The 227,208-nt window shown below is 50.9% G+C and overlaps 2 protein-coding genes and 5 long non-coding RNA genes across 15 annotated transcripts; 3 read left to right on the forward strand and 4 right to left on the reverse strand.

Annotated features, from left to right (window-relative positions):
• Window positions 1-43,012: 43,012 nt before the first annotated feature.
• Window positions 43,013-49,080, reverse strand: ZFP36L1 (ZFP36 ring finger protein like 1). Its single transcript, XM_045451386.1, has 2 exons — window positions 48,236-49,080; window positions 43,013-45,827 (listed from the first exon to the last, which is right to left on the reverse strand). Exons 1-2 carry the CDS (start codon window positions 48,290-48,292, stop codon window positions 44,868-44,870), a joined length of 1,017 nt encoding a protein of 338 aa, XP_045307342.1. The 5' UTR covers window positions 48,293-49,080; the 3' UTR covers window positions 43,013-44,867.
• LOC123584041 lies at window positions 47,421-49,844 on the forward strand. Its single transcript, XR_006705131.1, has 2 exons — window positions 47,421-47,533; window positions 47,693-49,844. It is a non-coding gene; the product is annotated as an uncharacterized LOC123584041 (long non-coding RNA).
• Window positions 49,845-58,135: 8,291 nt separating this feature from the next.
• Window positions 58,136-64,664, reverse strand: LOC123584042. Its single transcript, XR_006705132.1, has 3 exons — window positions 63,954-64,664; window positions 62,954-63,175; window positions 58,136-62,039 (listed from the first exon to the last, which is right to left on the reverse strand). It is a non-coding gene; the product is annotated as an uncharacterized LOC123584042 (long non-coding RNA).
• Window positions 64,665-76,140: 11,476 nt separating this feature from the next.
• Window positions 76,141-77,626, forward strand: LOC123582311. The gene is made up of 3 exons (XR_006704308.1): window positions 76,141-76,286; window positions 77,168-77,353; window positions 77,472-77,626. It is a non-coding gene; the product is annotated as an uncharacterized LOC123582311 (long non-coding RNA).
• A 12,666-nt stretch (window positions 77,627-90,292) lies between these two features.
• Window positions 90,293-191,204, reverse strand: ACTN1 (actinin alpha 1). 5 transcript variants are annotated; one of them, XM_045451387.1, is made up of 22 exons: window positions 190,830-191,198; window positions 140,040-140,154; window positions 135,524-135,643; window positions 128,404-128,490; window positions 125,977-126,064; window positions 125,385-125,463; window positions 121,337-121,418; window positions 119,412-119,497; window positions 112,160-112,252; window positions 110,611-110,841; window positions 107,922-108,069; window positions 104,528-104,678; window positions 103,940-104,048; window positions 103,073-103,213; window positions 102,088-102,270; window positions 101,651-101,785; window positions 100,330-100,509; window positions 99,435-99,581; window positions 98,448-98,528; window positions 97,943-98,008; window positions 96,574-96,732; window positions 90,293-95,178 (listed from the first exon to the last, which is right to left on the reverse strand). In XM_045451387.1, exons 1-22 carry the CDS (start codon window positions 190,932-190,934, stop codon window positions 95,020-95,022), a joined length of 2,745 nt encoding a protein of 914 aa, XP_045307343.1. In that variant the 5' UTR covers window positions 190,935-191,198; the 3' UTR covers window positions 90,293-95,019. The 5 variants fall into 5 exon arrangements, with proteins under 5 accessions (XP_045307343.1, XP_045307345.1, XP_045307347.1 ...); XM_045451389.1 differs by lacking the exon at window positions 190,830-191,198 and adding an exon at window positions 158,550-158,609; XM_045451391.1 differs by lacking the exon at window positions 98,448-98,528 and having other exon boundaries at window positions 190,830-191,204.
• Window positions 190,059-198,439, forward strand: LOC123584044. Of its 5 annotated transcripts, none has more exons than XR_006705137.1 (4): window positions 190,059-190,384; window positions 194,784-194,843; window positions 195,422-195,582; window positions 197,404-198,439. It is a non-coding gene; the product is annotated as an uncharacterized LOC123584044 (long non-coding RNA). The 5 variants fall into 5 exon arrangements; XR_006705136.1 differs by lacking the exon at window positions 190,059-190,384 and adding an exon at window positions 191,577-191,689; XR_006705135.1 differs by lacking the exon at window positions 194,784-194,843 and having other exon boundaries at window positions 190,063-190,384.
• Window positions 198,440-210,010: 11,571 nt separating this feature from the next.
• Window positions 210,011-213,443, reverse strand: LOC123582313. Its single transcript, XR_006704309.1, has 2 exons — window positions 213,350-213,443; window positions 210,011-211,078 (listed from the first exon to the last, which is right to left on the reverse strand). It is a non-coding gene; the product is annotated as an uncharacterized LOC123582313 (long non-coding RNA).
• Window positions 213,444-227,208: the final 13,765 nt, after the last annotated feature.

Raw genomic sequence — 227,208 nt, forward strand, 5'->3', positions numbered from 1 at the left:
CTTTGAATCAAATCACTTTCCCTGAAGTTTGTGGGAACTCTTAGCTATTATTAAACTCTGACTTCCCAGTTGTAGATTTCCAACCTCTCTTTACTGTCTGCCCCCTACACACTCCCCAGGCATCGTCACATACCCCTCACAGGCCCTCCATGCCTCCATCCTGGCATCTCCCCAGCTTATCCTGGAGTCCCTGTGGGGCCCAGCCTGCCTTCAAAGGATAGCAAGAGTTGGATTTTCCAACCAGAAATGAGAAACCCAAGTCGCCTTCTTCTGTGAAGTCTTTCCAGATGGATCCCACTCGGGATCTACAGAATCTTGCTAATTTTACCAAATCAATTTGGATGTAACAAATTTCTGTACGTGAACCCTCTCTCACCACCCATTTCCATTATAAACTGGAAGATTGATTTGAAAGAAAATGAGCTCATTATCACAGCATGGTACACCTGGAACGAATAAAACACTGTATGTTAACTAACTGGAACTAAGATAAAAACTTAGGGGCGCCCGGGTGGCTCAGTCTGTTGGGCTTCTGACTCTTGATTTCGGCTCAGGTCTTGATCTCAGTTCTTGAGCCCCACAAGTTCTACGCTGACAGCTTGGAACCTGCTTGGGATTCTCTCTCTCTCTCTCTGCCTCTCCCCTGCTCACTCTTGCTCTCTCTCTCAAAATAAATAAATAAACTTAAAAAAAAAAAAAAAAAAACTTAGAAAAGCAAAACGAGAAGGCCTCCCAACATTCTGCTGGGGCAACTATAGGACCTTATCCCAGTGACCTGGAGGGTCCCAGAGGCGGAGAGCCAGCCCCAGCCTGGAAGTGAGGCCAACGTTCCTCTTCTCCTACTGTGCGGCTGGAGAGATTTTCTGAAGGGGCTGCTCACCGCTTTCAGCCCTTTGTAAGGCAACTTGCCTCTGGATGGTTAATGTATACATTCCCTTCTGATGTCCCCTGACGTCTCCAGCTCACATCAAATCACACGGTTTCCTAAATCCCGGTTTTCTCAAACTGAAACAAAGGGGAACTTCTGTTTTCCCTTCTTCTCTCCACCCCCCAACTCGGTTCCCACAGCTTCCTGGTAGGCCCCTCGCCCCATAACTGGCTGGGAATTCAGGCTCAGCCAACCGGAAACATTAGCATACCTAAAACCCACATTTACATTTTATTACTTTGTAGGAAGACGATTTACAATACAACCTACAATAAATTGGGGAAAAGAGAAATTGACACAAGTTCTCCTGGGCGGAGGGTGGGGGATATCTACCTATGTATTATTCCTAAGACTCTTTTTTTTTTTTTTTTTTTCTAAATTAGAAAGTAGTTAATGAAGTAAGCAGGCCTGTGGCATACCGGGTGTCTTATAGCCCCATGTTTCTGCCTCATTTACCCAATTCTTTTTTTTTTTTTTTTCTTTTTTAACCAGAGGAATTTTTCCCTAATGGGGAATCCCCTGATTTTGTATTCAAAGCTTTCCAAATGTGGTTCCTCCCCCTCTTTTTTGTCTCATGTATTTCTCCATCAAGCACAGTCAGGCTGAGTGAGTACACTTTGGGGTGCTGGAATGAACAGGTAGTAAAGGGTCAATCACCCCAGAGGACCAATTTTATGTATTGGAAACTCTACAGTAAGTTTACGTAAACGTGCTGGAATTGGGTTCATGGCTATCTGGTGTGTCCAATGACTGATGGTATGTGTCCCCCAAGTCTATTATGTGACAGCAGGGATCCCCAGGGCCCCTGAAAAACAAGGGCCACACAAGTCTTTGAGAAAACTCCCCTTAGTTGGTGCAGCTAACCCTCTCCTAGTCACTCAGCTCCCAGTTCTGCAAGGAACACAACCCAGGCTGACCCCCACCCCCACTGTCAGCTCCTCTCCCCTTGGCACCATCCACAGAAGCTGGGGGCACCCTGCGGACAGAACCCTGCTGCTCCAGATGGGAGGCTGGTCTGGGACCTGCTGTTGAAGACTCTCTGGAAGGCTGCACAGGGCAGGGGAGGTCAGCTTACCTGCAGCGGCCCCCGCAGAACAGCCCGGCAGAGGCCAGCCCTGCACTCCATCTGGACTCCAGCCCCTCACTTCGCCAGCGGTCACTCTGTCCTCGGGGTGCTATCCCTGCCCCTTGAGCACCCGTATTTCACTACCTGCCATCTTACAAAAATAAAAACGATCCCTTGGGACCAGGTCACTCTTCAGGTACCACCCTATTTGTCTTCTCCCTTTTACAAGTAAAAGTCCTCAAAATAATTACTGATTGTCATGGTCACTTCCTCCTCTCCTCCCCTTTTTTCTTGAACCCTTTACCATTGGGTTTTGCTCCCACCATTCTCCTCTTGCCATGGGATACAACGCTAACTACCAGTTACTTCTCAGTTCTCATCCACCCCACCTGTCAACAGCATTTGGCCAGGTGACTGCTCCCTCCTTCTAGAAATATTTCCTTCCATCTCCCTTGCCCCCCCCCCCCCCCCCCCCCCCCCCCGCCCCGCCTGCCTCTGATTCTACCTTCCTGACTACAGTTTTCGGTCCACTTGACCAAATCTTCCTTAACTCCAGGCTCCATCCTAAAGCTTCATTTTTCTGGGGCTGTGCTCACTCCCAGGGAGATACCCCCCCCCCCATCCGATCTCTGTTTTGAGAACCATCCATATGCTGATGAGTGTCCATCCTGGCTCTGACCTTTCCTAGCTGGGTGACCTCGGACAAGTCCTTTAACCTCTCTGTGCCTGAGGCTCTCCACCTGTAAAATGAGGACAATAACAGCACCCATTCACAGGGTTGTTATGAGGATTAAGTGAGTTAGTATTTGTAAAGCACTAAAACATGCCTGTTGGGTTTATGTAAATGCTCTTTCCACCCCTTTGGCCTGGCCAAACTCCACTCACCCTTTAGGTCTTAGTGGAACTGTTACTTCCAGATTTCTGTGCACCTTCTTCTTCTTGTTACCCTTATAAAAGTGTGATCCACGCGTTTCCGCTGTGACTGTTGACTTTAGCTATCTCACTGCTGCCCGGTTAGCCTCTGGAGAGCAAGGACAGTGCCTTCCTTCAGCAGTGCTTCAGCACCCAGAGTGATGGGGGGCGGCCGGGAGCTTCAGTGAAAGTCACTGGATGAATGAATGAATGAATGAATGAATGACAGAACACATGAATGGATGGGTTCTAAGTGGCCACTCTGGCCCCTTGGGGCTTAATAAAGGGGTGGGCCTGTCCTAAGAAAGGGGCTGCAGAAAGGTCTTGATCAGCACACAGTGAAAGACCAGGGCCTTAGAGAAGGCTGCAAACTCAGCTCACTGTGACTGCTATGGAGCCCTCTTGGTCCCTCTGTACCTGGCTCTTGTGCCCTGGATGACACAGCTTTATCTCACAGCAGTGGTTGGTGCTTCCGAACCACCTGACATTCGAGCTAACCTGACAGGTGTGGGAGCTAGGGGTTCTCTTTATACTTGGACCTAAAACTCAATAATGGGCTGACATTCCTGACAGGACTCACTCTGGCCAGCCTGACGCCATGGAAGTGGTGAGCGAAATGTGGTCAGGCGAACCTGCGGTTGAGTCCCGGATCTACCCCTGATCACCTACCTGTGTGACCCTGGGAGAAAATGCTTGGAACTCTGACTCTTCAATTACAAAATAACAACATTCCCAGTGCCATTGGGAAGGTAAAATGAGGCACTGTGCTTACTTAGCCCATTGTGGAAATGCACATTTTTACTTCCCTTCCTCTGGCATGGAATACAAGTTTTCCAAAGGTAATGAAAATTAAGCAGCTCTAGAAGCGATTACGAAAGCTAAGACGCTCTAGAGAGGAGGAAAGCTTCTGCTCCATGAATCACAGATATTGAACGTTCGGTAGAATGAAGACAAGCTTGATTCGACTCAATTCAACTCAACTCAAAGAAAACCTGCTTACAAGGCCCCTACTATGTGCATGGATAAATGCTACACCCTAAAGGGAAGGTAGCAAAATTTCAATTTCATACCTCTCTCTTTTTGTTCTTTTAGAACTTTGTGTATAAGGCAATGATTTCTTAAAGTCTTTAAAATCTTGCCCTGTCAATCGCTCGATTCAGATGGAACAAGCTTCTAATGAGGGGAGGAAATTAATATTGCTTGAGTTCCAACACTGTCAGGTGCCTTCACATGCTTTTTAGTGAAATCGCAGCCACCACCCTGTGATGTCGTTTTTCTGAACACATCACTGAAACGAAGCCCCATCTCAAGAATCCCAGCAGGCAGGGCCTCCGTGAAAGACTGGAAAATCCCAGAGCCTCAGAGCACACTTAATCTGCCATGACTTGGGGGTGGGAGAAAATACCAGAGGAGCCGATTCAGACCGATTCCTAAGCCCTAAACATATGGCACCATCTGCGGTGTGATTCAAGATAAAAACACTATGAACTGACAAAATGAAAAACTTGCATGTATTCAGATGTCAAAATCATTTCTTTCTAGATGTTTCCAAACACAATATTCTGGATAACTTTATAGGAGCTGCCTTTTTTTTTTTTTTTTTTTTTTTTTTTTTTTTTACCCCATTGCTTTGGGACCCCTGACTTACTGGCATCCTAATGAGGCACTTGGTCCGCCTATTGGGTTGGGCAACCGCCAGCGTCTGCTGTGTCCTCACAAGATCAGGGGTGAATGAGCTTAGGAAGGCCAGCCTTCCCTGCTGATAAGGAGTTGATTGACTCTAAGCGTTTCATAGGGGCACCCCCTTATAAGCACTATTTACAGAAGCAGAAAAACCAATGAGGCCCACGAGATAACGAGATAGAGAGATAACTAGAGAATCGTTTCAAGGTCAGTGGGTTTGTTGGATGTTCAAAGTCGCCTTCATTTCTTTTTTCCTCTCTCACATGAAAAGAGAGACATGAGTTTCTCTGTGGTTCCGTGCAATATCTAGGTTCAGGTAGAAATCCCTGGTCCCCCTTGAAGAAGCTACCAGTGCTCAGAGAGCCATGCATCCTGCTGCTTCTCTCCAATAGGCTTTGTGACCATGGTTTTGAGAACCTCTAGGAAGATATTGAAAGAACACAGTCTCAAAAAAATATGCAGCCTCAAAAAAAAAAAACAAAAAAACAAAAAACCAGCTTCGACATTGTAGAGAATGCATGGCCAAAAAAGCATACCATCCATTGTTGGCAAGGACGTGGGGACATACAAATTCTCATAAACTGTTGGAGAAAGTATAAGTTGATACAATCTTTTTTTTCTTTTTTGGAGAGCAATTTACAAAACCTATCGAAATGTTAAATGTGTAAATATCCCCTTCGACTCAGTTATTTCATGTCTAGAATTTTATCCTACAGAGATCCATTCACACAACTGCTCAAAGATATACGAGCAAAGACATTCACTGCAGTCATTTTTATCATGTTTTTTTAAAAACTGGAAATAAATGTCCATCAATGGAAGGAGTAGTTAAGTGACACATAGTATATCTGTTTTGTGGCAGACTATGCAGCAGTTTAAAAAAATAAGGTTAAGATCCATTGACATGAAATGACACGGAAAGAAGACCACAATCACTCATTAAGTTAGAAACACAAGTTTTCAAACAGTATGAGCCAAACTATCATTTTTTAAAAGTTTATTTATTGGGGGGGGGGGGTGCACAGAGAGAGAGAGAGAGAGAGAGAGAGACAGAGAATCCCAAGCAGGCTCCACACTGCCAGCTCAGAGCATGACACAAGGCTCGACGCAAGGCTCAAACTCATGAACTGCAAGATCATGATGCGAGCCCAAACCAAGAGTGGGACACTCAACCGACTAAGCCACCCAGGGGCCCCCAAATGATCATTTTTTTAAAAAAAGTATGCATATACATATTTGTATAAGCATAGGAAACACAAGAAGATATTAAGTCATGGGGGTAGGGGCCAAAGGGTGTCTCCAGATGATAGAAGGGGGTAGAATGATAGGGGAACGGGAAACTTTTATTTGTTGTTTTTCTATGTCAAATGCATAAATTTTGATATAAGGAACATATGTGACTTTCATAATAATGTTTTATTTATTTATTTATTTATTTAACAATGTACAGAGGCCTTTGACAATGGGCCTTTTGATGGTGTTTTATCAACAAACATATGCCATGATCAGAGTCAAGGCCACCTTACCTTCTTGAACGCTGTTTCTGAGCATGATTGAACCCGAAGCTTTCGGAGAGAGATTCATGTTCACCTGCTGCCAGGGAGAGAGGATGTTCACTGCCGTCTGCTTGGTGGGGACAGAAAGAGCTTTGCAGTTTACACAGTGCCTTCACTACCTTATCTCGCAACAGCCTGTGAGAGAGACAGGACAGGAATTTTTATTTCCATTTCTACAGGGGAGGCTTGGCGAGGTTAGTGAACCAGCCCCCGGTCACAGGATTGGAACGTCCAACAACTGGCCTGGGTTAGAAGCAAGCAATCGCCCGGACCTGTGGCAAGCCCAGGCCAGGGCTGGCTGTCTCCGGCCGGGGCTCAGGAAAAACAGCTCACATTGCCTCTAATTTTTCATTGTCAAGCCATCTGACACATTCCAGCAGTTAAATCTGACGTGTCAGGGATCCATTTGGGTTCTCCACCATCTGCTGTTCAGAAATGCTTTTCTATGGGCAGAATTGTGTGTCTCCTCAGCCCTAAATGCATATATCGAAGCCCGCCCCAGCCCCCCACCTCAGAATGTGACCGTATTTGGAGATAGGGTCTTTAAAAAGGTACTTAAGTGAAAATTAGGTCATTAGGGTAGGTTCTAATCCAATATGACTGGTGTCCTTATAAGAAGAGGGAATTTGAACACAAACAGGTACAGAAAGAAGGTAACGTGGAGACGCAGGGAGAAGACAGGCGTCTGTAATGCCCAGGAGAAAGGCCCAGAACGGATCCTTCGCTCACGGCCCTCAGAAGGAAGCAATCCTGTCGACCCTTGATCTCAGATTTCTAACCCCCAGAATTGAGACAATAAATTTCTATTGTTAAGCCACCTGGTCTGTGGTACTTTCCTATGGCAGTGCTAGCACACCGATGCATGCCTCTTTCAGAAAACAGCTGTTTTCCGGATCTCCAGCTCCCTGAGAGAGAACCTCACCATCCTGTACAAATCGTAATATCATCGAAAAACCTCTCAAGAGACCTGCATCAGAATGGTCCAGCTCTGCAAAATAATCAACTGTATCATCCCATGCTAAGAATTCTTTAGGTGGAAACTCTTTTTTTTTTTAAGTTTATGTATTTATTTTGAGAGAGAGAGAGAGAGAGAGAGCATGAGTGGGGGTGGGGGCAAAGAGAGGAGAGGAGAATCCTCTCTTTTGAGAGGAGAGAGAATCCCAAGCAGGGATGGTGGGGCTCGATCTCATGGACTGTGAGATCTTGACCTGAGCAAAATCAAGAGTCTGACCTTTAACTGACCAAGCCACCCAGGTGTCCCTAGGTGGACCCTCTTAACGATGACGGAGGGGGACAAACGTGTGCTGGATAACTCTAGAAGTTCATCAACTGCCTGTAGGTGAAGAGTGGTAGTAAGTGCTTTCAAGAAGGGTCTGGTCCCCTCGGAAGGTGAAGAACCCAGCATTGCTCTGAGTCAGGGTCCTTAGTCTGTTAACAGACAAAACGAAACCCCTCAGCATATGAATCTCCCCAAATGGGGAGCCCTTTAATTTGTTCCAAAAAAACCAGTGTTTCCATTTGAAAACTATGGGTCTAGGGGGTTTATGATGAAAATAATACTCGGCTTTAGAAATTTTAGAAAATATAAAAAATGAAAAAAGAAGAAAATCACCATAACCCTGCCACTCTGAGACCGCCTCTGTTTACATTTCTATACAGTTTTGCTTTGTTTTACATAGTTTTATTTCATAATTGGATGCAGAGTTCTATATGCAATCTTGCATACTTTTTTATTTTAAAGCATTCCTCCATGTTATTACAATCTGTCTATAAACATCATTTTAAAGGACTGCAAAATATCCCATTACGTTGATCGGCCTTCTCAGATGTGAACTGCAAAACATCTGCATTGGAATTATACAGGGCATGTTAAAAATGCAGATTTCTGGATCTTATCCCAGACGAATTAAATCCATCTCTGGGGGTGGAGGCTGGGAATCCTCATCCTAATTAGTTTCTCAAGCAATTCATAAAGCTACAAAAATTTGAAAACCAATGAATCCGTTGTAACCATAGTTTTATATCTCCTTACCCCAAATGCTGGACCTTTTGGTTGTTTGCAATTTTTCCTTTTATAAATAACAATATGAAGAACATCTCTGTGCATGAAGCATTTTGTAAATCTCATTGCATTGCCTTAGGATAGTTTCCCAGCGGTGATCTTATTTTGAAAGATGGGAACATTTTAAAGGTTCTCAATAGACACACGACACACCTGTACACGCATTTATCCACACAGTCTGCTCAGGTGTCAGGGAGAAATAGTTGCCATATTTTTGGTTTTTACTAACTTTTATTTTCCACCTTTTTCCCCAATAGTGTTCTATCTTTACTACAGAAAATATTGAGCTGGGTCACACCCAAGTAGGCAAAAACTGAGCACATGGTTAATAAAATGTCCTTTATCGATGCATACAAGACTCTGGCCTAACCCCACGGCAAACCAGGGCAACAGATATCCACGGGCACTCTGAGGATTCCAGACACTAACCAGAACTCAAAACAGACACCGCAGTGCCCCAATGCACCCGCGTCTCACATGCCACAAGAACAGCGCTCTCCTGGATTCAAGGTAATGACCAATACTGGAAGGAAAATGCACAGTGAGAGTGAGTATAGGTAGGGACCGGGTCACCCTCCCTGCTGAGGAGGAATCAGCACAGCAGCTGGCAAGGTTTAGGGATCCTGGTGAGGAAAATTGGCTCACAGGGCCATGGTGGGCTCAGAGTGAGGCAGCTTAAAAGCTGCCAAGGGGTCAGAAACAGCCACCCAATGGAATGTCAAAAGCATGGAAAACGTACTGTTTTTAGACTACGTGTTGAAATGGCTGGGGGGAGAGGAAATAATATAAAGATACGGGCAACCTAAAGCAGCCCCCTCTGCCACCGGATCAGGGCAAGGAGAACTCATGCATTTGTTTAACTAGACTTTATACAGCATTTGCCATGTGCTAGGTAGGCATTGGTCTAAAAGTTTTATGAATGCCAACTTATTCAATCCCCACAAGCAAGTCTTTAAATATCATCACCCGCATTCTACAGATGAGGAAACTGGGACACAGAGAGGTTAAGTAACTTGCCTAAAGTCACACAGCTAGTATGTAATGGAGCCAGTGTTTAATTCCAAGCAGCTGGTTCTCGAGTCCATGCTTTGGGCCACTACTCTACACTGCCTTGGAAGAAAGGACTAAGATGATGGGGAACCCAGCATACAGAAAGAAAGAACAGTGAACGGAGCCCAAACCACAGTCAACTAAGTGGCATTCAGAACACAGATGCTGTCTGCTGACCCTCACATGCCAGCACGTTCTAGAAAACTCGGGTTGGTCGTTACCAACGAGCCTATCACCAGTCTTCTCTTCCCCCACCAGCCCCACATCTTTGGTCACCCTGCCTGCTGACCTCGGACTGCGGTGCCCAGACTGGGGCGCCCTCTCCCTAGTACAAAACTTCTCCTCTTGGGGCCGCCTTTGCGTTTTATATGAAGGACTGCAAAATCCATCGTCAGAACCCCTCAGTCCTTGCCTCCAAGGCCTTCCACCACTGCAACTAATTACTTGTGCTGTAAACGCGCATGTGGAAACAATCCACAGGATTTCCCATCAAACCTGGCGGCTGGCAGCTCACAGGCCTGGGTAGAGCAAGCCTGCCTCCCCTTTTAAAAAAACACATTAAGTTAATAACAACACAGACCGCGTTTGACAGCCACATTTACTAGTTAATTCTCATTCGTTCCTTCTGGTAGGAAGGGGGGAGGACTTGCCCAATTTACAGCAGAACTGAAGCTCCAAACCCATTTCTCTTAAGGTGGCACCAAAAAGTTATTGGAAAGGTTAACTGAGAAGCTTTCTCCCCGTTCAGCCTTGCCCTCTGAACCAGTGGCTTTGTGTACCTTTACCTTAAGCTCCCCAGAGGCCGTGTTTGAGATGGAGAAGATCCTAGACTCTCCTCCTGCTCACTCCAGGTGGTGGCCAGCCCTGCCCCTTGATATGAGTGTAGGCTGTGGCTCACAACCACTCCTCCCATTCACCAGGCAGCACCATGCACTAGGTGATCTCATTTCCATCCTCACAAACACTCCTAAGGAGGCTTGGTCACGATCCCCGTCACAGCTGAGCCACCCTGGCTGAGAGGTCAAATGACATGCTCAAGGTCACCCGGCTCAGAAGCAGCAAGACCTATTGTCTACAGCCTCTCCCTTTGCCCGGGGATGATTGGTTAAGAAATTTGTTCCAGCTGATGTAATAAGCAGCTTCCGGGAGAACCGAAGTCCCCGCTCCTGGCCTTGAGCTCTGACCACAGAACCCTCCCTCTCTCCCCATACTTGCCTCCAAAGGCCTTTGGGTTCTGAGCATTTAAGTGATGAACTGTTTGCGGGCCCTGAAGGAAGGAAGGAGGATTACCCTGTGGGAACCTGCTCCTCCTCTACAACCTTTGTTCCCTTAATCCAAATAATATCCAGAGAATGCTGTTGCCTGGGCCAGAAACCCCCAGATGTCTACAACCACGTCTTTGGGTCTATACTGGACTTCTGCCCCAAGTTCATGGCACCGCGAGGTTAAGAAAGGGCAGCTGCCGGGGCGCCTGGGTGGCTCAGTTGGTTAAGCATCTGACTTCGGCTCAGGTCATGATCTCACGGTCCGTGAGTTCGAGCCCCACGTCAGGCTCTGTGCTGACAGCTCAGAGCCTGGAGCCTGTTTCAGATTCTGTCTCCCTCTCTCTCTGACCCTCCCCCATTCATGCTCTGTCTCTCTCTGTCTCAAAAATAAATAAACGTTAGAAAAAAAAAAGAAACAAAAAAAGAAAGGGCATCTGCCCACTCCTCTTGCCCTCAAGCTCTGACTTCTCTCCCTTCGGTAGCAGTTACTGAGCATTTTCAATGTGCCAAATGTTCCACTAGGACCACGGACATTCTAGATCATGTTTAGTTCTTGCAACAATCTGACAAGGCATGTATCATTGTAGGACTGACTGGTTTTATGGATGTGAAAACTGAGGCACAGAGCTTCTTTGCGTGACAAAGGTCACATGGCTGGCGTGTAGATCACAAGGATCTGCCTTCGGACTCTGGGTTTCAAGAAACTTGTCTCCGGATGATAGGCACCTTACACAAGCCCCCACCTCTTACCCTGTCATCACAGAGGGTGCTGACCTCTCAGGGCCAATGGTCCCACGGTCACATTTTTCAGCTGCTGACAGCCTGTGAGGCTGCTTATAGACATGTGTCATTTTCCAAAAAGACCCAGGGGCTCCTGTGCAGAAACCAACACCCTCACTCTCTCCTGGCTGCCAGGCAAGGGGAATCTGCTCACTCCAAGGGCTGAGAGCCCCAGGTTTCTGAGGTTATACTAAGAAAAAAAGGAAGTGCACTTGGCTTCCTGCTCAGTCTGAGCCTGGCTAACCGCGTCCCACCTGGGACCAGCATGGTGGCCAAGACCTAATGAGTAATCATACCATCGGGCTCTTCTTGAACCTCAAACCTCCATATTTTCCTCGGGCCTCATAAAGGACCACAACTCTCTGACAAATGGGACTTCCTGTATCCTCATGATACCCTCATGAGCCAGAGGGACAGGGGTGACCAAAGGGACCCTTCTTTTTAAAAGATGGAGACGCCGTGGGGCACCTGGGTGGCTCAGTTAAGCGTCCGACTTCGGCTCCGGTCATGATCTCGCGGTGTGTGAGTTCGAGCCCCTCGTCGGGCTCTGTGCTGACAGCTCAGAGCCTGGAGGCTGCTTCGGATTCTGTGTCTCGCTCTCTCTCTGCTCCTCCCCCACTTGTGCTCTGTCTCTGTCTACCAAAACTAAATAAATGTAAAAAAAAAAATTAAATAAAAAAGTGTTTAAAAAAGATGGAGACACCGAGTCACAGAGGGGAGACTGAGCTTGCCAGCAGTGAGCCGCAAGAACTGAAACTCAGGTCCCGTTATCTGTGAAGAGGCCACAGGCACAAGACCCCTCCACTCTGCACCCTGGTCCGAGAAAAACTGAATGAGTTGCTAGGTGTCTCAAGGCAGCTGGACTAGAGGTGTGGCTCCAGGGCACTTGTTTAAAGAAAGGCAGTGGCCCTAATGGGAAACAGCCTAGACGACAGTAGGAGCGAAGTGAACAGTTCGGCCATTATCTGCAAGCTGGCCTGCCTCCCCCCCCCCCCCCCCCCCCCCCCCCCCCCCCCCTTAACTGCCCTGCCCCGAGATAACAACAGTGGCCTCCTGTGGACTCCGCCTTTCCTCCCTGCTGGGATCCAAACACCAGATAGCAAAAATACTGTTTGCCTAGAGAGCTTAGTTTTAACCCCGTGCTAGCCTGGCGGTGCTGGCAAACTCCAGCTGGGGGATTTCTCTCCTCCTCGCCTGCCTCAGACAGAGCCGCTCAGCAGAGAGCTGGTTGCCAGACAGGCCTGTGAAACAGAGAGGCCTGTGTCACTGAGTGGAGGTCACGTAGCTGGCTCCAGCCTCCTTAGAGGATCTCCCTAGGTTGTACCTGGGCCTTAGGATCTCCCTTGAGATACCCCACAGGACAAGCAAGGCCTGAGGGGGTACCTGGGGATTTGGATTCCTTCCTCACGGCCCCAGCTCCTAACTCTGCTCTTCCAGGCCCTCTCCCCCCACTCCTTTCCCTCAGCTGGCCTCTAATGACGCCACTGCCCACCCACTTGGTCCCCTCATTTGGACACATTCAGGCAAGCCCTAGGCCCCCCTTTCCTACCAGGCTTTTAGGCCCACCGCGGGTAAATGGCTTCTGTAGAGAACACTGGAGCTATAAGGACCCTAAAAAGCCACCGTCAGCCTTTTCTATGTGAGGAAACTGTGACCAAGAGAGTCAAAGTGACAGGTCCAGGGCCATCTTTTGGTGATAACAGAGCCAGACTGTTTTCCAGAAGTTCAAGAAATGTGTGTTCCACCAACCTGCACACAGAAAATCAAATTAAAGTAATTGGGATGGCAGGTGGGGTGAATGGAGAACAAGGTTTATCCATTTACTGATGAGGAAACTGAGGCCCAGAGAGGAAAATGAGGCTTTCCGAGGCCCCACGTTCACACTGTTTGTTAGTGTCATCTCTTAGATACAGACTGAATGGATAAGAGGCCCCTAATCCTATTGGTGACAGCTGATGTCCAGACAGCACGATTTTGTAACCTCAATTAGAGTCACCTATTAACAAGCAGCTCCGAAAATCCTTCTGCCTGGCTGCCACAAATCCCTCCCGCTATGCGGTACCCTCTGTCCCCAGAGAGCTGCTCACGTGGGGACTCAGCTCCCAAGTCAGAAAGGAAGCTGACGTTTCTGAGAAGGAATAGGGGCCAGACAATGCTTTCATCTTTTAAAAACTTTAGTGAAGAAAGTTCTTTTTTTTTTTTAATTTTGTAATGTTTTTATTTATTTTTGAGAGAGAGAGAAAGAGTGTGAGCATAAGGGGGGAGGGGTGCAGAGAAAGAGGGAGACACAGAATCTGAAGCAGGCTTCAGGCTCTGAGCTGTCAGCAGGGCTCGAACTCATGAACTATTAGATCATGACCTGAGCCGAAGTCGGATGCTTAATTGAGCCACCCAGGCACCCCAAGAAAATTCTAAATTATTTAAATGGCCCAATCCCTAGTTGCCTGGAGAATTCTGCTCATCGTTCAGCTCTGGGTACCTTGGCACTAGAAAGCCTGCCTTTACATCCCAGCTCCGTAAATGTGTGAACCTGGTCAAGTTTCTTAGCCACTTTGAGCCTCCATTTTCTCATCTGTCAAATAGGAATATTACCCTCCTTCCTGCCTCTTTGAGAGATTGAAATTAGAAAATGGATGTAAAAGAATGCTGTGATTTATAAAAGGTTCTACAAACAACAACAAAAATTATTCATTATTAACATAATATTCTCCTGGAGTCTGAGGAAGGCCCTTTGTGGGGACGTGGAGGGGGATTTAGGCAACGCAGCCGGGTTGCTCCCAGCAGCCTGATTTCATGAGCCCCAAACCCCCAGTCATCGAAGCTTCTCTCGTTGTGTCTGGCTCAGTCCATCACCTCTTTCTGACCACCTTGATCCCTGTCTCACCAGCACATGCCACACTTCCCCTCCCCAACAACTGTCAGGCCACCCTGACTGCAGAGGACAGAGCCCCAAGGGCTCCCAAGGAGGAAACACTTTCCTGGAGGAAAGTTTCCTGGAGGAAACACTTTCCAAGGAGGAAAGCAAGTGTTTCCTCCTTGCTTTTTCCCTCTCCCAGGTCTCCTCCACTGGGCCAACTGGGGAAGCTGGGGTGGTCTGGCCCTTCCCTGCGCTGGTGTCAGAGAGAGAACTAGAAGGTGGCTGATGCCCTCTAGTTCTTTAAGAGCAGAGTTTCCAGACCTCTCAGGTAGGTTGGGGGCTTCCTGCGGGAAGGCTAGAGGCGTGCTTGAGCCAGCCTGGGGGCAACAATCCCTCGGTACCTCCCATTTTCTGAACCCTACGCTAAACCAGAGGGAGGGGCAGGAACTAACATTTACTAATTCTCTGTTATGTGCCAGGCACTTTGCCCATGGCAGCACTACTTCCTATACCCCACAGAGGGTGTTATTATCTCCGTTTAACAGATGAGGAGAAACAGGTTCCAAGATGCTATCCATCATCACACGAAGTGGAAGGGATGGAACGGAATATAAATCCAGGGTTCTCACATCTCGGCGTGGATATGGGGGTGGATTGCAGACACCACGGTCACTTCCTGAGTCTATATATAGCGGGTTTACTGGAGTGGATGAAAAGAAGGAAAGCATAAAGTTCTACGGACTTCTGGATTTTTGTATTATGATCTCACGATGGATACTGGAAGTAAATGTAAAAATAGTTGCTGTTAGCATAGATATCTTTAATTTTGTTGTGTTACCATCTCAGTAAAAAACCACAAAAAGATTCCCTCCTAACAATTTCCTGTTCCCAAAGTAAGCAGCCGATGCATATAAACAGTAGCAACTAATATTCATCGACCCCCTACTGTGCACAAAGCCTTATCCAGGAATCGCTCATCTAATCCGCCAACAGCCTATGCACAAGTACTCTTGTTACCTGTTTTACAGGTGAGGACACTGAGGTGTAAAAGCGATTTCCTCCAGGTCGCTGAGGTGGTCAGAAAATCTAAAACCCCTATGGTCTGATACCGGAGCCCGTACCCTGACCCATTAAACTTAACATTATCAGCTCTGAGACTTCTTGGACCGAGCAGGAAGCACGAGCCAATGAAGGTACCTAGTATGTGCTAGCACCAGAGAGTCAAGAAGCACTTAATAACCACTGAAGGGAAGGGAAAGAAGGAAGAGATGAATAAGGGGCAAATGGATGATTTTCTCGTGGGTCTTGGGGGTAACGCACACATGGAAGGGTTGAGTTGGCCATTAGCAACTGGATCCTTCTAACTGCTGCCCTGTGAGGGCAAGATGGGGAAGGTGGGTGGGTGCAGACAGCTCCAAGGGAATTGGGCCCTACCTACGTGAGCTGTTTCCACGATGTTGACCGCTCAGGACAACATCACCAGTCTGGTATCGTCTCAAACCACCCAGAGCTGGGCCGAGGGACCAGAAAGATACCTACCATAGATGAGGCAAAAGGCCGAGAGGAACACCCACAGGAGGCTGCCCCAAAACCACGGTCATTTGGGGAGCACTGATGCTGGAAGGCAACCGGCTAAGGCTGGAGAGGACTCTGCCCCGGGAGTTAGCATCTAAATGTATCTCAGAAATGACCGCGGTTCTCATTTCTCTGTAGAGGAAAGACTCTGGGAGTTTCTTTTCTTCCCTCCAGGTCCCCCTTCTTCCTTTTCTCTGCCCACCAAGACCCAGGCCTGACTACTCTGCAGCCCCATCTCTCGTTACTGCTTCCTTCCCCCTCTAGGCCTCAGGGAATACCACTACTTTCTTTTTCCCCTGAATCCCCTCCTCTCTTTCTCTTCCTCAATGTTTCCATCTGCAGTGGTAGTCCCTCTGCCCGGGATGCTCCTTCTCTAGACCTCCCTCAGTTGTCTAGACAAGCCTGCTCACCCTTCAGAAAGTCTCTCCCAACCCTCAGGAAGGTTAGGTGTTTGCTATGTGCTTCCATAGCACATCCTGCCTTGGCCCATGATTCATAGAATCACTTAACTGCTTTGAATCTCCATGAGGGCATGGACTGGGTCTACTTTATTCATTACTCTGTGCCTATTCCCCAGCACATAGCAACTGCTCTTCGATGGCTTTTAGTTCCATAATAGTACAGTTCAGACTCAATTTCTTTCAGGGAGGTTGAGGAATGCAGTGCAGAAAAAGCAAGGCAGGTAATTGGATTAGCTCAAGCACATTACTGTAAGGCTTGTTGGGGCTGGAGCTCATTTCCCAGGTCCCCAGAGACCCAGGAGGCCAGGTGAGATGTAGAGTCCCATGCCCACTGCTTTTTGGGTGAAAGGCCCCACTCCAAATGTAGAAAGCCTTGTACTTCAGCTGAAGCCAAGGTCTAGCTGGCTTCTTGCAGGAAGTCTGGACAGGCGGAGGGGGGGAGGACGGAGGAGTGGGGAGGGAGGTAAGGGGGAGATCTGTAAGCCATCCGTCCTTGGCCAGCTGAAAGCAAGTCTCGGGCCAGGAACCCCACACTGCCACCTACCCACATAGCTCCTTCACCCCACCCCCAGGGACCAGCAAGAACTCAAGCTTAGGTAAACAAGGCCACAGGAAAGCAAGCATCCTTATCTGTTATCAGTTTTCTTTCTCCAGCTCAGCCACTTGGCTGGAACAGCAGCCAGGAGGTGGGAGTTGGCCAGACTCCTCCCCTTCTCTTCCTTATCTTTTCTCCCTGGCTAGCTTCTCCTCCCCCAGGACTTGAGCTCCCTGGGGTCAGTGCTCCCACCAGCTGGAGAAGGGAGGCGGTCCTATCATAACAACCCAAGTCAAGGCCGAGTCTCTGATTGTCTGCACTGGGGAGGCTCCCTCCTCCCTCCTTCCTTCCCCCCAGGTCCCCTCAGGATGGGGTCACAGATGTGTTTATCTTGTTGGAGGAGACGGGAAGGGGTGGTGGGAAGCAGGCTGGAAGTTAGTTGAAGGATAGGATATGGAGGGCCCATGGTGCCCTGCCTTCGACACCTAGGACAAGAGGGTTGCATTTTGGTCCTCGTGATGTTCAAATAAAAATCCAGTTGGGACCAGATGGAGGAGAGATCATTAGATATAAGTTCTCTTTCTGCTCTAAAAGTCTGTGACAACCAGCTAGAAGCCTGCGGGGAAAGGTTGTTGGCTGGGGTGAGTCTGACTGTCTCCCCGTCTCGTCTTTGGACTTCTAATTACATAAGCCTGGTACTGACCCAGAAAGAAAGGGTGGCTGCTAATACTCTTTAGACTGTCACATTACACCAGAGGCATGCCAGCCTGAAAAAAATCTGTGAGTCTGAGGCATCAGGTTCCATGAAATGAAAATATCCGAGCCACATCTCTAAGAAAATAGATTTCTATACTCCTCAGACCAACTGAATGGTAAGGAGAGACGCAGGCCCCTCCTCCTCACCCAGCCACATGCCCTTCTTTCCCCCACTGGTAGCCAAGGGGTCCTTGGAGCAAGTCAAACAGGGAAACTGGACGCATGCCCCAAAAGCGAGACAGATGAGGATATGGTTGGAGTGGAGCACCTGGGATTTACAACAGCACAGTGAAAGCCAAAACCTGGCCAGATCAGGGTGTTTGGGGATGAACATGCTCCCTGGACAAAAATAACCAAAATCCTAAACACTCCAACCAGACATCAGGAGGTTTCAAAACTACAATATGGTGGCACGTCATTTTATGGAGATGAGAGTGATAAATCTACGACCCTAAAATAATCCTAAAAAAACCCCAAGGAAAGCAAGAGTTTGAGAAGCCAGCTTTGTGGCTGGATTAGGGGTAGGCAAACTACCACCCACCATCCAAGTCTGGTCCCCTGCCTGTCTTTGTAAATAAAGTTTTCTTGAAACACAGCCACACTCAATCATAGTCTATGGCTGCTTTGCTCCACAATAGACTCAAATAGTTGTGACAGAGACCACATGATATGGTCTGTAAAACCTAAAATATTTAATGTCTGCCCTTTACAGAAAAAGCTTGCTGACTCTGGGGCTAGAAACACAGCATCCCAAAGCAGAAGGTGAAGTCCCAGCTCATCTGGTTCCATCAGAGAGCCACAAGTTCTCTGAGTATGTCCATCTCCACACCCAAAGATATCAGAGCATGGGACACAGATCCTCCTTGGCTGAGGCAGGAAGGGTCATACTGCATCTCGAACCCATTTATAATTCATTCGGCAATAAAGATATGTTGAGGGACCTGTTCTTAGCCTTTGGGATATACCAGTGAATGAAATAGACTTGTGTCTCCCGGAGCCTCTACTCCTGCTTCTAGCTTATAACTCCATCCTAAGGCAATTGTCCACAACTGGATTCTGAGGTCTCTACGACTCACAAGAATTAGTGAGGTTGGACCCTAATATGGCCTGTAACAGAACTCTTTGGGCCTTTTTCTCGCGGTAAACTTGATTATTGGTCATTAGAGGACCATTATCCTTTGATCTCCCAGGGGAGTTTAGGCTTGGCCATATGACTTGCATCGGCCAATGAAATGTGAGCAGAAGTGACAGCTGTCACTTCCAGAAAGAAGTTTTAAGGATCTGTGAGTGATTCATCACATTAGTCTCTCTTCCCTCTGCTATGAAATGGTCAGAGTCCCAGATCAAAAAGTCCCAACGTCTGTCCATCAGCCCAGGAGTGAAAAACACTGAGCAGACCTACAGAAACACACCACAGACACGTGGTACAAATGAAAAATAACCTTTGTTATCGCAAGCCACCAAGATTTTGTGGTCATTACCACAGTATGACCGCGCAAACCCTGACTTCATTCTTGCACACTAGATGTGTCCCAGTAAAGTTGACTGCATGTTTTTCCTCTGGTTCTCCACTGACTCTCATTGGGGAAATGATCATCTGATTCCAGTGGATGACACTGAATGATGACATTACATTCTCTAGACTGCAGAGCCCTCCCCATAAGACTTTTCATTTTGCTTGATTGTTACACTAACAACATCCAATGCTGCTTTTTGTGACTTCTGGAGGACAATGTCTTGTGGATCTGGGTTGTACTGTGACAGTTTTTTTAGTAGGTGGGGCCATCTAACTCACAGGTTGTTTTTTTTTTTAATTTAATGTTTATTTATTTGAGAGAGAGAGATAGAGCATGCGTGGGGGAGGGGCAGAGAGAGAGGGAGACCTTACAGAATCTGAAGCAGGCTCCAGGCTCTGAGCTGTCAGCACAGAGCCCAAAGCAGGGTTCAAACTCGTGAACAGCTAGATCATGAAGAGCTGAAGTTGGCTGCTTAACCAACTGAGCCACCCGGGCGCCCCTAACTCACACTTTTGCGTCCTAGCCTGAAAATTCTAGGTGAGTCCACTGGACGTATAAAAAACACATTCATGTCCTGATCTGCCAGTCTTGTTAGTTCAGAATCATATACATCAGATTTGTTTGTGCCTCGGATCTACACACCTGTGCCCAGGCGACTTTCCTCTTCCACACCCTATACTCGAAAGTTCACAGTACTTCATGTTGGCCCCTTTGCCCCATTTCTGCATGAGAAGCAATTCTCCCCTGTGGCCAACCATTCTTGTTCTTTGAAACATGCTCCTGTTTTCTGGTCAGAAACATTTGTCTTCTGGGCTTCTGCATACCTTTCCTCTGACTCTGTCACTGCCCTGGCCAGCCCAGGAGAGGCTGCAGGTGCCGGTTGCAGTTCCTGAAGCCAGAACCCCCAAGTTGGAAAAATTAGTGTGCTTGGGGGCAGATATCAGAGTCTTTACCAAGGCCAGGATTGGGGCTGCCGCCTGTGCAGTTTGTCAGGAAGGAGCCTGAGACCTGAGTCGGTGTAGGAGACGGGTACTGACCTTTGGGGCTGGCAGACCCACAGAGCCCCTGGCAGAGCAAGGTGGAAAGCCATGGGTGTGCCTCGTAGGTAGGACAGATGAGGAAAGAAATAGATTATTGCGATGCCAGCAAAGTACCAGAAGATCTGGTCTCCTCCTAGCCCAGAGCTCCTCCCTCCCTTCAGGGAGACACGGAAAGAGGGGTTCCCCCCCCCTTCCTTGCCTTCCTGGGAACCCAGGTAAGCCAGGTGTGAGGGCAGACGTCTGGGAAGGACAGGGGGCAGGACCAAGGGAGAGGAGGCGGGGCTGCTCAGAAGAACACCCCTCCAGATCCTTGCTCCAAATCCCAGTACAGGTGCTCAGTCCCAGAAATAGGAAGGAGAAATGGGAAGGTCAGGGTTAAGGCCCTCCTGGAAATATATGGGGTTGAGGCAGCTGAAACTCCTCCATTCTCCCCCTGTTCCTGACTAATAGATGCGAAAGCCCTTTCTAAACTGTGAAACACCACAAAGTGTGAAGCCCTGCACGGCCATTATTTATTATTATTCTCTCTCCCTCGTACCCCAGGGGTCAGCCCACGTTCTGTCAGCCCCAGGGCTCAGCTTCTTCTTGAGGACACAGGGCCTGGCCATACTGCCAGGCTTGCAGGAAGCCCTGCATTCCGTGGCATTCTGAGTTCTTGTCTCCCTGTACCCTCCTGGCCTGGAGGTTCATCCTTTGGTTCTTCCCACCCACGTCCCCATCTCCTGAAGCCACATCTCATCCATGCTTCTCCCGTGCCCCGTCCCATCCAGCTGGAGGTCAGTGGAGGCCCACCAGGTCTGAACCCCACACAGACATAAAGAGAGGGGCCGTGTGAGGGATCCCAGGGATGGTTCTCAACAAAGCTCTGGAGTCAGTCAACTGTCTTCCTTGTCCCAGCGTCCCTTCTTTAGGCCCCAGCCCTTTCTCTCCAGGCTACTATCTTCTCTGGCTGTCCCCAGCACTGAGCCCCACTGCCCTCCCACACTGTAGAGCCCACTTTCCTCAGGCAGGACCCCAAACTCCAGCCCTTTATGGGATTCCTCAAAACCTGCCAGTCCTGGGGCACCTGGGTGGCTCAGTTGGTTAAACGTCCGACTTTGGCTCAGGTCATGATCTCATGAGGTTCATGAGTTCGAGCCCCAAGTCAGGTTTTGCTCTGATAGTTCAGAGCCTGAAGCCTGCTTCGGATTCTGTGTCTCTGTCTCTCTCTGCCCCTCCCCCACTCATGCTCTGTTTCTCTCTCTCTCTCTCTCTCTCCCTCCCTCAAAAATAAATAAACATTAAAACAAAACAAAAAATCACCTGCCAGTCCTGTGATCCATCCTCTCAAGCTCGGCTCCCCTGCTCGGGGCAGACACCTAACTACCACAGGGCCTCCGTAGATGCTTCATAAGTATCCAGCATCATGCTAAGTGATGCGTGGCTCCCAAATGAAATGCAATTCTCACCTTCAAGGGAGTTCGAGAAATGAGCACCTACCTGGAGAAAGAGAGTCATTCAAGGCCTTTGAGGCCACGAGTGGAGCCCTATGTTCTATTCGTGAAGGTCTGTGCAGTTCTATGGAGCTCAGACGTGGGGCCCAGTCCTTCATGGAAGGTGAATTTCATCTGGGCAGAGAGGACGGGTAGGCCTTGCTGCCCTAACACATTCCAGAGAGATGAAACTCTACTCTGTTTGGGAAAGACTTCCAGGGCTAAAGTTTTCACGGCAGCCCAACAACCAGATAGGGCTCTTTGGGCTCTACCAGATAGGGCTGCCTGCTGCCACCTAAGTTCCCTGCTCGGCTCCAGGAGATGGACAACAGCTGGTCACCAGCCTCAGGGCCATCACCCTTGGTGGACAAGAAGACAGGTGGTGGAGGAGCGTTGGCTGCTGAGCTGAGGAAACCAGCCCAGATGGGCCTTTCGGGAAAGGGCTGAGTGAATGGTCATCTGATATCTGCCTCTGGTTTCTGTGACTGACAGACAATTAACCACTGCACCAACAAGGGGGTGGGAGGTGTTTGGGGTTCTGCTGGAGACAAGAGAGTCCCAAGTGTTCTGGGTTAGTGAGGATGGTTAGGAATGAAAACATGGCGAAGTCATGGGAGGAGGTGGCCCCCACGGTCCCAGAACCATTGAGTTGAAGCTTCCAAACTGAGGAGGCTGCAAAATGAGTGTGGTTCTTTCGTGGCCGGCAGGCATGGGCCAACCCAGCGTGACTGATGGCCAGGCTGATTCAAGAGGGAGGGTGGCCCTGGGAGGCTGGTTGCTCCTCGCCCCAGGACCGGGCTTCCTGAGAGAAACACAGAAAGAGCCAAGCTCCTCGTCATGCAGAGACTTCACGCGACCGTCCCCTAAGCCATGACAATTCTGTAAAATGGGTCAGACATGTAACCCTCACTACAGACGTGTGCAAACCTCAGGAGGCCCGTGATTTCCCTAGAGTCACACAGCAAGAAGTGGCCCAGAAGCCCCCACGTGGATCTCCTCCTCCATCACTACCACACGACCTCCCCTAATCCACACAAGCTCTCCATGAGGACAGTCACTTTTATGATCTGCATTTCACACATGAGAACACTGAGGCTCAAAGAGGTCAAGGGCCTTCCCCAAGGTTATGCAAGGAGCAAGGGAGTAAGGTCAGGATTGAACTGGCTTTCCAACTTCAGAAGAGCCCACACTGGTAATCACCAGTCCTTGCTGCCTCCCTTCCCATCTCCCACCTAAGGAGCAGAGAAACAGCTTTATTTTTTCCAAAAAGAGGCCCCTTCTCTGAGGGTATTGTGATCTGTAATATGAAAATGCACTTGGGGGAAAACACACCCCTGTATGAGCCATTAAACAATGCTCCTGCAGACCCAGAGACAGGATAGCACCTCACCCTACATGATTGACATTCCATCTGCTCCTTCTACACCAACAGAAGATACCTTTTTAAATTTTTTTTTTAACATTTATTTATTTTTGAGACAGAGAGAGACAGAGCATGAACAGGGGAGGGGCAGAGAGAGAGGGAGGCACAGAATCTGAAACAGGCTCCAGGCTCTGAGCTGTCAGCACAGAGCCCGACGTGGGGCTCGAACTCACGGACCGTGAGATCATGACCTGAGCCGAAGTCGGACGCTTAACCGACGGAGCCACCCAGGCGCCCCACCTTTTTAATGTCATGTAGGCATGGAACATCGAGTGAGATATCACCACGCTGTCTTTTGTTTGTTTGTTTGTTTGTTTTTGAGAAAGAGAGAGAGAATGTGAGCAGGTGAGGGGCAGAGAAAGAGGGGGACAGAGGATCCGAAGCAGGCTCTGTGCTGACAGCAGCATGCCCGATGAAGTGGGGGCTCCAACTCACGAACTGCAAGATCATGACCTGAGCTGAAGTCGGACATTTAACCAACTGAGCCACCGAGGCACCCCACCATACTTTTATTGCTTACTATGGGTTAATTGATACTGGGTTGGGAGAAAAGTAGCCTCTTGGTAAAGCATTAGGACACACGTACCAAGAGGCTGTGTCCCCAAACACCAACACACTGTCACAACAGACAATGTGCTCTAAGAGAAACTCACTGCACACAAAGGGAAGGCAGGGGAGCTTCAGGAACATACTCAGACCTCCGAGAAAGCAAGGTGGCCACACCTCCTAGGGCCTTACAAGGGCCCAGCCTGGGGAATTTCTGGAGGGCCTCATTTTCTGATTTACCACCCCCACGCTACCTCTATACCCTTCCTGAAATTGTTTCTTCAACCCAGGAAGGCCCACCTGCCTCAACTGAGACCGAGTCGTACAAGAGGAAGCCAAAGAGGGTGAAATAGATCCGGGACAAAGGGCCGGCTCCTATCCAAATCCCCCCAGCTCCCATTTAAGAACTGGCTTTGTTTGAGGCACCCGGGGTGGTTCAGTTGGTCGAGCGTCTTGATTTCTTGATTTCAACTCAGGTCACGAGTTGTGGGATCACGGTTTGTGGGATCGAGCCCTGCATTGGGCTGTGTGCTGACTGTGCAGAGCCTGCTTGGGGTTCTTTCTCTCCCTCTCTCTCTCCGCCCCTCCCCTACTCATGCGTGCTCCCCCTCTCTCAAAATAAATAAATCAACATAAAAAATAAAAAAAAAAAAAGAACTGGCTTTGTTTCCTGAGTTTCTTCACTCCTCCTCCATGCACGTCCCCGGCACTCCTGGAGGATGTGAATGGAGACAGGCTACAAGTCAGGGTCCCAGGTTGGCTTCGAGCTCCTGTAGAGACAGGTCTTCAGCCCTGGGCCCAAGCAGCAGAGGCAGAGGGGGCACTGGGGGAAAAACTGCTGGGGCAGAAAAAAGCAAACTCTGGCCAGGCCCATCCTCTGTCCTCCACCTTGCTAAGACAAGACAGAGAAGAACTCAGACCTTCCCAGAAGCTCCTCTCCTGCAAGTCTGAACAAGAGGCTTTCCTGCTGCCCGTCCCTCTCCAGCGGTCAAGCGCCACATTTCTTGCTCTATGATTTCATGCACCTCAGTCTCTAAGGCTTCTATTGCTTGTACTGTCATGTCACTTCCTGTGCCTGTTAATGTTGTGTTTGAGAAGGAAGGGCTGGATTGTACTCAGAGCTACATCCCAGGCACATAACAAGTCTCAGTACTAACTCAGTACTTGTACAGGGCAAGTTAGGACCAGCCCCCTGTTCCCTGCTCTTTCCCTACGCCTCTACCATGGCACCACACCCACAGCGCCTTCTCTCTCGGTTTGTTTCTCTGCCTCTGCAGAGTCCCGGACTCTTGCCCACCCTTGCCCGGCACACACCTGCTATGAATATTCATTTGCTTAACATGTATTCCATTCCTTCCACCATTTATGTCTTACACGCTTTGAGCACAATTCTTTGATTTTTTTCAAAATGTTTATTTATTTATTTTTGAGAAAGAGAGAGAGCTCGAGCAGGAGGGGCAGAGAGACAGAGGGAGACAGAGAATCCGAAGTAGACTCTGAGCAAACTGTCAGCGCGGAGCTCCACGTGGGGCTCAAACCCATGAACCATGAGATCATGACCTGAGCTGCAGTCGCATGCATAACCGACTGAACCACCCACATTTCTTTGATTTTTAAACCACAACTCAGTAAGAGTCCAAAATTGGGTATTCTCCTATTTTACAGAGGGAAAAACTGAAGTTCAGAGAAGTTAACCGAGGACACCCAGCTGGTAAGAGGCAGAGGCAAAATCCGAACCCAGGCTTCTCTGGTACTCCAAGCCAAGCCCCTTCATTCAGTCCCACTGCCTCCTCAGTCTCAAGGCAATAACAGCCTTTTGTCATCAGACCCTTCCAGGCCTGTGGGCAACAGAGATACATCACCCCTGTGGGGAGCCTGTTTCTGCTGGCACCAAGGGAAGAGGTCTCAGGGAGCTCCAGCCTGGAGCTTTCCATCACCAGTGCTGGGAGCAGGGAAACGGGTGTTTTTCTTGCCTGCGGCCTGAAAGGCTGATTTCTACAATGTATCCGCCCTGGAGAATGACCGGAAGAAGTGGCATCCGGCTGGCTCAGGGAGGAGCTGACCTCTTCCCGCCCTACAGAGAAGGGATTTTCGCTCCAAACGGCAGCCACAGCTGCTCCTTGGTGCCCTCGGACAGGGAGTAGAGGGTCTGGGTGCAGGGTCTGGATTCTGCCCCTGCCTGTTCAGGGCCTGGCCAGCTTCGGGGCCCACCATCTGAAAAGTTGGAGGGACTTTATCCTTTCTGACACTTGACCTGGAAGGCTCTCAAGGAAAATGACACTGGGACCCAAGACATTTCCTAGACGGAGGGCTGTGGGAGCTGATCCATTAAACAGTAACTGAGCATCTCCTACGTAGGAGACCAAGATGGACCCCTGGCTTTGCCACATACTGGCTGTGTGACCTTGGGAAAGGTACTTCTTTGTGCTGAGGCTCTTTCCCCATCTGAAAGCGGGGGAAAAACAACCCTTATCTCAGTGAGTTGCTGGAACACCAGTAAGAAAATATAAGCAAGGGGCTTAGAACAATGCTTGGCACATAATGAGTGTTTTGCAAATGTTCAAAAGCTATGTGTTCAAAAGCATGTGACAGATACGGCAGACGCTGCCGCCAGGGTCAATTTGCTCATCTGTAAGTTGCTCCCAATTTGCAGATGAGAAACCTGACACGGAGCGCAGGAGTGAAGCCGGCACTTGAATCCGAGGGCCTGGTTCCAAGCATTTCCACTCTCCCAAGGGTTCCTCACTCTGTAGCTCTTCACAGAACAGTGAAGTCACACAGCTGCTAAGTGGCAGAGCCGGGACTCCCCTCTGCCCCACCCCCACCCCCACCCCCGACCCTGGGGAATCAGAACTGGGAAGTGATGAGTTGGGGGTATTTGTTACATTTGCTTCTGATAGAATTTATTTAATTATTTATGTGTGTCTAATTTACTAGTTAATAATGGCTGTGTTTAACGGCTGACTCACAAAATTCCTGGAAATTTAGCAATCAGCCCTCCTGAACCAATACTATACATGGCCAATTATGTCTCAGGGCTGTTGTAAAAGGAAAGGAGGTAATGTCAGTATCAACCATCAGCCTGCTGGAACCAGCTGTGGGATCTCGGGCAAGTTTCTTAACCATCGCATGCTTCAGATTTTCCCCATCTGTAAAATGCTGTTGTGAGAAAATGTATTTAAAGAATCAGCCAGGGGTGTGCCTGGGTGGCTCAGCTGGTTAAGCATCCGACTTCAGCTCAGGTCATGATCTCACGGTTTGTGGGTTTGAGCCCCGCGTCAGGCTCTGAGCTGACAGCTCGGAGCCTGGAGCCTGCTTTGGATTCTGTGTCTCCCTCTCTCTCTGCCCCCTCCTCCACTTGTACTCTCTCTCTCTCTCTCTCTCAAAAATAAATAAATGAACTTTAAAAAAAAAAAAAAAAAAGGGAATCAGCCAGGGCGGGACCAAGCAAGGAGACAGTCGTGCAAAATTCAATAAGGCACTCTCTCCGGGTCATGCTAGTGCGAGGCTGGCCCTGTATGCTTGCTTAACATTTATGTACTAGGTGCCTAGTCCCAGCCCCACGCCTGACACATAGTAGGTACTTTAGTAGGTACTTGCTGCTCTGTTGCCACTGCAAAAGCTTCAGAGTGGGTGTAACCTAACAGGCTGGACTAGAAAAGTTATCTAACAACACATGAGAAACACAAGAGCTCAGTACATTGTCCCGGAGCATATGGTAGATACCCAACAAGGCTTTCAGATAATGAGGGTTATATTTCAGCAAATAACCCCCACGGCCTGCCGAGGAGCCTGGGCTGTCACTAGGAGATCCAGGGCTATCTCTGGAAACAGTTGCTGCAAGCAAGAATGTCTTTGCATTAACTTGAAAGATAAAAACCACTAGTCTTCAAAGTCTATGTTCTCCCACATAGGTAGATATATATTGTAGTATTATCCTCCCCCAAAAACGTTTCCAGTAAAGTTGGCACCAGTAGAAGATGGGCCTGTGGACCTGTGGTTTCCCAAACTCTTTGACACCCCCTTGTATACCACCTACCCAAAGGTGGTGGTTCGGGGCAGGGAAGGTGCTGAGACACCGGCCAGACCCATCCCAGTGCGGGCTGGAGGCAGTGAGAAGAGAGCATTTGCTAAGCACGAGGGAAGGGGACCTGGGGTTTGCATTAGGGTCTCCAGAGAAACAGAATCAATAGGATACATGGAGATACATAGAAAGAGACTTATTATCAGGGATTGGCTCACAGGATTATGAAGGCTGAGAAGTCCTACCATCTGCCACCTACAAAGCATAAGGCCAGAAAAGCCAGTGCCATGGTTCTAGTCCAAATCCAAAGGCCTGAACCAGGGGAGCCGATGGGAGCCGATGGTGTGAGTCCCAGTCCTGGTCTGAGTCCAGAGGTCCCGAGACCGGGGAGGCCGAGGATATAAATCCCAGCTCTACTCTGAAGGCCTGAGAGCAGAAGCACTAATGTCCAAGGGCCGGAGAAGATGGATATTCCAACTCAGACAAAGAGCAAATTCTTCCCTCCGCCTTTTTGTTTTACTCAGGCCCTCTTCGCATACTATGATGTGCTGCTACCCTGGTGAGGGCACTCTTCTCTACCGGGTCTACCAGTTCAAATGCCGATCTCTTCTAGAAAACACCTTCAGACACACTCAGAGATCATGTTTTACCAGCTATCTGGGCATCTCTTAGCTCAGTCAAGTTCACATATAAAATTAACCATCACAGGGGTGGCACCATAAAAAAGGTGGCTGGAACATTCCTAAAGTGTATCACATTTTGAAGGAAGACCAGTATCAAATCTCTACACTAACTCATTTGTCTTCAATGCAAATTCTAGATTAATACTGAAGTATTGTGATACAAGCATTGGATTTGGAATTAAACGGCTCAATTCCCACTCCTTACTACCTCCATAAACTTGGGCAAACCACTTGATCTCTAGAGGCCTCAGTTTCTGTAAAAAGTCCCCGTTAAACAGGGACTGAGGTGAAGAAAAGAGGGAAGAGGGGCTCTTGAACGCAGAGAGTTTCTACACAAATGCTCACAAAGGCTATGGGTTGGTTGGCCATTGGAAGATCCCCAGCCAATGGCACCAAGAGCCAAGAAGAAGGTCCCTGTGGCTTCCGGAATGCACAGTGAGAACTGCAGGTGAGTGCCGCTCCCACAGATTCATCCTGACCCATGAATATTTGAACTGTGCATGCGCAGTTCACACCCAGCTGGTCTCAGGTGGAGATACTACAAGAACACTTTTGATTCCTGGGGTGGAAGGAGGGGTTCCACTCTAACCACTGCAGATTGATGTCTTAGTATCGAAGGTGTTCCTTCAGCAAACCCACATTGCCAGTGAACGGGGATGGGCCCGAGTCTCTCAGCCTTTCTTGACACAGAAGCCTAGCTCTCCAGGCTGGATTCTCCTCCCACCAAAGGTGAGTTGGCCTGGGGTGTCTCTCCTCCATGCCCACTCTGATTCTGTAGTCCCAGCCCTTGGGACAACACCTGAATTTGTTCTCTTCTGAGCCTGGGGGTGCTGAGGGAACACAGTGGGGGTTCTACACAGCAGCTCAGGTAACAAAAAGAGCAGGGGGGTGAAGGAGAAACGGCCAGGGACCTGTGGGAGGCACCTTAATGTGAGCTGTGGGATGGCAAGGAGGTGCGTAACCCAAATGGAGGTATGGCCCCAGGCAGCCCAGGAAACAGATTACTGCGAGGCTCCTGTCCTCCCCCACCCATGTCTTGACAAGAATTATCATTCCACTCAAGATAAACAGCAGGGCCATATTGTACACTGGATGCTCTTTGACTCGCCTTTTGTGAGTGCATTTCTTTTGCATTTTATGTAGGGAGGTGAATTTCTACCTCTTGGTGATCCTACCTACCTTTGAACTACCTGCCAAATTTCCCCAAGCTCAAAAGGAAACTTTCTTTAAGGGCTGATAAACCAAGAGAAGCAGTAATATCCTGTGTGATCCACTCACCTATGTTTTTTCTATAAAAGTATCTTCTATTAAGGAAAGGCATCTTTTATTAAGGTTTCTATTAAGCAAATTTTGCTTATTAGCTAAGCGAGTACAGGGCCTTAAAAAAGTAAACCACTAAGTACATATTCTTTACTCAACGTCACTGTTGGCAATGTGTCCCCAACCAACTCTGGATGCTCTTCAGAGAAAAATGAATGAATGTCATACTCGGTCCTTTTGCTCTGGAATCCACGGCTGTGCTTCACGTTATCCCCTCCAGCCACCTTTGCCTTTCCCCTGAGTCACAGACCTTCATGTCCGGTTCCAGGGCCCCAAACCAGAAGCACACAACATCCCTCTGTCTCCTATCTGCCCCTCTCCCTCAGAAGGCTATGCCTCAGTTTTTCAACTGGCTTCATAAAGGGGCAAACCTTCTATCTTCTGAAATTCTTAAAACACAAACAAACAAACAAACAAACAATAACAATAAAACCTAATAAACTCACACATGCTTTCAAATTCCCAATTTGAAGTTTCAATTCCCAGTGGGGCCACGTCAGGTAACACAGTGACATAGAATCAGTTTCTCTGGTCCATCCACCTCCTCCCTCCCTTCTTTATTCCTCCCTCTCCACCCTCATGATACAAGTTAGAGCTTCTTGGCCGCAAGCAACAGATATGTGATCTGGCTGACTGAAGCAAAATAGAAATTCACTGAAAGGGTAGTACATACCTCACATAATCTGTCTACATGTTGACTCTGTCTACAAGTTTGGGACTCTGCAGCCGGAGGAATTTCCTTAAAACACAGCCCAGGGCTTGCCTAGTTAGAACACCACCCGCCGGGGGTACTGGGCACGGTGGCTTGTGCCACTAGCATGCTATCCCTGGACGCTGCACCCAGCTCCTAGCCCCACAGCCACCACTGCCCCCAAACTCACACCACCTCCAGAGAGAGTTTACTGGTCTCCACTTCTTCGCATCATTAGCTCCTGTTCTGAGTACGAGGGCAGGCACGTCTGATTGCCAAAGCCTAGGTCATAGGTCCGTGCCCTGGCCTCAAAGGGAGGCCGGGAAAGGGAACACATGGCATTTTCATCATCTAAAGAGGCGGGCTCTCATGCCACCCATTAGGACTAGGAAGGCAGGAATCCCTAAACATGGGGAAAGGTTCAGGCACCAGCCGAAAGAAAAGCAACCATGGGTGACATTCTCCAAGCCACTCGGCTCTCTGCTGCTTCCCCCCCACCCAGATCCACTGCCCCGGTAATCAGTGGAGGAGAATATTATAGGACAGAGACGTTCCCACACTTGACCCAGACAGTCTCTGACTCCTACTATGTCTAAGAGTAGAACAAACACTGGTTTTGATTGTCCACCAGACCACAAGCTGCCTAAAGGCATGGAACATGTGATAGATCATTTGTAAAAATGGCTACAAACGTTCCTATCCTCTAGATGGGACTTCGCAGCTCCTCATCCGAGGAGCAGAGTCTTCTTCCCATCTCAGTGCATCCCTGTCCAACTGCCAATTGTAGCACCTGTATCTCCGCCTGGGGCCTGTCTCTGGCCATCAGAGCCACCCTGCCCATCCTCACAGCAGGGTAGAAGGGCCAAGTGGCTCTCAACCCATGACTGAGGGACTGCCGTATGCATACCCCAGCTTCTTGCCCCTTGGGTGTGCTTCCCTGAGACACGTGTCCTTTACGGTTCCTAGACCGTCCCGCAAGATCAAGGTCCAGCCGCCCCCAGTGATACTAACTGGAAAACAAACCCCTTTATTGGCTGCCTTCCTTTCTCTGACTCACTCCCCCGCTCTCCTACTGGGGCTTGCTGGGGTCACCTCTCAAATTAACCACTGCACTCAAATCCTTATCTTGGGGTTTACTTCAAGCAACTAAAGACCAGGGGGTACCGGGCTGGGGCTTCTACTCAAAACCACTGTTGCTGTCAGCATCTCACCTCTGTTTCCACTGCTTCCTCCACTCCAGTGAGGGAGCCACCTGCATAGACACTGCCCTCTAACCCACCCGCACTGCCTCTGTGCGCAAACACCCCAGGACAGCTTCTCATGGGGCTTCAGTGGCTTGAAGAACCATTTCCTCCACCATCTGGCTTTGTCCTTCACTCTGCCATCCACCAACTGTGTCACCTCATGGTCTGGAGGGTGAAGGTGGGTGGAGGAGGAAAGACTGAGAAAAGAGGAAGAGCCAGACTTGGAACAGAAAGGTGTGGAGTAGGCAGGGCTACCCTGCCTGTCTCTCTTACCGGGCCCAGATCTGGCAGAAGGCCCAACCTGAGCCCCTGGCAGGATGTGGTACTCAGAGGAACAAGTTCCCCAGACCCAGGGACACAGGAGCCATCTGCCCAGTGCATACATTCAAAGATATCTACTGAGAGCCTCTCAGCTGCCAAGACTGCTCTGGGTGCTGAGATACAGTGCATGCACGCACACATGCACACACACACACACATACACACACACACACACACAACATATATCTCTCACCCCAGGCCAGGGGTTTCTGTCTTAGAGCCTCACAGCACAGAGGAAGCAGAAGTAGGAATTGGTTCTGGGGTCAGGTAGACCTGTATCTAAATCCTGTCTCCAGCCTCAAGTAGCTGTGTGACCTTGGGCATGTTGGTTAACCTCTCTGTGTGTTTCCCCACTCCGAGATAGGGATAGTAGCAGTACTTATCTCGCAGGGTTGTTGGGAAGGTTAAGTGAGAGAACCCCAGGGGCGCCGGCTCAGTCGGTTAAGTGTCCGACTTCGGCTCAGGTCGTGTGATGCTTGCGTTCGGGCCCCACGGCGGGGTGTGGTTCAGGTCTTGCGCTGGGCTCTGTGCTGACAGCTCAGAGCCTGAGGCCTGCTGCGGATTCTGTGTCTCCCTCGCTCTTTGCCCCTCCCCCGCTCACACTCCGTGTCTCTCTCTCTCAAAAATAAATAAACATTAAAAAAAAATTCGTTGTTAAGTGAGGGAACCTCTGACACCTGTAAGCCCTTAATAAACCTCAGCTATTAGGATTCCCCTTAAGGCGGTACCTCTGTTGTATAATCCACCGTGTTGCCCACAAACTCCGCTGGCGTGGGGCCCGGCAGGAATGCATGTGAGTGTGGCTAGTGGGCTAAATTTCTTCAACATAACTGTCTTTTGTTTGCATTGTCTTCACTTCTCTGAAGAACTAGGCTTTTTCCTGTTGCCTTTTTTTTTTTTTCCCCAAACCCTTAGTGCACTTGGGCTTTTATTTTCATTACTCTTGATAGAGATAGGAGTACAGAGAAATACGTCTCTACCATTGGGGAAAAAGAAAAAAAAAAGGTGTAGGAGGGCCTGGGGACCTACAGGGAGTGGTGGGGACTGAGGCAGGCCAAAGAGCACAAGCCAGGTCTTAAAAGACACTCCTCAGATCCACATGACTGACACCTCGGTTGATGTCAAAGGGGAATGTGAGTCTTCTGTGGCCAGATACACCAATGGTTCAAGAGATGCCAGAAAACCAGATTACTATTTTCTAAATCTGCTGGTTTTTAAACGTTGGCTCAAAATATTTAGAAATATTGTGTAAGGCACAGTACATTTTAATGGGCCCAAGGGCTGGCTGATTCAAACGCATGGACAGTGACCTTGAGACCTCTCCATCCTTATCATCTCCAGGTCTCTGCGGTCTGAGCTCTTCGTGACGCAGGGGCACCACACGTCGCCGCTCCAGTGGATGCCATTCCCATTCAATTCCTTGAGACTGATGGCTTAGAGCTGTAGCGGGTCCGTCCCATACCCCCCAGAGCCGGCCAGTGTGCAACCACAAGCAAGCCTGTCTCCAGACAGACGCAGGCACTCTCCAGCCTCTCCCCCCTGTGACTTGTTGGCACTAAATGCACCACCCAATTTGCAGACTGTCACAAGCTGTACTAGCCCCTAATTATCTCAAGCTAGTCTTTTATTGTATGTGTATAGAATGCCATCAAAGTCCAAAATCCAATCTCATTAATGGATGGCTTCATTAATTTATGCCTGACCTCCTCAGCCAAAAAGCAAACTCTTTTATGAACAAGGATCACATTTTCCGTCTTTTTGAACCATATAGCACCTTTCATGTTGTACTAGTACCCAATACCTGTCTACATGTTGACGAATTCAGCACAGAGGGAATTCTGAATTTGTGGTGGATGCCTTTTGGGTTAACACATCAGGATACAGAAGAAATCTCTTCCAGGAACACAAAGAAAGAGGAGTATGTAGGGCCAGACCCAAATTTATCTAACAACAAAAAATTAGCCATCCCTATGCCCTGTGTGTGCATCAACACTTACCAGCAACCATAAATAGCTGCAGGGGCTAGTTTCATGTTGTCATTAAGAGTAGCTTGTTTTGGGGACACCTGGGGGGCTCAGTTGGTTAAGTGTCCGACTTCAGCTCAGGTCATGATCTCACAGTTCGGGAGTCCGAGCCCTGCGTCGGGCTCTGTGCTGACAGCTCAGAGACTGGAACCTGCTTCGGATTCTGTGTCTCCCTCTCTCTCTGCCCCTCCCCCACTTGTGCTCTGTCAAAAATAAATACACATTAAAAATTTAAAAAAGAGTAGCTGATTTTTTATTTTTTCTCACCAGTGAAACGGACTCACCCAAGCTTACTAGGCATCTCCTAGCCAGGAAGGAAGAATGTATAAACCTGTTTTTAAAGTATATTTTAAAGCAGAGAGATAATTAGGTATGTTGCAGCTGAGTGCACTGTTAGATGGCTAAAGTATGTCAGTAAAAAACAATCCTCAGTTGTTAATTTGTGTCTGAGTTGAACTATCTATATTTAACCTGGTGATTACTTAATTAAATCGTTTCCTTGGTGTTTACCTGCAGTTCTCGTAATTTGTTATGTGGAATAAAATAATCCATTTGCATTTGTATTTACTCTTCACTTCCCAAGGCTACTTAGTTGTGGGTTTTTTTCCTCTTTTAATAGCCCCAGAACCCCTAATAAAAGAGAGTTGAACAAACAGTTTGAGAACAGAGGAGTGAGTACAAAACACAGAGTACTTGAATCACAAGGTGGTCCAGCCGGAAAGAGCCTTGAGATAACCAAATCCAACCCTGTCCTCTTACAGATGAAGCAGCCAAGCCCCCAAAAAGGTTGGGTGACTCACCCACGGATACGGCCAGCAAGAGACACTCTGCCCACCTGACTCCCCAGGGCTCGCTCCGCTCTCTCCCTCAGTTCCTTCCAACGTCTGCAACCACTGAGGGGCCCAATCCCGTGGGACGAGGGGCTCGTAGGATCGGAAGCTATAAAGCCTATTCCAGTAGCAAAAATTTTATCTATTCGGGATGTGCCGGGTGTCTGCTGAGTGCCAGGAGATGGAACACTGGAGACAGAACAGTGAATAAGGGCCCAGGGGTCTGCTTTGTCACCTTGACCTTCAAGTTTGGCACGATGATGACTGAGAATAAATAAATAAATCAATAAATATGACGCTTTCAGAGAGTGAGCCGTACTAAAATAGTATACCAGGATCGTATGATAGCTTAAGGAGGAGGGGGCTGCTTTGGATAAGTATGTCATGCAATCACTCTGTAGTCTCCCTGATGGGGGTGAGGGGGTGGGGTAGGGCTGGAGAGCATTGTGGGGGCTGGAAGGGAGGTTGGTAAGCCCCCAGCTTTGGTTTGAATATCACCCATGACAGGAAATTCACTACCTCCAAAGGCCAACCCAGCTTGTTAAAAAGCTCTTTCCTGAACTCAGCTGAAATCTACCTCCCTGGGACTGCAAATTTCAATAACTCATTCTCCAAGTGTCACAGAAACCAGTCAGCTAGTGATGTTAAGCAGCATGTGCAAGTGCAAAGCACCATCCTAAAATAAGACAGTTGTTTGAATGTTTTGATGTTAAATGGTGTGTTTGGCAAGTACAACATACCAGGGAGGTGACTTACAGGGTCTCATTCAACCTCCAGTTCGTAAACGTGTTTCAAACCACCACTTCAAAGGAGGTTCAGACCGTCAACTTCTAGAGTCCCGTCCGTGTGAGTCACCTGACGTCATTAACAGGACACCTCAACACCCTACTGTCCAGAACTCTAGGTGGGGCTTTGGAGCATCGACACTGCTGGCTCCATCGCCCCAGCAGTTGTCATGGCAGAGGAAGTTTGGCCCCATGCATTTTGCTTTCTAAGAGATTCATGGAATCCTAGAACCAAGAACGCATCTGGTCCAACCCCCCTATAGCGCAGACGAGGAAATGAAAGGCTAGAAATTAGAAGTGGCCGCTCAGGTTCATCAACAAGCTATGGCAAGGGTGGGACTTGTCCTCTCCAGCCCCCAAACCAGGCTGGGCACAGCTGGGCAGCTGTACTCATAATATATAACTCCCGGGTTTACCTTCATCTTGTCATGAACTTGCAGTCCTCCAGTGATTTTTAATGTACGTCTAAGATGAGAAAGCCCAGCTCCCGAACCCCCTTTGCATGTAGACCTGCAGTCCAGAAACCCTCCGGAACATCCGACTCTGCACGGAAGGGGCCGGGCCCCCTCTCTGGCTTTGATGTGCTCTGTTTGCCTTGCAGGGTCATCCATTGTGCAGGAACACTCTGCTGTAGCTCCAAACCAAACCAGAAGCTGCAGGACGCAAGGAGAGAAGCAGAGGCAAGGACAACACAGAAACCAAAAATATTTTGGCTTTTACCTGAGTCCAAGAGTCTGACTGAACCCACCGCCTGGCTGCCCAGATTGCCTGAGGGCACTCGAGGCCGGGGGCAGTCAAAGTGTCAGCAACAGGGGAAGAAAGAGACCTGGGGAAACAGGCCTTTTTGAGCCAATCACTGAGCCCTGCCCACCCTCCCCCAGCTTGAGGCAATTGGGGGAGGATTCGAGTGGGGGCTGTGGCTGATCGGCAGTGCCTCCTTCCCCTGTCCTCACCGGGCACTGTCCTCATCGGGTACTGGTTGCAGCTTGAGAACCTATCATTTTTCTCCCCCTGACCCTGCACTCGCAGGAATAAGTGACTTTCTTGAGTGGAGGGGGAATGCTGGAATGCAGTCAGATAATTACAGGCAGCATCTCTCAGAAAAGGAAGCACCAGAAGAAGGAACAGCAACTCCAGCAACTGTTCAGGGCCTGCCAGAGAAGACCCCCAAGGTCCCAGGTTCCAGGTGGACAGGAAGGCTGGTTAGGGAGTAATCACCTTAGCCCTTAGGAGGCTCCTGAAGTTTCCGGGGTTGCTCCGTCACTCATCGGGCAGGACGACACTAAAATATTATTCTCTCCACCACTAGTCATGCGGCAGCACACCTGAGACAGGGACTTGGTTTTCAATGCAGCTGCTGCAACTGAGGGTGATCCCGGTGCACTCGCCACTACCATATTGTACCTCAGTTTCTCCATTTGTAAAAGAGGAAGAAAATCAGCCTACCCTCTGCTCACCACCCCGACCCCCTGCACTGTGGAGAGGGTAACCGGATGGGATGGCAACATCCCAAGGAAGGACAAGCTGAGGGGAGACATATTCTCCTCCATTCCTGTGGGTCCCCAGGGGAGAGTAAACCGCGGAACCCAAATCTGCTGGTGACCCCAGTGCATCTAACATCTGTCTCCCTCCCAGTTGGAGGGTGGGGCCTTGAGAGCTTGGGTGGTGGGGTCAGACGGACCAGGGTTACAGCTCAGTCATGTACAACTGTGTGATTGGGAATACTGACCTCTTCTGAGCCTGACTTTCCCCATCTGTAAAATGGGTCTAATAATAGTACTTAATCGTAAGTACTATCAAATGAGAACATGTGATGGAAGACTAAAACCAGCACCCGGAACACCTGGTAGATCTCCACAAACACTGAAGAGTGTCATTATTTTTATGATGCAAATTTTGAAGATTCGCCTACAACATACACACCACATGTGAATTCAAGGCAGGGAACCCGGAAGGTGGGCCACATCAACAAAGCGCTTCAAGTTATGACACTAAAACATCCCTGGGGAGGGGGCTCTGTCGCCCTGGAGTGCAGCAAGCTACTCCTAGGCTCTCAATACCACCTTTGTCCAGGGTCTTTCATTTCCAAAACTCCTTCCTCTCCGTCTCCTCTGATCCTCACCACAGCAGGGTATGTTTCCTGTACCCATGCTTAGAGGAGGAAAACAAGTCTCAGAGAGGTTAAGTGACTTGCCCAAGGCCAAACAGCTTGTAAGTGACGGAGCAGGGTTATAAATCCAGGCAGGCATGGCAGGGCTAGAGTGAGAGGGAGGGAAGTGAGATGGCAGGAGTGCCAAATTTAGGGAGGCACTCATTTGTACAACACTGAGAGGGAACATCTTCAATTCCGCCATTCTGTCTGAGCCCAACCAAGCCTCAGGCCCTTCCCAGAGCACTGAGGCTACGGCCTCCACATACTGCCCTTGTGGACCAGCCCTGCAAGAGCCTGTCCCCACAGCCTGGGGGTGGACAGACCCATCAGCTGAGCTGGGTGTCTCCCTCAGGATCCAAGAAGTTTCCCAAAGCCTTAATACCGGAACCGTGTCCCAAAAGAGTGGAATGGAACAGGGGTCAGAAGTGGTGCCGTGACGGCCACGTGAGGCTTCAATGCACCCTTGAGCCTGAGGGCGGGGGAAGACAGGCTGGGCCAGGCAGGCCCCTCAGAGGCCTCCCAGCCCCCATCAGCCTCAGGGGCAGATGGGCCTGGACAGGCAGGCCATGTGGAGGAATCCCAGGACGCTAATGCTGGCCTGCCCAGCCAAGCTCTCCTCTCTCCAGCCCCTCAGAGCTCAGAAAGGCTCTAACTTGGCCTCCCTCTACCTCACACAAAGTGTGGGAGGTACCAACTAGCCACAGGAGATTAATTTTGAATCTGCAGAGCGAGAAACTCTTTTCTAATGTGGAAGCTTCTATTTACTAATGAGATCTTTTGATTTACTAATTAGCTTGCTTGAGTCTGGATGGCTGTGCATTGAGTTTTTCTAAGGAAACAACACCTGTGCATTGAGGGGCATATAGGGTAGTGGGCAGCTGTGTAGGCTTGAAACCGACGTGCCGGAATTCAAATCCCACTTCACGTACACAAGTCCCCCAGCTGCTCTGAACCCATTCTCTCCTTCTATAAAAAGGGAACAGGAGCGGTACTGATGTCCTCAGGTCGTGGCTATTATCAAAACCAGCCACAAGGTGCTGAGTGCCTATACTGGGCCGGGTACTCGTTTCATTTCACTTTTTTCTTTTCTTTCTTTCTTTCTTTCTTTCTTTCTTTCTTTCTTTCTTCTTGATGAATTTCATTTTTCCCTTATATGTAGGAACACTTACAACAACGCGATAGGTGTTTGTATTTACATGTAACTTACATACAGTAAAGTACTTGCATCTTCCTCATGCAGCTCAATGAACTTTGGTGTGTATGTAGTCTATCTTCTAATGGGATCTCTATCATCGTAGATCGTTTCGCCTGCTTCTGAACTTCATATAAGTGGACTTACACACAATACACTCTTTTTGGCTGGCTTCTATCCCTTAGCTTTACGTTTCTGTAATTCATTCATGTTGTGTTCCCCAGCATTGGTTTTTTATACAGCTGTATAGTACTCCATTGTGTGCACTGCGGTTTATCCATCAGACCGAGGTGTCATTATCATCTTGTCGTCATCCCATCTCGCGAATGGGGAAACTGGGGCTCTAAGCTGTTCACTAAGTGTTCAGCCTGGGGTCACAAGGGTGAGGTTGACAGTGAGCAGGGATTTGAACCCAGCTGTGTCCAGCTCCAAATCCAGCCCCTCACCCTGGACAACAGAGGCTCCCATGCCCCTGGAGCACTGGGATGGGCAGAAATGAACTCTGTGCCATGTGGTCATGACCTCCTTCTCCCTGAGGCACAGTGGGGAGTCAGGAGGCAGCTGCCTGACTAGCCCCGGGAGGTGAGAAAATTGCCACAGGTTTGGCCACTGCCAATATTTATTTTCACTGTGTCCCAGGCTGACGGCGCAGGCACAGGTGTCACTCCCAGCTTTGTACCTTGAGACCTGGCCTTCGCCAACATGTTGAAATAACTGCAAACAGCCGAGACGTGGGGGAAGCATCCTCGTCCCTGAGCAGCAGCTGGCTCTCATGGGTAGGAGGAGGGAATCTGGCCTGGCTTGGGGACAGCACCTGCCCTGGCTCCTCAGAGATTAGTTCCCACAACAGTAGCTCAGATGTAACCCTCTGTGACTGAGGGTTCTGAGGCCGGGAGATCTTCTGCAATCCAAGCTTTGCCCACTAAGAGGTGGGTCACCGTGGGAACTCCTAGCGCTGGCCTGATCTCAAGAAAATGCCAAGGTTTTGCACTGCTCCCCAACTCTCTGGGTCCTTGCTTGCACCTAGCAGACCAGAAGCCGGTCAGAGAAGGGTCATCCGCAAGGCAGCAGGAGGAGGTGAGGAGCCTGGGTAGTCTCCTGGGCCCCCTCCCCCTCTGAACCCAGGCTCTGTTTCAGGCAGTCCAGCCAGACGTGATTAAATGGTTGGCTACGTGCAGGAGGGTAAGATCCCAGGGGAAGAAGGGCACAGGGCCAACACCCCAGGTGGCCCTGGGGCACCCTTTGCTCCGTCGATCATTAACAGAAGCCACCCCATGGCAGGCAGACAAGGGGAAAGTCCAAGGGGGAGGCCTACCCCCTCCTCCCAGGCACCGTCCTCCAAACATGCCAACCCAGGACCTCGTGGGACATGAGATCATGACACTGGAGGGGTGTGTGCAGAGTCATCTAATCCAACTGGCTGCTTCTTGTGTCCCTACAAAGTCTCCACAGGCCAAGGGAGATGGGAACTAACACCAGTCGATTTGCAGTTACTATGTGCCAGGGACTGTGCCAAATGTAGTCAGTATGCCAGCCTGCAACATGGTGGCAAAATGCAATGAGGGAGCTGGCCCGCCTGGGTTCAAATCTCAACACTTCTAGCTTTGTGACCAATCAGTGAACTTCTCTGCGCCCCAATTTCTCCATACATAAAATGAGGAGAGTATAGGAGTGCCTCCATGGGTCACATGAGCATGTAATGAGTTGACACACACGAAGTTCTCAGACTACCTGCCACTTGTGAAGAGCTGTCTTTGCTAACTGTTCACTGGATCCTCAGCCACCTCTTGAGATACAGATGAAAACCCCAAGGTTGAGTCATCTGCCCAAGGCACAGCTGGCACAAAGAGAGCTGGGATCTGAACCCGGGTCAAAGGGTTCCATCGTCCTCTCCCTCCATGCCATGGAAGCTTCCTCCTGCCATGACGCTGTCTGTTCCTTTGGTAACCAGTGTTTCATGATCCAATGGGCTATAAAACCTATCTCGTGTCTGCCTCCCCGTTCTCTCAAAGGCCCTCCTTTCACCAGAGTGTCAATGAGCTGCAGTAGGCCCCCAAACTTCCTCCTGAAAATGAAGCTTCCTGGCCCAGAGAGGTAAGTCCTTGCTCAGTGGCCAAAGTAACTCTTTTCTTTTTGCTGCTCCAAGGGAAGACCCGTAGCCAAGGGCCAGACCATGGGTTGCCAGACAAACAGCCATGGAGGCCCTGCCCTACCAGGGCAGACCTCATGCAGGCCCCCCAACCAGAGATGCCCCAAGGTCTGGGACCGGAGGTAGGGAAGCAGTCCTTGCATCTAAGGAACTTGCTGACAAAGGCAGACCTGACCTTCCCTGCTCCACTTCCCTCGGTGTAGGCCTTACCTCCAGCTCTCTCTGCTTGTCTCCCGTCTTCCCTGCTGCAGAGGAGCTTAGGGATGAAGGTCTCCTGCCAACTCTGGGCTCACACCTCCCTCATCTGCAGCTTAGAGCACAGGCGCATTGCTAAGGCCCCTCCATCTTCCAGGATTTGGGAATAAAAGGCCCAAGTTTCTGCTAGTTCTTTTCCCATATAGCTCTGGACGGATCTCCTCTATCTTGAAGACGTAGATGGCAGAAAATCCAACTTTGTGGTGATAACCATGCAGGGCCTGAGCGGCCAAAATTCCAGCCTGTGTTTCCCATGGAGACTCTTAGGTGGGGAAAAGGGTCAAGGCTTAGGTACAGAGAGTTTCCCAAGGCCATAGCGAGTATCTCCTTGCCTGTGGCACCCTCCACCCTCAGGCAACCCCCACCCTCAAAGGCATCCTGGAGTCTATGTTTCTAATTTTGGTATCACTCGAGTGATGGATTCCAACTGAAGAAATTCTGAGCAGACCGATGGGTATGCTTAGCCTCTGAGAACCCAGCCAGCGTCACCATGAGCCAGAGAATTAGATGTCTGCCATATGCTCACCTACGCCTGCAGGGAATGAGCTCAAGGTAAACAATTAAATGTCTTTTTGCCTTTAGTCAGCAAGGAAGATCACATGCCACCACCACCACCACCACGCGCGCGCACGCACACACACACACACACACCCTCGTTCCCTCTGCACGCACTGGCAGCCTGGGTTCACTCCAGTCCCAGGTAGGGCTGCTGTCCCCTCCCTCCACCAGCAGTCGCTGCCCTAGGAAAGGGCATCTGCCCCTCCCCCCCCCCCCCCCCCCCCCGCCCCCAGCAGGGAAGGAAGAGTTGACAGGGTGCATAAGGTAGGTCTTCCCAAGCCTCAAGGGCAGCCCAGCCAATGTCTGCTGCAGACGTAACTTTGGGAGAGATCAAGTGAAGGTAGAAATTCAGCTCACCCCCAAAACTTACTGAGTGCAAGGAACCAAAGGCAGCCTCAAATAGCAATATCCATCCCTGCCTCCTCGAAAAGAACGGCTCCCAAGAACCAAGGACCAGACTTAGGGTTTTCAGAAGGATCCAACCCCTCTGGCAAGCAAAATATCCCCTTCCAAGCGGTCATCTGGCCTTGGCTGCAGTGCTTCTAGCTAGGGGGACCTGACTCTTCCCAAGATGACAACCTACCTATCCTGCCTGGCATGTGTAACAAGACTTAAGGTGATGGGAATTCCTGATGACTTCCCATTAGGACTGGCCATTTTAATAGCCACTTCCCCCTAACAGCCCTCCAAATACAGAAGTGCAGGTCAGCTCGAAGGTGGATCCACCCCCCAACTCCAGTGCCCTTGTTTGGGCCCCTGACCATCTTAGATGCTCCTCTCCAAGCCTGCAATCCTTCATCATGCCCAACCCAGACAGGTGTTGAGAGGCTATAGAGTTTCAGGTCAATTTCATGTGGGAAAAATGAGCCTGCAAACAACTCCACAAAGAACTCACTCAAACCCAGACTTGGTTGGAGTACCATGTGCCAGGTTCCCCCTCCACCATTTTGGCACTCCAATCACCACCCAAAGGAATGAAGACCGTGAAGTGGAGAAGACCGTGCTTCAGCTTTTGCTGAAGGCCTCCGAAGCTGCACAGGTGCCCAAGGCTGGTCCCTGGTCAATAACCAACACGCTGGGAAGGTAATAGAGAAGTATGGGCTCCCTTTGCAATAAACTCCCATCCCATCCCCTCTAAGCTCAGAGACTTCCAGCATCAATGGAGGGAACTACAGCCATAGGTTTAGCTGTTATGGCTGAGAAAAAAGCAACAAGCACTCCTCCTCTTCCCCAGCACCTGTATCCTATACAAAGGACAAACCTATAGGCAAAGGAAAACCACAAGCCAAGTAAAACCAGCTTCACCATCCATGTTTCTTGAAAAAAACGGGGTTTATTGATTTTTAAACTGCAAATAGTCGTTACAAAAAGTTTTTTTTTCTTTTAAATAAATTCACACAAAGAAAGAGAAATAGAAAGCGACGGTAGTGACCAGCAAGAGGAATAATAATTACATTCATCTTAATGTGTGTGTGCCAGTTCTGTTTGCATTAACATTGGAAAACTCCAAACCTGGAATCCAGAACCTCAAATCTGCAATCGGAATGTCTTGAGATGGGCACGTGGAAGTCAAAGGGTTTCTTTTGTTTTTTTGTTTTTTCCCTTTTAGAAGCCATACATAAAAGTTGTTTTCCTTCTGTACTGTCACAGAACTTTTACATACATTCTCAGTCCTAGCTGAAAAGGCCTAAAGAAGAAGAAACTCAATTTGCAGTCCAACACAAAGGGGGGAAATTTCTAAAATAAATAATCCAACAGTTTTTTGCATTTTTTTAAATTAATTTTTCATTTTTTTAAAATAAAATAACCAAAAAAAGTGTAAAGTTACAAAAAATGTCGTTGAAGAATAATATATTAAAACTGTGGAAAAAAAAAAGGAAAAAGACACGTCACAAAATTTTAAGATTAATATGAAGATCATAATTTAACATAAAAGAATATATTCTATGGATTTGTCATCCCGATAAATATGAACAAAATTAACAAAAAAAAAGCATAGTTTTGGCAATAAATACGTTTTGATAAGTTAAATAAGCTTTTTTATATTGATGTGCAGTGACAAGCAAAATTTTTGCTCTCCAATTTCTGAAAGTTATATGAAGTTTAAAACCCAGGGAAAAAAGCATGGCGTGAGTGCTCTAAGGATAGACCTACGGTATTCTAGAGCAAAAACCATTGAAGCTACTTCTACAGGAAATCGTTTTAACACAGCTATTGTATGTGGAATGAATACCATTAACTGCTCACCCCTTACATGTTTTTTAGCTTTTCTCTCATTTTTTTGTTATTTTTTTTTTTAAAGATGTCACATATGAACTGGGGAACTTTAGCACCAAAATCAAGTCTCTCATAGTCCATCTAGCTTCCCCATCCTCCCCACTTAAAAAAGAAAAAAAAGAAAAAATTAAATCACAAAGTCCCACTTATGTCGCGATCTTCATCCACTTTTTGTCTTCCTTCCTGTAGACCTACGCGAACCCAGGCAAGATTAGTCAACAGAGGTTCAGGTCGGGAAGAAAAAGGTTTTGAATGTCAAGATAGGTTTCCCCAAAAACCCAAGTCTGGCAACAACTCTCCCAAGAGGGGTGTGGGGGGGTCATGGGGAGAGGGGAGGGGGGAGGGTGTGGGAGGCTGAAATAAGGGAAGGTGCAGTTGGGTCGCCAGCGGAGGGAGCTGCTGGTTCTGGGTCCCCTCCCCCTCCCCCATGGGCAGAGGCTCAGGGAGGCCCACGGGTGCCCTCTGGCGCTGAAGAGGTAATGTAGTCACAGTGACAAAGTTAGATTACAAGGCACTAAATTGCTTCTGTAAACTGTTACTGCTTTTTCTTTTGTGATTTGGCACTTAAGGCGTAAGCCGAGGGGAAAAAGGCATCTACTGACAAATATGGGACTTGTCTGTTATGCATGGTAAGTGGGCTATAAAATCGAGGAGAGGGGGTTTCAAGCCAGAGGAAGCTACTGACAAATTGACTTGTCCTTATGTTGGGGGGGGGGGGGGGTCAAGAGAGGGGAGAGGGAAGGGGCATTCCAAGGTTCTGGGGGAAAGGGGTTGAGCTTAACCTTGTTAATGTAGGGGTTGTCAGGAATCAGGGAGAGAGGGAGGGGAGGGTAAGGATGGGGGGTGGAGTAGGCAGGGGGTCCCTCCCTACCCGGGGTTTAGTCATCTGAGATGGAAAGTCTGCTGAAAATGGGCAGGCGTCTTGAGTTGTCCAAGGTGGGGGAATCTGAGCCACTGTGGCTGCTGCTGGAGCTGCTCAGATAGCCCTCCTGGTCCGAGAGAGAATCCTGAGGGCTGGGGGGAGAGTCAAACATGTGAGGGGACTCGGACATGGGCCGGAAGAGGAAGGTGGTCGGGGAGCCACCCCCGGGCAGCCCCATGCTAGGGGCAAAGAGGTTCGCCAGCTCCTGGCTGGAGAAGGCGAAGGGATTATTGGTGCCATCTGGCAGGGTGGGTGAGCCCAGGAGGTCATCGGCGCTCAGGATGGGGGGTGGGGTGATGGACGTGGGGCTGTCCAGCAGCCCTGTGGCAGCGGCGGTGGCAGCGGCACTGGGAAACCCAGCAAAGCTAAAGCTATGCTGGAGGCGGGGACGGTCAGCGGAGAGGTCCCGGGCCCCGGCCAGGGCGCGGCGCTCCTCAGCGTTGTGGATGAAGTGGCAGCGGGGCCCATACGGGCAAAAGCCGATGGTGTGGAAGGTGCGGCACAGCTCCGTCTTGTACTTGGGGTGACGGGTCAGGCTTCGGAGCTCGTGGATGCCATGCGCGAACTGGCACTTGTCCCCGTACTTACAGGCGCCGTTCTCCTCAAAGGGGCGGCACAGCTCCGTCTTGTAGCGGCTGGAGTTGACCTGGCCGCTCCCTGGCTGCTTCTGGGTGGGCAGCAGCCGCTCGCCCCCTTCTGAGAAAGAGCGGTCTCGGAAGCGGCTGTCCCGAGAGCTCAGAGCTGGGGCCGGCTCGCCCTTGAGGCTGCTGAGGAGCTGGTTCTGGTGGAATTTGGAGCTGGGCAGGGTGACCGAGTGCCTCCGGGGGAAGCCCCCACCGGCAGGGGTGCCCACCGCCTTCCTGTCCAGCAGGCAGCCCCCTGCACTGGGAGTACTGTAGTTGAGCATCTTGTTACCCTGGAGGGAAGAGAGGGAAGAGAGAGGATGGTTGGTGACAAAGGCCATGTACCAGGGCCAAGAAAAGTACCCCTAAGTGCAGCCCCCTCCACAATCGGAAATGCCCCTTGTGTCTCTAAGGAACTACCTCTAACTCAGCCCTGGCAAGCCCCCTCCCACAAACCAGCCACCTAGCTTTACTTTGGCCCCATGCATAAGAAACTACAAAGTCCTAACCTATAAAAAATTGTTATACATGCACCCTACTCCATGCAGACCCCTGGAATGCACCCCCATATCCTGTCTCCAAAGCTACCACTTTTATCCATAAAATCTAACTTTTTTACCTCCCCAGTAGATTCCTCAGCTAAAAAGATCTCCCGTAACTCCGACTTCTCTAGATTCCCTTTCCCCCAAACAAGAACAGGTAAACCTCAGGAGACTCTGAGTACCCTCCTTTTAATCAGTCCCTCCTTGATTGACACTCCACACAAACAAACGCCTGGCTTCCCAAGACTCAACTTCCTCCTTCAGAAAGGTTCCCTTCCTTTGGCAACAGGTTTCCAGACTGCCTTTGCTTTACTTGCTAAGAGGAGGGGAAGAGGAAGGGTCAGGAGAAATCCTCCATCTGGGGTGGGGGGTGGGGGGCAGGAGAAGGATGGGATTCTAAAATAAAGTTCATTGCCCCATGCCCTGGAAAGAGGTGCCTTCTACAATGATCTCCCCACCCCCTCCACTGGGAAGATGCCTTTGCAGTTAGTGTTCCGGCTGCAAGGGCAGGCTTGGATAAGAGCGCCAGTGTTTAATCTTTAACGCAAAGCTGCAGGTGGGAAGGAAAAGGAAAGCACCAAATCCCCCCACCCGCCTCCCAGTCAATAGTAGATTTGGGGGGAGGGAAGCAGAGCCACCACAGACAGGTTTCTGTTCCAATGGTATACCCTGGTCACCTGCCCAATCTGTACCCAAGATTCGGAAAGGGCACAAGCTGGGGACCAGGGAGTTGGCTCCCAGCCCATGTGGGTGTCATTGTGCAAATTCTAAAGTTGGTCCCTTAGGATCAGCTGCAGGGGCTCGGGAATCTGTAACAGCAATCACCCCACAGAGCGGATTACAGGAACCAAGTTGAGAGCCCGGTTCCCAACAATAAGGTTCATTTAAAAAGTCCGGGGGGGGGGGGCGGGGGTAGGGAGCGAGGGAAAGAGAAATAGATCAAAGAGTGAGAAAGCCGGGAAGAGAAGGAAGGAGTGCAACAGAGCTCAGGTTAGCTGCCAGGGCAACTGGAGTTTGGGAAAGCCCAGAGAGGGAAGGAAGCTGAAATTCAAACTTTTTTTGATGTTGTTCTTCAGCTCCTCGGAGTCCCTGCACCCCAACCCTGCAGCCCTGGGGCCCTGGCAGCTGGGCCGACTGGAGAAGCAAGCTGGGAAAAGAGAGCGACATGACCCAACGTGTTTAAAAGAAGGCAAAACACTTTAGCAATTAAAAGTAGCCTAGCAGCTCCCCGCTTTCAAAGTAGGGAGAGGGGACGAACATAATCTAACATCCAAAGGCTTTTGCTGTGTACACTTAAACCGCATTCATGGAAAATTGTGTTTAAAACCTGCTTTTTTTCACACCGGCTGGCAAGCTACGCCACTTAAGGAGGCCCCATTAAATCCTTCCTCGCAGAGCCCCTTGAGCTCAGGCCGGCATTTTGTTCTCCAGGCCCCCTCAACCCCCTCGGAAAACAGGTAAACGGGTCAAGCCTAGTACCATTATCACCCCAAAGTTTGCAGTACTGTAGGCGATCCCAGAAGGAAGCCTGGACGAGCTGGGGCGAACTGAAGTCCTACTGCAAACCCGTTCTGCAACATCCTTTTGAATCACAACTCTTGGCCTTTTTCTCGCAGGTTCCCAGCCCTTCCACATCAGACATCCCAGTAGAGATGTCGTCCGGAGACTCACTTCCCCAAGGGGAGCCCCTGCTGACCCCACTGGCTGGCGGTGTGGCTGGAGACTCGAACCCCTCCCGGCGACAGCGAGACCCAGAGCGCGCACAGGCAAACCGAGCAGACCAGCGAAACCGGGCTCAAGCAGCACATTACAGGCCACGGAATCACCAAAAAAAAAAAAAAAAAAAAAAAAAAAAAAAAAAAATGGTCCCAGCAAATGACCCGCATCCCTCCGGCGGCCTCGCCACGCAAACTTCGCCCCCCAAAACTCTGATCTCCAAATTCCCATGCAGTAGCCGCCAGGACCTGTTGAAACTCAAAGGGTGGGAAGGAGAGAGCCAAATTCCTTTAAACTGGGGGGAAAGTAAGGCGGAAAAAAGAACCATCTTGCCTCTCTTCCTCTCCTTCCTACTTTCCAAGACCTGAACTTTTGAGGGTTCTTTCTTTAGGCAAAAGAGGAAAAAGAAAACTTTGAAAAGCGAACCCTCCGCCCCACTCTACCTTGCATAAAACTTCACTCAAGTCGAAGATGGTGGCAGACACGAGGGTGGTGGTCATCCTGGGCGCTCGCACGGGGCAGGGACGAGGATCTGGTGTGCCGCGAAGGTCCCGGTGCGGGGAAGGCGCAGCCTCCGGCTCTCCGGTCTGGAGTCCCACACGCCTGCTCCCGGCGCCCCTCGCCTTTCTGACTCTCCCCGACTGCGGCGCGCGAAGCCCAATTTATAAAGTTCAGATTTGGTGGACCGGGGGAGGAGGAGCTTTAAACTTATTTAAATGAGGAAGAGGAGGAAAAAAAAGGTGATTGACACTGAAGTTGAATCAGCCATGCGGTCAAACTCGGGAAGAAAAAAAAAAAAAAAGAAACTTTCAAAAGGAAGAAGGGGGAGGGGAAACGAGGAAAGAAGGCTAAGAAAAAAAAAAACCAACTGCAAGCAGCGCACAACTTTTTTTTCTTAAAGAGGAAAAGTTTCGAGTCTCTCGCTTGGCTACCCGGCGCTTGGGGCGCCCCTCTGTGGGGCCGCGCGGCGCGAGGGGGAGGGGCGCCCCCCCCTTTGTCAGCCTGCGAGCGCGGCTCTGTGACATCATTCATTCCACCCTCTTCGGGGTTCTTGTTGTTGTGTTGTTGTTTTTTTGTCGGGCAGGAAGGCGGGCTCGACTTTCTCTTTTTGCAGGCGGGAGCAGAACCCGTCCTTAGCGCCCGGGCTGCGGTTTCCATCTTGAGCAGATCTCCCCTGAAACTTCTCCAAGTGCCCCCCACAACTTAACTCTTTTCCCGAGTTTTCTTCCGCACTCGGCTGCCTTCCGCAAACCAAGCAGGACCAGAACATCGGGAATTTGGGACGCAGAAAGCATTCGGGTCTAAGGTTTTTAGTTTAGTTTAGTTTAGTTTTTTTTTTTTTTTTTTTTTCAGCAGGTCGTGGGGGAGGTAGAGTGGTGGGGGAAACTAGGGAGAGTTTTTCCCTGGGGGGGGGGGGGGTACCGGGCCCGGCCGGGAGAGCGCAGCACGGTTTCGCGCGCCACACGCGTCTACACTCTCCTGTGCGTCGCAACCGAACGGCGGGAGGGGCAGTAGCGAAAAAGACCACCGCCCGGAAGGATTGCTTGCTTGTTTAACAGACTTGGGAGTGGGATTTATTTCACGCATTCAACCCTTAAACTTCTTCAAAAAGAAAACATGAATCCTCATGAATGTCCTTTCCAATCCGCCCTCCTCGCCCCCCCCCCCGAAACACCAATAACGCACAACTTTCCACGAGCGCTCTGAACTATGGGACACACGCACACACCCCTAGACGCTTGAACAATGAAAAAAGTTACTTTGGCAAGAATGAAGGTAAAGAAATGGAGGAGGCGACACTTTTAACTTCTTGTTGCTTCTCCCCCGCCCCCACGGGAACGGAACATATGGCTTGTCACGCTGCGCTGTTTGGGCGGGATGGGGGGAAGGGGGCAAGGGATCTTCCAACCCCCCCCCCCATAGATTATTACTCCTTTTAAGACTGTAATATATTTACTGTTAGCTTCAGAGGCCTCTCCTTCCACCCAAATTAAAAGTTGTTAACGTGTCGCCCACGGCCCCCGGGTGCTGGAGCGAAGACCCAGGCGGAAATCGCGGGGCTGTGTTTCTTTCCTATTTCCCCGCGTGCCCGGCCGCCTCCTCAGCCCTCGCACGTTTCTTCCCAGCACTCAAGGCGGCCGGGTCTGTTATGAAACCCCGTGCGCTGAGTGGCTAAGAGCGGGTTCCATTGCGATGTAATTAGGTCACCCCATTATGAGCACGTTTCTTTGGAAAGGACAGGGCGGGCGGAGCAGAGCGCTCGAGTCGCGCTCTCACCACCACCACCCACCCACACACACACACTCACGCATTTTTATTGCATTTCTGGTGTATTCGTCAACCTCCGAGCAGACCCAGGGAAACCTTCCAAATCACAACTGTTTTAGGAACCGGTTATTTTTCATCTTTGCGAAACACAGAACTTTTGCTGCAACCACCAACCTACGTGATCCCAGCCGGGTCTGCTTTTATTTGGCTCCTCTGACTTAAATTGATGGCCCCCATTTTTAACCCGGCTGCTGCCCCTTGCCTTTCCTTCTGCTGCTGTCCAGCCGCCTGTTGCTTCCCTCCCCCTGCTCCCATATTTCAGCTTTTCTTGAAATCTGGCAAGCGCCAGAAAGGGAAATAACTTCCATCCACCTTAATTTAAATCACTCAAGTGTAGGTTTCTTTCTTAAAGGGGTGTTTGCTCGCTCCTTTACCCAGCTCCAAGAAAGGGAGGGGGTCGTGCAGTTTCTTGGTGATGAGGTAATGAGTTCCAGATTTCAGGACAGAGCAGGCTGCGCGTTAAAACCACAAGGTTAGTCTGCGTCCTGATGTGAAGCTATTTCGTCCTTTTATCTGCTTCCCCCCACCCCAAAAGACCCATTGGTCTTTAATTCTGGAGGGTTCGCGAAGCTCTGCTGGGGGGATGGAGGAGGGGTGGAAAAGCGAGGGAGAAGGGGGACCCGGAGCGGGTGGGGCCGCCTGCCCGGCCCCAGGCCTGGCCCGCTGTCCCCCCCCCCCCCCCCCCCCGCCCCCGGCTGCAGGACTGGCTAGAAGCACCATCACGCGGCCCCGGAGCCGCAGGCTAGCTAAAAAGTCTTTTTTCCCAACCCCCCCCCCCCAAGAGAACTCCGATTCCTCGAATTTCCTCCGCTTTTCCAACTCCCGGCCGCCTCTCCCCTCCCCCGCTCCCGGGGCGCGGGCAACGCGGGGCGGCGGCCAGCCTGGCCCGCTCGCTCCGGAGTTGTTTACCGGCCCCGCCGACCCACCGAGTTTGTTCCAGCTCCCAGAGCCTGCCTCTATAATTAAACTCTTTTTTAATTGTTGGGTTGAAACGTCATTTCGGGGACTTTCCAAGGGTGAGGGAGCTGAGGGGAGGGAGCGAGCCTCCTTAACCCTTCGCTGACCCGGCGGGCCGCAGAGTGGCGTCCAGCAGGGCCGAGGAGGGCTGAGAGTCCAGGGGCCGGAGCCGGCCCGCCCCGACTAGACCGGCTCTGCAGGTGCCCGATGGCGGCGGTGAGCTCCGACCCGGACGGGAAGGCCGACGAAAGTCATCCGCCGAGCTCCCCGCCCCCTAAGCAATGCAGTCCGCGCTCCAGTTCCTTACCCGCGCGGGGCCGCGAGAGGCGGACAGTCCCTCCGCCTGCACTGCAGCTTCCGACCGGGAGGCGATCCGCCGGATCCTCCGTCCCAGGCCCGACTATCAGGGCCCTCCTGGCGCACTTGGAGCCGGTCCCCTCGCGAGGAGGGGCTGGGCAGGTATTTTTGGATTGGGGTGTTAGGTTTTGTTCAAGGAGGAAGGTGAAAGTCCCTCGAAATTAGGGAACCGCGACGGATGTATTCATGGGTCATTCTGGACCTTGGGCGCACCTCGCGGCAGGTGAGCGTGTGGGGTGCCAGGCCCCTAGCAGGCTTGGCCACGTCAACAGCGACCTCCAAGGCACCCCTCCCTAGGATCCCATCCTGGCCCGGTTGCAGCACGCGATCAGCCATCGCAGAGCCCTATGGCTTCAGGTCGTTTGCACAAACCTCCAAATTCTTCGGATTGGGCCCCGCCCGCCCAGGACCTCTGCCACCTGAGACCCTGGAACAGCTGTAAAGTCTCTGGATTAGAGAGAGGTGGAGGTATGGCCAAGTGCGGCCTGAGAGTTATGTGGTTTAGATTCACCTGTAGTGCTTGTGAAATGCAGATTCCTGAGCTTGGACCCAGGCCCAGTGAATCAGATGGTCTGGGTGGGGATTCAGATGCTCTGGGGTGGGGTCAGGAATCTGCATTTCTAGTAATTTCCTGCTAGTGACTCAGACATTGAGGTCTGAGAATCAGTGGTCCAAAACGTTGAAGTTGGGCCATTCTGGATCCAAATCTTGGCCCTGCCATTTTCTAGCTGTGTGACTTTTAAAAACAGTGACCAAAGCTTCTGTTTTCTCATCCCTAAAATATGGATGATAATACGGCCGCTAAAGTGCTTAGTTTCAACCCTAGCAGAACCCTTTTATATGCCTAGCCATTGTATGTAAACGAAACCATTCTTGAGGCCTTATTACACCACAAAACACATTTTGGGGAGTATTCACTTTGCAAAAGGATGCTTCAGTATGAACATCCGTGAAATGGTCAGCTAACAACTTTGACCCCTTCTGCGCCTTCTCCTTCCTTGCCTGGGCCTGCCTAGAGACACAGGATAGCCCAGGAGTTTTGAGCCACCTAGACTTTGAGGGGAAGCCCAACTCTGCCATCTGGTCACCAGTTGCACAACCTCAAGCAGGTCACTTACTCTCTGGGGTGGTCGGGAAGGTTAAACTCTTCCAGCCAGTGCTTAGCTCCAACAGCCACTTGCCCTCCAGTCACTCCAAACTCTAGCAGTTGCTGGAGGTTTGCTGCACAGCCCTCCCTGGGGCTTTGCTCAAGAGGTTCCTTCTGCTGGGGTTTCACGCAGCTCCCAGAGCAGGCAAAATACCTCTCTCGCAGCAGGCCCACTGCAGCCTGTGGCACTCCAGCATTCTACTCCATTTTATGGGAATTATCTGTTTATTCCCACTGGACCTGTCAACTCCTGGAGGGCAAGGGCAGCTCTATTACCTGGGTCTCAGGAGTAGGTCCTGAGTAGGTACGCAATTCATTTTTTTTTTCCCAGCTTTTACAGCACCTGCTGTTGTAACCATTAGGATACTTTGGTCACCCTAAACCCGGCTGTGGGAATAGAAGAAGGATGGATGAGGCTCCAGGAGTGACAGGAAGGGGGGAGGCCTTGGGCTCTGCCATCAGGGGAGATGGCACCCTTACCAGGTTCAGAAGGCCAGAGCTGGTAATTCAGGAAGGCTGGGCTTCCATGGCTTGCCAAGGGCAAGTTCTGTGCAGCTGTTAAGAGGTGACATAGTCTAATGGAATGAGCACTGGTCGAGGAGTCAGGAATCTTGGATTCTAGAGCTACTCTGCCGCTAGTTCAGTAGGTCATTCTTTACTCCGGGCTTCCATATTCTGCTCTGTAGATGGAGAGAATTAGACTAGGCAGGTGGTACTCGAATATCACGCTGAGCAGAATTACCTGGGGAGCTTTTAAAGCTATACAGATGCCCTGCGCCACCCCATCCCAGTCCAGCCTCCTCCAAAGATTCCACTTCAGTTGGTCTGGTGTGAGGCCCAGCATTTGTATCTTCTAAGCTGTCCAGATAATTCTATTGTGAATCTATTATGAACCCAGAAGCACTGGATTTGATTATGTTAGATCAGTGGTTCTCAACCAGGGATGATTTTGCCCCCCACCCCCACCCCATGAACATTTGGCAATGTCTAGATACATTTTGGGTTGTCACTATTGGGAGGTGGGGAGGTCAGTGCTACTGGCATCTAGAAGATAGAGGCCTGATATGCTGCTAAACATCCACACAATAGCCCCCACAACAAAATTTATCTGACCCAAAATGTCAATGGTACCCAAACTGAAAAACCCAGTTTTAGAGGTTCTTTCCAACTCCCAAGATCCCTGCATACTTAGTTAGGCTCTATCCCCACTCTCCCTGAAACCCTTCTTCTTAGGGCAGCCCAAGTGATCTTTTTCTTTTCTTTTCTTGTTTTTTTTTTTTTCACGTTTATTTATTTATTTTGAGAGACAGAGCTCTTCGCTGTCAATGCAGAGCCTGACGCAGGGCTCAATCCTCTGAACCATGAGATCACGACCTGAGCTGAAATCAAGAGTCAGACGCTTAACCTATTGAGCCACCCAGGTGCCCCTCCAAGTGATCTTTTCCAAAACCTAGATCTAGGGTGCCTGGCTGTCTTAGTGGAGCATACCGCTCTTGATCTCAGGGTTGTGAGTTCCAGCCCACATTGGGTGTAGAGATTACTTAAAAATAAAATCTTTAAACAACAACAACAACAACAACAAAACCCCCCAAACCTAGACCTGATCTTGTGTTACACTTGCCTAAAAACCTTGGCTACCCATCCTTCTTGGAATAAAAACCATACCCATAGTCCAGCACAGTCTGACTCTCTTACTGCTCCAGTCTGGACTTTCATACCCTTTCCCTCCCTCCCACCACTTCTCCCACCCCCCAGGGCACCCCCTTTGCTCTGGTCAGTTTCAGATGAAAATGAAGGATACTTCCTTCTGCCCTAGGGCCTTGACACTTGTTATTTCTCTGAAATAGAGTTCTGTCTGAACTGACCTTCCTTTGGCCCAAATAAATTCTAAATCATCCTTTAGAATCCAGCTCAAGCATCACTCCCTCCAAGACAAGGTATCTCTCTCCTCTCTGAAGTCCTCATGGAATGTTCATTTCGTTCAGAGTAGTTATTTCCGTTTATAATTATATGCTCATTCCTGTCACTTTTTTTTTCTTTTTAATTTCACATGCAGAAAAATTGACCTATCTTTGGTGTACAGATTTTTTTTTTTTTTAATTTTAGAGATGGAGAGGGACAGCACAGGAGCCAGGGAGAGGAGCAGAGGCAGTGAGAGTGAATCCTAAGTAAGCTCCCCGCTCAGCGCAGAGCCTGATGCAGGGCTCCACCCAGGACCCTGGGATCGTGATCTGAGCCGAAATCAAGAGTCAGAGCCACCCAGGCGCCCTTAGCATGCAGACTTTTAATGTGAATAGATTAATCACCACCATGACCAGGAAACAGAACAGCTCCATCACCCCCAAAAACTTCCCTCATGCTACCCCCTTGTAGTCATGTGCTTCCCCTCCCTTCACTCTGCAACCACCGATCTGGTCCCTATACTGTAATTTCATCTTTTCCAGAATGCCATATAAATAGAATCATATAGGATGTATGATTTCACACAATGTAAAACCTTTGAGATTTATCCATGTTGTTGCATGTATCGCTAGTTCATTCCTTTTTGTTGAAGAATACTGTTTCACTGTATGGGTGCACCATTGTTTATTCACCTGTTGAAAGACATTGGATTATTTCTAGTTGGGGGCCCTGATGAATAGAGCTGCAGTAGCATTTGTGTACGGATTTTTCTGTGAACACGGTGACTATTTCTCTAGGGTAAATAAGTAGGAGTGGGATTGCAGGGTCAAATGGTAAGTGTATGTGGAAGTTTATGTTAAAAACTGCCAAACTGGGGCGCCTGGGTGGCTCAGTCGTTGAGCTTCCGACACTTGATTGCCACTCAGGTCATGATCTCACAGTGAGTTCAGTCCTTGAGTCTGGCACTGCACTGACAGCATGGAGCCTGCTTGGGATTCCCTCTCTCTCTCTCTCTCTCTCTCTCTCTCTTTCTCTTTTTCTCTTGCTTGCATGCTCTCTCTCAAAATAAATAAATACCATTTATGGGGCGCCTGGGTGGCGCAGTCGGTTAAGCGTCCGACTTCAGCCAGGTCACGATCTCGCGGTCCGGGAGTTCGAGCCCCGCGTCGGGCTCTGGGCTGATGGCTCAGAGCCTGGAGCCTGTTTCCGATTCTGTGTCTCCCTCTCTCTCTGCCCCTCCCCCGTTCATGCTCTGTCTCTCTCTGTCCCAAAAATAAATAAACGTTGAAAAAAAAAAAAATTAAAAAAAAAATAAATAAATAAATAAATACCATTTAAAAAGAAACCTGCCAAACTGTTTCCCAGAGTGGATATACCATTATGCATCTCCAACAGCAATATGTAAGTTACATGTAAGCAACAGTTGTTCCACACCCCGACACCGAGCCTTACAATTGTCCGTATTTTTTATTTTAGTCATTCCAATAGTGTGTGGTAGTATCTCATTATGGTTTTAATTTGCATTTCATTCATGGCTAATGATGTTAAACATCTTTTCATGTACTTATTTGCTATATGTGTATGTCCTCTTTGGTGAAATATCTGTCCAGGTCTTGCCCATTTTTTAAACTGGGTTATTTGTTTTCCCACTCTTGAGTATTGAGAGTTCTTTTTTTTTTTTTTAATGTTTATTTATTTTTGAGAGAGAGTCAGAGCGCGAGCGGGGGAAGGGCACATAAAGAAGGAGACACAGAATCTGAAGCAAAATCTGCACAGAGCCCGATGCAGGGCTCCACCTCACAAACTGCCAGATCATGACCTGAGCCGAAGTCAGACTCTTCACCGACTGAGCCACCCAGGTGCCCCTCTTTTTTTTTTTTAAGCTATTTTATTTATTTATTTTTAAAATGTTTGTTTGTTTGTTCGTTCGTTTATTCGTTTATTGGGAGAGAGGGAGAGAGCAAGAATCCTAAGTAGGCTCCATGCTGTCATCACAGAGCAGGATGCCACCCAGGCACCCGGAGGGTTCTTTATATATTCGAGATACAGTTGCTTTGTTGGATATGTGATGTGCAAATATTTTCTTCAGTCTGCACCTTAGCTTTTCATTCTCTGAGCAAAATATTTTTCACAGAGGCAGAAGGTTTCAGTTTTGATGACTTTTTTTCAGTTTTTCTTTTGTAGATCATGCTTTTAATGTTGCATCTCACACTCTTTACCTGACCCTGCATTAAGATTTTTTCTTTTAAAATTTAATAGTTTTACGCTTTACGCTTAGATCTGTGATCCATCTTGAGTTAGTTTTTATATATGATGGGAAATTTAGGTTGAGGTTTGTTTTTTTGCCTTTGGGTGTTCAATCCTAACACTGTTGTTGGGTTTTTTTTTTTTAAGTTTATTTATTTTGAGAGAGAGAGAGAGGGGACAGAGAGAGAGAGAGAGAAAGAGAGAGGGAGAACGAGATGGGGAGGAGCAGAGAAAGGGAGAGAGACAGAATCCCAAGCAGGCTCTGCACTGTTAGCGCAGAGCCCCATGCAGGGCTGGAACCCACGAACTGTGAGATCATGACCTGAGCTGAGGTCAAGAGCCAGATGCTTACCAACTGAGCAACTCAGGCCACCACCCCCCCCCCCCAGCACTGTTTATTAAAGAGACTATCATTTGTCCATTGAATTGTTTGCGCCTATTCAAAAATCAGTTGGTCATAGTTGTATGGGTCTCTTTATTCTGTTCCACTGGTCTGTGTGTCCATTCTTTTGCCAGTGCTACACTTGTCTCGGTTATCGTGGCTTCATGGGAAGTCTTAAAATCAGGTGGTGTAATTCCTCCAACTTTATTCTTATTTTTCAAAATTATTCTCATTAGTGTGCCTTTTCATATGAATTTCAGAATCATCTTGTCTGTATCTTCCAAAAAAATTGTGCTGGGAATTTTATTAGAATTGCATTAAACCTATAGATCAATTCAAGAAGAAGTGACATCTTTACCATGTTGAGTCTTCTAATCCATGTACATGGTATGTCTATTTATGTAGGTTTTTGGTTTCTTGAATCAGTGTTTTATAGTTTTTATTTGTATGTATTTTTAAGTACTCTCCTTGCCCAGCGTGGAGCCCATGACCCCGAGATCTAGACCTGAGCTGAGAACAAAAGTTGGATGCTTAACCAACCAAGCCACCCAGACACCCCTTTGTAGTGTTTAGCCTATAGATCCTACACGTTTTGTTAGATTTATACCTAGTATTTCCCTCCTTTGGGGAACTATTATATTTTTTCTTAATTTCAGTTTCTAATTTTTCATGACTAGTGTATAGAAATACAGTTTTTTGTGCATTGGCCTTGTATCCTGTGATCTTAGAAAAGTCACCTTAGTTGTAAGAAGGTTTTTTTGGTAGATTCCTTAAGTTTTGTTTTGTGTGTATGTGTTTTTAACATAGACAATTGTCTGCAAATAGGAACAGCTTAATTTCTTCCTTTCCAATCTCATGCCTTACATTTCTTTTTCCTGCCTTATTGCCCTGTCTAGGACTTCCAGTATGATACTGAATAGGCATTCATGAGTGGACACCCTCACCTGATCCCAATCTTAGGGGAAAGCATTCAGTCTTTGGCTATTAAGTACAACATTGGTTTCAGGTTATTTTACAGTCGTTTAACTTTTTTGTTGTTGTTGTTTATTTATTTTTGACAGAGAGAGACAGGGCATGAGTGGGGGGGGGGGGTGGGCAGAGAGAGAGGGTGACACAGAATCCAAAGCAGGCTCCAAGCTCCAGGCTGTCAGCACAGAGCCCGACGCGGGGCTCAGACTCACAGACCGTGAGGTCATGACCTGAGCCAAAGTCAGACGCTCAACCGACTGAGCCACCCAGGTGCCCCTGGTCATTTAACTTTTTGACATCTCCCTTCCCACTAGGATGTATACTCCATGAGAGCAGTCTCTCTGCTCTCAACTCAACCTTCAGTGCCTGCAACGGTAGCTAACACACAGTTAACAATTCTCTACTTTAGTAACTTATCCAGCCATAACCACTGCCCTTATGACAGACAGCAGAGGGACTTGGCTGAACATTCAGACATTGTGAAGAATAACTGGACGATAAATACCCCAGTGGATCCAACCAGGCATTAGCCCCATGGAGTTGGCCACTTGAAACTGCAGCTTTCTAGCAAGCCATTCTGTGTCGAAGCATTGATCTATCAGGAAAAGATGACCGCAATAAAATAATTATTTCAGACTGAGAGCATTCTATTCCCAAAAGGGAATCTAAACAAAAAGCTCTTGGCTCTGAAAAACAGGGGCTTTCAGGGTAAAGAGTCACACTGCTCTGAAATCTTAGGCCCTCGGATGGGTGGGGTTGTTTCGCTAAATTTATTTCAGCCGCTTATAGAAACACAAGGGGGAAGAGGGGGGTGGCTGCTTGCACACCAGCCCTGGCTCTGGAGTATTAATATCTGCCGGGTCAGGCTTTCATTTGGGTTTTGTTTCACCTTTTGGGGGTGGGGAGGCAGGCAGGCAGCAGGAACATCTCACGGCTGCATGGCTTCTGAGCTGTGGTTTTCCACCTTTCTCCCTGTGCACTCCCAGCAGGCCCACCCAGCCCCCTCCCGCCTCACCTGAGGGTAGCTCTCTACCCACTGAATACCAAGCAGTCTCACCCACGTACCTTTCACATCTACTCTTCTCCCATTTCCAGAAGGGGTCCTAACATTCCAAGAGAGTGGGAGTGAGAGATGGAACCTGCTTGCTTGCTTTCTGGCACAAGTGTGGGGCCTTTGTCCCTGGCCCCATCAGAACCCCCTACCCAATCCCTTACCCCATCCTCTGTGGCTCTGCTATTTGCATTTGGGGTTGGGGGGGCGGTTCTTGTATACGAAATCCAGGTCTTTTGAATCCTGTCTTCCTTCTCAGCCTCCCCCCAAGCACTGAACACACATTTTTCTCGGTGCCTGATACCTGTCACACGCTTACACCCATACGGAGAAAAAGGGGTTACGTGAAACCATCATGTTGCTCTCTAAACACCTGTTCTCGTCTGAATTTGGAATGCTTTATGGAACACAGGTTAATCACCTCCCACGGATGTGGGAGAAACTGAGGCACAGGAAGCGAGGTGAGATGTGTATCTGCCGGCTGGCTCTCAGAGGTACTCACTGAACCGAAAGGCCCAGAGAAACACAGGGCCCCGTGTCTGGGAACTTGCTGTTGTGCGGCCCGCTGTCTAAGGGCAGGAAGAGGAGAGACACGTGCTGAACAAGCTGCTAGGCTTATGACTCAAATAATTACATGAGAATATGGGGAAGTACCTCACACAGTGCTCGGCCCATGGGAACCCAACAAATGCCAGCCTCGTTCTTTGGCAAACTCCTGCTTCCTGGCTCACCAGGGAAGATGGCAGACATATCCTCGTCCTCTCCGCTCCCCAGCCCCCAGTTCAAAAGACTGAACAGGCACTGATGGGAGGGGAAGGTGGCTGCTTCGGGGAGAATAAAGGTTACAGACACAAACTGTAAAGTGCTCACGAGGAAACTAAGTTTCTCTTTTGTCCCAGCACCAGCCAGTTGGCTTTGGAATTATCCCTCCAGCCCGGAGTGGGACCAACCCCGCCCTGGGGAGCTGTTCCTTTGAGAAGCAGGACTCACCTTCCCAGCCAGAACAGGGATCAGACAACTGTTGGAGGGTCGCCCATAGGCAGCGGGAGAGAGGATGGACCTTTGCCACAGCCCTGTGACTTTTCCCAAGATGAGTTTCTCCTGCCAAATGCACCCTCCACCCTGTGGGGACCACGGGCCCCCAAACCAGGGCCTGCCCTTGTCCGACCAAAGGCAACCAGATCTGTTGCAGCTGTTCAGTGAGAGAAAGAGCTCTCCCAGAGACCAGGGAAGTGGCTAGAGAAAGATTCCTGCCAGCCTGGGGGTGTAAATATTTATACAACGTGCTATGTGGGCAGAGGGAGGTGGCAGGAACGAGGCGGCCCCGAGACCGCAGAGTGTAGGAGCCTACTCTTTGCGCTCAGGTGGGAAGGGCAAGAGGCTGCGAGGATCCTAATCCCCCCCCCTCAACACCCCAAGCCCCTACATCAAAGAGGCTGGTCTTTGTCCCCAGCCCTCCTGCCAGAATTGAGAGGAGAACTTAAAAGAAAGTTCACCATCCTTCTCCTAAGTCCCCTAACCGTTCATTCCTCCTGGCTAGGATAGGCCTCTCTGCCAGGAAGGAGGCCCTGCCTTCAACCAGAGACAGAGCAGCTCCACAGGGCCCAGGCCTAAGGATTTGTGGGCCCCTGGGGCTCATGGTTCTAGAGTTTTTAAGGATGCTTGGCCCCAAGACTTGGACTCTAGGGCTGAAGGCTTAGAAATACAAGCAAAATATAAAATAGGCAAAGATTTCTCTCAAGCTTCTATATAATCAACAATACCTTTCCAAAGTAGCAGTAACATGGTACAGGGATGGTGATGAGGAACGGATGGGACCTGGCAAGAGAGCAAGGTGTGGAGAAGGTGGGGGAGCCCTTGATGGCACTTCCAGAACAGCACGTGGCCACCATCACACGGGGCCTAGGAAAAGACAGTGCAGCCCCACGGACGTCCACCTGGTGCTCCTGGGCCCCGGTACCCCAGGACGCAGCTCAGCCCCAGGTGTGCATTGACTTAGCTGCCCCTCATCTAGGCCGCTAAGGTCTCAGCCAGGACCCAATGGCATTGACGTCCCAGGGTGGGAGGCAAGCCTGGGTCGGGGGTGGGGGGTGAGGGGGACAGCCAGATGGACTCCAGTCGATCTGCCTCAGACAGCTGGGGAGCAGAGCCAGGATGCGCCTCTCCTCCCTCCCCCATCACTCCAGACAAGGAGGGGCGCGGCTGCAACTTCTTGGGTTTCTCTGCCACCGCGCCCGCGCCCATCGAGAAGCACCACCTGCTTCTATCAGTATGGGGCTGACCCTGAGGCCCCCCACAGGTGGGGTTTGTGTTGCTCCTCAGCAGCCAACAGCCTTTCAGACACCTGAAATGATCAGGCACCACTTGCATTCCCCGTGCCCCTTCAAAAACGCGCACTGGCAGGAGTGGGGGTGTCGGGAAGGAAAGGCCTTCTACTGGAAAACCGCCTCGGTCTTCCGCCAGAGAGCGAACGTCTAAAGACACCCGGCCTCCTCCAAGAGGCAGCCCCCTCTGCGGCAAGTCCCCCCCCCCCCACAGCACATCCCTTTGCGAGTAATATATTCCCAGTGCGCGCACCTCCCCTGAGCTCCGGCCTTTAGGGTGGAATCTGGTGAATGCCCCACCTGTCTGCTCAGAGAGGGACGGATTCCACTGCCTCCCTGAGCAGTGGGGCCCAGGCCCACACACACCGTGGAGGAAACACCATCTGCCCCAACCCTCAGCCCGGGGCCTGGCAGCCGATGTCAACCCTCACAGGGGGAGAGCAGCCCTGTCCCCAGCCCTCCCTCTCCAGAAGGGAGCTCCTCTTCCAGGGACACCAGGGCTGCGGTGAGAATCTTCAGATGCTCAGGTCCTCTTCTGCCGCCATGGCTCTGCCTGCCGGCTGTGGCCTCCTTCTTGCCAGCACTGCTTAAACAGATGAGCAAGAATAAAAGCCTGTGTGGCCCAAGGAAAGCTTTAGGGGAAAGAACTGACGCTGAAGGAAAAGGAGAGGAAGGACTCTTAAGAAACAGGAGAGGAGGGGAACTCAGGAAACAGACAAAATAAACGGTCCGAGAATCCAGATGTAAAACAAGGGAAGCCAAAAAAGAAAGAAAAATTATGCTAAGAAGGCAAAGTTGGGGTGGGGAAGGGAATTGAGAATGAAGAAGAAGGGGGGGGGGCGGTTATAAATATGCTGAAAAGAGAGAAGAATGGGAGAGCAAACAACACCAGAAAAAAATAAAAAATGAGAGAGACAGAGGCAGCAGTGAGTTTAAAACTGCTTTGACCCTCAACCAGCCACACTCCTAATGTTCTGAGTCTTGTTGATTTCAGAGCCTTCCAACAAGAGCAAAGGACAATCCTAGGAAAACAAGCTTTCCTCCCTTTGGTGTTTTTCCTACAATTCCCCCGGTGCACCTCCCCTGTTGCTCTTTTTCAGGGGTAGAGCTCATCTCCCTGGGGCAAGGCGGGAAAGCATTCCAGTCCGCCCCAGACTCTGGTGGCTTCCATCATGGTGCCCCCTGGAGGGCCCACTGGAGGATCTGAGCAGCAGGAGCCCTGTGGTGGGAGAAGCACTGGGTTGTGATGCAGCTTTTCGTCCTCCAGGGAGGGGCTCTTACCCCAGCCACCTCTCTGTGGACCAGGGCTAACCTGGAACAGAGGGGCTCCTGGAACAGCAGGGGCCTCCCCAACTCTATGCAAAACCAGAGGAGTCCCAGCAAATGCAACTTTTGGAAACAACTTAGATGATTTAGTTTCCAGGCATTCCCAAGGGGACCTAAAGATAGCTACAGTTTTCCCATTGCTGGGTTGGCAAACAGCTCCTTGAAGCTCACCTTTAATGCCTTGTATTCATAAACTCCATGAGCACCGGCAGAAGATTCTGGTTCCTCTCCCTTTGTTGGCTTGGCCTTTCAGCCTTGTGTTGCCTCTCTCTCTTCTGGAGTCAGCCAGTGTCTCTCGTCTGTGTCTGCTTAGGTCGTTCGTTTCCCTTAGGTTATCACTCCCCCTCTGCCCACTCTTCCATTTCTCTAGGGCAGCAGGAGTAGGGAGAAAGGCTAAAAACAAAACAAGGCAAAATCAAGCAGCAGAGGAAGTAAGTGAGTTTGGTTTAGCGGCCAGCGTTGGGGCTGTCTGCAGTGGGGGTGGCAGGCTCCTGATGGACGGGGGTCTGAGCCTCCCCAGGCCCCCTGAAACTGCTCCTCCAAAGTTCAGCCAAGGGGAAGCCACACAGGCTGAACTCTGACTGACAAGGACAAAGAAAACGGTTCTTGCACCAGCCCTTCTCCCCAAGAATTCTTAAGTGCTTGACCCTGGTTCTGTACGTTCCAAAAGTCGTATTTTTCTTCGCTCAAAAACTGAGGGATGTGACACAATGGACAGAAGGGATGTCTAGGTTGTAGCCTTAGATACTCAAGCCGGTTTCTTCTCATCCCTCCTAACCTTCAAACCTGCCACAGTCGTATAATCTGTGACTCAAACTATTATTTAACCATGAAAAAAGACAAACCAGGAAATTAGAGGCTGAATGACCTAAAATTTATTCCATTCAACTGAGCTAATCTCCTAATAAGGGTGTGTATAATAATAAGTCATGCTATATCTGTTCTGGAAGATGTGAACATTGCAGGGGAAAGCGCATGGTGATTGCAGATCCTAACTTGTTGAGATTTGTCCTCAAAAGGGTAAGTGCCTGGTCCTAGGCCAAGCTGCCTAGCAGTTTGCCAGATGAGTCTCAACATTTGGGAACCGATGTTGCAGCAAAGAGTGCCCAGTGTGCGGGCCGACCCCATTCAAACCCCTCACTGCCACTTCCTAGGCGAGCAAGGCACTTACCTGCCTCCTTTAGTCTCCTCCACTATGAAATGGCAATGACAGCAATCCTGATCTCCCGGGGCTGCTGCTGTGAGGACAGATGAGCGAGGCGCTTGGCACATGTGAGCAGCCCCCCTCCCTCCCATCAACCCCCCCCCCCCCCAGTCAACTGTTGCTGTATGTTAAGCAGCAAATTGGCAAGACTAAGGAGAGGGCTGGAGGCCCCACCAAGTGGGGTTCCACGGAGTCACTGGAACACAGTCAAGTATCCCAAGCAAGAGAGAGAAGAGGGTCCCAGAGGAAGCCCAGGCAGCTGGCGGGTGGAGCACTGCATGGAGAGCCAAGGACAGCCACTCAGAGCGTGGGGGCTGCACTCCAGTCCTGCTGCGTTAGCTCAACTCCTTGCATCTCCACCCTTGCATGGGTTCACCCTTACATGAAACCCAGCACTAGCTCCCACTAGGTGCACAGCACCGGCCAGGCCCAGGGCTGTAGGGGGAGCAAGGTTACTAAGGGATCACTGGCCTCCGAGACTTCATGACCAGGCATTTCTGCCCAAATTCAGAAATCTGCCCTTTCAGGAGCCAGACTGTGAGGATATGACCAAATGCTGAGACATTCTTATTTCAGGGCCAGTTTTCTTTCTTTAAGTGGAAAGGCAAAGAGTTCAGAAATGTGCTGGAAATGTGAACACGAAATGGAATCTTGTTAACATTTAAGGACTATTGCTAATTTCTAGGTGAGATAAAGACAATATGGCTAAGTTTAATGAGGCCCTTTTATTTAGAGATACATACTGAAATACTGGCAGGTAAAATGCTATGCTCTGATATATAGCATTTACTTCAATATTATATGGGAGGTGGAGAGGCGGACGGTGGTATAAATGGACAAGCTTGGCCAAGAGTTGGTGATGTTGGTGGTGAGTACATGGGGATTCATCACACTACTCTGTCTCTTCCTGTATATGTTTGAAATTTTCCATAATAAAAGGTCTTCAGTTCATAAAAGCTGAAAAAAACCTTAACTCGGGGATTCTTGTCTTATTGGGTCTTGTAACATGATATCTACTTCCTGAGGACATGTGCTCTTGGACATGAGATGAGCCTGTGGGAGACCTGCCAGGAGTGGGGAGGACTAGAGAACAGGCAGGGAGACCAGCATCCATGGGGCAGAAAAGCGCCCCAAACCCTTCACCCATCCCCCCCAACACACACACATGAGAATCAAGAGTGGTGTCCCGTCCCTCAGGGCCTCCCAGGCTGGGAAGAAACATTCGAAGAGGCTGGTGTTCATTTTGCACTGCTTTTAAACTCAGTGAAAATTATCTTTCAGTTGGTTTCAGTGTGTTTTAAAGCGCAATGATTTTTTTTTTTTTTTGGCCAGTAGAGAGCTATTATCGAAGAGTGGGCAACCTCTCCAACCTCGAATGGAAAATGGGGAGAGTCACGCATGCTCCGCTTGCTAGAGTGTGAGGCGAAATGAGATTCATGAGCGTGAAGTGCCTAAGTGATAAACGATGGGTCTGATTTGAGGGGTCTTCGACAAATGCCAGCCTCTAGCCTCTCACGACCACCTTAGGGGTTCTGTTGCAACTGCAGGGGCTTCACTTCAACATCTGAATTAAATAAAAGTCAAAGCATTCCTACTCTGAGCCCTCTTTGGGCCAAGAATCCTACTGGGTGTCACAGAAGCCCCTGCTGTCCTCTCCATCCCCCGAGGGGCCACCCCTGCTCTGGGAAGAACAGGCCACTTGGGATGGAGCCCTCACCGCTTTCTGGTTGAAGAATGAGTTGGAAAATGAGGAATAGGGCACTCCCCACTCCAGGCCGTGGCTTTGAATGGCAAAACGCATCCTAAGCAGGCAGGTATACAGCCGATCATCTCCTTCCCAATCGCAGAGGCAGGTAGCTCAGGGTACAGATGGACAGCAGATCCTGCGCTCACCAGCTCCCCGCTACAGGGAGCTTCTGGAACCTTCCCAGCTTGTTATAGGCAAGCAGCATGGAGGCCTCCAGACCCCAAAGGGCAGCAGAACACACCCTCCCAGGTCAGAGGGATGTGCCAAGTGGTTGGTCAAGGTGACTGGACCACCGACACCCTTCCAAGAATGAATCTAGGTAGCCATGGTGTCCAGAGGAAGGGATCCCAGGAGAGGCAGGTGGCCCACAGAGCCAATTCGAAAGTCTTTGCCACTTGTCCCCAGGCAACTGATAAGTGGCTTTCTAGAGACAGGTACCAGCCAGGAGTGGGTGTTTGTGACTTTAGGTGAGGGCTACAGGACTGGAAGGGACAGGGGACACAGCAGAAGGTAGTCCTGTCACTGAGAAAGCAGCCACCCCAAGCCTTGAGATTCTGGCTCTACAACCTCCTGCCAAGCGCTGAAAGTATTTGCCCCATCCCAACCTGCTCCGTGCCCTAGTCTCTCCTTGACACCACCGTCCACCCAACGCGGCTGCATGCTCTTTGCACCTTCTACCCTAGGAAGAAACAGAACGGAGGGAGGGAGGGTGCCCTACACAAAAGTTTAACACTCTCAAAAAGTCCTTGGGCTCTGGGAACTTTGAAATGCATCCATGGGGTTATTCTAAGCTCTCTGAAAGTCCCCTGGCTCCAGAGAAGAGAGCACTCTCTGTCATGAGACCTTGAGTGTAGAGGCCAAGAGCACAGCCTTTGGAGCCACAAGGCCTGAGCCTGAAGCCCAGCTCTGCTATTTCCCCCCCTGTACCAAAGCACAAGGTACTCAGCCCTCTGGGCCTCAGTCTTCTCTGTAAAATGAGGATAACAGATGGCTCTATAGGGCAGAGCTGGGGCTTACAGTGATGGCTGGACAGAAGAAGCCCTCAGTAAATATTAGCAAGGGTTCCTCCTCAGCCCAGTGGGACACACTACCAACAACCCCTCGTTTCCTGGAAGAAATACCTGTGCTACAAGGTGGGAAGGTAGTGGAAGGAGGCCTAAAATCTTCATAGAAAGTGGCTCAAGGACATGCACAGAGTACCCTTCTCCACGGAAATCAGAAACCCCAAAGAGCTGTGCTTTTTTCCATCAGAATGCAGCTCCCGGAGACCACCAGGCTATGCAGGCTGCATGGGGCAGAGGCCCTGAGTCTGGAGTAGAAATGTTACCTAGTGTTTCCCTGGATGGGTGGAGACGGAAAGGGATACTGACTAGGTGCAGCCCTCCTGTGGCCTCTTTGGTTTTTGTGTCGGACACACAGAAAACATCACTCAGTTGGAAAGCAGGGCGTATTAAACTCATCAGCCAGAGGCCTCGAGGCAGGCTGATTGCCCTGTGGGAGACAGGCCCACGGAGGGGGGTGGGGGACAGGCCCAGGGAGAGCCAGTCTGGCGGAGGCCAGACCTGCACCCAAGGGTTGGGCTTCTCTGGGATGGGAAGGAAAGAGTTAAACCGACGCTGGGCTTTGGGAGGGAGGCTTTGCAGCTATAAACAGTGAGCCAAGGGAGGGAGGGAGCTGACACAGGATGTGGCCAGGGCTCTAGCTGTCTGATTATTAACTTCACTTTTATTTGGAGGGGGATTCGATTCTCTGTTTTACTTCCCATCAAGGAAGTGAAAGCCCAGGTCTCGGAGGGGCCTGGTTTCAGATTGTTTTGTCACAGCTCATTCATTTTTCCCCTTAAATAAATAAACAAAACCACCTCTTTGTTTTCCCCTTAATGAGCGTTCAGCAAATCATCTGTGGGTGGGGCATGAAAGGGGTTTTCTGGAGTCCTTCATGAAGTAACTTAGGCTTATTCTTCTGGAAGGAAAAAGGAGTCTTCTTTTGGCTTCAGCTTCCTCTAAGACTTTCTTTTCTACCTCCTCTGGAGATCTCAGCCTGAAATCATGACCTCAAGTCCAGCGTAGACCTTTCTTGGCTGGCCCCTGGGGCCTGACCTGCAGCCTGGCAACCTTGTCCCAGGCTCCCACCCCAAGGCCACACAGAGGAAGCAACATCACAGGGCTCAGTAGTTAGTCTTCTTGATCAAGCTTAGACCCATGGTGTTTGTTCCTATGGCGCCCTGACATTTCCACTAAAAATAACTTAAAGCAATTAAAAACACAAAAGGATTTCATTACAGGGCTTAAGAAAACACCATTCCACTTCGCCCAAGGTTCAAAACTCTTGGCAACTTTGTTTCCAACATCAAAACCCATTCAATAATTTCAGGGATTCTCTTGCAACAACCCTTTCCTGTTGGTATGTGAGGTGCCACAGGGGACACAAAGACCACTACCAACTACCACATGGTCCCTCCTGTCCTGGTGCCCACAATTCAGTGGGGGAAGATGCAGGGGGGTGGGGGGGGAACAGGGGAGTCCTGGTGGCAAAGGCTAATGAATGGTACCATAGGTGGGCAGAGGAGGGAAGGGCCACATTCTGCTGGCAACAGAGGGAGGAAAACTGAGGAAGGCTTCTTGGTGGAGCTGATATTTAAGCTTGACCTTGCAGGGCTGACAATATTACAAGGAATATTCTAAATGCTGAGAAGTACCAAATGACAGACAATATCAACATGTGAACCAGGTCCGATATAAGACAACTGGAGTGGTGTGGCCTGTAGGGGCTGTGGCTCCTCAAGCGGCATTCAGAATGGCATTGAAAGTCCCCAGGGTGGAGAGGGACTGAAAGGAAACTGCCACTCAGATTCAGCCCCAGGCTGCCAGTCCTTGACCCTTGGCTTGGACACCCGTGTGATCTGGGAAGGAGTGGCACTTCATGCTGTGAGCAACAGGATACCACACTTGGATACACACTCCTCTCAGATCCTGACTCCGGGTTGCCAGACCAACACCTGCTGACCAGTAGGAGCCACTTTACTGCCTCTGACTTCATGCTCTTTCAACACGGGGCAAGAAGAAAGAGGGTGCCCTGCAAAGAATCCAATTCACTTACAAAAGCTCTGGCTTTTGGAATTGCTAGTGGGATGGGATTTCCAAACATCCCTGGGGAAGATGTCAGGGCATCAGGCTTTCCTGAAGTTCTTAGAATGTTCCTTCCCGCGGCGACCGGGGCTCCGGGGCCCTGAGTCCGCTGCCCCCCGGCCATGAGGGGGTTAAGCGGCCGCCAAGATGGCCGACTTGTTTTGCACTTCGGAGGGGTCACGCGGGAGGCTGCCCTTTGCCTTGGGGAGGCTGTCAAGGTCCCGCCGCCCTCTCTGGCGCTATGCCCCAGGCGGCCTGACGGTATCTCCTCCCCTGCGTGTCCTGCAGTCCCGCAGAACCTTCCAGGCCCAAGGCGAGCCAGACTCGCCTCCAGGCCGGCCTCGGACGGCGAGGCAGGGAGGTCCGTCGTCGGGGAGGCTAGGACCAGGGCTGTGCGTGGCTGTGCCCTTCGGCCCCTGGGAACGCGGGGGACCGGGAGCCTGGGGACGAAGGGCCGAGGCCGCTGCCTGGACCGGCTCTCCCAGCATTTCCTCGCCCCGGGCTGAAGCCACCCCAGCTGGTCTCCGGCCGGCCTCCGAGGGCTGCTCCCGCTCCCGCCGGCCGCCTTCGCAGGGGCGCCATGAACGTGGTCGCACTGCCCTCCAGTGGCCAGCCGGCCAAACAGCGCGCGAGGGCCGGCGTGGATCCCCTCTCCGGGCTTATCTCCTTAAAGAAGGGCTGCCCCTCTGCTACGTTTGAACACGTGGCCTTGCTCACCCGCGGTTCTCCTTACAGGCGGCCCAAGCTGCCCCTTGCCACAGTGCACACTGATGGAAAAGCAGGGGACTTGCTTGCTCCAGTGGTTCTCAAACTTAAGTATGCACCAGGAACCCCCCCCCCCCACCCCAGTTAGGTCAAACCCGTGTTGCTGGGTCCCACACCCAGGGTCAGAGAATTTGCATTTCTAACAAGTTCCCAGGGGTTGCTGCTGCCACTGGTCCTGGGACCACATTTACAGACCAACTAGCTCAGTTTGCCCATCCTTTCCTGGGGATTCTGGCATCACTCATTGAATATATAATGCACTTGCTGGGCACTGAGGACAAGAAGTGACCATGACCAAGTTCCCACCCTTGTGTGGCTTACTCTAACAAAGGAGATAGACTTTTTTAAACAAATAATTTCATAAACAGATACAAGATTCCATTTGAAAAAAGTTTTCAAATTCCCGTGAAGGAAGAAAATAAAGCATTCGAAGAACATATATACATGGGAAACTGGTTTCTTTTTTCTTTTTTCTTTTTTTTGGTCAGGGGGACTGGTTTCCATTTGGGATGGGCTATTGGAGAAGACCGCCCTGGGGAAACCCTTCAACTGAGGCCAGAAGGAGGAGGGGAGAGATCTGGGGAGGAACGGATGAGGGGTGTGGCTGCAGGCAGAGCGGGGAGAAGCTGTGGAGGGGCAGAGACTGGAGGGGCAGAGCTGGGGGGCAGGCAGAGGGTCACAGCAGCTCCCCCCCCCCGACACACACCAGATCAGCACAACTGGTCCCAGAGACCTGCCTCTTCAGAAGGGTCAACATTCAGAGAAGAGGAGGAGAACAGGTAGATACTGAGCTTGCACAGTCACTGCCCTCCCCCGTTTGCTCATCATTAGATGATCCCCCGGGTGTCTTGGTCAAAGCCCAGCCTGGCAGCACACTGTCAGAGGGATGGATGAATAGAAGCCCCTGCTCAGTGACCCTACAACTATGCGAAGGAAGGCCTTTGGGTTAATAGCCTCAAGGGGAGGGAGGAAAGAACACCTGAAAAAATACATGCAGCTTTAGAGTCAAACGAATTCAGTTCAAATACTCGCCCTGCTCCCAACTCACTGTGTGATCTCCAGCAAGTGGCCTAACCTCTCTGAGCCTCAGCTTCCTCATCTGAGAAATGAGGACAGGACAGTACCTACCGCATGGGGTCGTTCTGAAGATAGAGTACTAACTACCATTTGCCAAGTGCCTATTGCACGCAAAGTCCTGCGCTAAGGGCTTCTCATCCATTACACGAGGTACCGCAGGGAGTGAGGTTTGATCATGGGAGCCTTACTGTTACCATTTCACAGCGGCCCCCAGTGCTTTGTACAAGTGGGTACCTTCAGTAGAAGGAGCTTAGTGAGCCCTGGGAACCCGGTAAGCACTCAATAAATGGTGGCCTTCGTTTTTTAGCCAGAGAAAAGGGACCCTTGCGGAGAGGTGAGCGGCCGGACAAGACGGCACACCCACTTCTCCCCAGGAGGGCCAGCCCCGGGTCTAGTTAGCCAATGCCCGTGTTGGGACGTCACCTCTTACTCACTCTTCCCAGAGAGCAGCTAATTAGCCTCCCCACAGCCAGGAGCTCCCCAGATGAAAGGTGCTTAATACAAATGCAAGGCGTGACCCCCATATTTATAACCCAGGTTCCCTTGGGTGAGGTAGGCCCGGGGGTGGAGAGACAGGCCAGATCAGGGCCTCGCCTTCTTTATGACAGAGATTCTCAGGGAAGGTAGCTGGGCTGAGGTGGTTGTGAGCCTGAGAAAAAGGCTCCCGGCTGGTGGGTGTGGGGCCGCCCAGGTCCTGGGAGTGGGAGGTGCCAGTTGGCTGAGGGGGCAGAATGCTCCAGGTTCCAGGTTGCCTTCTAGACCAGGAGCTTAGAGGGCAGGAGGCGGACAGCCTAGGGTAGGGTGGGTCACAGCGGGGACTCGGATGCCAGGCTGCTGGGTGGAGATTCCACCTCCACAGTGGCTACATCGTGTCCCCGAGCCTCAGCTTCCTCCTCTGCGAAGTGGGCATAAGGATAGCCTGGACCTCACAGCTATTCACCGACAACACTTAGTACAGGCAGCACCTGGCACCCACTGTGTAAAGAATGAGGATTCGTGTATTTGTTCAATCAACAGACAGTTATCAAGCACTTACTAGGTGCCAGGCAATGGGCGCTGGAAATACAGTCGTGAGCCAAAGAGATCAAGGATCTCTTCCTGTGGAACTCACATTCTATATGGAAGACACACAAGAAACACAAGAACCAGGAGATTCCTGATACACTGCCCGGCAACGGTGTGCACTGTGAAGATGACGAGAGATGGGACACAGGGATGTGACGGGGGTGACATGCCGAACGCAGTGGTCACATACACTCTCCAAGGCGGGTAGAAGCAGGTATGAGCAGATTAAGAAACGCACCGAGGGGCGCCTGGGTGGCGCAGTCGGTTAACCGTCCGACTTCAGCCAGGTCACGATCTCGCGGTCCGGGAGTTCGAGCCCCGCGTCGGGCTCTGGGCTGATGGCTCAGAGCCTGGAGCCTGTTTCCGATTCTGTGTCTCCCTCTCTCTCTGCCCCTCCCCCGTTCATGCTCTGTCTCTCTCTGTCCCAAAAATAAATAAACGTTGAAAAAAACATTAAAAAAAAAAAAAAAAAAAAAAGAAACGCACCGGGGTTGATGGGTCAGCCCAAAGCTGTCCGGCAAATCGGAGGCCGGAGCCTGGCTCGGCAGCATGGGAACCGCGACCACAGCTGCTGAAGCGGCCACTGAAGTCCCCTCTTTCCCCTGGAAGAGGGGCTATGCCAGCCTCAGCCACCTGCCCTCATCTCCTCCAGCCAGCGCCTCACATACACCTTCTCTCTGGATCCTCCCAGCCACCTACTGGGGCAGTCGCAACCCCATCATTTTTGTTGAGGTGACACTTCCATGACAGAAAACGAACCTTTTTAAAGTGAACGATTCGGGGGCATTTAGCATGTGCGCGAAGCTGTGCGGCCCGGACCCCTATCTGGTTGTGAATCATCTTCACCCCAAAAGGAGACTCCTATCCATTAAGCAGCTGCTCCCCCTGCCCCCTACCCCCCAGCCCCTGGAAACTGCCAGTCTACTTTCTGTCTCTCTGGATTTGCCTCTTCTGATACTCCATATACCCAGACCTTTGGGGCCCGGCTTCTTTCATTTAGTGTGTTTTCAGGGTTCATCCACACTCAGGCACGGGCTGGGATTCCACTTCTTTTTATGGCTGAATAATGCTCCATTGTATGTAAGCACCTCCATTTTACAGATGAGGAAACAGACTCAGGGCAAATAATCAACACCCAAAGGTCACAGCCCATCTGTGGCCGACTGGGATTTGACAGCAGCCTGAGTTCCCGCTGTGGAAACATGCATTCGAGCAGGCCTGCTCCCCAGAGGGCTGGCACCCGGGCACTACTGTCCCAAGAGGAGGGCTGCTGCTGGCACATGCTGGCGCCCCCCGTTGTGACCTGGTCTCTTCTCAGTACAGGCTCACAGGCGTGGGCAAGGTGGCCTTCCAGTCACCCTGCTCCAGGCAAGGCCAGAGCATGGCTGAAGAGGCCACCTCCTCAGGGGAAATTCCAGCTCCTGGCCAACCACAGGCGAGGGCACTCATGGGGTTCAAGCCCTCCCTCTCAACTGGGTCATGAGGCTGGGTGGTGACTCAGCCCTGGGGCTAGCCTGGTGGGCAGGCCACGTCGTGAGCATTTTCCCCAGCCAGCTCCCCAGGCAGAGCTGCGGGTACCTCAATGCACGAGCGTGTGTTAAGCACTTTATCTATGCCAGGCCTTTAAAGCAGCCCCTTTCTGAAGAGGGTGCCAGCCCCCAAATCGAAAGCAGGTGCTAAGACCAAGGAACAGGGCCTAGGAAATCCCTGACCTCACTGAAGAAGGCTGCACACAGGCTGGGTCTGCCAGAGTCCCTCCCTTCAGCACAGAGGCACCAGGGCAGGCAGTGCACAGGAGTCTAGAACGCCCGCCTGGGATGCCCACCTTGGCTCACTCCACACCCAAGCGAGAAATGGTACTCACTCCCCCTTGACCCCGTTCTGACCCTGCCTAGTGGCCATTCATTCCATTCAGTCAGTGCCAGTCACACTGCTGGACAACGAGGATACAGAAGTTTAAAGAAAAAAATAGTCCCTGTTCTTTAGAAGCTTAAAAGTGAGTGAACTAATCCAACTAAGCAAACTAGGAATGACCCCATGGCCGGGGGCGAGGAGCCCAGAGGCCAGGCCCCAACCGCGTGGGCAGCTGCAGCTGAAATGTGGGTGCACGTGTGTTTGCGTGGATCCCGCAGCTGAGCCCATCTTTAGACTGGAATCGATCCCCCAAGGCAGGTCCATTCAGTAAATTAGCCTGAAAACACGGGCCTGTGGGCTGTGGGCTCCTTAACCCCCTACCCCCCACCGGCAACCCCATTCAGGATGCAGAAGGCTTTTCCCAGCAAGGAAAGCTCCCCTAAAGGTGCCAGTGAGGACGGGCTGAGCCCATGACAGGCTCCAGGAGGCAGTCGTAGGGGTGCTGGGCTGAGCCAAGTGGCCAGGGGACATCCAAGCTGCCACTGCCCCCTGTGGCATCCCCTGATGACAGAGCACCTCCCAGGTGCCAGGCTCATGCTCAGCACTTCACGCGCAGCGCATGTCTTAAACCCCTGAGATTTTTTTACCAGTGCTTTGCTCGATGTCAGAGGGCTGGCGGAGGATTTGCATTCTGGTCTGACCTACTCCAGAGTCCACACCCACAGTTCTACTCGCTTTCCCCAGCCAAGGCTAGCACAACACACGCAGCCTCCTGGCCAGGCTGCTGGAGGGTGGGGGTGGGGGAGGGGTGGGGGAGGGGAAGGAATCCCTCAGACAGAGGCCACTTCAACTCTGCTCCTGTCCCTCTCCCCTCTCCCGCCCCAGCTAACCCTTCCAGTTCAGCCAGTTTTTCTGCAGCCAGAAAGCACCTTCTGCCCCCAAGGAGCCCCCAGAGCAGCAGAAGGGAACAGTCCACACCAAGCCTGCGGAAGGGATTGGGGTTGGGGCTGAGTCCTGGCCAGGTATGGGCCTCAGACGGGAGTTGAAATGACCCCCTCAAGCGATCAGATGCTCTAGGTCCGTCCCCACCCCACAGCTGTCATGGCGAACTTGGCAGCAAAAAGGGAAGGAGGGAGCTAGATCTTCCAGGTGTCTTGGCTGACCTGATACAACCCCAGAGTGCCCCTCAGGCAAGAAGGCAGAGGGAAGGGGTGCGTGGGAAGGCAGTGATTATCGCCTTCCATGTCAAGGCTGGGCGTGGGGGCCACCTGCCCAAGGAGCATAGCCTGACTGAAAGGCAGGGATGAGATGGGGTAGCCGTGGGGAAATAGGCCAAGTACAGTCCCCAGAGCCAGACATGGCCACCGAGAGGCCCAGTAACCACAGCCCCATTTCCTGGCCTCTGGTTCAAGCACTTTAATTCATCCTGAAGCCAGTCTTTACATCCACTCTGGGGGGAGGAAGGTGCATGGGGTCTCTGTTTTCTATATGAGAAGACTGGCACTCAGAAATTTGAGAGTGTATGGGCACCTGGATGGCTCAGTCGGGTGAGCATCCGGCTCTCGATTTCAGCTCAAGTCATGATTCCAGGATCATGGGATCGAGCTCCACCTCCAGCTCTGTGCTGAGCATGGAGCCTACTTAAGATTCTCTTTCTCTGTCTTTCTCTCTCTCTCCTTTTGCCCCTCTCCTCCACTCATGCATGTGCTCTCTCTATATATAAATTTTTTAAAAAAGAAAAGTTTGAGAGTGTAAAAAAAAAAAAAAAAAAAATGTTGAGAATGTGCCCGTAGTCACGCCGTCTAGGAAAGAATACAATCAGGATTCACATCTGGTCCCTCTGGCCCCGAAGGCCTTGCCCTTGACCACTTAGCACTTCCTTGCTGGCTGTTCCCGGCACTGGCCTGGCACCTGAGGTGTTCATTCACCGGATGAGGGAGGGAGTGGATAAAGCAAGTGGACAGGCATGGGGATGAGTGAGTGGAGAAGTGGGTCCACTTGTCCCACAGCCCCCAGTGGGTGAGCAAGTGGGCAGGTGAATGAGTGGATGAGGGAGGGAGGGGACCAATGCATCAGAAGTGGAGAGTAAACTAGTAAACCAGCAGCTGGATGGTTAACGGCTCAGCCGGAGGGAAAAGCAGTTGCTGCTGTCACATGGCCAATGGGAGAGAGGAAGGAATGTGGCTTCTGAGAAACTGGGTGGCCCAGTGGCGGGCTGGCTCACCGTGAATACCCCCCAGGTCTCCCTCCCTAGACAGCAAGTCTCCAGAACAAGGGGCTCTGGAGGCCCCAGGGCCTCTGCCTGCCAGACACATGCACATTCGATGACCAAGTATCCGGCTGGCCTGGTCAATCATCAACGGGCCACTGAGAGCTCAATTGCTTAAGAGGACCCTGGGCCAGGTATTGACCTGCCCACCCCTTCGGGGAGGAAAAGAGGAGCAAGAGACCCATTGGCCCTGCCTGAGGTGTAGGTGGGGGTGGGTGGCCGAGAGGCCCTCACCGCTGCCCTGCACAGGCAGGTAGGCCTGGCCGGGATAGCCACCCTGTCCGCTGGGCCTGGGGTCAGTGCCCTGGCCTGTTTGCCTAAGGGGGTGGGTTCAAGCTGGCATGGAAGTGGCTCACTGCCATGGCCAAGGCGAGCCGAGGGCCCCTCCTTCTGGGGTAAGGCCCCACTTGGGCTCTGGACTGGGGGTGGGGGAGGCTAGATGGAGCCAGGAATAAAGATAATGTGTGAGAAAGGGGGCGAGGGTAAGGCTGTTGCTCTAATGAGAGGCTATGTATCTTAGAGCTGGAGGGAGGGGCCCCTAGGGGTCTATGAGCCTACCTCCCAACACCTTCCATGAAACCCAAAGGGAAAGTCAAGGACAATTCTGTGCATTGAGGGGCACACAGAGGGACTCCCCACCCCCACCCCCACCCCCAGTCAACTCTCTGGGGGAGACTGAAGTAAGCAAGAGGCAGGTGGGAGCCCAAGAATCTCTGGAGAACAAATGCCAGATACTCCTCAACCCAGAGTCATGCCTGGTCAGGCACAGCCCTGCCTAGCCATGAGTTGTATCCCTACCTCCAATGGGTGCATGTGGGGGTGTGGGACATGTGGTCCAGGGAGGTAACAGGGGGTGTGAAGGGTGGGGGTAGGGCACACAGAAAGCTGCTCAAACAGCCTGGCTCCCTCCCCTGTGCCCTCTGGCCTTGCATGAGCCCCCTGCCACAAGGAACCCTTTCAGGGGACAGAGACCAATACTGCCCTCCTTGGCCTTCCGGTGCAGGGCCCCTTGGGCTAGTTAGCCCCATATCCCCAAATAGGGACCTTCTGAAGACTACACTCCATCCCAGAAAATGCCACAGAGATCAGTCTGAACACAGAGCAGGGCGGCGGTGGGAAGCGGAGTTTGGGGCTGGGGACCTCCCATCCCTGTCTCAGCATGGGCCCAGAGTGGGGACGCGAGCGCCCTCTGGTGCCTTCCTGTGGCACAGGCGCATAGAGCTATACGCCCCAGACGGGACTCAAGCGAGCACAGCTTCAAGGCAGCCTCCCACAGGCTCCAGGAGCATCTTCGGAGCAACCAGCAACCGCCTAAAACCAAAGATTAAGGTGATACAACCTACATCAAAGAGTCATTGTGAGGACTGCACGACATCCACAGCCCTCTTCACACCACGTTCTGCAAATAATAATAACACCAAGAGGAAAAAGCTGTTTGAATCCTCACAACGACCGGGCTGAGGTAGGTGTTATTTCCAGTTTCCTGATGACATGAGGGCTTGCACAAGAGCACACAGATAGTATCTGGCAGAACGTGGATTTGAGCCTAGATGTGACACCAAACTTGTACTGTGTTCTAGGCACTCCACTATAACCACTCGGATCTTAACAAGAGAGGCCATTTCCAGCCAAAGGGTGGCTTTTTCTCTCCTGTCTCCTGCTCCCAAGAGAGACTGCGCTGCTGGGGAAAAGACAGCAAAACGGTCCCTCCTTCTGTTGTGGTTGTAAAGTGTCAGTGATAAGCCCTTGCTTATCTCGTTATACTTTACAAAGGACTTTTACCTGTGCTGTTGTCTCATTATCTCTTCACACTTGCCCTGTGAGGGAGGGGCCTGTAGCCCCATACAACATGCACCCCCAAAGTCAGCGGTCCACTCAAGTTCCAGCCCCATACCCACACAACCCCCACCTGGGGCCAAAGCCAGTACCTGGGATTCCTGTAAAAATCTACTCACAGAAAATATTTGCAAAACACATCTGACAAGGGACTAGTATCCAGGATATAGAAATAATAACTCAGTAATGAAAAGACAAATAACCCCATTTTCAAATAGGTAAAAGATTTAGACAAAAGATTTCAAAAGAAGATATGTGAATGGCCAATAAGCATATAAAAGGAGATAGTCAACACCATTAGTCATTATTAGTCATCACTATTAGTCATCATTAGGAAGTGCAAAATAAAACCACAGTGAGATACCTTTCTACGCTCACCACAATGGTGAAAATCAAAAAGCCTGACAGAGCCAAATGCTGACGAGAATGTTCACTGGAACATTCATACATTGTTGGTAAAGGTATAAAGTGGTACAACCACTCTGGAAAAGGTCTAGTGGTTTCTTTGAAAACAAAACATATACCTCGTCTATAACCTAGCAATTCCACTTCCTAGGTATGTAACCAAGAGAAATGAAGCCATATGTTCGCAAAAAGACTTGCACAGGAACGTTCCTAGCAACCGTACTCATAATAACCCCAAAACAGACTGTGGCACCCCTACCGAACAGAATATGATTTCACAATGAAAAGGGACGTATTGGGGCGCCTGGGTGGTGCAGTCGGTTAAGCGTCCGACTTCAGCCAGGTCACGATCTCGCGGTCCGGGAGTTCGAGCCCCGCGTCAGGCTCTGGGCTGATGGCTCAGAGCCTGGAGCCTGTTTCCGATTCTGTGTCTCCTTCTCTCTCTGCCCCTTCCCCGTTCATGCTCTGTCTCTCTCTGTCCCAAAAATAAATAAACGTTGAAAAAAAAATTTTTTTTTAAAAAAAGAAAAGGGACGTATCACAGACACACATGGCATCATGAATGTATCAACAACATTATGCTGATGAAAGAAAGGGCTGCCAAGGAGACCTATCGTGTGATTCTATTTATATGTGGTTCTAAAGCCGGCGAAACAGGGGCGCCTGGGTGGCTCATTCCATTAAGCGTGCGATTCTTGATCTGGGCTCAGATCATGATCTCACGATTTGTGAGATCGAGCCCAGCATGGGGCTCCATGCCAACAGTGTGAAGCCTGCTTGGGATTCTCTCTCTCCCTTTCTCTCTGCCCCTCCCCTCTTCTCTCTCTCTCAAAGAAATAAACTTAAAAAAATATTTTAAAGCTGGCAAAATAATCGGTGGTGCGAAAGAAATCAGAAGGGCAGTTGCCTCTTGGGGGCCGGGGCTGGGATTGATTGGGAAGAGGCATGGGGGAACTCACTGGTTGCTGGTAATGTTTTATGTCTTGATCGGAGTCTGGTTTCATCAGTAGATGCATTTGTCAAAACTCAAAGGGACAGTTAATGTGTACATTTCGTGGTATATAAGTTTTACCTCAAAGGGGGGAAAAAAAACCACTACAGATATTGAATCCTAATTAACAAGTTGCATGTGGGGGTACTCAGGGGGAAGTGTACTGATTGGTCCCAACCTGTCTCTCCAGAGTCTTGCCCCACCAAACGGGTTCCGCCCATGAGTGGTGGCTGAGAGGGTGCCTCGCAGATGCCAACATGCAAACAAATCATCTGCATGGCTTGCTAAGCAGAACATTCGGAATCAGAAGGCCTGGGCTGGGGCCCAAGAGTGTGCATGGCTAACAAGCTCCAGGTGTCGCTGCTGGTCCTCGGGCTCCACTTTGAGTAGCGAGGACTTAGAATATTACCTTCTGATAAAGGTAATTCATATATCGGGACCCACAAAATAGAGGCCACCCCAGTGGCCTGGCCCACATCATAGATCTAAACCCAAGTCAGGCTGCAATTAACAGGAAATGTGTCACTATCAGGAAACCGGATATACACCAATCACAGTCCAACTCTGCACTTGCTCGCTCGGTGGCTCGTTTACCTGACCCTAGGGAAATACGGCCTGCTAGCCTTTAAGGGAATCCCTGGCCTTGGAGCCAATCATGCTCTGTTTCCGCATAAAACCCTTGCCCCAAATCCCTCAGGAAGACTGCTCCACGATTGTACGGCACTATTCTCAGTGCCCCCCCACCCACAGAAAGACACCGAACTCATCACTAAATTGTTTATGTTGGTCACTTGACATTTCCACCTCTTGGCCTTTGCTCCCACTGTTTCCTCACTCTCCAGCTTGCTCTGCCCTCCCCACGCCATGACTTGTCCTCTCCATGCCCATCCATGTCCTACCTTTTCCCATCCATCCTTCCTCTCCCAGCAGATGACAACTGATAATGATGATGATGATAAATGATAGCGACAACAACATTTTGAGACCTTATTAGGTGCCAGGGACTGTGCTCTGTGCTTTACGAGCATTATTTTAGGTTTAACCCTTTTAGTAGCCCTATGGGGTTGGTACGAATATTGTTCCCATTTTATGGATGAGGAAACTGAAGTATAGAGAGGCTAAGTATTCGCCCAAGGTCACACAATCTTGGCCATGTGGATGCTTCCTTTGGTTCTAATTATGGAACAGCCTTGTGGTAACAAGCACCCACCCCCCACCACCAGCTCCAAGCTCCCCACTCGCCCCCACTGATCCCTTGTAGCTAGCTCTCTGCCTGCTATGTGGGTCTTTCTAGGCCATCCCCTCCAGTTCAGATCACTCCTGCAATCTTCTCTCCAAACTCAGGGTGTCCAGAGTCTAAAGTAGCTGACCTGGGGTCCGCTGACCTGGAGGAGACCCCACGAAAGACTGCTCTGCTCCCACCCCAAACTATAGGCTCTGTGAAGGCAGGCCCAGACCCGCCTTGTGTAGTTGCATCCCCAGGGACATTTGCTCACTGTAGATAGATGGGGGGTGGAGGTGGCGTGGGGGGTGGCATAATGAGGTCTCCTGCGCTGGCCTGGTCCCCATAGATCTGCACCTGACTCAGATGAGAGGCACCTTCTTCACCTACCCCCAAGTAATCCTGCCACTCCTCAGTGTCTCCGTCACCCTCTAACCTAAACCCAGAGACTGACAGGTTGGGGACTGATGTCCTCAGACCCGAGGCACTACCCACCCTGAGCCCTCACGCCAGTCCTGCAGTTCCCAGCCCTCGCCGGCACACCCTCCATCCCAAAGGCCTTTGGCGGTTTCTCTCCACGCCCCCCCAAGACCGCTTAGGGAGGATATTTTACTTTCCCAGTCAAGCTCGGGGATGCAATTTCTCCTCCTAAGAGGTTAGGCTAATTGCTCTTCCCAGAAGAAAATCCTCCGAGGTTTTCCTTGTGGTGGGATAGGAGGTTTGAAAATTACATGTTCGGGGCAACATCTGGTTACTATATTAAAGTGCAGTCTCAAAGCGGGGTGGCCACTGGGGAGCACAGGCGCCATCTGCTGGCCCAAAGAAGGATTGCGGCAAGAGTCTCCCAGCCGGACTTGATTTTTCTCATTTTAAAAGCGCCATGACAACATTGATGTCTAATATTTTGGCCCCCACATACATTAATTGGATGATTTCCAGGGACAGAGAGACTTCAAATGTGCCGGACACAAGCACATCAATTTGTATACGTTGAATATCCACGGCTTTCTGTTTATCAGTCAGACCTCAATCAAGTAGTTGTTTGTTTTTTTTTTAAGTACCAGACACACAATTTATAAACCTGAGGCAATGAAAAGACTAGGTATGTGTATACACACACACACAAATACGCTGACATTTAATTGATGATAATCCCTAGCACTTCTTATATCAAATTAGTTATGCAGCTTTTATCCTATTAGATTATCTTAAGCTCGTCTTTAAACAAATGGGATCTCTCAAGCATTAAGGTAGGAACATAAATGAGAGGTAATTTTCAGTCTATCGAATTATAAAAGCACATACTCATCAATGCAGCAATCCCATTACTGGTAATGAAACTTACAGACACATCCACATTCATGGGTACAAAGATAATGTTCAGGGGTTTCCTCGGCAGCCTCATTAATAACAGCAAAACACCAGGAAGCACCCATCTAATTCCAACACTCACACGCTTCAATTAAAAAAAAAAAAAAAAAAGCTTGGAGCACCTGGGTGGCTCACTTGGTCCAGCACAGGACTTCAACTCAGGTCCTGATCTCATGGTCCATGAGTTAGAGCCCCACGTGGGGTTCACTGAGGTCAGCAGACCCCTCTTTGGATCCTCAGGGCAGAGTCTGCTCTGAATCCTCTGTCCCCCTGTCTCTCTGCCCTTCCCCTGCTCACGTTCAATGTCTCAAAATTAAATAAGCATTTTTTTAAAAAAAGCTACCGTACTTTTTCCAAAGAAATACACTTTTCTAGATGTCTGAGCATCCAGGGCCACAGTTAGGGCTTCAGAATGCACTGAGGAGCTCCATGAACTGGCCAATAGGTTTTGAAATGCAGACATAGCTTTCATACAGGGGAAAAAAAACAAAAACAAAAACAAAAAGCCAAACCACCAACCATTTAGCCAAGATATCTCGAAAACACAAAAAATTTTCGGAAACAGAGTTTTGATTCATAGCCGTCAGCCTTACCTTAAGCGTGTAGCGAAAGGGAAGTCAAGTCATGAGTTGGGTATTAGAAGAAAATATCAGGACAGAACTGAAGGGAAAGCCAAATCATGGCATGTTTCTGAGCGGAGTCGGGCCCAGAGAGCACCACGTGCCTTAATCAGCCCTGGGGCACAAACCATCAGGGCTGAGGCTCAAGGCAGCCTGTGGCCTGTCTCAATGTATGCTAAACTTCTGCATGCAGTAGCTGGGAGAAATCAGACAGGCCTGTCAGCCTCCCAAAAGATGGCAGACCCATGTGGGCCAACATCCACAGCCCCAGGAGGACAGAAAATGCTGGACAGTGTGAGCCACTGCAGACCTTGACTTCCCGGGCCCCTCGAAACAGATGTCAGGATGGACATTCACAGCAGCCGGAAACCACACACAGACCCCAGGCCCCAAGCACAAGCCGTGGGAGGGCAGCAGCATATGCAAATGGATGAGAGGACAAAGGACTGGAAACTACTTCTTCAGCCCAGCTGGGGGCAGGTGGGACGGGGGCGGGGGTGGGGGGGTTGCTCGGTGAGGGGTTACTGCACCCTACAATATTCCAGAGGCAAAAAAGTCCAGAAGCATAAAAACCACAACTGAGAAGAAAAAAAGAACCACGACATTTCATCAACGCTAAGATGCACAGTTTTTTCGGTTTTTATTATCTTTGAAGTCTGGGTTTCAAACCTACAATTGGTGGCAGGTCAGTTCATTTGGCAGCTTTGTTTTCTTTCTTAGAAGAGCGTAAGATGAAAATGACTGTAGAGGCACCTGCGTTAAGCGTCTGACTCTTGATTTCAGCTCAGGACACGATCTCACAGCTCATGGGTTCAAGCCCCACGTCAGGATCTGTGCTGATAGCTCGGAGCCTGCTTGGAATTCTCTCTCTCCCTCTCCCTCTGCCCCTCCCCCACTCGCAACATAAATAAATAAATATGACTTTATTTTTTAGTTGTGGCATGACTGACAAATTTAAAAAGTGTGTAAGATACACGTACACATTGTAAAAGGATTCTCCCCCAAAAGATGCCTCTTACAATGGGCGGCGTTCAATAATGTCTCAATAAAATTGAAAAAAATTGATGAATGTTAGAGTCAATGAAATCCAGTATTATTTATTGAGCCCTAATTATATTGCCGGCACATGTTGGTTGGTCAGTTAGCGTGCAGGAGCACACAACCCCAGGAGCCTTCCATCACAGAGGAGAAGCGAGACTCAGGTGAAATAACTTTCCCCGGTCACAAAGGCAGTAAGCAGCAGAGACAGGATTCAGGGCCCAGGTTTGCTGGGCCCCTGTGCTTCCCATTATGTTGTCCTAGTCTCCTGCCTTCTAGATAAAGTGAGAGGGGCAAGGCCAAAGCCAGTTTGTCATTTCTGTCCTCAGGCCCTGGTTAATTCTCTAGGAGAGGTAGGTCATTGTCATCTGCTCTGTTTCAATCGTTAGTAGTCAGCTCCAGGCTCAGAAGTTTCCAGAAGCCCTGGTTCATGGCTCCCAGCTCACCTGATTCTGCCACAGCTCAGTGAGCTTGGCCTCCTTGACCTGTCTCCACCGCCCATCCTCCCAGGCTTTAATTGTGGGTTTCCTGTTGCCTTCCCAGCCCCACTGGGTCTTTACTGACCAAGCTTACTCCCTGCTTCTCTGCCCACCGCAGGCCCTGGGGAAAGCAGCTTGAAGGAGATCCCAAAGGTGGCAGTTTGGCGAAAGACACTAATTGCAAGTTCTCTTGTCAGACTGGGACTGACTAGTAGGATGGCCAGGTCAGGGCTCCACGTTCAAAACGGCTGGTGACAGAAGGGGCCACTGGCAAGGTCTGTCTGGGTTCCAGCCGTGGGGGCTGGGAAGAGCCAGTGGGATCGCAGATCAAACCAGGGTCGCTGTCCCCCAGAGACCGAAGGACACCTCTCCTTTCTCCTCCTCTATGCTGCAGCCACCTGCACCCCAAAGACCTGGCACCTCCCACACGTGCCCCTTACCCCCCAGTTGGGCTTCATTTCCTGATGACCGCTGTGTGTTCAATTGCTCCCTGCCAGGCCTGGTGGGTTCAAAGCTTATGCTTGGACACTCAAGTCTCGGCCAGAAGAGCCTTTGGCTCTCCCAGGCCTAAGGGTCCCCTTCCCTCTGCCCGGACACACATCCTGGCACCAGTTCTCACCTCTACTACCATGGTGGCTTTGCTATTCCCATGGGCTCAACAAATATTTGTACCCAGCACGAGCAGACGCTCTGTCAAGTACTGAGATGACAGGACACCACAGAGGGGGCAAGGAGCAGGAGCAGACACAGTAGAGCATGGCAGGTGTTACAGGGGCAGTGCTGTGCAGAGAAGGCTCATGCCCCCCACCCCCCGCCCCGGAAAGCCAGCAGCGGGCACCTCCTCTCCACCTTGCGGTCCGGGCCATCAACTTAGTAGACGGAAATCAGCCACAGCGGGGGAGTGCTTATGCCACCGAGATCAGCAAATGCTGCAAACCAGAGCTCTATTTGTTTGCTAGACGGCAAGATGGTAACCGTGTACTAGCAGGGACCCTGGGCCCGGGGAGGGCCACTGGCTTGGTTGGAGTTCTCCCTCAAAAACAGACCCTGAGTCAAGGACTGAAGAATTGGGGTTTATTTGGAAGCTGGTGGCCAGGAGCAGCAGTGGTGGGGCCCGAACTGTGAACAAGCTGGCCTCCCTCCTCCCCGCCCCTCTGCTTTCCAGCCTTGCCTGCCGCTGTGGTTGCTCAGCTTACCTCACAGGACCTCTTCCTTGCAGGGGTGTGTCCCGGTTTCAGAGCGCTCTGAGGGCTTGGTGAAAAGCAGCCCCCCAGCAACCAGGGCTTGGCTCTCAAGTGGCCTGTTACAGTGCCTCATCTCCGCACCCCCTCCCCCCCACCATGGGGCCTGTCCCAGGGATTATTCCAGATGCGGGATGGGGCATTCCAGCTCAACAGTACTACCTGCCCTTACTCTGGGCCCCTTGCCAGACAATGCAAAAGTCCCCACCAACATCAAGGTGCCTAATTTCCATGGGGGTGTAGGGGAGGGGAAAAACAACAACAACTTTTTTTCCTCTACCCATCTCAGGTTCATGGCTCTGCATATTAGACTAACAAAAGACTGATTTCAGAAGTATTTTCCGCTTTATGTAGAACTACTCCTATAATAGCAAACGTAATATTAGAACAAAAATTTTCTTCTGGGTTTTGTTTCCACGGGTATTTGGACTCAGATTCTTAAAAAAAAAAAAAAAAAAATTAACATATACTTCACAAAGTTGGAAAAAAAAAGTTAACATATGATAGATCTTCTGGAATGATTCAGATGTTTGTCTATTTTATTTTTTTATTTTTTTAAACGTTTATTTATTTTTGAGAGACAGAGCACATGAGCAGGGGAGGGGTGGAGAGAGGGAGACACAGAATCCGAAGCAGGCTCCAGGCTCTGAGCTGTCAGCACAGAGCTCGACGCATGGCTCAAACCCACGAACCATGAGATCATGACCTGAGCTGAAGTCGGACGCTTAACCGACTGAGCCACCCAGGCACCCTGGTATTTGTCTATTTTAAATGGTAGATCTTCCTTAAATCAGATGGATGATTAATGATTCAATCCATATTTCTCTGTGAAAATCACAAATCTGAAATAACGATCATTGTACCTCAGAGAAAAGGCCTTAACACAGAAGAAATTCACTTAATGCTTTAAAAAGTAGATAAAGAAAATTGAGATCATTTTTAATCTTTATTAACTTTTTAATATACCAAGTTATACTTTCTCTTTGAAGTACCAAATCAAGTAAATGTAAGTTAATGACAAAGGCTGGAGTTCTGATGAAAAAAGACAGATCAACAAGGGGAAAACAAACAGAAGTTTATTAACACAGTCCTCCCACATACACATGGGAGCACTCAGAGTTGAATAACTCAGAAGGATGGAGGGGCGCCTGGGTGGCTCAGTCATTTGAGGGTCCAACTCATGGTTTCAGCTCAGGTCATGATCTCAAGGTTTGTAGGATTGAGCCTCACATGGGAATGTGATGACAGTGTGGAGCCTGCTTGGGATTCTCTCTCCCTCTCTCTGCCTTTTCCTGCTGGTATTCTCTCTCTGTCTCTCTTTCTCTCTCTCTCTCTCTTTCAGTAAATAAATAAATAAATAAATAAACATAAAAAAAAGAAGGTGGTTAGAACTTGACCTTATACAGCATCTTGACTGAAGAACAATACATATTTAGAGAAGCAACAAAACACAGAAAAAGAGCTTTCAGTTTCTAGGGCAGCAAGTTGTGGGAAGGCAAATGAGGAGAAGTATGTTAAACAAGGGCTGGTCCCAGCCAGGTTTGTTATATAGGTTTCTTTGGTGCCACGTGCCGGAAGATAAGGGTGTATAGAGTTCTCTCCGGTGACTAACTTCTGTCTTTCCTAGTAGAGAGGGAAGAAGGGGACACTCACACTCAGGCAGATAGGAGGAGGACAAGGAGCCTTTCTTGTATCTGCTTTTGCTTCTCAGTCGCTTTCAGTTCAGAATAATCCCTCTGCAGAAATGGCCTATTCTGGAGCGGCGTCCTGGGAGATGCACCATCAACCGGTGGCGGAATGCCAAATGGACGGATTCCCCAAGTAGGAGAGAGCAGGGAGAGGAGGGCCGGTTCTCTCTTGGAGGCATCCTTATCTGCACATTGGGGACATTGATCTCCAAGAGTTACTCAAGGAAAGGAACTGAGGCTGTGTATATAAAACCACCTGTCACAATGGTTGGCCTGTGGACATTAATCGACTCCACATCTATGACTATTAGTTCTTTTTTATATCCAGACAGAATCTTCTCCAGACAATGATGAGGTCTTACGTTGGTGCTTCCCAAAGTGTGGCCCGTGAACCTGCTTGGATTACTTACTGGATTCTACCTAGAACATCCTAGGGACAGATCCCCAGTTCCCTTTGCTCCTCTTAGACCTACTCCATCATGTTCTCAGGGGACAGAGCCCTGGACTCTTTGACAAACTTCCCAAATGATTCCTGAGCACAGCCGAGTTTGAGAACCACTAGTAAGGCGAATGAAACATTGCTTCTGGGGATTAGAGAGACCTGGGTTCAAATCCCAGTTCTGTAACTAACTTAAAATGTCTATGCCTTGATTTCCTGGTTTTTAAAGGGATAAGAATAGTATGTGTGGAGATTAGATTATATGCATGTAAATTGCTTAAGACTTGGGCTAGCACAAAATAAGTGGTCAAACAAATGTTAGCCATTTTTTTTCCTGCTAAGTGTTCCTGGTTGCATCTGCTGTCCCTCTGTGGCACAGATCAAGGCCCCTCACCATCCCAGCAATTACTCAGTTGATACATGTTGGGAGCAGGAAAAACAAAAACAGGGGAGGCTGGCAGGGTGAGAGCTTTGGTATCGCCCTCAGCGGCTCTCATCTGTGAAACGCTGTAAAGACACACTTGGCCACTGGAGGGCAACATCCACCTAGCTCGTTTTAAGACCTGCTTTCTCAAAAAGCATCTTCAGATAGTAGTGTGGGAGGGTGGAAGCCTTAATGGGGAATCGGGGTTCTTTGCGTTACTTAACATCCACTCTACTCCAGGCAGCGCTTAGTGCATAGGTGTGCCCTAAAATATAACCTGGAGAGACAAGTTTGGCATAAAGAACTGCTTTCCCATTGCCTTGAATTAGAGGAATTTTGCTCCTAAACCTGGGGTCTCCCACAGGTGCCCAGTGATAGCTTTCTGAGTGTCCGCATGCCTGGCCACCAGGATCCCACAGCCCTCTGCAGGCACACAGAAGGCTCTTTCTCACCCTGCCAGCCGCTGGCTGCACATGAAGAAACACGCAGGCAGCCCTGGGGGAGGCGGCAGCCCCTCCCTGCATGCTTGGTGTTCCCTTCTCGACGTGGCAGCAGGGATGAATTCTCCAACGCAGGTCCAAGCGTTCTAGAACCGTATTCGGACTGGGTGTGGGACCCCCTTGATGCTCATCTCGGGTCTAAACCGGGGCTCCCAGGTGAAGCCACACTCCAGGCACTCCCTGAGAATGGGCTGTGTGTTTATTTGGGTTATTCCCAAAGCAGCCTCTAGATGGCTGTTTGCGCTGTGAGCTCCGTGGGCAGCGGGACTGAGTGGAGAAACGCTGTGAAACAGTTGCAAAACCCGTGCGTCACAATCAACCCATCCAAGGGGTAAGGGAGCTGGTATTCACTCTTCCTAGTAGCTACTTCCCGGTAGCCTGCCTCGTCCTCAGGCCGAGTCTCCTTCTGCGGTTCTGGGGGGAAAGTCCCCAGGCACAGAGATGCAAGAACCATAGGTGGAAGTTTGCTGGGTATGGGCGGGGCAGTGCCAGCAGCTGCTAGAGGCTGCCTTTGCCTTTGGCCGTCGTGTTGACCCCAGTGCCCCCTGCCTCCAGCCCCTGATCTGGGGTGGGAACCCCTTCCTTCCCACTTCCATGGATGATGTCACGCTGGCTGGCCAGCATCAGCACCGGGAGAACCCACTCCTTATGCGAGTTTTGCGGGGAAGCAGAGCCTTTCCTGTTGCTTGCAGTAGAGTCCTGACACGCCCACTCTGAGTCCAGGTGGCCTGGGTAGGGCTGCGCCCTCCAATCTAGGCTGAGCACCCAGGCCAGGCCGAAGCCGGTGAGCAAATCTCATTGCCCTGGCTGAGGCCAACACGTGACATACCTCCGGGGGATGTCATTCTCTTCTCAGGGGCGTCTCTTCGTCTCGTCTCTTCTCTTCGCTAGACTTGAAGTTGCAAGGTGGTGAGGCTGGAGCCCCTGGCCATTTTGCCACCTCAGAAGGAGAGCCCGTTTGAGAATGGAGTCAATCCAGGGAAACCACGTCCTGCTGGCCTTGGTGAGCCCCTGCCTCAGGCACCTGGGAAGACAGCATTACCTCTGGACACTTCATTTATCCAAGTCAGTGAAAGGACCCTTCTGGCTTTACCAGCGTAGGTTGGGTTTCTTGCAGGCAAGTGTCCTAATCGTTAGATCACCCAGCAACTCCTGATTATCATCCACAAATGATTCGAGTTTGGGTAACAAGTTATCACATCTAATTATCTCATGCTGATTGTGTGTGGAAACAAAAGAGCCCTCTCTCTCTTTTTCTTCCCGCCTCTCTCTCCTCCCACGCACCTTGGCTCCAAACTTGGCTGTTCTGCACAGGGCACTGGGCTATGGGTCAGGAGACCTGGGTTCTCACCCTAGCTCTGCCTCAACCTACCCCTGTGACCTCGAGCAAGCCAATACTCTCAGGCTGTAATCTCCTCCTCTGTCAAATGGAAAGGCTGGACTTTGTGACCTCTCCGGTTCTCTAACACTAACATTCCATGGACATCTTTGCCCTTCATCCCACATTTAGCTCGTCACTGAGGCCCACTGAAGCTTCCTTGGACGTCTCTCAGCCACCCCTCCTGCTATTACCTTGGAAGAGGAGTGGCTCCTCCCTTTCTTCCTGAAATGCTTTCACCACTGGCTCTAAATTTAGAACTAAAAAGAATTTTGCACTGAGTAGAGCCTGGGAGGGCTCCCTGGGAAATTCCGGACGGACAAGGGGACATCTCCGTTAATTCCGATCCTCAGAGAAAGAAACTGAAATGAAACTTCAGCTCCTAATTTTCCCAAAGAACTCAGTGTCCTAGACTGTGTCCTGCCTGCAGCCCTCAGCCCCTCAGCCCAGGGCCGCTAAACAGTCCACCCACCTCCTGTAGGCCTGGCCATTCTGGCCCTTTTGGGGTTTCAGGGTTTTGTAGCTTCTATCTCCCTCCTCTGTGGACTAGTGTTTTTAGGGTGAGGGGCTCTGGTCCAACAGCTGTGGCAGCCGCCCAGGGGCCAACATTGCAAACTCAAGCTTTTGAAGCAGGAGTGGTTTCTCCAGAGCCTCAAGCCTATAACATGGGCCCCTGGCGTCAGGGAGGCAACCAGGCTCCCGTGAGGCCTGAACAATGGAGCAGGTGTGAGTTTCCTACTGCTGCTGTAACAAATTACCACAAACATAGTGGCTTCAAACAACACGAGTTTATTATCTTATACAGGCATCTACCTCAGAGATATTGCAGGTTTGGTTCCAGACCACCACAATTAAGCAAATATCACAATAAAGCAAATCAAATGAATTTTTTGGTTCTCCACTGCATATAAATGTATGTTCACACTATACTGCAGCCTATTAAGCGTGCGATAGCATTATGTCAAAAAAAAAAAAAAAAAAAAAAAAGATGCGTGTGCCTTAATTTTAAAATACTTTATTGACACAGAGACACGAAGTTGGCAAATGCTGTTGGAAAAATGGCGCCGAGAGACTTGCTCGACTCCCGGCTGCCAAAAAATTTCAACCTGTACAAAACACGGTATCTGTGAGGTGCCATAAAACAAGGTAAGCCTATATAGTTCTAGAGATCAGAAATGCAAAGTCAGTAGCAGGGCTGTGTTTCTTCTGGAGGTTCTAGGGGAGAATCCCTTTCCTTGTCTGTTCCAGCTTCTACTAGCCATCCACATCCCTCAGTTTATGGCTCTACAGCACTCCAATCTCTACCTCCACCGTCCCTACCTCTTGATGAAGGCTCACCCAGATAATCCAGAATATTCCCCCCATCTCAAGATCCTTCAATACATCTGCAAAGTGCCATCTGCCACGTGCAGTGGCGTAATCACACGTTCCAGGGATTAGGACAGGGACGTCTCCTGGGCACTATTATTAAGCCCACCACAGAGCTCAAAGACCGGAAGAGGACTCCCCTTAATGGTATTTTTCTAGAACCAGGCCTTTTGCCTCAAGAGTTTTTAAAATAGCATAACAAAGCACAGCTAATTTTTTTTTTAAAAACTATATTAATACTTACTATCACCTATTAAATGCCTATCGTGTGCCAGGCACAAAAGGTAAGTGGCATTATTGACGCCATTTGGGGAGGTTATTTACCTAGCTGGGGAGTAGGAGGGCACACCTGAGCCCACGTGTCTCCTTTGAAAGGCACTGATGTCAAAAGAGGTTGTATTCCTTCCGTCAGTGACAGGAAGGCAGACCCTAGTCTAAGGCTGGGTTTAGGTGGGACGACTCAGAGGCACCCCTCACCACACACGCCATCCTTGGGCACCCTCCATACTGAGCAGCCCTACCTGGCACAGGCCAAGGTACTGGCAGAGGCTCTGATCCCCTTCCAACCTAAGGAAATCTTAACTTTCTCAGTTGTGGTAACTCACTCACCACACTGACTGTACCCTTTGAGCATTAGTCCTGTGTCCAGGGGACAGTTTTGAGTTGGTCCAGTGATGGAGGACATAGAAAATTCCTGAGACAGGCCTGGGACTTGGAATGGTCACAGGATCTCAACCAAACGCTTGACAGGCCAGAGAGAGAGGAGCTATTTTCGTAGACTGGCCTTCATCAGGCTGTCACCAAAGTCCCTCCAAATGTATGGACAGAGGCAGATAAAAATACAAGAGAAACGCATGCTCTACATAGGCAAGAGAGTCAATGAGTTCATCCCAAGGATGCAGGACAACCAACTGCCACCTGCATCAGGACAGAAAATTCCACCTACCCTATCATTGCAAGTAAGCTGGAATTGTTTACAATGAAAATTGGCAAAGGGTGAAACATAAGAGATGACCAGCAGGTGAGGGGCATGGGCTCGGGGCACAGCAAACAGCACTTGACTATTGGAGTCAAGGCCATGAGGTCACCGGTGCCTTGGGTGAAATCTAGAAGTGGGTGAGCACTTCATCTTGTGTCCTGGTTTGGAATCGCCACATGACAGATGTCACAATTCTGGACCTGTGACCCGAAAACCCAGCAATGAGCCACAGGGGAACTTAAAATCACCTATGTAGAAATAAGTAAATGGATGAAGTAAGTCAGACTCTCAGTATTAAGATTCTGGAGGGGGGGAGGGGGGTTACACAGTTTTATACCTGTGACAACCTGTGGCTTAATCTAAGGAGTTTGAACACATAAGAGAGCCCAGCACCTAGCTGCTTTGGGATTTTCATCTGGAATGTGTAATTGAAATTAGATGCATGATTTTAATTTTGGAGGTGTGAGCGAATTGTTAGTAAACAGCTTTGCACTGCTCCAGAGAACTTGATTTACATTTATAATACTTCAACTGCTTTGTGCTAAGACTTTGCTGCTTCAATTTGAATTTGCCTTGGTGGGAGTCTGATGGAAAGAATGAAAATTCGTAAATATGTTTAAAATATTTAAAGGAACTTAATTATTTTGGGAAATTTAAACGGGGTTGTTTGTGGGTGGTTAACTTAAGATGTATGAATGATTAGGACAAGCAAGAGTGTTTTCACTTTTACAGAAAAAATCATATTGTCAATATATTAAGACAAGTGTGGTGACCGAAAAAGCTTAAGAAACAGGTTTTTAAATTTTTATCTCCTTAACAGATTGAACATTTAAAGTAACTATAGTCATTTGCCCACATACAAGCACGCTCGAATATTGAAAAAATCAAATAAGGGAATTTCTCTAAAAGATGTGGAATAACTCAGTAAGCATACTTGCATTGAAAGGACTCTTACACAATTTCTTTTTTAAAGCAAGCAGTGAAAAGGTTGATTGATTGTACCTCTGGAAACTGTGGTATGGTAAAGTGCTTGCACCCCAGGTTTAGGAAACTTTCTGGTTGGAACGATTTCCCCTTCTCTTCAACTCCTGTCCCACTGTACCCTTGGTTAGACTTGCGTATAAATAGCTAAAAGAAGCCATCTTATGTATTGGCCTCTCTCAAAGGACTCTGACCTTCCGAGACCAGCCTCTGGCCTTGTACCACGGCTCTCCCCGTGCAGCTATACCCACAGCAGACCGACGCTGAGCATTTTCTGGACTTTTTACCAGCCAGTGGTAACACTGACAGGAATGTTTCCCAAAGCAAATGCCAACCTCTACCCCAGGTCCCTCCTTCTGAATGGCCTTCTTGCCTCTTTCCCTGGGAAGTGAGTATTCCAAAATGTTCTAATATTCTTGGAGCTCTATGTATTACCGCGATGGCTTTCCAAAAGCACTACTATTCCCACTTAACAGATAAGGGAACTGTAGTGCAGTTTACCCATTTGGGAAATGGCAGTCTACTGCACTATTACTGGTATGATCACTAATTGTCTTTACTCCCTGTACTTGAAGTAAAAGCCTCAGGGAGGAGAGACAGGTAAGGAGAAAAAACTACAGAAGCCAGAGCAGTGTACACAGATCCCCTGGGGATCTTGTTAAAACGCAGATTATGGGGTGCCTGCATGGCTCAGTCAGTTAAGCGTCCGACTTTGGCTCAGGTCGTGATCTCACAGTTCGTGGGTTCGAGCCCCACATGGGATCTGTGCTGACAGCTCAGAGCCGGGAGCCTCCTTCGGATTCTGTGTCTCCCTCTCTCTCTGCCCCTCCCCTGTTTGTACTCTCTTTCAAAAATAAATAAACGTTAAAAAAAAATGCAGATTCTGAGTCTGAAAGTCTGGGGTGGGGCCTGGGACTCTGTATTTCCAGCAAGCTCCCAGGTGATGCTGGACAGCTGTTGTCTGTGGAACATTTTGAATAGCAAGGGGTGGGAGGGGTTATTGAGACCTCAGTGTGTTCCCTTGTAGCAAAGATACAAGGAAGGGGGGCATAGAGATGTCACAGAGCTGTTTCATGCCACAGAAAACAAAGGTAGGACTTATCATTAAACGGCCCCTTCCTTTAATGGGTCACATCTGTGACCTTATTCTCAACTCACAGGAGCCTTCCTAGGAAACCACCTTTTCTTTTTTAAAATAAAGGGGGTCGCCTGGGTGGCTCTTTCAGTAAAGTGTCCAACTCTTGGATTGACTATGCCAAGGTCATAAACATATTAAGGTTGGGTACAGGTGGCCCCCATCATCCTTGACCCCACACACACACTTCTGGAAAACAGTAAGCAAGGAGCAAGCAAACAGCGGTCATGGGAATGCTGTCGCTTTAATATGGTGTGTGACAAGCAATACCAAAGTTGTCCACACTCTCCGATCTTGTTCTGACCATTTTTAATAGGCAATATTAAAATTAAAGGGAAAATAGTGTGTGCTGATAAAGAACCTAACCACACTTCTGGACTTAAAAACGAGAAGACAAGCCACATAAATTCTCTTCCTTAGAAAACAGCCATTTCAAAAGATTTTCTTTAATATCATAAAATATTTTCATGGACAAGTGAGCTAGCAAACACACATGCACCAATGTGCCTTTTGACAAGATCCCCCCACCCCCACCCCCACCCCCACTCCCACATCAAGGTGGACATGAGATTGGCGAAATGAATACAGCAGATGATACAGAGAGGAAAAAAAAATCGATAAAAAGTATGGAATATAACATTGTGCTTGGTTATTTTCCTATGTCACAACAAAACAAAACATTTCGGTGCAAACAGTTAATTTTTCCTCTTTTCCATTGAAGTCTGGTGGAGAAAAAAATACTTTTTCTATAATAAAATATGTGGTTTTTTGGTGTTTTTTTTTGTTTTTTGTTTTTACTTTTTTTAATGTAACTTTTTTTTCTTTTTTTTGCAGAAAATAATTTTGTAAACTGTCACTTTGCGGGCAGGGCGGCTCGACGCCACGTGGGTCCTGGCTCGCCCGGTTCGAGGGTTCGAGGCTGCGCGAGGAGACCAAACCCGGGCTGGGGTGGCGGGGGTTGGGGGGGAGCAGCGGGGGCGCAGGGCGGGGGCGCACAGCGGGCAGGGCGAGGGCGCTGGCCAGGGCCGGCGGGTTAGAGGTCGCTCTCGCCGTACAGCGCCGTGGAGAAGGACATGTAGTCCAGAGCACCGGGCACGGCGTCGGGGCCGGTGTAGGGGGCCATCCGGGCGATGCAGTACTCCGCCTGATCCGGCGGCAGCTCTCGGCGCAGCTCGTCCACCGTGATGTAGTTCTGCAGAGAGAGCGGGCGGGGCGGCCGGGACCCTCACTCAGGGCGGCAGGAAGTGCCCCGCCCTCCCGCTTCTGGATACGCAGGCAAGTGTGTGCACACATATCCACGTGTACAGCAAGTATACACGTGTGTTTATTATGCATACACAGGCATGCATATACACCACGAAATACACAGGCATTTGAAATCTCCTGTTTGCCATTTCAACACCGACTTTGGCCCGCTTCCAAGCTAATTCCAAGTGGGAACTGCACCTGTAATTTCATGTACCACTCTAGTCTGCAGAAACCATGGGCAGGATCAACACCAGCAGGTACTCTGGTGGAAGACAGGGGACCCCACACCCACTCAAGCTGGGCTCTGTGGAGGTCGTGTCATTTCAGCAAATACAGTGAGCATCCAAGTTTGACACCCGGCTGCTGTCTCCTCCACCACGTCGGCAGGTCTTGGGCCTGCCCCCACCCCCGCCCGGCCTGGCTCCCGGTCCAGGTTATCTGCTTGCCCATGACAGGCCTCCTTGGAAGCTGCTTCTCTTGGGAGCTTCAGGCTCCAGAAGGGCTCACTCACAGGATCTGACCCACAAGGTGGGCCCCTAGCCCCATGCCCTACTTCTTGCCAGAGTCCCCTAGGAACCAGTTTCAAGGAGGGTGGGGTTGATCAGATCCCTCCAGAAGTCAGGAGACCAGGCCCCAGAGTCACTTCAACAAGGTGGTTTCTAAGGGTCATTCCAGCTCTAGGTATGACTCTGATAAGGTGTCCCTGAACTTAAATCAGACCTTTAGGAACCTCTATAGGTTCAGTCTTTTTTCCCTTATGGATTGAGGCATTTCCAAAATCATAAATCCCTATTGGCTTTCGGTTTTTGTAACTGAATCTTTCCCGTCTGAAAGGAAAGGATGGCATTAAGGATTAAAGGAAATCTGGCCTCTAGAATCCCTGCTTTGCTAGTTTCCCTTGGTGCTCCCACTTTTCCACTGCCAGGCAAGGAACTTGGGAAATTTGGAAACCAAAACGGATTGCTGCTTGGGGTAGACAAATGCGAGACATGGCTTCCCTCCTGCTCCCCTCCAACCTTCCACACCTATGCCCAGAGTGACGTAAGGGTGACATCGCCCTTACATCACTCAGTCACATACCCCCCCCCCAACCCCCACTCTACCCACCTCTGCCACTCATCACTCCATCCCAAGTGTGAAGGAGTCCACGCCCTGGCAGGAGACCCCTTTAAGCTAACATGTGTCCTAACACCTTAGCAGATGCCCAGGCATTACAGAAATGGGTAGACGTGGACAGCACTGGGAGGCCCCAGTGGGAGGAAGAGGCTATGGGGTGCAAGTGGCCTCCCCTCCAGATCAGAGTGGCCCCTGCACGGTGCCCACGCCATAGCAGACCCACCTTGTCCCCAGCCAGGATCTTGAAGGAGGCCATGACTTGGTCTGCTGTGTCCGTGTCGGCCGTCTCCCGAGACATAAAGTCGATGAAGGCCTGGAACGTCACTACCCCCAGGCGGTTGGGGTCCACAATGCTCATGATGCGGGCAAATTCTGCCTCTCCCTGGAGAGAAGAGCCAACCCCAGGCCTGTCAGCCTCTCTGCCTCAGCCCGCTGGGAATCTCTCCTATGGTCCTGAAGCCCCAGGGGGCTCAGAGTAGCCTGAGGCTGTCAGAGGCGGGGCACAGCGGCCCTCTGACCTAACCTGGGCTGTCCTGAGGGCATGACAGGGACACAACATCTAGGAGTGGAGACCCGGTTCAGGCTTCCCGCCCCCTGCAGGTTCCCGGGGGAGCAAATGCTGATAATGCCGGTCACAGCTGTAATCACAACCACTGCACGCCAGGCGCTACTCTAACCACCACACACATTTCATCTCACTTAACTCTCACCACGACCACATGACACGGGCATTTATTATTTCCATCAGGCTTCCACATGAGAAACCCGAGGCCCGGACGGGCTTGGTGACTTGCTCAAGGTCACACGACCAGTTAAGTAGTAGAGTTGGGACTTGAACTTGGATGGTCTGCCTCCACAGCCTGTGCTCTCCCCACCACCCCGTACTTTGTGTGTCAGACGTACTTTGTGTGCCCAGCATTCAGGGAAGTTCCTTCATTTAACCCTTACGACAGGCCTACAGGGTTCCCCTGGTCCCCAAGCTGGAGATAGTGGAGCTGGGATTTACTCCTGGGCTCCCCACATAGACAGCCTGCGCCCTTGCTCTGCCCTGGGCAGCCCACAAGCTCTGCGCTCTGCATCATGGCTCAGGAGCTGCCTGGCCGCCCAGGTAGGCCCCTGCTCTGCTCAGAAGGCCTGCGTGGGAGCAGACCACTGAGAAAGTTGTGAAGGCCAAGGGGCGGCAGGCGTGGCTGGAGCCCCCACCAGGGCAGAGACAGAAATCTCTTGCTTCACGAAAAGACGAAGTAGAGCCAACTCGGGGCCAGAAAGGCCAAACTACCAGTCCTTCCTGCTGGCCTTGGGGTCAGCCCCGCCATCTGCCATGGGAGTGAAAAAGCCCATCTCCACAGTAAGTACCAAAAGACAACGCCAGCACCGAGACGGAGGGGAGAAGGCCAGGCCTCGGGGACACGCACAGGCCACGAGGCCGGGCCCAGACTTCAGAGCACCATCTTCCCCACCGACCAGAATCTTGAGGGCCCTCCGGGGAGAGCAGCCCCTAGCCTGGGGCCTCCAGCCTGCCCTGGCCAGGACTTGGCTTCTCTGGCCAGCTGGCTGGCCCTCGCCAGAACGGAGGGTGGGGTTTACATTACCATGTTGTAACCCATGGAGATAAGGCAGGCGCGGAAATCATCCGTGTCCATCATGCCTGTCTTCTTCTGTGGGGCAGTAGCGAGGGTCAGAGGCAGGAGGAGGAAGAGCCGGCCCGGGGCCAGGAAGACAGGGAACAGATGGCCAGAGGGGAGGTCAAGGTATACGGTTGGGAGGTTTGGAGGGGAAAAGGAACACAGGAAGAGACACATCCACAGGGAGGAGAAAGAATAGGGAGGTACAAAAGTGGGTCCACAGGATGGAGGGCAACGAGGAGAGAGGAAGGTGGGCCCCGAGCAGGTTCCCACGAAAGACAACCAAGGGCAGAGGTCAGAGGTAGGAGCCCGACGCAGGCCAGGCAGGGACAGCAGGAGAAGACGAGCCCCGAGGCCCACAGGAAAGGGAAGACAGGGAGATCCAGACAGAGAGAGAAAAGAAAAAGGAGAAACGCGTTATTTCTCGCCCCGGATGCCACCCCTGAGCGTGCTCCATGCAGGAGGCGAGTACCTGGGGGTCGTTGCCAATATCATAACCCAAGCTGATGAGGCAGGCTTTGAACTCCTCGGGACCCAGCGTGCCGGAGTGATCCTGGGGCCGCCGTGTGCCAGGCAGCGAGCCATGCGGTGCCAGGGAGGTGGAGGCCGTGAGGGGAGGGGGGTGGGCCATGCCCCGGGTGGAGGGTGGTGTGTGTGGGGAGACACAGGGACAAAGGCATGCGGACGGAGAGGGTGGAGGGTGGAAGGGGCAGGGGAGGAGGGGAAATAAAAGTGCACATGGTTAGACACACGGACGAGGTCCAGAGGGTGCCCTCTCCCTGGCACACACAGCCCTGCTCCGGGAAGCAGGCCAGAGGGGAGCACGGTGAGCCATGGGGGTGCCCAGCCCACCCCAGCCCCAATGCCCAGACCCGGCTTTCTAAGAGGGCCTCACCCACCTCACCCAGGAGGCTGGAGGACAGTGAAGCAGGCAGAGGTGGTGGGCAGCACCTGGCCCCATGCTTCCACCCCTCTGGCCGCCCCGGAGCCCCAGGGCACTGGGAGGGGCAGCCCACACAGAACCCAGCCTGTCCCTGAGCTAGGACGAGAACCCATGACTTAACATCACTGACACCCCCATAGCGTCTCCCGAAGGCTGTGGGGTGGGGGTGGAGGGTGCGGTGGGGAGGAAGCCTCTGCTCCTCTGTCCTGAGGCAGAGGCAAGTGATAGTCCCCACAGCCAGGGGACATCAGGCCTGCCCTTAAGGCCATGGTAGCCTTGCTCCCAAGGGCTGACCCCTCGTGGCAGAAAAGCAAGCGTCATGGGCCAAACAGCCTGTCTCTACCCACTACATGAGCTCTTGCTTCAAAAAAGCAGGGAAATTCACAGGACACCAGGACAGGTTGACAGCACTTCCTGCCCAGGAACTGGCCCGGCATGGCTGCCCATCCCCTGGGCAGTGCCCTCCAGGGCCCTGGGGCAAGGGTTGGGGGCTGCTCTAAGTGCAGGGGCTCTCACCCGGTCAAAGTGGTTGAAGGAAGCTCGGAACTCGTTCATCTGCTCCTGGCTGATGCCTTTGGCATCTCGGGTCAGGATCTGATTCTCCACCTCATTGATGGTCCTGGCGATGGTGGTGAGGAGCTGCTCCCAGCCCACACGGATGTGCTAGGGGTGCATGAGGGGCCTGTCATCAAAGGCCACCCCCCCCCAGGCCCGGACCCAGGCCGCTCGTGGCTACTCCCTTCCCCCAACTGTCAAAATGGCCCAAGCAATCAAATCCAGCCTTCTGTCCAGATTTACAGCATCACCAGGACAAGGACAACACACTCTCTAGGACAGAGAACCCAGATGATGAGCAGGGAAGTTCAGGCAGGGCCATGGCCTCTGCCTGGGACAGCAGAGACCAGACCTGACAGCGTGGGTCAGGTCAGGAAGGAGGGCAGGTTTGGTAGAGGGAAGGATTAAAGAACAAAGCCTGGGTAATTCCCTGTATATCCTGCTCTGTGACCTCACGTACGTGCCTTCATGGCCCGAACAATTCATCGCCTGGAAAGCAGGTGCCTAAGCCAGTGTTTGGAGATCACCTGCATCTGAATCACCAGGGTGCTTGTTAAAAATTTTGATTCCTCAGCCCCACCCCAGACCTCATGAATCAAATTCTGGAGATGGAGACTGAAAGTCTGCATACTCAACAAGCTCCCTGGAAATTCAGAGGGCCCTGAGGACTGAAGACCCCGAGCTCTAGGAGTGGGAAGCAGTGTGTATCCCCTCACTCCAAAGAGTCTGTCCTCCTAGTATGACCAGCTAGCTTCCTTGGAAGATGAATAACTGTCCCCTGCCCCAGCCCAGGGGGCAGGGAGCAGAATGGGATCCGGGGCTCCCTTCCTGGAGGAGCAGAGTCGGCGCCACCCACCTCCATGGTGTAGTTAGTGTGCTTGTTGTCGAAGATGAGAGCCTCCTGGATGAGCTGGTGGTCGCCCTCCAGCTGGTCGATCTTGGGCTTGTAGTTGACGATGCTCTTCTCATACTGCCGCAGGTGGCTGAGCTGGTCCTCCAGGGTCCCGTGCATCTCAATGGAGATCCGCCCAATCTCCTGCTCACCCAGAAGGAAGCCCTGGTCAGACTACCCCGCTCTGCGCCCCTAGGGTAAGGACTGGGGTGCCTAGGTCATCAGTCAGCCCCTCAGATGATTCCTCGGTTCCTATTCCAGCACCAGGGAACCCGTCAGTGGTAATTAGTAAGCCGAGAGCAAGACACATTCAGCAGGGATGCACTTTGGCATGGAAATAGCATCATAAAGGGGTATGAAAAACACTGTCATCATCAGATGAAATACTTCCTGTCTCTCAAGTAGCTCTCAACCTCAGAAAGGGGCTGCAAGGTCAGTTGCTAACCTAAATGCTCATTCCTCTGCTTGCCATTCAAACTCCCCACCCAAGCCTTGTTCCCAACTGTCACCCATCTCAGGGACTCTCTCTGTGCCCAGGGAGCCAGATTCCTCACAGCCTCAGAGCACCAGACTTACCTCCTCAGTGGCTATGCCTGCCTTGGCCTGCCTCAATCCTACCTGCCCCATGGGCCAGGCCTAATCCCCCTTCCTGTCTGTCCTTCATCCATGTAAACAAACATTTGTAAAAGCCCTTTCTGTGCGCTCAATTCGACCCAGCAAATATTTCCTGAGCACCTACTATGCACAATGTGCTAAGCAGATAGGGCTGGGGTACAGGAGAGACACAAACATGACCTCGAGATGGTCTTTGCCCTCAAGGAGCTCGGAGGGACATCATGCTCTAACCCTAGCAGTGCCCCCTTCCCTGATCTACAGAACCCCAATATCTGGCCCAACGATTCAATAAAAAGTTCTATGCCTGCCCGAGCCTCGGTTCTCTCTCTGGAAAGATCCTGCTCTTTGCTCAGGAGGAAGGGACGCCTGGTTCGCCAAATAAGCCGACTAAGCTAGTCAGTTCCCCAGGCACTCATCCCTCTGTGGGACTTTCTCAGGTGGCTCTATCCTGTGCAGGTCTTCGCTCCCGAACCAGACATTGGGACCAACCCACCGGCCTTCCCTGACAGGCTCCACACCCTCTGTAGGGCAGCAGACCAATCTTGAACCTATTTAGGACTGCATTCCTCCACGAGTCTCGCCAAGGAGGAGACAGGGCAAGCCTGACTGGCTGGGACGGTGCTGGGAAGGGGTGGAAACCCCTATCCCTGCCTCCCATGATGAGACTCACCTCCATCTTGGTCTGAATCCAGGGCCCAATGACATTGGCCTGGGCTGCGAACTGCTTGCGTAGCCTCTCGTTGTGCTGCTGGCGGGCATGCTCCTCCGTCAGGGCCTGGTCCCTCCGTGGCACCAACTGCCGCACCTGGGGTGGGAACAATCACAGAACCTTGGGAATGGACCAGCCGCCTGCCCCATTCTTCAGATCAGGGAATGGAGGAGCCATGAAGGGAAGGGGCCAGTCAGTAAATAGAACAAGAGTGAACATGTTGACCTGTTCCAGAAATTCAGCCATTCATTAACTTGGCAGATGAACGCTTGCCATGTAATGATGAAATAAATAAATAAATAAAATCAATGAAAATCAACAACAAAAAAGGTAAAATCCCTGACCTCATAAAACTTGCAATGGCTCAGCCACAATGTCCCACCAGCCCTTGGACTCACGTGGTCCCACTTGCTATTGATCTCCTGAGGAGTGATGGTTGTGTAGGGGTTGGTGCCCGCCATGTTGACGTGGTAGGTCTGGACAATCTTGGACACCTCGTTGTGGATACCCAGGATGGCCAGGCGTTCCTTGTCGGCATCAGGGAGGGTGGCCTTGAACTGCTCGTGGGCTGTGGTCAGTCCCTGGATGCAAGAGAAACACAGTGACTGGTGCCTCGTGTGGGCAAGATGAACTACGGAGCCCTACAGGTCCCAGGGTAGAGGTGGGTGGGAAGGCCACTGAAGGCATGGCCCCACACCAGCGGGGAGACCTGGAGCATCAACCAAGGATGCTCATGGCTGAGAACCAGGAGAGCAGGGCTGGCCCCGGGGAGGTGAAGGCAGAGCCATTAAAGCAACTGCTTCATGCCTGTGGCTGGTAAAGTCAGGGGCGACCACCCTAGAGTGCGCACCACCCCACAGTCAGGTCGGGGACAAGTCTCCTCCCCAGGTGACCTCCCCCAACCCAGGCTCTCCCTCTGCAAAATCTTTTAAACCTAATACTCCACAGCTGTATAAAAGAATGGGGAAGTGGTTTATTACAATGCAATGAGCTCCAAAATATTTAGTTAAAGATAAAGGGTTCAGAATACAGTACCCAATGAAAGCTACTTTTTGTGTTAAAAAGGGGTATGGGGAAGAACGTGTTAACAAATAAATCTATTTGCCTGCATGTGCAGAGACTGCGGGGCTGGGGGACAAAGGTAGGAGGGAGAATTTATCATATATTCTTTTTATCTTTTGGGTTTTACACGATCTGCATAAATTACCTAGTCAAAATAAACAAAATGCAATTCTTCCAAACCTATCAACTCCTTGCACGCTATCTCCATTCCCCCATCCTCTCCCTAGAGAGCAGTCATGCAGGAGTAAGGTTTGCAGAGTGAGGTTTCCACGGGTGTCTGGTGGGGGTGCAGCTTCCAGGGGTGAGGGGTCCGCAGCGCACCTGGATCTCCTCGATGGTGTGCACGATGAAGGTGTCCTGCAGATCCTCCATGGCCCCCTCCATCCAGTTGTTGAAGGGTGCAGCCCGCTTGGCATACTCCAGGTACAGCTGGTCAATGGTCTCCAGCAGTTTCTCTGTCCGCTAGGAATGGCAGTTGAGGGGAGGGGGTGGATAGAAGGGTTGCAGCAGAGTCAGATCCAGAATCACCACTCCCTGCTCCCCCCACCCCTGAACCCCCAAGGTCCTCCTGGCCAGCCACAAGGGGTCCAAGTCTGGAAGCACCAGACTAAGTCAGACCGAAAGAATAGACTTTCTCTGGGACACTGCTTCTTTTTTTATTTAAAAAAAATTTTTTTTTTCAACGTTTATTTAGTTTTGGGACAGAGAGAGACAGAGCATGAACAGGGGAGGGGCAGAGAGAGAGGGAGACACAGAATCGGAAACAGGCTCCAGGCTCTGAGCCATCAGCCCAGAGCCCGATGCGGGGCTCGAACTCACGGACCGCGAGATCGTGACCTGGCTGAAGTCGGACGCTTAACCGACTGCGCCACCCAGGCGCCCCTGGGACACTGCTTCTTAATGTGGGGTCTACGGACCATCCCACATTGGAATCACCCGGCCTGGCCCCCGGTCTGGTTTGTAAATAAGAAAATTCTCCAAGGGCTGGGGTTGGGCTGTGAAGTGCACTGGACGATGAGGGGAAGGTATGGTCAGGGCCACAAAGGAGGCGTCTCCATTAAGGCAAAGCCCAATCCAGCACCAGGGTGAACCTTCAACAGGCCACGGCAGGTCCAGGCAACGCAGTGGAACCTTCTGGCCCAAAGCAAAGAGGCACACAGAGCTGCCGTCTCCCTCAGGGGCCCTCACCTCCAGAGCTTCCCTCCGCTTCTGGGTCAGGGCTCCCAGATTGTCCCACTGGTCACAGATCTTTTGGCACCGGGCGTTGACACTGGGTGAGTCGTAATAGTCCAGCTCACTGGAAGGGAAGAGACAGGAAGAGTCAGGTGACCCAGGTTACCTCCACGGCCTGCTCTCTTCTCCCTGGGGCTAGGGGTGCGCTCCCTTCACCAAGACCTTCCACATGCCCTCCCACCCCCAACTCCATGGCTTTCAGAGGACCACTGGGAGATGAATGAAGGCCCGTTCTAAGGCCCCCCTGCACCTGAGCTGGAGGCGATACAGTCTTGACCCCAATGTCCAATGGCAGGGAGCCACTGAGGCCCAGCGAGAGCTCAGAGTGCACATGGTCATCCTCTGGTCCTGCACTACTTACAGGGAAGGACCAGAGGCCCTCCACGGGAAGGGTCACAGGCTCCTTCTCCACCTGGGGGGTACTCAGAATCCTCTGTATTGACACCCTTCCCACTGGGGCACCGGCTGTACCCAGCCCCCTCACTTTTCACGGCCACGCCCCACTTCCCCCAGCAGCCCCAGCCCTCACTGGGCCTCGCATACTTGAGTTCCTGTGCGATGGCGGCAATTTGCTCCACGCGGTCCTGGTGGGCGGCGAGGTCACTCTCAAAGGCCTCATGCTTCTTGAGCAGGGCCTTGATCTCCGAGAGAGTGGCGGTCTCGTAATCCTTCTGCCGTAGCATAGCCTCTTTGCCTGGGTTCAAAGAGAGGGACACAAGGCTAAGCGGAAGCCGGGGCCCCCCATCTTCTTGGCCCCAACCATCCACCCCTTGGGACCCCAGGAGCCCCATTTCCGGGAGTACATCCCCAGAAGATGTCCACCAGATAGCTATCGATCATCTGCAGTTCGAGAAAGCAGATATGCAACTGAACATCCCCTACGGGGCCAGGTAAGGGAAGTTACTACCTTCCATGGAACATGGTACATGTTCCATGGCCATGAGGAGCAGTTACACACAAAGGCTGCGCAGGGCTATGCCCTATGGTATAACCAGGAAAAAATGAGCCAGGCACCTCAGGGGCACCCCATCTTTAGAGTTTCTCCAGCTATTGTTGCTAGCCCCCAGCAGCCCTGCAGGGACCCCTCCCCTGAATTAGTCTCAGTTTCTCAGCATGTCTAGTGCCCTCTGCAAATAATCCACCACTGGCCAGAATATTCCCTGTCAGGGACACTGCCCTCTCTTTAGGAGTGGGGCAGGGCTTGTATTTCTTGGATCCCTCTTTTCCAGGAGGAAATGGGATGAGAAATGAACCTCTTGGGGCTGTCACTACATGACGTCCACCAGCTGTGTCGTGAAACACCCGGTACCAGACTGGGGCTGCCCTGGCCTGGCCCACACGCCCACCTTCCACGTCTGTGTCCACCAGGGATGTTCTGCCCTGCTCGGCAAACGAAAGCTGGGCCGTGAGGCTGGAGACTGTGCCTCATGTGGCCCTCCTTACCTTCCCTCTACTTCTCTTTCCTTTGTTTTTTGTTTTTTTTTTTTTTTAAGATTTTATTTTTAAGTCATCTCTGCACCCAATGCGGGGCTCGAATTCAAGATCGTGAGATCAAGAGTCGCACGCTCCCCTGACTGAGCTAGCCAGGCACCCCTCCGCTTTCTTTTTCTTTAAGTCCAAATAATAATATGACAAGTTTAGGGGAAAAAATTACAGATGAGCCTACCTATCTACTCCTTTTCAGTCTTTCCTTATACGGAGGCTGTGGTAAGACCATAGGGTATATGTAAATTCTGTTTCCTGCTTTTCAAACATTCAGAGCACACCATCAGAGTCTCTGCCTTGGCGCCAGCTTTCCCACGTGCCCCCTCCGGTGGCCAGCGTTCCATCACGTGGCCGAACCACCAGTGGTGTAACCACCTGCCGCCCTACCATGTGGCATTCAGGGCCCTCGGCTTGTGCTATTATAGAGGGTCTCATGGCAACCATCCGCAGACGTGTGATTTCCCCACATTTAGGATTAATTCTTTAGACAGTCTCAAGAATTCTAGGTCAGCAGGCAAGAACACCGTTAGGTGGGGATGTGTGTCACCGGACTGCTTTGCCCAGGGGCTGCGCCCGCATCTGCCGCCAGCGTGCCGGCACTTCTCATGTCCTTGCCGGCGGCTGGCCAGGTGATGGGGTCCCTGCTCTGTACCTTTCTGTGAGCGGTTCCTTGGCCCTGGAGAGGACACGATAGAAGCGCATGGGTGAACTGGTACAGTTTCTAGTACTCTGCACCATCCGTACCTACATAAAGAACTTCGCGCATGTGTGGGGGGGGCGGGGGCAGCGACCTCACATCCTAGCGTTCTTATAACATGGAGCAAAACCCAACCTCCTCAGGCTGAGTCAAGCACACTCCCGTCTCCTACCAAGCCGGGCAGCTCCTGAGTGGCCACAGCGTACGGCTGTCCCTAATCGTCTCCAGCCTGAGATCAGAGGAGCCCAATGGAGCCCAATGGGGGAGTCTGGGGACATTGTGCCCCACCAGCCAATAGGGTCTGCCACAGGGGCTCCAGCCGAAGTGGCTGCAGAACCCTAGGAGGCGGGCGGCGTGGATTCTTCTCCAGCCCTGGCCCAGGTTCTGAGGAAAAGGCGATTCCAGGTGTGATTCTCTCTCTTTGGAGTTAACTTCGGCCGTCAACAAGCAGACACCAGACATGGCCCCAAATGCCTCTGAGTTGGAGTAATGGAAACACACTTGTGCTAACAGGGAAAAGGTTCTAGGTCACTATAATTGGGGGCCAGAAGGCAGTGGAGGAAGAATATCCAGGGCTACCATTTACTGAGTACATTCTACGTGCCATGCACTAATCTAAGCATAAAAGGTACTTGTGATACTTATGCCTACAACGATCCTATGAGGTTGTATGCTGAGTTGAACAGTGTCCCCCAAAACTCATGTTAACCCAGAACCTCAGAATCTGGGCTTCTTTGAAAATAAAGTCTCAGGGCACCTGGGTGGCTCAGTCGGGTTAAGCGTCTGACTCTGGATTTTGGCTCAGGTCATGACCTCATTGTTTGTGAGTTTGAGCCCCACGTCGGGCTCTGTGCTGAGAGTGCAGAGCCTGCCTGGGATTCTCTCTCTTCCTCTCTCTGTCCCTTCCCACCCCCCTCAAAAATAAATAAATAAGCATTAAAAAAAAAAAAGGAAAAAGAAAACAGGGTCTTTGTAGATGCAATTAGTTAAGATGAGGTCATACGAGATTAGGGAGGCGACTAAATCCAATGACTGGTGTCTTTATTAGCAAAGGAAAGAGAAATTCCGTCACTGAGACATAGAAGCAGCCATGTGGGGACGGAGGCAGGGACTGAACTAAGTCAGTGACACCAAGGATGGCCAGCAACCCCAGACGCCAGGAAGCAGCATGGATGGCCTCTGGCTCAGAGCCTCCAGAAGGCATCAGTTCTGCTGACGCTTCCCCTTAGAACCCTCCTGACCTGTGAGAGAACACGTTTCTGTTAAGCCAGCCAGTGTGTGGTCATTTGTTCTGGTGGCCCTAGGAAGCTAACACAGGAGAGGACACACGATCATCTGCATGTTACAGAAGTTGCTGGTCCAAACGTACTCTGCTTCTAGGTGGTAGAGTTGGGATTCGAACCCCAACCTAACGGACTCAGGGAAGAAGAAATCATCACGGTGACAAGAACCATCAGCAAATTACACATACACAGCATCGTACCATGCCAGGAACTCTTCTCGATGCTTCAGATGTAGTAATCCATCAAATTCTCATAAACCTATGAAGTTGATACTCTGATTATCCCCACTTTGCAGACGAGGAAACTGAGGCAACCAAAGGGCTGATGAACTTGTCTAACATCGAGCAACCAGTAAGACACAAGGCAGAACAAACCAAAAAGCAGGAGAGAAAGGAGTCGTGGCCTGGCAGTTCAGTCAGCGGAGCACGAGGGTCAGAACCCTCCAGGACGCAGGAGGTCAGGCTGGCCTTACCGTCCGTCCAGGCCTCGTGGATGGAGGCTTTCTGCCGGAATTTCTCTGCCAGGTGGTCGAGCCGCTCCAGCCTCCGGATCTCGTTCAGCAGCCACTCCTCATAGCCCTTCTCTGCCTGCTCTAGGCAGCCCCAGGCATTGTTGATGTCCTGTAGGGATGAGAGGCATGAGGTCAGCCCCACCTGGCCCCCAAGACCCACAGAGCTGCCCCAAGCCTTCTGGAAGAAGCCCCTTTCCCATCTCAGTTGTACCCACCCAGCCCTCTACTGGTGTTAACCTGGGCTTCTGGACACCAGGCCTCCCGGGCAGGGAGTGAGGCCCAAGTCCACGTGGGCCACCCAGCTATTGGGCTGTGGGTGTGCAGCTCTGTGAAGAGCCCAAGGCCCTGTGTGACCCAGGATTCTGGCCAATCACAGAGGCTGGAGGGCCAGCCAGTGGAAAAGAACAATAACTGAATGAAGCAAGCAGGCATGGGAACCTCACAGCCTCCCCACATTTCTGGATCTGTTCATGGGCTCTGGGCAGTAGCCTGGAGCCTGCAGGGACCCTGGCCTGGGCGAGCTGGCCATGCACCTGAGGACAGTGACGGCTGCTGAGTACAACCCACAGCCCTTCAGGCAGGGAGCCACCCACCGGGTCGTCTCTACAATTAGCACAAGTGTGCCCGCTGGGCACATGTGGGCTGAACCCAGCCTGCCCGCCACCCGGGGCCCAGGGGACAGGCCGCATCTACCCAGAGGGGGCACTTCTAACTCGCACAGAACACCCTCTGGTCAGCTGAGGCTCTGGCCACCTAAAAGCTGCAGATGCAGCCTGGAATCTATAAAAAGACTGCAATTTTCCAAAGTGCATACACAATGGAAAGGGCCTATTTCTTTCCTCCAGATTCCCTGGGATCCTGCCGGCTTCCAATGCTGTTTGCTGGCTTGGCCGTTCCCTGCCCTTCCCTTTTATGTCCATGCCTTCTCATGATTTCTCATTTTGAAGGCCAAAAGCTCTATCGTGGTGGGTTTTTAAAGTTTCTTTTGCATGTTTGTCTGTCTCATAACATTTCTCCCTGAGTCTGAGAGAGGGCAAGAAGGAAGGGGAAATAACATAAGTAACATAAATGAAGATAATTTAACAACTTGGAAAGCCATTCACAATATAATTTTAGTTGGGTTTTTAAAATATTTTTTAATGTTTTATTTACTTTTGTGAGAGACAGGGAGAGAGAGAGAGAACACAAGCGGGGAGGGGCAGAGAAAGAGACACACACACACAATCTGAAGCAGGCTCCAGGCTCTGAGCTGTCAGCACAGAGCCCGACATGGGGCTTGAACTCGTGAACAGTGAGATCATGACCTGAGCTAAAGTTGGATGCTTAAGCTACTGAGCCACCCAGGCACCCTTTAGTTTTTTTGTTTTTGTTTTTTTTAAAGCAGCTTATTAAGTAAAACATGCTTTAGAATTCCCTTAAAAATCATATTTACGTAGGGCGCCTGGGTGGCTCAGTTCGTTAAGTGTCCAACTCCTTTTTTTTTCCTAAGTTTATTTTATTTCTTTTTGAGACAGAGACAGTGCAAGAAGGACAGAGAGAGAGGGAGAGAGAGAGAATCCCAAGCAGACTCCACACTGTCAGCGTGGAGCCAGATGCAGGGCTCACAAACCATGAGATCATGACCTGAGCCGAAATCAAGAACTGAACAGTTAACTGACTGAGCCACCCAGGCGCCCCAAGTGTCTTCTGACTTTGGCTCAGGTCATGATCTCAAGGGATTTGTGGGATTAAGCCCCATGTCGGCTCCGTGCTGATGACCCAGAGCCTGCTTGGGATTCTCCCTCCTCTCTTTCTCTGCCCCTCCCTCCACTTGTACTCTTTCTCTCTCAAAATAAATACATTTTTTAAAAAATCCTATTTACATAGACTAAAAGAATCTTTTCCAAAAAACACTTTATTTCAAAAAACATTTTTAAGTTGCTATCGGATAGTTAAGATTATGAGTAATTTCTATTTTCTGTATTTAGCAGATTTGTATCTTTGAAATATCCTACCAAAAAAAAAAACAAAAACAAAAACCACCAACTCATTGCTTGTTTAAGGTAACACATTTTTTTTAAGTGCTTAAAAAAGATTTTACAGAGGGGCACCTGGGTGGCTCAGTTGGTTGAGAATCTGACTCTTGGTTTGGGCTCAGGTCACGATCCCAAGGTCGTGGGCTCGAGCCCCGGGTCAGCTTGGCACTTAAGAGTGGAGCCTGCTTATGATTCTTTCTCCCCTTGTCTCTCTCTCTCTGCCCCTCCCCTGCTCATGCTCACATCCTCTCTCTCTCTCTCTCTCTCAAATAAATAAAGTAATAAAATGTTTAAAAAAGTAAAAATCACCCTAATTGCTACTGAATTATGCCCTCTTTGGTTCAATGTCAAGTGGCACTTAGTTTGCAGAGATGCTTTTCTATGGTGGGGGGAGGGGGTGCTGGGAGGCCCGGGTGGATATTCAGGGGTCTGGCAGGACAGGTCTGACCTGGGATGGTCAGGAGACAGGGGGCTTGAGTCTGGGTGGCAATCTGGAAGGGAGAAACGATTTCTGGAACAGCGTATGCAGGTGGAAGGAAGCCCGTCCCGCCCTGTCCCGCCCTGTCCTGCCCTGTCCCGCCCACGGTGCCGCATTCGGCCGGCCGGGAGCTCCCCGGCGGCTCCCCGGTGCTCACCGAGACCATCCTGCCCTCGGAGGGCATGAAGGCGGGCCGATTGCTGAGGCGCAGCTTGGTCTGCAGTGTGTTGAAGTTGATCTCCAGCTGGCACTTCTCCTGCACCTTGGGTGGCTTGTGCAGACGCCGGTAGTCCCGGAAGTCCTCTAGCTTCTGCTGCATGGCGTGCATGGTGTTCTCCGGCGCCCGGTTCTCCAGCCACGGGATGGTGCGGCGGATCCACTCCAGCAGCTGGGGGGAGGGGCACGCGGAGGGCGTGAGGATGCTGGGAGGGGGGCCCGGGGCTGCCTCCCTTCCCTCCTACGGCCTTTGGGCCCCTTCCCTGACAGGGGGAGCCGGGGGATGTCTCTCCTGACAGCATGTCCCATCCCAGCTACCACTCCCCGGCAGTAGAGGCCAGGCTCCAGGAGAGCCACGGGCTTCATGCAGCCTGGCCACCAGCCTCTTCTCTGCCAGGGGAAGGGGTTAACTCAAGCTCTGCCCAAGGAAGGACCGTGGACCTGGTAGGAAGTCAGCCAGACCAGGAGGAGACCCGAGCTCTGGGTCCAGCCCCACCAGCTGGCTGGGTCTCGGTGTCCTCTGTCCCGGGGAGGTAACAACCATAACAGCCGCTTCCTGAGGCCCTTGTCACCCGGGATCTAGAATTCTAGAATGTGGGCCTCTGACTCAAAAAAGAAGAGGCTGGCTTCTGGGGCACAGGCAGGGAACAGCCTGGATGAGGTGATGACGGTGGAGAAAGTGGAGGAGGAGTGGAATGGGTGACAGGAAACAGAACGAGCACCTGCAAGGTGCCAGCGTGTCCCCCAGACGGACTCATCGGAATGAGGATTGGGATCCCATGGGGTTCTGTGCTGTGACTCCTGCCCCAGGTTACGGAGAGGTAAACCGAGGCGCCGTGAGGTTGTGTGACTTGCCAAGGTGACCAAGCTGGAATGGCAGAGCTGGGCTTACACCTGGCACCTGCGTTCTTACTATGCTGGATGGCAGATCCACCAAGAGGCTGGGCTGAGCTGTTCAGAAGGCTGAATTCTTTTAAGCAAGTGGAGGCCTACCCCAAATACAGTCAACAGCAGAACAGCAAACCCAGCCCTGTCTCCTCCTGTCCCCTGGGTGGGCCCAGCTGCTTAGCAAGCCTGAGGCAGCACTGATCCCATCTCCAGATCACATCCTCTCAGAACCAGGCATACTGTTTTTCTAGGCCAAGAGACTCACAGAACAACAGTATACCAGGCTAGAAAGGCCCTTGAGATCCCTTGGCTTAGCTCTCACTCGGCAAGGGGAAAAAACCCAAGACCCAGAGAGGTGAAAAGTTTCCCGGGCTCACTGTTTGTTGGCAAGAAACACAGCCTACGACTCGGCTTTCTGGAGCCTAGAGATGAGCCCCACCTCTGCCCTGGGTCAGCTGTGCTGGGACCAAGGACTACGCCCAGCCTGGGATTGTTCCCCAGGGATGGGTCTGGAGGTACAGGCTCTGGGGGCTCCCTCTTCTCCCGGGGTGGGGTAGCAGAGCCCTGCCGGAGCCAGCTGGGGGAACTCAAGAGGTACCCACATCGCTGGCCAGCTTCTCATAGTCTTCCATAAGCTGCTCGTTCTCCTGGTTGACGGCCAACACCTTGCAGATGCGATTGGCTGCTGTCTCCGCCTGGCAACAAGAAAGGGCGTGGGTGTCACGGTCAGCCCTGGGCAGCAGGAGCTCCCGCCCTGCAGCTCTACCGGCAGGAAGTCGGCCCCTGAGGCTTTCAGTCCACATCTTCCTCCTCATCCTCTGCCAGCCCATGCCGGGTCCCACAGGTCAAGTGAGCCCGAAGAGAGATCTTGGTGGCTGAACCGGGGCCCTTGGAGAAGGACCAGAGTTTGAGGCCAACCATGCAGGTTGGGAAGTAACTAATGTGATGACTGATACAGTCAAAACGGTCAGCTCAGGTAAAGAGGGCAGAAAAATTCATGCCAAGCCTACACTCCCAAGTGGAGGCCCTGGGGTCCCCAAGGCTCAGGCTCTCAGGTTGGATTTGCCAGGATCTTAGGAGATGCAGGTATTCAAACCTGGGAGTCCAGAATAAGGTGCTGACTGAGAAACAAAGGGGCCTACAGAATCTGCTCCTGGCTCAAAGCCCAAAGAACATTAGAGAAGACTCAGGGACCCCTACTGCATGAAGGGCAAGACTTCAGGATCAAGCCAGCATGCACAGAATGTCCAGAAAGCTGGGCACTGGCACCTCTGGGAAAGTGGAGGCCTCATGCTCAGTGAGTGCTGGGCAAACAGACACAGGACGCAGGTTTTGGCAACAAGAGGACTGAAAGGAAATCAGATGCAAAGGCCCGGAAACTCCAGGGACACCACCTTCTTGGGTCATGGAAGGCACCGTGGACTTAACACCAGCAAGGGCCAGGTGGTCCTAAATCACCAGGAGCTCAGGTAACCTTTAAATTCATCTGTTTTCTTGTGTACATCATAACCCAACTCCAAGGGGAGGGGAACTCAAAGCCTTTTTGGGGTCCTGGGATAGAAAGACAGCCTGGGAGTAGGAGCAGATAATGCCTGTTAGAGAAGGGTGAGCCTACAGATTGCAAGGGTTTAGGGGATAGAAAGATGGGACCTCACAACTGGTTGATGAACAAGGCAAAATGGGTTTTGACTACAGCAAGATAAACTGAGGCTAGGCATGAAGAAGAACTTCCTGAGAATGAGGGTGCTTTGAACTGAGAAGGAGTAATTAAAATGTAAATGTTTTTTCTTTGCAAAACTTTTCAAATAGGACACACAGCCACCAAATCCCGTGATTGGGAGTGGCTGCTGGGATTGGGGGGGGGGGGGGTGTGTGCAGAATGAGGTCAGCATAAAGGTCTTTTCAAACTCAAAGTCAGGAGATCACACCCCCCGCCCCAGGCAAGGTGTTAGAGCAGGTAGGCCTCCACCAGGCAACTGGGAATGGCTAGAGGGCCTCCAAGATGGGCACTTTGAGTCTTGGGTCTCAAGAAACTGAGGCAAGGAGTCACATCCTTAGACCTTCACCCCCTGCCCTCTGACCTAACTCTGCCCTGGAGATGCCATGACCATTTCTTCCATGGAGCTCTTGATTGATTGTCCTTCCTCTTAAGAACCAATAAGTAACCACAGGGAATACCAAAAGGTGACAAGGAGAGAAATTCTTTCCTGGAGACTGTGCCAGAAGACGTGGGGCCCTTGGAAAGAGCAAGGTCATGGGAAACATGCCAATGTGCCCCATGAAGAGGGCTGGGGGTAGCAATCTGCCTGAAGCGACCAGGGCCACTTCCTGTGAAGGCCGGGGAAGGGGACACAGGGGCCAGTGGTCTCTGTGCTGACATAAGTAAGCTATGCCCAGCATGCTGACCAAGTGGGTAAGAATCAGAGGTGGCCACGCATCATAGGCAAGAAGCGGCTGCCACCGTGATGTCTCATGGATAAAGCCCTCCTTGGCCTCGTTACCCCGACACATCTTGAAATCCTGGGCTCAGTGGTCATAAGCTTTGACTTGTGTGTCAGTCGGTCAAACTGGCAGACTGAGTGAGGCCTGCGTTCATGGGATTTTAGGAGATAATCCATTGAGCCTCAGGAGCCTCGCCCATCCGCAGAGCCTGCTGACGGACTGTTCTAGGATCAACAGAGGCTCCTTTTGGATGTCGTCTGGGGGACGTTCCCAAGTGGGCCACCTGGGGACTTTTTGCAGAGACCCACCTCTTTCCCAAGCTTGCGGCTCAGCCTGCCCCACTCCTAGGTGGCTTCACCAGCAGAGACTGAGAAAACCACTCATTATAACCAGGAAATCTGTCTTTGGAAAGAAAGCACGGGCGTCATGGAACAAGAGAGCTTTCTTTAAGAGAGCTGTCTGCAAACTCTATCTGGATTGCCTCTGCCCTCGAGGGACAGCCCAGCTTCCACGGTTACCTTTAGGAAGGAAGCAGACTCCTGGAACCCAGATTTAACGTTAGGGGAAAAAAGAAAAAAAAAAAAAAAGGTAGAAACCTCAAAACCTTGACCCATCTCTTTCACTCACTGCTTAACTCCCTCCCCCAGGCTGGCAGTCTCACCCTTTACAAGGTCCCTTTACAAAGAAGGGTTCAGTCATCCACCACCACCAGCCCAGGAGGTCACAGAGACCACGCAGGAAAGACCAATGCGGTAAGGCCTGAAGGACATAATCCCTGGGGTGGAAGGCAAGCGGGACTCTTGAGCGTGGGACCCAGGCTTACCCTAGCATCCCACTTTCTAGTCTTCTAGAAACTGTTTCTTCCGTGGCCACAAGAACGCCATCACCATGAGGGATTTAGGAGAGAGGTACTTAGCACCACCAGCTCCTAAAGAGACTGCCCAAAGGAGAGATTTGTTCTAGGGGAGGAAAGATTCATTCTCTGAGAGAAACAGAAATTGAAAACGCCATCAGAAAAACAACCGTAGGAGAGTCCTGGCCTCGGGCAGTTCCCGCAAGAGGAGATGGGCTGTTCCGGAACCCAAGAAGCAAAACCAGAGTGTCCAGGCCTTTCTGATGTTGGCAGAATTTGCACAAGGGGTGGAAGCGTAAATATCGTAAATGGGCTGAGAAAATATTTTGTAACACTAGGCAATAAACACACACACACAAAAGGGAGACTTCTAGAAATCTGCATTTGCCTTCCCTTGGTTTATATTTTCATGACTTACTTTAAGTTATATTATTATACAGCTTAACACAGAACAATCTGTTTGGCTTTATATTAGTAACTTTTTTTTAGGTTATGGACTCTTATTCCTGGAGTACTAATAACTTAGCTATCCCAACTGAAACTCTGCTATCCCAAAGCCACACTGCTGTGCTAACACGCAGCATCGAACTCGCTGGTACAAGGTAGTTAATTAAGGTAACATCTAACACCCAAATGTGGCCAAATGACGCACAATGGCTCTGCCACCCACAAGCCACAGATTCACATGAATGCCACAAAAATGTCATCTGTGACCTTTTTAGTCGAGAATTTCCCAGATCTATCTAGAATTGCCCATTTCCTTCCTCCCACAGCCTAGCCTCTCCCTGTGCCTAAGTCAGCACCCAGCCCCAGTACCCCTGCCAGCCAGGCCCGCAGGCAAAGGCACACAGCCTGCTCCCCGTCTCTGGCTCCCCCTGTGCTCCTCACCCCAGGCAGAGGACCAGGGCTAACTTGCTGTCCCCTCACAGGCTGACCTGTGACATCTCGAAGCTGTCACACAAGCTGTGACCGCCTTCCTGATCTTTGCCGCACTTTCACTTGAGGACCCCTACTCCACCCTTAAAACCCCCAAGACCAGGTGCCTCCTGTTCAAGAAAGCCTCCGTGTGGTGCAGCCCCGTGGCCCTCCCCCCCTGCCCGTCCCCTGCTCAGGCCCACAGCACAGCAGGCACTGACTAGACCGCAGCCATTGCTGGCTTCCAGGCTTCAGGGTTTCCCCAGATGGACCATAATCCTTCAAGGGCACAAATGGCTGTTTCCTTCCCTTAGGAGATTCACGATGTGACAAAAGCAAGCAAGAGGCCAAACGAAGAGATGCAAACGTCACCATCTACTCCTGAAAGCATCCAGAAACACCTGCAGCAGATCTAGCCTGTGCTTTAAATGGCTGTTTCTCCAACATTCCCAATAGACCGTGAACTTTAAGGCACAAACTACATAAACAAAAATCTGCTGCTTTCTGTTGATTCTAAATCAACGCGGGGGATGAGGAGGGCAAAGGAAAACCGAGAAAGAGTCAGAACCCAAACCAACATGTCAAACAGAAGTCGGTCCTCACCTGACAAGGAAAACCAACGACGCGCCCCTGTGTGGGTGCATGGATGGCCACACGCGCGCGCACATGCATGCACACGCGTGTACACGTGTGCACGCGTGTGCATGCATGTACCATCGTATGGTGCATGCATGTATGTACTGAGCATGGGTTTCAGAATATGGCCCCCCACTGGCATCAGACACGGAGACAGTCAAGACACGAAGAGTGTGTGAGTCGGAATGAATCGTCCTTCTTCCAAGGAGAGGAGAAAGCTTCCCCTCCCCCTGGTCTGCTTGGCTCTAAGCAGTTGCCTGAACCCTTAGAAGTGGTTACGGGCAACTCTAGGAGAGGCCCCCGACCCAGGACATGAGATGGACGCCACCGCCCCCCCCGCCCCCAGCCCGACACTGGTGACCTTGTCCTCGAATGTGGACAAAAGGAGTGTGAAATGGTTGCAACAAGGATGAGAGGGAGGGAAGAGGGGCGTGGGGAGAGGTGGTATGAGATCTGGGAGGGAGAAAAGCAGGCTGCTAATGCACACGCACATATGCACACGCACGTGCACACACACTCGCACACGCACGCACACACTCCCATCTGAGCATTATCATCAGCCAGGACACAGGGAAGGCCAGTGTCGGCAGGCGTGAAGCCCAGGAGAGGACCCCTGGAGGGGCAGGGGACAGAGAGGAGGAGCTGGAAAACCCCAGAGCAGAGAGCAGTCTAGCTACAGAGGCGGGCAAGCAGGCCTTCTGTGGTTATCAGGGCTGGAGGGGCCCACCAAGGAAGGGGAGAGATGCTGCTCACAGCCTGGCTGACAGGTGGGGGCTCAGAGGGGCCAGAAGAAGTTGACGAGAGAGCAGCAGCAGAGGTGGGACAGAGGGAAACAGGAGGAAGCAAGAGGCAGGCCAGAGAGGAGGTTGGAGGGGGCTGGGGATCCTGGGATGGCCAGGACACCTGTGAGTCACGGAAGCCTCCACGAGGGGCAGCTCTCCCGTCTCAGTGCCAGTGAGGCCTGCAAGGAAGGCAAGGAGGGTTCTGGTGCCCGTCCAGCCAGGGGACGGGGTTGCTACAAGCCCACATGCCTCTGTGTAACTTTTTAAAGGCACCTCTTCCCAAGGCATTCCTATTGGAAAACTGTCATACTGATCTGTTAGAGAATATTGTTACTGCCATCTGCAGGATTCCTTCTGTAACAAATCTCCAAATCTCCATGGTCTATGGTGCACACATGGCAGGCTTGTGGAGTGCGCAACCTGCACCACGTCCATGGCAGGCCTGGTTGGGAAGGGCTCTGAGCCTCTGGCCTGGACACCAGGGAGAAGGCAGGAAGGCTTCTCCCTGCCCTGTCTGCTGGGTAATTTGAAAGGATGGTTGTGACTTAGCGGGAAGGAGAGAAAATGAAGGGGTCCTGAATGTTTAAGGGAATAGTTAGGAAGCATAGCCCAGAGCCATATCGCTTGGGATAAGGGCTCTTGACTCAGGGTCCAGGGAAGGAGCTGAGACCACGAGCTTCTTTCCCATCTGTGACCTCCACTAAGCCCAGTGTGCATGGTCAGAGACACAAGGGGCCATCCAGAGGCTGGGGCTCTCTGGCGTCTTCAACCGGCCAAGGTTCAGAGAGCACCCTGCCCTCCTACAAGAGGAGGAGGGGCTGCAGCCCCACGGACTGCTGCCGGAGCATCCAGGGAGGAAGGAAGAGGTGGGCAGAGGGCGGCAGGGAGAGCGGGCGAGGCTGAGGGAGAGCTCACCTTCTGCGCACCCAAGAAGGCGTGGCAGTGACATGAAACATTAGGTCACATGGCCTTCCCATCCTTAGCGTGCCTACACATCTGCACAGAGAAGGAGAAGAGGTTGAGAGGAGAAAGGGAGCAGCAGCACAGAATAAACCCAAACAGCCGTGGCGGACAGGGAGAATGCAAGACAGACGCACAGACAGCAGATGAGGGAGTGGGCAGAGAGAGACGAAATGAGATGGTGGGAGGAGAGAAAGGTGAGGAGGTGGAGGGCACAGGCTGAGACAGGAAAGGGAGAGAGAGAGCAGAGGGGAAGGCTGGGCAGAGGTGGGAGGGGGGAGCGCCCCCATCATGCATTTGGAGACAGGTCACTCAGACTCCATGCGGAGGGTGGGAAATTGGCCTGAGCACATCCAACCTGATGTGACAGGTCCACGGCTCGACACCGTGAAGGCCCAGCCTGTGGTCCTGTCAACCTGCATGTTGTGTTTCCAGGGTCCTGCCTGTGAGTGGGGTCTGGGAGAGAGGCTTCTGCTGCCTGAGCTAAGCCTGGTAACAAAAATATTCAGCGCTCTTTAGTTGTGGTACCCTTGTGCAGTGTGCAACCCGCACAACTGGACTTTAAACTCAGGCCTCCCTGAGCAAAACTGGGCCGGGACATTTGAAGGGGCTCACAGAGGCCCACCTCCTCCCATCCCCTTCCAAGGGGCTGTGCTTATGTCTGTAAATACAGCATGCAGAGTGACCCCACATGTGGGTCCCCGGCAGGATACAGAAGGCATCAGGGCCCGAAAAAAAAGCTGTGGACAGATTTGCTACATCATGCCCATGAGTGGGAGAAAGGCGGGGGGCTTCACGACACCTTTGCAAAACAGGTCAGTGAGGACAGGAGATGCCTCCCTAAGGGAAGCCCGGCTGCCGTGTTAAAAAGCCTGTGGCTTCAAGAAAGGTGGGCGCGGAGGGACTGCTGCCTACTGCAGCTTCCAGGAGTCCAGAACCCCCAGGCTGATTCCACACATGCAGCTCTTCCTGCTCAAGCCAGCCCTCTGGGCCCCAGAAGGCGAGCTCGAGCCCAGTCCTCTCAGAGACTGCAGGGGAAGAGGAGAAGAGGAACAGAGGGGCAGGGCGGGAGAGGAGCCGAGCGAGAGCAGCACGCCGCGTTGGCACCGGGAGCTCACTCTACCAGAGAGACGCGCCATCCAGACCCTGCTGCCAGGGAGAGGCGGGGGTGGGGTGGGGGGTGGGGGGGTGGGGGCGGGGGCGCATGGTTTGGGTCCCGGCCCGAGGTGTGCTGCACAAGGAAGGAGGGGAAGGGGGGGCGGGTACCTTCTGGGCTCCGGAGAAGGCATGGTAGAAGCTGGACACGTAAGTCATGATGGCTTTCTCATCCGGTCGGGCGGTTCCGACGATGTCTGTCAAGAAAAATCTGGAGTTAAAAGCCAGCTGGCGAACACATGATGCACTTCCTGATGTGATGCGGAAAGAAGCTTGCAGAACCACCAAGTCTTCTGGGCCACAGGCTGAGCCTGAATCTCAGCAGCTTCTGGACTCAGCTTCCTTCCGCTTACAGGAACATGAGAGGTAGAGGGAGGAGAGAAACAGTGACCCAAGGAAGCAAACAACAAACCCAGAATGAGGAACATTCCATGAGCAGCTGGCCCCATCTGTGCAACAAGTTCCATGGCAGGAATAAAAAAGGGATGAAGGAAGGAGGGAAGTACTACAGATTGGAAAAGACATAAGAAATAGAACTAAACGCCATGTGAAGACCTTATCTGGATCCTGGTTAAAACAAACCAACTCTAGGGGCGCCCGGGTGGCTCAGTCGGTTAAGCGTCGGACTTCGGCTCAGGTCATGATCTCACGGTTCGTGAGTTTGAGCCCTGCATCTGGCTCCGTGCTGACAGTGTGGAGCCTGCTTCGAATTCTCTCTCTCTCCCTCTCTCTCTGTCCCTCTTGCATTCTCTCTCTCTCAAAATAAATAAAATAAACTTGAAATTAAAAAAAGGAGTTGGACACTTAACCAACTGAGCCACCCAGGTGCCCTACATAAATATGATTTTTAAGGGAATTCTAAAGTATGTTTTATTTAAAATGCTGCTTAAAAAAAAAAAAAAAAAAAACTAAGGGGTGCCCGGGTGGCTCAGTAGTTTAAGCATCTGACTTTAGCTCGGGTCATGATCTCACTGTTCAGGAGTTCGAGCCTCACGTCGGGCTCTGTGCTGACAGCTCAGAGCCTGGAGCCTGCTTCAGATTCTGTGTCTCCCTCTCTCACTGCCCTGCTTGTGCTGTGTCTCTCTCTCTCAAAAATTAAAAAAAATAAATAAAAAACAAATTAATAAAACTCTAAAAAGAAACAATTGGGGAAATTTGATTTCGAATTAGGCAGTCAATATATCAAGGATTTACAGTTGCCTTCCTAGGCATGACATTTGTTTTATGGTTACGTAAGAATATTTTTAAGGTACGTGGTGGTGAAATGCTGTGATGTCTGGGATTTTTTTGATAATATTCCAATGAAGAAAACAAAAGGGAAAAAAAGTGACAAAATCTAATTGTTTTATCTATATGCTGGGTAAATGGAAGTTCCTACACTATCCCCCTGCTTTTGTATATATTTGAAAATGGCCCCAGACACACATTGTCACAAACTATCACCTCTCCCTCCCATTCTCCTAAGGGCCCATTCATCTTTCTAAAAAGTCACTTGTTTTCTATAAATGCCAGTTGTCCCCTCCATTTCCCCTACAAGTTGGGTATGGATATAGACCCCAAACGCCTAACCACCCCATGAAGGACTCATCACCGAGAGCTCTCATGTGTATACACACGATGCACTTTTGTTAAGAGACCTCTGTTTGCTTTTCTCCTGTTAATCCGTCTTTTGCCAGTCTAATGTGCAGGATCCCAGCTGGACAGCCTAAGAGGGTAAGGGGAAAGATTTTTTCCCTTGGCTACAACAACAGAGGAACGCGGTGCCCCACCCCAGCACCCTCTACCTCAACTCCAAGACAGAGATGAGAACCATCTTTAGGCAGCTGATGCAGAAATGGCCTCAAAGCCCTTCTCAGCACCAGCTAGCCTCCCCTCCAAACCCCAGGGAACCGAGGAATCCCCGGCGGCAGGTGACCCCCAGGCTCCCCAGATGAGGTCCCAGAGACCAGACCTCTTCTCTTCCCACCTTGGGCTGCCGGGCCCCACCCTTCCCGGGTGAGAAAAGGGCCAGAGGCACAGACAGAGACGCCTTTTACCTTCAGCATCCAGCATCTTAGGGATGTCCAGGTACTTCTCTGCCACATCAAAGGCTGTGTTCAGATTTGTGAGTGGGTCATCCTAGAGGGAGACGAGGATGAAGGCATGTGAGAGGCCCAAGAAGTCACTGGTTACCCCCATGCAGGTGACCAAAGACTGGGGGGCAGAGGGGACTTCTGCAGTCCTCTCTCCCCCAAGGTGTGGTCCTCAAGGTCCAGCTCTGTGTGTACAAGGCTCGCTTCACCTCCAGGGCTTGTTGTGTGGGCGGTTAAAATGCCATCTTTCCCCGTCAAGCCTCAGTTTGCCAGAAACAGGATGGAGAGGGGTGCCTGGGTGGCTCAGTCGGTTGAGCGTCCGACTTCAGCTCAGGTCATGATCTCGCGGTTCATGAGTTCGATCCCCACGTCAGGCTCTGGGCTGATGGCTCAGAGCCTGGAGTCTGCTTCCGATTCTGTGTCTCCCTCTCTCTCTGACCCTCCCCCGTTCATGCTCTGTCTCTCTGTGTCTCAAAAATAAATAAAAACATTAAAAAAATTTTTTTTTTAAAAGAAACGGGATGGAGAATACTGGCCTACAGCCCAAGAAAGAACTGCTAGGAACTACACGCTGCGAGCAGAGCGCTGGCCTGGGCATCGTCCTTCTTGGCTCCTGGCTTCAGTTCTGCCACCAGCCGGCGGGACTGGTACGTAACCCGACCTCAGCTTCCCCAGCTGTTTTTCAAGAGTTGGACTAGGCTCCCTCAAGCCCCTCCGGTGCTCACATTCCACAAAATCTGAGGACACCTTCGCACAGCCACAACCTTTGACTATTCTGGCTTCTGCCGCCACATCCAGAAAACTGACTGGGGACTGGCGAGGACGTGGAGAAATCAGAACCCGTGGGCACTGCTGGTGGGAATATATAATGGTGCAGCCCCTGTGGAATACAGTGTCCTCCACAAGTGAAGCCCAGGGTTCCTTGTAACCCAGCAGGCCCACTTCTGGGCATATCTCCCGAAGAATTGAAAGCGGGGACTCAAGCAGATGTGCGTACCCCCGGATTCACAGCAGCATTATTCACAAGAGCTAAACGGTGGAAATAACACAAAAGCCCACTGGCACATGAAGAGATAAACCAACTGTGCGATCCATACAACGGACTCTTACTCCGCCTGAAAAAGGAAGGAAGGAAATTCTGACACACGGCACAAGCAGGGTGAACCTTGAACACATTGCGCTAAGTGAAACGAGCCAGACACAAATATCGTACGATGCCACTTACATGAGGCATCTAGAGTCAGATTCATAGAGTCAGAAGGTAGAGGCTGGGGGAGGGGGAGGGGAGAGTGATGGTTTAGCGGGTTCCGAGTTGGAGTTGTGCAAGATGGAGAGAGCCCTGGAGGCGGAGAGTGATGGTGGCACAGTCAGGTGAATGCACTGTCACCACCCCATACGCCTCGACGCAGTTAAAGCTTTTAGATTATACGTGTTCTGCGTTTTTACGTACGTTACATTTTATGTTATATACATTTTACCACAGTTAAAAGAATTTTTTTTTTTTTTGATGTGGGAAAACACACAACCCACTGATGGGAGCTCCTTGCTGACCCTCCCCCCTCCACGTCTCGGTGCCCCTGGTTTTGTCAGCCCGGGACCCCGTTTCCCCATTTGCTACGATGAGAATCACAAAGTTACAAAGAAATCAATACATTCACTCCGGATACTTTCAGGAAGAAACTGCTTAAAATAGAGAAGGTGGAGTCCTTCTGGGAAAGCTTCTGACAGCTTCCAGAATGATTTAAAAACCACTGCCAAGCAGTGAAAGTCACTTCCGTCCAGGGCCTCAAGCAGTCCTGCACACCCGCCTGCCCCACTCGATTCCCAGGGACCGCCAGGCCCCCGTGCCCACCTAAGGCCACAGCAGGAAGAGCTTCCCAGGCAAGAGCCCATGGCTCTCCCCTGTGTCCCAATGCCAGCTGGCTCTGGCAACCTGTGCTTTCTGGAAAGCATCCACACTTCAGTGGGAGCAGGTCTGTGCTAGGATTTGGGCTGGATTTTACTGATGCTGCTGAATTAAGGAGAGGGGAGACGCAGTGAAACAGGGAGAAAAGAAAAGACACACGGGGGTGGGTGGCTGGTAAGGTATCAGACCAAGGCCCCTAGACCCTCACCTCCAGAATGGCTGAGGCTCCTGGAGTCTGTGGAATGGGGGAAGGGACTATAGTCACAGCCAGCAGGACCCCACTTTGTATGGGGTGGCCAACAGCTCTGGATTAAGTGGCTGTCACCCCACACACTGCCATAGGGATACACGCACGCTTGTCACCAAAGCACATCAGGCAAACAGTAAGGAGGTATGTGATGATGCCTCTTAAAAATATTTTTTTTAACGTTCATTCACTGAGAGACAGAGATAGAGCACTAGTGGGGGTGGGGCGCAGAGAGAGAGAGAGAGAGAGAGAGAGGCACAGAGCCCAATGTGGAGCTCGAGCTCACCAACTGTGAGATGATGACCTGAGCCAAAGTTGGACGCTTAACCGACTGAGCCACCCAGGCGCCCCAGTACGTGAGGGTGCCACTTAAAGCAAAAAATCACTGCTTCTAGGGTTTCTCACCTCAGCCCTGTTTGATGTGGCCACACAGCGTTCAGGTAAGTTATGGGGTTCTCAACCTGATTTTCTTCCTTGCAAGGCAGCTGACTTAGAGTGCAGGGACCCTCCTACCCATTAAGAGGGTAGCTGTCCAAAGCCACATGCAGGAGCGGGGAGGCTTTCTCTCCTTCAGCGGGTGGGCCAAGACCCCAGCCTCAGGCTTTGGCCCGACTTAGAGAAACTGGAGGGGGTGGGAGTCTGCTCCTTTCCTCCCCGACACCCTGGAAATGGAGGGCTTGACACCATCATGGAGTTCCCAGAGCAGCTCCCGTACTGGCAACATCCAGCCTTGCTTCTGGGGGCACAGGCCAGATGGGGGTCTTCACGGAACACTGTGCTCTCCAAGTGTCAAGGTCAAGTGGAGAAATACAAGAAGAGCCATTCCTAGCAGCTGCCTTGTCAAGAGATTCACACACATGGACAGGTGACATTCCAACCCAAGGTCTAGATCATCAACTGAGGGTGTGGGGAGGGCTCCAGGGGTGGCCTCTTGGTGCTGGGATGGGCTGAGAGGGAAGCTGGTGAGTGAGGTCAGAGTGGTCCCAGACAGGCCTCTCCAAGGTCTTGGCCAGACCAGACACCAGAACCACCTCGAGGTTAGAAACGCAGCTCCCATGCCCTGGTCTGCTCCACAACACATACGTGTGCTCAGGAAAATTCACCAGCTTCATGTCAAGACCCTAAGTGAAATCAAGAAGCAGCTAAAGAAAATCCCCCACCCATGGGGCACCTGGGTGGCTCAGTCGGTTGAGCGTCCAACTCTTGGTTTCGGCTCAGGTCATGATCTCATTGTTCGTGGGTTCAAGTCCCGAGTCAGGCTCTGCACTGTCAGTGCAGAGGAATTCTCTCTCTCTCTCTCTCTCTCTCTCTCTCTCTTTCTCTGCCCTTCCCCTGCTCGTGCTCTCTCTCTTTCTCTCAAAATAAATAGAGTTTAAAAAAAGAAAAAAGAAAATCGTCCAGCCAAACGTCAACAGTGACAGGGACCTGCGGGGACCGTCCAACAGCAACTCTTGGACACGGACGGAGGTAAATGCCTCTAAGAATATGCAAACAGCTTAAATTTAAAATATTATATCCACTTTACAAAACCCAGAAAACAGAAGGGGGAGATGCCGATTAGTGTTCCAATACCCCAACAAAAGGCTGCAGGGGTTCGGACATTCTGTGAGCTGTTCGGGTCAGCAAGTACATGCGTGCTGTGCACAGAGGGTACCCCAGCGGCCCTCACAGTGAAGGTGTTTTTCTCCTTCTCTTGTAGGCTATCTCCTGGACTAGTCTAAGGATACCAACCCCCCCCCCCCCCCTTACCATGGCCATGGCTCTCAGAATAAGGGCCCAGTCCTGCACTTCACCCCCACCCCCTGTCAGGGACCCAGCAAGAGGGCTCTGGCAGCGAGAAGTCAGGGAAGCACACATACCTTCCGCAGCTTCCCATAGTCAATCAGCTCAGGCCGGTGTCGGTGGATCAAGGCACAGAAGCCGAGGCCGTCCTTCCAGCTGCCCAAGGGACAGAGAAGGGTGGGGGGCAAGCTGGTGAGTAGGGCTGGGCTCTAAGGGTAAAGCTCTAAGCAAGGATGGCGGGGGGGTCCCCTCCTTTCTACCAGAGGTGAACCCACAGTGCTTCGGAGCAGGAGTGAGAAGACAGGATGGGAAGGCACACTCCTGGCCACAATCCCAGGCTCTGGGGTCAAGATTCTATGGGGCGCGGGACGTTTGCACACCTGTCATATCCAACTATCCTCTCCACCAAGATCTTTGTCCCTCCTGCTCTGTTCCAGTGCCCTAGGCTGGAACCTACAGGACACGCTCCTTGGGGAGCTCTCCAGCAGCTGGGGCGTCGACCGAAAGTGCGTAGAAGCAGCCACATCAAAGGGTTTGCGGCACACCCTGAGACAGCAGCTTCTTCCCCAAGGACCCCTGCTCTGTTCTGGAGCTGAGGCTAACCCAGCCAAAGGGGCCTGGGGGAGCAGCTGATGCTCTGCAAGAGCCCCTCTGCCCCTGGCCACTCACCTTATGTGGAAGTTCTGGATGTTGACATTTTTGTAAGGGGCCGTCTTTCTCTGACACCACAAGAGCAGCCCCTCCTTCGCGGAAGTCTCTGTGAGGAGGGAGATGAAGGACAGAGAGGTCAGCGGGCTGGCTTGGTGGAGGGAGGGGTGTTGGTTCATGGGGAGGCCCCACCATGACCCCAGGGTCCGTACAAAGACCCCCTAGATGGCAACCCTGCTGCTTCCAGGCCATCAAGTCTATTTCCTTGACAAAGTCTGAGTAGCTATTTGAGAAACAAAGAAGCAAACTAGGCAGCTTTTCAGGGCTGGCCACGTTACACATTTAAACACTGAGACAATGAATGACCTTTCAAACACTCAGGTCTCCCCCATCACTCCCTGTTATTCAAAGACATGGGAGCATTACAAAATAAATCAGCAAGCTGTATCAGGTCTGTGTTTGATTGGTCTATGAAATCTGAAGTCCCAGAATCTCCAGACAGGGGTACATAGTACATAGGCCATGCAGAGTGCACACAGCTATACGGGGCAAAAGCATTAGGATCATCTAAAACATAAAGTTGCCTTGTATTTAATGCACCGCTGCTGCACGTGTGAAGCAGACAGGTGCCTGTAAGATAAAGCAGGCAGGTATCTGAGGGGACCCCAGGAGCTCCCAACACAGAAGGGCTGCAAACGACACTGCCCCCACGTGTTCACATCTGTGAATTGCAGATACGACACCCAGCAAAGAGGGTTCATGGATGATCTCCTTTCCTTTCAATTCACAAAATGGACTTTAAAATGACATTAAATGACTCCTGCAAAGATAATATTTCAAGCACAAGCAAACAATTAAAAAATCAGCAAAGCTAATGCTTCTACTCAGCTCCAGCTTTTCATCAGCTATATTACAAGATTATTTAACCAGAGCCGACAATTTAACCAGAGCCGACAAGGTCAGCCCCAAAGAATTAAACTAATCAGGGTGCCTGGATGGCTCAGTCAGTAAAGCATCTGACTTCCGCTCAGGTCATGCATGGTCTGGTGGTTTATGAGTTTGAGCCCCGCGTCAGGGTCTTTGTTGACAGCTCAGAGCCTGGAGCCTGCTTCAGATGCTGTGTCTTCCTCTCTCTCTGCCCCTCCCCTACTCGTGCTATGTCTCTATCTCTCTCAAAAATAAATAAATACTTAAAAAAAATCAAACTTATCAAGAAGGCAACTTGAAAATGGATTTATATCCATCATTACTAAAAAGAACCATGTTCAAAGTGACTATTGTGGACACATTTTTAACCACTTCAGCCCTAAATACCAAGTATCTATAAATCAAACTTAGACCTTCACATGGCTGTATCATCATGTGTCAAACCAAGATTTCTATAAGCAAACAATTTAATCCACATTATTCTCATTAAAAAAATTACTTTGAATAAAAATCTTTATAAGATTCCTGGGCCATAGAGGCACCTGGGTGGCTCAGTTGGTTAAGCATCCAACTTGTGGTCTTGGCTCAGGTCATGATCTCACAGTTCGTGGGTTTGAGCCCCACAACGGGCTCTCTGTTGTGAGTGTAGAGCCTTCTTGGGATTCTCTCTCTCTCTCCCTCCCTCTATACTCTTCCCCTGCTTGTGATCTCTCTCTCAAAAATAAATAAAGATTAAAAAAAAAAAAAGATTCCTGGCTGATAAAATGAATTTAAATTATAAATTTTAAAGTGTATTTTTTTAGTGATCTCTACACCCAATGTGGGGCTCAAACTCACAACCCCAGGATAAGAGTCACATGTTCCAATGACTGAGCCAGCCAGGGGCCCCATGAATAAAAAATATTTAAAAAATATTATCTCCGTGTCATCTTTTTGAAATTTGTTTTGGTATAGGTTTCATAATATGAATTCCAATACACAAATATAACTTATTACAAAATGAATACACACATATCAGATATAAAGCTCAGAAACTGCTGGAGTGTAGAACCAAAAGTTCAGAGTTCCCAGCCCCAAACTATGGTGACCTCTTAAAGATCTGCGAAGTGGCCACCAGAGGGTGCTGTGGGAACAAAGTGGAGGACCTGGGGTCAACTCAGAATCCCAAGACACTCCCTCCACGCTGCTATCTCCCTACCTTTTTGGATTTAACAGCCCACAAACCAGGTGGGGTTTCCAGTTCCCCAGAGCAACCTCAGGCAGGCTTAGCGTCAGGGGGATTCCCCAGGGGCCAACATACCAGTGGAAACCAGAACCCCAATCAGTTCTTATTTCTCTACAGACTAGGAGGGAGGGCAGATAACAGCAAAGGGTCAGAAGCCCAAGATGTGGCCCATGATTAAGCCCCCATTGCCAGGGGTCAGGGAGTTCTCCAGGCTGAGTCCAGGAAAGAAGATGTGATGGCAAGGGCAGGGGAGTGGAGGGGGCTCAGGGACTAATGGAACAGAGCAGAAGACCCACCTTCCACAGAGATGTCCTGGATGGCGAAGCGGAGGATGATGGTCCAGATCATGCCCAGGGTCATTTTCACGTTCCCATCCACGATTTCTACAGAAATGGCATCAGGACATGTTAGGATGGCTCTTGGCAGGGACAGAGTTAAAATTCCCAGAGTGCCCACATCCATGGGTGTACCATGTAGTAAATCAAGGACCACACAGCTCCACTTCTAGGGAAAAGTGGGTATGGGTTTTTAAAGTACAACCAGGTACCACAGGTGACAGGAGAGAAATCTATTTGGAGGTGACCCTGAGCACAAGGTAGGTGTGATCAATTCCAATGGGGTACATTTGGGAAGGCAAGAGAGAAGGGGGTGTCTTCACCAGCCTGACAGAGAAAAAGGAGATGTTTCTAAATCATCGCAAATGTTCTGGCAATTCTGTGAGTCAGGAAGTCGGGGTGATCACAGCTCTCAAAATAGCCACCCACACCCAAAAAGCCAGTGTCCACATCAGAAGGTAATCAACCCAGCAAACATAGATCCCTAACTGTCACCTGCTTCCAGGCCAGGAGACAGTAACCCGGCCCCATGGCAAGGTACTCTCAGCTAAGAGTTTGGCATCCAAAGAATATCTATTTTTTTTTTTCCAACCTAAAAAGCTAACTGTAGGACAAACCTACCAGAACCATGAGAAGGAGTAAGTTCCAGGAACTCCCGATATCCTGAGCCCATGTCCACTAGGGTCTGTTTCCCACAAACCCCTTAAACAAGAGTAGATTCCATTAAGGAGAGGACATTCTAAGATTCTAACATCTTATCCCCTCCAAAGTGAGGGCAAAACTGCATGCTGCCATGTGACCAAGAAGGTACAGAGCAGTGTTGCTGCTTCCTGGCGGGGGGCGGGGGGTGGGGGGTAACTCTGTGGAGCCTGCATGGGGGGTGGGGTCTAGAAGGAACAGTGTCCACATCGGACAGGGGACAGGATGTAACCCTTCCTGCTAACGACGGCCTTAAATGCCCTTCCCAGAGCCCCAGATACCCGCGGGACACAGACCTGAGTCGGAGGACCTGGGTTAGAGACAGACAACTGAGTAGCATACCACCATCTTCTTTAACAGGTAAGAGAGCCAGCCAGCTCTTTGCAGAGCATGCTGGGGGGAAGTAGAGGCAGTTAATCAGTCAGGAGTCAGTTCATAAAGATTTGGTTTTTTAAAAATGCCTTTTCACTAGTGACTTCCGATGGTTTCGTATCTGTAACGTTTAAAGAGTTTATACAGGGAGAGCACCTGGGTGGCTCAGTCGGTTGAACGTCCGACTTTGGCTCAGGTCATGATCTCCCCGGTTTGTGAGTTTGAGCCCCACATCGGGCTCTGTGCTGAGAGCATGGAGCCCACTTTGAAGCCTCTGTCTCCCTCTCTCTCTGCCCATCCCCTGCTTGCGCTATCTCAAAAATAAATAAAACATTACAAATAAATTTAAATTTTTTTTAATTTAAAAAATAAAAGAGTTTATATAAATTGATAAGGAAAAAATCTAAATTCACAATAGGCAAAAAACATGAATAAATACTTCACAAAATATGAAATATAACCAATTTATAACCATGTTCCTTCTCCCTGTAATTAAAGAAGATAACATTTTCCCAGGTACTAAATTAGCAAAGTTAAAAAACAAGGAACACACACCATGATGGTAACAAGGCTACCACACTGTGGCTAGAAGTATAAACTGGTTGAAAAAAACACTTTCTGGGAAATAATTTGGCAACAGGATCAAGCACCTTAAAGTTGTTCGACTTTTTCACGGTGAAATCCACCTTTAGGAATCTGTCCCTAGCCAATGATCTGAAATGCAGAGTAAGGTTACTGCATAAAGGAGTTTGTCGTAGGGTCATTTATCATGGCCCCAAGTTGGAAACTTCAAGAATATACCAAGTTCGAGGTGTGACTGAGTAAATCCCCAGCCCCTGGCACCCCCATGCTCAGAACCTCCATAGCTTCCCACCTTACTCGGAGTCAAAGCCAGTGGCCAGTGAGGCCCTCACGGTCCCCCTATCTCCTCCAGTCACATGGCCCCCATGTGACTTGTCCCTCACCTCCCTCCCATCTCCACTGCGTCTTCTCCTAGAAACCTCCCACCTTACTCCCTGCTTGGTTTTTCCCCTTCTGACGCATGTATGTGTGTATTTTCTCTGTTCCCCTTCCAGAACATAAGCTCCAAGGGGGAAACAATTTTTCTGTTTTGCATCGCTGCTTAGAGCCCAGCACGGTGCCTGGCACAGAGAAAGCCCTCCATCAACATTTGCTGAATGAATGATGAATGAATGAATGAATGAATGAATGAATACTGGAGGTCACTACACACATGTGGGTGAATGGGTGGCGGTCACCCAGGCCTGGGGCTGGGAGAACATAACTGCACTCAAGCTCTTCCAGGGCAGGACCCAGGTCTGGGACAGAGCACAGCTGGGCTCAACAATTAACACAGCCACTAAATATTACATTCATGACTTTTTAATGACTTGGAGAAATCTTTGTAATATGGAAAGTGGAAAAAGCAAGTATGAAATTTCAGGGACGGTGTTTCAAATACAGGGGGCATTTTTTTTAAGCCTAGAAGAGGCTCCGGTGGTAACAGGGCCACGTGACCTTCCCATCGGAGGAGAGGCCGCTACACGGGTTCCCGCCTCTGCCCCAACCGTGAAGGCCAAACACTCGTGCCTCCTGCTGGCCTGGAGCTCAGCGCCCTCCCAGCACTAAGGGAGACAAGCTCAGGGAGACAGAGTGCCTTCTTTCTTGGGTTTTGCCTGCTTACTCCTCTCTCCCTCCTTCCCCTAGAAACCCTCAGGGAGTTTTGCTCCCTGAATTCTCACTCATACCAGATCCTCCGGGAAAGAGGAGAGCCAAGTACAGGCAAAAAGGGGGGGGGGGGGGGGGTTAACACCCCATGCACCACCCCAGCCTCAGGGCCCACTGGCTCCCTGTCCCATCCCCAGAGAACAGCCCTCCCCAGAGGACCACCAGAACAAACCCTTTTCCCAGGCATCTGTATGTTTGGAGCAGGGACACCCCATCTCACCAGCAGCTTTACATCAGGGGGCTACCAGCATGCTGGGTCCAAAAGGAGGGTCCCAAGGCCACCACTGGGCCCTGTTGACAAAACCACAATGACAGACTACAATGTGTGCCACAGGTGTGGGAAGAAGCGGCATGTTTCTGAATTTCTGGTCTACGGCCAGCCAAGGAGCTGCTCGCATCCTGCATTTACCCCCTGCCCCCACTCCAGGGATGCGGTCGCCTGCACACGATTCAGAGGGCAGAATGGAGACGTTCCACCTGGCAGAAACTAGACCTGGATGTCACCACCTCCCAGACCGATGCTTTAGTTACTGCACCCACTACCCCCTCCACCCCGAGGACACGTGAGAAATCATCAAGAGCACCGCCAGGCTCTTGGCCCCCAAAGCCATCAAGCTTTCCCTGCCCAAAGATCTTAACATAAATCCTTCCGGGTCCTCTCACCTGCTTAAATCCCAACCACTCACCTAGGACAAGCCTCAACTCTATGAAGTCTGGACACTAAACCAAGTCTGGTAAAGGAAACCGTGAGGACCTATCCTAGTCCCTCCGGGATGTACGGAAGTTCCCTGCCTTCGGCCTCCATCTGAACACCTTCGGGGACAGGGGCCATATGCCCCCCCGCCGGAGAGCACCCATTCCATTCTCGTGGGTTCTGCCCATCATGCAGAATCAGCCTGCCCAGGGGGGCTCCCGGGCCTGGTTCTGCCCTTCAGGGCTTGACCGGAGTCTAGTCCTTGCACCACATGATAGTTCTTTAAAGGTCTTGCCCACGCCAGGCCTGTTCCCCTCGGCCCAGAATGGCTCCTCAGGGCAACCAGCAACACCTCCCCCCACCCCAGCCCAGCCCCCAGGAGAGCTCATTCCTGGTGATCCCCTCCACCGCGTTTTGTTATGTAGTCTACAGAGGTAAACTTCATTTCATTAAAATAAACAAAGCCCACATGTGGCCTCGTCCAGTGTCCTGGCACAGCAGGGCAGCCATCACAGCATGATCTCAGTGCTCACCGTGAAACGGGAGAGAGGATTTCAAAGCACAAGGCTCAGCCTGAAGCCCTGACTCCTGCAGGCAGAGAGAAGGTAAGGATGATCTCATTTTAAAGGACCCTTTAAAAATCTTTAGAGGAGGGGCGCCTGGGTGGTTCAGTCAGTTAAGTGTCCAACTTCCAGCCTGGGTCATGATCTCATGGTTCACAGGTTCGAGCCCAGCATCTTGTTCCAGATGGCTGATGGCATGGAGCCTACTTGAAATTCTCTCTCTCCCTCTCTCTGCCCCTCCCCTGATCGGGTGTGCTCTCTCTCAAATAAATAAACTTTAAAAAAAAAATAATAAAAATCTTTAGAGGAGTGAGCCCATGTGAAAAAAATTGGAAACTGTGGCCAGCTTGGTTAACAGACTTCTGGGAAGGCCAGAGGTGCTGGGTGGAGTTTGAGCCAGTGTCTGTCTTTGCTCTTCACCCCCTGCTGGAGGGAGCACAGCCAACCTGGCCCGCCACTTGGTCGCTGATGGGACAGTCCTATCCTTGGCCCCCGCATGGGATTCCAACGGTGTCCGGAGTGACAGGAAGTTCAGACCTCAGCTCTGGAGCCCAAACCCCTGGGTTCAAAACCCTAGCAACGTTTGTAAGCTTCTGTTGCCTTGACTGTAAAATGTGGCCAGTGATACCCACCCTACAGGCCTGCCCTCAGGTCAAAGGGGATATCCCATGCAAAGCATCCTGTCCAACCAGGCAAAGAGTCAGAACCAAGCGCTATTCCCTCCCATTTGCCCTTTCCCTCCTCCCCTTTGGACTTCAGAGTTTAAAAAAAAAACAAACAAATATTTTTTTTTTGTTAGATAGCTATTAAATTTTTCTTTCTAAAAATATGGATTTCTGGCTTCTTTTAAAACACTGAGGGGCGCCTGGGTGGCTCAGTCGGTTAAGCCGCCGACTTCGGCTCAGGTCATGATCTCGCACTCCGTGAGTTCAAGCCCCGCGTCGGGCTCTGTGCTGACAGCTCAGAGCCTGGAGCCTGTTTCCGATTCTGTGTCTCCCTCTCTCTCTGACCCTCCCCCGTTCATGCTCTGTCTCTCTCTGTCTCAAAAATAAATAAACGTTAAAAAAAAAAAAAAAAAAACACTGAAAGATGTGGCGATGCTGGAACCCACATTCCCAGAGAGGAACAAACGATTAGAGATGCATGGCAGGTGCCCCGCTTAGAAGGACATGCTCTCCCAGTTCTCCACAATCCCCCCCCATCCCTACGGTCACCCCTGACCCACCTTCTCCATCCTTCACTTCCCGGCCCCAGGGGACATGTGTGGTTGCTCCAGACCAGCTGAGTGCCATTTTCTTTGGTTTCCCAGCCCTGCTTGGTTGAAACTTTTTCTGCCACGTCTTTATTCCTCCCTAACAGACCAACCTACTCTTTTCTTCTTGTTAAAAAGCAGAGAATACGTCCCCACTCAGAAAACCAAGTACCCTGCCGTGTGCAAGTCCTTCGAACATTTACTGAGTACCTACTATGTGCATCACACTGTGAGGAGCCGGCGCCACACGGATGTGGAAGATGCAGTCTTTGCTCCACAGCTGAAGGTGTGCCGGGCCACACGAGGCCCTACCCATGACCGCTCAAGCATTAGCTTGAGTCCCCAGTAAGGCAGGGGATGGCAACATTTTTCTGTAAAAGGCCTGACAGGAAATAGTTTCAGCTTTGCAGGCCATATGGTCTCTGTCGCAACTATTCTGCCAATTGTAGCGGGAAAGCAGACACAGATAATATGCAAACAGACAGGTGTGGCTGTGTTCCAGTATTTACAAAAACCCGTGTCAGCCGCATTTGACATCATGGGCTACACTTTGCCAACACCGTGCTAACGTTTGTGTTTGATGTAGCAATATTCAATCCCTCCATTTCTAGAAAAGAAGGGCGCCAGGGGCTTTAAATTCATTAACCAGAAGAGAGATCTGCTCCTGCGATTTACTGGAGCAAGTCCCCCACCCTCTTTAAGAAAAGGCCGCTCTCCAGGGGCATCTCTCTGGGGTCATGCAGACCGGGTCTGAGTTCTGGTTTTGCCATTTACTGCCCTTGGGACCTTAAGTAAGTTATTTCATCTCGTCAGGGCATCCATTTCCTTCTCATCAAGTGAGGATAACTGGGGCCACCAGAGAGGGCCGCTGTGAGGGTTAAATGAGATCACTGGTACACGGGGCTTTGGCACACCCCCTCCACAGCATATGTGCTCAGCGATCGCAGCTGTGCACACACCTTCAATCGTGAATGAATGGACGGAGACTCTTTCCATCTCTAGATTTCTGGTGCTGCACGGCAGGTGCCCGCTGAGTCCCAGCTGAGTCCTTGGGACACAGTCCTGACACGGCCTGGTTAGGGTGTCCTATTCTAATCACCTCCACCCTCCCCAAATCCTTCAGAGCTGCCCCAGTGCACACAAGAAACTGCACTGCCTCTTCTAAACCATTAAGAACAAGCTAATAACAATTTATACTGAGCTTTAAAGTTTGTTTTTTTGTTTTTCTCAAGTGAAGAAAAAAAGAGTCAAGAAGCTAACAGGCAGAGGAATGCTATTCGGAATGTCCCTGAATGTCCCGGAAGGCTTCTGGACATCAGTCTTCCCGGGACTCTGTGGGGCCTCGGGGCAGCCCTCGCTGTCCAACCCAGTCCGTGTCTGACACTCTCCAGGCAATAGGATTCCCCACCCCAGGCAGCAAAGTGCAGGCAGGCCTTCGGGTGAGGGAAGTAGCAGTCCGCTCACACGGGACCCCATGGCACCAGGATTAGGCTGGGCGTGTGGAGGAGGGGCTGTCACTGGGGTGAGGACCAGGGAGCTGTCCCTTGGCTTTCCAGGAGGCAGACCCGGGGGTGGGGGGCACAGAGACTGGATGGAAAGCGTATTTGTTACATGCAGAATCCACAGGTCGACCAGATGGAGGTGCCGGCAGCCTCACTTCCAAATGCCCCCAGCGATGTGGGACCCGGGGAGTCAGGGCAGAAAAGGCCAGGAGAGCAGAGAGCAGAAACTCAGGCTCCGAGAGGAGCCAGCCCACCAGCAGGCCTCACTCACCTTCGGCTCCAATGGACACGAGCTTGACTCCCTTGCTGGCGATGAAATCCAGGGCCTTGTTGACGTTGGAGATCTTGTGCACTCTCATTTTGCCTCTCTCCGGCTTGGCCAAGCGCTCCCCTGAATACAGACCGAGAGGGAGGGCAGGAAGGGTGAGATGCTGTTTCCCGGGACCCGGGCTGCTGCTCTCACGACCCCCTCGCCTGGCTGCGAGCGAGGGCCACGCTGGCAGGAAACAACAGAGAGAGCCGACCCTGCCTCTTTTCTGCCACTTCTCAGACCTGAACTGCTTGCCTCCACCCAGCAGATCTGTAGTAAGCAGCCCCCCACCCCAATCAGGGACTTGGCTGGGTGCTAGGAATAGAGGGGTGAATGAAACCGTTTCCCTGCCTTTGTGCACTTACAGACCAGGAGGAGCTTCAACAGACAAACACACAAGTATATGCAAATGAGCAAACACCAAGAAGGATAAATACTTAACAAAAGGATGCAGAGGAGCACAGGAGGAGGACAAAGGGCTTAGGGAAGTCAGGGAAGGCCTGTGAGTGGGAGGGCAGCCAGGCCGGGACAGCAGGGAGTGATGTTCAAGGCAGAAAAGGAACAGCACATGCAAAGGCCCTGAATCCCTTCTAGTCTGGAACGTTTGGCCTGGGAAGGTGTGTCGGCACTCTCGAATATTCTGGAAAAGTTCCTGGCGTTTGAATGGAGCTGCCCACAGCCTCCCTCTCTCACTTGAAACCGCTGCCTCCCGCAGGGACATCGTTGGCTTGGCTCCAAGTCAACCCCCCACCCTCACTCCACCCCCTCCTCCAACTCAGGTGTCAGGCTCAGAAGCTGTGGGGAAAGGATGGTGCCCCCAACAGCCCACTAAGAGCACTTTCGGCTCAGAACAGAGGCACTCGGGGCCTTCTCGAAACTATTTGAAAAATTCATATGCCTAACACGCGCGCCCATACCGGGGGAAGGGCACAGAGCAGTAAAGTCTCTAAGAGGCCAGGGGCACCAAAGGGCTGAGAAGTACCATCCTAGAGCCCCAGACTCAGTACGCCTGCACCTGCCACGGTCTCCAGCACAGCCAGCTGCACACCCCTCTGTGCCACACCAAGCACGTGAGCCGCCTGGCTGAGAGAGCTCAAGGGGCTGGGCAGCCACAAGGTCAGAGCAGCGCTTCTGCAGGGGGCCTCCCGGCCCCCCAGCTTCTAGGGAACAGACTTCCTGCTACAGATGGGATGAGGCAGTTCCCAGGGAAGCACAGCTGGGCTTTTGTGATTAAATCAGGACTTTCCACTCGCGGCCGCTGCTCAGCCTCTCCAGCAAGGTATCCCGCCGTCCTCCCGGGCGGATGACACGCCACATCTTCCCACAGGATGGATGGAAGCGGCACCCCATCCCGCCCCCCGCCCCGAAGGCCCTCCTGCTAAAGACCCGGCCGTTAGGTCCCACCAAGCCCGGGCTCCCCAGCCAGCTGACGGCTGTGCACACCGGCTGGAACAGGACGGCGGAGGCGGTCAGGCCGGCAGTTCTCGAGCTTCAGACACCCAGCCTTCACCTGCCTCCTACGTTTCTGATTTAGGAAGTTTGGGGCGTGTTCTGGGAATCTGCAGGCTGACAAGCAGTCCTGTGGACTCTGGTGTGGGTGGTCCAGGGACGCTTCTCAGAGGACCTCTGCAGGCAGCAGCCCCTTCCTTCCGTCACTCTATCCACCTCAAGACACTCAAGGAAGAAAAGGCAACGTCTCAGTGACTCCATTTCTCCCACTCCGTGGGAAGAGACGAGACCGCTTCACGGACGCACACCGTGTCCCGTTCAGTGGGGACACACTGGCAGCTACACAGAAAAGCCCAGTTCAGGGCATCCGGTCACCCTACTATTTGCCAAGCATCACCTACATGCCGAGTACAATCTGAAGCACTTGAGACACAGAGATGAGACCATCCCTGTCCCCAAACAGCTCAGGGTAGAAGGGGGGAAAAAAACCAAGTGAGCCACAAATGATCATGCCACGGGGAAACTAACACAGAAGAGGAATTAATGGGGTGTGACAGGAGCCCAGAGGAGGGCGGCCACTCACGTGGCGAAAGCCTTCCTGGAGGGAAACCCCGGGCTGAGTTTTAAAGAATGAAAAAGAACAACACCAGGTTTGTTTAAACGAAGAAATGCTGAAGAGGAGGCAGGGAAGGATGCTCTAAAAGGCAGTTAAAGGAAAACAGTGTGGCAGTTCCTACAAAAAGTTAAACATAGAATTACCATATGATCCAGCATTTCTACTTCTAGGTTTATACCCCCAAAGAATTGAAAGCAGGGACTCGAACAGACATCATCCACTCATGTTCACAGCAGCATCTTTCCGGATAGCCACAAGGTGGAAGCCGTCCGTCCAAATGTCCCATCAGATGAGTGGATAAGCAAAACGTGGCACGTACATACAGTGGGATATTAGCCTGCCAAAGGAAGGAGATTCCGACACGTGGTACAACACGGATGAGCGCAGAAGACGTTACGATGAAATAAGACAGCCACAAAAGGACACGTGTCCTGTATGATTCCACTATTATGAGGTGCTGAGAACAGGCAAACACACCGAGACTATGAGAATGGTGGCTTCCAGGGGCTCGAGGGAGAAGGGATGGGGGAGTTAGTGTTTAATGGGCTTGGAGTCTGCATGGGATGATGGAAAAGTCTAGAGATGGATGGTGGTGATGGCAGCACAACACTGGGAACGTACTGACTACTTCTGGGTACAATTAAAAATGTTCAAAATGTTGGGGGCATGGGTGTCTCAGCTGGTTAAGCTTTCAGCTCAGGTCATGATCTCACAGTTTCGTGAGTTCGAGACCCGCGTCAGGCTCCATGCTGATGGTGCAGAGCCTGCTTGGGATTCTCTCTCTCTCCCCCTCTCTCTCTCCCATTCTCTCTACCCCTCCCCCATTCATGCTGTCTCTGTCTCTCTCAAAATAAATAAATACTTTAAAAATGTTCAAAATGCTAAATTTTATGTTATGCAGATTTTACCACACACACACACAATTCCCCACCCCACCCCCCAATGCACAGATTTCACCTGCAAGGGGTTATTTAGAAGTATTGGGGGGAAAAAGTCAGTGGGAGCTTATGCAAAAGCCCAGAGGGTTTCCAGAAAGCATGTCACTGGTGAGGACTGCATGTCTCTTGGGGTGGCAGAGGGTCTGAGGTCTGATACCTTTTTGGGAAGTTAGTTGAAAACAAAACAGGTGCCAGCTCACAAAGGATCCTTCGAGCTATGCTAAGGAATGTGGGCCACAGGCTTCGAGCCCTGGGGAGGCACTGAAGGGCTCTGAGCAGGGAACAGGGAGACCATATTTGGGCCGTCAGATGGTCCCTCTGGCTACGCTGTGGGTGATGGACTGCAGCGGCGGGGAAGGAGCCAGGTGGGGGTTGCAGGCCTCTGTGGACCACCTAGGTGAGAGCTGACCCAGGGCCACACTGATACCACGGTAGCAGAGGTTAAAAGGATAACAGAAAGGGGCGCCTGGGTGGCTCAGCTGACCGTCCGACTTCAGCTCAGGTCATGATCTCATGATTCATGAGTTCGAGCCCCACACTGGGCTTGCTCCTGTCAGCACGGAGCCCGCTTTGGATCCTCTGTTCTCCTCACTCTCTGCCCCTGCCCCGCTCTTTCTCTCTCAAAAATAAATAAACATTAAAAAAGAAAAAAAGAAAGGATAACAGAACGGACAGAACTCGAATGCCCAGTTGGAGACAGAGGAAGAGCGGTCTTTGATTCCTACATTAGGTTCAGAAGGACAAGATGGAGATGATGAGAGGAAAGAGGTCTGCCGGGGCCAGGGCTGGTCAGTGCAGTTTGGGACCCGCTGAGGGGATCCTGGGGGGGAAGGGGGTGGAGATGGGGTTTGAGAGAAAAGGCTGGACTGAGACCAGGTCTGGGACTCACTAGGGTCAAGGTAGAAGGTAAAGTGAAGAGAGTAGCTATGATTACCCAGTGTATGAACCAAGGTGAGAATGTTGGAACCACCGACCCCTAAGGCATCGTGGAGGAAAGGTACTCATAAGAAAGTGGAAATGTGCATTCAAAGGGAGCTGCCCCTCCAGATTTCTGGACATCCAAATTCTACACGGGGGGCCAGATAAGCGAGTGGGATCATCTGGATATAGGCAGATGGGTTCTAGTGGAGCTGAGGTTTGGAGATGGTTACATAATGACCCCAAAGTCCAAGCACTCTGGAGGGGGGAAGGGACCTCCGAGACCACCCTCCATACTCCCTCGTTTTGCAAATGAGGGTGCTAAGGCAGAAAGGCAGTGACATGTCCAAGGACACATGGACGGCTGGCCGCAGCAGAGCTGGAAGCAAACCCGGTCTCCTCGTCTTAATTCACACAGGTCGCCCCTGACTTCTTGCAAGAGACCCACAGCTCACCACGACCAAAGGCAGAGCAGAAGCAGGTGGCAGACAGTGCTCCCAAAGCAGCCGAGCCCAGCAGGCAGCACCCCGTCTTCGGCCAGGGTGGCCCACCTCACCTGAGATGACCTCCAGCAGCAGCATGAGCTTTAGTCCGTCCCGGAAGTCCTCCTCGATGTTCTCGATCTGCGTCCCCGCCTTGCGAAGGTGGGAGTTGCACCATGCCGTGAACGTCTGGGCAAAGGAAAGACGAGCAGGCGGTCAGGCTCCCCACAGGTCCCATGGTCTCTGAAGCCCTCACAGGGGCCTCCGGGGGTCCCCAGGACCCACCTGCCTCATGCCCTTTCCAGCTGCTGTGTTGGCACCAGTGGGATGGACAAAACGACATGTCCTTTAACGCTTCCCCAACCAACCTTCTTCCAAAAACACCACCCCGTCCACAGCAGAAGAGCCAACAATTTACCTCTTGGGGTATAAGGCTTAGTTTCGATCTTCACAGTTACAAGGCAGATTACCCCAGAGGTAACACATTAAGCCTCGCTAATTAATTAGGGCAAAACAGTTCGTTAAATCCTTGTCCACTTGGCAGGGACAAGGGAAAGACTTAGTAAGTCTTGTCGGGATCAGAGTTCAGAGGCCCGGGATCAGGATAAAGGAGAAAACGGTGAGCATCCCGATGCCGGCGTGTGTGTATGTTTGGGGTAGGGATGTGGAGCCACCTCAAGCTGCAAGAGCATGAGGAAGAATTCCAGGAAGGGAATCTAAGGAGAGAAAATGAAAGACCGTCTATATTGTAATTTTCTAGCCAGTGGGGACAGAGCAGCAACACTGAAGCCTCTTCTGTAGCAACCAAGCAGTCCTGTGCCAACAGCACCACCTCGTGGCTCAAACAAGGAACAGGGTGACTCAACAAGCAGAGAAAAAAAAAAAAAAAGCACGTGCTTCAATTTCCCACGCCCTCCTAAAATCTGGGCAGGGGTCTCTCCCCAGCTGCCACATTCCACGGGAAACAGAGAGAGGAACTCTCTTGCTTCAGATCCAATCCACTTTTGGCAACTCCACACTTCTATGCATCAACCAAACGGCACTCAACTACATGGGGGCTCAAGAGCCAACGTCCAGCCCCCCACAGCAGGGCCAGTCAGCATTCTTCCCACCTGCCCTGCGAAGTTGCAACAGTGAGCAGTGTGTTACTCAGCAGCAGCAGCTGCCCCAGAACTACCCTCCTCCTCAGCAAGGTCACCAGACTCATGACCCCCCCTCCCCCACCACTTCCTCTTGCCCAGGAGGAACAGTTAAGTGGCAATGAACTGGCAGAAGGGAAGATCGCCACACCGGTGACCATCAGGGGAAAAGAAATGGTTGCTTAGGTTTATAAGGAAGAATTACAGAGCCTGTGAGCAGGAAGAAGGGATAACCGTTCACGTAGGTGGGGAGAAGAGGCAGTATTATGACACCCCCAGTTCTGATCTTACCTTTAAACCATGCCTCACTAGGAATTTACCAACATGGGCTACTTCTCTGTCCCTGCAAACACACCTCCACTCTATAGGCCAGTCTGCTCCCGTGAGAGAGAAGAGGCACATATGTGCTCTCCAAAAGCTTTGCGAAGGTTGGCACATAGGCTAAGGGTGGGCAGGGGGCGTAGACGAATCCTCAGCCTGGAATATCCTCTGGGTCACGCTTGGCTAGCTCATGCTCATCTCCCAAGATCAGGCTAAGGTATCACCTCCTCCGGGAAGCCTTCCTGACAGCCAACTGCCACATCTGGGTTGGGGCACAGAGCCCAAAGCACCCCACGCCCACTCCATCATTGCCCATATCCCACTGCATGTTCCTTGCCTGGCCACCTGCCAGAATGGGAGCTCCTGAAGGTGTGGACTCAATGCTCTCCCCAGAGTCCCAGGCACAGAGTCAGGGACACAGCAGTGACCAAAAGAGCAAAACCCCCTGCCCCGTGCAGCGGACATTCTAGTGGAAAATTGGGCAACTGGGGAAGGAGCCAGTGAGAAGCTGATGTGAAGGGAGGGGGCCTAGAGGATCCCACTGCGCCTGTGGGTGATGCCGGATGGTATCAGAGAGGGGGCCACACAGTGCCCTCAGGGACCCTCCGGAAGTGTGAGACGACAGCTCAGAGGAAAGGGCAAGAAGGAATATTTACTGGGTGCCCTTCCTTTGTGTTGGTGCTACAACCTGGCAGGAAATGAGAGGGCACTTAGCCTTTATCTTCATTTTGTTAAGACTATTTTGGTTGTGGGGCGCCTGGGTGGCGCAGTCGGTTAAGCGTCCGACTTCAGCCAGGTCACAATCTCGCGGTCCGTGAGTTCGAGCCCCGCGTCAGGCTCTGGGTTGATGGCTCAGAGCCTGGAGCCTGTTTCCGATTCTGTGTCTCCCTCTCTCTCTGTCCCTCCCCTGTTCATGCTCTGTCTCTCTCTGTCCCAAAAATAAATAAACATTGAAAAAAAAAATTAAAAAAAAAAAAGACTATTTTGGTTGTTGTAAAAAATATTAGAGTGTTAGAGAAATTTTTTATCTTGAAGATAATTTATTTGTGGTTCCATATTCTCCCTCAGCTGCACCTGTCCATATACTACTGCCTGGATGTCACCACACTGTGTAGTTAGCCGGGGAGGGTGGGGGGGGAGTCTTTCTTCATTTACCACCATCTTGGATTTCCACAGCGCCTTGTTCTCATCTCCCTTCCAGGCCCACACTCTGCCACTGCCTGGAGTTTTCTACAGACTGGAGGGTAAGTGGATCCACACCCCTCCCACCCCCCCAAGCAGGGGACAATTTCAGTCCTAATGTGGCCAGGGTCCTGGCGGGAATCACCAGCACAGCTGGGGCCTGTGAAATCTCACTGTTTATCACCCAGTTGTGGAGAGGGGTTGGGGATGAGAGGAAGAAGCTGGTTTTGAAAAAAGACACTGCTTTTGCAAGAGGAAAATGCTGTTGAAAGCAGCCAGCCCCATTTCCTGGGGAAGCCAGGCTCAGAGCCCTGGGAGACAGAAATGCACCTGTGTTTGCTCACGTCTCCCACACAAAACCCTGCTTCTGAGGCCTCTGGGACTGTGCTTCGCTAAAACCCTCAGTCTTGCATCCCGGGCCCCACTGATGATGCCTTGAAGGGGCGTCTGAGCACGTCCCAAATAAGACAGTTCCACCAACAAGCAGCACCCATCACGCAACTCAGGCTTACATAGGAAATGGCGGAGGTAACTTGGTGACCGAGAACGTGCCTTCAAGATATACCAGATCTGGATTCAGTGCTTAGATCTACTCTCTTCAAGCTGCGTGACCTTCAGACCACCCTCCTTAAACTTTAGTTTCCTGAACAGTAAAAAAGAGACAGTGACGGCATGCTTTAAGTCAGGAGGATTCACTAGAAAACACTTAGAAAGTGCCTGTCACTTAGAAAAGTGCACAATCCATGGTAAAGGAGGAGAAAGGGTAGCTCCCCTGAAACCTCCCAGTGGACCCATCACTCTGTGTCCCCAGCCTGCAGCCTTCCCACCAAACTCTGCCTGGGGCCCACCCCAAAAGTGCAGCCCTGGGTTCCCAAGAAGACACTTAGTGGGTCTGAGAACGCGGATGTGTTACGGGAAAGGACTACCATTGTGTGGGGTGCAGAAAGCATGTGACTTTGACAGCGGCCTTGTGACTCCTCAACAGAGGACAGACTAATAGGGCAAAGAGTGTGTGGGGGGGAGCGCGGGGGGGGGGGGGGAGGGGACGTACAGCACCAGCAACGTGGGCATCCAGGCACACCACGCAGTGATATTCTTTCCTCCAGCGTATGGCCCCACCTGTTGTGTCTGAGACACTGAAGATTCACGCTTCCCTGGCCAGGGCAGCGCTTCAGGAGCTCCTTAGTAAAGGATTTATTAAACTATGGTTTCCAAGCCCAGAGCTCAAGTAATTTCCACAAGAAACATGAAGGGTGGAGGGGTCTCAATTCCTGGTGAAGACGCACGAACAGACCTTGGTCTTGACGCTCAAGCTCCAACATTATGACCGAGGAGGACACCTGCCCCTTAGCAGTGCCCCAGGGGTCCAGCAAGGAGGAAAAACCAGCAGCCACAATGGACGTCCATGGCTAGAGACCCAGGGCCCCTTGACCCCCAGTGCGGGGAGCAGTGCTATCCCAGCCGGGCTATGGTCCAGTCTCATTCAAACGAAGGGCAGAGGGCCATTTTATTGCCTTAGTCCCCGCCAGGCCATGCCCCATTGGACCTTCCCCTTGCTCCAACTGCATCATCACTGGGTCCATCTTTAGCTCACAGCCTAAAGAGATAGAGGGAACCAGTGGGCTTTCTGTGGATGCACGCAGTTGCAGAAATGGGCTTGGGAAACATGCTTGGGGTGCAGGTTCCCTTTCCCATTTCGCCCTCCTCCAGCCCTGCGGCAAGTTCTGAGGGCGCTAGACAGAGAGACAGGGGCTAGCGGAGAACCTGGATCCCGTTCAACCTCTCACTGACCTTGAATTATCTACCCATATCCCATCTGGATTACCCCATAGGCATGACTCGGAGGCTGAACCTTTAAAGTCCAGCGGCGTTCATAGCCTTGATCTTGGTGGGAGAAGGGAGTGCAAAACACGAGATGCTGAAGCACAGGAAGGTCACTCTACAGAGTGAGCATCTAAGAGCCTGGAAGGGTTCATTCTAAAGAAGACCATGCAACCACTTCTGGTCAGGTGGGCACCCTGGGCCAGTGACACAATAGGGCTCTGCCTCAAGGCACTCATCTGTAGAATGGGGGGTAATATGATGGGGGTAATAAGAGCATGGGGTTGGAGGGGCCAGTAAGACGATCTGTTCAAAACATTGAAAAGAGCCTGGAAGAGAGTGACTGCTTAATAATTACCTATCATTACTGCTACCACAATAATTAGAGTTATTGCAAGCTCCTGCTGCCCAACATATTTCACCAAAGAATGTTAGAGCTGGGAAAGACGCTAACATCACCCAAGTCAAAGCCTCACTTTACAATGGAGGACACACGACCAGAGAAGGCGAGTGGCTTTTCCCAGGCCACCAAGTTGGCTGTATTCACAAACCAGCCAGCCTCCTGACTCCCCACCCCACACACTTTCTGTTCCACCAGGACATCGTAGATTTCAGATTCAGGTACAGGTGGGCTGAATCTTGTGGAGTATCACTGAAAATGGGTCACTGTGAAGTGAAAATACCAACTAGACAGGATCTGGATGACTCCGGTCAGCACTGGCACAGAGTCTGAGCTGATGAAACGTCAACAGAGCTGGCGTGGGGTGGGCAGCCTCTCCGGGGGCCGGGGGCAGCGTGATGGAGAGAGATGAGGGGAGCAGAGCCACGAAACAGGCAGGTGACCACCAAGACATGGGAAAGCGTTCTGGATGGTGAGCGGATCAGAAACACGTCTTTGCAGGGAACTCTGGGGACTGGGGCTCTTTGACCAGGAGGACAGAAGAGAGGGCTCAGAGGCCACCCCAAATAGCTGAAAGATCTTCCTGTGGATGAGCAAATCAGCTTGCTGGCTGCAGCCCCAGGCGGGACAAGGCAGAAGCAAAGAGCAAGCCTGACCTGCATCTAGTCCCAGCTCTGCCCCTGAGTGATCCTGAACAAGGGACATCACTTCTCCCACCCTCAATCTCCACATCTGTAAAATGGGTATAAGAAGAGAACCCACCTTGAAGGATGGTGAGGATCAATACAGCAACACATGGCACAACTGCTAAGTACAACCACACACACATCAGGTTCAATGAATGGTGGCCACCGTTACTAGGTGGAGGACAGGAAGCTTCCGGGAAGGCTGGAGTTCAATGTAATAAACAGACCTAATGTTGGATGTACAGTGTGCTATCTGCCAAAGGTATGTGCTTGGTGAGGGTGCTAGGAAAGGATCCAAGTACCCCTGGGGGCTGTACTAAGTAAGGTCCCTTATAATTCTGATTCTTTGAGAGACCAAGGCAGTCCTTGTTCCCTTAGAGATATGTTTAAGGAGCTCAGTTACCAAGAGTCACACTTAAATGTCTAAACAGGGCTTCTCAGCCTCCGTACTATTGACATTTGGGGCTGGTGACTTCTTTGTTAGGGGACCTGTTCTATGCATCACAGGATGTTCAGCAACATCCCTAGCCCCTCCTGTGAGACTCCAGCAACATCTCCCCATGTCAAGTTGTGAAACCAAAACTCACCCCTAGCTGAGAACCTACAGGAGACAAACATACACCCTAAATAATAAGATTAGCAGCTAACGTCGCCTAAGCACTTCTGGGTATTGCACCCCCTTTAAATCCTGTATCTTCACGGCAACACTGCAAAGCAGGTGCTATTATTCTTTGCCATTTTACAGATGAGGAAACTAAGGCTCAAGGAGGTTGAATGCATGAGCAAAAGGGGCAAATGTAAGAAAAGTAGGACTGGCTAGTCCTCACCGCCACGTACGCTCACGCATCTTTCTTAAAACACTGGCCCTCTTGGGGACAGCAACACGGGCACAGAGAAGAGGTTGCCAGGGTACAAGACGGCAGGTGACAACTGGAACTCAGCTTCAGTATGAGAGTGGGGGTGACGAGGGGACAGGAGCAGCCTCTGCCCCATTTCACATGGGAACATGGGCCCTCGGTTGCCAGCTCTCCAATGAAGGGGAGCTAGAAATCCGGCCCTTTTATATGAATCCCCTAGTTTTTAAATGCTCATACCATTTAAAAATAAGACATCCCACAAGCCCCCAAAAAGCTGTCACCAGGATAAGTCTGAATTCAGACTCATAGGGTCCCACGGCATCTGGCTGGCTTAGTCGATAGAGCATGTGACTCTTGACCTTGGGGTTGTGAGTTCAAGACCCATGTTGGATGTAGAGATTACTTAAAAATAAAATGTTTTTTTAAAAGGAAGGGGGGGGGGCACCTGGGTGGCTCAGTCAGTGAAACGTCCGACGTCAGCTCAGGTCATGATCTTGCGGTCCGTGGGTTTGAGCCCCGCATCGGGCTCTGTACTGACAGCTCAGAGCCTTGAGTCTGCTTCGGATTCTTGTCTCCCTCTCTCTCTGCTCCTCCCCTGCTGGTGCTCTGTCTCTCTTTCTCAAAAATAAACATTAAAAAAATTTTTTTTGATAAAAAAAAAGAAAAAGAAAAGACTCAGGGACTCTGGCTCCACGGTGGGAAAACATGAAATCTCTGTAAGTCTCCTAACAAAAGAAGCAGCACACCCAGGAACATCCAGTGTGTTGACCATAAGAACACAGCAGTGCTTATTAGCACAGTCCCCTTCTCACACCACAGCTGACACCAGCCATCTAGGGATCTGGCAGTAGAGGCTGACGGGACTTCCTGTCAGAGGTAGCAGGGGCTCCCCTCATTTGGGCCTGATCAAGGACTGATCCCTGTCACTAGGGATGACAATTAGACGTGCCACGCACACCGCCACACTTTGTGAACTGAAACAAAGGAACCAATGTTCATTTACTACATTTGCAAAAATCAGTTTCTGCTAATTCCCACCGCAGGGCGGGTACAGTGACGAGGCCTCAACACGTCACAGTGGGCCGACTGGGTACAACCCCCGGGGAAAGAACTACAGTGGGCTCATGCCCAGGGCGGAGGCACTATTCTGGGCAAATGACACTGAAGACAGAAAAGACCACGCGTGTGAAAATGTTTTTGCCAGCATTACTGGAGAGGAAGAGATCAGAAACGGCCCCAAATTATATTAATAAAGTATCAGTAAAGTACATTATGATTCATCCACTCAGTGGAACACTATACAGCCAAAATGAGGGGTTCTGAAATCATAGACTATTATGGGGAAAAAAAAAAAAAAAACCTTAGATATAATTAACAAAAAGCGGGATACAGAACTGTGTGTGCTGCGGGTTTGAAACTACGTGAGTGGTCACACAAGCAGAAAAGCACCTGAAACAAAACACATCCGAACGTGCACAGTGCTGGCACTCCAGTAACTAATGTCCGTGACTTTGTCTGCTTCCCTTGTCCAGGCGTCCGCAAACGTCGTTGGTTGTTAACGATCTGCTTCCCCCTGCTAGCACTTTCCTTTCTGATGTTTACTCACCTCTGTGCACAATCCAGGCCGTCCACTCTTGGCTGACCTCACCAGAGAAGCCTCCGTTGACAAAGGTGCCTTTCTACTGGTGGCGCAACAGAGTAAACAAGATAACCCACCTGCAGCCAAACAAGGCTGGCGTGGCGGCGGTGGGGGGAGAGCAGCGCCGCCTCACTGAGCCACCAGGGCCCAGGCTCACGTGCTGACCACGCCTCTCCCAGGCACATCCTCCTGCTCTCCTGGGATCATTCTGGGGGAGCTATTGTTCAGAGGACAGGGGTCAGGAAACCTGGTCAGCCAGGTGTGCGTGCCATCCCGGATAAGTCACCTCCACCCCTCCCAGCTACGTGACCCCAAATAAGTCCCTCACACCTTGCAGGCTGGAATCCAGCAACTTTCCCCAGCATAACATGCCTAATTAAAAGACAGAAGCACAGGGGCACCTGGGTGGCTCAGTCAGTTAAGCGTCTGACTTCAGCTTGGGTCATGATCTCATGGCTTGTGAGTTCGAGCCCTGCGTTGGGCTCTGTGCTGACAGCTCAGAGCCTGGAGCCTGTTTTGGATTCTGTCTCTGTCTCTCTCTCTCTCTCTCTCTGTCCCTCCCCAGCTTGTGCTCTGTCTCTCGTTCTCTCTCTCTCTCTATATATATATATAAACATTTTTAAAAATTAAAAATAAAAATAGGGGTGCCTGGGTGGCTCAGTCGGTTAAGCGGCCGACTTCGGCTCACGTCATGATCTCGGGGTCCGTGAGTTCAAGCCCCACGTCGGGCTCTGTGCTGACAGCTCAGAGCCTGGAGCCTGTTTCAGATTCTGTGTCTCCCTCTCTCTCTGACCCTCCCCCGTTCATGCCCTGTCTCTGTCTCAAAAATAAATAAACGTTAAAAAAAATTTTTTTTTAATTTAAAAATAAAAATAAAAAAAATAAAAGCAGCACAAATGGGAGCTACACTGTGATGTATAGACAGCATAATGTATAGAATTATCAAGAATCGCTATTGTACACCTGAAACTAATGGAATGCTGTGTGTCAACTAGACTTCAATTAAACAATAAAAGAGCACAGCCAAATAGAGCACCAGGGACAATCTTTTGTTCCTGTGTAGGGCTGATTCTGATGGGCGGGCTCCACTGCTTATCAAAAGAGGCCAATAAATTCCATAGGGAGAGTCTCATCTCAAAGGACTCAAAGTATGATCAGTGTTTCAGCCTCAAGACCGCGAGCTCCTACCCTCACAAGCAGACACTGTCAGTAGTTTACAGGATCGTCCACAAAGGCTTTATGCCAGAGTATCCCTGGAAGGACACACAAGGACCTGCCACAGTGGCTCCCTCCAGGGAAGGGATCTGGGGCCTCCTGGCTGAGGAGGGAAGGACATTTGCTTTTCACAGAATACCCTTTTGTTTCTTTTGAATTTTATACCATACACAGTCATTACCTATTTAAAAAAAAAAAAAAAAAAGAGCTCTGCAAATATTAGAAAAGTGTGCCTAGGGGAGGTGGCGCCTGGGTGGCTCAGCCGGTTGAGCATCCGACTTCAATTCAGGTCATGATCTTAACAGTTCGTGGGTTCGGGCCCCACGTCAGGCTCTGCGCTGACAGCTCGGAGCCTGGAGCCTGCTTCGGATTCTGTGTCTCCCTCTCTCTCTGCCCCTCCCCTGCGCATGCTCTATCTCTCTCTGTCTCTCAAAAATAAATAAATGCTAAAAAAAAAAAAAAAAAAAAAAAAATTTTTTTTTTAAAAAGTCTGCCTGAAAACATGTACATTTACCTAAGTCAGACCTCTGGGGTAGGATATAGGCAACTTCCCATTTCTCTGGGAATTTTTTTTTTTTTTTTTTTTGTGGGGGAGAGGGATCAGTGCTCATGTATTATCGGGGAGCGGGGGGGAGGGAAACACAGAAATTTCCAAAATAAAAAAGAACAATAAAAAAGATAAAAAAAAAAAAAAAAAAGGAAAAAAGTATCCCATCTACTTAAAAGAATGAGCAAGACAATCAAATATTACATAGAGAAAGGGATGTGAAAAACTTTCAAGTGCTTCATCAGTGTCCACTATTACCAAGAAAGTCATCGTTAGGGGCGAAGACGAGGATAAACCATCCACCCCGATAGTCAGTACCCGTTAACTGTGGAGGAAGATGAAGGGCAAAACGCCCCTGACCAAGTGGCCCCAGAAAACCCCCCATCTAGGATCTAAGCGTCTTAATAGATGGGACATGGCTTCTCCTTCTCCATCCCCCTCCCTGCAGTAGAACAACCAGGAACCTGATCTAGGCTCTAAGTAAAACGTCAGGTCTTCAACCCTGAGACCCCCACCCCCCTGCCCCGCGGGTGCCCAGATGCCAGCCAGGGTCCACCCCTCCTCTGCCGCCGCTGGCCGCATTGGGAGAGCGTCAGGCCAGGGTCCCCCTGAAAGGGCCAGGCCAGCACACGTGCACAGGGCTCAGTTCTCTGCAGTAGCTGCCGGCACAGCCAGGGTACCTTCTCTCCCTCCGGCCACCCTGGAGACCCTCTGGTCCCCACACGCTGCCAGTGCTGCCAGGGCGTGGGCACTGGTCGGTGTTTCTAGGCGAAGAGCTGCCCGGAAGTGATCTCAGATGCCCGCTGTTCTGGTAACATAAACAGGAGTATCTGGTTAACTGATCAAGGGCATGCTGCCAGCCTTTCAAAGCAAGCTGTCAGCTGGCTCGCTCAAAGATGAAAAGCAGAGTCTTCAAGAACATCTCCACCCAGATCTATTTACTTTCTCCCCACCTGGGAGTGGTTGCTGACGAAGTTGAGAACCACCAGGCAGTTTCCTCTGTTTGGAAAGGGTATCTCTAACAGCTTGGCCCCCCTGCCCCCCGCCCCAGGTCATGTAAGTGCTGGGGTCCTGGAAACTCAGGGCGGCGGGGACATCCAAGGGAGCTAGCTAGACTTTGGAACTGGGCGGAGCTGGTTCACCTCTCACTAGCTTTCTTTGGACAGGATTCTCAGTCTCAGCCTCAGGATGCCCACCTGTAAAATGGGAATAATAAGACCTACACAGCCCAGCATCAGAAAGGACCAAATTATATCTCACATGCTCAATTAAAGACAACCTGATGCTGTGTTCACAGCAGGCACTTAAAAAATTTTTTTAATCTAGAGGCAAACCATAAGAAACTCTTAAATACAGAGAACAAACTGAGGGTTGCTGGGGTGTGGGGGGTGGGGAATGGGCTAGATGGGGGATGGGCATTAATGAGGGCACTTGTTAGGATGGGCACTGGGTGTTAAATGCAAGTGATGAATCACTAAATTCTACTCCTGAAACCATTATTACCCTATATGTTAACTAACTTGGATTTAAATACAATTAAAAAAAAATCTTCATCCAGCTGGCCTCTGTCACTCGCTGGCAACGTGACTTTAATTAACCTATCAACGTGACTTTAATTAACCTGTCGAGGCCTCAGTCGCTTCACCTGACAAATGGGGACACATAATATCCCTACTTTGCAGATTGTTGTCAAAATGAGGGCAATGGAAGCAAAACAGAACAGAGCCAGAGCCCAGAAATGTCCGCGGTCACACGGCTCTCACTTCCCATCCCTTTCTGTTGAATCAAGGTTAATCATTCACGGAGCTCCACAGGCCGAAGGAAAGAGGTCCTGTTATTTATTTCACCACTGATGGGGAAACCTTGAGACCAGCCTCCCAGCCGGAGTGGGGAGACTAGAGAGGGGAGCAGGAACCTGTCTGTTTCCTGGTTTATGTCCACCTGCAGCCCATGTCCGGAGACAAAAGCGTCACCACGGAGTAAGGGGGCCACATGGCTCATCCTGCAAAGTGGTTTGGCCTAACGAACACGCCCCGGTTAGAGAGCCCAGGCACCCCCTTCCTGACAAGGACCCCAGAAAGTAGATCGTGGCCTGGATAGCTCAGCACCTTTCCGCCAGTGTGGATGGAACCTGCAGGCTCCTGAGATAATCTGGAGCGGTTTTAAAAGTCAGGTGGTGGGGCACCTGGGTGGCTCGGTAGGTTAAGTGTCCAACTTCGGCTCAGGTCATGATCTGGCGGTTCGTGGGTTTGAGCCCCGCATTGGGCTCTGTGCTGACAGCCCAGAGCCTGAAGCCTGCTTCAAATTCTGTGTCTCCGTCTCTCTCTGCCCCTCCCCCACCTGTGTTCGGTCTCTCTCAAAAATGAATAAACATTTCAAAAAAAAAAAAAAGTCAGGTGGCACATGATCTCAGTGAAGCAGCAAGGACCGTCCACTTAGCTCGTAGCCAGTAAGAGTCGGCTGCCCCTGCCAATCTACCACCTCCACAGCCTGGCCTGGCTTCTTCCAGAGACCAAACGACGACCATCTAGCCATCAGCAGGCTCTGTCAACTATGGCCTTTGTAAGCCGGATCCACTGAGTCTCAGTTTCCACATCAGTAAGACAAAGACACATCTGAGTGTCTCTTCTACTTGGTTGTTGTGAGGGAGTGTTGTGTGAGCTACTGCAATGGTCTTAGCCCAGTGCTGGACACAGATGAAGTGCTCACTAAATGTTGAAATCCACAGAAAGCAGAGTACTGGTTGCTTAGGGCTGGAAGCAGGGGAGAAAGGGGGTGCCGCTAAGGGGCACGGGGTCTCTTTTTGAGGTGATGAAAATGTTCTCAAACGAACAGTGGTGCTGGTTGCACAGCTATGAATATGCTAACAACCATTCAACCATACCCTCCAAATGGGTGAACCGTATGTAAATTATATCTCAAAAAAGTTATTACAAATAAAATAAAATAAAAAAATAAAAAATAAAATAAAATATCCAGACCCCACTAAGCCTTTTACCAAGATGTTGTTGTTCTTTACCCACTAGTTCCACTGGCAAGAAACCAGCCAAAAAGGCAGGCCCTGGACCATCCCCCTCTCCAGGCACTGAGGTCACTGATGGGACTACCCAGCTACTGACAGTGGCCCAAAAGCAAGCGAGGATGAAGATTCCAAGGTGAGAGGGGATGCTCTCATCTTTGGCCACATGGAGCACTTGAGCCAGGCCTGAACTGTGAGCCTGAGGAACCACTGGCCTTGACCAAGCCTCCCCAAGGAGGAACTACTCTGAAGGGCAGGTCACAGCCCGGGGCATCTCCTCCTTCGGGCCATACTTCACACCAGTCCACAGCAGGGCGACACCATGCTCTGGAGGCCACCGTGAGAACAACCTAACCTGCCCCCACCGCTGCCCCTGGGCTTGGTCCCGCCTGTAACACCTCCCCCATGTCTGGAGTCCAACGTCTGGAGCCCTTGCAGGTCTGATAACGCACAGGCCTCGGCAGGCCATAGCTCACAGAAGTAGCCCACGCATTCCTTTCCCAAAGAAGGAAAAGCCACCCAAAAGTGAGGTCATTTGGTTTTTCTGGCTCAGATGTTGACAGCTATGGGCCACTCGGTTCCACAGAAAACTTCCCGGATGACAAAGGATTTGGCCCAGCCTGGCATTCAGAAAATATGGGGATCTGTGGTCTGACTGAGTGGACCCTAACTGGACTCCTCTGCGTAGCTGAGGGGTGACCCCTCGACTTCATATCTCAGAGCCTCGATCTGTGAAAGCACGCTCAGCAGAAATGGTCCTGCAAGAGGAAGGAAGCAAACTGTATTCGAAATGGTCAGCTGGCCAAAAGGTCACCTCAGTGCCTGGAGTGTTCCTGAGTCTGGGCCAGCAGGATCTAGCAGGCACTGTGCCCCAGCTCCTCCCGGCCCCAGACTCCTTGACCCAGTCAAGGGCACATGACCAATAGGACCCCAAACTTAAGCCAATGCCACAGTGTTACCCACCTCCCTCTCAGGACCTGCCACCCAGCAGCCACAGGACCTCACACCAAACACAGGTAGAAACATGGCCTCCCAAGGGAAAGCTCAAAGCTCCGAGGGAATCCAGAGCCCTCAGGAAGGCAGAGACACCCCGAGAAGAAAGCAGGGTTGGGGACACAAGCTCAGAGCCCCACAAGTATGGAAGTGTGGCAAGCCACAAGGAATCACCCCAGTGACTGGTGGCCTGGCAGGCGGGGTGGAGCACAGACTTCCTAAGAGGCATCAACAGACCGTGTCTATACCCTGCCACTCCCTGTGACAGAAGACCTCCATAATTCTCATCCATGACAGCAATTACCCTCTGCCTAAGAGGAAGTTTCTGGTTCCTGAAGCACTGAATGGAGGAAGGGAACAAGAGGCGTGGCACTTTGAGTTCCTCCTGAGTTGCATATAAAACAATAATTTATCTCTCTACACTGAACAGACTGGTAAGCGGTTAGGATGTCACTGGGGTGGAGGGACCCAGCAGCCCTCACGCCCTGCTGGAGGGCACACTGCAGCCATTCTAGAGCTCAGTCCAGCACCATATTGTGAAATAGGATGTGCACCTACCCCACTACCCACAATTCCTGCCAGGAAATCCGTCCCCCTCCAAGAAATCCTCCCGTGGGGAACGCTGGGTATGTAGGAGAATGTTCATCATTCCATTAGCTGTGCTGGCAGGGGAGGGGTCGGGGACGATTTCCGTGTTCATTGTAGGAAGAACCGTGGGGTAAAAATGTGACTCATGTGACCTTGCACAGACCTGCAATGACAGTGGGCCACGAGCCGAGGGCCTAATTAAGTCCGTTCTCTTTACTTGAAGTCCAAGAAAATAGTTTCTTCTCCCCAAACCCAAACACAGATCAGCACATCATAAAGCAACACAGAAATCCCAAAACCCCTTTATTAAGGGGCCAAAGACAACACGTGAGCCAAGGAAAACCCCACCCAGGCCCAGACCGATGTGGCCTACTGCCGTCACTGTCCCCGCAGCCTGTCCGCTAGACCCGTCAGAAGTGTGGGAACCGGCAGCCAGCACAGCAGGCCTGTTGGCCAGGTAGCCAGCCAACAAGTCAGCGTGGCCAGCCTGGCTCGAGGGACAGGGCAGCCAGGGGTTCAGCAGCAGGAAGCAGGAAGCAGGAGGCTGGGGAACAGGAATGTGTCTGCAGAGAAGTCCACATTTCCAGAAGGGTGAGAAAGGGCCACTGCAGGTAGATCCGACCAGGACCCTCCAACTCTGCTGGGACAGGGCAGGACACGGGGGGCTTCTGAGTGAATGTATTCAGAGCCTTCCTTGAAGCTGTGAGATCCACACCCCTCTATCCCCCAGCACAGGACTTACCCTCAGAAACTGTGCAGTGGGAGAAAAAAGCTGCAGGGAGCAGGGACAGCCAGTGGGCACCACAGCCGCCCCCAAACCTCGGTCCAGAGAAAAACAGTGTCCAGCCCTCACGATGGGGGCACTGAAGCAAAGTGGACCTCTGGTCCAGAGGGGAGGAGAGAGGGAAGGAGATCAAAGATGTTGGCTATTATTATCACTCAGAGAGGCATTTACCACCTCAGCAAATCTGCTCAACAATCCTATGCTAGAGGAGGAGACTGACAGTCAGAGGGGTTACACAACCTTCCCTGTCACACAGCTAGGCAGAGGCAGAACTGACATTTGAACCGGGGTCTATAGGACACCCAAGCCTGAGCCCTGTCCACTATGCTGGTGCTGAGGCTTCCAGGCAAGCCTTCTACGTTCAGAGTGGCAACTAATGAGGGATCTGACAGCACCACCTGCCCCCACCACCCAGCTTTGCCCACCATCCTGCACCAGTCCCGGGTCTGCTCAGAGCCACGCAGGGACCTGTGCGACTGTCCTCAGGCAGTCCCTGGGCCTGGATCAGGGAGGTAGCCAAAGGGCAGCCCCGGACACCAGGCTAAGAATCACCACCGCCCCCCCCCCCCCCCCCCCCCCCCCCAGTGCTCATCCAGCCACGAGAGAAGGTCCTGGACCTGGTGGCTCCCAAGGGATGCAGAATGGGCTGGGCAAGTTTTTCTTCTAAGTCTCAGTTTTAGGGAGGTGGAAAGAGGTTTGAACTCCTGTCTCTTTTGGCTTTCTGAACACAAAGCCCATTGAGATAGACCAGGAATATAATTAAAAGGACAGCCAAGGCGGGGGTGTGTATGCCAGAGTGTGGGCAACTGGCTTGTTGGGGCTTGGACTGGCCTGATGTCAGCAGCCTCCCCTACAGCGGTCCACTGTGGGTGCTCCTGACTCGCGCAGGCTCTAGGATCCCCCGGCCTGTGAGCCGGGAGCCAGATTCGCATGGGGGTCACACGATGAGCTCCTAATTCAAGGAGCCTTTAGTCTGCCGGGGATGCCAAATGTTAATCAAAAAGTTGTATCAATGGGAGCACCTGAGTGGCTCAGTTGGTTAAGCATCTGACTTTGGCTCAGGTCATGATCTCACAGTTCACAAGTTCAAGCCCCGGGTTGGGCTCTGTGCTGACAGCTCAGAGCCTGGAACCTGCTTCAGATTCTAACTCCCTCTTTCTCTGCCCCTCCCCAGCTCATGCACTCTCTCTCTCTCTCTCTCAAAAATAAACATTAAAAAAAAAAAAAAAAAAAAAAAAAAAAAAAAAAAAAAACCTCGTATCAATGACTGTATATTTGCAAACTGAGTTTAAAGGCATACGGGAAAAGTTTCAGAAGGTGTAAGGCTAAAACAGGGCCCTAACCCGGTCGTGCGTATGTGTGTGTGAGCAGGTGTGTGTACCCACACCCAACTGCTGCCCTGAGGAAGTCAGTGAATTTTTAAAGCCGAGGAATTTTAATTAGATGAAAAGACTGTAAATATGAAGAGAGATCATATAATTTATCATCCAAACCAGGGCACTTAAAAACAAAAGGAGGGGCTATTAATAATTACATCAGGGTAACAGGTGCAAACCAAGACATATGGTGGCCCTACGCACATGTGTGGGGTCGGGCATGGTCGGGAGGGTGATGCCGCCCAAGCAGAGGAAATCAAAGGGCAAAGTCCTCAGGGACGACACCGGCTCAAACCACTAGAAGATGGCCATGGGGCTGGTGCAGGAGGAGGGGAGAGGGAGGCCAGAGGCTGGAGGTCAGCAGGCCGCAGGGGCCTGACACTCGTGCATGATGTTAGGACGGTTTCTCCTGAGAACAATGGAAGCCACTGGAGAGCCCTGTTTGATTTCAGCCAAGGGTCGGGGGTGAGAATGAGGCGGGTCCAGGAATCAGGTGTTGGTTTACAAATATTACGCCCGCACCTTGGAAAGAGACTCCTAGTTTTGGCGTGAACAACAGATCAGAGGCGGACAAGAATGTCAGCAGACACCAATCAGGAGACCATACGAATGTCCAGGCAAGAGATAAAGGTGACTTGGGGTGGGGCGTGGGGAGGGTGAAGACAGAGAAGCAGGCTGACAAGTACACTTGGGGGTTAGGGACCTCAACGCCAGATTTTGCACCTGAGCCAAAAGATGCATGGATGGATGGAAGGATGGATGGATGGGCGAAGATGTCATCCACTAAAGCCCAGCTCTCCACCACACTCCCCTGCCCACCCAGACACCACAAGCCGCTCACCACAGCTACAAAAGAGGGTCCACAGCCCTCAGCCGGACAGTCTAAGTTGAAGGTCAGAATGGAAGGATCTGAGAGAGCACTGTTGAGGGCCCACTGTCGAGGGCTCTGTCAGTAGCAGCACAATTCAATCCTCCCAACCTCCCTATGAGGTAGGTAGCATCATTAATCCCATTTTACAAATGAGAAAGCTCACAAAGTCACTCAAGGTCACATCGAACAGTACACAGAGGAGCCAGAATTCAGGCTGCAGAGCCCCTGCTTCTAACCACAAGCTCAGTCAGCCTGGACCTCCGCTCCCTCGACTCCCCTGCCAGCCCAGGCCCAGCAGCAGGCCACGTGCACAAGCCCAGAGTGAGGCTCCTCCCCTCTCACTGCCCCCCACCCCCAGCCCACCTCACCCCAACCCAGGCAGATCACCCTCCTGGAGTGGGCCCAGCACAGGCAGTGCCTGAAGCTCCCAGCTAGAGGTGATCTTACTGTGTGGTCAGGACGGACAACCTTGGCCTTAGAACAGCCTGAAGGGAACAAGTCCAGGGCCTCCCTCTCCCCTGGAAGCCTCTCCATCAAAACCCAGAGAAAATCAGGCTGAAATCATTAAGAGCCTCTAAAGGGGAAACTGGAAACTGGGGGGAACGCCAAGGACCTAAACTGGTCTTCCTTTAACGGACCAAGCCAGCCTGGGGAATAAGGAAGCAGGAGAGGCAGTGTAGCCCTTGTACCTCGAGTGGCTGGCTGACCCCGGCAGTACCACTCCTCACTTCCTGCACACTTTGCTTCCACCATCTGAGCCGGGGGGCCAGCTCTGCCTGTGCTTCTAGAAGTCTTGCTGGACAGAACCGTAATGGGGGAAGGGCAGGAGAAGTGGTCACTACCTACCCTCAGGAGTTCCAGGATTCCCCCAATGTCCCTGAGAAGGTGTTTGAGTCCAGTCCACCTGGCCCGTGCCGCCTCCCCACCCTCCTTCTATCTGTGGATCCCAGTGGCCCTGGGACAAAGCCCACGGCTCACCCTGCTCACGTGGGCCCTGGCTTTCAGAAGGCACATCTGGGGAAGCGTCCTGGTGGGTGCCCCCCCACCCCACCACCTGTGCACCATGGCTGGTCTCTGCAGGCCTCCCTCGAGGGGCAGAAGGATGCCCCTGTTCCCCCTCTGCCACCACTGGGGCGTGTTACTCACCTCCTTCCTGTCACCCCACCTCTCTCCATCCCCCACCTTTTCCATGCCTTAGTAGAATGTTTGCAGACACAATGGACACAGGCACTGGAAGATCTGAGTTCTAATTCTGTTCCACCACAAGGGAGCGCAGGGCCGCGGGTCTGCCCCTTAAGCCTCACGCTCTCACTTCAAAGTCTCCCACTTTATGTGGGGCCATACCTGCCTCCCAGCTGCCCTAATGGGCTCTTGTTAAATCAGATGATACCACCACTGGGAGAGGACTCTGAGAGCAGCAAATGTGAGTTTCCCAAATTGACCTAATTATAAAACATGCTGAAAATGCAGATTCCACCCCAACAACAGGCACTCTGGTTCAGGAGTTCTGGGTGGGACCCATGAATCAGAATTTTAACAAGTAACAAGTGCTCCAAGCGAATCCTATAATCAAGCAAGTTTGGGCAACTCTGGGCTAGAGAAACATGGAGGAAGTCTCTATCACCTCCTCCCCCCCCCCCCTCCCGTGTGGAGAAGGACAAGAGGAGTTTGCAGAAAGCCCTCCTTAGCTTTGTGCACACATAAAATCACCACCCTGCCCACACTCGGGGAGCCCACCAGGCACAGGACACTAACCTGGGTGGTTTACATCCCTCATCCCATTTAGTCCTGGCAATGACCCTACAGGATAGATTGAAAAAGAAGCCAAGGCTCAGAGTAAGGACCTGCTCAAGGTCACAAGACTAAGATGGCAGAGGGCTTCTCTTCGCCCCAGAAGTGCCAACACCGAAGCTGACTCTGCTCAACACCCTGTGGCCCCCACAAGATGGACTCTCCTGAGGGGAAGGGGGGCAGGGGAGGAGGGGTTAGAAAGGAGACAGCTGCAGGCAGGACTGCCCCCCTCCCCTCCTCCGAGCCTGGAAGTGACCCATGCGTGGCTGGTCCCCACCACTCTATCCTGCAGGAGAAAGGGGCGCTCCACTGCCTGGACGTGGAGGCTGCTATTTCCTGTCCCCAAATAGGAGGGAGACAGGGATCCTGGAGTCTGCAAACTAGGAAGGTAGGGGGACCCACCTAGGGCACAGTCACACAGCAACTTAACTGGGGGAGAGTTCTGAGCCAGAATGCCTGGCACAGAAGTGAGGGGCTTGGGCTCCCCGAGGGTCTGGCAGGTTCGCTGCCGTCGGGCAGAGCCCACTTCAGATCTTCTGTCCCCCTTCTCTCTGCCCCTCCCTTGCTCACTCGCTCTCTCTCAAAAATAAGCGAACAGCTGGGCGCCTGGATGGCTCAGCCAGTTAAGCGTCCGACTTGATTTTTGGCTCAGGTTATATGATCTTAGGGTGTCATGAGTTTGAGCCCCACATCTGGCTCTGTGCACTGACCATACGGAGCCTGCTTGGGATTCCCTGTCTTCCTCGCTTCCTGCCCCTCCCCCACTCACACCCTCTAAATAAATAAATAAATAAATAAGAGGGGATAAACAAAATGTGGTTTATACACACAATGGAATATTAGTCGGCCATAAAAAGGAAAGGAATTCTGACACATGCTATCACATGGATGAACCTTGAGGACATTATGCTAAGAGAATGAGCCAGACACAAAAGGACAAATACTGTCTGACTCCCCTTTGATGAAGTACCTAAAGCCATCAAATTCTCAAAGACAGTAGATGCTGGTTGTCGGGGCTGGGGGAGGAAGGGATGGGGAGTGAGTGTTTAATGAGTACAGAGTTTCAGTTTGGCCAGATGCCAAGAGTTCTGGAGACGGACGGTGGTGATGGCTGCACAACAGTGGGAATGCGCTTAATGTCACTGACCTGCACACTTAAAAATGGCAAAAATGATAAATTTCACGTTGTATATATGTTACCACAAACTACCTCTCTCTCTGTCTCTCTCTCTCTATGTATATATATAGAGAGAGACAGAGAGAGAGAGACAGAGAGAGAGAGAGAGAGATGCAGGTTAAACATAAACTTGCATGTGGGCATCGGAAAATAACCCTATTACCTGTGGGGAAGCATTTTTTGGGTTGTTTTTACCGTGAACATGTTACACTTTCCTAATAAAACCAAAAGAGACCCTGGAGACTTCTCAACAAAACCGTTTCGAATCGTGACCCATTTCGGTGTCTGAGAACTGCCCACTCTACACAATGTTGCAGGCAATGCCGTCACCTGACTCCTCTCTGCCACCAGCGACAGCCTGCCGGGCGGGACAGGGATGAGCATCACCCCCCTTGAATGCAGTGAAGGCGGACTTGGGGTGGGGGCCAGCAATGATGCACGGGGGCTCCCCAGCCCTCCCCACTTCACGAAAACAGGAGTAGGGAAATGCCCCCAGGGCCAGAGACGATGGGTAACTGGTGTGCCCCTCCCTAGGCTCTGACTCCAAGGTGACTCTGGCTTTGGAAGGAAATGAGCCACCCTGCCCTATTTCCCCTTCGAGGAAGGCACAAGGGAATGACTGAGCCCAGTCCCTACATGCCCGGCCTTCTCCTCCACGGGACTCTGGTGAAATCACCTCCCATCCTCCACCGCAGGGAGACAGGAAGCTGCAGCGAAGAGGGAGATGGAGAAAACGTCCACCTGATGGAGGAAGGCACAGGATGGGGGAGGCACAAAGGACAAGAGGGGCCTTTCCAATTTCTACCCTCAATCCTGCCATGAAGACACCAGGAGGGATGCCAGACTCAGGCTCCAGTCCTGATGTTCCCACTGACTGGCCATGTGGCCTTGCCTCAGTTTCCTCATCTGTAACTTGAAATGGATGGAATGCTTGTTTTCAGTGGCTCCTGCCTTTCAGCTCTGAAACTGAAGGCTTCCATCTGAGCTTGGTGATGTCCCCGAACCAGGAAAGGGCTAAGGAAGACAAGACATGGCCTTGGAGCAAGGAGAGCCTCCTCCAGGGACCCATGCCTGGTCTCCCTCGACGCAGCGCTTCTAACTGGAGCACCAGCACCCCCACCCTCAGACCACACCGCCCAGCCATTCATTTCATATTTTCTAAGCTCTCACCCTGGGCCAGGGGCCGAGCCAGCACTGGGAAACAGTGGCGAGCAGCCCAGCCTTCGAGGCACTCACAGCCTCATGACTGTGTCCACCCCACCCCCTGTCCCCAAGGCCAGCCCTCTGAGGAAGCAGAGCCTGGAACAGTCATCCGAACAGTAGGCAGAAGGGGAAGCCATACGGGGCCCTGAGAAGTGCACCAAACCAAACTGAGAGCCAGGGAAAGCGTGGTTTGAATCCCGCACCGGCCGCCAATTTGCTGCGTGACCTTGGACTAGCTTCTTCAGCCCTCTGGGACTCAGTTTCCTGATCTGTCAAGAGAGGCCTGGGACTGGTCTCTGCATGACCTTCCAGCTCAGACAGCCTGGGCGTCTCTGGGATCCCGGGATCCCAGCAGCACCACTGACCCCGACCATCTGGGCCCCGTGGACTCCAGACAAGCAGAGCTGATGGTCGGCCAGCTCCGGAGAGTCATGCGGCACCAGGGACAGAGGCTCAGCCCTGCAAAGCCCAGCTGCCAGAGGCTGTCTGAAGGCAAACGTCTGCTGTAACTTTAGGATCAAATGGGTGTCTCGGCTTTCTCAGAGTTGGAACTGTTTAGCTCGGGACGGGGTCAGAAGACCAGAAGGAAGCTTCGTGCATTCTCGGTGCCGCACTGCCTAGTAGGGAAAGTGGCGCCCCTCCTGCCCCATCTCTGCCGGATTTGAACCATAAACACAGCCCTTTTCTGAAGGGAAGGGCTTAACACAAACCAGATGTGGTAGGGACTTTCCCCCACCCCCTCCTGGCCCTAAAATTAAACATTCAGTGTCTCCTCTGCCAAAATTCACTTGAAGGCCGAGCCTTAAAGAGCCAGCACCTCCGGTTCTCACCCTCACACATTCTCAATCACGTCCCCGCTTAAACAAAATGTCAAAGTACCCAAATGGCAAGTGTGGATGGGGCGGCCCCCCAGGAGTGCCTGGCACCCATGCAGGCCAGGGACAGATTTAAAAGGAAAGGTCGCTGGAGAAGAAATGCTGATCCTCTATCACTGGCCCAGAAGGTACCAAAGGTACCTTCCAGGAGTGGTTCCCGCGCCTGGGGACTTGCCCCTGGGGACGGCACAGAGAGGGTTTGCACATGCAGGGGCAGTCAGCTCACAGGGAGCATCACTCCTGTCCCTAGGGGACTCTGGAGATTCCTGGAAGAGTCCATTTCCAGGGCTCGAGTTTGCAGTCTCTAGAAATGGGATGAATAACAGGTATTTGATTTATCTCTGATCTCATGCAAGGCTGTGCCGGTCCAGACAGAGCCCACCTCAAGAGACCTGGACTCTGCTGGGCTGCCAGGCTGGTCTCTCCCCTGTCCTAAAAGCTCACCTGGGTCCTACAGATCCTTCCAACCCCAGCCAAAGTCCCAGACCATCCCATCCACCATCCACCTAACCGCCCCCCACCTGCCCATGCCCCCTATGCTAGGGCCAGGCCTCAGCACCCAGCACTAATCAGTTGGCCCTACAGAGGCACATCCTGTCTCCACAGCAAGGGGACACATCCATCCCCTGCCCTTAAGCTCAGGGGACCACATCTTACACCTTCTATGCACTCCACAGCGCCTAGCAGCACATAACACACACTGAGCGTGCTCAGAACAGACGGTTAAATCTCATGCAGCTGCCATTACTCAAGCAAAGGACAGGTTACAGCAATAAATAAATAAATAAATAAATTATATATATATATTTGGAGAGAGATGGTCCTTCAGATAGAAATTCCTGACTTGCTATTAAATTGAATACTATTTTTTCTTTTTTTTTTTTTTTTAATTTTTTTTTTTTCAACGTTTATTTATTTTTGGGACAGAGAGAGACAGAGCATGAACGGGGGAGGGACAGAGAGAGAGGGAGACACAGAATCGGAAACAGGCTCCAGGCTCTGAGCCATCAGCCCAGAGCCCGACGCGGGGCTCAAACTCACGGACCGCGAGATTGTGACCTGGCTGAAGTCGGACGCTTAACCGACTGCGCCACCCAGGCGCCCCGAATATTATTTTTTCTTAAAAAGTAGTTCATCCTACAACCTCAACATAGTCTTTTTCGTTTCTGCGTATTACCTGTTTACACTGGTTTTTATGGTTGCAACTGATTATAATGCATATAGCATATAGTGTTACTCTAACATTCAACAGTCTATTGGATATCCTATTCCTGTATAATCTGTATAAATGTCATTCTAAAGGCTGAAAAAAAATGTCCCACCACTACCATGTATCAGGAAGGTTTGTTAAACTCCTCCCCTAATGTTGCTTAGACACGGAAGCTTTTTTTCCCCCCCAGATGGCACAGAGTATATTCTTAGGCGTTTCTGTCTCAGTTGGACAGTTTTCTTCAGACAAAATCCTGGAGGCCAGTGGAGCGGGGGAGGGGGCGGGGGGGGGGGAGTGGAATTACCAGGCCAAAGGATATGAACATTTTCACAGCTTTTGCTACATAAATGAGCCACGATGCTAACCCACAAGTTGCAACAATCCCTAGAGCCTTCAGAAAGGAGTCCATCCACCTGTTCATCTAAAACCTTGCCTTGATTGGATTTTTTTCTCTTTGCAAAACTGTGTCTCAGTTACACGTATTGCCTGGAAGAGTTCATCACCTCTGGGACTCCAGAATAAGTGCTCTGAGGGTCCTTTTTCTTATACCTTAGCTCTCAGGCCCACCTTCTCTATACCAACCCTTGTAACCCTAGTCCTTTCTGATGTCAGAGGCATGCTGTGGCCCCTTGAGGCCTGCTCTACCAAACTCAATCTACCCCCTCAACTTCTGAGAGTCGTGGTTCCCTTCTACACTGTGCCCCTCCTCCCATAGTACCACATCCCCCCCCCCCCCGAGAAACTGCGGATAGTCAGAGAGGCAGAGGGGGTGGTTCTTGACCTACAGCCCCCAAAATGACACCCAGGGATGTGGAACTGCCCTGTCAAACTGAGTCTCACGTGCTTTCTCAGCTCCCTGTTGCCTGGGCCTGTCTCCCTGGGCCAGTTGGAGTCTATGCCAACAAAACACACTGCAGCTGGCAGACCCCCAGGTTAAAAAGACCCAGGAGCATGGCAATGAGGAGGCGTCCACAGTCTAGAGCCAACCCAAACCCCTGTTGTCACGCTGTCTGGATGAAAGCTAGAACCCACACAACAGTGCACAGTCAGAATTTGGCTCAACTGAGACTACAGGGTCAGAGGTCACTAAGGTGGGACAGGGCGAGGCAGCATATGGGGCGCTGAAAAGCCCTCTCTCCACAGGAAACCAAACAGAGCTGGACAGTCACTAAAGGACACAGATGTTTGTGCTGGGTGAGCAGGGAGGGCCACCTGTCTGATAGAAGTGGCCCCTCAAAGGACGCCTGGGTGGCGCAGTCGGTTAAGCGTCCGACTTCAGCCAGGTCACGATCTCGCGGTCCGTGAGTTCGAGCCCCGCGTCGGGCTCTGGGCTGATGGCTCAGAGCCTGGAGCCTGTTTCCGATTCTGTGTCTCCCTCTCTCTCTGCCCCTCCCCCGTTCATGCTGTGTCTCTCTCTGTCCCCAAAATAAATAAACGTTGAAAAAAAAAAAAAATAGAAGTGGCCCCTCAGAATGCCTAGGGTGAGAAAAGCATCCACCATTAGCACTGCAATATTGCTTTAAAGCAGCCTTATTGGCCCTCTTGCTCCAAAGCCAAAAACAATTTACGGTCAGGGAAGCAAGAACAGATTTTCTTTCCTTTCCTTATTTACTTTCCCTCTAAGTAATAATATGGGTTCAGGGTCCAGAAGAGACACTTGGTTCACATTTTGGGGATACTCCTACCACTCAGACTAGAGCAACGATACTCTCCACGTAAGCCTTCCTAGATGTTCTCTAAAAATTAAGTAGGGGGCTTGCTAGAAATGCAGATTCCTGGGCTCTGAGCCCAGAGCATTTGGTTCGGCAGGTCTGGGCAAGGCTCAGGAGGCTACAGTTCATACATGAAGCCTCAGTGGGCCATGGACCATCCTTTAGTAAATATGGCACCGGAGTGAAATTCTCCACTTGGGTGGTAGAGAGTGGACATGCCCACTGGAACCAGAACTGGAAGATGTGGTCACCTGAAGCGGGTGCTCAATTAATACACTGTGGGCAGGACGCCCTTTGCTGTTGCCCACCTCCCCTCCTCAGAGCAAAGGAACTTCTCCTTCACAGAGCAAAGTTAAGTACATGTTGTTGTCTCCTCAGGAGTCCCTCTCGCCCTCCCAACGACCATGAGTCTTAATTGGACCAGCCTTTACAGTTCATTGTGGTTTCTGGGTAGGGAGAGACAGAGAGGGTAGAATGTCTAACAAACCAGACAGAACAAATCAATCCCAGCCCGTCCACATGGCCACAAGCTGGAGTACCATGAGGCCCTGACAGGGAGCTCTTGACCTAACCAACTCAAACAGCAGCTGAGACATTCCAGTGGCTTCCCCCTTCGGTGCCCCCAACACTGAGAATCCCTCCGGTGAATCCCACGGCTCCAAAGTTCTGATCATCCACAGCCCCTGGACTTTGGAAAACAGTCTGCCACTGTGTCGGAGGGGCCGGCCGTAGGACGCTCAGCATTAGGGACATCAAGCGTGCTCTAGGTGCACCTCCAAGACAGCCTGAGAGTCCCACACGTGGGTACGGGGGCTGGGGTGGCTCGAAGAAGCCACCATTGCAGCTCCATCTCGTCTTTCCCCAAGAAACACCTGTGGACCTCCAGGTATGATCCCCAACCGAAGCGCACCTGACTCCATACGTCTAGCACTAGGTTAAAATGAAACAAGGGGAGAGCCACAGCTGCAGGAGAAAGGAAGCTTCTGCGCATCACCTCTTCCATATTGAAAATGACACCAACATCCAAGTGTGTCACTAGTGTGGGCACAGCACCAGGTGCCCCCATGCATTCACCCATGTTGGCATTTGAAGCCACCTGAGAAATCTTCAGCTGGCTCTTAAGAGTTCCCAGGGACTGAGGCCTCGTTCCCTACTTCAGATCAAGCCATTTCATGAACAGTCCAGCTTCCTCTTCCCAGCCCAGCATCAGGGGCATTTCATCAGACACGTCACTGCTCAGGGGACGGTGGAGCTGCCCGGGGACAGAAGTAACCCTGCCGGGTTGAGGAGTGCCAGCAACCCCAGTCGAGAGTTCACCAAGGGCCCAGCCGGAGCAGGAAGCGGTCTCTTCCACCCTGAGGCTTCCTCCTGCAGATGGAAGTATGGGAGAAGGTCGCCTGGGCCATGGAATGTTTGGTTCAGAGAAGTGAAGGGGGAAGTGAGAGCCGGGCGCAGAGCCGGCAGGTTTAGGTTCTGTTCTAGGACTTCTCCCACTTCCCTTCAGCTTTACCAAGAACCCTGGCTCTTCTGACAAGCCTCACAGACAGACAGGAACTTGCGACAATGTGGTCAACAGCCAGGTCCAGGGGAGGGGGAACTTTCCCAGACACGGAGGCTCATGAGCCTTGTGCCCTGCCCCTGAGGTAGCGCCTGGCAGGTGGTAGCTACTGAAGAATCTACTAAGTTGCCAGCGGAGGATCATATTTCACATTTTCCTCCCAAATATTTAAGTCCTGACAGTTTTCTGAACCACCTTCTACATATCTAGCACTAGGTTGAAATGTTAACAGGGACTTCAGGTTAGAAATGTTAAGCCCACAGCCAGGCAGGCCAGTGGCTAAGATATTCTGGGTCAGAGGAAAATCGGGTGCCCTCCCTGCCAAGCAGGAGGGCACGTAGGACTAACAGGGGACCGCCACAGCTCCCACTCCTGCCTGACAAGAGGCAGGAGGTCACTACAGCAGCACCCTAAACCGACACCTCCATGCTCTCAGCGTGGGAGAATTCCAGACAATCTCTATTTTCTTCCTTGTACTGTGCTGTATTTTTCACAATAAACATTACGTTCCTTCTTAATTAAAGAAACAGGTTTGTGTATTGCCGGTGGCATATTAAGTCAGTCCGTCTTAGAAAGGCAACTGATGAATACGTAAAATGGTCATCTCTCTTGACCAATTAACTCAGATCCCAGATATGAACCTAAAAGGCAAGAAAACGTCCACAGGAAAGGACTACTTATAGAGGCATTACCTAGGATAGCCAAAAACTGGAAACCATGGAGATGTCCAATGCCGGGAGAATGAAGAGGAGAGGAGTAGCACCTCACTGAGGAGAGAGGCAGCCAGTAAAGGTGACACGCCAGGCCCAGCCCCGACAGGTAAGCCATTTCCTTCCCGGGGGGACCTCATCCCTGCTCTGTGGCCAAGAGCCTGAGGCCAGAAGCACCTTGCTGAGACTCGGAGCAAATCCAAATGTGCTTCCAGAAGACAGCCTTGGCCTCCACCACCTTCCTTCGGAAAAGGTAGATGCCAGGCCCAGCCCCGACCTCTCATTTTCTTAACAAAATAACAGCTTTGGTCCTCACATGCCTGGTACCTCAAACAGTTCTCTTCTCTGTGCAGGCCTCGGGAAAACCTCTAACAGACGCAGGGCCCAGGAGCCCAGCCCTGGGCAAACAACCGGGAGGGAGGGTCTCCAGTGACAAGCAAGGGGTGAGGCCTCGCCTCAGCTGGACCTCTTGAAGCAGTAGGACAAGATTTCATTATTCAGCTTCTCACAGAAATGCCTTCACACAAGTGTGATTTAACACCATGCCTTTGGCTCTACTGAGGGTTGATTTAAGAACCAATATGCAGGGGCGCCTGGCTGGCTCAGTCAGCGGAGCATGCGACTCTTGATCTCGGGGTCATAAGTTTGAGCCCCATGCTGGGTGTAAAGATACTTAAAACTAAAAATCTTTTTTTAATTTTTATTTTTTAGTGTTTATTCATTTTTGACGGAGAGAGAGAGAGAGAGACAGAGCACAAGCAGGGGAGGGGCGGCGGCGGGGGGGGGAGACATAGAATCCAAAGCAAGCTCCATGTTCTGAGCTGTCAGCACAGAGCCCGACACCTGGCTCAAACCCACAAACCGTGAGATCATGACCTGAGCCGAGGTCGGATGTTTAACTGACTGAGCCACCCAGGTGTCCCTAAAAATAAAAACCTCAACAAAAAAAAAGAAAGAAAGAACCAATATGCAAAAAAGGTCTCTGTGTGTTCTGTGAAACTACGACCGACAGCATTAAGCACAACACGACTCTAAAATGGAAAAGTCCCTGGTGGTCAGTAATTACTATAAGTGTCTCTTTCCCATGAACTGATATGCTTCCTTTCATTAGGAAATAAATGTTATGATAATTCCAATTTCCCCTTTTGCTGTGGCTACCAGGAAGCTTGGAATGAGGGTCAGGGCAAACTAAGAAAAACTAACCTCTTTTAACAGTTACCTCATCCTCACCCTGACAAAGCTCAGATCTTCCGACTTTAAAACTTAGCCATGCATGAGCCTTGGGATGTGCTCTCCTCAAATGCTTTTTGGAAAGAGGCAGAAAAGCACAAATAAAAAAATATTCATGATACAAACTCTATCCCTGGATCTCACTTTCATCAGGGAAGGAACGCAAAGGCTGTGTTGCTATATATGAAAAAACAAATCTTTAATAAAAAGCCACGTGGAGAAATAAAAAAACGGAACTGAACTGCATACACGCTACGGTTACCACTATGAAAGTAACGCACGTATGAGGACAAAAACAAAAATAGGTTTCTGAAACGATAAATCGTGGTGTGTAGGTGAGAGGGTTAAAATGTCATCTTTTTTGCCCCCTCTGAAGTGCCTTCTCTTCTCCAATGGCAACAGAGGCCCAAGTAGGTGCATCAAGTAGGCAAGCAAAAGCCAGTGTTCCCTGGCCTTTCCCATGTCGTCCCCAAGGCTGCCACATTGGGAGACAGGCTACAAGCCCACAGGTGGCTCCTTAGAGACTAGAACCCAGTAGGTGGTGGGCTGGACTTCTTAGGGTCTTGCAGAAGATGCCCGGTGCCCTGAAATCATAGCGGTTTGAAATTCTTGTCCTCACTACCCGTCAGCGGGCATGTTCCGAACACACCCTCATAAGAACAACAAACTAGACACCTGCACACATGGTTGTGGGGAGGGGCAGGAGCCATAAGCCACGACCTCTGACCTCCACATGCCTAGGACTCGATGGGCAAACTAGTGACCCCTCAGTCTTCCCGTGTCAGATCAAACGCGCTCCCTCCGGGAAGCTTTCCTCCTCCATCCCCCATCCTCGGACCCTCGCACGGGCATTCACACACAGCCTGCACGTCTCCTTCGAAACCCTTGACACACCTGAAACCCCGTCCTCAGTGCGTCCAGCCCAGGGGACTGCGAGCCCAAGGCCGGCGCAGTTGCAGATGGCACCCGGGCCACATGAGCCACATGGCCGGCAGACAGGATGGCTCAGCCTCTGCTGAGGACCAAGGTTTGGGCGACTGGACTAGAGGCTTCCTCCTCCCTCCACTGGACTCAGGATCCCCGGGGCTGCCAGAGTGGCTGGCCGCTGTCTCTATTGCACCCATCTCTTTTCCAGTGACAGCAGCCCACGTGGGGCAGGGGAGCCTAGCCCTGGAGAGCAAGTAGGTCTTCGGAGGCTGACTCACCACCTTGCAGGTGGAGTGAGCTCATTCCCTTCCAGGGCATCCTCGAACCAGAAACCCACAGCAGAGGTGGTTCCCATGGCAACCGGCCAGCGCCTCCTCCACAGCCGCCTTCCCTGGAGCGCCTGCGCCCTGTGCCAAGGGTCACTTAGCCCTCCCTCCGCGCCAGAATCCTGAGAGCACAGAGCGAGCCAGGGCCCTGGGGGCCAGGCACGGCAGAGCCCTCCCCCCTCCACCGCCCCCACCGGCTTCGACAAGTCCACCCAACACACTCGAGACCAGGAAACTTATGACCCCACAGTTCATTCCTTCTTTGGAAAGTTTGACAGTTAGAAGCTCTGAGCTAGACTCCTATCTCCCACACAACCCCCACAAGTACTATTTTGCCCCCTTGGGCCTCCCAACGTGGTCTGCAGCCTTGTCTACACAGCCAGGCTCCTTCCACTACTCCTGACACGGCTCCCACCCACCCTACCGGGCAGTGTCCAGTGTCCAGGGTCCAGTTCAGACAGCCGAGCACTGAGCAGGACTCAGGACAAGTCTAGAGCCCGCCGCTGCCCCGAAGACGGCCGAGCTCGTCTGCTGACTCACCGGGTCGCTGTCACCCACCCCCAGGCCTCTTTCTCTCCAGCTGCTCCCAGCCCACTCCTTCTCACTCATCCCATGCCCCGCCCTTCCCAGAGCTTCATACTCACTGTTCATGCCTTTGGTCACATTCTGCCTGGCCCACCTCCCCCGCCCTTTGCCACCACCCCCCTTGCCTGACTCACCCAGACATACTCCAGATTTGATTTTTAGCTCACTTTTATCACCTCCTCCAGGAAGCCTTCCCTATCTCCTCCAATGTGGGATGGGGCCTTCCTTGGGCTCGCTTCACTATACTGCATGTCACATCTTTGTGACACGGAAATGCGGTTCATAGATCTGTCACCCACTGGCCTCTCGAGCACCTTGCCATGACCTGGAAAGAGCAAGTGCTTCATATTTATTAAACCTGGGTGGTGAGCACATAGGTCTTTGTCGTGGTGCTCTCTACACTTTCTTATATTTCAAATGTCATTTAAAAAAATAAAATGATCCACAGTAAACGTGAATCGAGAGGGTAGACCATCGTCGGCAGCCGTGCCTTTGGTGCGGGTTATGTCTGCCCACCTCGAATATCTGGCTGAACTCATCCTTCAGAAACTTTTCCCCCCACCCTGGGGCTGGAGGAATGCCACTTGGCCAGTTGCCAAGTAGTCCGTTCAAACCTTCTGGAACGTCTGCATCGTGCTCGGCCCAGTGGTGACCCCACGGGCGAGGTTGCGTTGGTACTGGCGTATCGTTTCACCTCCGCTTGTCCTTTTCATTAGAGAGAACACAGTTCACCCCAGCTAATCTCACTGCATGCTAGCCCAGATGGCTAAACAGGACAGGGAGGTTTTGTGGCTAAGCGCTGAAGCTGGGGAAAGGGGAAATCGGGATTCGTTATACTATCCTCTACTCCTGCACTTGAATTCTCCATGATAATTAGGTTTTGTTTTGTTTTTTTAACTTATTCACACAACTAATATCCCCTAAGTGCCTCCCACATTTCAGACATCGTGGCTAAAGAGCGAAATAAGAAACAACCCTCCCCCGTCCCTGCCATGAATTGAAACTTTATTAAATTCTAAATTACTGGGGCGCCTGGGTGGCTCAATTGGTTAAGCGTCCGACTTCGGCTCGGGTCATGATTTCATGGTTCGTGAGTTCCAGCCCCACATTGGGCTCTCGGCGCTCAGTGTGGAGCCCACTTGGGATCCTCTGTCTCCCTCTCTCTCTCTCTCTCTCTCTCTCTCTCTGCCCCTCCCCCACTTGCTTGCACTGGCTCTCTTTCTCTCGAAAATCAATAAACTTTTTTTTTTTTTTTAATTCTAAATTACTTACTATCTTTACCCTCCCTGAAAATTAACATCTAACCACACTTGTGACAAGACGATGCTGATCTCCCGGAGGGAAGAAGACCGATAAGGGGCTTTGGGAACTGTGTCCCCTGGGCTTGTCTCCCCAGCCCTGCCTCCTCCACCTACAGGGTCTCCCCCTGTACTGGGGCAGCCCCCCATTCAGAAAGTGGCCACAGGGCACCAAGGGTGGGCCTCAGAGCTGCTGCAGATCTCACAAGACCCCAGGAAGCCTGCAAAAGACAGCTTTCCCCTCAAAGGGCAGGATCCAAACACCCTTCATTCTGTCATTACAACTTCTCCTAAAGCCCTCTTAGTATCAGGTGCGAGACCGGCTTCGGAGATAGAAATAAAGGCCACACAGACATCCCTGACTTAAGGGAATCATGGTTCTAGTGACTGGAAATCCCAGGATTCAGATCCTAGCCCTGCCACTTACCAGCTGCAGGACGCTGGGTAAATTACTAGACCTCTCTGGGTCTCGGTTTCCCCATCTGTAAAATGGGGACATGGTGCCCGCCTCACGGGATTGTTGTGAGGATCTCATGGGTCAGTGCATGGGAAATTTGCATCCCGGTGCTTAGATGCAAAAAGCTAAGCACGGTGCCAGGCACGCAGCATTAGAAGAGCTGCTTCGTATGACTCCTGTATTAGTATTATTCACCAGGCCCCCACGGCCTATTAACAGGCAGAGGTGACAGTGGAGCTTGAAATGCAAAGAAGGAATCAGAGAGGCAAAGCCAGATTCAAGAGACAGGCACAGACTGGCTCCAATTGTCTTTGCACCATTATGTTCGTCTGCCTGAGCTTTTCCGAGCAATGCCGCAGCCACAGCCTAATGGGTGAACGGTGCCCACGAGCCTGCAAATGCTTTCCATCTGGCCTCTTCTCTCAGAGGAAGCCAGCAATGCCCCTTCATCACCCCCAGCCTGCCCACACCCAGGGTGCTATAGCCCGGCTGAGCACTGTGTCCTTGCTGTTCAGGGCTTTTGTCTTTTTCAGCCAGCTGTCAATTTCTGCTCACCCTGGGCATTAGGTGGTAGGAGAACTTGAGCCCCCACAGACCTGGGTGCGGATCTCAGCCTGCAGTATGCCAGCCTCAGCGTGTTATTTGACTTCTCAGGGTTTTGAGCCCCTCGCCTGTAAACAGAGCTAATGCCTCCTACCTTGCTCTGAGGATGAAATAATAGTGTGATGTGAAACAAACAAACAGCTGGCACAGGGCCTACAACCACCGTGACTATGTCAGAGGGTGGAGCCTGGAACACCCCCACAGCCACAGAACCGGCCCAACCCTGTCATGGCCAAGAAAGGCATGACCAGCACCCCCGTGCTCCCAGGAGGGCGAGGAAATCTGCCCCTCCCCAGTACAGCCTCATTCCCAAGACCCTCCTTGGGGGTGGCCAGTGCCTGGGGTGCTACGCAAGGCAAGAAGGAAAGAGAAGAGACACGGGGAAGAAAGGAAGAGGTGAAGGAGCAGCCCCCATCTAGCCCTGAGCTGCCCCACCTCCACTGCTTGGCATGGCACCGGGGCTTGCAGTGTCAGGGACCAGAACCCGCAGCATTTACAACAGAGCGTGCCCACCATCCTGGAACGCAGTCCCCTCATCTTACAGGTGAGGATCAGGTGTGGCTTGTCCAGCATCGCACAGCAGCCCCAGGCACAGCTCTTATGAACGGACCACTTCCGGGTTCCACAGGCAAGTGCAGGAATGTGTGTGTCAGAAGAGAGGTATTTGGGGCCCCAGGAGGGTGGAGACCCAGTTCTATCTCTAGTGAGGGGCTTCCGGTCTGCAGTCAGGGCAGACAGCTGGTGCTCGCTGCCGAGCAGAGGGAACCTGGCAGGGAGGGGACAGCCAGGGCAGTTGGCGAGGACCGTGCGCTCTGGCCAGGCAGCCCTGAGTTCAAAGTCTGGAACACCACTCAAGAGCTGTGTGGCTTGGGGCCAACTGTTTAATCTCACCAAAGCTCCATTTCTTCTGCAAAGTGGAGATGAAAATGAAATAGTACTTGCACTTGACAGTGCGGTTAGGATGACTGATATAATGCACGTTACGGAATTAGCACAGGGCTGGGCACGTAGTAAGCGTTAGCTGTTAATGTGAGGACCGGCACCGCTCATGCTGCGGTTAGGATGACTGATATAATGCACGTTACGGAATTAGCACAGGGCTGGGCACGTAGTAAGCGTTAGCTGTTAAGGTGAGGACCGGCACCGCTCATGCCACCAGCGCCACCTGCACCTCTCCCTTTGGCTCGTTTCTCGCTCCCCTCCTCAGCTGTAATCTCAGGAGCCAGTCCCGGGAACATCTGGGTACAAGGGCAGCCATGCAAAGGACCCACCTGTCATTCACCACCTCCAACCTGGCAGAGGACAGCTGCCGTCATGTGTGAAACTCACCTGAACTCGACCACCCACACACTAGCCAGAACCCCAGCGGCTCCATCCATCTGCCTTCAGAGCACAGAGGCTCACACTGCCTGTCTGTCAGCAGGTGTTTGGAGCCCACCCACAAGTATGACCTCAGAAGAGGGTTTATATGTGCCTGGAATAAACAGTCCTTACCAAAACCAGCCCCACAAGGAATGAACTCATGGCAGAGCATCCTTGGACAAGTCAGATCACCATCGTGGACCTCAGTCTCTTCATCTAAGTGGGGAGGACCAGGTGACGGTATAGTTCCCTTCGGGCTCTGGCATTCTGTGACTTGATTTCTTCAAACTGCTCCAGAAGAAAGAAGGGCTAGAGCTGGGTCCTGGGAGTAAACAAAGTGGAAGACAAGGCTGCCTATTGACACCAGTCCCTTGGGCAGATTCCAGGCTGAAATCCTTGCTCCCTGGCTCCGCTCAGCCTGCAGTCTCTCCTACCTCACACAGATCCTGTGACCCAGAGAAGCCTACACCAAAGACGGCTCGATGATGAGCAGCCCACATTGCAGTGGGCCCAGATACTCTCCCCACCCCAGGACCACACCTGGAGCACCCAGGCTAGAAGGCAGAGCTAAGAGACCCTTCACCAATCCCAAATAAGGCTGCCTACCCTCCACAGGCACCTGGCTTCCCACATGGCCACACCCTAAGCAGGCATTTCCAGAATAAGAGAGTGCATGCAGATCCCAAGACACAGAGCACCACCGGATCCCGTAAGGGAAGCTCATTCACCGGGCCCCACCCACGGCCTCCCTAGAGGGTAGGAACAAATTCCTGACAGCTGAGGACACAGAAGACTCCTAAAGATAAGAGTCCGTGTATGAGCAGAATAGTTTCAGGGCCAGGCTGGGAAGCCCAGGAATCAACCTCAAGATCACCTCCAGAAGCACTTGGTTCTACTGAGCAACCCCCATCAAGGGGACAGAAACACAGAAAGCTGGCGTTGGCCCCAGACCTTAGAGATCATCTCCATGTGCTAATCCAGGCAAGGCATTTCCAACACCGCACTCCCCCCAACCCAGTCCTCTCATTTTATAGGTAAGGATCAGGTGTGGCTTATCCAGCATCACACAGCAGCCATAAGCAGCTCTAAAAACAGACCTCGGGTCTCCTGTAGCCCTGGTACCTGAGGCACAACTGCTGTCCTTGTTCCGAAGGGACAGAACAGGGTCCTCCCAGGCAGCTCTCTGGACTGATAGTTCAAAGAGGACAATTTTTCCATATCTAGTCCTTTCCTAAATGCCACCCACCAGGGTCCCAACAGGAAGGGAGCAGGAGGCAGGTGGACCAGGGTCCTGCTGGGCCCCACATGCTGGGGAGCTGAGGGGTCTGAAGGTTCTGTCTGGTTCCATGCCCCCCCAGCTGCTGTGGCTAAAGACAGCAGGCTGCTGACGTCCACCGCCGAAGAGAGAACCCTCAGTGCTGGGGCTGGAAGGTTTTATTTCCTTTGAGGTCCCCAAGCCCACATAAGAGGACCAGAAACTCCCTAAGTTTCTGAAGTAGGGGCCATAGCCAAATCCAACAAGGGCAGAGAACAGAAGGACATGTCAGCATGGCCAGTACCTCAGGAGAGGAATCTGAAGTGGGCCGCTGGCCAAAGGAAGAAAACACACAGCTGGACTGCCTGCCAGGGAGCCGGGGAGTGGGGTGGGTGCGCTGGCTCCCGGCCACCCTGCTTCGGTCAGACACCTGGGAGGGGGTGTCGAGCAGCATGGCAGGGCTGAGGTCATCCTGAGCTCGGACCCCAGCTCAAGCATAAGGCCAGCTTCCCCGGCCTCCTCTGGACTCCGGGGCACACTTCTGAGGCTGCGAGGCCAGCCTGGGCTCCCTCTGGGACCTCAATTCAGCCCCATCACCAAAGCGGCCCTTGGTGCCTTGGACTATCGCCACCCAACACCTCAGCATCCGCCAGACATTTCCGGCTGGACTGTGGCTGCCCCACCCCCTCTAAGGCACCCACGGTCACCGCTCAGCATATCTAATATTTGGTGAGCACCTACTGTGTGCCAGCAGGAGGCTCCTGAGGAGTCGCCCTCGCAGGGTACAGGAGCACATCTCCCACCCCAGGTCCAGGCCCCCCCGCCCCCCACAGAGAAAGAACACAATTTCCCCTTATTTGGGGTGGGGGGGGGGGAAGAGGGAGGAGGCACTAGGTACTAAATACCAGCAAAGTCACCATCTACATAAAGACCTCTAGGGCAGATTGCAAAAGTAGCCCCAATGCTTTCCCTTGCCTGTATCTATCTTCTTTGCAAGTAGCTTTGCAGTGCCCTCACACTTGTTAAAAATACAAATTCTCAGGCCCCACCCCAGACCTATATAAACCCTGAGGATGGGGTCCAGCATCTGTATTTTAAGCAGTCTTCTGGGTGATTCTGATGCACGGTCAAGTTTGAGAACCACCCTTCTAGGCTTCAAGGCTCTGAGATGAGGTGGCCTGAATGTGTCTGGATCCCGGTGGCATAGCCTTCCAGGAGCCCCCTACTAGGGGGGCTCCCACGAGACCCCCAGACCCACCTCCAATCATCCAAGGAGCCCCAAGTCATTCATAGATCAGTGATATCCCCTGAGAACCCTCCAAATGTCCTCAGGGCCAAGAGTTTCACAATGCCCAAAGCGACTCTGATGAGGACTGCCAAGAGGCTGCCAACTCGCCTGTCCTTTCCAGCTCCCTCCTGCCCATCCTCTACCCAGGCGCGAAGTGAGCAAGGCAAGGGCTGAGCGGCCAAGAGCCAGCAGAGAAGGAAGAAAAGGCCAGAGCCAGGAAACCAGGCATGGACAGGGAGACATAACTGGAATCCCACTGGCTGCCCCCTGGCCCCGGCCAAGAAGGGCTCAGCTGTGGCTCCCCACCTCTGCCTCTTCCAAAACACTATGTGCAGAGAACGACTGACTTCCAAATGTTGCAAGATACCACTGTGAGACATAAAATGCAAACTCATTTAGAAGCATTCCCAAATTCACAGTAGCTTTCTGTCATTACATATTTGCTTCATCAAGAAGCAATAAAAGCACAACTGCTATCCTGGGAGGAGAAAAACTGGCAAAGCAGTGAACCCCTAAGAAGCTGACTCTTGGAGCCCCAGGAAGAGGGCAGCGGGCAAGGGTGTAGGTCCCCCCCCCCCCCCCCCCCCCCCCCCCGCAGGAAATGGGAGCCAGGTGCCAAAAACACATGTGGGAAGAAAGAAAAGAAGAAACTGAGGCTGGCTGCTTCTGCCCTCCCTCCTCAAATACCAGGGAGTCTCCAAACCCCGAGGGGGCTCATGGCAGCAGGTATAACACAGAGAGCCACCTGCAGCCTCCGGTCCCACCTGCCATCTGTAAGCCACTGTGCAACTCGGACAAGTCCCTGCAGTCCCAGCCCCTCTGGGCCTCATCCACAAAACAGGGAGGAGCCAGGCCAACCTCCACAGCTCCAGGCCACAGGAACGGTGTGAGCAGAAAGAACAGCATGTGAGCAGGCTGCTACGTTGGGTATGACACCATTTATGTAGTTGGTTTTTTGTTTTTAATTTTTAATGTTTATTTATTTTTGAGGGGGAGAGGGGGAGGGGGAGAGGGAGAGAGAGAGAGAGAGAGAGAGAGAGAGAGAGAGAGAGAGAGAATGAGCTGGGGAGGGGCAGAAAAAGAAGGAGACACAGAATCCGAAGCAGGCTCCAGGCTCCAAGCTGTCAGCACAGAGCCCGATGTGGGGCTTGAACTCACAGACCGCGAGATCATGACCTGAGCCGAAGTCGGACGCTCAACCGACTGAGCCACCCAGGCGCCCCCATTTATGTAGTTTTAAACAGGCACAAAGATACAGACAACTACACAGGCAGGAGCTGTATAAACCAACGTTGAGGAAAGAAAACACCAAATGCGGGACAGCAGTTAATTCCAGTGAGGAAGGGAACAGCATTGGGGACATGAACACCGGAACCCTACCTCTGCCTATAAGGCCTTTGTGAACTGGCCTCCAAAGCAGAAAACCTAGAAATAACAGCTGTAACCAACTGAGCCTTTGCAAACCTTTCTAAATTTCGTTACCTCCAGCTAAGCCATCGCATAAGGTGTTGCAAAGACTAAATGAATTAATATCTGGGAAACACTTAGAGTGTGCGTGGCCCACGGCACAGAACTGGGCTGGCACGTGCTGGGGGCGGGCGCTCAGCTCCGCTTTCCCTGGGCCTGGGCCTGGGCCTAAGCTGGGGCCTTCCGAACCAGGGGCTTCCATGAAAAGGTAATCAGGGGCCAGTCCCGAGCCTGACCCCCTCCTGCTCCCGCTGTGGCCTTAATGCTTGTGCCAAGCACCCCTAGTAGAGGAGCTCCAGACAGGCCCACTGAACTGAAACCCCAGAGTGGCACTCCTTAATTTTTTGAAAGTTAATTATAGAATGAACCTCTCAATTAACTATAGCTTAAGACAAACAACAACCACAACAACAAAGTGGCTTTCACCTGAGAGGAAAGTTTGGGGAAACATCTAAATTAAAAAGAGGCCTCCGGGCTTCATGCAAGCAAAGAGACCTCCCGACAGTCCCAGCCAGGATCCAGGATAAAGGGCAGGAAACCGGGGGTCTGGCCCCGCTTCCCCTGCTCCGGGAATGCAGGATTCATGAGCCGCCTCCTCCTGGTTCCCAGAGCCAAGCCTGGAAAAGCACTTCGGGTTCCTGGAAAGAAAGGCCTTTCCGAAAAACGGGGAGCTCTACTGGAAAGTGCCATTATGTATTATCTGGAGGATGTCTGCGGCGTTTGAAAGGGAGTCACTCCTCTGCCAAAGTCAAATCAGTGGCCAAAATCAACAGGGGGGCTTCTCAGAGCCAAAGAGGCACACACGTGTGCCTGCACTCACACCGACACGCACAGCCGTGCTCACACAGCCGGACAGACACTGCTGTCGGGACCTCAGAACCTCCATAAAGTTGCAGCCCCCCTGCAGACGCTGCACTGGGGGGCAGACGGGGACCCTACTTCCTGGTGTTGGCACTTAGAAGAAGTAAAAGCCCCACTTCCGTCCGTTCCCAAGCCACAGGCTGTGTGGCCATTCCCACGCTGGACACAAGGAGAAAAGAGAGTCTGGCTGGAACAAGCCCCCACCCACCCGAGCACAAGGCTTGCGGCCTGTCCTCCAAGATGCAAAGCCAAGTTCCATGAGGAGACCTGCCTGAAGCAGGCCACCCACCTTGACGTGCCCCCCCACCTCCTGTCGGTTCACCTACAGAGGATCTGAAAATAGAGCTCAGCATCACTCCATTCTGTTCCCATCCGTTTATAATCAGCTTTACAGATGGCTTTTAAAAAATAAATCTTTGGGCCCATAAAAATGCTCCCCTGCAAGCCCCGGCCTGGCCTCAAATCACAGGCCTGTGACTGGGCTCTGAACAACCCCATAGTATCAACCACCAAGAAACAGGAAAAACAAGGTAGCGAGGAGGCAGCTTGTCAAAAGCTCCCTTCCCCCAAGGATCGCTTTTCCACCATCAGCTGAACCCCCCGGGGCCTCTGATTTAGACCCTGAGACGAAAGGTTCAACACCGGGGGCCAGGAAGGACACTGTCCTACCCTCCGTGCCGTCCTGTGGCCTGGTCCACAGCGCGGAAAAGCCAGAACGGCTCACTCCCAACAACCTAAGCCTCGCCAACTTTCCCTCACCAACTTTTTACCAGCCTCAAGGCTTAAACAAGAACCTCCAACTTCACGTTCCATGTGCACAAGCTTTCAAAAGCAAAACAAACACCTCAGCTACCTGGTTCAAAGCCTGTTGTTCCCCTGGTGACCAAACAAAGGGAAGATGAACAGGTGAGGCTGAAGGAACAGAGGAGGGACATGGTTGAGTCTGAAAGCAGGGAAGCCAGTCCCCAAAAGCTGGAGTCAGGGGCCACCAGGGACACCTAGGGCCCTCCAGGTTCAGGGGACCTGAGTGTATTCCCGTCAGTTATCCTTTAGATGTGTAGATATACGACTAGAACGCTCCCCTACCTTTTCAACCGAGAAAAGTAACTTCAGAAAGGTCCTGCTCACCTGGCTTAGACTACAGACCCTCCAGTCAAAGACCTGGATTCAAAACCAACTCTACCCGTCCATTCAGGTTGCAGGGGAGACCCTGGTAAAGTCACTGAACCTTTCTGAACCTTATTTGCCCTGTCTACAAAATGGGGAGAAGGCCTGACAAGTTTGCTCATCATGATTAACGAAGAGAAAACCACGTGTGAAAGCATAAATATTAAAAATCATGAATCATGGGGCGCCTGCCTGGCTCAGTGGGTACAGCGCATGACTCTTGTTCTTAGGGTCGTGAGTTTGAGCCCCACATTGGGGGTGGAGTTTATTTTTAAAACATCATGAATCATGTAATGAGTACTTGATTATATAGCACCTTTAATCGTTCCTTACGATTTCATTTATATAAGCCTTGTCCCTCAAAACATTAACTACGGAATAGCAAAAGGTTTGTCCGTTTCTAGTGAAGGGTCGAGTTCCAAGGTCAGTGTGCCTGGGTTCATGCATAACCTGGCTTACTAGCTGTTTGATCTTGGGCAAGACACTTAACCTCACTGAGTCTCAGTTTCCCTGTCTGCAAAAAGGAAAGTAACAGTACCTTCCTCAAAGGGTTGACAGATGGAGGTAATCCAAACCATGCAACCCTCAAACAGTATGAACTATTATTATTTGGGGAACATTCTTACCAAATACTGGTTGGTTGGTACAAAACAGTTAATCTCCTTTCTAGTCGTCCTTCTCTCACCTTCTCTTTCCTTTCTGGGAGGTGGACAGTGTTTACATTATCTCCTATCATGGGTTTGGGAAATGCTTTAATTTTTTTTAATGTTTTTATTATTTCTGAGACAGAGAGAGACAGAGCATGAGTAGAGAGAGAGGGAGACATAGAATCCGAAGCAGGCTCCAGGCTCCGAGCTGTCAGCACAGAGCCCAACGCGGGGCTCGAACTCACAGACCGCGAGATCATGACCTGAGCTGAAGTCGGCTGCTCAACCGACTGAGCAACCCAGGCGCCCCAGGCAATGCTTTAAACCAAAACGTAAGGTTCCCCTTAAGGACCGAGGGTACCTTCATTCCCAGGCCCTTCTTGCTCTGCAGTCATTGAGCATGTTATGTCTCCAAGCTCAGGATTTTCGTCTATCAGGTATGAGCATCCCACATCCCTTACAAGGCTGTTGTGAATGTTAAACGGGGCCCATCGACAGAACACATCTACCATACAAGCCACGTGCAACAGGGGCTTCTCTATGGTCCCCCCCACCCCATTGTGAGAGATGACAGGCCTGGACACGACCCCAAAACCTCTCAATAAAGAGCAGACACCAGCCCAAAAGTAGCCCGCTACAGCCAAGGACCAAGCAGGCAGTTTCCAGGGTAACAGCATCCTCTGCACCTACTCCGGATTTCCATCCCCAGCTGCTTTTAATTCTCTTCCCGCCTCTGTAGTGGGCTAAGTCACCTCTTCCCACTATTGCTAGGCAACCCTGAGCACAGTGCAGCTGCCTCCTGGGGGAGGACCGCGCCCCCCCCCCCCCACTTCTCGGGACTGGGGAAAGCTGCCCCACGTGGACCCCATTAACCCTGGGAATGGGAGAAGGTAAGAAGCACTCCCAGACCAACAGGGTCTATAGGTGCAGGTGCAGTGGGGACTCCACCTGGGGGAAATGAGGAAAGCCACCCCCTCCTTCCCCACCCCAGCCTTCTACTTGCCTGGGCTTATCTGTGATCCATTCTTAAGCAGTCTCCAAGCACAGGGTCACATCAAGCTTTTTATGAAAGCTGCCCTCTTGATTAGTTACCTCTTCGGCGGCTCTCCCACTCACGCACCATGAACCTGGATCCCCGACCTTAGAGTAAACGGTCAGCAGGAGAGAACAGGTGGACAGACACGAATGAGGAAGAGGGACAAGGAGGCAGAGAGCACCAGAAGCTCCCGTGAGGTCCCTTAGCTTCGGAGGTGGGAGGACAGGTAATTGTCATTTTCTTCTCTGTATTACTTAGCATTTTCTGGGGCTTTTTAAATTAAATTTTTAAATTAAGATGGAATTATACCATAAAAGTCATCCGTTTGAGTGGGTTTTAGTTTATTTAGATACATTTAGATTATATTTACATATATTTTAGTGTATACATATTTAGAGGAAGTTTTAGTTTACTTAGTATATAGTTTTTAGTGTATTCACAAGGCTGTGCCACCATCACCACTATCTAATTCCAGAATGTTTTCATCACTGGGTTTTGTTTTTTGCATATGTCTTCTCTGGTCAGTGTTCCAGACACGCAAGCATCTCTCTCTTTTATAAGCAGCAAAGTGGTGAGGAGGGAAATGCCGGAGCCACACTGCCCACCTCTCACGGGCTCTGTGATCTTGGAAGTTATGCAGCTGCTCTGAGCCAGCTCCCTCATCCGTAAAATGTGGATAAAGTGCCCACCTCACAGGACTAGACATGCTAACACAACACAGAGTCCCTGACACAGTGCCCGATACTTAGCCTGTGCTCAGAAAAGGTGAGCCACTATGGAGATCATGAGAAAAAGAATTTTTTTCTTTTTAAGTACAGTTCTGCTCCCAGCTCCGGTCCCCGGGAAGATGACTGTACCCAGGCTATTGGGGACCGCCATCAGTTTTGCTTATTTGTCTGGGAGGGCTGAATGCGGCACCCAGAGTGGGTAGGCTGGAGTCATGACTATTGCCTAGGTGGCTCTGGGCATCACTACACCAGACCTAAGGGGCCCACTGTGTTGAGAATCTGCCAGATAATCCCCAGCCAGGACATGGGAGCAGGGGCTAGGCAAGGCAGAGAAGACAGCATCTAACTAGCCCTCTCTGTAAATGTACCCCCTACCCACTGAGAAGGAAGGCTTCTGGGAGCTGGGACTTGATGCCTAACCTGGGACCCAGTGAGAAAACTTGATGGTTCAGAGGAAGGTGGCTGGCTCAGCTGGTGGAACATGCAACGCTTGATCTCAGGGTTGTGAGTTCGAACCCCATGCTGGGTATAGAGATTACTTTTAAAAAATCTATTTAAAAAAAAAAAAAGGAAGGTGGGCTTCCAGGGTGACTCTGAGCCCTGGTTTGCTGGGTCTCCTGCCCCCACCGCTCCCAAGGTCCCCTGAGCCTCCATCAGGGCCAGGTTTGGGCAGGTAGTGGTGCTTAGGAGGACACCGGTGCCTCAGCAGTGAAACAAAACCCTGGGCTGAATCAGGAGTCCAATCAGGGGGCGCCTGGCTGGCTCAGTCAGTGGAGCATATGACTCTTAATCTCAGGGTTGTGAGTTCAAGCCCCACATTGGGTACAGAGATTATTTAAAAATAAAATCTTTAAGAAAAAAAAAAAAAAAGGAGTCCAATCAGGCTGACCCAGAGTGGCCAGGACTAAGGAACTCAGCCATGACCCCTTTGGGGAGCTACAGACTAAACTGTCTAAACCAGCTGGTGGGCTCCAGGACCTCTCCAGGGTCATTGGTGAGTAACTGAGCCCAGCTCCCTGGGCCCTTGCAGAGCTGTGTGCCCAAGGAGCAAACACAAAGGGGAGAAAAGTAGGGCGGTGGGGAAGGTGCCCTGAGACCACAGCCCCTTGGCTGCACATCCCGTCCTAGAAAAAGCTTGGGTAGGTTACACGTTGGGGCAGCTCAGGTGGGGTTAACTGGCTGGGACAGTCCCAACAACACCTGCACAGGTGTGGGGCTCTCGAGCTGTACAAAGAGACTGGCCTCTCAGAAAGGTGAGAGTTCAGCTCTGGGAGGGACAAAGCTGACCGGGAAAGAAGGACAAAGAATGAGAACAATGGGAGGGGGTGTTCTCTAGCCTGCAGCAGCTTACACATCATTGCCCTCTGGTCTGCCCTTCCAGCCTTCTCCTTTCTCCTACTGCCCTACCCTCCTTTACACACACACACACACACACACACACACGCGCACACACACACACACACACACAGCCCAGATGTCAGGAAAGGGGAGGCTTCCCAGCAGCACCTTCGAATCCTGCCTGTCCTAGATGCAACTCAAATGCCATCAGCCCAGGCAGCAGTGCTGGTTCCTGCCCCACAGAGACCAACACCACATCTCTGGCCATTTGTAGCACTGCCCGGTGTGATTTCTACCTTTCCAGTTCCCTCTCCATCTAAACCGTGGGTTTTCCACGACCCCAGGTGGGTGGAGCATCGGATACCCAACAGGGATTCAACCAATGCTCACTGACTGAGTCTACCAAGAGAAATTACTGATGTTCTCACACTAAGAAGGGACTAGAAGGTAGACGAGCAGAGACATCAGCTCTTCTCTAGAGACACCCAGCAGCAGATCTCATGTCTCAGACTTGGGCCGCCCCGCCCTGGTTCCAGACCCACAGGAGGCACCGGGTCTTGTGTGACAAGTCCTCAAGCCAGGCTTACGGTTTGTGGCCACTGGCCAGGCGCCCAGCCCCAGGCCTTCCTGGAGAAGGAAAGGGGAGACCCAAATCCCAACCACAAACAACAAACTACAAGACACCCCTTTGGTTTGACCTCTTCACACTTAAAACCGCCCCACAAGGAAGGGCCCGGGGGCCCAGGCCTCCTCCCACCCCACCCCCACTCCACGGAGCACAGCCTTAGCAGCCCCTTCTCAAGAAAGGAGCTTCAGGAAACAAGTTTGCTCCTTTTTCGTTTGAAAAGGCTGGTGACCAGGGACCTTGGAGGAGCCTGCTAGCCTGTCACTCCTACAAGCCCATCTCCAGTGACCAACGGCTCCTGGAGATCTCATCATTCCTCAAAACTGGACAAGCTGGTTCTCAGGAAGCTCCAGGCCTTCTCACATCTGTCCCAGGGTAGGCTGGGTGGCAGCCAGAGACAGCTCCCTGGGGCAAAGCAGGGCTGGTAGGCTACCGGGAGGTTTGGGCAGGGCCTAAAGAATGCCCTCAGCTATTTGACTGTAGGGCCTGAAGACACTCTAGGCTTTATTTTAGTTTAGTGTATTTCCTTTATTTTAGTTTAGTGTATTTTTTAAGTTTACCTATTTATTTTGAGAGAGACAGCAAGCGTGAGCCAGGGAGGGGCAGAGAGAGGGAGAGAGAGAACCCCAAGCAGGCCCTCCACGCTGTCAGCACAGAGCCCAACTCCGGGCTCAAACTCATGAAACGTGAGATCATCACCTGAGCTGAAATCAAGAGTCAGTCGCTTAACCGACTGAGCCACCCAGGGGCCCCCAGGCTGTCTCCTTGAGAAGACACTCATACTTTGAGGTCATTTTACCTGTACTGTGACCAACTTACAAAGCTTTTGAGCACATCACATTCATTTGTTTCTCCTGGATACCCAAAATGTAGGCAAAGGGTAAGCAAGGGATTCTACACCATTCTATAGTGAAAGGACTGAGCAATCAGAAGGGTCAAGTGACACCGAATGAGCCAGAGATGACGTCAGGGTCCAAGGTCAAGGAGAACACAACTCCATACACTCCTAGCCAACTAGGAGTGGGCTCCTTCTAAGATGGGTTTATATACTACACCTCATCTCAAAGAATACAGGGTAAAAGCCACAGAAACTCTGGCTCCTCAAAATAGTTAACATGCATTTTTTTTTTTTAATTTTTTTATTTATTTTTGGGACAGAGAGAGACAGAGCATGAACGGGGGAGGGGCAGAGAGAGAGGGAGACACAGAATTGGAAACAGGGTCCAGGCTCTGAGCCATCAGCCCAGAGCCTGACGCGGGGCTCGAACTCACGGACCGCGAGATCGTGACCTGGCTGAAGTCGGACGCTTAACCGACTGCGCCACCCAGGCGCCCCTTAACATGCATTTTTATTGAGCACGCGCTGTCAGGTGCTGTATTAAATTCCCTACACACATTACTTGGTTTAAACCTCCACTCAACTAAATCAGGCAGGAGCGATTATTAGACTCATTTCCCCATTGGCATCATCAGGCACAGAGCAGGTAAGTGATCCCCCGAGGATCACATAGGTAGTCAGTGGAGGGGCTGAGATTTGAACCCAGTGTGCCCAGAGCATGTCTAGATACAGCCCCAGGATGAGGCCAATTATTTATTCAGTGTTATTTCTTGACCACCTACAGGCCTAACCCCGCAGGAGGCACTAGGGATTCAGCAGAGAACAGGACAGGCTGAGCGCTGGGCCCATGGCCACGGGCACGGAGTGAAGCAGGCAGGAGAGCACAAGAGTGAGGGGTAGGAGGATGGGAACGAGAGCCAATTCTCTCCTCCTGGACATTTTACTTCCACCAGGCATCAGTTTGGTTTTTGCAGTCCTAACCTCCAAGGCAGGTGGATGTCCTGTTCCTCCCCATGTAAACCCCTCCAAAACAGGCCTCCCCTCTCTGCAGGCCTCCACCTTCATCAGTGGCCTTGGCTAGCTCCTGTGATGGTCCTGCAGACCAGCAGTGAGTACAAACAAGGTGGTACAGGGCCACCTGGGTGGCTCAGTCGGTTTGGCGGCCGACTTCAGCTCAGGTCACGATCTCGCGGTCTGTGAGTTCGAGCCCTGCGTTGCGCTCTGTGCTGACAGCTCAGAGCCTGGAGCCTGCTTCCAGTTCTGTGTCTCCCTCTCATTCTGCCCCTGCTTATTCTCTCTCTCTCAAAAATAATACACACTGAAAAAACATGTAAAAAAAAAACAAAACAAAAAACAAGGTGGTACATATTCCTGTGAGCTGGAATGATGTGGGTACAGACTCCGGAGCAGGAACTATTTACAACCACCTTCATTTACCTGCCAGGTGAATGCCTCTCTGTTTCAACACCATTAGCTCAACAAATATTGATTAAGTTACATATGTTAAAAAAAAAAAACAAAACCAGGACTGGCACCTGTGGAAATCCACATTAAACCAGAGCCTCCAAGATTTAAGAGAGAAAATAAAATTTAACAACCAAAAGCTGCCATTTTACAAATCTTCGTCAACCCAGCAGGTGGGGGTATTAGCTCCTTTTTATGAATAAGGAATCAGAGGCTGAGAGGTTACAGTAACTTGCCCAAGGTCACAAGCCTGAAAGTGTAGAGCCAGGATGCTACTCAAAGTCCATGCTCTTTCCAGCTTGCCTGGCATCCAGCAGGCCTCGCATGAGGGTGTGGGTGAGGGAAAAAACTGGGGGCTATGGTCATCTCGAAAAGATGGGCGTTCAGACCTGCTACCTTCTAAAAGGTGGCTTTAGAGCTCAGCCTCAAAGGTCAGGAAGATTGTGAAAGCCAGCAAACTCCCTAATCCACTGCATTTTTATGTCTGGAGGCAGGGAGTCAAGCCCAAGGAACGCTGCAAGAAAGCATTCTTTGAAGAAGGGACAAGCCACGGCCAACCAATGCAGGTTTTTGAGTCATGCCTCCTGCCTGCACAGACTTCTACCTGCATCTGCATCAGGCCTAACCATTCACCAAGGAAGTGCTTCCTACCACATCACTTAATCTGATGCCCGTAAGAGCCCTGGGGATCGGCAGGGCAGGGCAGGGCAGGGCAGGACGGGAATGTGGCCCGTTTACCGAGGAGGAAACAGATCGGAAGCACCTGTCTGTACCATTCAGTGCTCTATCCTCAGCCCTTGGAACTGGGCCTGACAGAGTAGCTGCTCAAAGTTATGTGTTGAACAGTCTAATAAAAGCTCAGAGAAGGGAAACAACTGGACCAAAGTCTCTCTTGTTGTGAACACACCAGGGCTAAAAACAGGGCCTTCTGCCTCCCACCCAGAGGCCTTCGTATCCTACCGCACTGGGTCCTCCCACCCACCCACCCACATACACTCACTCTGCTGCCTCCATCTGCAATGGTCAGCCTCCTCTGTCCACCCGTCTGCTCTGATCCCACTCAACTCTGACCTCCCACGATCAGCAGGGAGGCTGTCAAAAGCAGCCAGTTACTTCAGATCCGATCCCCCCACACCTAATACCACTTCCTTATATACCTACCACCCCGCTGAAAACGAGGTGAAATTTTCAGACAAGTTCACCGAGGCCCATGCAAGGTAACAGAATCAATGGCAGGCCAAAAAAAAAAACCCTTGGATTTTCAAAGTGAGGCCCGGAGCTTGTGCCACGCCCCCCCGACCCCCACCCCATCAACCCACCAAAGCACGGGTTGACTCCCCTTGGTCCAGAGATCCTTGTAGGCTCTGGATGCCAAGCCCAGCTTTCCTGCCTTCCTTGCCACCAAGGGACAAGTGAGGGGAAGCTTCCTGCCCCTGACATGGCTGCACTCCAGTCCCATCATGCACCATTTGGGCCTCGGGTCTGGTCACTTCTCCCTCTGCCCCTCATTTCCTCAACCTCAGGTGTGCCAGGCTCACATCAGCCAGAGCCAGCTCTTAGAACTGTTGAGTCTGCTCTCCAGATAACCACATTTCCCAGATGACCCTGATCCCACCTGGCTACCCAGAGGCCTGGTGCACACCCCCACCACCCTGATCAGGGGTTTGTGAGTCTATATGTGTATACATACACACAGACAAATAGAAACAATACAATTTTCCTCCCCAACTATATCTAATGTATTCATTCATTCGATACCACAGAATACTGTGAGCAGGTCCAGTGGCAACGCTGAGGAGACAGGAATTTCTGCCCCCCAGGAACTTCATCCCACAGTCCTGTCACTCCTGCCCCAACTAGGCATACAGTAGGTGCTCAGTAAACAGGAATGTCTCTTCTACTCCCATGGAAGATCCCAAGACATCCACCCCCCTAATCCCTCCGCCTCCTGTCCAATTTAAAATCTAGTCTCATGAAGGCCTCACCCTGAAATTTAAAAAGGGCCCCCTGCCTTGGCCTCTTGATAATCTCCAAATTACCACTCCATTTCTCAGCTCCACCAACAGCCCAAATGCCCCAGGAAATAAGCCCCCAGAGTGGGGGGCTGTCACAGCCTCTCCCCGCAGCTCCCCCTGGGGGGCCAACAGGAAGAGGGGGAGGGGTGTTTAAGCAACTGCCACACTGCAAATAAGTCAGCTGGAAGCCGGGGACCTTCTGCCGTTGCCCTATAGGGTTGGGCCCAGCAGAAGCCTCGGCCTGGGTCTCAGGTCGCCGGGCTTTGAGGAAGCCCTTTGTGCGTGTGTTTTAAATTACCTCTGCTTGTCTGATGAAGTGAGTAAAAAGGGCGCCGATTCAGGGCTTAGGATTCCTGAGTGAGCTAATACAGGATGCCTTTGGCTGAAAAAAAAAAAACTTCAGTCGGCTCCCTAAACTCCCCCCCTTTTAAGTTTAAAAAAGGGAATGAATGTTACCATTTTTGGACATGAGCGTTCTCCCTCAAGCCCAGCCCTAACCGCACTATCCAAAGGGACGCGCCATCCTGTCCCCCCCATTCCCAGATCTGCGGGGGGGGGGGGGGGGGATGAAATGAGGAGGGACCGGATGGGAGCGGACAGCCGGGGAGGGGGGAGAGGAGGGTGTTCAGGGTACGTGGCCGCCTGGGGCAAGAGCTCACAGGGCGGGCAGGAAGCAGAGGCAGGGTTGGGGCACCCTCCTCCCCCTCCCCACAAGAGTGGTTTCTGACCTCTTCCTGCCGCCGGCCACTGTGCCCAGGTCCCATCGCCAGCTCTGAGCCCAGCCCCCGTGGAGGGTGCGCACCCGGCACACCTCGTCTGGGACTCTTGGGGAAGGTGGCTGAGCAGGGGTTCCCCATTGACTGACCCCAAATATCTCAGTAAACAACCTCTTGCCCTGGAGCCCTTCAACTCAGATCAAGTTGCCCAAATTCGCCTTCTCCCGAGAATAAGCGGGGGTCGGACTGGCAGGACGCAGACGCAAAACCCCCATCTCCGCCGGCAGCTGAGTTAAGCAATAAAACGGTTGGTCGTCCTGACCCCGCCCCCACAGGGCCAGCTGGAGAACCCGCTTATGCCCCCCCCAGTTTCCTCAGCCCCAGCCCACTCCAGCAGGTCCACCTCCAGGCAGACCCGGAGGCGGCTGCCAACCCCTGCGGCGCCCGCTTTCCCCTCGGCCTGCGGGCTGGGGTTGGGAGGTGCAGAGTCGCGTGCAGCTCGCCTCCTGCAGGTACGGAGCCCAGGGTGGCCCAGGAAGCGCGCTGCCACCGCACGCCAGATGGAGAGGCGGCCAGGGGGCGGGGAAGGGAAGGGAAAATCGATCCGGAGCAAGCAGCCACCGCGCCACGGCTCAGCCCCAGCCTCCCAAGCACCGCCCTCCACCCCCTGCCCACGCGGGGACGGTGCGGCTGCAGCCGGGTGGCCTGAATCGCGGACCCCAAGGCAACCTGCCCGCCGGCGGCCCCACCTCCCCGCGCTCGGGCTCCGGCGTTCGCGGGCTCTGGGAAAGGGGCTCTCCCGCTTCCGCCCGCGCCTGTAACCCAACACCCCACCTCGCGGCAGCCGCGCATCCCCCGCCCCCGCTCGTGCGAGCCTGGAATCCGTTCCGAGCCGGGAGCGCGGCTAGCGGAGCGGGCCGGGCCGGGGTGCTACGGCGTGCTGGGGCTGCTGCTGACCTTTCTCTGCTGCTTTTCCCAGGCCGGGTCCAGGAGCAGGTCTCGATCCCAGTCCTCTTCGGGCTGCATGTAGTCGTTGGTTTGCTGGGAATCATAATGGTCCATGATGGTGCGCGCGTGCTACAAGCTGGATTTCTTCCTCCACCTTCTCTCGGGGCGGCGGTGGCGGCTGCTGCTCCTGCCCCGGCGTGGGGAGGGAGTCGGGCCGGACTGGGCTGGGCTGGCGGGGCCGGGCTCGCTCCCCTGCGCCCGGTTCCGCCGCGGCGCTGCTCGCGGTAGCTGCTGCTGGCGGCGGTGGCGGCGGCCGGCTGCTGGAGCTCGCGGACTGCCTGCCTGGGACCTAATCTCCACGCACAGTGAGCGAGGCGGACACACTCGCGCTGCGGGAGCAGAGGCGGGCGGGGGCGGGGGGAAGGGGCAGAGCCCTCCCGAGGTTCTCCATTGGCCAGGCCGAGTTGCCCAAACTTCCCCCCATCGCCTTTCATTGGGAATTCCTGGCATCCGTCAGCCGGGCCGCGGCGCATATAGGTGGACTGGGCGGCCCCCTCCCGGCGCGCACTCCCCCGCCCACTCCCCGGGTTCCCACTCCCCCGCCGCTCATGTGACACCGGCTTAAGCCGAACGGGACCGAAGCCGGGGGACGCCTCCCCGAGCTGTGGGACCGAGCGGCAGCGCGCCCCGGAGCCCCAGTCGCCGCCTGGGACTGGACACGCTCCCCGCCCGCGGGAAGGCGGCGAACTCCGGCGCGCCGGCCTTACTGCTCCCCCGACGCGCTCCAAACCCCAGGCGGCCCGCGGCTGGAGAAGGGACGCGAGGAAACCCGGAAAGCGTTTCATTTCTCCTTCCCAGGGTCCGCAGAGGTCAGCACCCAAGGAAAGGGGGCAGGGAATGCTGGAATGGAAAGGAATTTCCCGGGAATTTCTTGACCATCCCTCCCGCCTCCGCGCGGCCCCGCCCGTCGCGACCGGGCAGACCCCTGCCCTACGAGAGAGAGCCCGTATCTTGCCACTGAATGGCACTCGGGAGCCTCAGAGCTTTCCCGCCTCGCCACCGGCTCCTTTCTGGCCCGACCTCGGTCTCAGGGGACAGCTCTGCCTAGGGGCTTCCCGGGCAGCGCCTACGTCCCCCAACTTTCTGGGATCCTCTGTCCGTCCCCGCGGGCGGACGGGCCGGATCTACCCTCGTATACACCTGGGCAGCACCCTGAAAACTGGGACGGAGGGCCCTGAGTGGTTTACCCACTCCACGCCCCGCCCCCAACACACACACCTGACAAATGGGGAGACCGAGGCTCAAAGAGTTGGGTTCGAAAAGGGATTTAGCAGGTTTTCAGGACTCCACAGACTGACCTGTAACCTTAGGCCTGATAAACAAAGCCTTATTGTTATTGGAGGAGGAAAGAGGGCGGGATTGGCTAAACACCTCTCACTTCTTGGTGCCTGCCTGGGCTTCCTTCCCCAGGCCTAGTAAGGAGGGCCTAAACACACTGCCCCGGCTGTGACAGATACTGGGAAGAGGCAGCCCTGACCTCCTGGTGGGTTCCTCTGAGGGATCCCAGACCGAAGAACAGTAGGAGACCTCCGACAGGTCATGGGCATGGTGGGGCTTTTATGTTGGTGCCCTGAGGATTAGCTGAGCCAACTCAGGGACTCCAGCGTGTCACCCCAGAGGGGAGTGAAGGAGTTAGAAGAGTGCATTGCCAGGTAGGGCCATGAATTAGTATACGTGAAAGGCCACAGAGGGAAAAGGTGAAGTGCCTCCGACTCTCAGAACAGCTAGCTGATGCTGCTGTAAGCCGCTATCTGTTGCGCTGTCACTCCCTGTATCATTAGTCAACCTCACATTTCTGCAAGTGTTACCGGTCAGCGGCCAGCACTGTGCCTGCCACCAGCCCCTGGCTGAGGAAGCACTGCCTCGGAGCCAGAGAGGGTAGATTTATAGACTATTTTATAACCATTTCTGAACTATGGCTCTAAACCTAACATAGAGGGTATATCGTGCTGTAGCCATCCATTCACTCAATAAATATTTGCTGAGCACCGTCTGTGTGTCAGGGGATGTGCTAGATGTTATGTATATACAGATGAAAAAGACACAATTCCTTCCCCATGCAGCCCAGCCGAGACAGATACAGAAACAAAAATATACTGCAAGGAGACAGCTCTGACCACTGAGCCCAGCAGGGGAAGGGAGACTCCAGGTGGAACTTTTTGGAGTAGGTGAAATTCAAGGGAGCCTTGAAAACAAGAGTCAGCCAGATGAAGAGTGTGGGAGGTTATTCCAGGCAGAAGGAGCGGTGTGAGTTAGTACATGGGGGCAGGAAACTGCAGGGTATAAAAGGAATGCCTAACATTTCACTGCGGCTAGACTAGAAATCCAAGGCCAGGAGGGGCAAGAGATGGGGCTGTGGAGATGGGCAGCGGCCAGACCACGTAGGCCCGGTGCACCGTGTGAAGTGTGGATCTGAGGGGAATGAGGCTGCACAGAAGCTTTGAGAACCAGGTGCAAAGCAATTGCAATAATCCGGGTAGGAATGGCCCCTTAGTCCATTCTGCTGTAACAGAATCCCGTAGACTGGGTGGCTTCGACAAGAACGTTTATTTCTCAGGGTTCTGGAGGCTGGGAAGTCCAAGGTCAGATTCGGTGTGGTGAGAGCCCACATCCTGGCTCCTAGACAGCCATCTTCTGTGTCCTCATGTGGTGGTAGGAGCTCTGCCCTCATGACACCCACTCATCCTCCTAATACCGTCGCTCTGGGTGGGGGGGGCAGGATTTCAACATGTGAATTTGGGTGGGACATGAACTTCAGTCTCTTGCAAATGGAGAAGAGTGGATAGACAAGAAATACCTAGAAAATAAAACTGAGTGCCTCAGAGTTTCAGTGTGAGAACAGAGGAGTCTTTGCTGCTCTCGACCAATGTCCCATATGGAATAGACCATGAAATTTATCTATATTATCTTAGGTAAGTTCTACTATGAGATGAGGGCTGTCTCTGCCTGACAGAGAAAACCAACCAAAGCTCAGTGAGGTAGCTAACTAGCCCCATATACACGTAACACACATACATGTGACACCTAAACCCATGCTTTGGCCCCAGTGTTTCTCAACCCTAGGATAGTTTGACACCCTCCTTCCCAGGGGATATTTGGCAATATCTGGAGACACTTTCTAGTTGTCACAACTGGCGGGTCCCTACTGGCATGCAGTGGACAGAAGCTAAACATCTGTTAACAAGCAGGACAGGACAGTCTCCCCACAACAAAGAATGATCCAGACCAAAATATCAACAGTACTAGGGTTGAGAACCCCTGCCTTAGTTATTGGTTTCTAGTTTGGATGATCTGGTGAATGGTGGCAGTACGACCAACTGACAAAGAATTTCAGATTTGGGAATGGAATCCTGGATTGAATGCACGGAGCTTGAAGGGCTCGGAGAATGTTCAGATTCGGTGGTCCGGCAAGCAGGTGACCGCATGGCCCTGACCTCAGAGGAAACAGATCTGAGAGTCATCTGTGTACAGGTGGTATTGACTCCATGTGACCACCCATGAAGAATAACGAATGCCTAAGCGGGACTGGGAAGGGACCACGGCTGAACCAGGAGAAGCAGCACTTGGAAGGAAGTATAAAGAACAAGGTCCCCTGATGGAGACAGAGAGGAAGGGGTCAGCAGGAACACAGAGAGCCTGGCCCACTCTGTGTCATAAAAGTCAAAGGTGTGAAGTTTCAAAGTGAGGGGAGTCAGCAACATCAGATATATCAGGAAAATAAGGCTTAATGAAGTATTCTTTGCATGTGATCATTGAAAATTCACTGGTGTCCTTTGCCTGTGGAATTTCAATAATGTGGCCAAAGCTGTGACTTTAAAGAGACACTAGCCAGGACTAAAGGACAAAAGTGAATATAGAAGTCCCAGAGGGGGGTCCAAAGGAGGAATTTTTTTCTTTGAATAGGAGAAACTTGAGGAAGGATTCCGTTGAGAGGAAAGAGCTGAAAAGGCAAGCAAGTGAAAGGTGAGAGGTGGCACAGTTTTGAGGAGACAAGACCGTGTGGGTTCAAGGGTGCAGGCTGAAAAGATGGGCCCATAAAAAGGGCAAAGGGGGTGTGCCTGTCTGGCTCAGTCAGTAGACCATATGACTCTTGATCTTGGGGTTATGAGCTCAAGCCCCCCATTGGGAGGACAGAGTACTTATAACTAAAATCTTGGGGCACCTGGGTGGCTCAGTTGCTTAAGCGCCCGACTTCAGCTCAGGTCATGATCTCGCAGTTTGTGAGTTTGAGCCCCGCGTCGGGCTCTGGGCTGATGGCTCAGAGCCTGGAGCCTGCTTCAGATTCTGTGTCTCCCTCTCTCTCTGCCCCTCCCCTGCTCATTCTCTCTCTCTCTCTCTCCCTCCCTCTCTCTCTCTCAAAAATGAATACACATTACAATTTTTTTTAATAAAATCTTAAAAAAAAAAAAAAGAGGAAAAGGCCCTGGTGCTCTGAGTAGGGGGGTGGGGGATGAGGATGGGCGAGGGTGTCCAGAAGTGAATCTCAAGAGAGTACGGGAGTGGGTTGAAGCAATAACTGATGATCTTGGTCTTCTCAATAGGGAAGACCCCCTGCAAGGATGGACTGAAGGTGTGGAATTGACCGGTCTTTCCATCCAGGACTCACTGGTGGCCATCACACTGTGATACTAGTTCCATATAACGCCATCTCCCACAGAGAAAACAGAATTATTAACCATGCTGATTTTTTACAGATACTAAGGTATATGCGTGTTTCTAACATCCATTCTTTTCCTTCAGTCAGGGTATAATGTACAGTAAAATGCATTCCCCAAGGGTGCTAATCTTCAGCATACAGCTCAGTGAAATGTCTCCTGGGTCTACACCCATGAAACTACTACCCAGCTCGAGATAAAACATTCTCAGCACCTCAGGTTTTCTCATGCCCCTTCCCAATCTATACCCCTGATCCACGTAGGAAGCCATTATTCTGACTTCCTACCGCCAGTGATTGTTCTCACTCGTTTTTGCACTTGATATACATGGAATCATACAGTGTGTATGCTTTGGTTTCTGGATTTTTCACGCGATTTCATGTCTGTGAGATTTGTGTGTGTGCTGTGTATTGTATCCATAGCTCATTTGTTTTTGTTTTTTTTCTGGTTTTGCTGTGTAGTATTTCACTGTATAAGTATATCCCAAGTAATGTATCCACTCTCTTATTGACGGGCACTTGCCTCGTTTATAGTTTGGAGCTACCATACGTAAGCTGCCATGAACATTTCTATGTGTGTTTTTGGTGACCATATGCATTCATTCTCTTGGGTATACACCTAGGAATGGATTGGGTCATAGGGTGGGTCTATATTTCATTTTAGTAGCTATTGCCAAAACACTTTTTCAAATTGACGGTAACAGTTGAATTTCCAGCAGCAAGGTCCAAGGAATTCAGTCATTCCACATCCTCTGACTACAAGCTATTGTCAATTTTTTTTTAAATTTTAGCCATTATGGTGGGTGAAGAGTGGTCTCTTTTTATGGGTTTAATCTTGCCATAGGCTTATCAACCTTTTGAATAAAAAACTTCCATTCTTGGGGCGCCTGGGTGGTGCAGTCGGTTAAGCATCCGACTTCAGCCAGGTCACGATCTCGCCGTCCGTGAGTTCGAGCCCCGCGTCGGGCTCTGGGCTGATGGCTCAGAGCCTGGAGCCTGTTTCCGATTCTGTGTCTCCCTCTCTCTCTGTCCCTCCCCCGTTCATGCTCTGTCTCTCTCTGTTCCAAAAATAAATAAACGTTGAAAAAAAAATTAAAAAAAAAAACAAAAAAAAAAAACAAAAAAACTTCCATTCTTGCTGCCATTAATAGCAATTGATTCTTAATGTATTAGCTCCTTGAGATAAGGAGACAATGGCATGTGTATTGTATCGATTTCACCAAATTTAATTCATTCAACAAATATTTAGCAAGCAATTGCTCTATGCCCTGCACCGTGCTGGAGAATAAAGATGCAAGAATGGTCATGTCCCTCTTAGAATAGACAGTAGATGCTTAATAAATATTCCATGAATAATTGTTTTTCGAGGCTATTCAGCCCCTAGTAGGAGCTGTTTTGTTTTGGACTTGTTTTGGTGGGAAGCCATGGCCATTTCATGTGACTTTTCAATTAAAAGTTTAAGAAAAAAAACAGATTTTTTTTGAGAGAGAGAGAGAGAGAATGGGGGAGAGAGAGAGAGAGAGAGAGAGAGGGATCAGGGGAGGGGCAAAGGGAGAGAAAGAATCCCAAGCAGGCTCCTTGCTGTCAGCCTAGAGCCCGACTCGGGGCTCAAACTCACCAACCGTGAGATCATGACCTGAGCCAAAATCAAAAGTTGGACGCTTAACCGACTAGGTCACCCAGGTGCCCCCCAAAAAGCTCTTTAAAAACAAAACAAAATCCCTGGGGTCATGTGGGCAGCCAAAATGGAGTGAGGTAAGATCATGAAGGAAAATTGGAGGATTTATCTGGGAAGCAGTCCTGACTCCTCTCTTTCCAGAGGCTCAGCCTCTTTTGCTCCTTTTCCATTCATTCTCTGCATTTCTCTAGGTGCGATGACAAAGGAACCAAGATCGAGGCCAGAATTCTTGCCATTCTTGCCATTCACTGCCATGGCCAGTGGCCATGAACTGAGGCTCAAGAAGTTTGCTCAAGTCATGGCAGGGCAGACAACATTGATGCCCTTTCAGGCACCAGTCAGGCCTTTCCCTGGATGGGAGATCTCCTGACTCAGCAGCAACAGGCTCTGAGACTAGCCGAATCCACCACCAGCACTACAGACAACTGTTTCTGCCCCAATCTAGTCGGTAATGAGTCACCCAGAAAGCCATAAGTGCTTTGCTCTTGAAAGAACCTAGGTCTGGAGTAGGTGACCCAATTTCCTTGGAAAGAAGAAATCATGTCTATGAGTTCTGGGAGTACTTATTGGGCACCTACTCTGTGCCAGGCAGAATTCTAGGAGACCCGCAGGAGAGCCCTATTCCTCCCAAACCTTCTGGACTAGCTGCGACCAAACAATGGGCTTCCGCCTCTAGAATTCATCATCCTAGAATCCATCAGATACTTACTGACAGGCTGAGAGAATAGAAACGAATTGGACTGCCACGTGAGGTGACATAAACAATGTAGAGTACCAGCCCAGTGCCTGACATGCACCAGGCCACCTAGATGCTCAGCAGTTTCTTTTTCCTGCCCTACTATGTGTCATTCATTGGCCGTGCAAGTCCCCATGAGGAAACACAAAAAAAGCAGCATCTGCAAGATTCTGGAAAGTAAAAGCTCTGTGGACCTCCCAGCCCAGAGTTCCGGGGATTTCCTTCAGCGTGTCCCAAATCTCTAACCTTACACCCTAATGGTCATGGGTTCCTTACTGGCTCTTCCTAAGAGAACTAAGGACAGTAGTATTTGCAGAAGGCTAAAAGGAGGGAGGGAACTCACCATGGTTTCTTGGGTTTCTGGCTCCATAGGTCAGAGATCTCAGTTGCATTGCCGGTCCCAACAGCAGTCTAATTTATGCACGCCTTTGTCACTGAATTCCCATAGACACCATTTACAGTTGTCTCTCTAATATATATCATATATTATAGCGTTCTCTGTTGTGCTTCTTTGTCCCCATGTTATTTCCTATTGTCACACTGTGGTTTCATCCCTCTTCCTTCCCCCACACAGGGCCTAGAACACCATAGGTGCTCCAGTTCAATCTTTGCTGAATGAAACAATGCGTTAGGCAAATTCCATCTCGGTGCCTCAGTTTCCCTCATCAACCTGTAGGAGGCCCTGGAAGTCCAGTCCTTTGCCATAGCCTGTGTAAGCCTTTCCTAAGTCTTCTGACCACCCGAGGAGCCAGTCCTGGAGACACGGACGTGGCCATCTAGCTCACATCCCTCAGCCAGCAGCTCCCAGCCCTCACCAGGCCTACCTCTTCACCACCAGGGAAAGGTCGTTTGCCTCTAGGCCAGCTCCTGCCCCTCCCACTACACGCGGCTCAGGGGAGGAGAGAACACAGTTTCCCTCTAGCAGAATCTCTAGTAAAGGACAGGCCTAGAGCACGCAGCAGTTTGTTTCCATGCTCTGCCTCATTCTCAGGTCTTAGGTGCCAAGTGATGGAACATCTGGCCTCTCTGGTGCCCTCTTTTTCATCTTTTGGCATATATCTTTACCCCAAATTCCAACGTTTATTTATTTTTTTGGGACAGAGAGAGACAGAGCATGAACGGGGGAGGGGCAGAGAGAGAGGGAGACACAGAATCGGAAACAGGCTCCAGGCTCTGAGCCATCAGCCCAGAGCCCGACGCGGGGCTTGAACTCCCGGACCGCGAGATCGTGACCTGGCTGAAGTCGGATGCTTAACCGACTGCGCCACCCAGGCGCCCCTACCCCAAATTCCAGAGGAAATCCAGGCAGGACCCTCAGAAGTCTTCACTTCCGATTATTACCCTGAGATGGGTTCTGTGAGCAAGAGATAGTCATGCCTGCTAGCTGCCAAACCTGAGTCCTCCAAGGAGGGCTGCGAGCTCCCCCAGCTACCTCTAGTTTCCAGCAAATCACAGCTGGGAAATTCCTGTTGAGTAACACATGCCCCTGCCCCGTTTTAGGAGCTGGCAGGCAGAATCCAGGCCGGGGGGGGGGGGGGGGGGGGGGGGGAACGCGTTGCAGGGAAGTCTGATTAACCTCAGCTTCCCTCTCTTAGCAACTGGGGTCCCACTGGTCTCCCACAGAAGCTGAGCCCCAGAGGCCTGCCCAGGGCGCTTCCTAGAAATGAGAGAAAAATCTTCTGGCAGCAAGGTAACCTCAGAAGAAGACTTGGGGCCAGGAGACCTGTGCCCCCCGCCGCCCCCCCCCCCCCCCCGGCTTTGGTTTATTCACCTGCAAAGTAAGAGGGCTGGACTCACCAGATGGTGGTTAAGCCCTGAGCCTTACCCTAAGAACATCTTTCTCAGGCTCCTTCTCTATATTGCAATGACAAGTGGGTTTGAGTCCAATCTTGAATATAAACAAATTCCTCTAGGGGCGCCTGGGTGGCTCAATTGGTTAAGCGTCTGACTCTTGATTTTGGCTCAGGTCATGGTCTCACGGTTGTGGGATCCATCAACTGAGCCCCCGCGTCGGTCTGCGCACTGAGTGTGGAGCCTGCTTGGGATTCTCCTTCTCCCTCTCCCTCTGCCCCTCTCCTGCTCACTCTCCCTCTCTCTCTTTCTTTCAAAATAAATAAATTGACAAAAAAATAAGCAAGTTCCTCTATAAAAGATACAGCGTCTCACAAAGTTACTTAATTTTTGTTTTAATGTTCCTTAAATATATACAAACGGAAAACTAGGTACACACTTGTTAAGGTTTTAGGTTTACAATTAACATAGAATAAAAACAAGCTTACAAATTCCCATCTAAAAGAAACTATAAAAGCAGTAAGACTCACCTTAGCCGCTTTAATTAAAATTTGACTGTTGCTATTTGCCCAAATGAAACTGCTCCTCCCAGCATGACTGAAGTTCTGGCGGTGACAGAGTAGGTGGCCCTTTTGCCTTCAGGACGCCTGTCTTCCCGCATGCCTTCCTGTGACTCTGTTCTACTGTCTCTGAACTGCTGCATCAGGGCATCACTTAACCCTTGGAGGGAACACACCATTATGCATTAAGTTCCCTTCTCCTGTGTTCTCATTAGCATTCCACAATTAAAGGTGTTTCCTTTTTTTTTTTTTTTTTTAAGTTCTTTTTTAATCTTTTTGCCAACAAGATCCTTCTCTCAAGTTTCAATGTCCTGGGGTGGGGGGGTGGGTAAAATAGGAATTAAGAAGTACATGCTTCTAGTTATAAAATAAACAAATCACAGGGACGAAAAGTACAGCATAGGGAATATAGTCAATAATACTATAATAACTCTGTGTGGTGACAGTAACTACACTTATGGTTAAGTATATAGTAATATATATAATTGTTGAAATGCTATGTTGTATACCTGAAATGAGCATAATATTATATGTAAACTATACTTCAATTAATTTTTTTTTTAATTTTGGGGCACCTGGCTGGCTCAGTCAGTAGGGCATGTGACTCTTGTTTTCTTGTTTTTGTTTTTGTTTTTTTTCCCCACCCTGAGCATGTGACTCTTGATCTCAGGGTCATGAGTTTGAGCCCCACGTTGGGGGTAGAATTTACTTTAAAATTTTTTTTTTAATTTAAAAAGTTTCAGGGTGCCTGGGTGGCTCAGTCAGTTAGGCATCCAACTTCTGCTCAAGTCATGATCTCAAGGTTCGTGAGTTTGAGCCCCACATCAGGCTCTGGGCTGACAGTGTGGAATCTGGACCCTGCTTCAGATTCTGTGTCTCCCTCTCTTCTCTCTGCCCCTCCCCTGCTCTAGCGCTCTCTCTCTCTCTCTCTCTCTCTCAAAAATAAGTAAACATTTAAAAAAATTAAAATATCTTTAAAACAAAATCTCACTGTCCTTACCTTCAAGAGAAGGAGAATCACCTTGATTCTACCTACTTCACAGGATGACTGTGAACATTCATTCATTCATCCTATCATCATTTATCTAGTACAGAGGGTGTAGCAGTGACCAGAATGGACAAGCTCCTTCCCTGTGGAGCTGCCATTCCAATAGGAGAGACTGATAATAGGAGAAATGAGGAAAATAATAGGATAATATTAAGGAAAAAATTAAGCAGGGATGGGAACAGAGTATGGGGATCCAATATATGGGTTTTCTGACATCACCAAGCAATTCTCTGATACCAACTGGGTGCCCAACAATTCAACTCCATTCTGACACTGTCTACCTGGTGACAGCATCTGGTCCCCCCAGTTAAGTGCCCAGGCCTGCAAGATTTCAGATGCCAATCGCACCTCTGCTTCAGGCTGACTGGCTATAGATCCCAGGCTCCCACAGCTCCCTCCATGGGGTTGACTGATTTGCCAGAGTGGCTCACAAAGTTCAGAGAAATGTTTTACTTATTAGATGACTGGCTTATTATAAAAGGATATAATCCAGGAAGAGCCAGATGGAAGAGATGCCTAGGGCAAGGTATGGGGACAGGGTGCCATTCTCCTAGGTTCTCCACATGTTCACTAACCCAGAAACTTTCCAAACACCATCTTTTTTGGGGTCTTTTATGGGGGACTCATTACATGACTGATTAAATCATTGCCTGCTGGCAATTGATCCAATCCCCAACCCTTCTCCTCTCTCAGAAGGTCAGGGAGGTGGAACTGAAGGTTCTAAGCCTTCCACCACATGGTTGGCTCTCCTGGCAACCAGCCCCCACTCCTAGGTGCTTTCTAAAAGGCACCCCATGGGGCGCCTGGGTGGCTCAGTCGGTTAAACAGCCGACTTCAGCTCAGGTCATGATCTCGCGGTCCGTGAGTTCGAGCCCCGTGCCGGGCTCTGTGCTGACAGCTCAGAGCCTGGAGCCTGTTTCAGATTCTGTGTCTCCTTCTCTCTCTGACCCTCCCCCGTTCATGCTCTGTCTCTCTCTGTCTCAAAAATAAATAAACGTTAAAAAATAAAAATAAAAAATAAATAAATAAAAGGCACCCCATTAACACAAACTCTGGTGTTATTGAAAAGGGTTCGTTGTGAATATCAAGACACCTTCCTTGCTCTTATCACATAGGAAGTTCCAAGGGTACGAAGAGCTTTGTGCCAGAAATGGGGACAAAGACCAAATATATATTTGTTCTTATAAATCACAATATCTCGGGGGAGAAGTAGAGGGAGGTTACATTTTTAAAATGGCATGTTCTGGGGAGGCTTCATAGAGTAGGTAACATTTAAGACCTAAGCGAGTTGGAGGAAGCTAAAGCATTTGAGGAACAGCCAGGAGGTCAGGTGTCTATTTTGGAATAACACACAGCAGCGCGAGTGTGTGTGTGTGTGTGTGTGTGTGTGTGTGTGTGCGCACGCGCGTGCACACACACACGGAAAAACACAAGGCAAACCTGGATATATAGTAGATACCATTGTTTCACTGCCCAGCAACCATTTCCCCTCCTGGCAACTCTGCGGTGATACTCCTCTGGGGAGGCACCTCCCCTGTCCCTGGTCTCCCCTGCTGGTAGGATGACCCCACCCCTAACCACCAGGGCTGGGCAAATGATGGGCCGGACCAATCAGAACAAAACAATTGGTTTAGGCCTCGGCGTGGGACCCAATCAGAATGAATAACACACAGTGGCATTGCGGGCACCCTTGGGAGAGAGCCACAGTCTTTTCCCCCTGGAGATCCAAGTAGTAAAGATGAGAGGAGCCTGGTGCTTTCCGGAGCCACCCACTTGAAACCTGAGAAAAAAGCCAGTGCAGAGGAAGATCACAGGGATGAATCCTGGAGACATATTTTGATCCCCTGTATCAAGCTGTATCTACTTCTGAACTTCCCAGTTTATGTGCACCAATTAATTCCCTGTTTTGCTGCATAAGCTGGTGTGTCAGTTATCTATTGCTGCGCAGTAATTTGCTGCAAGACGTGGTCACTAAAAAGAACATCTATTACCTCACAGTTTCTCTAGGTCAGGGATTTGGGAGTGCTCGAAGCTGCGTGATCCTGGTTCAGGGTCTCTCGTAGGCTTTCAGGCGGGGTGGTAGCAAGGACTCTGAAGGCCTGGCTGGGCCTGAAGGATGTGCTTTCACAGTGGTTCACCCCATGGCTGTTGGCAGGAGCCCTCAGTTCCCTGTCACGCGGGTTCTGCATAGGCTGGGTGAGTGTCCTCACAACATGGCTGCTGACGTCCCCTGAGGGAGAGACATCCAAGAGAGCAAGTGAGGCGCGCCCTTTATAAGCTCGTCCCTGAAGTTAACTCTGAAGTGTTACTACCTCAAGCCCACGCTCAAGGGGAGGGAAGCAGGCCCCTCCTCTTGAAGGGAGGAAGATCAAAGAATTTGTGGACATATCTGAAAACCACCACACCTGGCTTAACCTTGATGTTCTGTCACTCGCAACCACTAGAGTTCTGACAGTTATTCAGGAGTTTGTCACAATTGTATTATGGCTGTTACAACATGGCTCTTGGCAAAAGCAACAACAACCAAAAAAACCCAGCCGCCTATAACGTGCTAACAACCTACATCTTATAAATGCCAATTCGATCCTGTCCTAGGTAAGCTCAAAAACCTCCAATGGCCGTCGTGGTCCAAAAGTTCAAATTTCTTGAGGGGGTCCAACTGGCTCAGTCGGTAGAGCATGAGACTCTTTTTTTTTTTATTTTTATTTTTTTATTTTTATTTTTGGGACAGAGAGAGACAGAGCATGAACGGGGGAGGGGCAGAGAGAGAGGGAGACACAGAATCGGAAACAAGCTCCAGGCTCTGAGCCATCAGCCCAGAGCCTGACGCGGGGCTCGAACTCACGGACCGCAAGATCGTGACCTGGCTGAAGTCGGACGCTTAACCGACTGCGCCACCCAGGCGCCCCGAGCATGAGACTCTTAATCTCAGGGTTGTGGGTTCGAGCCCCATGTTGGGTGTAGAGATTACTTAAAAAAAAAATCTTAAAACTAAAGTTCAAATTTCTTTACATCGGGCACATGGCCACCACAGCTTGCTCCCCGCGCCCTCCCTACCACCCTCCTAAAACCTCCCTGCTTCAGACCCTCCTAGCTGCTTGCTTTTCTCTGAATATGCCATATTTCCACATCTCCGTGCCCTTGTCCATGCTGTTCTAGCTTCTCCATGTAAAGCTCTGCTCAAAACCCGATTCCTATGTCACCTCTTCTGTGAAGACTTCTCTGACTTCACCCCAAAACTGATGATACTACTGAGCTTCAGGCCCTTCATATTTATTGTGTCCAAATCCATAACCCTGAATTTATGTGCTATTTATATTATCCCCATATACAAATGAGGGCCCAGTATACAGACCCGGGGTCCTCTAAAAAGGGTGAGGAGCTTCCTTGCAGGCATCGGGCCGGTGAGCAACACAGCATATGTTGGCACACCCTGTTAGTTATTCCTTCCTCTTCCGCTCCTAGACACTGTGGTCGTGTATACTGTGTATAGTTATCCATGAATCTGGCTCCCCTGACAGATCAAGAACTTCCTGGGGGCCTGGCCCTCATCTTGTATGGCCACCTTTCATGGAGCACTCTCTGCATTAATGTTGCATGGTTAATGTTGCCCATTTTCCAGATGAGGAAATCAAGGCTCAGAAGGATTAAAGGACCAAGGTCTGAGGCCGGACTGCATGCCCTCATCCCCTACATGCGACAGTACTTGAGATGTACTAGGTAGGTGCTCAGTATGCATGTTGGAAGGCCTGACTGGAGTGAATGAGAACTGGGTGGCCCCAGCTTCCCCATCCCCCACCGTGTCCGTGTCTGTGTCCGTGTCCGTGTCCGTGTCCGTGTCCGGCTGGAGGCTTCAAGGCTGCTGTTTACTTGCAGGTTGGGAGCAGGGGAAGGAGCTGCAGGCAGGTAGAGTGGAAATACTCCAACCAGAAGCCAAGGGCCCCAGCTTCTGGTCCTGGCTCAGCCTCCATCTAACTGGGTGACCTTGGGCGGGTCTGCAATGCCAGGTAGCATTTGAGATGACTCCAGATAAAAGGGGCAGCCCAGGCCCCTGTGGATCCTCAGGAGGCTGGAACCCTGGGGTGGGGGGGCCCTAGTTCTAGTGACCACGAGGGGGCCTCTGCCCTGAACCGGGCAAGCACCCCACTCCCTGCCAGGACTCTACCCCGAGTCCTCACCAAAGAAGCAGAGATGAGCTTTCACTCCGTGTGCCTTACCTCGAATGTGCTCAGGTTAAATTTTAGCTGCCATCCTTGCCTGGCGCACAGAGGAGATTAACTCCATCTGGAGTTTCTCACAGGCCCCCCGCCGCCCGCCCAGCCAGCTGAAACGTGTCTGGATCCACAACAAATTTCATCAGCTCGTTTCCGCCTCCAACCCTCACTAAATGGATTAGGCAACAGGAGCCCCAGGGTTGACCTTTGCAGCATCCATTGTCGTGGCTGTTATTGTAGACAGAAATAATAGCCAGGATAATAATTCGTGGTTAATGGTCCTTTAACCAGAGGGCTGGAGGGCTCTGGGAACATTACTTCATGGCCCTCTTGGCATGCCTCCCACAAGCCTTTTCTTCAATCCCTCTTTCATGCTCCCATCTCTGGAAAGCCTTCCTCCACATTCCCTAACTTCATTGCGGTACAGCTTATGCCCCTGCTCCCGGGTTCCGGCCTTGAGGAGAAGCCTCGTGGAGAACACAGTCCAGGCCTCAAAGATCTTCTTGTCGCCCACCTCGGGGCACCATCCTGGACATATTCCCCTTCACTGACCTGTTCCTCTGTCTGCTCAGAAGGAAGAAAAATCGATGTGTCGAAGTGTTTTCGGATAGGGATGGGAAAAAACCCAAAAAACCAAAAATACAATCTTGTAGTTGGTATGCGGCTTTGCTGTGGTTGTTGGTAACCCCCTGTTCCTGGTTGGCCAGAGGCTAAGTTATCTGCAAGTACAAGCTGTTCTTGCAGAATTATTACCATAATGTGCATATAAATTTGGCTGTTGGGTGTTGCTATTGGTTTCTTTCCTCTCCTTTGTTCTTCCTTTCTTTCCACCATCTAAAAGTCAGAATGCATTTGCTGTAGCACAAGAATTACCCAGCCTGTGGCCAAGAAGAAGTTAATCTACCCCCTAGACTTTGGGAAAACACAGCAGGTCAAAATGGATGGGCCCCCATCAAACACCTTTCCCTCAGTTGTTTTGGAAATAAACCTGCAGGCCCGAGGAGATTATCTGGAGTGAGAAAGGAATGTGTAAAGAGGCGGGGAAAGAAATGGAGATTAGAAAGACACAGTCTCCGGGAAATACAGCCTTCTCTCCAAAACAATGATGTGGCTTGACAACCAAATGGGATCATGTGGGTTCTGAAATATTTCCAACTGTTTAAAAAGGAAGTGACAGCGAAGGCCAGCAAGTGTGTTTTAACTCCCCCAGGAATATCGACTCGCCTTGTGAAAGAAGCAGATACCACGCAGATCCTGGATCCAGTTCCAGATACTTGCTGGCCCAAATGGGGCAGAGAAATGGAGGCGGGGCTTCCACGGAGGCGGGGTGAGCTGAAGCCTGCACAGACGTGGAGAGAGGAGGGAAGGAGGCCGGCAGAGCTGGAGTGAGTGGGATCCAGACCGTGCTGCTAGAGAGGGCAGGGCACCTGACTGGGTGCTGGTGGTCGTGACTCTGAAACTTTTCTCCGTCTGTGAAATGGGGATATTAGTAGTATCTGGAAGGCAAGGACATTGGCGCCAGGGTCTCCAGAGAAAGAGAACCAATAGGATGTATACAGAGAGAAAGAGATTTATTATAAGGAACTGTCTCACCTGATTGTAGAAGCGGGCAAGTCCCAAGATCCTCAGGGCACATGGGGGCTAAGCAGAGTCAGAACCCAGGAGTACCTGAGTATTTTTCACACCCAGCTTTCCAGCATTGCAGACAGCACATCCCCCACAGATACCTTTGACACAACGAATTCAGCATTGTTGGGGGCGACAGGTAACACCTTCCAAACGGGGCATACTGCAAAGACTGCTGCTCCCTTGTTGTCCCTGCTGGGACCCCAAGCTCAAGGAACCCTTGTGAGTCAAGGAGAGTGGACGTGTCCAGAGGAAGCAAGAAGCAGTTGGGCAGTGGCTTGAAGTCCAGCTCCGGGACATGTGACACCTTGGGCTAGTTATGGAGCTTCTCTGGGTTTAAATCCTCCTCCTCTCACAGTGGTTCTCAACCCTGTGTACAAGTCACTTGATAAACTTCAAAAAAAACCAACTATGCTTTTATCCATCGGACTGATGGATAAAACCAGACTCTCTGGGCATTGTAGGTTAGAGATGCCCCCGGTGATTCTAAAGTGTGTGTCCATCTTTTCTAATCTGCCTGGGTTACAACCAGATAACCAAGTATGTTAGGATATAGTGGGGTGTGGAGAGTGGTGGTGATGAGGCTGAGTCTTTGTGGTTCCAGCATTCACACTGGAGCCACAGAAGCAAATTACAAGGAGGCAAATTTTAGTCCAGACAAGAAAGAAATTTCTAACCTCTTCTGAAATTGCCTTCATGACCAGACTATGAACCCCACAAGATGATCAGTCTTGTGCAAATTTATGCTGAACATGCCTAATTTTGCCAAGTTGGATGAATTACCCAGATTAGTAGACTTTGCTCCAAATAGCTTTTGGCTGTTTCAAAAAATCAAGTTCATTCCCAAGAGTTATTGCAGGGCCACTTACTACAAGTTCCTTAACCTCTCTGAGTGTCCCTGCCTTCCTCCCAAGGACAGTTGGGATGGTTGTCCACACACCTCGCTGTGGGGAGATTTCAAGAGCATCACGAAGGCATGTGAAAGTTTCTGATTCCTGTGGCTGAACCTGAATGACAGCGAATCCTCATACCATCAGTGAGGACCTGAAAGGACAGCATTTGTTCCAACTTCCGAACATCACTCTAACTCTGGAGTGGGGAGCTTTGGGCCAGGGTTTGAATCCCAGCTTTATCACCTAGTAGTCACATGACTTCATCTCTCTAAACCTCAGTTTTCTCATCTGTTAATGGGACTGTGAGGGTCAAATGAGAAATACCCATAAGGCTCTTAGCCCAGAGCCTAACATTTGTAAATGCTCCATAAATGTTGACACCTTACTATTATTATCACCTTGGATGTCGATCTGAAGCCCGCCCAGGTGACCGTGTTGAAGGGGACAACGTTTACTTGGATGTGTAAGTCTGGAATGTTCATTATGAAAGCCATCCCACTACGCTGTGGTTACAGCTCATGGATACGTTTGTTGACTTCCATTCAAAATCAAGTCTCAGGTCCTTGGCTCAGGAGCTCCGCTCCCGTAGAGCGCGCCTGGGCGTGAGAACAGAAGCCAAGGCAAGTGTTTGCTTTGGAACAAAGAAGGGACAAGGATGGATTTCTGGAGGCGTTCGCCATTTCAGAGCAAGGAGTCATCTGTTTCTCATAAGATGGAGTGCAGGCAGCAGAATCCATTTTTCTGAACTCTCTAGGATAGCTCATTACTAGTCTGGCCACAGCTCCTGTGGGCCAGGAGAGTGGCTGAAGTAGGACGGGCCCCACCACAGCCAGGCCTAGACTTTGCAAATGGACTTGAATTTCTTTTGAGTCTTTAAAGTTTTTGCTAAAAGCAGTTGCAAATGGCTCGCATCCTCTCCTCCGTAGCTAGATTGGGGGGGGGAGGGGTTGTCGGTGGGGAAGGTATCCAGGTGAGCAGTCCTGAGTCACTGGCCCTGGAAGATCCTGCCATAGCACTGATTTAAATTCCTAAGAAGGCTTTAACCTCTCAGGTCCCTCACTGTGGGATTCAAGAGATTGCTCTCCTGGGGCCGCAGAAAGCATCAGCCTGGCTGCAGAAAGTGCTGTGTAGAGCCATGCCTCAGACAGAGGCAGCCATCTTTTTTTTTTTTTTTTAATCTATGAAATTTATTGTCAAATTGGTTTCCATACAACACCCAGTGCTCATCCCAAAAGATGCCCTCTTCAATGCCCAACACCTACCCTTCCCTCCCTCCCACCCCCCCATCAACCCTCGGTTTGTTCTCAGTTTTTAAGAGTCTCTTATGCTTTGGCTCTCTCCCACTCTAACCTCAATTTTTTTTTCCTTCCCCTCCCCCATGGGTTTCTGTTAAGTTTCTCAGGATCCACATAAGAGTGAAACCATATGGTATCTGTCTTTCTCTGTATGGCTTATTTCACTTAGCATCACACACTCCAGTTCCACCCACATTGCTACAAAGGGCCATATTTCATTCTTTCTCATTGCCACGTAGTACTCCATTGTGTATATAAACCACAATTTCTTTATCCATTCACCAGTTGATGGACATTTAGGCTTTTTCCACAATTTGGCCATTGTTGAGAGTGCTGCTATAAACATTGGGGTACAAGTGCCCCTGTGCATCAGTACTCCTGTATCCCTTGGGTAAATTCCTAGCAGTGCTATTGCTGGGTCATAGGGTAGGTCTATTTTTAATTTTTTGAGGAACTTCCACACTGTTTTCCAGAGTGGAGGCAGCCATCTTTAACAAGGGCCAGGTGCTTTCCCTGGGGGGGGTGGTTTCTCCCCATTGAACTCCCATATTCGTGTCCTCCTCCTTGTACCACCACCACCTCACTAAACTTGCCTCTTTCCAAAAAAAAAAAAGGCGCTTACAGCCCAGAGGTTTGTTTTCACGTTACTTATTTACTTTTATTATTTTGTATTAGAGTCAAGGCATAGACTAAGGGAGGGGCCCTACCAGATGCCAATATTCCCAAATGTTTCTTTCCTGTCGCATGGCACCAAGGGGGACAATTCGTGGTAAATGAGGAAGGCACCCTCCCCACCCCCACCCCCCACCACAAGATGGAGGCAGCTGGTGGCAGTGGTGAGGAGAAAGTGTGGCTGCCACAGCTTGTGGCAAATGGAAGGTGGATGCCAGAAGCCGTCAGTACCACATCTCTCAACAACACCAAATTACTGCCCCAGGATCTACATGGAAGGAGCCGGGGAGTGTGGAAAGACAGAACTCATAATACTTGCTGCCTACTTCCATAGGGAGCTATTGACCTCACTGTTATGCCCCAGAGATCCACGGGAAGGTCTGGTCCGGTGGCCTTGTCTGCCTTTGCCGAGAATGACCATCTTGTTAGGGGAGGGCAAGAAGCGAACGTTTAGTGAGCTCTTTCCGTGAACCACATCGGGCTCAGAACCTGCCATACGTCCTCTCGTCACATCTGCACCACAACCATGTGAACGAGGCGTCTTTCTCCCAGAGGAGGGGAAACTCAGACTCAGTTTGTGTGTTAGCTAGGATAGGCTAGGCTGTGCTGTGGTAACAGTGTCAAGAATGTCAGCGGTTTTATGCGGTTACAGAATATTTCCCACTCACCAGCAGCCTTCCGTGCAGTGACTCAGGGACCCCGGCTGCTTTGACCTTTTCGCACCCCGCGTCAGCACAAGTTTCTGGCACAGCTTGTCGCCACCGGGCCTCCTCCACAGCATGGCGGGGCAAGAGGGAGCCGAGAGACGCAGGCGTGCCTTTCTCACCGCCTGGAAGTGTGCTTCCTCTGTCATTTCATGTGCCAGCAACTAGTCCCACGACCCCGCCCAAGCACAAGAGCGATGAGCCTCCCATGTTCCGGGAGGGCGATGAGGACTGGATAGTGGTGAGCGTAGAGGACGGTGACCACAGGACATTTAACGACCTCCAAGTAGTAAATGGCAGAGTGAAGGTGTTCCGCAACTCAAGAAACTGAAACCAGGAAGGTGAAAAACTTGACTTGCTCAGAGCTAGTCACTGAAATACTCGCACCAGGACTTGGTTCTTCCAAACTTGAAGCCCTTCCTGACACACACAACTCTCCGTGAAAAAACACCCTTTTCCCCAAATTATCTCCTCTCCTCTACCTACTCACCAATGCCTCAAATCCCACCAGCAGGATATTGTGTCATCATCAATACATACAAAACCATTAAAGTGCCACATCGTGTAGCTTTAGGTTTAAGAACACTTGAGAGAATGGAGGGGGACCTGGGTGGCTCAGTCGGTTGAGCGTCCCAGTTTGGCTCAGGTCACGATCTCGTGGTTCATGAGTTTAGCCCCGCGTCAGGCTCTGTGCTGACAGCTCAGAGCCTGGAGGCTGCTTCGGATTCTGTGTCTCCCTCTCTCTCTGCCCCTCCCCAACTCAGACTCTGACTCTCTCTCTCTCTCTCTCAAAAATAAAATAAAAACATTAAAATTTTTTAAAAAAAAAAGAAGAAAGAAAAAAGAACACTTGAGAGGATGGAGAGATCAGGGTGAATGGGAGAGTCCAGGAAAGGTGCACTGAGAAGCCACTGGCCTTGGTGAGATGTGGAAAAAGGAGAAATCCATTCCAGATGAAAATTCATTCCTGATTTTCTTTCCTCTGTTCTATTTTTACTGCATTTAAAAATTTGTAGAGTGCCTTCCATTTACTATTCTATTTAACTTTCCGAACAGTTCTGTTAGGGAATTGAGAGGTTAGTCAGATATTTCTTCCCATTTGACAAGAAACTGAAACTGACATAGTATAAAGTGGTTTATCTAACATCAGAGCAAAGCAAACCAAAGAAAGAAGCAAAAATGTTAAAAAGAAATAATCAGCAATCCTTGTGTGTATAAATTAATACTTTTTAAAGTTTATTTATTTATTTTGAGAGACAGAGAGCAGAGGAGGGGCAGAGAGAGGGAGACACAATCCCAAGCAGGCTCTGCATTGTCAGAGCAGAGCCCAACATAGGGCTCGAACTCACAAATGAGATCCTAACCTGACCCAAAATCAGAGTCAGCCACCTAACCAACTGAGCCACCCAGGGACCCCTCGATTAATACATGTTACAAAAATCAAGTGCTTGATATGAAATATTTCAGAGATACAATGGAATTCATATAATGCATGTATGATATTTAGAATAATAAAACACTATTATCTACCACCCTCTTATTACTAGGGTTCTAAAACATTAGGTCACTTTAAATTTTAAAAATGATATACACCAGGGGCACTTGGATGGCTCAGTTGGTTGAGTGTTTGACTTCAGCTCAAGTCATGATCTCTCATGGTTCCTGGGTTCCAGCCACTCATCAAGCTCTGTGCTGACAGCACAAAGCCTGCTTGGGATTCTCTCTCTTTCTCTCTCTGCCCTTCCCCGACTTGCACTTTCTCTCTCTCTCACAACAAATGAATAAACTTAAAAAAGAAATGATATATACTGGGGAACCTGGGTGGTTCAGTCAGTTGAGCGTCTGACTTCGGCTCAGGTCACGGTCTCGTGGCTGGTGAGTTCAATTCACGCGTGGGACTCTGTGCTGACAGCTCGCACCCTGGAGCCTGCTTCAGATTCTGTGTCTCCCTCTTCTTCTGCCCCTCTCCCCCTTGCACGCTCTCTCTCCCTCTCAAAAATAAACATTAACACCAATTTAAATCTAAAATAAAATTATGTATACCAACATATATATAGCCAAAAGTTAAATCATGCAGACGATGGGAACTTTAAAGTCCCTTTTCTCATCGTGTCCACCTCTGAATCCCACGCCCCTGGAATAACAACCATTGACAATTGGACACATGATCCTATACATGTTCATTTTGGAAAACAAGCCAGTCATATATGTGGGGGGTGGTAATCAAAAGTCATAAAAATGTCTCTAACTTTTGGTCCTGTCACCCTAGTGTGGGAATTTATCCCAGGAAAAGACCCCGCAGGCTTCTGTCTTTTCCTAGAAATGGCCAAGCTCATTCCCAAACGAGTCTTTGCCCTTGTTGTCTTCCTCTGGAACTCTGTTTCCCCAGATTTGCTTATGGTTGGATGTCCACTTAAGTCTCAGCTCAAATGCCACCACCTCTGAGAGGCTGCCCATGGTCACCTGTCTAGACCTGCTCCCTCTCCCCATGGAACCTTGTGGCACGCAGTAGGAATGCACATTTTAGTTCAGAGGATAAACATCCACTCTTGAAAACAGCACCTGGGTTACTTAGGTAAGGGATGTTATTTGACTCACCTTGGAACCCTGGCAGGTACTTCTGCAAAGAAAGAGTTCTTGCTGGCTTTCAAGACTCCAAAAAACCGGCTGAGTGGGAAGTCAGGCCAGCCTGGGGCCAACCTGACTGTCGTTTCTTCCAGCAATCTTTCAGATGCAGTGACTGCAAACGGGAGAGTTACCCTCCCACTAAAGCATTTTCCTTCTTGGCTTCTAAAACAAAGAAGAGGTAAAGAAAATTCAATGGGTGAGAGTCTGTCAAAATAACACCTAGGCAACACTTAATTAAGATGAATAATTTCAACACTCTCAAGGCAGACAATGGAAACATTAAGAGTTTCCACCAAAACATAAATTGGGCCAAGTGGGCGGGGTCTCCAGAAGTTTCCATGAAAATTCCCAGTTGGGGGAGTGGGGGAGAGGTTTCTTGCTTAGGGATGGGGGGGACGGTGGGGGTTTGGGGTGGAGGGGGATGGGGAGTGGGGGTTAGGGAGAAGATGGGAGAAAGGGAAGCCTAGATCAGAGTTCCACAAACACACGCTAAGTTGTTTGGGCTGAAGAACTCTAACTTTTCTCCTTATAGCAAAATAAAATATGTTTACTACAGAGGAGTCAAAAGAAAAATCAAAACCTCACATAATCCTACCACTCAGAAAGGCAATATTTATGTAATGTCTTCTTACAGTGGTTATTTTCTTAGCACACATATACTTTAAATTTAAAAAAATAATTTTATTTATTTATTTTATTTTAATTTTGTTTTGTTAAGTAAACTGTAGGCCCAATGTAGGGCTTGAACTCAAGAGCCTGAGATCAAGTGTCACACACTCTAAGTTAGCCAGGCACTCCCTTTAAATTTTTTAATGTGATTATACTATACACTGCTCTATAAAGTGCTTTTTTTTACTTAATAACATATTGTGAACATTTTCCCATGCCATTAAATACCACCCAACATTGTCATTTTTTTTTTTTTATGGCTGTATAGTATCACATTGTATGGCTGTGTCATATAAGCAATGCCCTCTCATTGAAAATGTAAGTTCCTGATTTTTTTTTAATGTTTACTTATTTTTGAGAGACAGAGAGTGCGGGAGAGGCAGAGAGAGAGAGGGAGACAGAGGACCCGAAGCGGGCTCCGCGCTGACAGCAGAGAACCTGATGTGGGACTTGAACCCACACACCAGGAGATCATGCCCTGAGCTGAAGCCGGATGCTTAATCAACTGAGCCACCCAGGCACCCCAGGTGTTTCTGACTTTTATAAGCAATTTATCAATGACTATTTCTGAAATGCATACATGATTATTTCCCTAGGACTAATTCCCAGAAGTGGAATTTCTGTGTACATAAAATTCTAAGGGTTTTTCTATGCACCTGCTGTGGACAGCACATTTGTTAGTTTGAGGAGCATTGATCGGTGTGGTCTGCTACCTTAATACTTGTTTTCTCCACCTACACTTTTACTGAGTGTAGTGACACCGAGCGAGGAACAACGCACAGTTTACATTCAGATGGGAATTTCTGCCTTCCAAGGAGCTCGTGTTTTAAAGAAAACCTTTTTGATTTCTGATCCGGGCAAACCTAAAGCAAATCAATTAAACAGAAAGAATGATTAACTAATTGGTCAAGTAAATTAAAAACAGAAAGCTAATAGAAGACCTGGACCTTTCCTGTTTGCTTGTGTTAAATAATTAGTTAACTAATTACTTAGTTATTTTATGTGTTAAGTTTCCACATGTGCATTTGTACTTCAGATGTGTCTTTTAGGGCAGACACCGCTGACTACCTGCCCAGTAATCCTTCTCAGTCCTCTTCTCCACTTTCTGCTTCCCCCCATGGACAATGAAAAACCCCAAAACTCACTTTCCGAGTCTCCCCAGCAGCTAAGGGTGACCCATCTTTGCCCTGTGAGAACCAAGGGGACATCTGTTGCAAGGATCTAAGAAAGGTTTTTCCCCGCTTGACAAAAGAAGTCAAAAAGCAAACTCTTAGTGCATTGGCCCTGCACCTCATTCCCAACCTCTGAACGCTGTCATGTGGGTGAATGATTCCAGGAGCTGTGGCAGCCATCTTATAACCATGAGGCGACAAGCCTAAGGATAAAAACAAAAAACAAAAAACTCTAATAATCATTTGTCTTCAATTACATCAGGGGGTTGCTGAGCCTACCCTGGAATCTAACTCCCAAAATAAATATCTTTACGGTTTAAGTTAGGGTTCTCAAAGTTTGTGGCTAAGTTAGCATGTTAGGATCACCTGGGAAGGTTTACAATTCTTGATGCCCAAGCCATAGCTCATACCAGTAAAGTCAGCATCCCAGGGAGGAGTGGGGAAGGTAGGTGGTACTCAGGCATCAGAACTTTTAAAAATCTGCTGATTCCAAGGTGTAGCAAATTTGAGAACCTGTAGCATAAGCCAGTGCTTCTCAGACTTTAATGTGCTTATGAATCATCCGGGAATTTCACTAAACTAAGACTGATTCGGTAGGTCTTAGCTTCTATAGCCTTAGCAAGATCCTAGTTGATGTTGATGTTGCTGGTTCAGGGACCATACTTTTGAGTAGCAAGCATCACTGTCCCATTGGCCTAAGGCATCCTAACTGGTACATCCTTTTTCTAGATGTCGAAGTCATCCTCATTTCACTGGTGTGGGAGGAGGCGGCCCTTTGGGAAGAGGGAGACAGCAGGAGGGCCTTCACCCTGCCAGAGGCCTGTTAGCCCCTCTGTGTCACCAGGCCACCAGCCGGAGCTGATGGGCTCCTAAGTGAATGCTCATCCAGTAGCAAGCGAACTCCTGGGCTGCAAGGCTGTAGACTGCTGATGTCCCATCCCCTGCCAAGCCAGCTTTTCCGACCAGACCCACCCAGGCATAAGCAGTCTTGGCCAAAGGGCTCTAACTAGAGCTCACCCTTCATTTTGGGGCCTTCCTCCACCAGCCTCCATCTCAGCTCTGCTCTTGGCTGATAGTGAGTGGGTGGCGCTTAAGGTAGCATCTTTCTCTTTGGTTGCTAACAGTCAGGCTTCCAGAAACAGTCAAGGTGAAATTTCAGGCCAGAGAGGAAAAGCACCGGCCGAGGCCCTCCAACCCCTTCAGGGTTGCCTGAGTATTTATCCTTCCTTCCCTCTTTCCTTCCAGTCTCAGGGAGGACATGCCAGCCTCCCAACTAACACCGTGGTCCCCTGTCCACCTCTGCGGCTCTGAAGTCCCTCGGCAAGGTCATCAGTGACCACCCACCTTCTCCATCTTCTGCTCGCAGGTCCAAACGGCTCGTCTACGGTTCCATTTCCCTGTTCCCTTGTGTAGCAACGTCCCTCGAGGAGATTCGTCTGCCCTAGCATCTCGGTCCCCTGCCGTCCTATTCAACCTGTGCTCACTCTTCTGAGGCCTCGGTCCCCACTGCCCCGCTGAAGCTCTCTTGTCCAGCTCACCCGTGACCTCCAACGTGCCAGTCCAGACTGCCAGCGGTTTTGGGCACAGTCGAGCCTCCCCTGTGCTGCCGGTGTGCCTTCCTTTGGTCAGTACAGCTCATCTTTCCTCTCTGCCTCCTCTCTTTCAGTCTCCCGGGCTGGTTCCACCTCCTCTCCCTGGTAGAGGCCCAGGGTTCAGTGCTCACTTCCCTCCCCTTCCCTTCTAAGTTTCTCCAGGGATCCCATCTCTCCCGTAACTGTCAGCCCCACCCGCAAGCCATGCCCAACCCCAGACACGAGCTTCACGGCTTCAGCTGCATACTAATATCTCCACGGGGGTGGCCCACGGGCACCTCAAACGTCACGTGTCCCGAGCGGAATTCTCAACGTCCCCTCACCGGCACCGTTGACCTGGAAGCTCATGAGGCAAACCTAGGAATTTGCCTTGCCTCCTCATTCCTCACACCTGCCTCCATTCCATCATCAAATCCCGTCAGCTCAACTTCCATAGTATGTCAGCAGCTTTCGAATCCCTTGCTCTGGGTGCCTCCGAAGCCAGTCCCTGGCCTCCTGTCGGTCACATAGAGAGAGCTGGGTTCCACGGGCCCAGAGCTGCGGCCCTGCCTACCTCTGCACCCCCAGGTGCCACCACACTCTCCTTTCCAAAGCTGCAGCCACGTTGACCTCCTCATCATGCCTCAAGTTCCTTCTCACAGCAGGACCTCTGTTCCTTCCCCCAAATCTCCTTGTCCCACTCCCTTCCCTCAGGCCTCTGCTCAGGTCAGGGTCTTCTCTTCAGAGGCCTCCCCAGCCCACAAGTAGAAATAGCTCACCTTTCCACTCCACTCACTCTCTCTCCCATTATCCCGATTCATCTTTCTTCCTGACACCATTCGACTGGACTAGGTTCCATATTGGTTTGTTTATTGTTCTGTTGTCTGTTCCCCTTCTGGTATGTAAACTCCATGAGAGCAGGGCGTTGTTTGCTTCCTTCACAGCTAACTTGCAGAGCCAAGCTCCATGCCTGGCACGTAGCAAGTATGGAATGAATGAATGAATGAATGAATGGGCCTGTGTTGCCTTGGGCACTTGACACATGCTGTGAGGAAGGTGCCTTGGCTCAGGCTAATCCACCTAAGAGATCACATGTCTGCCTCAGAGCTGCTTCGAGAGAAGATGCCGGGACTGTTCCCATGTCCTGTGGTCCCCAGAGCCATGGCTGCCACCCCTGTGTCTGCCTCCCAGGGGTCGCTCAGCCAGCCCTGCGGGCCATTTGGACCCTGGTTCCTTTCATTGCCAGTCCTGGGTCTCCACAGGCCTAGATCAGAGCTGTGGACTAAGAGCAGGAGCTCTTCTGGGACTGAAAGCCACCCCCACACCCTCTCTGTCCTGCATCTAGCTTCCCTGGAGGATAGTGTGCAGTCCTTTCAGCCTAGGCGGACAGGTTAGAGAAGACTACCTTGGAGGCTGCCCTAGGGTGAACTGATTAGCCCCAGGAATTATATATATATATATATATATATATATATATATATATATTTCATTTATTTTTGAGAGAGAGAGAGAGAGAGCACAAGTGGGGAAGGTGCAGAGAGAGAGAAAGAGAGACATAGCATGTGAAGCAGGCTCCAGGCTTTGAGCTGTCAACACAGAGCCCGATGTGGGGCTCGAAGTCACAAACCTCGAGATCATGACCTGAGCTGACGTCGGACGCTCAACCCACTGAGCCACCAGGTGCCCCTGTCCCAGAAGTGCTTCAGAGGAAATAAACAGATAAATGGATGGATGGATGGATAGATGGATGGGTAAATAACAGCTCCTCTTGCCTCTCTATTTACTATCCTTGAAATTCTACCCTTAGAAACTCATTCTTAGGGTGGCTCAGTCAGTTAAGCATCCAACTTTGGCTCAGGTCATGATCTCACAGCTCATGAGTTCGAGTCCCGAATCAGGCTCTGTGCTGTCAGCACAGAACCTGCTTGGGATTTTCCCTCCCTCTCTCTCTTTGCCCTTCCCTGGCTTGCATGCATACACAAGTATGCTTTCTCTCTCTCTCTCTCTCTCTCTCTCAAATAAATAACTAAACATAGAAAGAAAGAAAAAGAAAGAAAGAAAGAAAGAAAGAAAGAAAGAAAGAAAGAAAGAAAGAAAGAAAGAAAGAAAGAAAGAAAGAAAAGGAAAGGAAAGAAAAGAAAAAGACCCTCTGGCTGTGGACAAAATAGTGAAGGACATGGACCCGTGCCAAGATGGCAAAGCGGGCTTCCAGAACTTCTGTTCACTAACTACTGGGCTCACCATCTCCTGCAGTGAATGACTACTTTGTAGTACCCACGAAGCAGAAGGGAAACAGGAGGCAACACCGAGCAACACTGTGCCCAGTGAGAGCTCTCTCGGAGGGTCGCCTAAGGAATCCGCCCCACTGCTTCCCACTGGATAAAGGATTCTGTGAGCAGATCAGGGCCCTCGGAAAATGTACAATAAAATCCAATCCCCATTTGAGAAGCAGACGAAGAAAAGTCAGTGAAAACCAAACAAACTTTTGATTTTTATACTGCCTGCACCCTCCTTCCCTCAGTAAACAACTTCCTCTTTTAGTTCCAAAAAAGAAGGAAAAGAAAGAAAGAAAGAAAGAAAGAAAGAAAGAAAGAAAGAAAGAAAGACAGAAAGAGAGAAAGAGAGGGAAGGAGGAAGGGAGGGAGGGAGGAAGGGAGAGAGAAAGAAAGAAAGAAAGAAAGAAAGAAAGAAAGAAAGAAAGAAAGAAAGAAAGAAATTCTTTTTTTTTTTTTTTAACGTTTATTCATTGTTGAGAGAGAGAGACAGAGCATGAGCGGGGAAGGGGCAGAGAGAGAGGGAGACACAGAATCTGAAGCAGGCTTCAGGCTCTGAGCTGTCAGTACAGAGCCCAACACAAGGCTTGAACTCACAAACTGCGAGATCATGACCTAAGCCACAGTCAGACGCTCAACCAACTGGCCACCCAGGTGCCCCAAGAAAGAAATTCTCAAGAAATGACAGGAATGCAGCAAGAAGTCTCCCAGCCCACACCCCTGCTGTCCCCCCGCCCCGCCCCCCAGCCCTCCCTCAGCAAAAGTGCCTCCTCTCTCTCCCAGGCCTCACCACCTGGGCCTCTTCATGGTGGCCAGGTAGGCCCAGAGACCCAGGCTGCTTATTCCTCACACGTCTTCCAGAAGTTTCCATATCTTACTGTGCAAATACAATCATTAGAAAAAAGCGATCCCTCAGGAATGGATTAAAGGTGTAGATTCATCTGGTTTGGAGCCTATGCTTGGAGGCTGTAGTCCAAGCAAACACTCTGGTCTCCTTACACAGAGACCCTCAGGTGACACTGTAAGAGAGGCTGCTGCCTGGGCCTCTGCCCCCAGGGACCCTGATCTGCCTCGTCTGGGGCACCCTGGGTCTCAGGACTTGAATGCTTTCTGCCCCCCGCCCCCTGCCACCCCCCATGGACTCTCCTGTGCAGTCAGGGCCGAGGGCCGCTGACTTTCCGGGCTGGCTAATAGGCGTTGACTGGAACGAAGGCCCTGGATACGTGGGCATCTCTCTGGATGGGCTGAGTCACTCAGCCGCCCCGCCAGCCGTGAACAATTCAGCCTGGCGAGCGTTTCTGAAGAAGTCTGGTGCCAGGCCCTGCCTGTTGCTGGGGAAATGCTAAGAGATGTGGTCCCTCTCAGAGTTTCCATTCACCATGGAAAGTCAGAGCTCAGGAAGCGGCTCCACAGCCACGCTGGGCTCTGGCGATGAAGTGCAGGGTAAGGGGAGGAAATGGCTGCCAGGGAGGGGGCAGTGACCAGTGCCAGGCTGGCTCTGGTGCCAGCTATCTGCCAGCTGGCTCATTCCTCCCCTGCAAACCTGCAGGGAAGGCATGTTATGGGAGAGGAAGCAAGGGCTACAGAGTTGAAGGACTGGCCCAGAACCCAGCTTCTGTCTCTGTCCAGATGCTATGTGCAGGCACAAAGACAGCCCAGAGAGACAGCCTCTGACATTTGTCCCTGAGGGTTGGAGGGGTACTTAGATGCTTGCCGCCCAGAGGTTAGGATCCCTGCATCAGCTGGGGGGTCAAGAAGAGCCCCAACGCCCTCAGGTCCGCTGTGTCCACATGACCCCATCCACCCAAGGCCCTGGCTCACTCTGCTTGCTCTAAGAGCTTGGGTACTCTGGTCTTACCTCCCCTACCGGACTGTGGGACCCACCAGGGGTGGAGGACAGGATTCCCCATTACCCACCCTTATTGCCCACCCCACCTCTCCGGTGCAGAGCAGACACCCAGCAAATCAGGCACCAGGCAGCTATCAGGGGCACAAGAGTTCTGAGTGGGCCCAGCGGGCCTTGGATTGGAGAGGTGGCATAGAGAAGCCAGGGGTCAAGAACCAAACCATCCCAGCTGAGTGACGGTGGACTTAACCTCAGTGTCCTCAGTTATAAAATGAAGACATTCACAGCATTGCTGTGAGGAATGCTGGTGTGAGAGAAAGCATGGAGAGCACCTGTACAGCACAATAAATTATTGTTCCAACTGTTGCTATTATTGATATCATATTATTATTGTTGATGCCTATTTCCCGGTTTGGCTCTGGGCCAGCCCCAGTTACAGATTTTGGACTCTGAGCTTGGGCCACTGCCATGGGCTTCTCTGGCCTTTTTCTTAATCCTGGGGCTGGTCAGACCAGGTCACATTTACAGCCAATGACCTTGGTGGACTTGGTATCCACAAGACCAGTGGCACTCAGCTGTGGCTGCATGTTAGAATCACCTGGGGAACTTTTAAAAATCCTGATGCCCCATTAAAATAAAAATCTCTCATGGTAAGACCCAGGCATCAATATTTTTTAAAGTTCTCCACGAGATTCCAACCAGCAGCCAACATTGAGGTCTAGTGCTTAACGCTCATTTCTCACGCACGGAAGAGGCAGTACTCTGGTGGCCAGAGACTGGCTGGAGAGTCAGACAAGTGGCTCTTGACCTACTAGCCACATGACCTTGGGCAAGTTACTTAAGAATCCTCTGACTCAATTTCCTCATTGATAAAATGGAGGCCGTATCAACCTCACGGTTGGGTTTTGAGGCATAGCCTGAAGTTAAATAGGGTGCCTGATACATAATAGGAATTTAACATGTATTTTTTAAAGTTTATTTTTATTTATTTTCAGAGAGAGTTAGAGAGAAAGCAGGGAAGGGGCAAAGATAGAGGGAGACAGAAAATCCCCAAGCAGGCTCCGTGCTGTCAGCGCAGAGCCCAGTGTGGGGCTCAGATTCACAAACTGTGAGATCATGACCTGAGCCCAAATCAAGAGTCTGACGCTTACCCAACTGAACCACCCATGTGTCCCAGGAATTTAATATGTGTTATTATTTATAGTCCATAACTCAAAGCTCCCCTCAATGGTTGGGTATACCTTCTAACATGCTCAAGAAGATATTATCCACTTGTGAGGAATAAGCCCAGCGACCCAATCAAAGGAGGGTCGTGGAGACCCTGAGCACAGTGAAGTGAGGCTTTAATCAATGTTCTTGCACGAGTGGGCATATGATGGACAGGCACACTCCCGGCAGTTACCGCAGACAATTTATCTCCTAGCATTCAAGCCCCTCCCCCGGTTCCTCATTGGCTGAGTACTACAGAGGTCACAGCCTTACCGGAAGTGCCTATGCCCACGTGAGGCAAAAAGTAGTCTGACTGGAACAAATGTCCATTCCTTGAGGTGATGCAGAGACTTGAGTTCTTTGGTGCATGCTCATTGCAAAGCCTGTGAAAAAAATAAGCCCGCAAAAAACTAAGCCCACGAAATGGAAAGGAGAAGAAGAACCAGGAAGTGAAGTGTCTAAGGATTTGGGAGTCCACTGTTGGGTGTGTGTGTGTGGGTCGGGGGAGGGTTGTACATATTTCCAATAGGTTGTAAACCTATTGTTAACTAGACAGCACAGCTTTTATTTGGTATTTCTGAAAATGAATCATTTCACTTCTCACACCAACCGCAGCCTGCCCCCCCGCCAAAAATTTTTAAATTCTTTCTCCTGAGGCCACATGAATCCACTTGTAAGCCTTGTCTGTTCCACGCTTGCCTCACACCATTGCCAACTAATTTCTTGGGATTATTGTAATGCTTATAAGATTGCTCCTGGGTCCCATCTTAGAAGCTTCTTTGTGTCCTCCTTGGGTCTGATTTGCAAGGCACTGCTGTTACTAGTGGGTCTCCATGGGACAGGACTTAATCATTTGGAGTCTTCAAATACCTGAGTTAGGAATGAGGAGAGGGTCCGCCATGCAGTCATTCACCCAGGAAAAGCTGCAGAGCCTGACTGAAATGTTGTTTCCTTGCTTTGGGCTAAAAGTATCTTACCTCATACCGATTGGAAGTCCTGGCAGTTAGATGCCCTTGATTAATTAAAATGCAAAAATAGGGGCACCTAGTGGCTCAGTTCATTGAGCTTCCGACTCTGGGTTTTGGATCAGGACATCATCTGTTCATGGGTTGGAGTCCTGTGTTGGGCTCTGTACTGATGGTGTGGAGCCTGCTTGGGATTCTCTCTCTCTCCCTCTCTCTCTCTCTCTGCCCCATGTCCTCTCTTTCAAAATAAATAAATAAACTTAAAAAAAATAAGGAAAATATAAAAATAGATCAATGATTACCCATTAAATGCATATTTCCTCCACAAACTTCTCAAATATGAAGATTTCTAGAAAAAAATCCTGGCCAAAGGAGGGATCATTGGTAATGGCATGGTCAGGGACCCTTGGACAGGACAGGAGCAATCAGGATGTAGTGGTGGGACAACTCTAGCCATTTCATAGTCCTGCCTTGGGGCTCAGGTTAAAACAAGATGCTGTTCTGGCAGGAAGGGCTCATCTTTGTATTCTGAGGAAGAGTGAGGAAGAGTGAGGAAGAGTGAGGAGGCCACACCCACAGAACTGCCATCGTAGATGAGCGGTGGGAGCTGAATTACAGGGCACCCATCATGGTAGAGGCTTTGCCTTACTAGATATGATTAGTGTAATAGATGACATCTCTGTGCTCCCACTACATATCAAACATCTGACCTTCTCTTGCTAAGTTCTACCAACAACCCCATGAATTAGACACTAATGGCCCCAGAGAGAGTTTCTTCCTTCCTTCATTCATTCAAAAATATTTATTGGGCTCTCACCATATGCTCAGCCTTTTTGGGGAGCAAACACCATGGCAGTCCCTGCCCCATGGCGTTCACAGGCTAGTGAGGGAGATGAATACTACTTATATAACTAACACACAGATCGATGTATCAGAATACTTTTGGCAACGTGTCAGGTTGAGCTATTTCAGGTAGCCTTTCTCTTGCTACCATATAGAAATGTTGCATAAGGCATAAGAAAATGCTTGAAAATACACAGTTGAGTGCAAAAGAAAGAAAAGAAATCCTCAGATTCCAGAGATAGTGCAAGAACTCAAAGCCAGGATAAGGAAGGGGAGCTCAGCCGATGATTCATGGAGTTTTGACTAGACAAAGGCCCTAAGACCTGGAGCCTGGAGTCTAAGGCCCTTTCAAAGACAGGAGGTAGCCCCAGGCTGTCTGAGGCAGGAGAGCTGGAATGAATTCCTCCAAACCTATCCTTTTAAGGCTTGAGGCCTTAAAAGGAGCCCTAGTCAGGGAAAAAGAAGGCTGGGCAAACTCTACCAACCAGGCCTGCAGAAGGCGCAGCAAAACTTTCTCACCATCCTGAGCCAGGATGGGAGAAAAGTTTCCGTGAAAAGTGGAAGGTCCAGGCCTGAACCATATGGAAGAAAGAGGTGGACTGCTGTATCCCTATCTCTTGTTGTGCCACTGGTCCCAGGACTCTTGTGCCAAAAAGTTAACATAAAAATTAGTTCAGAACTTAGGGCCCCGACAGAAGCAAACCCCAAAGTCCTATGTAAGAACATTTTGCAACGTAGGGCTCACAAACATCCCACAGCGAAAACAACTCCTGATGAAGATGAGTTCCCAATCAAAATTACAAACCACACAGGGAAAAAAACTATCATAAGAGATAATCAGTAAACACAAAAACACAACAAGACAAAATACAGAAGAATTCACCCTCGCAGAAGTAGAAATTATAGAAAAATCTGAAAATAAAATAAACATTTTATGTGCTTATAAAGAATTTTTTTTAAATTTATTTATTTTGGGAGAGAGAGAGAGAGAGCGGGAAGGGCAGAGAGAGAGAGAAAGGGAGAGAGAGTGAATCCCAAGCAGGTTCTGCACTGTCAGCATAGAGCCAGATGCAGGGCTCAAACTCACAGACCATGAGATCATGATGTGAGCCAAAATCAACAGCTGGATGCTTAACCAACTGAGCCACCTAGGCGCCCCCATTATAAAGAATTAAAAAAATTTTTAATGTTTATTCATTTTTTGAGAGACAGAGAGACAGAGACAGAGTAAGAGTGGGGGAGGGGCAGAGAGAGAGGGAGACACAGAATTTGAAACAGGCTCCAGGCTCCAAGCTGTCAGCACAGAGCCCAACACAGGGCTCGAACTCAGGAACTGGGAGATCATGACCTGAGCCAAAGTTGGATGCTTAACTGAATGAGCCACTCAGGCATCAGCCATTTTAAAAGAAAGGATGCCTGGCTAGCTCAGTTGGTGGAGTGTGCAACTCTTGATCTTGGGGCTGTGGGTTCAAGCCCCACGTTAGGTATAGAGATTGCTTAAAAATAAAATCTTAAAAAAGAAAGAAAGATAAGACACAGTAATAAAGAATAGAATAATATGAAAAACTTGATGGGAAACAAGCCAAATAGAAGTTGTAGAAATGAAAAAATAGTTTTAATAAATTATTGATTATAACTGATAGTTTTTTTTTTTTTTCAACGTTTATTCATTTTTGGGACAGAGAGAGACAGAGCATGAACGGGGGAGGGGCAGAGAGAGAGGGAGACACAGAATCGGAAACAGGCTCCAGGCTCTGAGCCATCAGCCCAGAGCCTGATGCAGGGCTCGAACTCACGGACCGCGAGATCGTGACCTGGCTGAAGTCGGACGCCTAACCGACTGCGCCACCCAGGCGCCCCATATAACTGATAGTTTGAACGACAGAATAGGACGTTTAGCAAGTTAGTAAGTACCTCTAGAAAACAAATCACTCTGCTGGTATACAGCGAGAAAATGAAGAGAAGAAAAATATGGGAGCAACCGTGGCTAAGAGATACAGAGAAAGAAATGACAAGATCTAGCATACCTTAGTGAACATAGCCAGAAGAATGGAGAAAATGGCTAAAAATTGATCAAAATTGAAGAAAAATCTCAATCTTCAGATTGAAAACCACCCAAGAGTCTAGAGAAAATACACAACACATATTCATACCTTAGGCACAGGGTGGAAAATCTGGAGAACAGCAAAGCCAAGCAGGTAGTATCTGAAAGTGTTGTAGTTCTATGAAGAAGTACACAGTTTGAGAACAACATGTAAGTACAGAGTGGGGGAGAAAGGGGGTGCTCATCTTCCCTAGAGGTCAAGGAAAATGTGATGATTAATTTTACATGTCAACTTGGCTAGGCTGTGGTACCCAGTTATATTGCTGTGAAGGTCATTTTTAATTTTTAATTTATTATTAAAAATTTCTTTTAAGTTTATTTATTTTTGAGATAGCACACAAGCGAGAGAGGGGCAGAGAGAGAGAGGGAGACACAGAATCCGAAGCAGGCTCCAGGCTCTGAGCTGTCAGCACAGAGCCTGACTTGGGGCTCAAACCCATGAATCATGAGATCATCATCTAAGCCAAAGTCGGACGCTTATTCGACTGAGCCACCCAGGCAGCCGCCTCTGCAGGTATTTATTTATTTTATTTTATTTTTTAAGTTATTTTTAATGTTATTTATTTTTAAGAGAGATAGAGAGAGACAGAGTGCAAGTGGGGGAGGGGCAGAGAGAGAGGGAGACAGAAAATCCAGAGCAGGCTCCAGGCTCTGAGCTGTCAGCACAGAGCCCCACATGGTGCTTGAACTCACGAGCCATGACATCATGACCCAAGCCGAAGTCAGATGCTTAACTGACTGAGCTGACAGGCGCTCCTGAAGGTATTTATTTTAGATGTGATTAACATTTACAATCAGCGGATTTTAAGTAGAGCAGACAACCCTCCACAAGGTGGGTGGGTCTCATCCAGTCAGTTGAAGGCCTTAGGAGCAAAGGCTGAGGTCTCAGAAGAAGGAATTCTGCCTCAAATCTACAACACAGAAACCCAACCTGCTACCCCGTGGATTTTGGACTCAGGACTGCAACATAACTCCTACCTGAATTTCCACTGTAAAGATCTCTGGATCGATAAATGTGTCATTTCTCTCCATTTCATATTAACATAAATCCCTAACTATTAACCCCCTAGAGCGATTCTGTGTTCAGTCAAGTCTGAGAACCACGAAGCGAGAGTATGGCAGGTGCCCATGCAGGAGTCTGGGCCATCCACCCTGAGTTGGCCATGATCTTGTTTGC

The sequence above is a fragment of the Leopardus geoffroyi genome, chromosome B3 (genome assembly GCF_018350155.1).
Source record: "Leopardus geoffroyi isolate Oge1 chromosome B3, O.geoffroyi_Oge1_pat1.0, whole genome shotgun sequence".
Taxonomy (NCBI): domain Eukaryota; kingdom Metazoa; phylum Chordata; class Mammalia; order Carnivora; family Felidae; genus Leopardus; species Leopardus geoffroyi.

What these genes read in the sequence shown, in the direction of transcription:
- ZFP36L1 (XM_045451386.1), bottom strand. Translation starts at nt 48,292, where the DNA reads ATGACCACCACCCTCGTGTCTGCCACCATCTTCGACTTGAGTGAAGTT. An exon ending in TGAGTGAAGTTTTATGCAAG is followed by an intron (nt 45,828 to 48,235) that starts GTAGAGTGGGGC and finishes TCTTCCCTCCAG; the next exon opens with GGTAACAAGATGCTCAACTA.
- ACTN1 (XM_045451387.1), bottom strand. Translation starts at nt 190,934, where the DNA reads ATGGACCATTATGATTCCCAGCAAACCAACGACTACATGCAGCCCGAA. An exon ending in GCTGCTGGAGGTCATCTCAG is followed by an intron (nt 135,644 to 140,039) that starts GTGAGGTGGGCC and finishes GTCTGTATTCAG; the next exon opens with GGGAGCGCTTGGCCAAGCCG. An exon ending in CCACGAGGCCTGGACGGACG is followed by an intron (nt 104,679 to 107,921) that starts GTAAGGCCAGCC and finishes CTTTGAACCCAG; the next exon opens with GCAAAGAGGCTATGCTACGG.